The 288,358-nt window shown below is 43.1% G+C and overlaps 1 protein-coding gene across 3 annotated transcripts; it reads left to right on the plus strand.

The window, feature by feature from the left end:
* Positions 1-75,828: 75,828 nt before the first annotated feature.
* On the plus strand, positions 75,829-208,287 carry LOC142138689 (uncharacterized). Of its 3 annotated transcripts, XR_012688092.1 has the most exons (6): positions 75,829-76,496; positions 79,441-79,498; positions 179,002-179,204; positions 179,622-179,784; positions 203,448-203,611; positions 206,006-208,287. XR_012688092.1 is itself a non-coding variant. In XM_075195536.1 (5 exons), the coding sequence occupies exons 1-5, from the start codon at positions 76,388-76,390 to the stop codon at positions 203,455-203,457; spliced, it is 543 nt and encodes a 180-aa protein (XP_075051637.1). In that variant the 5' UTR covers positions 75,829-76,387; the 3' UTR covers positions 203,458-208,287. The 3 variants fall into 3 exon arrangements, 2 of the variants coding, with proteins under 2 accessions (XP_075051637.1, XP_075051636.1); XM_075195536.1 differs by having other exon boundaries at positions 203,448-208,287; XM_075195535.1 differs by lacking the exons at positions 203,448-203,611; positions 206,006-208,287 and having other exon boundaries at positions 179,622-180,485.
* Positions 208,288-288,358: the final 80,071 nt, after the last annotated feature.

The following is a 288,358-nucleotide window of genomic DNA, read 5'->3' on the forward strand; positions in this document are numbered from 1 at the left end:
CTGGAAAGGACCTCTGCCACATGTTGGTGATGAGTGGGCAGATCCTGGGAAAAGATTAATATGTCGTCCAGATAGACGACACAGACATACAACAAGTCCCAGAAGATCTCATTCACGAAACCCTGGAAGACAGCGGGGGCGTTACACAACCCGAAGGCCATCCCTGGTGTTAAAAGCTGTCTTCCATTCATCTCTAGACTTGATCCGGATTAAGTTATAAGCGCCTTGAAGATCAAGCTTGGTGAAGATCCGGGCTCCCTTAATGCGATCAAAGAGCTCGGTAATTAGTGGAATAGGATACCGATTTTTGATGGTAATGGCATTGAGTCCACGATAATCTATACAGGGTCGTAATGATCCATCCTTCTTCCTCACAAAAAAGAACCCCACTCCAGCGGGGGAGGTGGAAGGTCGGATAAATCCTTGCTGGAGGTTTTCCTTGATATACTCATATGTTGCTTGAGTTTCTGGTAGCGAGAGTGGATACACACCACCCCTAGGAGGGTTCTTGCCAGGTTGTAAGTCAATCGGACAATCCCACGCCCGATGGGGAGGAAGGCGTTCAGACTGAACCTTATCGAATACATCTGCAAAGGAAGCATACTGTGGAGGGAGACCCGGCGGCCAAGGTGAAATGGAAGACTGATGTATTTTGAGTGGAACAACTTGAGAGAGACATCTATGACGACAATCGGAACCCCAGGAAGTGACTTGAGGAGTGTTCCAGTCAATCTGAGGGGAATGAAGTTGAAGCCATGGAAGGCCAAGTACGATGGGACTGGTGGTAACTGGAAGGACCAGTAAAGAAATCTTCTCTTGGTGTAAGGCTCCAATTTGAAGAGTCAATGGAGACGTACTTTGAGTAATGAGTCCATTAATTATACGTGATCCATCGATAGCAGTAACAGCTATGGGTGCTTTAAAAGAAATCACTGGTAGGGACCATTGATTCACTAGGGAACTAGAGATAAAATTTCCAGCAGCTCCAGAATCTAGAAGAGCTTGAGACATAAATGATTTGGTGGCAAAGGAAACGGTAACATCAAAAGCACAGACTTTAGCAACCATAGAACATGGAGAGGACTCCAGGGACCCTAACCGTACCTCTCCAGAACTGGTTAGGGCCTGGCATTTCCCGACCTTCTAGGGCATGAGTTCAGCATGTGAGTAGAGTCAGCGCAATAGATACAGAGTCTATTCTTCACTCGTCGGTCTCTCTCTTCTGATGTTAATTTAGAGCGACCTACCTCCATGGGTTCTACTAGTGGTGGAAGATGACGAACTTGGGATACTGAGCGAACAGGCGCTTTGGAGGAAGTTACTCTTTCGGAATCTCTCTCACGAAACCTCACGTCTACACGATGGCATAGAGAAATCAAATCGTCCAAGGAGGAGGGTAACTCTTGTGAGGTCAGTGCGTCTTTGATCTTGTCGGCAAGCCCCTGCCAGAAGGCGGCTATCAGCGCCTCAGTGTTCCACTGAAGCTCAGAGGCAAGAATCTGAAATTGTATGACGTACTGAGCTACAGACTGAGATCCTTGGCATAGTCGGAAAATACTGGAAGCTGCAGAGATAACACGACCAGGTTCGTCAAAAATGCTTCGAAACGTAGAAATAAACATGGCACTATCTTCCAATAGGGGGTCATTTCTTTCCCACTGAGGGGAGGCCCATGCGAGAGCCTGTCCGGAAAACAAAGAGATGAGATAGGCCACTTTGGAACGATGAGTAGAAAAGTTATGAGGTTGGAGTTCGAAATGAATGGAACATTGGTTAAGAAAACCCCTACAGGTTTTGTGGTCTCCATCATACTTAGAAGGAGTAGGCAGGTGTAGCGTGGAAGCGGTAGACACCTGGGATGGCACTGAGGAAGAAGATGGAGGTACTGGAGGATCAACAGTAGCTGCTAGATTTTGCTCAGGGATTCCTCGGACGGCTAAAGACTGACAACATTGAAACAACTGTTGCTGTCAAACATCTTGTTGTTCAATCCGAGTAACCAGGTACTGCAGCATCTCTTTAGCTGTTGGTTCCGATCCTGGGTCTGTCATGGCCTGATCTTACTGTCACGGGCCCAGGATTTCACCAGTTGACTATGCTTAATAGAGAGGCGGAGTTTGCACAGCGGTCCTCTGGCAGCAGGGTGAACAGTGGAACGTATATAACAGCAGATGGAGAGAGGATGCCAATGGAAATGATGATAGTCAGTGACTTGCAGCTATACTGGTAAATGAGTCAGCGACTTGCAGCTATATTGGTAGATGAGTCAGCGACTTGCATCTATAGTGGAAATGCAGGTTTGAACCACGGAGACCAGGTTGGACGTGAGCAGGTGAAGGAAGCTAACAGGAGAGTCAGTGGTCTGCGTACAGCAAGTTGTACCACGGCTATGGTGAGAAGACTTGTCCAGGTGCAGGTAGGTAGCGGGGAAGTCAGTGGTCTGCGTACAGCAAGTTGTACCACTGCTATGGTGAGAAGACTTGTCCAGGTGCAGGTAGGTAGCGGGGAAGTCAGTGGTCTGCGTACAGCAAGTTGTACCACTGCTATGGTGAGAAGACTTGTCCAGGTGCAGGTATGTAGCGGGGAAGTCAGTGGTCTGCGTACAGCAAGTTGTACCACTGGTATGGTGAGAAGTAGTTCAGGTGCGGATGAGTGGAGGCATGCAAAGAGTCAATAATGGTATGAAGACACTAAGAGCACAGAGGAACTTGTTCCAAACAGATATGCAGCGTAACAACAAATAGTCTATAGCGGGTATGGATACCGCTGCTGAGTAGAGAGGCTTGTCCTAAGCAGATATGCAAGGTAACAGTTGATAGTCAATAACAAGTAAGCATACCGCTGATGAGTAGAGAAGCTTGTCCACAAGAATATGCAGGCACAGCTGAATGGCTGTAGTGGGTATGGGAACCGCAGGTGAGCAGGGCAGGTAATCAGAAGCCAGCTGAGGACACGAGCAGGATACAGGAGTCTGTAGCGGGTATGAGAACCGCTGATGAGCAGAGCAGGTAATCCAGAAGCCAGCTGAGGACACGAGTAGAATACAGGAATCAGTAGCGGGTATGGAAACCACTGATGAGTAGCACAAGTAATCAGCAGGAAACTGAAGACACTAGCAGGACACAGAAGATACCTTCAGAGACTCACAGGGAATGAGACTCAAGATCAGGCAACGAGGTAGTGAGCACAGGTGCCTTAAATAGGGAGAGGTGCCTGATCCACCAATGAGATTAAAAGCAAAAGGTCATAAGTTCTTGGATGCTGCGCATGCGCAATGCATCAAGATGGCGGACGGCCGCGGTTCAGGACAGGCACCAGCAGGAAGGCTAGGGAACCACGCACCAGCGCAGAGGCACTCACGGTCCGGTGAGTGACAGTGGATCACAGACGTCATGGCGACTGTGCTAGTATTAGATCTGCGTCCAATATCCACTATTAATACAGCTGGTTTTAGACAGTTACTTGAGGTCTTGTGTCCCCCGTTACCAAATTCCATCACAACACCATTTTACTAGAAAAGCTATTCCTCAACTCTACCAGAAGGTTTGCAAAAATGTAATTATTGGGCTACAAAATGCCATTCCACCCACTGTACACTTAACCAGAGATTTGTGTATCACCGGCTTCACTAAGAGGAGCATACAGCTGACATTCTATTACAAAAACTAAGGGATGTCATTGCAACATGGCTTATCCCCCTTGGATTCTCCTCAGGATATGTTATTTCTGATAACGCCACCAAAATTGTGAGAGCATTACAGGTGGGTGACTTCCACAATAAACTTGGTGGTGCAGAGCTTTTTAAAAAATGACAGGGACGTGCAGGAGATGCTGTCTGTGGCCCGTAAAATATCTGGACATTTCCGGCATTCGGCAACAGCATGTAGGAGATTGCAGCAGCTACAAGAGCAATTAATTTGCCCTGCCACCAACTGAAGCAAGAGGTGGTGTGGATGGAGGAACAGCAAAAAGCTATCCACGCTTACTCCACAAGCCATGATATTGTTAAAGGAGGGGAGATGTATTTTACTCAAGCGCAGTGGAGAATACTTTCCGTGTTGTGCAAGGTGCTGAAACCATTCGAAGTAATCACCTGTGTAGTGAGTTCAAACACTCCTAGCTTGAGTCAAGTAAATCCATTAATTAGACTTTTGGAAAAGCAGCTTGAGAAACTGTAGAAGGAGATTAAACAAAGCAATTATGCTTAGTATCTTCAACTCGTAGATCAAGTACTTTATCATCTTCGCCAGGATCCAAGAGTTATCAAAATCTTAAAATTGGATCACTACATTTTGGTGACTGTGCTTGATCCTCGGTTTAAGAGCTATGTTGTCTCTTTCTTTACAACTGACCCAGATCTCAAAAGATGCAATGAGCTCTAGGTCAGCAAGTTGGCAGCTCAAGTGGTACATGACACGACAACATCTCCTCCTTCAGTTTCTCAGTCAACTGCTGCTAGGAAAAAACTTAGCTTTCCCAAGAGACCCAGTGGTGATGCAAATAAATCAGCACAACATTTTGACATCTGGTGTGGTCTAAAGGAAGTGCCCAAAACTCCTGACATCTCTGCCGTAACTTCACCTGTTCCTACTATAAACATCCAAAGAATGGGGGAGAATTATTTTAATGATAGCATGAAAATAGACACGTCAGACAGTCCCTTTACATACTGGGAAAAAATAAAGACAATTTGGAGACCCATGTATAAACTCGCTTTGCAATACCTAAGCTGCCCACCCTCCAGTGTGTACTCAGAGAGTTTTCCGCACAGTCGGGAACCTTGTCAGCGATCGGTGTAGGAGGCTACTTCCTAAAAATGTGGAAAAGATTATGTTCATCAAAATGAACTACAAATTTCATGAGCAAGGCCTTTATCGGCATTTACATGAAAGTACAGAGACTTCTGTAATGGTGGCTTCCAGCGGGGATTAATTAATATTGCGTGAGGAGGACGTAGACACTGATGAGAGTGAGGATGAGGATGATGACAACAACATTTTGCTACTGACAGCACTGTTAGCTTAGCTGCCTTAAGCCCATTGCTAGCTTGTTTTGAGGGAGCCTAAACAAACCAAGCACTTCATCCTCAAAAGTGGCAGTCCTTGTCGCTGGTTGTGCTTGGTTTGTTAAAGTGTACATATCCTTTTTAATATCCAACATAAGGGTGGGTGGGAGGGCCCAAGGACAATTCCATCTTGCACTACTTTTCTTTTCAGCCACTGCTGTGTTGCAATGTTTCCGAGATGTGCTATAAACTGCTGTTTGTTTGAGCCATTGCTCTTTCGCTTATACCACGTTCACACTGACCTAAAAGCCCGGGATATTGCTGGGGAAAGCCCTGACGACCCGGGTCATGGCTCAGTGTGAATGGGGGTCCCTGCATCTACCCAGGTGTTATTATCCGGGAATTAGACATGGGACTTTTGCAGGGCTATTCCTGGGTAGCCGCCAGTGTGAACGGTGTGACCCGGGTTTTTCAACCTGGGTATCACAGATAGGAGCTGATTGGTGGGATCAGCGATGCTGGCACATGACATCTTTTAAATACTACACAAGAGAGGAGAGAGCATGGTGCATTGGCAGGAGGAAGAGGTTCGTGAGCTGCATGCAATTAGATTATAGGAGGAAATTCAAAAACAAATAAATGACACTGTAAAGAATGCCACAGTGTACTTCATAATTGCTAAAACATTTACTGACCGGGGAATCAAGTGCACCAAGCAGCAGGGAGTCAACAATTTGAAGGCACTAAGAAAACAATTCTCAAAAGTGCATGACCACAATCGCAGAAAGAGTGGTGCTGGCCATATGGAATGGCCGTTTTATGAGCAGTGTAATGCTCAGCAACTCTGCCCTGGAAAATCCTATAGCACTATCCTCCTCAAGCTGCCCTGATGCTTATAGTGCACCACCTGAAAGCAGTCAATCAAGCGTGCCCTCACTGCTGGTTAGTGATGAACCGCAGCAAGAAAATCTTGAACTCTTCTGCTGTGAACAAAGACGTGAATACGACGTATTTGCGGAGTCACAACCTTTCACAGCAACAATTGCCAGTGACACAGACTTTGCCATCGACGGAGACCCAGCCGTTACATTCCAACAGTAAGTTATTAACTTTAGCATTAAAAAACTAAATGAAATAAATAAATGAGAGTTTAACATTAAAAAACTAAATGTAAATATATATTAAAACATCAACACGTATATGTTGCAGCATTAAGGTAATGTGCAGGAGGGAGGAGGCCTCTAGCACATATCAGCTTACAACACTGCTATTTTATTTTGCAGCAACATACATTCTTCCTTGGTGGCCCTAATGTGTTTGGTTTGTCCCATTTCTAGTTTACTATGTTCCTCAAAGGAATAATTATCACACAAAGATGGAACAAGCACCATCCGAGCAGAGCTCAGGGTATGGGTAAAGCAAATTTGTTCTGCAGAAAGTTGATGGTGCTAGGTGAAGCTCTTCATCATCCATCGCCGCAATGGGAAAGCAGCATCCCCAATGATGTGTACTGAGATCACCACCCCATTAACGGTCTTGGATTTGTGTAAAGCAATAAAACAGATTCAATTTATTGTAGCGCTGGTGCAAGTACATTCATATGGTTGTCTGAAATATTATGTTATGCAATTTTATTTTTAACAATTCTTTCTATAGTGCACACATATTCTTCAGTGTTTTACAGAGAATATTGGAACTTTGACAACAATCACTACACCTATGGATCTAGCAATCTATAATGCCTAGCACAAAAAAAACACAAAACATATACACGCTAGTCATATTTTGGTTATAGGACACAATTTACCTGCTGGTATATTTTAGCATTGTATTTTTAAAGATGAACATCTACAGATGGACAGGGACTGTAAACAAATAGCAAAAAATACAAGAAGGTATTAGCTTGCTGAGAAAAACATCATAAAAAATAGATATTTACCTCTCTATGGAACAAACAGCCATCTTGCTTCTCCTCTGCAATCTGGTACAGATCCAAATTGGCCAGAACTCTTGCATCATGGGAACATCCAGGCCAGCCAATAAAGACATCTGTGAAACTCAAAATAAAATATATTTCACTTTGTTTTACAATACACATCATAACACACAGTTACATTAAAATAAAAAATGATGCTTACCAATAGTTGTGGTTAACGACAGCCTGTAGAATAATCGAATGCCAGCCTTTGCAGTTGTAGTAATCTGCAGAGTTGTCTGTGGGGGCAATGATAGGGATGTGTGTCCCGTCTATAGCTCCAGCACACTGTGGATATCCACGTTGCAGGAATCCAGTGATGGTGTCATCTAGTCATTGTCCTTGAGGCAAGGAGATGAAGCGATGGTAAAGGGCTTCCAGCAATGCCTTCGTGACTTCATGCACTAGAGTGCAAACCATGGATTTCCCCACTCCAAACAAGCAGGCGTTTGTGCGGTATTCGCCAGGGCTAGCATACCACCACAACACAGTTGCTTGTCTCCTACTTGATGCAATGGGTTTTTTGCAGTTTGTGGTCTGAACTAGAAAGTGCTGGGGTGCACATACTGAAATGTCCCACGTGACATACAAAAGTGTGCCATCCACTGCTCATCCTCATAGACTTCCACAGTAGACAGTGGAAGCCTACTCCATGACTGCGGTCTCTGGCCCACATTTTTCGGTAAGTTGCCATGCTGAATCTCAATATGGAGGAAATGATGGACCGGCCTGACAAAGCTCTCCTCCTGTGCAAATATTGACGTTGAATATTCTCCCTCTTTGCCACAAATTGCGCCTCTCTCCTCCTGAAATAACACTGTGCAAGGTAGCACAGTGTTAGCAGCTGCATCAAACTCTCATTTGCTGTATGAAACAGCAAAATAACGCAATTAACCAGGAACTCCAGGCTGCACAATAGTAACTCGTCGGCCACGATTAAAGCAATGCAGTTAACAGTCACCACCCACATTGACCCCATATGTGTGTGCAAAAAAAGGCCCTTTAAATGACCTCATCTTTGTCAGCCAATCAAAGCTCCTCTTGTAAAGATTCACACTTATTGCCAGGACAGATGGGTTCAGTATAAACGGGGTTGACCTGGGAATTTCAACAAGTCCAAGGTGCAGTGTGAACGAGGTCTAATGAGCTGGGATGCTCTATGACACAACAATATCCCGGCTTCATTGCTGGGGCGGCAGTGTGAACGTGGTATTAGTAACTAGCCAGCTTGCTGCAGTCTTTGGCCTAAACTGGATGAAAATAATATTGTGACCTTTGAGGTGGTCAAAATTGACTGGAAATGGCTGGAAATTAATGTTATTGAGGTCAATAATAATGTAGGAACAAAAAAAGGGCCAAATTATGTGATTTTTGCATTTTTTAGCAAACACATGAGGGCGGTTTTGGTAATACCAAATCCAAAACCAAAACATGAAGTTAATACAGATCCAAAACCAAAATTAAAACATGGGGGTCAGTGAACATCTCTACTGGTAATAAAGTGTCTGTTATTTTCTTTCCTCCACCTTAATTTACCCTGAATATTGGAGTGAAGCCAGTTTCCTAAAAGAGGGAACGTTACACTTCAGATCTAAACATGTTTTAGTTAAATACACATATTATTTTGCACTAATATATGTTTGCTCTAATATATGTTACAGGGGTGAAACTATGATAATTTATATACACTATACTAATAGCAGAAAGATAAAATGTATATGTTGCAGGGGTGAAACTAAGATCACCCATATTTTACACTTACAAAATAAAGAAGAACAAACATTTGACATATTTGAATAATTATATGAAGCTTGTTTTTTAATCACTTTCATCATCAATTATTAAATCTCAAAAACATAAAGATAATTTGCACTATGATATGTTTCTTTTTATTTTCATATAGTACATGTGTTTGAAACACGGAAGATTTAGTTGGAACAAGGATAAGCATTTTTTAACAATTATTTTTGGGGAAATTTGTTCACCACAGAACCGTGAGAAAAACTTTCCATTTTTTAAATTTACTTTCTATGACTGTGTGAATATTTATTGGACTGTTTTTATACGGCAGTTTTATTTTTCATTACTTATTGGCACCACTTTTTCACTCCAATATTTTTTATATGTTGATATTTGGGATTTTATTGGATGAGATCTTTGGTGAGAAAGGCGGCAAATAAAGGTTTGCAGCGGACATCCTCATACTGTTTTTGATGTAGTCCGGAAAATCAGAATGGAGAAATTTTTTACATGTGCCATTTGCCATTGCAATATAGAGTAGTCAATAAATCAAAGATGACCACTGACTGGATAAATAAAATATGGTATCAGGCTAAACAGATTAAAGGAAGCTGCAAACAACAGAACAAATAGGAGAGTTGGAAGGGATACTGTGTTTGCTTGCCCACACTTCTGCAGAAAAATATGTTCACATTTCTAAAAACTGGTTGACAAAAGAAAAAATTCTGTAACCCATAACAACCAGTATTTAAATGTAATTTTTGTGACACTACTAAGTCCCCCACAATATTAATGGTAGCAGTAAGCTTCTTGTCACTCCACCACCATAACTGTTTTCTCTCCCATGCATGCCAGAATGGATTTCCAGGACATTTTTACAGCAAAGCGCAAACAAATTTTCAAGAAGCTTTGGAAGATAAGGGAGCATCCTTCACAGTGGGTGCGAGATGGAGTTCACTGGGAAAGACTAAAGAAGAAAGTGAAATGAGTTTTGTGGTGGCAGAGACAGTAGGGCTGCATATAGGCAGCGTCGGACTGGCCCACCAGGGTGCCGGGGTTTTTGGTGGGCCCTGATCCTTGAGAGGCCTGCCTCTTGGTTTGTGGGGTGGAGCAGCGAGCAGCTTATTTTTTTTGTTTTTTTGTGGGGGGTTATGGACAGGAGGGTGCTGCTGAGGGCGTGGAGGGGGGCACGGATGCAGGTGCATAGGTGGGGGGTGGAGTAATCAAAAGTATTGCTGGTCAGTGGACAGCAAGTAGCAACCAATCATTATGCTACTGTTGCTCTATGGGGACCCACAGTACTGTACGGCAGACAGGAAGTCTCACTTCACTTCCTGTCTGCCTGATCTGAAGAGCGGCACTGACCAGCTCAATTAAAGGTAAGTGAGCAGGGGGGATGCCCATACTAAACTATAGGACAGGGGGGGGGCTGCCTATGCTAAACTATAGGGAGGGGGGCCTGCCTATACTTAACTATAAGGAAAGGGGAGGCTGCCTATACTAAACTATAGGGAGGGCGGGCCTGCGTGCAACAGTAGTGCACACAGTTTTGCCTGTGAATTTGTCTTAAGCGCACCAGGCCCCCAACACCCCCTTTACATGGTATTAGGTAGCCCCAGTCATTGGTTTCCCCGGTGGACTCTTCATGCCCCAGTCTGACACTGCATATAGGAATGCTTAAATTGACTACTATGATAGTAGCTAGGTTAAAGAATAGGAAATATGGGAGCCATGCTAAAAAGTTATAAAGTAACTGGGAGACAGGAGATGGAGATGATAAATAACAGAAATACGATTATTTCTGCAGTTGTCTAATACGTAAGCAGGATGGTCATGCAGACCATGTGACCTACAAGCAGTACTAGTAGATTTTCAAAATAATTTACCTGATTATGTCTCACTATCACCAAGAATCACTTGTGTATTGGGCTCTACAAGGGTTTCAGTTTCATTAAAACTACACTGACATTTGATTAAGGTATATCCATAGTTGAACAATCGGCACTGATGTTTGCAAGCCACACCCACTACAAATGTACAGCACACCACTGTACAACATGACCCCAGTAATCATACTAAAATAAAATAATAAAACTGCACATCAGCTATGTATCTGGATAGTATATAATAAATCTCACCGAGAGGGATGTCCAAGGTCTAATTACTTCCATGACAGAAGTAGTAAAACAATCTTGATATTTTGCACAATAGACTCCAGAGAATCCAAAGTGTAAACAGGGTGTATTGATGAAATTGGTCCATTACAAATAGTCCAAAGTTCGTTCCATCTTTCCTGAACCACTAAAGAAAGAAGTAGTCAGACAGTTTCTTAAGAAACATTCTTTAGACCCAGATTTCATGGATTTCAAGACTATACAGACAAGTATCAGACCTTCCATTTCTTGTGAAGTTACTGAGAGAGTGGTTGTAATCACAGTGGGAATCAATTTATCTTAACATCGTAAAATGTAACAAAAATTTTAAAAGTAAAGCTACTAAGAGAAAGTCAGCTTGAGAATGTGATTATTTTTTTTTTATATAAACTTTTTATTAGAAACATCTTTTTTTCAATAAAAAGCATTACAAAATCTTGAGAGGTTAATCAATAACAAATAAGACGTATTTACATACAGTAGGACACAAAAACACTATCATAGTTCTATCATATTCGGAAGATAATTGCGTAATTATCCAGAACAGCAAAGATGTTGTTTTAACATTTCAGAACTAACGGTTATGGAGGGGATGGGAGTATTGAATAGAAGGGCAGGAATGTAGGGACCAGAGGAAGGGGTGGGGGGTTGGGGATTCACATATCAAATAAAGGAGAAGTAAACTTGTTTAGAATTACCATTCCATATTCAGATTCCGCTAGAACTGGAGTGGAGCTTGATTATGATATAAGGCCCATAAAGACCAGACTTTGTAGAAGTAGATGGAGGAGCCCCTCAGTATGCTAGTAATATGCTTCATCTGGTAAGTATGCCAGATCTGACTGCAGACCATCTGGAGAGTTGACGGTGTGGAGTTTTTCCAAGAAGCCTCTATCAGACAAGTGGCAGCACTGACAATGTGCCTAAGTAGCTTGTGAGCAGATTTGGTGAGGTCTGGGAGGGGCAGCGGTAGCAGAATATGCTTGGGATCAGATGGAATATGAGTATCTAAAATTGTTGAAGCTAGTGCAAGGACTGCTGTCCACTATGGTCATATCCCAGGACAGTCCCACCACATGTGCATAAATGTTCCTGTTTGTCCACAGTTTCTCCAGCAGTCAGCGTTGGTCTGTGGGTATATTTTTTGGAGCCTCGAGGGGACATAGTACCACCTATGTAATAGCTTGTTAGCATTTTCTTTGATATAGAGCAACGAACTGTACTTTCATAAATATCCGACCACTCTTCCTCCTCTAACTCGGTTCCCTGGTCTGCCTCCCACTGCGTCTGAAAGCGATCCTTAACAGTCGGAGTAGCAGGGAGTAAGGCGTTATATGGAATGGATATAAGGCCTTTGGAGGACGGGCCCAAGAGGCACAGGTTCTCAAATGTGGTGGGTGGTCTGGAAGAGAGTTGGGCTTTAACCGTTTGGTGGTAATGCCTAATCTGAAGATATTGGTGGAACTGTCCCGGCAAAAAACACACCGTTCTACCAGCTCCGAAAATTGTGGAAATATTGTTGTCTTAGTTATATGATTGAGTAACAGCAGCTTGCTCGTACCTGCCCATTTTGTATACATGGAGCGAGACAACCCGGTTGTAAATGCAGGGTTAGACCACGAGGGTATTAGAATCGAGGGGGCAGGAGAGAGGGATACCAAACGGTTACATCTAGACCAGATTGAGAGTGATAGGGCCAGAACTGGATGGGCTTGCACAGAGACTGGGCGCTGTGTGACTGGGAGCCAAAGGACAGAACAAATCGGTGAGCCACCCAGTATATCTGATTCTATGTCCACCCATATCCTAGTTCCAGGGGGGGGAATGCCATTGTACACACTGGGCCAGCCACGCAGCGTAGTAGTAGTTACGTATGTTAGTAATGCCAAGACCACCTGCCGTGGGAGAGCGCTGCAAAATGCGAGCGGAGATCCTAGGTCTCTTATTTGACTATATAAACTTCATTATAAGAGTTTGTAACATTTTCAAGATTGAAGGGGGGACCCTGATGGGGAGAGTGTGAAAAAGGTATAATAACCATGGGAGCAAATTCATTTTCACTGACGTAATCCGTCCAACTCAAGATATCATGAGTTTATCCCAAGCTTGCAGATCTTTTTTTATACAAGCTATAAGGGGGGGTAGTTGGCTTGGTAGATGTTTTCCACCTTTCTGGTGAGAGCTATACCCAAGTATCTTATGTGGTCGGAGTTCCAGTGAAAGGGGAAATTTAATTCTAGGAGTTGCTTTAGCTTAGGGGGGATATGGAAGTCTAGGATATCTGTTTTGGTTGTGTTTATCTTAAAATTTGATATTGTGGAAAAAATGTTGAGTTCTTGAAATAGGTTGGGGAGAGTAGTTAAAGGGTTAGTTAAGGTAAGGAGGATATCGTCCACATAGAGGGCTATTTTGTGAGTCCCAGTTATATTAGGGTTTATACGAATTCTCGTAGCTAGAGGTTCTATCACCAAGGCAAATAGAAGGGGAGAGAGGGGGGCATCCTTGCCGGGTTCCGTTTCGGATAGTGAAGGATGGAGAGGAGCATCCATTCACCTGGACAGAGGTCGATGGGTTATGGTACAGGGCTGACACCCCCTTGAGGAAGCGATCTTGAAAGCCATACGCAGCTAATGCTTGCAACATGAAAGGCCAGCCAACGCGGTCAAATGCCTTCTTCGCATCAAGTGACATGAGAAGAGAGGGTTGCTTGCTATAATCAATATGTTGGATGAGATCTATGGTCCGCTTAGTGTTGTCCGCAGCCTGTCGACCTGGGACAAATCCAACTTTATCTGGGTGTATTAGCTTGGGGAGCACAGAATTGATTCTATTTGCAAGGATTTTAGCATATATCTTGAGGTCGACATTTAGAAGTGATATGGGGCGGTAGCTACTACAAAGAGAGGGGTCCTTACCCTCTTTTGGGATTACTGAAATCTGGGCTCGGGTCGTCGCCGGATCAAAGGTGGTTCCATCAAGGATGGCGTTAAACCACGTAGTGAGTTTAGGGCCAAGGACACCAGCAAATGTTTTGTAATATTTGGCTGGGAAGCCATCTGGACCTGGGGCTGAGGACACCTTCATGCTGCGTAAGGCAGCAGTAGTTTCCTCCTCCGTTATGTCTAAATTGAGAAATTCAATCTCTGCTTCGGAGAGCTGCGGGAGTCGGCAGGAGCGTAGGTAAGTATTTATTCTGCCCTCTAAATCAGGGGGTGGCGGTGAAGAATCATCTAAGTTATATAACGATGAGTAGTACGTATGAAATTCTTTCACTATCTGGCTCGGATTGTATGTCACTACACCCTGTGAATTTTTAATCAACGTAATCGTGTTACACATACGTCTCTGCCGCAACCTCCGGGCCAGGAGGGAATCCGCCTTATCACTTTTTTTGTAAAAGAGCTGCTGGGTCCATTTAAGACTGCATGCTGTTTTTTTAGATAGGACCACGTTGAGCTGGCCCCTCACTGCCGCCAGCTCCCGCAAGTGCAAGGGGTCTAATGAGCCCTGATGCTGAGCAAGGAGGGAGAAAAGTCTAGTCTCTTATGTGGCTATCAGTTCGCTCTCCTCTTTGTGTCGAGCAGAAGCGATACTAATAAGCCGCCTACGAATTGTGGCTTTGTGCGCCTCCCAGACTGTGGATGGCGACAAATCAGGGGTCTCATTAAGGGCAAAGTAATCATTAAGTGCCTCCGCTAGCTCCAAACGTGTCTTAGGGTTTAGTAGGAGGGTGTCATCTAACCTCCATGTTAGGCTGCGCTTATGGAGATTTGCTACTTGTAACTCAAGTGATACCCCCATATGATCTGTCCAGGTAAACGGATGAACCTCAGCTTTAAAGAGTTTGGTAGCTAGTTGTGCGTCTACGAAAAAAATGTCTATACGGGTATATACGTTATGTGGATGAGAGTAAAACGTGTACCCCCTGTCCGTACTATTAATGACCCTCCAAGCATCCAACAGGGAGTGTTCTTTAAGTAAAAGAGCAAACTGTTTGGAAACTCGCGTGGGGTGTATTGACACTTGTGCAGATGCTGTGACTGTTGGGGATTTATCTAAATTAGTATCCAGTATCGCATTGAAATCACCTCCCATCAGCAGGTGGCCCTCCACTCGTTTGCTAATAAGGCTGAATAGTTTTTGGAGGAATGGAATCTGACCTTGGTTTGGTGCATAGCAGCAAACCAGCGTAACCGGAAGCTGGCCCAGTCTGCCTATTAATATGAGAAATCGACCTTCGTGGTCTGCTATTGAGCATCGAACCGTGAGAGGGACTGATGGCCGTACAAGAATTGCTACCCCTCGGTGTTTAGATGCAGCTGAGGCAAAAAAGGTTTGAGATAAAAGTCTTCCCTGGAATGTTGTATGTGTGTCACGGGCACTAGGAGTCTTTACCCAGGGATCACCAGATGATAGGCTTACCAGAGCAGTATAGTTGGTAATATGGTACTCTGGTAGCGGGGTGATAACGGAACAGGAGACAGCAGGTGATAAGAGAATGCTCGAGGAAAGTCTATGACTAGCAGCACTGGTAATAGGTAGATAACTGTACACGAGGAACTGGATGGACAAGGAAATGTGAAGGTAGTCAGTGGTCTGCGTATAGCAAGTTGTATCACTGCTATAGTGAGGAGGAATGTCCAGGAGTAACGAGGAGGTGATGAGAGTCAGCGGTCTGCGTATAGCAAGTTGTACCGCTGTCTGGGTGAAGGAATGGAATCCAGGTGAAGGTATCCGGGGAGTCAGTGGTCTGCGTTAGCAAGTTGTACCACTGCTATGTGAAAGGATACTGGAAACTGGTGACTCAGAAAACAGGGAACAGTGGTCTGCCTCTAGCAAGTTGTACCACTGAAATATATAAGTGAGGAGGAGCACGGGGAGATAAATGCAATGCAGAGTATACACGGGCACACTGAACTTGATCCCACGATGATATGCACACAATAATAATAACTGAGCAGCACAGCACAAATATACAAAGTCACTAAAACTATCCAGGCTAAAAGGTAACACAGTCAAATGATAGCAATAGTCCCAGTGGATAGGAAACTCCGGAGGAGAACAACTCAGTCCAGCTAGATATGCAATACACCAGCACAGTCAATGAGAAGTATGCATACCGTGGTTCAGGAGAGCAGGCTGTCAGAGAGAGGTGCAGGAATACCTGAACGGCTGGAGGCCGGCAGGATGCGAAGTCCCAGGAGGGTGGTAGCAGTAACCAAGTAGGTGCAGCGCACGGTAGGTAGACCAGCAAGGATGTAAACAATACTCAGGAAGCAGTAGTATATAGAACTGGACACCTGGAGAACACGGGAGAGTTGAGGCGGTCTAGCTGAGATGAAAGCAGCGGAGCGTTGATCCGATGCAGACAGGCGAGTTGACACAAGCAGGAACACTGTAGAAGCACGGAGACAGCGGATAGGAATCAGCTGGTGCAGTCACGATGAAACACAGGAGAGTTGAAGTGGTTTGGAAACTGTAGAAGCACGGAGGCAGCGGATAGGAATCAGCTGGTGCAGTCACGATGAAACACATGAGAGTTGAAGTGGTTAGGAAACTGTAGAAGCACGGAGGCAGCGGATAGGAATCAGCTGGTGCAGTCACGATGAAACACAGGAGAGTTGAAGTGGTTTGGAAACTGTAGAAGCACGGAGGCAGCGGATAGGAATCAGCTGGTGCAGTCACGATGAAACACAGGAGAGTTGAAGTGGTATGGAAACCACAAACGAACAACAGGAATCAGCAGGAGCTGAATACACGAGGAAACACAGGAACACCTTCAGAGGCTCATGGGGAATGAGACTCCAAGATCAGGCAACGAGGTATTGACCACAGGTGCTTTAAATAGGGAGTGTTGCCTGATCAGCCAATTAACTAAAAGGAACATGTACTGAAGGGTTGAAAGGGCTGCACATGCGCAGACCCTCAGGATGGTGGACGGCCACGGTTCCTAAACACGAGAAGTAGCACTCACAGTCCGGTGAGTGACAGTACCCCCCCTTTTAAAGGTGGGCACAGAACACCTGGAACCGGGTTTGTCCGGAAACTTGAAATAAAACTTCTTAAGAAGAGCTAGAGCGTTGAGATCTTCAGCCTTGATCCATGAACGCTCCTCAGGACCAAAGCCCTTCCAATGAATGAGGAAACGGAGAACTCCTCGCGAAATTTTTGCGTCCAATATATGAGTAATCTCAAAGTCCTCCTCTTGATGAATTTGAACTGGCCGAGGTGCTGAAGGAGGGACCGAGAAACGGCTGATGATGAGAGGTTTGAGTAAGGACACATGGAAGGCGTTGGAAATACGAAGATTCTTAGGAAGTAGAAGTTTGAAACAAACTGGATTTATCACTTGAATGATCCTATATGGACCAATAAAACGAGGAGCGAATTTCATAGATGGGACCTTCAAACGAATATTTTTGGTAGATAACCAGACACGATCTCCAATTTTCAGTGGTGGAATAGCCCGTCTCTTTTTATCTGCAAAAGACTTATATCTGGCAGATGTCTTCTTTAAACAGGTTTTGACCTGAGACCAAATATTTTTGAAAGTTTGACAAACAGTCTCTACAGCAGGAACTTGGGTGGGAGGGAGGGCAGGAAATTCCGGAAAAGACGGATGGTGACCGTAAACCACAAAGAATGGAGTTTTGGAAGATGACTCATGGTACATGTTGTTATGAGCGAATTCAGCCCAAGGAAGCAATTCTACCCAGTTGTCTTGATTGGCTGAAGAGAACATCCTTATAAACGTCTCAAGATCTTGATTGACCCTTTCAGTTTGTCCGTTTGATTGAGGATGGTAGGAAGATGAGAGTGATAATCGTATGCCCAAGGTCTTACAAAGGGCCCGCCAGAATCTGGAAACGAATTGTACTCCTCTATCTGACACAATCTCAGACGGACATCCATGGATACGAAAGATTTCTTTGATGAAATATTCAGCCAGAGTAGAAGAAGAAGGTAAACCAGCCAAGGGAACGAAATGCGCCATCTTCGAAAATCTGTCCACCACTACCCAAATAGTATTGCAGTTTTTACTAGGCGGAAGATCGGTAACAAAGTCCATACTAATATGGGTCCATGGCTTGGACGGAATGGGTAGTGGTTGAAGCAAACCCGCTGGAGTTCTGCGGGGAGTCTTGAACTGAGAACACAATTCACATGCGGTTACAAACTCTTTGACATCTCTCCTCATAGAAGGCCACCAGTAACTTCGAGAGAGGATCTCAAAGGTCTTGCGTTCACCAGAGTGTCCAGAACAACGAGAAGAGTGAAACCACGAAAGGATTTTCTTCCTAAGAGCAGGAGGCACGATGGTTTTCCCAAATGGTAGCACCTTAGTGGAAGAATCGGCCAGAGAAACACATTTGGGATCTAATATAGAGTGGTTGGGGACCTCTTCAACGTCTGAGGACGTCACAAAGGCTCGAGATAGAGCGTCTGCTTTTTTATTCTTTGCAGCTGGTTTGAAGGTTATGATTAACTCAAAACGAGAAAAGAAAAGGGACCATCTTGCTTGACGAGGATTCAAACATTGAGCAGACTGTAGATATGACAAATTCTTATGATCCGAGAAAATTGTCACAAGATGACAAGCTCCCTCCAACAAGTATCTCCACTCCTCTAATGCTACTATAATAGCCAGCAACTCCTTGTCCCCGATGGTGTAATTCTTCTCCGCAGGCAGAAGACCCCGAGAGTAAAAGGCACAAGGATGGAATTTTTGTTGCTCCGATCTTTGGGAGAGAATGGCTCCTAAACCAACATTAGAGGCATCTAGCTCTAGGAAGAAGGGAAGCGTCACATCAGGCTGTCGAAGAATGGGAGCAGAGGAGAAGGACTCTTTAAGAAACTGAAAGGCTTGAAGAGCCTCAGATGACCATTGCTTAGTATTGGCCCCTTTACGAGTCAGGGCCACAATAGGAGATACTATCGAAGAGAAATCTTGAATGAAGCGTCTATAGTAATTGGCAAAACCTAAAAAACGCTAAATGGCACGAAGAGTAGTTGGCTGAGGCCAATGTAACACAGCATTCACCTTTTCTGGATCCATTTGCAGACCAACTCCGGAGACAATATAACCCAAAAATGGAATCTGGGGCAACTCGAATGAACATTTTTCTAGTTTGCAGAATAATGAATTTCTCCGGAGTCTGGAAAGAACTTCTGCCACATGTTGGTGATGAGAAGGCAGGTCCTGTGAAAAGATCAATATGTCGTCCAGATAAACGACGACACATACATATAACAAGTCCCGGAAGATCTCATTAATGAAGCCCTGGAAAACAGCGGGGGCATTACACAACCCGAAAGGCATTACTAAGTATTCATAATGCCCATCCCTGGTGTTGAAAGCTGTCTTCCATTCGTCACCGGACCTGATTCTAATTAAATTGTAGGCACCACGAAGATCCAACTTGGTAAAGATCCGAGCTCCCTTAATCCGATCAAATAGCTCAGTAATCAGTGGAATGAGATACCGATTTTTGATAGTAATGGCGTTAATACCACGAAAGTCTATGCAGGGGCGTAGTGATCCATCCTTCTTTTTTACAAAGAAGAACCCGGCTCCAGCGGGAGAAGTAGAAGGTCGAATAAATCCTCGCTGGAGATTCTCTTGGATGTATTCAGCTGTAGCTTGAGTTTCAGGTAACGAAAGTGGATACACGACCCCTAGGAGGAGTCTTGCCAGGTAGAAGATCAATCGGACAATCCCATGAACGATGAGGAGGAAGACGTTCAGACTGAGTTTTATCAAATACATCGGCAAATGAAGCATACTGAGGAGGGAGTCCAGGTGAGGAAGGTGAAATGGAGGATTGCTCTATTTTAAGGGGAACGACTTGGGAGAGACAACGATGATGACATTCAGCTCCCCAAGACGTAACTTGAGGAGTGCGCCAGTCAATCTGGGGAGAATGACACTGAAGCCATGGAAGGCCTAAAACAATCGGACTTGTCGTAACAGGAAGAATTAAAAACGAAATTTCTTCTTGGTGTAGCACACCAATCTGAAGAGTTACTGGAGACGTACACTGGGTGATGAGACCATTGATAAGACGTGATCCATCAATAGCAGTCACAGTAATAGGTGTCTTCAGGGTAATCACTGGTAGGGACCATTGATTCACGAGGGATTTAGAAATAAAATTTCCCGCAGCTCCAGAATCAATGAGTGCTTGGGACTCAAAGGATTTGGTAGCGAAGGAAATTGTAAAATCAAAAGCGCAGACTTTTAATTTCATAGAACATGGAGAGGACTCCAGGGACCCTAACTTCACCTCTCCAGAACTAGTTAGGGCCTGGCATTTCCCGATTTTTTTAGGGCATGAATTGAGCATATGTGTGGAATCAGCACAATAGATACAAAGTCTATTTTTTACTCTTCGGTTCCTCTCCTCAGTGGTTAATTTGGAGCGTCCTATCTCCATGGGTATCACAGGAGATGAAGCTGGACGAAATTGAGAAGTTGAGCGAAGAGGTGCTTTAACTGAAGTTGTTTTTTCAGACTCCCTTTCACGAAATCTCATGTCTACACGATGGCAAAGAGAAATCAAATCTTCTAAAGAAGCAGGTAGTTCTTGAGTAGTCAGTGCATCTTTAATTTTATCGGAGAGCCCCTGCCAGAAGGCGGCAATTAACGCTTCAGTGTTCCACTGAAGTTCAGAGGCTAGAATCCTAAATTGAATGACGTACTGGCCTACTGTACGAGAACCCTGACGTAGACGGAGGATGCTGGATGCAGCGGAGATGACACGACCTGGTTCATCGAATACACTTCGGAAAGTGGAAATAAATTTGGTACTATCCTGTAATAATGGATTGTTACTTTCCCACAGAGGGGAAGCCCATGCGAGAGCTTGTCCAGAAAACAATGAAATAAGATAGGCCACTCTGGAACGATGAGTAGAGAAATTTTGAGGTTGGAGCTCAAAATGAACTGAGCATTGATTGAGAAAACCCCTACATGATTTGGGGTCTCCGTCATACTTTGACGGAGTAGGCAGGTGAAGCGTAGAAGCCGTAAACACCTGGGATGGCACTGGGGAAACGGAGGAAAGCACAGGAGCATCAACATTAGCTGCGATATTTGGCCCAGATGTTCCTTGGGAGGCTAACGCCTGGTAACATTGTAGTAACAGCTGTTGGCGGGCATCCTGTTGCTCCACACGGGTAACCAGATGCTGCAGCATCTCTTTAGCTGTAGGTTCTGAATCTGGGTCTGTCATGGCCTGATCTTACTGTCACGGGCACTAGGAGTCTTTACCCAGGGATCACCAGATGATAGGCTTACCAGAGCAGTATAGTTGGTAATATGGTACTCTGGTAGCGGGGTGATCACGGAACAGGAGACAGCAGGTGATAAGAGAATGCTCGAGGAAAGTCTATGACTAGCAGCACTGGTAATAGGTAGATAACTGTACACGAGGAACTGGATGGACAAGGAAACGTGAAGGTAGTCAGTGGTCTGCGTATAGCAAGTTGTACCACTGCTATAGTGAGGAGGAATGTCCAGGAGTAACGAGGAGGTGATGAGAGTCAGCGGTCTGCGTATAGCAAGTTGTACCGCTGTCTGGGTGAAGGAATGGAATCCAGGTGAAGGTATCCGGGGAGTCAGTGGTCTGCGTTAGCAAGTTGTACCACTGCTATGTGAAAGGATACTGGAAACTGGTGACTCAGAAAACAGGGAACAGTGGTCTGCCTCTAGCAAGTTGTACCACTGAAATATATAAGTGAGGAGGAGCACGGGGAGATAAATGCAATGCAGAGTATACACGGGCACACTGAACTTGATCCCACGATGATATGCACACAATAATAATAACTGAGCAGCACAGCACAAATATACAAAGTCACTAAAACTATCCAGGCTAAAAGGTAACACAGTCAAATGATAGCAATAGTCCCAGTGGATAGGAAACTCCGGAGGAGAACAACTCAGTCCAGCTAGATATGCAATACACCAGCACAGTCAATGAGAAGTATGCATACCGTGGTTCAGGAGAGCAGGCTGTCAGAGAGAGGTGCAGGAATACCTGAACGGCTGGAGGCCGGCAGGATGCGAAGTCCCAGGAGGGTGGTAGCGGTAACCAAGTAGTTGCAGCGCACGGTAGGTAGACCAGCAAGGATGTAAACAATACTCAGGAAGCAGTAGTATATAGAACTGGACACCTGGAGAACACGGGAGAGTTGAGGCGGTCTAGCTGAGATGAAAGCAGCGGAGCGTTGATCCGATGCAGACAGGCGAGTTGACACAAGCAGGAACACTGTAGAAGCACAGAGACAGCGGATAGGAATCAGCTGGTGCAGTCACGATGAAACACAGGAGAGTTGAAGTGGTTTGGAAACTGTAGAAGCACGGAGGCAGCGGATAGGAATCAGCTGGTGCAGTCACGATGAAACACAGGAGAGTTGAAGTGGTTAGGAAACTGTAGAAGCACGGAGGCAGCGGATAGGAATCAGCTGGTGCAGTCACGATGAAACACAGGAGAGTTGAAGTGGTTTGGAAACTGTAGAAGCACGGAGGCAGCGGATAGGAATCAGCTGGTGCAGTCACGATGAAACACAGGAGAGTTGAAGTGGTATGGAAACCACAAACGAACAACAGGAATCAGCAGGAGCTGAATACACGAGGAAACACAGGAACACCTTCAGAGGCTCATGGGGAATGAGACTCCAAGATCAGGCAATGAGGTATTGACCACAGGTGCTTTAAATAGGGAGTGTTGCCTGATCAGCCAATTAACTAAAAGGAACATGTACTGAAGGGTTGAAAGGGCTGCACATGCGCAGACCCTCAGGATGGTGGATGGCCACTCACAGTCCGGTGAGTGACAATGTGGCTGAGTTAGGTGGGTTTCCAGAAGAAATACCACTTCTGTTCGCGTCTTTTTAAGTGCGGACATTAGTGTGGAATGCTTTTGGGGGGTATTCAACCCCTTAACATTTATTGTCAATAATTGTAGAGACATATTGCGAAGAGAGTGTATGACTCAACATTGAAGGACTCCTCCGAGTCCATAGTTCCAGTGAAATACCATAAAACCTGGGATGTGTGGAATGGGCTATGCGCACATAGTAACGGGTGAAGGGGGAATGGATCGGTAGGGGGGAAGAAGGTGTAGGGTTGAGCTGTCTGCAACCTGTCAAGAGGGGGGGAAGTACAGGCCGGTCATAGTGTATCCGACCTATGGTTGCTCAACTTCGGGTAAAGTAGTAGGTGCTGCTACAGGGAGCTGCACCAAAAGGGGGGAGGACAGGGGAGTGAAGTGGGGGCATGTACTGGTGTAGGTTGAGTTTGGGTAGTGTGGACAGAAAGGGAGGGAGGGGCACCAACCAATTTAGTTAGAATACAATAAAATAACGTTAACATTAACACATTAGAGATACCTCTAAAAGTACAGAGGTAAACATCATAAGAACAACTGTGTAAAGCAATATAAGTTTAGCAGCTTAGCATAATAATTAAGGCATAAACATCACCAAGATAAAGTTGTTCACAACACATGTGGCACTGGTAGGGGTCTATGCCGAGGCCTCGGAGTGAGCCAAACTCTCGCTGTGGGACTAGAGGGGTGAGTCAGAGATGAACAGGAGAAACTTCTGAAAACAGTAAGACAGGACACGCCTAATCAATCCTTGTATGAATCACGATTATGCTGTGTTCGTACCTGTCAGGAAATTAAAAGGGGAAGGGGGTTGTCACGAACACGCTCCCAGCTGCCGTGACTTTGGGGTGTTTGCTGTATGAGGTCACACATGATTTCAGCCCGCAGTCTCTCTCGCCTATCACACTCGTTCTAGACCTACGGAATTGCCCCCAAACACAGCGCTCTCACACCCCCAGACACTTCAAGGTACAGCCACCACCTATTGGGTACAGGCAATAGGACCCCAATATACTGTCCCACACTGGCACACAGGCTTCTAGTTCCACAAACTAGCAAGACCCACACCAGCACACACAGGGTTAACTCTTCACACCTCCAGACTGTTACACAAATGTAAATACAAGCACACACAGCTTGTTAATCAAATGTATCAACAAATCACACACAGGGTAACTTGGACAAGCAATCTCTCTTCTAAACAGGCTATGGATTCTTTAGAGTGTCACGGGCACTAGGAGTCTTTACCCAGCGATCACCAGATGATAAGCCTACCAGAGCAGTATAGATGGTAATATGGTACTCTGGTAGCGGGGTGATCACGGAACAGGAGACAGCAGATGATAGAGATGCTCGGGAAAGTCTATGACTAGCAGCACTGGTAATATATAGGTAGTAATACACGAGGAACTGAATGGACAAAGGAAACGTGAGGGTAGTCAGTGGTCTGCGGTAGCAAATTGTACCACTGCTATAGTGAGGAGGAATGTCCAACAGCAACGAGGAGGTGATGAGAGTCAGCGGTCTGCGTTTAGCAAGTTGTACCGCTGTCTAGGTGAAGGAATGGAATCCAGGTGGAGGTATCCGGGGAGTCAGTGGTCTGCGTTAGCAAGTTGTACCACTGCTATGTGAGAGGACACTGGAACAGGTGACACAGGAAACAGGGATCAGTGGTCTGCCTCTAGCAAGTTGTACCACTGAATATATATGTGAGGAGGAGCACGGGGAGAGGCTGCAATACAGAGGATACACGGGCACCTTGAACTTGATCCACAATGACATGCACAATATAGTAATGACTGAACAGCACTGCAATAATAATACAAAGTCACAGGAACTATCCGGGCAAAAGATAACACAGTCAATGATGGCAATAGTCTCAGCGGATAGTAAGCTCCAGAGGAGAACAACTCAGTCCAGCAAGATATGCAATACACCAGCACAGTCAATGAGAAGTATGCATACCGTGGTTCAGGAGCAGGCTGTCAGACAGGAGTGCAGAGATACCTGAACGGCTGGAGGCCGGCAGGATGCGAAGTCCCTGGAGGGTGAAGCGGTAATCAAGTAGGTGCAGCGCACAGGTAGGTAGACCAGCAGGGATAGCAACAAATACTCAGGAAGCAGTAGTATGTAGAACTGGACTCCTGGAGAACCCTGAAGAATAGCGATGGTCTAGACGAGATGAAAGCAGCGAGGCGTAGATCCGGTGCAGACTGGCGAGTAGACACCAGCAGGAACACTGAGAAGCACGGAGAGCGGATCAGCTGCTGCAGACACGAGTAGAACTGAGGAGTAGCAGCCAGCAGGACTCTGCAGGTACACGGAGGTAGCGGATAGAAATCAGCAGGTGCAGTCACGATGAAACACGGGAGAGTAGAGCTGAGCTGGAACTGTTGAGCACGGTGAGCAGCGGATAGGAATCAGCTGTTGCAGACTCGAGGAAACACAGGAGAGTTGAGATGAGCTGAAGACTGTAGCGCACGGAGGCAGCGGATAGGAATCAGCTTAACAGTCATGATGAAACACAGGAGGGTTTAAGTGATCTGAAGACTGTAGTGCACGGAGGCAGCGGATAGGAATCAGCTAACAATCACGATGAAACACAGGAGGGTTGAGATGAGCTAAAGACTGTAGTGCACGGAGGCAGCGGATAGGAATCAGCTAAACAGTCACGATGAAACACAGGGTAGTTGAAGTGGTCTGGAAACCACAGGAGAGTTGAAGTGGTCTGGAAACCACAGGAATCAGCAGCGCTGAATACACAAGGAAACACAGGAACACCTTCAGAGGCTCATGGGGAATGAGACTCCAAGATCAGGCAACGAGGTATGGAACTCAGGTGCTTCAAATAGGGAGTGTTGCCTGATCAGCCAATTAACTAAAGGGACAGGTACTGAAGGTTTGAAAGGGCTGCGCATGCGCAGACCCTCAGGATGGTGGACGGCCACGGTTCCTAAATGCACGGGAAGAAGCACTCACAGTCCGGTGAGTGACAGTACCCCCCCTTTTAAAGGTGGGCACAGAACACCTGGAACCGGGTTTGTCCGGATTTTTGGAATAAAACTTCTTAAGAAGAGCTGGGGCGTTGAGATCTTCAGCTTTGATTCATGAACGCTCCTCAGGACCAAAGCCCTTCCAATGAACGAGGAAACGGAGAACTCCTCGCGAAATTTTTGCGTCCAATAAATGAGTAATCTCGAAATCTTCCTCCTGATGAACTTGAACTGGCTGAGGTGCTGAAGGAGGAGCCGAGAAACGGTTGATGATGAGAGGTTTGAGCAAGGACACATGGAAGGCATTGGAAATACGAAGGTTCTTAGGAAGTAGAAGTTTGAAACAAACTGGATTTATCACTTGAATGATCCTATATGGACCAATAAAACGGGGAGCGAATTTCATAGATGGGACCTTCAAACGAATATTTTTGGTAGATAACCAGACACGATCTCCAATTTTCAGTGGTGGAATAGCCCGCCTCTTCTTATCTGCAAAAGACTTATATTTGTCAGATGTCTTCTTTAAACAGGTTTTGACCTGAGACCAAATATTTTTGAAGGTCTGACAAACAGTCTCTACAGCAGGAACTTGGGTGGGAGGGAGGGCAGGAAATTCCGGAAAAGACGGATGGTGACCGTAAACCACAAAGAATGTAGTTTTGGAAGATGACTCATGGTACATGTTGTTATGAGCGAATTCAGCCCAAGGAAGCAATTCTACCCAGTTGTCTTGATTGGCTGATGAGAACATCCTTATAAAGGTCTCGAGATCTTGATTGACCCGTTCAGTTTGTCCGTTTGATTGAGGATGGTAAGAAGATGAGAGTGCTAGTCGTATGCCCAAGGTTTTACAGAGGGCCCGCCAGAATCTGGAAACGAATTATACTCCTCTATCTGACACAATCTCAGATGGACATCCATGAATACGAAAGACTTCTTTGATGAAATGTTCAGCCAGAGTAGACGAGGAAGGCAAACCAGACAAAGGGACAAAATGAGCCATCTTCGAAAATTGTCTACCACTACCCAAATAGTATTACAATTTTTACTAGGCGGAAGATCAGTAACAAAGTCCATACTAATATGGGTCCAGGGCTTGGACGGAATGGGTAGTGGTTGAAGCAACCCCGCTGGAGTTCTGCGGGAGGATTTAAACTGAGAACACAATTCACAGGCAGCTACAAACTCTTTGACGTCTCTCCTCATCGAGGGCCACCAGTAACTTCGAGAGAGAATCTCAAAGGTCTTGCGTTCACCAGCATGTCCAGAAAAACGAGAAGAATGGAACCACGAAAGGATTTTCCTCCTAAGAGTAGGAGGCACGAGGGTCTTCCCAAATGGTAGCACTTTAGTAGAAGAAACAGCCAGCGAGATACATTTGGGGTCTAGTATAGAATGGTTGGGAACCTCTTCAACGTCAGAGGACGTCACAAAAGCTCGGGATAGAGCGTCAGCTTTCTTGTTCTTGGCAGCTGGTTTGAAGGTTATGATTAATTCGAAACGGGAGAAGAAAAGGGACCATCTTGCTTGACGAGGATTCAAGCATTGGGCAGACTGTAGGTATGACAAGTTCTTATGATCCGTGAAAATCGTCACAGGGTGACGAGCTCCTTCCAATAAGTATCTCCACTCCTCTAATGCAACTTTGATAGCCAGCAACTCCTTGTCCCCGATAGTGTAATTTTTCTCCGCAGGCAGGAGACCCCGAGAGTAAAAAGCACAAGGATGGAATTTTTGTTGCTTCGATCGTTGGGAGAGAATGGCTCCTAAGCCAACATTAGAGGCATCTACTTCTAGGAAGAAGGGAAGTGTCACATCAGGCTGGCGAAGAATGGGAGCAGAGGAGAAGGACTCTTTAAGGAATTGAAAGGCTTGGAGAGCCTCGGATGACCATTGCTTAGTATTGGCAGGGCCGGTGCTAGGGTCCATGGCGCCCTAGGCATTTTGAAAAAATCGGCGCCCCACCCCCGCAAAAATTGGCACCCTCCTCCCTCCTCCCCCCGTCTTTCCTTACCTTGTCTCACCACCGTCGCCCCTCTGCTCCGTCTCCTCCCCTCCACTCACTGACACTAGTGAGTGGAGGGGAAGAGACGGAGCAGAGAGGCGGCGGTGGTGAGCAATAGCCTCTTCCCCCCTCCCCCGTGCATCTGAATGCTCTGCGGCGGCCGTGACAGATATGGTCAGCGGTCGCCGCACAGTTTTAAAGTAATTTACATTCTTGTGGCGCCCTCCAGGCGCCCTCCAGAGCCCGGCGCCCTAGGCAAGTGCCTAACCTTGCCTAATGGGAGCGCCGGGCCTGAGTATTGGCCCCTTTACGAGTCAGGGCCACAATAGGAGATGCAATGGACGAGAAGTCTTGAATGAAGCGTCTATAGTAATTGGCAAAACCTAAAAAACGCTGGATAACACGAAGAGTAGTTGGCTGGGGCCAATGTAATACAGCATTCACCTTTTCTGGATCCATTTGTAGGCCAACTCCGGAAACAATATACCCCAAAAATGGAATCTGGGGTAACTCGAATGAACATTTTTCTAGTTTGCAGAATAATGAATTTTTCCGGAGTCTGGAAAGAACTTCTGCCACATGTTGGTGATGAGAAGGCAGGTCCTGTGAAAAGATCAATATGTCGTCCAGGTAGACAACGACACATACATATAACAAGTCCCGAAAGATCTCATTAATGAAGCCCTGTAAAACAGCGGGGGCATTACACAACCCGAAAGGCATTACTAGATATTCATAATGCCCATCTCTGGTGTTGAACGCTGTCTTCCATTCGTCACCGGGCCGGATTCTGATTAAATTATAGGCACCACGAAGATCCAACTTGGTAAAGATCCGGGCTCCCTTGATGCGATCAAATAACTCAGTGATCAACGGAATGGGATACCGATTTTTAATAGTGATGGCATTAAGTCCACGAAAATCTATGCAGGGGCGTAGTGATCCATCCTTCTTTTTTACGAAGAAGAACCCGGCTCCAGCGGGAGAGGTGGAAGGTCGAATAAACCCTCGCTGGAGATTCTCTTGGATGTAATCAGATGTAGCTTGAGTTTCAGGTAACGAAAGTGGATACACCCGACCCCTAGGAGGAGTCTTGCCAGGTAGAAGATCGATCGGACAATCCCAAGAACGATGAGGAGGAAGACGTTCAGACTGAGCTTTATCAAAAACATCGGAAAATGAAGCATACTGAGGAGGAAGTCCCGGTGAGGAAGATGAGATGGAAGATTGCTTTATTTTAAGAGGAATGACTTGAGAAAGACAACGATGATGACATTCAGCTCCCCAAGACGTAACTTGAGGAGTGCGCCAGTCAATCTGTGGAGAATGACATTGAAGCCATGGAAGGCCTAAGACAATCGGACTTGTCGTAACAGGAAGAATTAAAAACGAAATCTCTTCATGGTGTAGCACACCAATTTGAAGCGTTACTGGAGACGTACTCTGGGTGATGAGACCATTGATGAGACATGATCCATCTATAGCAGTCACAGTAATCAGTGTTTTCAAAGTAATCACTGGTAGGGACCATTGATTCACTAGGAATTTAGAAATTAAATTTCCTGCTGCTCCAGAATCAATCAGTGCTTGAGACTCAAAGGATTTGGTAGGAAAGGAAATCGTAACATCAAAAGCGCAGACTTTTAATTTCGTAGAAGATGGAGAGGACTCCAGGGACCCTAACTTCACCTCTCCAGAACTAGTTAGGGCCTGGCATTTCCCGATTTCTTAGGGCAAGAACTGAGCATATGTGTGGAATCAGCACAATAGATACAAAGTCTATTCTTTACTCTTCGGTTCCTCTCCTCTGAAGCTAACTTGGAACGTCCTATCTCCATGGGGATCACCGGAGATGAAGCTGGACGAAATTGAGGGGTTGAGCGAAGAGGTGCTTTAACTGAAGTTGTTTTCTCAGATTCCCTTTCACGAAACCTCATGTCTACACGATGGCAAAGAGAAATCAAATCTTCTAATGACGTAGGAAGCTCTTGGGTAGTCAGTGCATCTTTAATTTTATCGGAGAGCCCCTGCCAGAAGGCGGCAATTAATGCTTCAGTGTTCCACTGAAGTTCAGAGGCTAATATCCTAAATTGAATGACGTACTGGCCTACTGTACGAGAACCCTGACGTAAACGAAGAATGCTGGAAGCAGCGGAGGTCACACGACCTGGTTCATCGAACACACTTCGGAACATAGAAATGAATTTGGCACTATCTTGTAATACAGGATCGTTTCTCTCCCACAGTGGGGAAGCCCAAGCCAGAGCTTGTCCAGAAAACAATGAGATAAGATAGGCCACTCTGGAACGATGGGTAGAAAAATTTTGAGGTTGGAGCTCAAAATGAACTGAGCATTGGTTGAGAAAACCCCTACAAGTTTTGGGGTCCCCATCGTATTTTGACGGAGTAGGCAGGTGAAGCGTGGAAGCCGTAGACACCTGGGATGGCACTGGGGAAGTGGAGGAAAGCACAGGAGCTTCAACATTAGCTGTAACAGTCTGTCCAGATGTTCCTTGAGAGGCTAACGACTGGTAACATTGAAGTAACAGCTGTTGGCGAGCATCCTGTTGCTCCACACGGGTAACCAGATGCTGCAGCATCTCTTTGGCTGTAGGTTCCGTATCTGGGTCTGTCATGGCCTGATCTTACTGTCACGGGCACTAGGAGTCTTTACCCAGGGATCACCAGGTGATAAGCCTACCAGAGCAGTATAGATGGTAATATGGTACTCTGGTAGCGGGGTGATCACGGAACAGGAGACAGCAGATGATAGAGATGCTCGGGAAAGTCTATGAATAGCAGCACTGGTAATATATAGGTAGTAATACACGAGGAACTGAATGGACAAAGGAAACGTGAGGGTAGTCAGTGGTCTGCGGTAGCAAGTTGTACCACTGCTATAGTGAGGAGGAATGTCCAACAGCAACGAGGAGGTGATGAGAGTCAGCGTCTGAGTTTAGCAAGTTGTACCGCTGTCTAGGTGAAGGAATGGAATCCAGGTGGAGGTATCCGGGGAGTCAGTGGTCTGCGTTAGCAAGTTGTACCACTGCTATGTGAGAGGACACTGGAACAGGTGACACAGGAAACAGGGATCAGTGGTCTGCCTCTAGCAAGTTGTACCACTGAATATATATGTGAGGAGGAGCACGGGGAGAGGCTGCAATATAGAGGATACACGGGCACCTTGAACTTGATCCACAATGACATGCACAATATAGTAATGACTGAACAGCACTGCAATAATAGTACAAAGTCACAGGAACTATCCGGGCAAAAGATAACACAGTCAATGATGGCAATAGTCTCAGCGGATAGTAAGCTCCAGGGGAGAACAACTCAGTCCAGCAAGATATGCAATACACCAGCACAGTCAATGAGAAGTATGCATACCGTGGTTCAGGAGCAGGCTGTCAGACAGGAGTGCAGAGATACCTGAACGGCTGGAGGCCGGCAGGATGCGAAGTCCCTGGAGGGTGAAGCGGTAATCAAGTAGGTGCAGCGCACAGGTAGGTAGACCAGCAGGGATAGCAACAAATACTCAGGAAGCAGTAGTATGTAGAACTGGACTCCTGGAGAACCCTGAAGAATAGCGATGGTCTAGACGAGATGAAAGCAGCGAGGCGTAGATCCGGTGCAGACTGGCGAGTAGACACCAGCAGGAACACTGAGAAGCACGGAGAGCGGATCAGCTGCTGCAGACACGAGTAGAACTGAGGAGTAGCAGCCAGCAGGACTCTGCAGGTACACGGAGGTAGCGGATAGAAATCAGCAGGTGCAGTCACGATGAAACACGGGAGAGTAGAGCTGAGCTGGAACTGTTGAGCACGGTGAGCAGCGGATAGGAATCAGCTGTTGCAGACTCGAGGAAACACAGGAGAGTTGAGATGAGCTGAAGACTGTAGCGCACGGAGGCAGCGGATAGGAATCAGCTAAACAGTCATGATGAAACACAGGAGGGTTTAAGTAATCTGAAGACTGTAGTGCACGGAGGCAGCGGATAGGAATCAGCTAAACAGTCATGATGAAACACAGGAGGGTTTAAGTGATCTGAAGACTGTAGTGCACGGAGGCAGCAGATAGGAATCAGCTAACAGTCACGATGAAACACAGGAGGGTTGAGATGAGCTAAAGACTGTAGTGCACGGAGGCAGCGGATAGGAATCAGCTAAACAGTCACGATGAAACACAGGGTAGTTGAAGTGGTCTGGAAACCACAGGAGAGTTGAAGTGGTCTGGAAACCACAGGAATCAGCAGCGCTGAATACACGAGGAAACACAGGAACACCTTCAGAGGCTCATGGGGAATGAGACTCCAAGATCAGGCAACGAGGTATGGAACTCAGGTGCTTCAAATAGGGAGTGTTGCCTGATCAGCCAATTAACTAAAGGGACAGGTACTGAAGGTTTGAAAGGGCTGCGCATGCGCAGACCCTCAGGATGGTGGACGGCCACGGTTCCTAAATGCACGGGAAGAAGCACTCACAGTCCGGTGAGTGACATAGAGTATCAAGGACGCAACTTATTAAATTTTAGATTTTAATATACAAAAGGTACAAGAAGTCAACTACATAGGAATGTGCTGCCTTGCAAAATGGACAACACTGATTTTTCAACAACTATCCAATTGAATGGACATATGCAGCTGAAATATGGATGCAGTGTAAGTGTAATTATTATATTTTGAAATTGTATCGGTGATTTTACACAATTTTAGCAATTTAAGCTTTAGATAAATAACATTTTAAAAAGAAGACCTTTGAAAGATTTACTGAAGAGTCTTGATGGTTCTGAAAAGCTTTACCTCACCGTTTATGGTGAGCAGAATTCTCATATACATTCATGTGGTAAAAAATAATTATCGGTACACTCTTCACTACATATGTTATTGTTTTCTTTCATATGGTAAAAAAAAACTGAGAAAATTTGAAGTATTACCGAAAGGAGAGCATATCCACCTGAACACCAATTTTACAGGCTCTTATACTATTGAAACACGTTGAGTAGCATAACTACTGCTTTGACTAGCATTTGTCAAGACATTACATACTATATTTTATTTCTTTAATTTCATGGTCCATATATTGTCAAGGGACAACAGTTTAATGGTATAACCTGCTAATAAACAAGATAGACATAGTTAAATTTTCAATGGTTACAGTTGGTAACGGCTATATTTTAAATCACTTATTTCTTTCCTTTTCACTTTGTCTAAATTTTAAATAAGTTGCATTTTAGTTGCCAGAATTTTTAATTAATACTAAATAAAGCTTTAACTTTAAGTGTTATACATCCTAGTGTGCACTACACAGAAGCACCTACTGTTTCTTTTTCTTTTGTTTTGGTATATCATAGTTGCCTGGTAGCACATCTCCAAAAAAATAAAGGAGATAGTTCTGTACTTAATGCTTTTCATAGAACACCATGGAATAAGTCTGTGTGGTTGGATTATGCTCTTTAAATGGGAGTAGACCCCAATTGGTCTAATAAATGAATGGTGAGAAATAGTGGGATATAGAAAAGGAGAGTGAAAATGAGATGGTGACTCGTGGTAACAAGGAAAGAATATGGATTAGCAAAAAAAAGATATTATCAGAAATAAAAAAGAGAAGACTATGGTGCCTTGAAGGGGCTGGGAGTACACAGCCCTAAGTTGTCTTAAGTGGATTGCCTTCAGGTGGCTGTATAATGGTGCCCTAAGGAGTGTGGAAGTTGAATAATTGGATGAAGAAGGTAAATTAATAATTCCTGTACAAAACAATCAGTTGTGATGCAAATCGTATGCAGTGTAATGTTTATCATAACATTTAAGTGTGTTTAATGTATTTTACAATCTTTTTCATATAAAATATAATGTGGGGAAAAAGCTAAATAATGTTTCTGACATCTGAATTACATTGAGTTTGGTATCAATCTGCTAGCAATTATTTGAGAAACTTTTCGGTGTTACTTGTGTAGCGCTCGCACTTTGCGAACGCTAGTTAGAAATAATATCACTATTTCTTACACCAAATAACCAGTACACAGGGGTCATAAAGAACAGTTTATACAAGTCTAGAGGCGGGAGACTCAGGAAAGGACACCTGGCAGTTTGAAGAACAATGACCAGAGGAATTCACCAATGCCACGTCGAGTACCTGAGCGTGCAAGAACCTTTGACCTATGAATGAAGATCTTACAACTGTAACTGTATATCTCTGTGATGTAACTACTTTTACAACTGTACAGTGTCTAAATTATTGAGCTCTGTGTTTTGGACCCCAGAGCATTCTCATAGAAGCTTTTGTCAGTGCTAGCAGGTGTGTGCTTATGCATACCAAACTTTTCCTTTGAATATACTGTGCGAATAAAACCTATGTGCTTTGAAACCACAGCATCACAGCAGATAATATTTATTGTTAGCAAAAAGATAAACATAACAGGAGGTTTAAATGAAAGGTGCCCTAAGGATTAAATGGATGGTGTGCTGATGTTATGAATGTGAAAGTGCCATGAGGTCGTGGAATTAGCAGTGATTTATGGTGGCTTTGGTACATGATGCCCGAAGTTGGTTGATATACAAGGTGCCCTAATGTGGCATATATAAAAATAGGGATATATATTTATACAAGTATGTCCCACAAAACGGAATTTCGGTCGTGAAATGAAAGAGTAATGAAGGAGTTAAGTACATAGTGACGCCAAAAATGGACAAGGATAATTATGTTTTTTCTTCTGGAAAGTTTATCAGCTTTATAGGTGTGTTTATTTTGTTTAAAATCCAGTCTAAAAACTGGTTTGGATTGTGAGACATTACTATGCCTTCTCAGTAGCATGTCCAGCCATGGTCAGAAGGGAAACAGTTAGGGTTTGCTAAAAGGTGAGGTGATTAATAGATGGCTGGGCAAACAGAGAGTGAAATTGAATCATGTAGTGCCAGATTGTGGGAGGCATACAAAGGCTGACCAAAAAAATTATCTGACTGTAATATATAATAGAATTCAAAGGAAAGGACTAGACGTTATTTGTACGGTGCCCTAGAATTCCCAAATTTCTTATCATTCTATAATATGGCATCATGGTTGCTAAAATATAACTTTTATTATTGTTTATAAAAAATTCTTAATTAAAATATGCGAAATATAGTGATTAGGTGATAAATGTGAATTAAAACTCCGGATGTGTTTAAACTTCCTGTTAGTGTAAGACACCAAAGGGGGTAAATGGGTTTAACAAGAATATTTGCACTCTCTGCTAACTATTGCTACCCATAACCTCCTAAAATACTCCCCTTGATTTGTCTTTATATATAGAGAAGAAAATTATATGGGAGGCAGTATCTTATATTAATTAATCCTAGTGACTATCAATCCTGTATACACTAGCTTAGAAATCACTTATCTATGGTTCCCAATTTTGTTATTCCTTATTATAAAGTCACTGGGACCTATAGGGATTTCAGAAAACCATTGTTTGGCATATAGTACAATGATGGATTGGATTTCCGTCGAGCTAATTTGTAGCAAATTAATAGAATGGAGGGCTCTAATCAAAAGTGGATTCTTGGCTGACTGCCCATTTGTTCCATTTATAGCAAAAACACCCCTTCCATCCATCCAATCTGCTGCTTCTCTAGAACAATTATCTACTATTTGATTATTCGTACTGCAGAGCTGCCTAAATATCTAATGGGTTTCTATCTTGCTAGTCTATATAGTCATGTCTATCTAAACAGGATCTAGGATAGAGTCATTTCTGTTTAAATAAAGTATAACGAGCATCCGGAGAAACGCAGACGCGCGTTTCGCATAGCTTTTTCAAGACTACCCGATCGTATCATTTGACAGGAGTTATATCCGCCCTCATGGATGGATCTAATTGGACTGTTTTAACACCCACCTTTCCTGGGCGGTTGCACTTCATTCATATCGTCACGGAGTGCAACACCCATCCATAATCGTAGATATCTAAATTATTTAACGGGTTATTGTCATCTTTTAAATCCCTATACTATACACATGATATTGAGAGGGGATGGGTGTAATCTTGTACCAATCCATTTGGATTGTCTTACCGATGGATCGCCCTTCGGTTTTAATGAGATAATCATATAGTGCTGAGCCAGAGTTCACTGATTTGTATGTAGCTCCATTTCGATTTGTATAATGTCCCTTCAATTAACCCCACTGTCGTTCTCCTATTTCATTACACTTGTAGGAAAGAATAGCATATTAATACCCAAGTATCTTTATAGTTTTCGGTATCAATTAAAATGCAGACCATCTGGCCTCTGATTATTAATTCTATGGGACCACACTAGTGTATTCTCCCCATAATGTTTTAATTCTTATTTTTTATTTTTTATATTATTTTTTGTTTTTAATTTAACTATACCAGTAAGTGGGTAAGTATAATGGTTATCAAGTACATTCTCACATATTTTTCTTTACTTTGTGTTATTTGTATATAAAACTATGAGTATTCTAGTCACTCTGACGTTGCCACAATATCTTTAGATCATATAGGAATAAAGTCCTAATCCAGATTACCGTATATAACCATGACTGTTTTCCTAATGAATAGGGTTATTCCAAATATTATTATATATGGATATGTTTTCCTAATGATTAGGGTTATTCCAAATATTATTATCCTAAAGAAAAATATGTGAGAATGTACTTGATAACCATTAGTTAGACCATCATTGATAATCAGAGGCCAAATTTTTTAGATATCTATGATTATGTATGGGTGTTACACTCCGTGACGATATGAATGAAGTGCAACCGCCCAGGAAAGGTGGGTGTTAAAACAGTCCAATTAGATCCGTCCATGAGGGCGGACCTATATCAATGCAAAATACTATTGGTAGTGAAAGAAGTCACTCACCCAAGTCTACACTCCCACAAATCTATCACGTCAGACAGTAGGCGTGTCATAGAGTATATAACTCCTGTGAAATGATACGATCGGGTAGTCTTGAAAAAGCTATGCGAAACGCGTGTCGGCGTTTCTCTGAATGCTCGTTATACTTTATTTAAACAGAAATGACTTTATCCTAGATCCTGTTTAGATAGACATGACTATATAGACTAGCAAGATAGAAACCCATTAGATATTTAGGCAGCTCTGCAGTACAAATAATCAAATAGTAGATAATTATTCTAGAGAAGCAGCAGATTGGATGGATGGGGTGTTTTTGCTATAAATGGAACAAATGGGCAGTCAGCCAAGAATCCACTTTTGATTAGAGCCCTCCATTCTATTAATTTGCTACAAATTAGCTCGACGGAAATCCAATTCATCATAGTACTATATGCCAAACAATGGTTTTCTGAAATCCCTATAGGTCCCAGTGACTTTATAATAAGGAATAATAAAATTGGGAACCATAGATAAGTGATTTCTAAGCTAGTGTATACAGGGCCATCTTTTCCATTGGGCACGATGGGCAGCTGCCCGGGGGCCCCACGGGCAGGGGGCCCCATAGGCACGGCTCTTAATGAGAATAAATAATCCTGCAAAAAAAAAAAAAAACCTGCAAAAAAAACCTTCAGGGGTCACTGAGCAAGTACATCTATCTATCTCTATCTCTATATATCTATATCTATATCTATATCTGTATACATCTATATATCTATATCTATATCTATATCTAGGGGCCCCGGTGCACTGCTTTGCCCGGGGGCCCATAATGTTGTTAAGATGGCCCTGAGTGTATACAGGATTGATAGTCACTAGGAATAATTAATATAAGATACTGCCTCCCATATCATTTTCTTCTCTATATATAAAGACAAATCAAGGGGAGTATTTTAGGAGGTTATGGGTAGCAATAGTTAGCAGAGAGTGCAAATATTCTTGTTAAACCCATTTACCCCCTTTGGTGTCTTACACTAACAGGAAGTTTAAACACATCCGGAGTTTTAATTCACATTTATCACCTAATCACTATATTTCGCATATTTTAATTAGGAATTTTTGAATAAACAATAATAAAAGTTATATTTTAGCAACCATGATGCCATATTATAGAGTGATAAGAAATTTGGGAATTCTAGTGCACCGTACAAATAACGTCTAGTCCTTTCCTTTGAATTATATCGAACTCCAGTTATCGGTAGCACCCCTCTATATGTAACATTAGATTGGAAACGTAAGGAGATAGAGGGATATTCCCCAATCTGTGCGACCCAAAACCTTTTCTTTTCTGTAATTTATAATATGAAAGAATATCTAGTGAAACTATGGGAAAGATTCCTCAATACCACAGTAGTTTCCTCTGAGGTGGTGAAATAAAGATGCTAGAGACATGCCAGATTTTTTAAGAACATTTACCAGGCCAGTATTAAAATTAACCAGCTGGTGGGGAAGTGTGTGGCTTGTAACTAGAGTATAGTGCAATTTGAAGAGGATATGCATGGATGCTTAATGTTGATGAGGTGCAGCTGATAGAGATCAGTTAGATATCTTGTGCTATGGGTTCCAAGATGATGTGGCAAAGGGAATAAGAGCGTGTCTGACTGTAATTATATAAAGTAGTCAAATTCACTTACTATGATGTTCTGGAAAGTCTTGGCGGCCCATACCTTCTTTGTAAGGGAGCATCAACATTTATTTATATAGCACCAGCAGATTCCGCAGTGCTTTACAATTGGGAACAAACAGTTATAAAAAAATACTGGGTAATAAATACATATAGAGGTAAGACGGCCCTGCTCGCAAGCTTACAATCTATAATATACATTCCCCAGAAAGGGACCCAAGGTAAGGTTATTAAGGAAAGAGGTTCATCCAAGGTCAATGGTCCATAGAGAATTATGGATTTAGTATAATTGACCCTCAAGCATAAAACACGTGGCTGAGGAGCAGATTATGGTAGCTAATACAATAGGGCTTAGATGTTTAGCCATGGAGGATGATAGTAAAAGTATGATGCCTCTTTTTCCCATTTCTATAACTAATAAATGATGTGACCAATATACATCTACACAAGTGTCGGTGTTAGGTCTTGGTGAATTGCAGGTATATCATGGATGAATGGTCAAGAGCGGAACTGACATTTCACAGTCAATTATTTGAAAATAGCTTATCAAGTTTTAACAAGGTACTAAACTATAAATGCTATTGAAAGAATCATAGTAGCGATAATTTTCCCTTATATAAGCCCTTATATAATTCTTGAATGAACTTTTATGCAGAAGCAGTTGCAATATAAAGATATGGCATATACTCAAATAAAATACCTATTAACATCTCCTGATTTAAGTAAATATGCTAAGGATTCATCTGATTTGTCCTCTGTTGAATTGCTAAACTTTTATTGAAATGAATGTAATCATTGGTGCCTTCTTAATAAGTTATGTAACTGGATTTTGTTTGAACACCAATTGCCATTAATACATTTGTTCCTAGTAAAAATAGAAGCTTAGTAAACCAATTTCCTATAGACAAAGAACTTCAGCATTTTACCAGAATGAGCATTGTTAGGAATAAGACAAAAATATGCCTTCTACAAAATCTGAAACTAGCAGCATCTTTTTTTGCCTAAACCCTTCCATTTTTAAACATATACAGATTGGGGATGGATGCCAATTTTTTGTCTGGGGTGGAAACACAATAAAATGTCCCAGGCTCTTTTCTCATTACTCTGCAAAGAATACTGTGGGTGTGGTGGGTGTCTAGTATTGAATGCAGAGAATATTCTAGTGACCCTTCTACAATATGCCAAATATTCTAGTGACCCCTATATAATATAGAGTGCATTACAGTAACATATATACAATACAGAAATCATTCGGGTGACAGATAACATTGTAGTGAACTCTATACAATACAGGGAACATTCTATGGTCAGAAATGCAAAAATGACTCTAGTGCCTAATACACAACTTCAGAGCATCCCAGTGACCTATTGTCATGATCGGGTATAGGATGGAGTACACTTGCCGGAGTTAGCATTACTGATCTTGGAGGCGCGGAGTCTAATGAGCCCTCGCCAAGGAAGTTTGGTCTTAGCTGCTATAGTTGTGCAGGTCGCAGTTCTCCAAATCAGTCGCTGGCGAAGCAGTGGTGATATACGAGAGTAGTCAGTCAAACCTGGATCGCTACCAGCCAAAGGATGCAGTACAAAATCAGATCCAGAGGAAAGTCAGGTGAGCCAGAGTCAAACCAAGGAGCAGTATAAAGCCAAATCGGAATCCAAAAGCGAGGTCAGACAATGCGAAATCAAAACCAGGAACGAGTAGGAACAACAACAGAATCCAGGAGAAGTGGTGCAGCAAGCCGGTTCAGAACCAAATAGAGTCAAAAACACAAGGGGAGCCCTGAAGTAGAGGAGATCTGATACCCTAAAGGTGCCAGAGCAGGTTTAAATAATGGCATGCAGAGGCTGATTGGGTCCCCCCCTGACATCACTGACCACCAGCAGCTGATCGTGGAGCTTCCCCACTGCCTAGCAACGGGGGCGCAAGGGGAATGTCGGTACACATGAGCACAAGCAGAGAGAAGCTGGCCGGGGAGCTGTGTCTCGTTGCTAAGCAACGAGATGCTCTTGGCCGGAAGGGGCAGACGGCCATCCCTGGGCAGAGAGAAGACCAGAGAGCATTCTAGGGACCTCTGCAAAATACAGGGTCCTAATTATTAATGTTGGTATTATATAGGCGAAACTGTCTATTTTTTTATCAATGCTAATTTCATTTTATATATCGCCTGCATGTTAGGGCTTCCCCAGAATCCCACATAAGCTTTTAGAACAAGGCTAGAGTAGCAACTGCTTAGCAACACCCAGGATGTAAGGAGCAGTGTGAGCACAGTGGCTCGAGACAGGTATGCCGGAATGTTAATGAGCTTTCGCGATTACCGAGTTGGCTCATGACAAGAAAACAGGTTTGAGGAGGGAACAGTGAAAGGTGTTTGGCATTTTTAATGATCCAGGAAGGTTTAACTGGAAGTTCACAGTGCTTGATGAATTGGAAAGGCCCAATAAACCTGTCCTTAATTTCTTGCAAGTCTGATATTTCGGCTGGATAGCCACACTCTATCACCCTCCTTGAAAGGGCATCCTCTGTAATCTACGGTAGATCAGCAAAAACTTTGGAACGAAAAAAGGCCCAGAACAGGGCAGCATGGACCTTCCTCGATATGAATTTTAAGTGAAAACCTGTGTTATGTACTTCGGGGAGTTCAGGGGCAACAAGTTGGCCCTGGTGTGATGACCAAAATTACAGAGGAATGGAGAGATGTTGGTAGAGGAGTGACAAGCATTATTATAAGCAAATTCTGCCCAGAGTTTCAATTCCACCCCAATTATTATGGAATTTGGAAACATAACAGCTCCAAAAACTGATTTACCCTGTCTGTCTGTCCATTAGATAGGGTTTGGTTTGCAGAAGATAAGCTGAGATTAAGCCCAAACAAGGTAAAGAAAGAAAGATCTCCAGAAGTGGGCTGCCCCTTGACACTGTTTTGGACAGATACTCTGTCCGAAACAATGTCAAAGGGCAGCCCATGAAGTTGAAGCACATGTTAGATAAAGAGAGCAGCCAGCATTTAGCACTAGGAAGTTTGGTAAGGGGAATGAAATGCCCCATATTACTGAATGTGTCAATGACTACCCAGATGGTATTGTGAGTTATGGCCCAGGGAAAATCTACAATAAAGAAATATGTGTCCAGGGTCTACTGGGAATGGGCAGAGGCAAGAGCTGACCAGAAAGAAAACTCTGGGGAGACTTATTCTTGGCACATATCTCACAGGATTGGATGAATTCCTTGACATCACGAGATAAGGAAGGCCACCATACTGAAGAGACAGGGTCTCTAGTGTTTTAGAAGTTCCAGGAAGTCCTGATGTCTTACATGCGTGAAGTTCCAACAGGACTGCTTTCCTAAGTCATTCAGAAACAGAAGGATTTTGGTTTTGTAACTGTAGAAGTTGAGAAGAGAGGTCTCGAGCAAGCCCAGCAAAAATGGACGATGGAGGAATTATGGGCAGTAGTAAAATTGTGTCTAGAAAGGAAACCTCAACACAGGGCACCAGTTTTGGTACCCTTTGAACCAAGTCTGAATGTGATGATAAAGTTGAATCAAGTGAAGAATAAAGTCCAATGTGCCTGTCTGGAGCTAAGTCTCTTAGCTGATGTAAAGAAGATTTTTATGGTCAGTAAAGACATTGATGTTTTGAACCACTCCTTCCAGCCAGTTTCTCCATTTCTTGAAGGCCCACTTAATGGTGAGAAGTTCCCAGTTACCAACAACATAATTAAGCTAGGCAGGTAAAACTTGTGGTAAAGAAATGTACAGGGATGTAACCGTTGGTTCCAAACACCTTTCTGAGACAGGATGGCACTGGCTCCGACATCAGATGCGTCAACTTCAATAACGCATGGCACATTGGGATTGGGATGGCGAAGCACTGGTGCAGAAATGACTGCTTGTTTCAAGGTATTGAAGGCCTCCAGGACTTGGGGTGGCCAATTGGAGGTGTTTGCCCTTTATTTGTTCAGAGTGGTGATGGGGGACACTAAGACCGAAAATGAGCTATTAAACCTCCTGTAATAGTTGGAAAAGCCCCCGAAAACTCTGAATCGCATTTACGTTTGTAGGTAGGATCCAATCAAGAATGGCTTGGAGCTTGCTAGGATCCATGGAGAAACCCCTGGGAGAGTTTATGTAACCCAAGAAGGGAACTTTATATGTTTCAAGTTCGCACTTTCTAATTTAGCGAACAAGTGATGCTCCCAGAGTCTTAGTAGGATCTTCTTTATGTGCAGATGATGTAGCTCTAGGGATTTAGAGTAGATAAGGATATTGTCCAGTTAAACCACAATGAACTTGCCAAAGAAATCACAGAGAACATTGTTAATTAAGTCCCGAAATACCGCTGAGGCATTACATAACTTTAAGGTCATGACCAGATACTCGTTATGGGCTGCCTGGATATTGAATTATATTATATGCCCCACAGAGATCAATTTTAGACAAGATGGTGGCATCCTTGAGCTGGTTGAAATTGAAATAAGAGGCAAGGGGTAGGTGTTCTTGACAGTGATCGTGTTCAATCCCCCATAGTCAATGCATGCTCGTAAACTCAAATCCTTCTTAGAGACGATGAAGAATCTGGCTTGGAACTTGACTGGGAAGGCCTAATGAAGCCTTTACTGAGGTCTTCTTTGAAACATGCCTCCATGGCTTTGGACTCTGGAGCGAGGAGCGAATAAAGTCTGCCTTTAGGCAGTCTGGCCCTAGGAGTCAAATCGATGGCACAATGATAATTACAATATGGGGGTAACGAATGCACTGTTTTTTTTAGAAAAGACATTTAAGAGCTCATAGTAAGAATGAGGGAGTCCTTCTGGAGTGGGCTGGAGCATCCACACTGGTGTCAAAACAGAAGTGTGATAGAGGCTATCTGCTGGTGTTGACGCGACTGAGCAGGGAGGTGCGGAGTCTAACGCACCCTTGGTAATCACCAGGGTCCCCTGCAAGGAGGTATGGACTTGTCTGCAAAGGGTGCGCAGGTTGCGGTTCTCCAAGACAGTCACCAGCGAGATAAGTGAACAGTGGATAGTCAGACAGTTCGAGGTCAAAACCAGGAGGACGATGCTGTACCGAGTCATATGCCAAAGAGTAGTCAGGGAAGCCGAGTAGTACCATGAGTGCTGAGCCAATGCCAAATCAGGATCCAGAGAGAAGTCAGTAACAAGCCGAGTCAGCAGGACACTAGGAACAGGATACTGGAACAACGTTGGAGATTGTGTCTGAACCTAATGCTCTGGCACCCACCTGGTGTCAGAGGCAGTTATAAATAGAGGCAGGGTGCTCCTGATTGGAGCGTGAGAAAGTCTGTTCTGAATAGGCAGATAAAAAGTGAACATCCCGCCGAATCAGACAGGAAGCATCACCGCTGCTAGGTACCGGGACACCTGGCATATGCATGCAGACGGCCAGAAGCACTGTGTTCTGTTGCAAGACAGCAGAATGCTTACGGCCAGAAGTAGTCGGGCGTCCTTCCCTGTCAGCAGCAGTACTGCAGGGACGGCACCTGACAACTGGTAAGGACAAACAGGTGGCTGTACAAGTGGAGTCCCAGTGAATGATTTCATATTTACCCCAATCAATGAGAGGGTTATGGCGATGGAGCCATGGGTGATCAAATATAATCAGGACTTTGGGACTATTAATCAGGAAGAAAGAGAAAGACATCCTCTCTGAGTGCAGAATTCCCATGGATAGAAGATCTGGTCGTGTTTTATTCAGGATTTTGCTACCAACCAAGGGATTACCCTCCAAGCCATTGACCATAGTGACTGGGTGTATTTTTAGAAATGCGATGCTTAGAGTCTCGGGGGACTCAATATCCAGAAAATTGCCAGCTGCATGGTTATCAAATCAGATTCAGGCCAGAAACAGGAGAAAGGTTTTTGAAGACCAACTGCAAGTTTAGATGGACCCATTCCTTTTTCACTAGGCTTTGTCTTTTCCCGACTTGTTAGGAGCGAGCCATATGACCTTTGATTCCGCAGTATAAACAGATACCCAAGATGGGTCTCCTAGACTTTTTTTCTGAAGAGAGTCTATTAGCCCTAAGTTGCATGGGCTAAGATAAATCTGCAGGGACATGAAAAGAGACTGCAACTGGGTTTGAAGAAGTGAATTCCTTTTCCACCTTCCTTTCCTTTATGTGCCTGTCAATTTTAATTGTGAGATGCATAAGCTTATCCAATGATTCTGTGCTAGGGTATTGGACCAGGGAGTTCTTGACTTACCCGGTCAGACAGAATTGGCTGCAAAGCACTGGATCATTTAATTAACTTTCAGTGGACCAGCTTCTGAACACCAATTAATTTTCCTCAGCCATTCTGCGACCTTGCTTAAGGGACTGAAAGTCAGATTCAGAAGAAGCTACTCGGTCAGGATTGTCATACAGCAAGCCCAAAGCATCAAAAAAGGCAAACACAGAGAGTAATGTCAGTGTCACAGGCACTAGGAGTCTTTACCCAGGTATCACCAGATGATGGACTTACCAGAGCAGTATAGGTGGTAATATGGTACTCTGGTAGCGGGGTGATCACGGAACAGGAAACAGCAGATGGTAAGAGAATGCTCGAGGAAATTCTATGACTAGCAGCACTGGTAATAGGTAGATAACTGTACACGAGGAACTGGATGGACAAGGAAACGTGAGGGTAGTCAGTGGTCTGCGAATAGCAAGTTGTACCACTGCTATAGTGAGGAGGAATGTCCAGAAGTAACGAGGAGGTGATGAGAGTCAGCGGTCTGCGTATAGCAAGTTGTACCGCTGTCTGGGTGAAGGAATGGAATCCAGGTGAAGGTATCCGGGGAGTCAGTGGTCTGCGTTAGCAAGTTGTACCACTGCTATGTGAAAGGATACTGGAAACTGGTGACTCTGGAAACAGGGAACAGTGGTCTGCCTCTAGCAAGTTGTACCACTGAAATATATATGTGAGGAGGAGCACGGGGAGATAAATGCAATGCAGAGTATACACGGGCACACTGAACTTGATCCCACGTTGATAGGCACAAAATAATAATAACTGAGCAGCACTGCACAAATATACAAAGTCACAAGAACTATCCAGGCTAAAAGGTAACACAGTCAAATGATAGCAATAGTCTCAGTGGATAGGAAACTCCGGAGGAGAACAACTCAGTCCAGCTAGATATGCAATACACCAGCACAGTCAATGAGAAGTATGCATACCGTGGTTCAGGAGAGCAGGCTGTCAGAGAGAGGTGCAGGGATACCTGAACGGCTGGAGGGCGGCAGGATGCGAAGTCCAAGGAGGGGAAGCGGTAACCAAGTAGGTGCAGCGCACGGTAGGTAGCCCAGCAAGGATGTAAACAATACTCAGGAAGCAGTAGTATATAGAACTGGACACCTGGAGAACACGGGAGAGTTGAGGCGGTCTAGCTGAGATGAAAGCAGCGGAGCGTTGATCCGATGCAGACAGGCGAGTTGACACAAGCAGGAACACTGTAGAAGCACGGAGACAGCGGATCGACTGGCTGCAGACACGTTGAGTACTGGAGAGTTGAGGTGAGCAGGATACTGTAAAAGCACGGAGGCAGCGGATAGGAATCAGCTGGTGTAGTCACGATGAAACACGGGGGAGTTGAAGTGAGCAGGATACTGTAGAAGCACGGAGGCAGCGGATAGGAATCAGCTGGTGTAGTCACGATGAAACACGGGAGAGTTGAGGTGAGCAGGATACTGTAGAAGCACGGAGGCAGCGGATAGGAATCAGCTGGTGCAGTCACGATGAAACACAGGAGAGTTGAATTGGTTTGAAAACTGTAGAAGCACGGAGGCAGCGGATAGGAATCAGCTGGTGTAGTCACGATGAAACACAGGAGAGTTGAAGTGGTCTGGAAACCACAAACGAACAACAGGAATCAGCAGGAGCTGAATACACGAGGAAACACAGGAACACCTTCAGAGGTTCATGGGGAATGAGACTCCAATATCAGGCAATGAGGTATTGACCACAGGTGCTTTAAATAGGGAGTGTTGCCTGATCAAGCAATTAACTAAAAGGAACATGTACTGAAGGTTTGAAAGGGCTGCACATGAGCAGAACCTCAGGATGGCGGACGGCCACGGTTCCTAAACACACGAGAAGTAGCACTCACCGTCTGGTGAGTGACAGCCAGGTGATTAGGTCTTAACCTAAAAGCCCGTGTTTGGTGGCCCCGTTGCAGCAGTGAGATAATAATTCCCTACCCTCTGCTGCTCGGAACTTATAGAGCGGGGTCACAAACAGAAATACAGCTTCCAGCTTTCCTTAAAATTGTGAAACAAATTCTGTTACCCAGAAAAGCAATCAGGAAGGTTCAACTTAGGTTCTGTTCCTGGGCATTGGGTAGCCTGTGTTGATCTGGAGACCTCGTCCTGAGCAGATAAGTCGAGTGACAATTCTTGTATAACTTGTGAAAGAGTCTGGATTGGGTTATTCAGCACTTGTGCTGGGCTTGGTGATCCATGTTCCATGTGGATTCAATCCTCCTATATGGCTTGTTATAATGTTGGGCTTCCCCAGAATCTTGTATAAGCTTTTAGAACAAAGTTAGAGAGGCCTTCACCTATAATAGCCTCTGTTCCCGTAGAGTTTGTTATACTGACAGGTACTTGGATGCCCCCAGATCTTATACTCAGAGTAGTAAAAACTTATAACGAAATAATGGTAGCGTGGGGAGAGAGGAGGCAAGGAGGGAGCAACCCCTATGGTAGGGTACATGGGGAAATAAGGGCCTAAATGGGAGGTCGAGGACTAGAGGCATTAAAGAAGTGTCACAAACCAGGCATGAAGGACCGGGTGGGCAGCAAACGATAGTATTCCAGTAACAATCCAAAAGGTCAAAGGGAGGTGGCAAGCAAGAGTAGTGCGGTAACAAAAGTCAGAGGTTCAAGGACAAGCAGCAGGCAAGGAGCTTTGAGGAGACAGCTAGGTCAGGGAACAGGTGGCAACAAATAGTAGTAATAGAGCAAGTACAGCAAATGCAGGGTAAGGATGCCATAACCGGCAGAGAAGCTAAGCCTTTTAAACAAAGGAGCACCAAACACAGAACAGGAAAGGAGGTAAGCCTCCAGCAGCGCAGTGAGTGTTTGCAGTCATGTGAATGCAATCACAGATGAGAGACCCTAGCTGGGGCTGAAATGACAGAAGCATCCCAGCTGCTACAACAACCAGGACAGGAAGGGAGAATCAGCATCCCGGCTGCCTAGTAACAGCCAGGACGGAAAGAGCAGTGTGAGCGCTGTTGCTCGAGAGACAGATTTGCCGGAAGGGTAGTGAGTTGTCACGATTAGCGCAATGACTCCTGACACTGCATTTGTCAAGTCTAACAGACAGCAGATCCTTACTTAGCTGCCCAGACAATATTTTTCCATAGTGTTATTTGTCGCTTACTGCATTACTGCGCAAGTTTCCATCATTCTGCACGCATGCAGTGGAATGGACAAAAAATTTAGGCTATCAGTTCCATTAGTTAAAATTGAATAAATGAAGTATAAAAAAACCTAACAAATACACAAACACACATGAACAGCATTATGAGTAATGCTTTTTTCACATAAATTCTTAAACATTGTTTAATTTTATTTCAACAAAAATTAATTATACAGGACTGCATTTAAAATGTTTAACTCTAAGAACAAAACATTGTTTAAAACTTTTGTTCTGATAACGCTATTCTGAGATGATATATGACCATGTGGTAGCGGTTGCTGGTAACACTGCCAGCCGGGTTCTCGTCAGTGGTAAACCCTTTAATTAACATTGCAATGTGATAATAAGAAATTTTATAAATAAACCTAACAGAGACCATCATAATAAACAATTTACAATGTAAGTAAGATTTTAGCAATCTTTATACAATACAGATAACATTCTAGTAACCTCTATACAATACAGAAAGTATATTTATAAATGATTTACAATACATAGAGCATCTTAATTAAAAAAATGCAAAATGCGCATGCATATATCCTTATGCAGGTTTTGTCATATCTTAAACTTACAATTCCTTATGATTAGAGAGGCTGCACAGGCTAGAAGGGGTGGTAAGTGTAGGCTGAGTACTGTAGGGCATGTTTATGTAAATGCAATCGACGTATACCTGGCTCCAGACACAGACACATTTGTTTTTATTTATTTTTATTTATTTAAATTTATTTTTATATTTGTGCTTGTATTTAATTATATTTTATTGTGACTACCACATTTATTAATAAGACAGTTCTCTCTTGTGTTTATAATACTTCATTACATTGTTGAATTATGTACAGATAGAGTAATGCAAGTTTCACATTAACTAATGACGCTTTCAAGTCACATCTCTTCACTATCCCTACACATTTTATACACTATATTTTGTAAGTATAAATACTTGTTACTCCTGATGTAGTATATTATGAAGGAAAAGAACAAGTGTTTATGAAGGGCACTCCTGGAGTAGCATTATGTTTTGTAGAGTTTCTTAATGATGCCTTTAATTAAGTAATGTAACTTGTATAGAAATATTTGGTATCAGAATGAAATTAATTAGAATAGCTTACATGCAGAAGTGCACAGTTGCAGTAATTGTGATTAGAATGGCAAGTTCTTTATGCTGAGAGAAGAATTGTAAGTATAAATATAAATACAAGTTGTGCATGCAATAATTTTTGTATAAATACTAGTGCTTAAAGCCTCAAGAAGCAGAGTTGGTTTGACAGACTTCTTTGTGACTGATCAATTCTCCAGCGCTGACCAAACCAGAAGGGATCGTTATAGGTGACAAAGTCTGGTTCCATTAACAGTCTTTGTAGTTAAAACCTAAGATTCTCAAAGCCTTTACGGAGTGTAACGGGGGATAAAATGGGTACAAGACCACACAGGCAATCCACTGTCCTACACCCCAATTACTCACTGGATCCCGAGGGAACACTACGAACCACCTTACCGTCGGCAGACTCTCAATCTGGGACTCACCTGGCTTCCCTTTCTCTCCGGCATGCCTAATGGTACGGCCCCTGTGGAGGAAGCAAATGGTAAGTGCCCGCTATCCTATGAGGGAGAGCGATGTGAGGTGACGAATACAGGGCAGAGACACTCATTCTACCCCGGCCGTCGACACCTCGTTTTACTCTGGGCTCCTTCCTCGGCGCCTAGGAACGATCCCACCCACGCACTCCACCCACTAGAAGGTGGGAGCCTGTAACGACCAAGGGGACTCAGGAATATACTTACCGGGTAGCACCTACCCTTCGTCTAGCTCCGAGCATCCTTCTGTACCTGTAACGGCAACACGACGTCACCCACAAATCTAACCGTGAGCCTATGGTGGAGAAATGTAATTACCCAACTTCAAGGGACTTACCAAGCTGGAAGACTCCTTTCTAGGGGGACCTGCCCAGTGCCAAGGCACCGTGGTTGAACCCACAGAAACCGCACGCCACCTGGTCAGGCGCCTCTGCTTGGAACCGTCAGCGGTGGCTGCCGGAACTCAGGCTAGACCCGCCCAACCCTGTGCAAACACCGCCTGAACTGGAACCGTCAGGCTGGCCTGCCGAAACTCAGAGTCAGACAGCCAAGTGGAACCGTGGATAGGGCCAATGGACCTCACCAGGGGCGTGCAGCACGGGCAATGGGGAACTCAACCACGGCCCACCTAATGCTGCGTGACCCCGGAGACATATGTGGAGGGGAACTACCGCGTAGCCTACACCTGACCATATGTGATGTGTAACTAACTACTTCCCAAAGTGGGACACAGGAGGGGATTGGGAGAGGGGGAACCGGGAGACAAGACCTACCCTAGAGGAGGGCCAGACGATGACTCCAGCGAAGAGAGGTGCAACCAAACAACAACAAGCAATACACACGGTATTACAGTACACAAGAAGATCTCTAACGTCCTAGGCAGTCCTTGTACTAGACTAGCAGTAGCCAGAGACTTCTCCCTTCTGATCTAAATGTGCCCCGATAGCAAGAGCCTTATGCTCACCCTAGGGCCTGTGGTCCTACTATAAACACCGTTTAGGCCTTGTGCCCTATTGCCTCACCTATTGGGCCGAATGCCCAGCTACACTCCTATGGAGTTGTGCGAAGTCTTAACTGTTATTGCCTTGTGCCATTTAACTGTTATCCCTAGGGTCCTGGACCTGCTGATAGGGCCTTGTGCCCTGAAAATATTACCTATTGGGCCCAGTGCCCTAAAACTACTGCTAGGGCCTTGTGCCCTTTTTGTTACCTACGTAACCCTAGCTGCGCCCGGGCCTTGTGCCCCCTATCCGCGCCACAGGCGTAATGCCTGACTGTGCCCACAGCCCTCATGCCACATGAAAGGGAAAATGCTGAAGGCCGACCAAAGAATTATGAACAGAAGTGCGTGCGTGGACCCGGGAGAAGGGTTGCCCAACAGGGCCCTACCTTACTCTGATGTTTTCAGGGGTCTTCTCCTGGGGTCCCCCAGCTGCCGCAGCCCTCCCTTCTCACCACTGGCCTCTTCCGTGTTCCCCGTCGGGTCTTCGGGAGGCAGAGGCGCTCTTAGCCCTGACAAGGACTCTCTACCTCCACTGGTCGCCGCCGGCTGCTGTCTTCTTCTTCTGCTTCCTCGGTCCTGTTGCACGCGCCGTCCTCAATGACCAACTCCAGCGGCCACCGGCGCCTTAAATGACTTCATCAGACATTGCGCGACGTTCACACTGAACCGCCAGCCGGAGGGTGCTCCTGTCGCTGGAGTCAGTAATTCAGCGGGGGGGGGGGAAGCACATCAGTGCAGCAGGAAGCGCTCACTGGTGTGGGGCAGGCAGAAGGAGGGGGGGCGCAAACACCCCCTCCCCAGTGCTTTACTGCTCACGGGGGCAGCATCTATGGGAGCAGGCCACCAGGGGGAGCCAGGGAGGTTTTCCACAGCAGCGCAGGGTCAGTGCTGCCATTAACCCCTCCTGTGCTGCATGCACATAGGAGGGAAAGGGAAGTTTTTCGTCAGGCGCCCCACCAACTTTATTTCCCCCCAGCCCATTCCTGGCCAGCAGCGACAGGGGATCAGCATGGGGGGCCGGGTTCCCTGCTCCCACTGCGTCCGTCCGCAGATCACTTTACCAGCCGGCGGCCGGGGGTGATGACGTGATGGCAGAGAGGAAAGCCTTTTTTGCCCAAAACAGGGCTTACATAGCAGAGGGGTGGAATCCAGACCCGGCACGGGCACGGGGGTACTGGGGAGTCCGGGAATATGCAGGGGTCAATGAGGATGAGGAATTTTGGCGTGGAGGTCAGACAGGGCAAGGGTTAAGCCAAATTCAATGGCACCAATTGCCTCCCCTCTCATATAGTGGGCGCACTGGAGAAAGCCAGGCTCGGAGTTCAGGCAGCAGTGGGTTGGATTGTGTGGGGTACGGCCCGGTAGCTGACCATGCAAGAGAACGGGTTTTTGAATATCACCATGGCACGGATAGAGTAGAGCAAGGGCCTTCAATGCCAGGTTATAGCGATTGGAGTGGTCATTGGGGCAGGGAAGACATCACACGTAGGGGTTCCACCCTGTTAGCTGGAAGGGGGTGGGATTTCATGGCCGGGAGCAGCGAAACAGAGTTTTGTGGGGCTTCCCGGGGTAGACCTGTCGCCTCCTCAACATTTGTTCCAGATATTAGTACCCCGCCAGGCTTTGGGGTTGAGGGGAATACCAATTTGAGTCTGTTGGAAGCTCATACTGTTTTTTCTTCAGCCTCACAGGGCCATGATCCGGCGCCACAGTAGCGGAGTGTGTTACATGAGGAGCCGGGAACGGCAGTGTGAGGTCAGCGCCAGGCACGGCAGATCGTGTGAGGGGAGCAACAGCCACAGGGACGCAGGAGCGGCCTGGGGTCGAGCAGGCATCGGGAGTCGGGATGGAGGTCGAGGTTAAGGGGAAAAAGGTGAGAACTTTTCTTCTAATACACACAAAGCCCCCCGAAGTCTACTACTAGTGAGGAGTCCTCGGGTTCTGGGCACAGGCCCCGCAAACTAATTAAGCTATTACAGACACAATTAGGGGGAAAGCGAACTGCTAGGCCACTTCAGGCTCTTGGCCCCGACATAGTTGCATGAGCTGGGGATTCGGGAAGAGTGGAGAATGAGGCGTTGCTATACGGCATTAGGCTGAGTGTCAGGGATAAAATTAAAAAGGGATACTACGTTGACATGTTTACCCTCACCGACGAAGGCAAGAAAGGGCTCGAGGCGGCGGTGGACAGGAATGGCGAGGGGGAGGAGAGTTACAAAACGTTCCCTAGATGGGTCAAAGGTTTTTGTGTTTTCGCAACCCTGTACACGGATTTTAGACCAGAGGAACAGGTAGAAGTTTGGAAATACCTCCACCTTATTACGGACGTGTATTTGAAGGACAGGCCAGTTATTTGGAGGAATTATGATGAGATGTTTCGTAAAAAAATGACGGGCTAGAGAACTTGCCTTTAGGTTTTAAAGACATAGATACGTGGATGGACCTCATTAGGCCAAGCAGTCAGCGGCAGGGGGTCTCTCAAGGGAGGAGGTTTCCTGGAGCAGGGAGGGCACAACAGACCCTCCCTGGCAAAGGAAAGTGTTTCGCTTTCAATTCAGGGACGTGCCAGAGGGGTGCGGCGTGCAGATTCCGCCACTCCTGTTCCAATTGTGGTGGGTTCCATCCCGCATCAGAGTGCGTTAGAACCAGAGTTGGGGGTGAGAGAGGACGTGGGGCTGCTACAACAGCTCTGGGTCAATGCTAAATCCCCAGTTAAGCTTGAGGAATTAGATAAGTGGCTGTCACTGTATAGTGACGCCGAGGCTGCAGCCATAATTAGGGAAGGTTTTCATTTTGGCTTCCGTATTCCTATCTTTAAAAAATTAGATTTACCATGGCCCCGTAACCTGAAATCAGCTTTTCTATTCCCAGGAATTTTGGATGAGAAGATTGCCAAGGAAGTCCGGTTAGGCCCGATGTTAGGTCCCTTTTTGAACGTGCCAATTCCCAATTTGGTAGTGTCCCCTGTTGGTGTAGTGCCCAAAAAAGCGGAGGGGAAGTTCAGACTCATTCAACACCTGTCTTATGTTTTATGTTGACCGCTGCCTGCCCATGGGCTGCTCGATTTCATGTGCCCTTTTTGAGAAGTTTAGCAGCTTTCTACACTGGTGTATTCAGGCTGGGACTGGTCACAGGGGGATTGCTCACTACCTTGACGATTTTTTGATTATTGGCCCAGACAAGTCCAGCCGTTGCTTAGATGTTCTACAGTCAGAACAGGCCTTTTTTACAGTGATGGGAGTTCCCATTGCCAGCGATAAGACAGATGGTCCTAACCATTGTTTAGCTTTTTTAGGCATTGAGATTGACTCTGAAGTGGGTTGTTGTAGGCTCCCGGAGGATAAGTTGAAGAAACTGGAAGAGGCGATTGGGGTCACGCTTAGCTCACCTTTTATGTCATTAAAAAAAGTACAGTCACTCCTGGGGCTTTTTAACTTTGCGTGCAGAGTGATTCCAATGGGTAGGGTTTTCTGTCGTAAATTGCAAAGAGCCATAGCGGGTAAGAGTAAACCCCATGCAGCGGTCCGACTGTCGCAGGAAATTAAAGAGGATCTTCATGTATGGCAAATGTTTCTAAAGGAGTTTAACGGTAAAAGGATTTGACCCACCCCCCCGGTAAACAACGCTACCCTTGAGCTTTTCACAGATGCTTCGGGATCACAGGGTTTTGGAGCTTATCTGGGTGGTCAGTGGTGTGCAGAGGCTTGGCCAGAGTCATGGCATAGAAGCGAATGGGTCAAGAACTTGGTTGTGTTGGAGCTATTCCCGATTATTGTTGCCATGGAGCTATGGGCTGTCGCCCTACGGGGCAAGCACGTTGTTTTTTGGTGTGATAACCTAGGGGTAGTTCAGTCCGTTAATAGCCAGAGCGCATCTTCCCCGCAGGCGATAGCGTTGTTGCGTCACCTGATACTTCGGTGCGTTGAATACGAAATGACTTTTAATGCACTTCATCTCCCCTGGGGTTAACAACGAAATAGCAGATGCCCTGTCTCGATTTCAATGGAGGAGATTTCGTGAACTGGCCCCTCAGGCAGATAGCAGAGGCATTCCCTGTCCCCCTTGTGTTTGGCAGATCATCACGCCGGCATAAGAGGTCTAGCGGAACGCGGCCTTGCAGAATCCACTTTGCGGGTGTATCGAACAGCGTGGCGGCAGTGGGTCCTGTTCAGCTCCTCCAAGGACCAGTCGGAGGCAGGCCAGCGGGATGCGGTGATGGAGTTCATGTGGTTGAAGTTTTGTGAGGGAGCGTCTAAGGCTAGTATGTCATCTACACTGACGGGCATTTCGTTTATGTCACGGCTGAATGGCACGGTAGACATAACGAAAGGCTTTTTGATATCTAAGGCACTGAAAGGTTGGGCAAAGGAGAGACCGACCACTACTGACACGCGCCACCCGATTGCCATACAGATTTTAGCCCAGCTTATGAGGATTTTAGTGGATGTGGCTTGGGACGAGTATGAGGTCCTGCTTTTTCGTACTGCGTTTAGTCTGGCATTTTTTGGGGCTTTCAGGGTTTCGGAGCTTGTAGGGCAAGCGGCAGGTCAGGTCTCCGCAGGTCTGCTTACTGAAGACGTGGTCATACGTGAGGATCATCTAAGCTGTAAGATAGCCCAATCAAAAACGGATCAGAGGGGGAGAGGTTGCTGGTTACAGTTGCAGGCCCAAAAATATAAAGCGTTGTGTCCAGTCGAATTAACCACCCAATTTAGTCTAATTAAGCCTTCTAACTCAATTTTCCTGATACATAAGGATAAGGCGCAGCTTACAAGATATCAGTTTAATGCAGTGCTGAAACAGGCGATAAAGTTGCTAGGCCTTAACCCTTCTTTTTTCAGCTCACATTCCTTTAGAATTGGTGCGGCCACCTCCGCGGCCTTGTCGGGGGCTTCGGTGGAGGCTATAAAATCACTTGGGAGATGGAAATCTTCGGCTTATCAAAGTTACATTAGGCCTAATGTTTAAAGTTGATTAATGTTACTGGGAATGTTGTGGTTATTGCTTTTGTGTCTATTTTTGCCTATTTCTCTCTGATGCTTTCATTATTATTGTTTGTCACTGTCAGATAGCTCTAGAACCTTATCTTCATTACCGTTTGTTCGATCCTCCTATCCCCTACCCTGATACTCAAGGCTTATCTGCTCGTCACGTTGAGCGAGGGCGCGAAGGGCTTTCTTCCGTTTTTTTTCTCCGGAGGCCTGATTAGTGGTGTGCCTCTGGGGTTTGACCGGGTTTCACCTTCGTGTGAGTAACTTACCCTTACCCAAATCCATTCCTCCCCTTTACTTTTCCTTTGCCAGTTATTCTCCATGCCCGTTTTATGGGCTGCCTTCATCAAAATTCCTATGTGCACCTTCGTGCTGTGTGTGATGGTCCGTTAAGGATTGCAGTTATTAACTCTTGTCTTTTTTTAGATGCTGGGGTTACTGCGAGAGATGTGTGGATCATCGGGCACTCTTATATTTTCTGGGCAGCTAACCAGACGGGGGTGCAGACAAGGTTTACCAGTATAGGAGATTGACAGGTTTTTTGGTTAGGTAAACGGGGTTTAGTATGGGGAGGTCTCTTGCCCTGGTTAAGACAGCTTATTGAACGATGGGGAGCCCCTGACATATTAGTTATCCACCTTGGAGGGAATGACCTGGGTAAGGGTAAGTCCCTGGAGCTTATTATTCAAATGAGGGAGGACCTTCACTATATTAACAAGACATGGCAATCAATTATCCTGGGCTGGTCTGCTATGATTCCGAGGCTGTCGTGGCGATCACAGATCCCTTTAAAAAAGATCCTGATAATGGAGAGAAAACTTAATACTGCGCTTCGGAAGGTCATTAGGTCCCTTGGAGGTTTTGTAGTAGATCACCCTGAGATAACAGCGGATAGGTTGGATCTTTACAGGAGAGATGGTGTGCACCTCTCGGACGAGGGGTTGCCTATTTTTATGGAGAGCATTTGTTTGGAGGTGTGGCGAGTGCTCGGTTTTGGTGGTGGCGGGCTGCTTGGCCTCTAGGGCCAGCAGCGTGGGAGGAAGGCACTGCGATCAGCGACTGATATAGACGGCTTTATCGTGATTGGCGCAGGTATCTGTCCCCTTACAAGGCAATCGGTTACTCTTGTCCCTTCCGTGGGGAGGGGCCTTGCCCGGCTCAGTGAGGGAGGGGGAGTGAGTAGTGAGGTGAGTGCAGTTTACTCTGATGTCAGGTTAGGGCCGGCCAAGCAGTGGGGTTATGATAGAAGTGGGTGGACTTAAGGCTATATTGCCATGTCCATGCTTGGTTGGGTATCGCTGGAGCTGATCTTCAGTGCCCTTTCTCTGCCACCAGGTTTAATTAGGTTATAATAAAAATATTTTTAGTGCTACTTTACTCAAGTCTCCGTGTCTTTATTCTATATAAGTTGTTTATATTATTTAAGGTATTGTGTAGAGCGAAGAGCATACACAGTGAACTATTTAGTACAAGAGAGTCCCCTTTTAGATGAATGAAATTAAATAGTGACAGTGTTGCATTCGTGTTTGCACTTACCTGAAAGAGTTAACGTGGGGTGTGGGTCTGGCCAGGGATGCTGAGGGGAGGTCCTTGTGGCTTTGTAGAGGTGATGCATTTCCTGGGTGAGTCACTCGGCTGGCAAAATCCCGCCCACCCACGCCATTTTTAAGTAAGCTTTAGTGTATTATGGTGGTTTAGCATAAAGCCGGTTGGTAGGTTTACAGTTTTAGTGGGGAGGAAGGCACTGCGATCAGCGGCTGATATAGACGGCTCTATCGTGATTGACGCAGGTATCTGTCCCCTTACAAGGCAATCGGTTACTCCTTTCCCTTCCGTGGGTGGACTTAAGGCTATATTGCCATGTCCACGCTTGGTTGGGTATCGCTGGAGCTGATCTTCAGTACCCTTTCTCCGCCACCAGGTTTAATTAGGTTATAATAAAAATATTTTTAGTGACACTTTACTCAAGTCTCCGTGTCTTTATTCTATATAAGTTGTTTATATTATTTAAGGTATTGTGTAGCGCGAAGAGCATACACAGTGAACTATTTCATTTATTTGTAAGGGAAAGGTAAGCCCCGGAGAGGACACTAGTCCCGGATAGATATGGTGTCCTCGGAAAGTACTTTTTCAGATAAGGGACCTTGGATTGCCATGGGTATCACAAGAATGATACATGGCGAGGTAGCCCTGAAGGGTATGAGGAAATTATTTCAGAGGGGTGGTTTGGACCCTAGGGGGACATTTGGTCCCAGGTAAATTATGGGAATTAAGGAAGACACATAACCAGTATATACATGAAAAAGAATAGAATGTAGGATGGTGATGGCTGAGTTGTTATAATATGAAAAAGAATGTGATGATATGTTTAAAATGATGACTAATTTGCAGCTTGGTGATAACTCGCTAAGGTAGAGAAGCAATAAAAACAAATACTAAGGGAACAAATTGTGAGTGTCCTATTTGTGGATTCTGTAACCTCCCAAATGTTGGAAAATGTGAACAATGTCATATGTTTATGTATGCACTGTTCTATTAAAATTGGTGCAAAAGTATCCAAAGACAAATTGCATTGTATATCTGCTAGGACAAAGCATATTATACAAGAAAGATTTGTGATCTGTATGTTTGAATCCTTGCAATATTAACCTGTATTGATTTGATAATAAGGTGAGGGTTTTCTTTGCTGTTGTAGTTATGTCATTGTATAAACTTCTGAGGTTAATGTGTTCTTTGCGCAGTGACTGGGTCTTGCTAAGTCAGGGGTGATTTGCTGTGTCTGTGGTGCTGTGGTTCATAGGACCCAAGCAGAGGGTTTAAATATTGGGACTAGCATTACGTCTTACTATGTGTGTGAGGATGAGTGCATCAGAGAGAGAATAGAATGTACTCCTCCCTGTTTCTGTATGAAATATCAGCTTGTTGAAAAGAGGAAGGGGAATTATGAGCAGAAGGGGAATGAAGCTGCAGATTCTCTCTCTCTTTATCCATACTTGCCAACATTAAATTATTTTCTTCCGGGAGCTGCAAGGGGGAGGTGGGCGGGTAGGGGGCGGGGCTTCGGAAATTGCGTCATTTCCCGGTGAATCGCGGCGTTTGGCAAAGGGGGGTTCATGAGCACTCCTCTATATGGTGGTGAGAGATAGGGGCTGCTTAGGGGGATGAAATACAAAGGGTAGTTCCGACCCTAGAGAGATATGTTAAAGATGGTTTCCCCGTAGCGCACAAAGATAGACAGAAATGTTAGAAATGATTTATTGAATCACAAAGCTGCAATGATTCCCATACAAGATGGCAATATAAAAGTACATACATATGGTAAAAACCAGCAATATAATATAACTTGCTTCAAATCCTGGATCAAAAATAGTCCTTTTAAAAGGTGGACACAGAGGTCCTGAAACTGATAATGGTTTATTGAGTCCCAATGTAAAGCGTTAGTCCAAACGTAAATGCGATTTGCAGTCTCTGTGTTCATATAATGACAATAATCCGTGCTAGGATGTAGGTATCGTCGGAACTGTGGTATGGTTCCGGCACAGAAATTCTGATATAATAATCAACACAAAGCTGCAACGGTTAACTTACAATGCAAGGTGACAACCTTAGTACATCCATATAGTAAACATCAAAATACACTGGCTCCAAATCTATAAACAGCAATAGTCCTTAGATAAGGGACACGGAGGTCCCAACAGACTGTTAAGATTGAATGAGTCCCAATGTAAAACGTTGAGCCCAACGCGACTGTGCTCGCAGTCTCTGTATCAGTATAAAGATGTACTCCGTACTAGGTAGTAAATAAATAACAATCAGAAGGTGTAATGAGTGGAAATATTAGGCAGACAGATAAATCCAAATTCTGTAGTAAAGCTCCAGTACTTACAATAAATGCCGGTAGAGTCAGTTGGCGTTGAGTGGTCAAAGACTCTAATTCAGTAGTGAAGGCCTCAAGGTATCAATTTCACTCACCCCTGTAGTGGTAGTGGTAGCGGTGCCGCTGTATCCTCTGGATATACAGGATGAAAGCAAGCCTCCAAAAGTTGGACCCAGCGCCGAACAGGAGAAGAGGCGCCGTCGGCTGTAGGGTCTGGAAGACCCGGAGAAAGAAGGCAGAAGACGGCGTGACAAGTTGAGATTCCTGCGCAGAGCAGGTAAGTAGCCTCAACGTTAAGTCGGACACTAGGCCCGTGGCCACGGTCGGGCACAAGGCCCATGTGGACATTAAATTAGGAGCACAAGGCCCAGGGACTTGGGCACTAGGCCCGTATGCAGTAGTGGGCCAGTAGGCCACAAAGTTGTATAAAGGGGACAAGCCCCTAATTGTAGTTAGAGAGGGGGAGGCTCAGAGCCCCCAGGTGCAAGGGCACAAGGCCCTTAGGTAGTTAGTGGCCTAGAGGCCATAGGAAGGCCACAGGGCCTGTGTAGGGGCTGGTAGCCCGTAGGCCATAAAATGCACAAGGCCCTCAGCTAGTTAGGGAGGCCACAGACCTCAGTAGGCAGGGGCTAGTGCCCCAGGTAGCAGGGCACAAGGCCCTAGTTAGTGGGCTCAGAGCCCTGAGTTAGAGAGGGGGCTAAGGCCCATCAAACAGAGCACAAGGCTCTGTGTGTAGCTCCGCAGAGGCCCATGGTGTGCAGGACATAAGGCCCTGGTGGTGTGTGGTATAGGCGTGAGAGCCTCGTGAGTGTAGGCGCGGTCTTGTGTGAGGTGAGCACACGGAGTTAGGAGGTACAGTAGAGCGGAGGCTCCTGTGGTGCTGTAGCAACTGGCTGGTAGACTAGCAGCGGTGTGCACTGGTGAGTAGCGGGCAAAGTACTGTATACTGTATTTATTCTGTCTGTGTGGCGAGTATTGTTTGTATTATGGTATTTTGGGGTGTGCTACTGTGTCCAGGGGCAAGACGTTAGGCCCCCATTAAAGGTAGGCTCTTGTTTCCTGTGTTTTCCTGTACTAACCCGTGCTGTGGAGACAAGTGTAGTTACCAGCGTACACATAGTCAGGGAAGAACACACGTAGTTTTCCCATCCCTTAGGTCCCTGGGGTCGCACTGGTTTCCAGAGGGGGTGACTGAGTGAGTCAGTGGCAGTGCAGCACAGCTCAACGCAGTTCCAGGGGCGTCCCGTGGTTCAGGTTGAGTGTCCCAGTCCTCAGTTCCGTGCAGGTTCCCTGGCGGTTCCGGAGTGGGACACGTGTTCGATACCCGGGTGCAGGCAGTCGGGCGGTTCAGTTCGATCGGCTGTTCCGGGCGGCAGTCTGTACGCGGGTTAGTGGGCTGTTCCGCTGAGCCTTAGTCGGGCCTGGTGCAGCCGGTCCTTAGGATCCATGGATGACCCCATAGCAATAAGGCAGCTTCTTGGTACGGCCTGGGTGAGGGGGTTAGGAACCGCCCTCCAGTATAGTCCATGAACACCGGCTGGTGTTCCCCGTAGTGGTTAGTGAACAGTTCCATTAATGCACCACACATAGTTAGTTGTAGCTGTATAGTTTAGTTGCGTTGCTGACCATTAGAGTGTTGTTAGGGTCGGGTCGCTATTGTAGATAGCTTAGCATTTGTGGGTGCCCATCTTAGTCTCACCGTTAGCGCAGAGGGAGGCTGTGTGTTCCTTGTCAACCGCAGGTGTCGGGGAGGTGCAGGAAAACCAGATCGGAAGTGGGAGTGTCCCGGTGAGTATCACGCTCGATTCCCCCTTTCGGTTAGGCCCTCACCGGCAGGTGTGCGAGGTACTTGAGGCAGGACTAGTCCTGGTCTCAAGTGCCTGTAGTCCCCCGTGCCTTGGCAAGAGCAAAGTGAGGAGGCGGCAAGGGAGCTTGGACTGAGAGTGTTCTTGTTCATTGCCGTATTCTCTGACAGCCCTTACCTGGTAGGCATGGTCGTAATCTCTGTCTCTTTCTTAGAGGGACGCGGTTGGAGGTGACAAGGGTTGCGGCTGCGGATCTGCTGGGATCGGATTGCAGCTGGGAAATCGGAGGTGGACTGGAGGTGACCATCGTTTACAGGGTAAGTTCTTTAGGGTTGCGTCTGTCCTGTTCTCCGCAAGCGCTACAAACCCTTGTGTGTGATTTAATGTAGACATAGAATGAGGTGTCTAACAAGGGTATTTTGGTGTATGAGAGGAGCAGTGTTGCTTTCAAGATGATTGAATGCTTGAGAAGTGTGTAGGAAGTTGTTCATAAATAAATGATTTGGAAATAGGAGATAAAATCGGGAGTCTTGTAAAGGGGCTGCACTAGGTGATGATGTATTAAAGGGGGCAACCTCATGTATTAGAGCAGTAGCCGCTGCTGCATTGCTTATAGAAAAAGTTGCAGTCACTGAAATTCTCATCCAAGCACAAACATGGCACCTGTCTGCTGCCAGGCTAACTGAGTATAAGGTAGTCTTGTTAACACCTTCCAATATCATAATCGAACCCAGCTATGTTTTTATCGCTGAGTTCAAAAGAGGGGAGAATTGTGACAAGGTGGACATGATGGGGAGGGAATTGAGACTGAGTCAGAGGTCACAGGGGGAGATACAAAAAAAACCTCTCTTTTTCTTCTTGTGACAGTTATGATTGCTTTCAATTAATGAATCAAGAAGCAGCCAGTACTACCCCACATACGAGATGTTCCAATACCTGAGGCTGACCTGCACCAATTTGTGGATGGCTCACGGTATTACACAGAAGGCACCGCACACACAGCTTATTCAGTGACAACAGGAACAGACATATTGATATACTCACGTTATGCTTTTGGGGTAACTCACGACTATGGCCCAATATGGAGAAGTAGAGAATTTGTAGGATCTGCAGGTTAACCCATAAAGAATATAGACTACATACGGTCATTCTTCACGGCACTACAGCTGCCCAGACAAGGAGCAGTAGTAAAAGTCAAAGCACACATTAGGAAAGATAACATGCAGACCAGGGGAAATGCCCTGGCAGACCAAGCAGCAAAAGAGGCAGCTCTAAAGCCCTTACCTACCCCAGTTATGACAGTGAGCATTGAATCATTTGACTTTGAAACTTTTAAAACCATGCAGAGCCAATTCTCCCTGAAGGCACTAGGGGAGTGGAAAGCAGAGGAAGCAGTTGAGAACCAAAAGGTATGGTTAGCAGTACATTGATACTGCCTGCCCTGGTCTCTCTATCCCATATGTCTCAACTCATACACAGAAAGGCTCACATATCACGTGATGTCATGAGTAACAAGTTGGAAAAAATTGGATTGCACTTGGATTCTTTCAGGCAGCTTAGCCCTATGTTTCAGGATGCACTATATGTGCCCTTTACAACCCAGGTAAAACTGTACTTGTGCCCAAAAGACACACTGTCAAGACTAATTACCCATTCCAATGATGGCTATGAGTATGTCCTGGTCTGTATAGACCTTTTCTCAGGTTGTCCGGAGGCGTGGCCTTGTAGGGCAGCGAACACAAAAACTGTAGCGACGAAAATTATGGCTGAAATGGCCTACGGATATGGTGTCCCCAAAGTCATTGAAAGTGACAGAGGTACACATTTCACAGGGGAGATTTTAGTCCACATCATAGCTGATGTGGACATCACACAGGCCTATCACATGTCTACCATTAAGGTTTGTTCTCTGTAATGAATACCCCAAATACCAAAACCAAACTAACCCATTATGAGATACTGTTTGTACTCCCACTAGGGTAGGATATTATTTTCCTCTGCAGTTACAGCATAAACATGGTGATTTAACTGACTCTATGATAAATTTGCAGAATAACTAACCAAAATCCACCATCCGGTTTTTGCTTCAATTCCAGATCCTAATCAAATTAGTAGAACTCACAGACTTGAGCCAGGGGACTGGGTATGCATAAAGAAACACATCAGAAAAGTACCATGGTTTGACAGCCCTTTTCTAGAGTTGCTGAAGGTGGAAGGACTAGATTTGTGGATCCAATCTTCACATTGCAAGAAAATTAACAGGACATATTAAAAGATAAGTAATGGGTCCACAATTGTCAGGACAGAAGGATTCCACTGTTGTTAAAGTAGTGATCTGTGCTGGACTATTGTCTTTTGCAATTGCAGTTTTAGTCTGGTACCTTTTTTCTGCATACTCACACATGAGATCCGGATGAGGGATCAATTTACCACAATCGTAGCACAAGAGAGTTACATAAACATTTGAGGATCCATAGGACAATATATTTGTTCAGATGCATTAGATGTATGCAGAAAAAGGTAAATTTTCTGATTGTTGGATATGCACTCACTCTCCCATTTTATCACAAACAATGCCCATAACATAGAGGCCTTGGCTAAACTATGTGATAATGTCATAGACCAGAGCCTGAACATACTAGAAATTCAGACTGACACTTAGCCGGTTCATGTTAAGGTACTTAGACAGCATATGCTGGTACTTGATTACCTCACAGCAGCCCAAGCGGCATGTGCAAGATAGTAGGCCCCACCTGCTGCTCGTACATTCCAGATAATTTCAATGACACCATTGCAGCCCAAATTGCTGAGATCCTCAGGTTGAAAGGCGAATTTAGAAAGCAAGATAATGAACCTGAATATGTTCTAGACAGAAATGGCTTGTTTTCTTGGTTAAACCTGACTAACTGGTTCAAAGGTCTAGGAGGAAGGGTTATGGGAATAATTCAAATGATAGTACAAGGATTGTTGTTAATTTTTGTTGTCTTCCTAGCCATCAAGATTTTGATATTGACCACTAAGAAAATCATGCCCATGAAATGCTCATAGAAGGAAACTGTGAATGTAAATGTGGTAACTACTTCAACTGAGCAATATGGCAATCTGTATTACATGGACTATGAGACAGACACAGATGAATGACAAGATACTACCAAGCTGCCAAGTCATGACAATACGATAATGTTACAAGCTCATTTTTGATTATGTTGTAGAATACTTTTAGAAGCATTGTATTATGTTATACTAGGGATAGTGATTTGCAAGGATCACCTATACATAAGTATAAATGAACCTGTGTGTCCCATCTTATCGCAGCATTAGGTTAGGTAAGATGAAGTAGGGCTTATATGGGTGAGAACTGTAAGGTAGGGACAGATAAGGCTTAATCAAATAATCAAAAGGAGGGATTGTGCAACAATTAATGATGCCTTTAATTAAGTAATCTAACTTGTATAGAAATATTTGGTATCAGAATGAAATTAGTTAGAATAGCTTACATGCAGAAGTGCACAGTTGCAGCAATTATGATTAGAATGGCAAGTTCTTTATGCTGAGAAAAGAATTGGAGAACTGAGATAACAGTGTTCATACTACAGGCTACAAGACAAGATAAGACGGGTGGTCATAAGCAAACGTTTTGCAGAGATGGTTAAAGGACATAGTTAAGCAAAAATAAATGTGCTAACTATTACACAACGTAAGCATAAAGATAAGTTGTGCATGCAATATTCTTTGTATAAATACTAGTGATTAAAGCCTCAATAAACAGAGTTGGTTTGACAGACTCCTGTGTGACTGATCAATTCTCCAGCACTGACTAAACCAGAAGGGATCGTTATAGGTGACAAAGTCTGGTTCCATTAACACTTCCCAAATCCCGACGTACGCCTGGTGAAAATGCTTTTAATTTACAGCTGGACACATTGTGTAAGTGTGTGTTTTTATGCATGTGTCTTTACCTGCTTAGTTTTTGGGTGAAAAAATGTCCAACTCTACATGAGTGCCATAATTACTTTTTGGAACAAAAGACTGACAAACTAAATGAAAACATGTGGCCTGTTTTTTTTTGGGGTTTTTTTTTCAATTTTATTTTTGCAAGGTCAAACAATAGTACAATCCACGCATAAAAAAGACAAAAAGAAGTAAACGGCATTTACAACAAGAGAGAACATGAGATACGTCCAGCGTACCAACATATATAAACAGTGCAATGGTATCAAGTTTAATGTGTTTGAGATTGACCAGAGAAAGTTTTTTTTTTTTTTAAAAGGAGGTGAAAGAGTGTTAGGAATCCCTCCAGCCGGCACAACACAACCCGGAGTCTACTATGCCAGTCAGATGTTCACTGGAGCCCCTGATGGTGGGGACAGGCTGGGCTGCAGACTGACAGAGGGTCGTGAAGTGTGTACCGACTGGGGAGAACCCAGGCAAGTGGAGTGGAGTCCAAGCAGCGGTCAAGGGCAGCAGATAGCAGTTCCAATAAACAAGCCGAGGTCAGGGGTCACGAGCAGACAGGGAGGTCGGTATTCAAGCCAGAGGTCAGGGTCACGAGAAACACGGGCAGAGTCCAAATCCAGGCAAAGGGTCATACTAATCAGTAGAATATTCAACAGACAGGAATAAGGCACAGAGCAGGTCAGCAGACTGGCAACAGAAGCTATAACCGGCAATGAGGCAGCAGACCTCATTGCCTTAAATACAGACACAGACCAATCAGGAGTTGGATACACTCCTGCAGGCTAATTACTAGTACAGAGCAGGGCCAATCAGGGCTTGTCCCTGAAATACACAGTTGCAGGCTAATGCCTGTAATTCAGCCCCCCTCATTAAATCAGCCCACAGGCTGCCTGTAGAAGCGTCCGGCCGTTGCCCTGGTGACGGCCGGGCAGGAAGAGGAAATGAGGTCACCTTGACGACCGGGACGCCAGGGGAGCCAGAAGAGAGCCGCTGTGGCTGTGAGTACTGCCGCGGCTCGTGACAGTACCCCTCCCTTGAGGAGGGGTCAAGGAATCCCGACACCCAGGTTTTCTTGGAAATTTCCTGAAGAACTCCTTCAGCTGTTTAGGGGCATGGAGATGTCTCCGCGGAATCCAAGACCGCTCCTCTAACCCACAATTCCTCCACTGCACTAGGAAGTGCACCTGACCTTGCACTTTTTTAGAATCAAGGATCTTCTGAACAACGTATCTTTGTGGTTTGTTTGAATCTTTCTCAGGCAAACTTGAAGACTGGATTTGACTAGGATATAGTACCGGCTTCAATAGAGAACAATGAAATGCGTTGGGAATTCTCAACGACCCAGGAATTTTTAACCTAAAGACAACAGAATTAACCTGTTTGATGATAAGAATAGGACCGATGAACTTAAGGCCCAACTTCTTGCAAGGCTGTCTGAGCCTAATATTTTTTGTAGAAAGCCACACTTTCTGGCCCACCTTGAGGGAGCAGGTGGTAAGGTGGTGGTCCATAATTTTTTTGCAACAAATGAGGCTTGCATTAATGATGACTGCACTTTTCTTCAGATAACTCTGAGATCCCTGGCAGTGGCGCGAATCTCCGGAATCCCAGTGGATTTGAGTGAGTACAAGGAATTAGATCTGGGGTGAAAACCAAAATTGCAGTAAAACGGAGAGATTTTGGTAGATGAGTGACATGAATTATTATAGGCAAATTCAGCCCAGGGTAACAAGGAGGACCAATTGTCATGGAACTCTGATGTGTAGCATCGTAAAAACTGCTCTAAGGACTGGTTAACCCTTTCAGTTTGCCCATTTGACTGAGGGTGGTATGCGGATGACAAACTGACCTTGATTCCGAGAAGGGTACAGAAGGATTTCCAGAATTGTGCTATGAACTGAGAACCCCGATCGGAGACAATGTCAGTAGGGAGTCCATGGAGACGGAAAATATGTTGGATGAATAAGACGGCCAAATCGCGAGCAGTAGGAAGTCTGGTTAACGGTATGAAGTGGGACATTTTGCTGAATCAGTCTACCACAACCCAAATGGTATTGTGTCCTGCAGAGGGTGGCAGATCAACTATAAAATCCATGGACAAGTGTGTCCATGGTTTTGCAGGAATGGCCAAAGGAACCAACTGACCTACTGGACGGATCCTGGGGATTTTATTTCTGGCACAAACCTCGCATGACAGGACATGACTCTTGACGTCAGCAGACAATGATGGCCACCAGACCGTATGGGAAAGGATTTCTAGCGTCTTCTGAATTCCAGGGTGTCCAGCAGTCCTACTATTATGCGCCTCTGCAAGAACCGCCTTCCTTAAATGGACTGGAACAAATAGACATTGCTCCGGAGTAATATCAGGGGCTAATCTCTGGAATCTCTGAAGTGTGATACTCAGATCTTGGGCTAACCCCGCATGGATTGTGGAAGGAGGAATAATAGGCTCTGGGTTTGTAACCGGAACGTGGTGTGCCAAGAAACTCCTGGACAGAGCATCCGCCCGGACATTTTTGGAACCTGGTCGATAGGTGATCAGGAAATTAAACCGGGTAAAGAATAACGACCAACGGGCTTGTCTGGGATTTAGGCGTTTGGCTGATTGAATGTATTGTAAGTTCTTGTGGTCTGTAATAACAGAGATCTGATGTGAAGCACCCTCCAGCCAGTGCTGCCACTCCTCGAAGGCCCATTTGATTGCCAATAGTTCCCTATTACCGACATCATAGTTGGCTTCTGCTGAAGAGAACTTACGGGAGAAATCAGCACATGGGTGTAGATGATTAGTATGAAGATCCTTCTGTGACAGGATAGCACCGGCACCGATGTCAGAGGCGTCGACCTCAAGAACAAATGCCTTAGCTGGATCCGGGTATCTAAGGACCTGAGCGGACACAAAAGCTTTTTTTAGACTTTCGAATGAGGCTACTGCTTGGGGCGACCAATTAGTTGGATCCATTCCTTTGCGACTCAGGGCGACAATGGGAGCCACAATGTCAGCAAAACCACGAATGAATCTTCTATAGTAGTTGGTGAAGCCCAGGAACCTCTGCACCGCCTTAAGATTATTTGGTTGCACCCAATCTAAGATAGCCTGAACATTAGTTGGATCCATGGAGAATCCCTCAGAAGAGATTACGTAACCTAAAAAGGATACCTTCTGCACCTCGAACTCACACTTTTCCAGCTTGGCGTAAAGGTGGTTTTCTCGCAATCTCCGTAGAACCTGTTTGACGTGATCCTGATGTGCGGATAAAGATTTAGAATAGATGAGGATATCATCTAAATAGACGATCACAAAACAATTAAAGGAACTCCCGAAGAACTTCATTGATCAAGTCCTGGAATACGGCAGGTGTATTGCTAAGACCAAACGGCATGACAAGATACTCGTAGTGGCCAGAGTGCGTATTGAATGCCGTCTTCCACTCATCTCCTTCTTTGATACGGATGAGGTTATACACTCCACGAAGGTCGATTTTGGTGAAGACTGTAGCACCTCCAAATTTATCAAATAATACTGAGATGAGAGGAAGGGGATAGGTGTTCTTGATTGTGATGAGATTCAAACCCCGGTAGTCAATACAAGGTCTTAGTCCTCCATCCTTTTTGGATACAAAGAAGCATCCCGCTCCTACAGGAGATTTAGATGGCCTGATGAAGCCTTTCTCCAGGTTTCCATCAATGTATTCCTGCATGGATTTGGTCTCGGGACCAGAGAGTGAGTACAAGCGTCCCTTAGGTAACTTGGAACCAGGAATAAGCTCGATGGCACAGTCAAAGTCTCGGTGCAGTGGTAAAGTATCAGCAGCCTTCTTGGAGAACACATCCCAGAACTCATGATACTGTGAGGGAAGCTGTTCCGGAATAGACTGAATCACACGCAGAGGGAGTGACAAGCAAGACTGTGTACAATAAGAGGTCCACTGGACAATTTCACCTTTTACCCAATCCATGACAGGGCTATGACGGGAAAGCCATGGGTGGCCCAGGATCAAGGGAACCGACGGACAGTCGATAAGAAAGAAGGTTATGGACTCTGAATGGAGAGCTCCGATGTTCAACTGCAGGGTCTCCCAGGTAATCTTGCCACCAGGCAATGGACTTCCATCTAAGCCACATACAGTAATAGCAGATTTGAGTTTTACCATCGGAATTCCAGCAGAGCGGGCAAACCCGATGTCGAGGAAGTTGCCTGCAGCTCCACTGTCAATGAAGGCCGACAGGTCCACAGAACGAGCACTGAACGTGAGTTGTGCAGGGATCAATACAGCATTTTTTGGGGAAACAATTTGCAGACCTAGGTGAACTTTCCCCTCATTCTCTAGGCATGCTCTTTTCCCGGTTTATTAGGGCAGGAACGGGAGAAGTGACCCTTAGTGCCACAATAGAGACATAGGCCTTGTGATCGCCTCCTGTCTCTTTCCTCAGGGGAGAGACGATACGCTCCTAATTGCATAGGCTCCTCACCATCCGTGGAAACAGGAATCAAGGCAGATGGAGGAGAAGATGCCTCCTTTTCATATTTCCGCTCTTTAATTCTCCTGTCGATTTTAATGGAGAGGTGCATCAGATCCTCCAGTGAGGTAGGAGATGGATATTGCACCAAGGAATCTTTGATCTGTTCTGACAGGCCTAGACGAAACTGACTGCGTAAGGCAGGGTCATTCCATCCAGTGTCAGGTGTACGGAATTCAGCGCAGTACTCCTCTGCCGAATGCCGAGTTTATTTCAAGGCCCGTAGATGAGCCTCAGCGGATGCCATTCAATCCGGGTCATCATATAGTAGACCTAATGCCTCGAAGAAAGCGTCTACTGACTGCATGGCAGGACTGGTCTGCAGGAAGGAAAAGGCCCAGGACTGGGGGTCACCCTGAAGGAGGGAAATGATAATCCCGACTCTTTGCTGCTCTGAACCGGAGGAGCGGGGTTTCAACCGAAAATAGAGCTTGCAGCTCTCCCTGAAATTCCGGAACAGGGATCTATTTCCGGAGAACCGGTCTGGCAGATTCATTTTGGGTTCACAGGTGGAACCTGGAGTGGATTGTGAAGGTTTTGCAGCTTCTTCCTGAACGGACAAATGCTCAGACAACCCCTGGATCATTTGGTATAGGGACTCAACATGGCCCGCTAGGGCTTGCGCCAGAGACGGTGTAGTTCCGCTTCCATCCATTCCAACTTCGTCTCCGGTACGTGTTTTGGGCCGGTTATAATGTTAGGAACCCCTTCAGCCGGCACAACACAACCTGGAGTCTACTCTGTTAGTCAGGTGTTTACTGGAGCCCCTGATGGTTGGGACAGGCTGGGCTGCAGACTGACAGAGGGTCGTGAAGTGTCTACCGACTGGGGAGAACCCAGGCAAGCGTAGTGGAGTCCAAGCAGAGGTCAAAGGCCGGCAGCAGATAGCAGTTCCAATAAACAAGCCGAGGTCAGGGGTCACAAGCAGACAGGGAGGAAGGTATTCAAGCCAGAGGTCAGGGTCACGAGAAACACGGGCAGAGTCCAAATCCAGGCAAAGGGTCATACACGGGTAATCAGTAGAATATTCAACAGACAGGAACAAGGCACAGAGCAGGTCAGCAGACTGGCAACAGAAGCTACAACCGGCAATGAGGCAGCAGACCTCATTGCCTTACATACAGACACAGACCAATCAGGAGTTGGATACACTCCTGCAGGCTAATTACTAGTACAGAGCAGGGCCAATCAGGGCTTGTCCCTGAAATACACAGTTGCAGGCTAATGCCTGTAATTCAGCCCCCTCATTAAATCAGCCTACAGGCTGCCTGTTACGCGCATGCGCCCGGCTACCACCGGGACGCAGCGCTACTGTAGAAGCGTCTGGCCGTTGCCCTGGTGACAGCCGATACCTTGACGACTGGGACGCCAGGGGGAGCCAGAATCGAGCCGCGGCAGCTGTGAGTACCGTCGCGGCTCGTGACAAAGAGAAAGAAGAATGTTGTGAAATAGAGAAAAACAGAGCAGGGAGTAAGGAAAAGAGACTAGCATATAGTAGAGAGGGGGAGTGAAGAAGAAGGGGAGAGGAAAGATTAGTAGAAAGAGGACGGGCTAAAGAAGGTATGACATCAAATAAAAGGGGAATAAGCATGAAAGTACGAGAGCCATGGGTCCCACACCTTAGTAAATGATTATACTCCAACCGTTGAACCTGCCAAACTCTATTAATAGCCTGGAGCGATGGTGGAGTCTGCTGCCGCCAGTCTGCTGCAATTTGGCAGGTAGCTGCCGACAGGATGTGTCTAATCTGCATATTCTGGTGTCGAGTCGCCGTGGGCGTCCCCAAGGGCAGGAGGAAAAATTTAGGTTCTAATGGTACAGCTATATGAAGTACCGATTGGATCATCTGTTTGATCTTTGCCCAAAAGTTTGTCAGTTTGGGACAAGTCCACCATATATGGATAAAGTTACCCTCATGGGAGCACCCCCGCCAACAAGGATCAGAAGAGTCTGGGAGAATTTTATGAATCCGGGAGGAAACATAGTACCATCGGTACAGCACCTTGTAGACATTCTCTTTTATTTTAACGCAGATTGAACTGGAGGCAGCATTCTCATATATCTCTGACCATTCATCGCTCAGAAGAGTTTCACCAATATCACGTTCCCAGGCCAGTTCATGTGAATCTCTAATATCGGAAGTAGGCGGAGCAAGTTCATGGTACAGTGTTGAGATAAGGCCATTTGTAGAAGGCTGGCGGAGACAAAGATTTTCAAACGTGGTAAGGGGACGGGAAGAAAGGCAAATTTTAGCTGTGTGGTGATAGTGACGGAGCTGGAGAAATTGGTAGAAAAATTTAGAGGGAATGTCCAATCGGGATTGTGTATCAGCAAATGAAGGGAACACTGACGTGGAGGTGAGGTCGTTCAAAACACAAACTCCTTGTGAGGTCCAAGAGGAAAACACTTTGGGAGAAAGGCCCGGGGCAAAGTCAGGGGAGTTAAATAGTGGTATTAGCGGAGAGGAATGAGGGGAAAGGCCAAATTTCTGAGAGGATGAGTCCCAGATCACCAGGGAGTGTGATATGACCGGATAAATTGAGGCACGTTTTGGGCGACGGTCCCGTGGGAGTCATAGGAGAGTGGGTAAGGATAGCATGCCCGGACTTTCAGCCTCAATCTCGACCCAGACCCTAGAGGGTGCTGCACTACACCAGAGAACGCATTGAGCAAGTTGGGAGGAGAGGTAATAGCGTTGGAAATCAGGGATTCCCAATCCTCCTCCCCACAGGGACCTCTGTAGTAGCTTAAAACGAACTCGGGGGCGCTTACCAGACCAAATGAATTTAGACACATGAAAATTAAGGAACTTGAAAACCTACAGGGGAACACGGATGGGGAGGGTTTGAAAAAGCTAGAGGAGCCTAGGGAGTATATTCATCTTGACCGCATTAATACAACCTATCCAAGAAATATATAGTTGCGACCAAGAATTCAGATCCGACTTTACTTGATCTAGAATGCGTGGGAAATTAGCCTGAAAGAGCTGGTGGAGATGTTTAGTCAGATATACCCCAAGATACTTAATTTTTTGGAGATGCCAATTGAATGGGAAGGAACCTTCCAATAGCACTTTATCAGCTGGGGAAACGTAAAAGTCCAGGACTTCTGTTTTGTCAGTGTTAACCTTATATCCTGAGAAATGGCCATAGAGGTCCAATTCTTCCAAAAGAGGAGGGACGGAAGACATCGGGTTTGTAATAGTCAACAGGAAGTCATCTGCATATAATGCTATCTTGCGAGAGGATCTACCTACCGAGATGCCTGTTATCTGCTGATTAGCCCGAATTCTGACTGCTAGTGGCTCTATAATAAGGGCAAAAATGGGTGGAGAAAGGGGGCAACCCTGCCGCGTGCCATTGGCAATAGTGAAGGGGGGCGAGGTCAAACCATTTGCGGAGATTGTGGCCGACGGGGAGCGATACAGGGCTGAATTGCCAGTAATGAATTTACCTGAGAAACCCATCACTCCCAACACCCCGTCCATAAACGACCAAGAAATGCGGTCAAACGCTTTCTCAGCATCTAATGACATAAGTAGGGAGGGGAGCCTACCCTTGTGAATTGTATGGATCAAATCAATTGTTCTCCTAGTATTGTCAGGGGCTTGGCGCCCCGGGATAAACCCCACCTGGTCGGGATAGACGAGGGATGGGAGAAGGGGATTCAGCCTGGAGGCCAAGATTTTTGCATACATTTTAAGATCTACATTGATGAGGGATATTGATCTGTAGCAAGAGCAAAGAAATGGGTCCTTCCCTGGCTTCGGTATAACAATGATGTTAGCTCTTGTAGTGGCCGTATCGAATGAAGCTCCTTCCAAAATCTCATTAAAGAAAGATGTCAAGTGGGGGCCCAAGACCAGGGCAAACTTCTTGTAGTATTGTGGAGTAAAACCGCCAGGGCCTGGAGCTGAGGAGGCTTTCAGGGATTTAATGGCTACCAATACCTCAGTCAAAGTGATGTCCGCGTTGAGGGACTCAAGATGAAGCGGAGTAAGCCTGGGGAGGGGGGTGGTGGCTAAATATTTGTCTAAGGTAGACACTATGTTAACACTTTGAGGGGGAGGTGGCGGGGAGAGATTTTAAAGAGAGGAATAAAATTCCTGAAACGTCTGGACAATCGCCATGGTATCATATGTGACTACCCCCGTTTGTGAGCGTGAAATTTTATCAATGTGACTTAGGGCCATCTTCTTACAGAGGCCGCTGTCAAGCTAATCAAATGACCGCGTATAGTAGCTTTGTGTTCCTCTCAAATAATACCCGGGGGAACATCTATAGCAGAGTTGAATTATTGAGATCTAAAAGGGTTGCCTGATTAAGCAGGAAGGAGTCATCTAGGTGCCACTTACCCCGGTGTGATGATGTTTTGAGGAGATCTAGAGTGAGGTACACCCCCGAGTGGTCAGTCCATGAGAATGGGGTAATGCCCGCCTGAGTCACATAAGGAGTGAGAGTGTAGCATGTCTATACGGGAGTACAGTTGGTGAGGGGCAGAGTAATGGGTATAATCCCTAGCATCGGAATTGCAGAGTCACCAGGAATCATACATACGGTGATGAGAGAGTAGTGTGGCTAGGGAGGTCGATTCTAAAGAAATAGGAGAGCCCCGCTGGGAGGAAGAAGGGGAAGATCTGTCCAGGGCGGGATCAAAAGTCATATTAAAGTCGCCACCCACTATCACATAGCTTCGCGCCAACCGCTCAATGCATTTAAAGAGTCTACTAAAAAAGGGCTTCTGTTTCTGGTTAGGGGCATAGACCGAAACCAGCGTTACAGGGCCAGATCGAAGGGTACCACCTACTAATATGAAGCGACCCTCCGGGTCTACATAAGTCTTGAAGTCCGCCGAAGCGAACAAAGTCTGGGAAAACTGCTTACCCTGCAGCTGGGAGTGGACAGTGAAGTGCATCTCCTGAAGAAAAACAATATCTGCTTTCTCTCTCCTACAGGCTCCCAGTAGCATCGTACGCTTACGGAAGGAATTAAGACCGTTGACCGCATCTCTAGCTTTGCGGCAGGAGGAACGGGACCAGTCTGGCTGCGGGGGCACCGCTCGGTGAGTCTTCGGAGAGCCGGTCTGTGAGGAAGTCATCGCGGGGAGAATGTCCAGTTTGGCCAGTAGATCCTGTCCTTGGTCCACCGTTTTGATGAAATGAGATAAGTTGGCTGCAAACACCTGTAGTTGGAACGGGAAGCACCAACGATACCGGAAATTATGCTGCAGTAGGATCCTAGTAACAGGCTGCAGATCTCTCCATTTCTGAATAGTGGAGGGGTCAGGATCTTGAAACTATTGGATATTCATGTTCCGGAAAGAAAGAACAGATAGATCTCTAGTAGCAGAGAGAATACGGTCCCTTGTGCTGAAATAGTGCAAGCGCACAATAATATCTTGAGGAGGCAGGCCACTGGCCGGACGAGCCCGGAGGGCCCTATGGGCACGGTCCATCAAATAGTCAGTGTCAGAAAGCTCCGGGAGAATATGTTGAAAAAGGCCTTTAAGAAAAGCCTGAAGATCCGCCGAGGAAATTTCTTCAGCAACATTACGGATGTGAATGTTATGGCGACGAGACCGGTTCTCAGAATCCTCCTGCTTTTCCTTAAGGGTCTCAACTTCATTATGCAGGCGGGCAAGTTCGTTGTCCATCGTAATATGAGAGCGGCAGAGATCGTCCGTCTTCGTCTCCAGTGCGTCTGATCTATTGCCCAATAAAGTTAGTTCAGTTTTAAAGTCAATAACCACCTTGGAAAGTTCTTGTTGAAATGTTTGTTTAACCCCTTCCAATAAGCAAGTCATCACAGCTTGGATCCGTGGGTCCAGTTCGACTTCAGAGAGAGGCTGAGAGCCGGGTGTTTCTGCACGAGCCGAAGGAGGGGAAGGGGGTTTATTCTTTGATCCAAAAAAGTTAGCGGAGGACCCAGAGGTCACTTTTATTTGTTTTATTGGACATAATGGAGTGATCAAGAGCTGTCAGCCAACTGAGAAAAATGGACAGGACAGGGAAAAGAGCAGGAAAGTGGTAGGAAGTAAATGGGAGGGGCACACTCTTACAACGGCTAGTATGAGAAGGGTCTTTACCGATCCATACTGGGTGAGGGAGATCACATACTCAGTAACCCATTAGTGGTGGGCCAGTGGATGTCAGTGCCAACACAGAAAATCCCAACAGCTAGGCAGGCCAGTGACCAACAAAGCTTGATAGGCGCTATAGAAGATAGTGGATGGTGTATTCCCATGAACTGCGTCCCGGGTTCCTGCTTTTAGGTGTAGTCAGCGTGGCACTTGGGGTGATATAGCAGGAGCTTTTATTTGGTAGAAAGGCAACAGTGTGTAATTCTTGTAGTGTAGTTCAGCAGCCACTAGAGTGCAGTGTAGCACCACAGATGAATGAAGCAAAACACATCAGCAGAGTAAAACTGTGGAGCTTGATAGAGAACGAAGTAGTGAGAACGCGGCAGTCTAAAATATGACACTAGTGACACTAGTGGGGTTCCAGCAAGGCCACAAGTACCTCAGGGTGGGGGAGAGGCAGGAGGCACCACAGCCCAAGCGTCACCACTTGGTTGGACCCTAAAACCACAGTACGTAGCGGTACTCACTGCACTGGCACTCGGTAGGGTTTGTCATGACCAGGCACTCTCCGTGGAGGGGGGGCAATCGGTGTGCAAGGCACCAGGGAAGCCCGCTGGAAACCGCGGATCCAGGAACCGGAAGTGCTCAGCTGCCAGCCGGAAGTAGCTGCCTACCTATTCCACGCTCAGTCAAAGCCTTAATGTGTATGAATTGCTGGCTCACCAGCCTGTTCAGATATACTCAGAGTTCCACAGGAAACAATAGTGTGAGGAGACTTCCAGGGAGAGTCAGAGGGGGCTGCTGAGCGCCATTTGGTAGAAGATGGCAGCGCCACCTACTGGAACCTCCTGGCGATAACACTGCCACATGGAGAGGACCGGAAGAAAAGGTGAAAGATGGCGCCCAATTTCCAGAATCGTTATGACTCCACAGTTCACCCTGGCAGCCTGTGCTCAAGGTCCTGACGTCCACCCAGGTAAGGACTATCAGACGAGTCCCGCGAACCTCCGCGGGAGCCGCGGATCCGCCGCTCTCTCACCTCCCCACCGGGCACATGAGGTACCAAGGACAGGGGTCCTCTCCACTTATCCCGGGGCGTCTCAGGGTGGTTGACAACCGCACAGCCTCATGCACCAACAGCCAGCACACCCCTACCTCCGGAGCTCCGGAGCGCAAGCGATCAGCGGGGAGATTATCCGCCAGCCCCCGTCACTCTCAGCTGTCTGGTTTTCTAGGGTGGGAGACTGCAAAAGCCTCACGTCTTCCCTGCTACCAAGTGGGCGAATTTGACCACAAAAAACCCCAAGGGGATCCCATAGAAGCTCAGGTGTGGGGAGAGTTTTACCCAGACACGTCCGTCCTCCGTGGAAGCTAGACCACGCCCTGTGGCCTGCTTTTTATGATACAATTGGGACCCTGAAACAACTGTTTCTTAACATAATCCAGCTTCTTCCATTTCCATTTTTTAACCTACACTAATCTTTCAAAATGGTAGATGCTTCCCTAATTGTAACTCAACAATGAGTAAGAATCAAGCAGCAAAATGTTAAGCCTGGCCAGACAACTAGTTGGTAGTGAGCCACATTTGCATTAGTGAAACTTTATAAAACATACATGTTTAAGGCAATACTTAGTGCTGGTGCAGTTTGGTGAAGAATATCAGTTGCTTTACTTTAGGAAAACGGATGGGAACACTACAGTGAAATATAATTTACTAATACATAATCATAGATGAAAGGGAACATTCATAATTGAGATGTTAGGTCAGTTAAATGGTTACATTGTTACATTCCAGGGAGTGTCTTTGCAACTTTTTACTGTCCCTCAAGCGATTTAACCCATATAACCTGTCTTACCCAGTAAATAAAACATGTTTAGTCCCTAAGGGCTACTGAAAGACAGACCTATGGTGTCTTATTTACAGTAGGTACTAAACAGGCCGCAAGATGCAACCACTTCTGCAGAGATATATGGACACATTTGAAAACTTCTTGACAGATCCAGTGCAAATCCTCTTTGATGGTGCTGTACAGGTGTGCCTAGATTTCGATCAAAGAGCATGGGTTTGCAGAGCAAGTTGGTCGTGTTTATCAAAAAGCAGAAGTTTGCATAAGCTAATGACAAGCTCTTTCCATTTCCTCTTAAGTGCAAAGCAAGCACTCCATTGGAACAAGCTCCCCCGCTCCATCAGAACTTTCCCTAATCTGTCCTCTTTCAAACGAACATTAAAAACCCACCTTTTCCTTAAAGCCTTCCAGTCTCATGCCTAAACTCCAACCGGTCAGCTACCTCTCTTTCTCATCCCTTCTTCCCTTCTCCCCCTTCCTCGACTCCGTCTCCGTTTCTCCCGTCTCTCTGTCTCATCCATGTGTCTGTCTGTCTTCCCCTCCCTTTAGATTGTTCGCTCCTTTGAGCAGGGCTCTCCTACCTTCTGTTTCCATCACTTTTTACTGCGCTCTCCAGCTACTCAGCTCACCTCTCAGTCCCTCTGCCCTCTGTCTCCTCTCACTTCTCTCCGCTCCCCTCAGTGACTCTCAACCTGTCATCCGTGCCCACCCTCTTGGGCCATAGTTACCTGCCTATACTCACTTTTCCCCTCCCTCCCTCTCTTTCATGCTGTGCCTGAGCCCCCAGAGTTATAGTGCTTACTGTTACTTGTACTGTGCTGTTTCACCTTGTACTGTGCCATTGTTTGTCCTTGTACGGCGCTACGGATACTTTGTGGCGCCCTATAAATAAAAATTAATAATAATAATAATAATAATAAAAGCACTTCATTTAAAAGATCAGTGAAAAAATAAGGTTTCATTTCATAGAGCAAGATAATTGATTGACATAAAGGGGTATATTTTCTAAACTGTGGGTTTGAAAAAGTGGAGAAGCTGCCTGTAGCAACCAATCAGATTCTAGTTATCATGTATTTAGTACATTATACAAAATGACAGCTAGAATCTGGTTGCTATAGGCAATATCTCCACTTTTTCAAACCTGCAGTTTATTAAATATACCCAAAGGGTTGAAAATGGTACATTTTTATGGGTGTTCCTTGATTTGAAGATGGTGTACAGTCATATGCACTATGCAAAAAACCTTTGATTTTACACCAGTTCTGAGCTGGTAATGCCAGGTCTCAGCCCATCCTTTAATTGCATTTCAGCGATATTCAAAACACTAATGCCATATGTAATAGAGATCTTCCTGATGTCCATTCACTCTTGATTAGTTTTAGCCATTAATTAGGATAAAACAAGCAGAATTTTAGTATAATCACTGAAAAGTTTCCTCCAATGATGGGGTGGCTCTAGAGTGGTAAGAGGTTGGATTTTTGATGTGATATTTACATATTTGCCAGTGCATCTTTATATTTTTCTACCTCCCCAAAAATATAAGAGTACTAGTATACAGGGTGGGGGGTCCCCGAAGAGTGGAGAGTAGATTTAAAAGCTGTGTTGAACATCTAGGAACATCCGTGCAAAAATATACCATTGCATGAACTGCAAATTCATACATCTAATGATTAAAAACTGGTACATGTATAAAAGAAGCTGCGTGATCTCACCATAAACTTTGCACACTTTGGGGTTGGTTAGTTACACTCTCCATATCTGCATTGTCCTCTTTGACAGCTCCCGGATCTTTCAATATCAGGTCCATGTCCAATTCACTCAAATGTCCTGTGTCCCTCTCACTAAGCAAGGTACTTAGGTTCTATCAATATGCTCAGGATCCCCAACTACGCACACTTACTCACTAAACGGATTACTTTCACTCACCATGGCATGTCCACATATATAAGAGCTTTGAAGTATAAAAAACTAATCAGTCTTGAGGTGGTAAAAATAGTTTTTTTTATGTAAACTTGTTTGCAAATGTATCTGTTTTTTATGCTAATTTATCATTGAGAAATCTTGCTTTTTCAGAAATTACATACCAACACAAACCAAATGTATCTGTGTCTGGTTTTACAGCTTATGCCAGGTAAGAAAGGATGTGGTGCTGCTGCCATCTTACAAAATAACATTTTCCTGCTCAGCCATAAATCTGTCTACCTGTTTCTGCAGACAGAAAACCTGAAAACAAGATCTATTGTTGGTACTTGAGGAATGGAGTTGAGCACCTTTGTGATATGAACTTAACCCATCCGTTACAATTATGATATCATGAAACGTGGCAATTATTATGCTTCTATCCTATTAATTTTTTATCTTAAAGGAAGTAATTTTTTAATGTATATATACAAATTCCGGACATTAAAGTGTTTCTAACGTACAAGTCTGCTTTCCGCACATTGCAGTAAACGCATAAGCGTATGTACAATAAAAGATCACAACAGAACGTATAAAACTTTTATTCAACCTCAGTCGTACAATAACAGCTGACATCAGTATAATCGTTTATATAAATATTAATTTTAAAATATTAGATTTTTTTGTACATTAGTTACATAAAGATGTTCTCAATGCATACTGTATATACAATGTGTTTTCATAGTCTATCTTAGTTGCATACAGTAGTTCTGAAATAGCTAATGGCACGCATATGTGTAACTTTTAATTTAAAGACTATGCTGTGTCAGTCATAACTATCAATCTGCATTTACGTAAACACAGGACTTGAATCAGCCTCATCTGCGTCTGAATGCCCTTACTGTACATGGCCTATGTTAGTCTGTCCCATTCCGTCTCTCAAGTGGTAGGCAGTTGTAAATGTCATCTTCATGCAGGCATGAAATGCGTTCATTGGCGTAAGGTCCGTTTCTGGGCATGCTTAGAGCTCACAAGATATAGCATGCAAATGGACTGACATCCGAACATGATTCAGGCACTATAAGTTTCTATTTTTATGCATAGGCACAAGACTGTTTTTTATTTAATACATTTTTGTATTTAAATCATTTTGTTCACAATGCATATTGTTTAAGTAGTCTTAAAGTTTCATTGGACTCTTTTTTTTCTGAAATAGCCTGATACCAAATATTTAGACATTATAGGCTATATTTATCACTAAATACTAAAAAACAAAAGTGGAGGTGTTGCCCATAGCAAACAAATCAAATGCTAGCTATAATTTATCTAGTATATTCTAGAAATTGATAGCTAGAATATTATTACATGTGTGACAGCTAAATTGTCTTTATTAGGATACCACTGATCATCATCAAATCTATAATATAATAAATGTATTGAGCTGTTAGTAATGCATATGCAACTCTCCCTTGCCACAGCAAAGAAAATCTATTAGCAACAACATAAAGAAAACTTTTTTCATTGGAATCATGCACTTCTTTGACAATTAAATTTAATATAATTGAGCAGCTATTGTCCTTGCACCAGATTGTGATTCACTGGAATACTGGCAAACATGCTGGGTAAATCAAAAAGTGGAAATTATTTATTGAGTCCTTTGTAGTTCCACAATAGTTGACTACTATCTGCTACATAAAATTAGCCTGATGTAGGTGTATATGTTATATTTTTATATGCATTTATGTTGTGGTTTATGGTTAATGTGATATGAATCATTAATTATTTTGAGCAACTAATTCTTATGCCAATTATGTCTATTATGTCTATGCATATTTTAGCTGTGCAGCACTCCCTTCCTGTCACTTTGATTTACTTTTACAGGCTTCAGACCCTTGTTGTAGGGAGATAGTCACTATTATAATTAAATTGTATTAGCGCCTGATTTTGTATTTATTGTCAGTATACTACTCCACCAGCCAGAGATTAGCAATCACATTAACAATTTATATATATATATATATATATATATATATATATATATATATATAACGTAAATTAACCAGGTTATGCCTGTCCCCTTCTGTTTTTAGTGCAGGGAACTTGCTAGGTGACTACTACAAAATCACTGGGATTCCTTCAAATGTGGTGTGTCCTAAAGAAATGTAGAAAAGATGCAAATCAGGTCTTCTCTGACACGAACCCTGTTAGATATAATGTTATGTACTGTGCACCAAATAGCAGCTTACATGCAAGCTGTTATTAGATCTCTATAACACTAGATGTCGCTGGCCTATCTATCATGGGTGCAGGATAAACAGTGCATATTGTCTGTAACCAGTGTGTCGTGTGAAATTAATTTTCCACGTCTTGGTTCTGGTAGCAGCCATCTCAGGAAAAAGTTACTAAAAGAGGAATAACATTTAATTTCCTTTTTTTGACACAAGTTTTTACCAGCATATGTTATTACTCAACTTTACAACAATAGATTTTGTCACTTTAGTGCATTTCATCAATAGTGCCAGTGATGTGGTACCAGGGATGTAATGAGGGCAGTGGTAACACAGGGTGCAAGCCTGCAGGACTGCCATCTGCTATTAGCTTTACCACTAGTCCCTCTAGCACATATGGATGCAGTGAGTGCCACATGGCAGTGCCCAGGGGCTGGCTGAGCTAGGGGGGCTAGGGGGCAGGGGGGAATCTGCCCCCAGGCTGGTCCCATAATGGGCTACCTTGGGCTTGGTCACTGGGCCACCTGCATTTTTTTCCTTTAAAATGGGCTGCAGAGTTGAATCTTGTCCCCCGGGCTAAAATGTGCCAACCCTCCCCTGGCAGTGTCGCAGATCAGCACCTGCATAGAGAAAAAGGTGCCTGGTGACAGAATAAATGTCACCCAACTCCCTGCAGTAATGCTGTCAGTGGAGAGGAGCCAAGAGGAGTCAGGAGAAAGACAAAGAAGGCATGAAAGAGTAGGGAAGCAGGCAAGACACAAGAAAAAGCAGAGAAACAAGCAAGAAGAAAGAGAGAACAGACAGAAGACAGAAAGGAAGAAGAGAAGCTGATAAGGTGATTAAATTAAGAACATGAGGATGCAGGGGATAGGGGCTGGAGGCAAATCCGGAAAATGGAGGGGGGGGGGGAGGGATTTGCAAATAGTTTGGTTCACTATCTAACCATATTGTTTTGTCAATGAGCATTAGTGTAATGCTTTATATGCAAATCCAATGTTGGTGTCTGTAGTGATGTGATAAAAAGGGGTCACAAAATGTGGTCTAGTTATCAATCATATTTACTCCAGGTACGATGTCTAAACAAACCAATTAACCAATTGTATGAGAGACACAAATCTTCACAATCCAGTGCAAAGACAAAGTCTAAAGATGCAGGCACAGTATGTCCGCGCTGTGAAACCTGTAATGCTCATTCTAAACTCGGCTCAATAAAACATCAAGTGATAAATGTTACTTGGGAATTCTACTCGCCCATTTAAACAGAAAGTTCTGGAATATGTAGGATCTCTACAGAAAGGATATATTAAAAAGATAAAACAACTCAGTAGCTAAGCATTTCTACACCATACATCATGGTAAAATCAGTGCAGCATATACCTCCTAAAATTGGATAAACCTGTTGCAGCTCACTTTTTTAAGGCTGAGCATCAACCACCATCATTTTCATTTGTTAAAGTGAGGGTATTATGTTCCAAAATGGGATGATAGTATTCTCTATCTTTTTACATGATGCTTTACACTTTGTTTATTATACCTATCATACATCAATATTAGAGGTTAATATTTTGTTTTTACCCAGTGGTTAAAGTGGGCTGGTATATGGTGGTATACCATACTGCCACTTATCCTGCTGCCTTAATTGTAAATTAAATTTAATTCACTTACATTTTCCATACCGTCACTTCTAAATTTCCACTTTGACCACTGGTTTTACCATTAGGTAAGCTTATGACTTTTTGGTGTTTTATACAAGTTGTGAAACAAATTGTTCAATTTAGTATGATAGCTGATTATTTAGGGGATTTTATTCACTGGTACACATTTCATTAATTTAAAGAAGTGCACCTTTTCTCTTCCACTATTTTCTAGTTTGTTTTCTGAGAGTTGACCACTCCCTCCAGGTGCTGCAGGCTTTATAAGATGGAAGCTCAGAGTAAGGTTATAAATTAGACACCCTGAATAAAAGTTTGTATCACCAGCTTAGGGACTCACCTACAGGAGATGCCTTGATGCTGGCAGGTGAGCTTAACCCCAATATAGCCATATTGTGCACAAAATTCTGCTTTAATTATATGTTAACAACGTGATTTTTATGTATTGTTTGTTTCTGATCGACGGACAACATTTTTATTCAAGTTGTGAAACAAATTGTCTACTTTAGTATGATAGATGATTAATTAGGGGTTCATGTACAGTTTGTTGAATATCTGTTTTTTTGCATAAGATACACACTTCAAAACTGCGCATGTGCAACAAAAATGCGTATACATTTCTTTGTATTGTTGACTTACATCTCTTTTTGTCTTGAGAGGCTAATTGAGGTTGGGCAGAGGAAGAAAAACATAAGGTAAGTACAGTAAGTGCATATTAATGTAGTAATTGCAATACACATGATTCCCTTGCGGGTGATGGAATGATATGCCATGATGATGAGCACTTTCTAGCCTTCCAGCTTATAGTATTTAATTCATTAGTATTGCAGCTATATTACATGAAGTTGTGGCCATTTGCATTAGTTAATATTTCCATTTGGATTGCTGCAGTCTGGTCTTGGGAATTTATATCTTTACAATTTTTGCAGCTTCTGTGCATAAAGAAGGGGGTAACATTGTATATACAAGGGAAATCACTAAAAGGAAAAGGGAAGACTTAACTTGGTAAGGTGTCTGTGTAATTGTGATGCTTACTATCGTCTAACCTCCCTCCAGATGACAATCTTGACAGCAATGAGACAGGTTTGGGAGCATGTTTTACATTGAATGTAGATGCATTACTGCAGATAGCGATTTTGCCTCCAGCTTGGGAGGGTATTTCACAATTCATGACGATTATATACATAAAAAACAGAAGGGAACATGAGGGACATTTTTACACAAGAATTAAATCATTGAAAGGTCAAGCAAATGCACAAGAATCAGACAATATGGAATGTCTGTGCAATAAAGGCTACATGCCCCATAGAATCTTTATATACAATTTATGAAACAATACCATAAAAACAAGGTACTCAAATCTATATCATATACAGTATATCACAAGAAAATATACTTATGTAATATTTATTCTGTTTTTACAATAATGGCTACATTAGACCTAAAATCTCTTAATGTAATCTCCCAGTATTCCTCTATGATGCAATCAGGATAAGACCTTTACCACCCACATGATATAGGCTGTCATTTGTGACCAACCCATTGCAAATATTAGTGGGACCGTAGAAAGGAAACCATTATCTTTCATTGCTGTGATCCCACAGGCAGCCTACTACTGCCGCCAATGCCTGCAGCCCTACCTACAGAAAAATAATGAAACAGCAATATAAACAGGTTTATATAACATCCCTTTGACAGGTGGAGTGCCTCTAGCCAAAGTAGCGCAGACAGGAAGACATAATGCTGATAACTTCAAGAGCGTCTCTTCTCTAAGTTCCATGTTTGAAAAGCACCAAATTGATACTTATTGGGGTGTGCAAGCATTACTCTTGAACACATTCATTAAACTCCCCTGCTTTAACTAACAACATTAGGGGGTAAATATATCAATGTCCGGATTCTTCAACCCCGGACGAGATCTGCGTCTTCAGCGCTTAAATTTAAAGCGGCGCTGCCTTGTAAAGGGAAGTTTCCCTTTACAAGTCAGCGCTGCTTTAAATTTAAGCGCTGAAGACGGCGATCTCGCCGGAGTTGAAGAATCCGGACATTGATACATTTAACCCTAGATCTCATTGTGAAGGGTCTTCCTTCCCTTGCCTAAAAAAACCATGTCAGTCTTTGTATGTGACACTCATGCATTTTACAAAATGATAACAGCCCCCAGTCATTGTGCTTTAGACCTAACCCTACTCCCACCTTCACCCTATGAATTTGTGCAGATGGACACATTGGTTAGGATGCTGAGTTGGAGGCATACACATTAAAATTTACATTAAAAAGCAACATATTTATCATAGATGCGCAGGCTCGGTTTTTAGAAGACCAAGCCCCCCGAACTTGGTAAATCCAACATCTCCCGCTGCCTAGGATCTGACATTGAGACACAACGTCATTGTCACGTCGTCAGATCTTGCGGGTTTTGGATTCTATAAATTCCTCCCACCTCAGAAGATCCGGCGCCATTGCTCACACAGACACAGGAGGGGTAGCATCATTCTTGTCACTCTCCAGTCTCCAGTGACATTGCTCAGTGCCATTGCTCACACAAACAAAGGAGCGGTAGCATTGTTCTTGTCACTCTCCAGTCTCACAAAGACAGAGGAGGTGTAGCATCGTTCTTAGCACTCTCCAGTGACATTGCTCAATGCCATTGCTCCCACAGGCACAGGAGGAGTAGCATCAGTCTTCTCACTCTCCAGCCAGTGCCATTGCTCACACAGACACAGGAGGGGGTAGCATTGTTCTTGTCACTCTTCAGGTCCAGTGCCAAATTCTACAGTGCCATTGCTCACACAGACACAGGAGGGGTAGCATCGTTCTTGTCACTCTCCAGTCTTCAGTGGCATTGTTCAGTGCCATTACTCACACAGACACAAGAGGGGTAGCATCGTTCTTGTCACTCTCCAGTCTCCAGTTCCACCCTCAAAACTCATTATCCTGCAACACAATACATAAATCACTGACTCATGGTGTGTACTCTACTCAGTTGTGTACTCATTTGTAATTTGCAGAAAAAGTTTCTAATTTTTGGATGATTTTTGTGTGTGTACGTCGATATGGATCATGATCAGTCGACAGAAGAGCAGGAGCACCAAGCAGCTGCACGCATCAGTCCTGATGATACTAGTTCTTTTACGTCATTGGCTAAAGCCTATGCTCAAGGGCATAGTGGGTTTAAGTCAGGGAAACTGAAATTCATAAAATCAAGCTTTTACATTGGTAAAGAAAAAACCCTCTAAAAAAGGGAAAGTTTACTGTAGAAAAACATAAAATTGCCAACATTCCATTCTACACAAAGAAACAGCAAGCAATCCAGCATCAGCTAGCTCCCTTCTCTCAGCTAAATCCCAGCACCTACAATCTACACTGTCATCATCCTCACCCTCAACAGTGTGTACATCATCCTCACACAATATTATTTCATCCCTGCTGGAATCCACCATTACAGAAGTCTTTGAAATTTGATGAACTTTCCAGTAAAGGACTTCCTCCTGGAATTTGCAGTTCATTTTGAACATCATCTTTTCCATATTTTTAGGAAGTAGCCTATTACACCGATCACTGACAAGGTTCCCTGCTGTGCTGAAAACTCTTTCTGAGAACACACTGGAGGGTGGGCAGCTTAGGTACTGCAAAGCGAGTTTGTGCATGTGTCTCCAAATTGCCTTTTTTTCTTCTCAGTATATAAAGGGACTGTCTGATGTGTCTATTTGTACGCTGTCATTAAAATAATCCTCCACCATTCTTTGGATGTTGATAGAAGGATCAGGTGGAGTTATGGCAGAGGTGTCACGAATTTTGTGCAATTCTTTTAGACCACACCAGATTTCAAAATGTTGTGCTGACTCATCTGTATCACTACTGGGTCTCTGGGGAAAGCTAAGTTTTTCCCTACCAGCAGTTGCATGAGTAACTGAAGGAGGCGATGTAGTCGTGCCATGTGCCACTTGAGTTGCCATCTTGCTCACCATGAGCTCATTGCATCTTTTGAGATCTGGGTCAGTTGGAAAGAAATAGAAGACATAGCTCTTAAACTTAGGATCAAGCACAGTCCCCATAATGTAGTGATCTGATTTCAAGATGTTGATAACTCTTGGATCCTGGTGAAACAAATTAAGTACTTGATCTACAAGTCCAACATACTTGGCATAGTTGCTTTGTTTCATCTCCTACTTCAATTTCTTAAGCTGCTATTCCAAAAGTCTAATTAGGGGAATCACTTGACTCAAGCTCGCAGTGTCTGAACTCACTTCACTGGTCACTATTTTGAATGCTTTCAGCACCTTGCACAACATGGAAAGTATTTTCCAATGTTCTGGACTAAAGTTCATTCCCCCTCCTTTCCCAATGTCATTGCTTGTTGAGTAAAAGTGGATGGCTTTTCGCTGTTCCTCCATCCTCTGAAGCATACAAAGGGTGGAAATCCACCTTGTTACCACCTCTAGCTTCAGTTGGTGGCAGGGCAAATTCAATTCTTCTTTCAGCTGTTGCAATCTCCTACATGCTGTTGTTGAATGCCGAAAATGTCCCGACATTTTTTGGGCCACAGACAGCATCTTCTGCACATCCCTGTCATTTTTTAAAAAGCACTGTACCACCAAGTTGATTGTGTGAGCAAATCATGGCATGCAATGGAAATCACCCTGCTGTAATTCTCTCCCAATATTGGTGGCATTATCAGAAATAACATATCCTGAGGAGAGTCCAAGCAGAATAAGCCATGTTGCAATGACATCCCTTAGTTTTTCTAACAGGTTGTCAGCAGTATGCCTCTTAGTGAAGCCGGTGATGCACAGTGTATCCTGCCTCTGAAAGAGCTGGCGTTTTTTGTTAGATGCTGCTGTTTCTGCTGCTGAAGGTGATTCACCAGCCCAGGAGGCTGTCACATTCATATAATATTTAGTTTGCCCAGTTATACTTGTCCACATATTTGTGCTTAAGTGTAGAGTAGGCAGAATTGCATTTTGTAGCCTTATAATAAGTTTTTTCTAACCTCCTGGTACAGGTGAGGAATTGCTTGTCTAGTAAAATGGTGTTGAGATGGAATTTGGTAACGGGGACACAGGACCTCAGTTAAATGTCTAAAACCTGTTGCATTAACTGTAGATTTTAGACGCAGATCTAATACTAGCATAGTCGCCATGACGTATGTGATCTGCTGTGGGACTGGATGACAGCTGCCATACTTGCTTCCTCTTGCAAAGGATTGTTAAACAGTCAATTGCTATTTTAAACTACTAGTAGTCTTCTTCTTGGTCTGCTTCTGGGTTGAAGTTTCACCCCCAGCAGCAGCAGCAGCAGCAGCAGGCCTAACGCTCTAGGATTCTTCTGAGGAATCCTGTATAAGGGAGGAGTCATCTAGCCTTACAAACTTGGATGCAGGACTAAGTCCAGTCACCAGTGAAGATATTGATGATGAAGGTGTTGGCGTTATAGATTGTAGGTGCTGGGATCTAGCTGAGAAAAAGGAAGTTAGCTGATACTGGATTGCTTGCTGTTATTTTTTTAGCATAAGTTTCTGATTTTTCTAAAAGCTTGCTTAAAAATGGCATAACATGGATGAGATTTCTAGATGTTTAAGGTCCCTCCCTCTACTGACTGTGGCTTTAGAAACGCTACAAATGGCTAGACAACTGTTGTCAGGATTTGTGTAAAAATAATTTCACACATAAGAGGTGGATTTTTTGTTCTTATGCTCAGGCATGACAATGGCCTTCTTCTTATCACTAACAAGAGCTGCTTTCACTGGTGCATGAATTGCCATTGTAGAGTTCATTGACAGCACTGTTAGCTTAGCTGCCTTAAGCCCATTAGTAGCTTGTTTTTTAGGGGCCCAAACAAACCAAGCACTTCAGCCACATAAGTGGCAGTCCTTGTTGCTAAAGTGCATGGTTTGCTAAACTGTACATGTCCTTTTTAACATATGGGTGGGTGGGTAGTTGCCAAGGACAATTCCATCTTGCACTGTTTTACGTTGGTAAAATATATGGTTAAGGACAGGTCTAGGGACAAGGATATGGACAGGTCAAGGGATAGGGACAGGTTTAGGGATAGGGACAGGGATCAGGTAGGGACATGGTTACGGACAGGGATAGGGACAGGTCTAGAGATAGGGACAGGGTTAGAGATAGGGATAATACTGTCTACATTTGAATTGTCAACCTAATAAATACTGTTTAAATTTCAATTGTTGTCTTAATAATACTGTTAATGTCAGTATATTGTCAACTTTATAACCTAGTCTAGTCTGCTGCCCATCAATCATATTATGTCAATCCAACTTAATTGCGAAAGACAATTCCATCTTGCACCACTTTTTTTTCTGCCACTGCTGTGTGGCAATGCTTCATAGATATGTTATAAACTGCTGTGTGTTTGTGCCATTGCTCTGTCGCTTAGTACCCAGCCAGATCGCTGCAGTCGAAGAGTTCATGAACAGCACTATTAGTTTAGCTGCCTTAAGCCCATTGGTAGCTTGTTTTGTGGGGGCCCGTACAGGAAGCAGGCAGTTGTCCCAAGGAGGGAAAAGAGGGATGGCATCTGACAGTGTAAGTGTATTTTTATTAATAATTCAGATCCCTTCAATTGAATTCCAGGCACATCATAATTGTCTACTATTATCATTACCCCCTATAGAAATTCAGTATAGAGATATATACATTATTCTCATGTTAGGTGGATTATGTGTAAATTTATGACTACCCCCCACAGAAATTAAGAACAGAGACCATGTATTAATATTTTTTTATCAGGAGGACAAGCGTAATTGTAGCAGTGAATCAGTGTCTGGAGTCATTAATAATACACAAATGAAAGTTTGTAGCAAAAATAAAGACAGACAACAAAATTTTCTAATTCACTTTTGTCGAAGTCAGCAAATTGGATAAAGTAATTTCAATTGATATTGAGCAAACTTAATCGTCTTTGTCTGAAATTATGCGTAGAGCACGCTACGGCGTGGAAGGGCGTATCCAGCCGCAACACGTGGCAATAACAGTTTTTACACTTTAGTATACATTCGCACCAAAACACACATTTGTAAATAGTACACATTAGTCGTAGTTGCAACACATAGTTATTTATGTCGAAATATAGTAGTGTTTATGTGTAATATTATAAGTTATATGCATATTAGTGATACATATGGTTCAGGTTAAAGGAAATGTGTCATGTCTAATATCATATTAATCCCCTTTACATCAGCAGCTGTTCGGTGCATTCGGCGAAGAGATCGCACATTGCATACTCTAGTTATTGATAAACCTTTAATATGATATTAACTGTCAAATGCTAATGGATTGATTGTAATTGGAGTTTGGCGGGAAGAACAGAGCAGTTTGGCGGGAAGAACAGAGCTCATCCCCTGGAGAGACCCCCACCTTTGGATTCCTTAGATTGAATCAGCCTATGATGTGTAACCCCCTGGACCCTCCTGATGCCTGGACCAATAGAAGCAAGCTATACCATCTGCATTGTTTCACTGTATCTCTGTTTGCATATAAGCAGTAGCTCTCATGTAGTGTTCAGTCACCTTGACCACAGACTTCAGGACTAAATGACTGTTCACTGGATCCAGAGCGCCTGCGATAAGTAACGGCTGTACTTATTATTATTTCGCTTGAATATATCCTGCTACTTTTTGAGAATAAATCTTTGTGTGTTGGAAACACAAATCGAGATTCGGCAATCGTTATTGGATAGCGACAAAACGCTCATAACAATTTGGGGGCTCGTGAGTTTGGAGGTTACGTTACCGGACGATACGCAAGACCAACGGATTTCGGACCCGCAACAAAGGGTGGAGACATGTCATATACGGGTAAGAATGCAATGTGTTCAAAACCTGAATTTTACTCTGTGTTGTGAAACCGAATGTCCGTTTTGCATTATCTAAGGTACTCTAACTGAATCTAGGGACAAAAGAGAAAACTGTTTATTTTTACTGTCATTGTGCGCTTTAACTGTATTGCATTGCTACTTTTATGTGTATTTCCTGCTTTGCGTACGCGAACTTCCGGTAGATTTGCCACGTGATTAAACAATAGTTTTGATAGTTATACGTGCATAGTACAAATCACTTGTGAAAGTCTCTGAAACGTTATTACTATTGTTGGGAATATTGTTGATTTTCTGCGCAGAAAACTAAGGTGTATGTGTTTGTTGATTGTATGATTTTGAAGTGAAAGTTGATTTACTGTTGAAAAGACAGGGATATCGATTGCCGCTTGACGAGGCGGGCTGGACAACCGAGGTAGTATACACAGCAGGTATACTGGCAGCAAAAGCTAAAAGAGGCTTTTGGAACTTTCTCCCCAAGAGTAATCGCAAAGTTTAGTGATAGTTAGTATCGCTAAGCGGTGCGATCGGACATCATGGTTTATTGCAACCATGCTTGTGACTTGGGTTAATTGGTCAGAGGAATTACGCTGGTACAAACGGGTAAATCTCCGGAAATACCAGTTAAGTAATACTCAACAAATTTTGTGGAGAGCCAGGATATCGAGGAGCTGATATTTCTGTTGTCCATAGTGATATTTCTGTGTTAGGAGGTGTGTGGGCTTAGCCTGTGAAACCGTCCACGGATAAAAATCTCTAGTAGGTTCTGTTTGAAAAGAGAACAGGTAAAAAGTATTTTTGCGTAGCGTTGATAAATAGGTGGTTTTCACAATGGGTGCGAAGCAAACGCTAGAGTTGGTTGATGTTGAGCTGCCTAAGGAAGGTCCGCTGGGGTCGGCGAGGTACCTTATGTTTAAGAAGTATGATGCATACGCTACGGCGTGTTGCGACACGTGGGTCAAGATGACCAAGGATTGTGTTAGGCCTTTCCCAACAATAGGAAGTTTTAATTCAGCGGTGCTAGATAATGTAAGAGATAAAGTGAGGTTGATTAAGTCAACGAAAATGAGAACTAAACATGATCATAGTTTAAAATTGTGGCAAATGGAAGGCAACACGTGGCAGAGCAGCGAGTGCACAGCGTAAGTAGGCGTGGCAAAAAGCACGTGCACGGCAGAAGTAGCTGTTGAGAAGCGTGGAGAACTTAGCGCAAGCGCGCCCCCGCCACCCTATGTGGCGGGAGGGGTAAGTACAGACGTTATAAAATATGAAAAAAGAGAAATTGCTAAGTTATATCGTGTTTTAAGTCAGTTTAAAGCAAGTGTATCAGAAGAAGAAGACGAACCCACTGTAATTTCAGCCATTGCCCATGCTGTTAATATTCTAGAGGTTCAGTGTAAGTATGGGAAAGGAGCAATGGTTGAGGTAGGTGAGAGTAGTGTGACCACTAGGAGGGATAACATTCTAAATACTGAAACAGCAAATCCAGTAGTGACCTCTGAAGACAGTGAACCAGTGGGTACGTATCCAGTCCGCACAATATCAGTTCCCAATGGGAAGGCGGACAAGGATGGTGTAGTTCCTTTAAAAAATGTTACAATGCATTGTCCCTGGACTAGATCAGAATTACGATCCATTATGACCGAATTCCCAGATCCTAGAAAAGAGTTGGCTAAGTGTCAGAAATTTGTTAAAGACTTAGGAAATGCACACGAACCAACCAATAAGGATTGGCGTGTAGTGTTGAGGGCTTGTCTTCCTCCCAATACTGACATACAAAAATTTATTAAAGATTGTTTGTTGGATGAAGATGATACCTTGACGGATGAGATTAACCAAGAGAATATAGAACAAATTGTCAAACATTTAGACATCTATTTTCCAGTAGTGGTAAATTGGATTAAAATTTTCACCATTAAGCAAAAAGATAGTAAAACGGCAGCGGACTATTTCTCTAGGGCTCTAGCATCGATGACACACTTTACCGGAATAACTGACATAAGAGAGGATCCACATCACAGGGAAGTAGCTGTAGGGGTGTTAATGGATGGTCTTAGGGAAAATTTAAAGACTAGAGTACAAACCTCATTACCTAATTGGAGAGGTATCACAGTAGATTAACTTAGGGAGTCTGCTGTGGAACATGACAAAAATATCTTTAGAAAGAAAGAAGAGAAAGGTGATAGGTTGATGTCGGTGAGTATTCAGGCTTTAGAGGGAATGCGCACACAACCACAAACATACCAAGCATACAACACGAGCAAAAAGGTAATGGTATGTTTTCGCTGTCATAAAGAGGGACACATAAGGAGATTCTGTCCAGAAGCGAGGAAAGAAACACCAAGGGGGGAAACATATAGGTACACTCCAAGGAGAAACACACATAGGCAAGAAAACACACAGCTACCTGAGTATGTTATAGCAGCAAATATCGCACGGGAAAACGATAGTCAGCGCTAGGGGTCAGGTCATACCTGTAATCTACAGCCAGTGAGGTTAACTGAGAGTCAGAGAGAAGAACCAACAATGATAGTTGACATAGCTGGTAGGAAACAAACTTTTCTTGTAGATACAGGGGCGGCCAGATCTGTGATAACCTCTCCTTTTAATCTACAGGTGACCAGTAAAACTATTCCAGCTATGGGGTAACGGGAAGAATGTTACATTATCCTCTAACTAAACCCGCTGAAGTTACTATCGGGCCTCTGCATAATAAGCATTTGTTTCTTTAAGCTGCAGCGGCTCCTACTGACTTGCTAGGGAGAGACTTGTTATGTAAAATGGGATGTGTCTTATACTGTACTTCAGATGGTGTGTTCTTAGATATACCAGAGAAGGTCGCGCATGAGGTACAGGATATGTTGGACACCCCTCAAAGGTTAATGTTACACTCTACTGTTATAGAACAAAGTCCATCTCAAGTAAAGGGGATGTTTCTGGAAATACCAGGTTCACTATGGACCAGAGATGGACAGGACACTGGATTTATGGCAAACGTAGCCCCTGTTATGGTTAATCTAAAAAGTGGTAGGATAGCTCCAAAAATCCCACAGTATCTATTAAAACCGGAGGTGGAATTAGGGGTATATCCTGTTATTGAGAGGCTGTTGCAACAAGGGATTTTAATTCGTACAGAAAATAGTCCCATTTTCCCTGTGAAGAAGAGTGGGGGGAGGGGCTATAGATTAGTCCAGGACTTAAGGGGAATTAATAAAGTTGTTGAGAGCCAATTCCCCGTAGTGCCGAATCCAGCTGTCATCCTCATGCAGATTCCACCGTCTGCTAGTCATTTTACTGTCATTGATCTATGTTCTGCTTTCTTCTCAGTCCCTCTTCACCCTGACTGCCAATACCTATTTGCATTCTCCTACCGGGGAGTGCAATACACATGGACCAGACTTCCCCAGGGGTTCATTGACAGTCCCAGTATTTTCTCCCAAGCCTTACATGACTGTTTGCAATCCTTTGAACCCTGCAACGGGTCTGTTCTAATTCAATATGTGGATGATTTGTTGCTGTGCTCTAATTCTTTTATGTCATGTTTACGTGATACTAAATTGTTGTTGCTCCATCTCTTACAAACAGGGCACAAGGTGGAAAAGGATAAATTACAGCCATGTCAGACTAAGGTCAAATACTTAGGACACTGCCTCACTAAGGGGCTAAGACACCTGACAACCGACAGGATTGAGGCTATACAACACATGACTCTGCCGCAGAGCCAGAAGCAGATTCATACCTTCCTAGGTATGTGTGGATACTGTAGATCCTGGATCCCAGGTTTTTCTATTCTGGCATTACCATTGCAGGAGCTAGTCTCTTCCTCGAAACCAGAACGTGTCGCACACACAGAAGAGTCAGAGCAAGCGTTCTTTAATCTTAAAGATAGTCTGACTAGAGCACCTGCATTGGGAATACGTGATTATGAAAAGCCTTTTGAGCTATACTGTATGGAAGCTGATGGTTGTGCAGCAGGTGTCCTCACACAGAAACATGGTGATGCTAGCAGACCGGTAGCATACTACAGTGCACAATTGGACACTGTAGCAAGATCACTCCCAACATGTCTCAGAAGTGTAGCAGCAACTGCTCTTCTGATGAGTAAGAGCGAGGACGTAGTATTAGGACATAATTCAACTGTCTATACACCTCATGCTGTATCAGCCCTGTTAAATTCAGCTCAAACCAGACATGTTTCTTCAGCTAGATTCACAAAGTGGGAACTAGCTCTGATGGCACCCTCAAACAACACCATCAAACGATGTAGCACCTTAAATCCAGCTACATACCTTCCATATGTGTCTCTAGAGACACAAAGGATGGGAGGTGAGGAGACCCTGGTTGATGATGAGTTAGGCAAGAATACTGACACGCATGATTGTATGGAACACCTGAACCAGACCTTTACTGCAAGGTCCGACATACGTGACACCCCCTTAGAAAATGTAGATTTTACGTTTTATACAGACGGGAGTTGTCATAGACAGACAGAGACGGGAGAGCTATGTACTGGTTACGCTGTTGTAGACAATCAGGATGTGGTAGAAGCTGAACCCCTTGGCCCACCTCACTCAGCCCAAGTGGCGGAACTAGTAGCATTAAGGAGAGCGTGTGAATTGGCAGAGGGTTAATCAGCCAATATATATTCTGACTCTAGGTACGCCTTTGGGGTAGTGCATGATTTTGGGGCCATTTGGCGTCTTAGAAACCTTACGATAGCAGCAAGTACACCATTGGCACACTCACAACACATAAAAGGACTTCTGACAGCGATACAGTTACCCAAGACGGTAGCCGTCATAAAGTGCAAGGCCCATACCTTTAAAGAAGATCCAGTGTCATTGGGAAACAACAGGGCAGACGAAGCTGCTAAATGGGCAGCAGGGCAACCTATGACTATATCGACCGAGACTATGATGGTTTTTCAGACATTAGACATGCAGAAATTAATTGAAATACAAGATTTGTGTTCCCTGCAGGAAAAGGCGGTCTGGAAGGCGAAGGGATGTGGTCAAGAGTCCTCAGGACTCTGGAGGGATGGACAAGGTAAGCCTGTAGCTCCCTGAACGTACTATCGAAGCCTGGCTGAAGCAGCACACGGTCTGACTCACCTGGGTAAAGAAGGTATGTGCAAACTGGTGAGAGCATACTGGTGTGCTCCTGGATTTTCCTCTCAGGCTGGTAAGAAAGCAATGTCATGTCTTACTTGTTTGGGGAAAAATGTCGGGAAAACTATTTCAACTGAGCCATCCCACATCCCTCCTACAGACGGACCTTTTCAGGTAATAAAAATTGACTATATCCAATTACCACCGTGCAGGAATCTAAAGTATGTGTTAGTTTGTATTGATGTGTTTTCCAGTTGGGTAGAAGCATATCCAGCAGCCACTAATACTGCTGTGTTCACTGCAAAGAAAATTGTACAAGAGTTTGTGTAGAGGTTCGGTATCCCTAGAATCATTGAAAGTGAAAGAGGTACCCATTTTACTGATGATATCTTCCAGTATATGTGTAAGCTCATGGGAATCAGTAGCAGACTTCACACTCCTTACCGACCACAAGCCAGTGGTAAGGTGGAAAGAGTAAATGGGACTATAAAGAACAAGCTTGGTAAGATAATGGCTGAAACTGAGTTCGCGTGGCCTGAAGCTTTGCCACTTAATCTGTCCCCCTTTGAGATACTGTTCGGCCGACAACCTCATTTGATCGTAAGTCCACAAGACGACTTGAAGTGTAATAATGAAGTGACAGTACAATATCTTATAAAAATTAGCAGACAGCTAAGGCAACAACAACAAAAACTAAAAATGCTGTCACCTGGTAGGCCAGAAACAAACTGTCATGATGTTGAACCTGGGGACTATGTTATGATCCGCAATTTCTTACGTTCAGGTTGTTTAACAGACCGTTGGGAAAGCCTGCACCAAGTGCTGCTGACCAGTACTACATCACTGAAGGTTGCAGAGAGAGACACTTGGGTCCATTCCACCCACTGCAGGAGAGTCAGTAACCTGGAGGAAGTGTGAGATAAAACCGAGACCGATGACACAGATCTGTCACTCGTAAATCTGTTCCGGGAGACCTAAAGCCTGTAGTCAAGACACCTGAACCAGAGACGTTGCATCAGAACTATCTTTTTAGCGATGGAGTGGCGGTTTTTGTTTTTCTTATGTTCCAGGATTTTCCTTGTTTTTACTTTTTCTAGGACATTCTATTTTTGTGAAGGAGGATGGAGGACAGAGGAAGGTTCTGGCAGTGATACAGATGAGATGGAGATTGAGGAAAAGTTATTAGAATACCCAGAGCAGCCCATTATCACGCTTGGTCCAGGGGTTATGGACCACGGGAACTCGGAGACAGTGTGAGGGTCTATTTTCTGATGAGTATTGTATGTGCAGGTTCTGTGACTCCCTAGTTGAAGAGAGATGCATCCAACGATGCCAGTCCACCAGTAATCTGAATGTGGGCGGGCATCCTCTGGAGGATTATCACTCCTTGGTGGGTAAGGTCCTAAACCAAACCGAGTGCAGGGGCAGCATAACATAGGACTAGTGCCATTCCCATTAAACATCTCCGAAGTACTCGAATTGAGAGGTGGGGTGCCCATAGAGGGGAGGTACAATAACACTAGGTCCCCTAGTCTAATGCTTCGACAATACTCTGTAGACAGATCTTTGCTGTGCTTCAATATCTCTCATGCAAAGCGTCTGGAGAATTGGGAAGCTGACCTATGAAATCAGACAATGGCTCGCCACACTCATTTTGGAGGGAGACTTGCAAGACCACCAATAGGCAGGAATGTTGATGGAAGTCACAAATTAGGTCGTATAACCAAACATAAGAAAGTATCCATTGGAAGAGTCTCTATAGATAATTGTAAGAATGTCATCCATGCTGACACGTGTCTAGAGCAAATGGAGACACTAGGCATGGGTAGTTTTACCAAAACTCTGTGTGATATAATTAATGGACATACTGTTTCTTATGTTCTCCCTGATGATGTGTACTTTGTTTGTGGGAGAAAAGCTTATGCCTGGGTGACTCCGTGTTCCAAGGGTTTGTGTTTCTTAGCTAAACTGGTTCCTGAAATCATGACTATTACTCATGATGAAATGGTTGGTATTCACAAGACTACATCACCACCATACATACACACACAGTACGAACACCGTGGCAAGAGAAATATGAATCCTGGTGAGGAACCCATAGATACAAAATTGATTAGTGAAACCGCGGGTTTCCAAGTTTTGGTTGCTCTAGATCTCACCAGGACCGCTCGGGGAACATTAAACTTTAAATATATCCAAGACCTAGCTAAATTGATAGACAATATCACCGAGATGTATGATGACACTTTCAGGTATACTGGTAGGGAGCTACAAGCGTACAAGAAGGAGTTGGTGCAACATAGACTGGTACTAAATTATCTCACCTCTATTACCGGTGGGTACTGTGTGACACTGGTCACCCAGTTCGGTGTCAAATGTTGCACGTACATCACTAATAATACGGATGACCCTAAGGAGGTTATAGACCGGAAGATGGATGAAATTCTGCAACTGAAATGGGAATTTCGAAGGAACCATAATTCTTCGTTATATGAGGACGGGGAAAAGGTGGCGGGTTGGTTCTCATGGTTGAACCCTGTGAAATGGTTCTCTGGTCTGGGGGATTGGGTACAGGAAATGGTTGCTAGTGTAGGTAAGCTCCTTCTCCTTATACTGGGTGCCATCTTAGCAATTGGTTTATGTGTCAAATGTGTTCCTACTGTGTTGAAGTGTGGAAAACAGTCTTCTGGGAATAACACTGAGAAAGAGACTGAAAGGGTGGTGAAAGATACCGAGATCATGGTCTGTGAAGAAGTGTTGTTTAATCCTGAACTTGAGACGGTTATTAGGTGATAGTTCATAACACTATCAAAGGGTGGAGCTGTCGAAGTCAGCAAATTGGATAAAGTCATTTCAATTGATATCGAGCAAACTTGATCGTCTTTGTCTGAAATTATGCATAGAGCACGCTACGGCGTGGAAGGGCGTATCCAGCCGCAACACGTGGCAATAACAGTTTTTACACTTTAGTATACATTCGCACCAACACACACATTTGTAAATAGTACACATTAATCGTAGTTGCAACACATAGTTATTTATGTCGAAATATAGTAGTGTTTATTTGTAATATTATAAGTTATATGCATATTAGTGATACATATGGTTCAGGTTAAAGGAAATGTGTCATGTCTAATATCATATTAATCCTCTTTACATCAGCAGCTGTTTGGTGCATTCGGCGAAGAGATCGCACATTGCATACTCTAGTTATTGATGTTAGGGAATAAACCTTTAATATGATATTAACTGTTAAATGCTAATGGATTGATTGTAATTGGAGTTTGGCGGGAAGAACAGAGCAGTTTGGCGGGAAGAACAGAGCTCATCCCCTGGAGAGACCACCACCTTTGGATTCCTTAGATTGAATCAGCCTATGATGTGTAACCCCCTGGACCCTCCTGATGCCTGGACCAATAGAAGCTGACATTCCATCGGCTGTTCCGGTATTTCATCTATCCTTCATCGCTGATGACTGTTCCTTATCTCCTAACTTCCCTTAAGGGTCTTCCTCAGTACTCTAAGCAGGGGCCACGACCTGCGAGGCAGACGCAGCTAAGACCATACTGCTTTGAGGCGGTTCCTGGTGAACACCGTCTCCTCGTTAGACTCCGCGCCATGCTGGAGTAGCACTAAAACTGTATGAACCCTAGGGTTTGCATCGTAAAGTCCTGATCCTCGTGTGGAACCATGACAGTGCCCCAATAAAACACATTCTTTTTTTTCTTTCTCTTAAGATCACATCTGCAACTGGTGCAGAACAGGACACATCTTTAGATATGTACATCTCAATAAACATTAGGAATGTACAATGAGCCCCGTGTTTTGGTTTTGATTTTGGTTTTGGATCTATATTAACTTTGTGTTTTTAGTTTTAGTTTTTTTTGTTTTGAAAAAATTGCCCTCACGTGTTGTGGCATTGGTTTTGAATCTGTATATTTTTACAAAAAATGCAATAATATGCTAAAATCACAAAATTTGGCTTTTCTTTGTTACTACGTTATTAGAAACCTCAATAACATTAATTTCCAGTAATTTCCAGTCAATTTTGAACATCTCAAAGGTCACAATGTTATTTTCATCCAGTTTAGGCCAAAGACTGCAGCAAGCTGCTGGTTATTAAGCAACAACGCAATGACACAAACACACAGCAGTTTAATTATTAATTTTTAATAATTATTAATTATTAATTTTCACTCCCAAATCTCTTTCCATCATAGATTCCCCTAAACGTATCCCACTTTATTTATAGATTGTGTGCTTGTTTAATACTTAAATACATAAACTTACATTTATCTATGTTAGACTTTATTAAATGCAAGTTTATTCAAGTCCCTCTGTAGAGAAACTACATCTTGCTCGGATTTTATTAACTTACAAAGTTTAGTGTCATCTGCAGAAATGGAACTTTGCTATCTAAACCATAACCGAGGTCATTAATAAATATGTTAAAAAGGAGTGGCCCCAGCATGTATTCTTGAGGTTCACCACTTAAAACATTTGACCAATGTTCCATTTATCACATCTCTCTGTTCCCTATTCTCCAACCAGTTTTTGACCCAAGTACAAATGTTGTTTCCTATTCCCAGTTCCCTTTTTTTTTAAACAAACCTCTTATTTGGCACTGTATCAAAGGCCTTTGCAAAATCTAAGCAAACCACTACCATGGTCTAAGTTCCCACTATCTTCCTTCTTGAAACTAATTAGATTAGTTTGACATGACCTATCCCTCACAAATCCATGCTAATTCCCACTATTATCTTATAGCGCACCAAGCAATTCTGAATAGAATCCCTTAATATACCTTCTATTAGTTTCCCCACTATTGATGTCAGGCTTACCGGAGTATAATTCCCTGATGGTAATCTCATTCCCTTTTTAAGCAACGGCACCACATCTGCAATTCGCCAATCCCTTGGAACTGAGCCTGATGAAATTGAATCTATGAAAATTAAAAATAGCGATCTAGCTATTTCTAAGTTTAGCTCCCTAAGAACCCTTGGGTGTATGCCATCTGGACCTGGAGTTTAATTTATGTTAATTTTATTCAGTTGCCTTTGGATTTCTTCGTCAGCCATGTATTAATGATACGATTGCATTTCCATTTTTATGTATTATTCCTACCATTTGTTCCTGTCTAGTAAATATTGAAGAAATTAAAGTGTTTAATACCTTTGTTTTTTCCTTATTATCATTAACCAATCGACCCATCTCAGTTCTTAGGGGTCCTATATTTTGTTTTTTAATCCTTTTACCATTTATATACTTAAAAACCTTTTTAGGGTTTGTCTTTCTTGCTTCTGCAACTTGTTTTTCATTTTCTAATTTAGCCAATCAAATTTCTAATTTCCTTTTTGCGTGTTTTATTGCATTCCTCGTAGATACAGAAGGACTTCTCAGTTCCTTGAGATAAAAAAAATGTAAATGCACGTTTCTTCCTTTTCATTTCTTCCTTTACCTTTTAATGTAGTTACATTGGTTCAGACTTGAATCCTTTACATTTGTTTCCCATAGGAATGAACTTATATGAGTATGTTTCTAACAACATTTTAGAGACAGCCCATTTTTCTTCTGTATTTTTACCTTCAAAAACTGTGTCCCGGGTTATGACCTATATAGACTCCTTTAGTCTATTAAAATTTGCCTTTTTAAAGTTTAAAGTCCTAGTTGACCCCTTATACTGTTACTTCTGGAAACTAATTTCAAATGAGACCATATTATGATCACTGTTTCCCAATTGCTCCCTTACTTGAATATTTGATATTACATCCACATTATTTGTTAATAATAGGTCCAGTATAGTCCGGTTTCTAGCTGGTTCCTCTACTATTTGGGACTTGTAATGGGGCCTGATTCATTACCGTTCTTATCTGCCGATTTTGTGCAGATAGTACGAATATCCACTCTGCACATGCCCAGAATAGGGAGATAAGAACAAAAATTCGTCATTTAAGTAAAATCTTTCTTAAGTTAAGTTCAAATCTTTTTAAACTTCATTTAAGAAGCTCTCCAAAAAATGGCTGGGAAAGGGCGGGGAATGGGCAGACATCGGACAGAGATCGTAGTGACTTAAGAAGTGTAGGCAATTACCTCTGGATCCGTTGAATAGGCAAGAAGCATTACTTAGCGTTTTTCTTAAATTCATGCTTAACATTTGAGGAAGCTCGGGGTCATGTTTAAGTAAAAAAAAGCTATAGCAGCAGGGCTGAATAACAACACTAAACTGTTGAAAAAGCATTGTTTGTTTAAAATATCCCTTATTACAACTATATGCGCACAACATACATCTGCATACACTTCAGTCACAGCAAAATTATTCTTTTTTTTAAAAAAATGATATTCATGTCAATAATTAAACAATATATAATTTTTATAAAAAAACAAACATGGTGGATGCACAGATTTTATATATTGCAATGTGAAGTGGTTGATGTGTAATATAAAATAGTTAGCCTATACCTTGTTTGATATTTTTACGTCTAATAATATGCTAGTATAATAAAAGGCATTACAGTTCAATTTGTTTAAACTATGTCAATAAAATGTGAGTACATAAGCGACACATAGGAGTAAACCCACACAAACATGGGGAGGATATTTAAACATCACAGAAATAATGCTGTGACTCAGGCTTCAAACTCATGACTCCACTGTTGGAAGGTGGATTGTCTAACCACTAAGGCAACATGTAGATGGAAACAATACGCGAATTATATAGACTACAATTATTATTATTATTATTATTATTATTATTATTATCTTTGACTTATAAGGCTCCACAAAGAATCTGCAGCGCCGTACATTAAATATACAGAAAACAGAGAACCAAGACACAACATGATACAGAAAGAACAAAATATATACAAACACAGGTGACAGGGTAAAGCAAATCGGATTGTTTCTGGGACAGATAGTGAAAGGGATAGTAGAAATCATCGAGAAGTAGGCCGAAGCTTAAAAATCAGGGAAAACAGAGCTAGCGAAGCAGGCCAAGAGGTACAGAGGGTGATGGAATAGTAGAAGGAGCACACAAGGAAAGAGGGCCCAGCTCATGAGAGCTTACATCCTAAAGGGAAGGGGGAGACACAAATGGGTTGGTACTAACTGGGGGAGAGAGCCAGGACAAGGAAGTTAGGAGGACTGATAGACTAGAATAAAGAAATGAGTCTCAAGGGCACGCTTGAAGCCTTTGAGAGTAGATGCTAACCTGATGGAATGTGGAAGATCGTTCCACAGCAGGGGAGCAGCCTGGGCAAAGTCCTGAAGACGAGAGTGAGAGGAGGTGATCAGTGTAGTAGTGAGGCGGCGGTCACAGACAGAGCGGAGGGGGCGGTTAGAAGTGTAGGTAGAGATGAGATTGGAGATGTACGGAGGGGAAGATTGACTAAGAGCTTTAAAGGTGAGGGTGGAGAGTTTAAATTTAATTCTGTAGGGTATGGGAAGCCAATGTAGTGACTGTTGGAGAGAGACTGCAGAGACAGAGCGGCGAGAGAGAAAAATGAGGCAGGCAGCAGCATTAAGGATAGACTTAAGAGGGTCAAGGCGAGAATCAGTTAGACCAGAGAGAAGGAGGTTACAGTAATCATGGCGAGAGATAACAAGCGAGTGAACAAGGGTTTTCGTAGCTTCCGTGGTGAGAAAGGGATGTATCTTAGTATTAAAGTAATTCTATCGTTTTAAAATAAGCATTGCCCAATCAATTGTATGTGTGTCCAAAGCACAAAGTAATTTATTTTAGCAGATGTAAATAGTCAACAATTTCAATACATTATTATATTATGATAAAGTACAGTACAGCACAGCCAATACCAAAAGATAAGTACATACCAACGCAATCGCTTGTGCACGCTGCGCACCCTTGGGACCCGATGGACAATATTCTGTATAGAATATTGTGTCAGAGTTGACTGAGGCCCCAGTGAGATGCAGCTAATATATATACAGTCAGTGTTTCATTGTGAACAATAGAGATGACGTAGATTGTTTCTATAGGTCCAGACGTTGGGTGGGTCCAGGCCAGACAGGTAATAGGTTGATTCAATCTAAGGAATCCAAAGGTGGGGGTCTTCTCTCCAGGGGGTCTGCTCCTTTTCATAGCCAGTATCATACAAAGGTTTACTCTCTAATATCAATAACTAAAGTATGCAATGTGCGATCTCTTCTCCGACTGCACCGGACAGCTGCTGATGATTAGGGCTTCAATATGATATCAGGCATGACACCTTTCCTATTACCTAAACCTTTAATAACACTACAATGTACATATAATCACTATATATATATATATATATATATATATATATATATATATATATATATATATAGACTAACAATAAACCGAATACTATCTGCTCCTGAATTACAGTGTAACAGAACCAATATGAAATTATATAAATAACTAACTGTTGTAATGCGAGTGTGTGCGTGCGTATTTTACCGTGCGATCGCATCACGCCACGTGTTACGTGGCATACGCTTCGCAATACGCACGGCAAACCAATATTAAACCAATATACTTTCGTTCATCCAATTATACGACTTTGACAGTCCACCCTTTGATAGTACAATAAACTATCACCTTAAAGATGTTATATGCAAATCCCCCTTGGTGTATGTCCACGCTGTTTGTAGATCTAAACAAGTTATCATAAGAGAGAGTCTTAATCCTCTAAACGACTTCTTCTTTTACTATAAACCGTACACTTCTGGAGCTTGGAGATAACCTTTTGTATGCCCTTCAAGGGTGCAATAAAACACTTAATACATTATTTGGAAAGGTACACGGTACAGTAGAACGTGTATTAGCTATACAGAATTCTCTACTACAGTTCTTCAAGTTTAACAGGTTCTCCTGTCCAACGCATGTCTTTAAGCTCAGAATACATTTAAACACTTCATGTTCATCAATAGCATCATCCTACGTCTATCAATAATGTCATATGCAATCTCCTTCAGCTTGCGTTAATATACACACATCTAATAATGTCACCAGTTCTTTTCATCAACACTTGTGGGCGGGCTATTGTCTGTTCGTTCTTCCCAGTCTCTCAATACTCAGATTTAACAGTGATCGGTTTGCAAAGCATTGGGAGACTTCCGACTAAGGGACCTAGGTGTCCTACTTTTTCCCCTAGTGACCTCCCACCCATAGTTCGGGTACCTCAAGAATATTTAGTGGAAAGAGAACTAATCCTACTTGATATAATCACTGAGGCACGTGTGGGCACGCCCAGCACTTTGTTTGGTCTTAAACCTTACCCTCCCAAGAATGATAATCATTCTCAAGGATGCCTGCTCAATTCCGAATATTACTGGACTGGCATCGCTGGGTGTATCTCTTTTCTAACCACGGGGTCGCCGTACTTACGGACGTAATGCTACTCAGACAATAGCCCCTCGCACTTTCTCCAAGCTCCAAGGTTTCCAAATTTTCCTTTACCCCTGAATTGAATAGAGTAATTGACTGGACCGATTATGCTACTAACTTCTTCCTCCCCAATACCTCCTTATCATTACCTGAACCAGTCTCTGTCACCTGTTAATAATCAAAAGAATTAACCGTCCCGAGAAGAGAGTGAAATGAGAGAACACAAAAGAGGAAAAACTACAACTTCATGCTGGACAACAGTCTTAGCCTTTGGCTCAGGTGCTACTAACTGCATTCGAGGCCTTCCAGTACAAACTCATGAGTGCCCTTGGACCCTTCTCTGAGTGTTGGCCCCTCTGCAGTGGGTGGAATGGGCACCAGTGTGTCTCTGCTACCCTTGAAGCAGTGATGCTGGTAGCCTACACCTGGTACCTGTCTGTCAAATAACCTAAGCTTAAGAAATTTCTGCTCCACAACTTACTCTCCTGATCCAACATCCTGACAGTTAGTGTGACCTTTCAGGAAACAGTGTTTTGGACGTTCTTGGTTGCTGTCTCACTATTTACCTTCTCTCAAGGTCTAACCTAGCCTCCCAGTTACAATCTCATCTCACGAGGGGTCAAGAACATTTCAAAAACTGACAGGTTAGGAGTCTGCCCAGGGGTGATCTCTTGGTAGCGGGAAAGGACTAGTGGCACTTCAATCAAGTTCCAACTCTTATTCTATTCAATTCATTCTACTGAGTACCACTACTTTATGTTCACACTGGTTTATGGCTAATTGAAAGTATGTGATTTGTTACCACTACTCATACATTATACATCTATTATCAATAACATGAATACCCCTATCATCTATTATAACTCTAGGACTATCACATTGAATAACAAAAGCTTTGAGTATGATACAGTAATACATTAGACACATTTCAATACACCTCTACCCAGACATTTTTCATTGGTACACCTGTGTATACTTGAGGATCCTGCATGGTGGTAATTGGATGACGTGCAATTGTTTTACCTGGAGGAAAACCCATCAGCAGGAGGGATATGGGATGGCTCTATTGGTCTACCTTGTCCATCTTTCCAGAGTCCGCCAGACTCCTCACCACATCTCTTCACCTTCCAGACAGTTTATCCCTCGGGTAACACAAATCTTCCTATATTAACCAATATGTGTATGCGTGCATGTGTGTGTGTTCACATTTTAAAACTAAAACAATACAACGAAAAACAAAACAACACATAGATTTGTTAACTGTCACATAAAACCCTGCTGTCTATTTGACAGCTTTGTTCTCCCTGGTGTGACAGCCATGTATGGTTGTGCGTGTAAGTGTGGACCTTACTATCAGCTACTTCAGTTGGTAACTGTGTCACTGTATGAAGTCCTCTATGTAGTGTCCTTATCATGGGCTGGTATTGCTATACAACGATTTCTCAGTCACCTCAACATCGCCCCCTAGACTAGAAAAATGCTAAAGACCAATGTATATCAATCGATTTTCCCTCTGCCAACTCATATGTCATTCTCAGTACCTCATATTCAGCTACTTGACTAGGTGGGAAAGGCAAAGGGGTCTATTTCTATAACACTTTCTTCAAATATAACAGTATCCAGTACATGTCTGTCTAACAGTGAAAAATATAAAACATGAAAATTCTACATTTTCTAGGGTTTCACATTATGTCGTGTCTTGTGGTAAAAATCCTACTCCAATGTTCTATACAGAGATGCATATCTGTATGCCTAACCTCTAGCATTCTTCTGTCCTCCTGTCCTGCCCACCCTTTGTGCATCCATATAAAGGAACATTTTTGTACAGGAGGCACGTCCCAAAACAAAAAACCCAAAACAGATATGCAATCTATAACACATGAATCGTATTTCCACAACAGAACCTTTCTGCTTAAAATCAGCAGTTTCTATACACATGAAAACAAAACCCCTGACTGTTTCTGTAACTCATGTCAATCTAGTGTGTGTATCTCTGAATTTGTCTTATGTAAAAAAATAAAATATGTTTTAGCCCCATTGTTGAGACTGTGTCTGATTTTATCTCTACCAGAGCAGAGAGAGAGAGAGAGAGAGAGGGTAGAGAGAGAGAGGGTAGAGAGAGAGAGAGTAGAGAGAGAGAGAGAGGGAGAGAGAGAGAGGGTAGAGAGAGAGAGAGGAGAGAGAGACTAGCATTTGTGTAAAGAATGGGAAATAGGAAAGCAATGAATGATTGGAATACAAAGGTTTGAATACAAACATACATGTAGAAAGGGAGATTTTTACAACAAAATAACAGCTGGATTGGACTCTGACTCTATGGGGAAATGGCTGTATTCATTCCACTGTTCCCCTTAGCTATTTGCTAACTATGACCCCTCCCCATACTTGACTAGGGGGTCTTAACAGTGCAATCCAGTGTCGTCCGTCATTTGTTCATTAAGAACTCGGTATCTCATTGACTACATACCTTTTCAACGGACTTTTCTAACTTATGATAGAGAAATGTAAAAATGTACTCTTAGTGACTCATATTTTCTCTGAAATACATAAAACGATATTTTGGAGCAAAGTATGTACATACTTCATTGTTGGATAATGATTCTCAGCCAAACAAATTATCATGAGACACTGCAGCCTAAAACAAAAGAATGTTCCAATTGTCTATTGTTAATTTGTCTTTCAAGAGTGATTCTTCTATTTCTCTATCTCCCCTTTTGATCACTAAGTCTATACTCCTTTTGTGTCCCCTTTACCTGTGAGAAGAAAACCAATATAGTTATCTTAAAACAGCAAACAAAACAAACATTTCTATTATTTGCCATCGGCTAGCAATTTAGGAAAACAAACATTTCACAACATAAATGGACAAACAAAATCAACAAAGATTACCTTTTAAAATCCGTTCCCTGCACACTAATACTTACCACAGTTTAAACCCCACGTGGTTGTAGGACTACAGGTCTGACCTAATCTCCAGGGTTTACTATGGTTCTCCCCCAAGGCATTGGCTGCTATGAGGTGCACAGGAAACTGTTGAGAAGTCTCCGAGACTTGTGTGCGCCGTCTCTGTGGGTGTCTATGTGATTCCCCCTTAGATGGGCCAAGTCTCTTTGCTTCGTGTCCCATTTTCTTAGCCTTGGCTCTAATATTTTCTTTGCAATCTTTCCTCAAATGTCCCTTTTTAAGACAGTTAAAACACTTCAAAGATTTCTGTTTCTTTCGTCCCTTATAGTGGTTTTTATAATTCTGAGGTTGGGGATGTAGTTTTCTAATGCCTGGATACTCAACATCATTAACCTATCACTCTGTGCTTTTTCCTTTTTACATATATTTTTATCATGTTCTATAGCATGCTCTCTAATATCAGTTACCGTGAGACCTCTCCAATTAGGAAAAGAGGTTTGTATCCAGGTCCTTAGATCCTCCCGGAGGCCGTCCATTAGTACTGCAACAGTTACCTCCCTGTAATGTGGATTTACCATTATATCCTGTTATGTGCGTTTTGTCGCTAACCAATAACGATTGTCGAACCTCGAGTTGTGTTTCCAAAGCACAGAGATTTATTCGCAAATAATAAAATATATATATATTCAAGCGAAGTAATAGTAAATACAGCCGTTACTTATCGCAGGCGCTCTGGATCCAGTGCAGTCATTCAATCCTGAAGTCTGGGGACAAGATGTCTGCACACTGGATCACAAACTGCTGCTTATATACACAATCAAATACAGTAATACAATGAAGATGGTATAGCTTGCATCTATTGGTCCGGGTCTCAGGAATGTCCAAGGGGTCGTCAATCATTGGCTGGTTCATCCTAAAGAATCCAAAGGAGGGGGTCATCTCTGCAGGGGGTATGCTCTGCTCTTCCCGCCAGGATTCCTTAGTCTTAAGTAGTTCATAATTCCCTATCATTCATAACTTGCGTATGCACTCTGCGATTCCCTCGCAGAGTGAACCAAACAGGAGGATATGTAATAAGGTTCATTATGATACCACTCATGATGTTATTCCTTTGACCCATTCCGTGTATTTCACTAATATGCATGTAACTCTAATATAACATATAAATACTACTATATTTTGACATAACTGACTATGTGTTGCAACTACCATTAATGTGTACTATTTTATAAGTATGCGTGTTTATGCGAATGTATGGTAAAAGACAGATTACTGTTGCTGCCACGTGTAGTGGATGCGTACGCCCTTTCACGCCGTAGCGTGCCCTTGTACGTCGTAGCGTACCGTACGCATCTTTTCAGACAAAGACAACCAAGTTTGCTAGACTTTAATTGAAATGACTTTATCCAATTTGCTGACTTCGACAGTATACAATACTTCTTCACAGACCATGATCTCAGTATCTGGTACCACCCTTTCAGTCTCTTTCTCAGTGTTACTCCCATGAGACCGTTTTCCACACTTCAACACAGTAGGAACACATTTGACAACTAAACCAATTGCTAAGATGACACCCAGTATAAGGAGAAGGAGCTTAACTACACTCGCAATCATTTCCTGTACCCACTCCCCCAGACCGGAGAACCATTTTGCTGGGTTCAACCATGAGAACCAACCCGCCACCTTTTCCCCGACCTCATATAACGAAGAATTATGGCTCTTTCGAAATTCCCATTTCAGCTGCAAAATTTCATCCATCTTCCGGTCTATAACCTCTTTAGAGTCATCAGTATTATTAGTAATGTACGTGCAACATTTGACACCGAACTGGGTGGCCAGTGTCACACAGTACCCACCAGTAACAGAGGTGAGATAATTTAGTACCAGTCTATGTTGCACCAACTCCTTTTTGTACGCTTGTAGCTCCCTTCCAGTATACCTAAAAGTGTCATCAAACATCTCGGTGATATTATCTATCAATTTAGCTAGGTCTTGGATATATTTAAAGTTTAATGTTCCCCAAGCGGTCCTGGTGAGATCTAGAGCAACCATAACTTGGAAACAAGCAGTTTCACTAATCAATTTTGTAGCTATGGGTTCCTCACCAGGAATCATATTTCTCTTGCCAGGGTGTTCATACTGTGTGTGTATGTATGGTGGTGATGTAGTCTTGTGAATATCTACCATTTCTTCATGAGTAATAGTCATGATTTCAGGAACCAGTTTAGCTAGGAAACACAAGCCCTTGGAACTCGGAGTCACCCAGGAATAAGCTTTCCTTCCACAAACAAAATACACATCATCAGGGAGAACATAAGGAACAGTATGCCCATGAATTATATCACACAGAGTTTTGATAAAACTACCCATGCCTAGTGTCTCCATCTGCTCTAGACACGTGTCGGCATTAATGATATTTTCACATTTATCTGTAGAGACTTTTCCAATGGATACCTTCTTATGTTTGGTTATACGCCCTAACTTGTGACTTCCATCAACATTCCTGCCTAGTAGTGACCTTGTGAGTCTCTCTCTAAAATGAGTGTGGCGAGCCATTGTCTGATCTGATAGGTCAGCCTCCCAATTCTCCAGGCGCTTTGCATGAGATATGTTTAGGCACAGCAAAGATCTGCCTATGGAGTATTGTCGAAGCGTCAGACTAGGGGACCTAGTGTTATTGTACCTCCCTTATATGGGCCTCCCACCCATTAATTCGAGTACTTCGGATATGTTTAGAGGGAATGGCACTAGTCCTATGTTATGCTGCCCTTGAGGCACGTGAGAGCACACCCAACACTCGGTTTGGTTTAGCACCTTACCCACCAGGGAGTGATAATCCTCCAAAGGATGCCCGCCTATATTCAGAGTACTGGGGGACTGGCATCGTTGGATGCATCTCTCTTCAACTAGGGAGTTGCAGAACTTGCAGATACAATACTAATCAGACAATAGCCCCTCACACTGCCTCCGAGTTCCTGAGCTAGCAGACCTTTTCATAACCCCTGGACCAAGTTTGATAATGGGCTGCTCAGGATATCCTATTAACTTTTCTTCGGCCTCCATTTCATCCGTATCACTCCCAGAACTCTCCTCCGTCCTCCATCCTCCTTCACAAAAATAGAATGTCCTAGAAAAAGTAAAAACAAGGAAAATCCTGGAACAAAAGAAAAACAAAAACCGCCACTCCATCGCTGGAAAGATAGTTCTGAGGCAACGTCTCTGGTTCAGGTGTCTCAACTGCAGGCTTTAGGTCTCCCGGAACAGGCTCACAAGTGACAGCTCTATGTCGTCGGTCTGAGTCTTGTCTTGCACTTTCTCCGGATTATGGACTCTCCTGCAGTGGGTGGAATGGACCCAAGTGTCTCTCTCTGCAACCTTCAGTGATGTAGTACTGGTCAGCAGCACTTGGTACGGGCCTTCCCAACAGTCTGTTAAACAACCTGAACGTAAGAAATTGCGGATCATAACATAGTCTCCAGGTTCAACATCATGACAGTTCGTTTCTGGCCTACCAGGTGACAGCATTTTTAGTTTTTGTTGTTGTTGTTTCAGCTGTCTACTCATTCTTATAAGATATTGTACAGTCACTTCATTATTACACTTTAAGTCGTCTTGTGGACTCACGATCAAATGAGGTTGTCGTCCGAACAGTATCTCAAAGGGGGACAGATTAAGAGGAGGTCTAGGAGTGGTTCGAATGCTGTGGAGGACCAACGGCAAAGCCTCAGGCCATGCCAACCCAGTTTCAGCCATTATCTTACCTAGTTTGTTCTTGATAGTACCGTTTACTCTCTCCACCTTACCACTGGCTTGTGGTCGGTAAGGGGTGTGAAGTCTGCTACTGATTCCCATGAGTTTACACATATTTTGGAAGATATCACCAGTAAAATGGGTACCCCTATCACTTTCAATGATTCTAGGGATACCGAACCTACACACAAAGTCTTGTACAATTTTCTTTGCAGTGAACACAGCAGTATTAGTGGCTGCCGGATATGCTTCTACCCAACCGGAAAACACATCAATACACACTAACACATACTTTAGATTCCTGCACGGTGGTAATTGGATATAGTCAATTTGTATTACCTGAAAAGGTCCGTCTGTAGGAGGGATGTGGGATGGCTCAGTTGGAATAGTTTTCCCAACATTTTTCCTCAAACAAGTAAGACATGACATTGCTTTCTTACCAGCCTGAGAGGAAAATCCGGGAGCACACCAGTATGCTCTCACCAGTTTGCACATACCTTCTTTACCCAGGTGAGTCAGGCCATGTGCTGCTTCAGCCAGGCTTGGATAGTATGTTCGGGGAGCTACAGGCTTACCTTGTCCATCCCTCCAGAGTCCTGAGGACTCTTGACCACATCCCTTCGCCTTCCAGACCGCCTTTTCCTGCAGGGAACACAAATCTTGCATTTCAATTAATTTCTGCGTGTCTAATGTCTGAAAAACCATCATAGTCTCGGTCGATACAGTCATAGGTTGCCCTGCTGCCCATTTAGCAGCTTCGTCTGCCCTGTTGTTGCCCAATGACACTGGGTCTTCTTCAAAGGTATGGGCTTTGCACTTTATGACGGCTACTGTTCTGGGTAACTGTATCGCTGTCAGAAGTCCTTTTATGTGTTGTGAGTGTGCTACTGGTGTACCTGCTGCTGTCGTAAAGTTTCTAAGACGCCAAAGGGCCCCAAAATCGTGCACTACCCCGAAGGCGTACCTAGAGTCAGTATATATATTGGCTGATTTACCCTCTGCCAATTCACACGCTCTCCTTAGTGCTACTAGTTCCGCCACCTGGGCTGAGTGAGGTGGACCAAGGGGTTCAGCTTCTACCACATCCTGATCGTCTACAACAGCGTAACCAGTACATAGCTCTCCTGTCTCTGTCTGTCTATGGCAACTTCCGTCTGTATAAAACGTAAAATCTACTTTTTCTAAGGGGGTGTCACGTATGTCAGGCCTTGCAGTAAAGGTCTGATTCAGGTGTTCCATACAGTCATGCGTGTCAGTATTCTTGCCTAACTCATCATCAACCAGGGTCTCCTCACCTCCCACCCTTTGTGTCTCTTGAGACACATACGGAAGGTATGTAGCTGGATTTAGGGTGTTACATCGTTTGATGGTGATGTTTGAGGGTGCCATCAGGGCTAGTTCCCATTTTGTGAATCTAGCTGAAGAAACATGTCTGGTTTGGGCTGAATTTAACAGAGCTGATACAGCATGGGGTGTATAGATGGTTGAATTATGACCTAATACTACATCTTCGCTCTTACTTACTAAAAGGGCTGTTGCTGCTACACTTCTGAGACAAGTTGGGAGTGACCTTGCCACATTGTCTAATTGTGCACTGTAGTATGCTACCGGTCTGCTAGCATCACCATGTTTCTGTGCGAGGACACCTGCTGCACAGCCATCAGTTTCTGTACAAAATAGCTCAAAAGGCTTTTCATAATCAGGTATTCCCAATGCAGGTGCTCTTGTCAGACTATCTTTAAGGTTAAAGAACGCTTGCTCTGACTCTTCTGTGTGTACAACACGCTCTGGTTTTGAGGAAGAGACTAGCTCCTGCAATGGTAATGCCAGAATAGAAAAACCTGGGATCCAGGACCTACAGTATCCACACATCCCCAAAAAAGTACGAATCTGCTTCTGGCTCTGCGGCAGGGTCATGTGTTGTATGGCCTCAATTCTGTCGGTTGTCAGGTGTCTTAGCCCCTTAGTGAGGCAGTGTCCTAAGTATTTGACCTTAGTCTGACATGGCTGTAATTTATCCTTTGCCACCTTGTGCCCTGTTTGTGAAAGATGAAGCAACAACAATTTAGTATCATGCAAACATGACATAAAAGAATCAGAGCACAACAACAAATCGTCCACATATTGAATTAGAACAGACCCATTGTGGGGTTGAAAGGATTGCAAACAGTCATGTAAGGCTTGGGAGAAAATACTGGGGCTGTCAATGAACCCCTGGGGTAGTCTGGTCCATGTGTATTGCACTCCCCTGTAAGAGAATGCAAAAAGGTATTGGCAGTCAGGGTGAAGAGGGACTGAAAAGAAAGCAGAACATAGATCAATGACAGTAAAATGACTGGCAGACGGTCTAATCTGCATGAGGATGACAGCTGGATTCGGCACTACGGGGAATTGGCTCTCAACAACTTTGTTAATTCCCCTTAAGTCCTGGACTAATCTATAGCCCCTCCCCCCACTCTTCTTCACAGGGAAAATGGGACTATTTGCTGTACTGGCTGTACGAATTAAAATCCCTTGTTGTAACAGCCTCTCAATAACAGGATATACCCCTAGTTCCACCTCCGGTTTTAATGGATACTGTGGGATTTTTGGAGCTATCCTACCACTTTTTAGATTGACCATGACAGGGGCTACGTTTGCCATCAGTCCAGTGTCCTGTCCATCTCTGGTCCATAGGGAACCTGGCATTCCCAGCAACATCCCCTTTACTTGAGATGGACTTTGTTCTATAACAGTAGAGTGTAACATTAACCTTTGAGGGGTGTCCAATATATCCTGTACCTCATGTGCGACCTTCTCCGGCATATCCCATTTTACATAACAAGTCTCTCCCTAGCAAGTTAGTAGGAGCCGCTGCAGCCAAGAGAAACGAATGCTTAGTATGCAGAGGCCCGATAGTAACTTCGGCGGGTTTAGTTAGAGGATAATGTAACACTTTTCCCGTTACCCCCATAGCTGGAATAGTTTTACTGGTCACCCGTAGGTTGAAAGGAGAGGTTATCACAGATCGGGCCGCCCCTGTATCTACAAGAAAAGTTTGTTTCCTACCAGCTATGTCAACTATCATTGTTGGTTCTTCACTCTGACTCTCAGTTAACCTCACTGGCTGTAGACTACAGGTATGACCTGACCCCTACCGCTGACTATTGACTTCCCGTGCAGCATTTGCTGCCGTAATATGCGCGGGTAGATGTGAGTCTTCTAGTCTATGTGAATCCCTCCTTGGAGGATATCTATGTGACCCACCTTTCTGTGTATTGAGTCTTTCCTTTTTACACTCTCTAGCGTAATGTCCTTCCTCGTTACAGTTGAAACACCTGATCACTTTAGGTTTCCTGTTATATGGGTTGTATGCTGGTGGTCGTGTATGCACCCCTTCTAAAACCTGTATACTTACCGTCATTAACCTATCACTTTTCTCTTCCCTTTTTCTAAAAAGGTTCTTGTCATGCTCCACAGCAGACTCCCTAAGAGAGTCTACCGTGACGCCTCTCCATTTAGGTAATGTGGTTTGTACTCTCGTCTTTAAATTTTCTCTAAGGCCATCCATCAGTACCCCTACAGCTACCTCTCTGTGATGTGGATCCTCACTTATGTTGGATATCCCAGTGAATCGTGCGATCGCTGTTATAGCTCTAGCAAAGTAATCTGAGGCAGTTTCACTATCCTTTTGTTTAATGGTGAAAATCTTACTCCAATTTACTACTACTGGAAAACAGATGGCTAAGTGTTTGACAATTTGTTCTATATTCCGTTGGTTAATCTCATCAGTCAAGGTGTCATCTTCCTCCAACAAACAATCTTCAATACATTTTTGTATGTTAGTATTGGGAGGAAGACACGCCCTTAACACTACCCGCCAATCCTTACTGGTTGGTTCGTGAGCATTTCCTAAGTCTTTAACAAATTTCTGACATTTAGCTAACTCTTTTCTAGGATCTGGGAATTCAGTCATAATGGAACGTAATTCTGATCTAGTCCAGGGACAATGCATTGTAACATTTCTTAAAGGAACTACACCATCCTTATCCGGTTTCCCATTGGGAACTGATATTGTGCGGACCGGGAACGTACCCTCTGGTACACTGACTTCAGGAGACACTACAGGATTTACTGGTCCTAGATTTAGAACGCTTTCACTCCTAGTGATCACGCTACTCTCACCTATCTCAGCCATTTTCTCATACTTGCGCTGAGCCTCTAGTACACTAACGGCATGGGCAATGGCCGAAATCACAGTGGGTTCATCTTCACTTTCAGATACACTTGATTTAAACTGGTTTAAAACAGGATACAACTTAGCAATTTTTCTATTTTCAGTTTTAACAACGGCTGTATTTACCCCTCCCGCCACATAAGGTGGCGGGGGCGTGCTTGCGCTGAGTTCGCCACGCTTCGCAACGGTTACATCCGCCTTGCGCGCGCTTTTCGTCACGCCTATTTCCGGTTTGCATTCGCTGCTCTGCCACGTGTTACTTTCCATTTGCCACAATTTTAAACAATCATTATGTTTATTCCTCACTTTCGTTGAGGTAATCAACCATACTTTATCTTTTACGGTATTCAGTACCTCTGCATTAAAACTTCCTATTGTTGGGAAAGGCCTATCACAAGTTTTGGTCATCTTGACCCACGTGTCACAATACACAGTTGCGTATGCACCATATTTCTTACACATGAGAAACTTCGCTGAACCAATAGGGCCTTCCTTAGGCAGTACACTGACCATCTCTAGCGTATGCTTAGCACCCATGTTGAACAATATACCTTCTACCCGGAACACAGACACACCGCAATGCTCTGTTCCTTCCGGCCAAATGTGAAATACAGACACACCGCAATGCTCTGTTCTTTCCACCTAATAATTTCAACTCTGTTGCTATACTCACCGCTAGAGATCTATAATGCTCGGTGAACGTATTTCCTTTAGCCGCGTTCACTCGCTTTTCTCGCCCCTGGCGAGGATCCCTAATACAGAAATATCACTGTGGGCCCCAAGGGCTATCAGCTCCTCGATACCCTGGCTCAACCACAAAAATCTGCTGAGTTTATTATCGCTGGGAGCGCAAGTTAATACAATCAACCTGCCTTTCCAGTATAATTCCTCCTAGCTGCTTCACCAATTCGCACTAACGGTGCGATCGGATCGCACTGCCTACCAATACTAATTATTAGCAAACCTTGCGATCTATTGGTAGCGCTTTGCGAAAACCCGGTTTTCGCATTCGGTATACCTGCCCTGTATACCGTCCTTCAGTTGGGCAATCCGCCTCGTCAGACAGCAACTGAGCACAATCCACAAAAAAACAGTGTATCTACGTTACAACATCACACACTATACACCTTTTCTGCCCAGAAAATCAAAAGTTCCCAACAGTAATAATATCTCAGAGGCTTTCACAAGTAATTATACTATACATGTACAATAACTATCAAAACGATTGTTTAACCACGTGGCAAGTCTACTCGAAGTTCGCGTACGCACAGCAGGAAATACACATACGCTAAGCAATGCAATACAGTTAAAACGCACAATGACAGAAAAAAGAAACAGTTTTTTCTTTTGTCCCTAGGTTCTAGTTAGCGTGCCCTAGATAATGCAAAACGGACATTCGGTTTCGCAACACAGAGTAAAATTCAGGTTTTGAACACCATGCGTTCTTACCCGTTTATGACGCGTCTCCACCCTTTGTTGAGGAACCGAAATCCGTTGGTCTTGCGTATCATCGGCAACGAAACCTCCAAAGCTCACGAGCACCCAAATTGTTATGTGCGTTTTGTCGCTAACCAATAACGATTGTCGAACCTCGAGTTGTATTTCCAAAGCACAGAGATTTATTCGCAAATAATAAAATATATATATATTCAAGCGAAGTAATAGTAAATACAGCCGTTACTTATCGCAGGCGCTCTGGATCCAGTGCAGTCATTCAATCCTGAAGTCTGGGGACAAGATGTCTGCACTCTGGATCACAAGCTGCTGCTTATATACACAATCAAATACAGTAATACAATGAAGATGGTATAGCTTGCATCTATTGGTCCGGGTCTCAGGAATGTCCAAGGGGTCGTCAATCATTGGCTGGTTCATCCTAAGGAATCCAAAGGAGGGGGTCATCTCTGCAGGGGGTATGCTCTGCTCTTCCCGCCAGGATTCCTTAGTCTTAAGTAGTTCATAATTCTCTATCATTCATAACTTGCGTATGCACTCTGCGATTCCCTCGCAGAGTGAACCAAACAGGAGGATATGTAATAAGGTTCATTATGATACCACTCATGATGTTATTCCTTTGACCCATTCCGTGTATTTCACTAATATGCATGTAACTCTAATATAACATATAAATACTACTATATTTCGACATAACTGACTATGTGTTGCAACTACCATTAATGTGTACTATTTTATAAGTATGCGTGTTTATGCGAATGTATGGTAAAAGACAGATTACTGTTGCTGCCACGTGTAGTGGATGCGTACGCCCTTTCACGCCGTAGCGTGCCCTTGTACGTCGTAGCGTACCGTACGCATCTTTTCAGACAAAGACAACCAAGTTTGCTAGACTTTAATTGAAATGACTTTATCCAATTTGCTGACTTCGACAATCCCATATTCCTGTGTACTTAATAATGCCCGCTAGCGCCCTTGAAAAATAATCAGTTGTATTCTCATTACCTTTTTGTTTGATGTTGCATAGTTTGCCCCATTCCACAGTCACTGGAAAATATACGGCCAACTCTCTGATTATACGTCCAATATTATGCTGATTGTTATCCTCAGTTAAGGGTTTATCCTTCTCTAAGCTACAACCCTCAATGAACTTCTGTATATCAGTATCGAGAGGAAGACAAGCTCTAAACAGCACTCGCCAATCTTTATTAGTAGGTTCATGTGCATTACCTAAATGTCTAATAAATTTCTGACACTTGGCCAAATCTTTTCTAGGATCAGGGAAATCAGACATAATTGTAAATAGTTCCGTCTTAGTCCATGGAGAATACACTGCTACCTGTTTCATGGGAACTACACCATCTCTGTCCGCTTTCCCATTGGGAACTGCTGTTCTGCGGATAGGATATAAGCCTACCAAATCACTCTGTTCTGACCTAGTTACTGGAATTGCTGTTGCAGTATAATGAATGTCTCCCCCTGTGTTAACCTTTTCATTATTCTCACCACTTTCAGCAGCTGCCCCTGCTGGTGGGACCGTTCCTCTTCTTTGTTCTGAAACATTACTTCTAACATTACCTAAAACACCATACAAGTTACTAGTTACAGTTTTCACATTTTTGGTATTGGCTGTACTTACCGCTCCGACCGAATTTATCGGGGGCGTGTTTGCGCTCAGTTCGCCACGCTTTGCAACGCACACTTCCGGAATGCTTGTTTCCGGTACGCTTACTTCCGCTGAACACGTGTTTTTCGCTACACTCACTTCCGCTGTGCGTACGCTGCTCTGCCACGTGTTACCTTCCATTTGCCACAATTTTAAACAGTCATCATGTTCAATTCTCGTTTTTGTTGATTTAATCAACCGCACTTTATCTCTAACATTATTTAACACCTCTGAGTCAAGAGTACCTATGTTTGGGAAAGGTTTCACACACTCCCGGGTCATCATGACCCATTTGTCGCAGTATGCCGTTGCATACGCACCGTATTTATTATACATAACATATTTTGCCGAACCAACCGGCCATTCATTAGGCAGCACAACATGAACTATCTCTAGCGTTTGCTTCGTATCCATTGTGAAAACAACCTATTTCTCAACGCTACACAAAAAAGACTTTTACCTGTTCTCCTTTGAAACAGAACTTACTAGAGATTTTTTTATTCATGGACGTTTTCAACAGGCACGTCCCCTTAAGATATCAATGCCCTTCCTAGTTTGAGTACTTTACAACTGTCAGCACCCGATATCAATCAAGAATATCAGTGGTTGCAGCGTATTTCCTCCCACATCTCCCAAGTCGCAATCACGGCTGCACTAAATCAACCATGCGGTCCGATCGCACAGCTTACGGATACTAACTATCGGTAAGCTTTGCGATTAATATTTGGGAATGCCGCGAAAACCTGTTATTTTCGCTTCGAGTATACCTGCCAAGTAGACTCTGTGGTGTCTCTTTATCACCTGCTCTTTGTTAGAACAGAACACCACTCACACAAAGGTTTCTTTATATCCTGCTCTGTTTCCAGAACAGAACCTTTGTTGTCAGGTCACCTTTTTTTAACATGCCCCGTCAGACACACCTGAACAACAGCGCTATTAATTTTAAATGGTTCCACACTGCTCTCCCAATACTCAATCAAGGCCCTGCCATGCGGTCCAACTGCAGATACTCATAGATTTTAGTTACCTGTGAACATCGTGATTAGTATTAGGCACACGTGTAAAAACCTATAGTTGCCTATAGTTACCAGTATACTTTTGCCTTTATGTATACATTCACATACATAACATACATAACCTTTGTTTTCTGTACAGAAAATAACTTTCCCAAACAATGGCACTATCTTTTCAGAGACTTTACCAACTGCTTACAGTATGCATATAACAACTATCAAAACTATTGTTCAACCACGTGGCAAATCTACCGGAAGTTCGCGTACGCACAGCAGGAAGTACACATACGCACAGCAATGCAATACACTTTAAAACATTAAACGACAATAAAAAGAAACATTTTTCTTTCTTGTCCCTAGATTCTAATTAGCGTTCCTTCAGTCTATGCAACAACGGACATTCGGTTTCGCAAACACACAGTGAACCACAGGTATTAGACGCATTAAGTTCTTTCCTGCTTTATACGACGCGTCCGTCAATCCACCCTTTGTTGAGGAACCGAATATCGTAAGCGTTGCATACCTGCCGGTAACGTAACTCCTAACTCACGAGCCCCCAAATTATTAAAGTAATTCTATCGTTTTAAAATAAGCATTGCCCAATCAATTTAATGTGTGTCCAAAGCACAAAGTAATTTATTTTAGCAGATGTAAATAGTCAACAATTTCAATACATTATTATATTATGATAAAGTACAGTACAGCACAGCCAATACCAAAAGATAAGTACATACCAACGCAATCGCTTGCGCACGCTGCGCACCCTCGGGACCCAATGGACAATATTTTGTATAGAATATTGTGTCAGAGTTGACTGAGGCCCCAGTGAGATGCAGCTAATATATATACAGTCAGTGTTTCATTGTGAACAATATAGATGTTTCTATAGGTCCAGACGTTGGGTGGGTCCAGGCCAGACAGGTAATAGGTTGATTCAATCTAAGGAATCCAAAGGTGGGGGTCTTCTCTCCAGGGGGTCTGCTCCTTTTCATAGCCAGTATCATACAAAGGTTTACTCTCTAATATCAATAACTAAAGTATGCAATGTGCGATCTCTTCTCCGACTGCACCGGACAGCTGCTGATGATTAGGGCTTCAATATGATATCAGGCATGACACCTTTCCTATTACCTAAACCTTTAATAACACTACAATGTACATATAATCACTATATATATATATATATATATATATATATATATATATATATATATATAGACTAACAATAAACCGAATACTATCTGCTCCTGAATTACAGTGTAACAGAACCAATATGAAATTATATAAATAACTAACTGTTGTAATGCGAGTGTGTGCGTGCGTATTTTACCGTGCGATCGCATCACGCCACGTGTTACGTGGCGTACGCTTCGCAATACGCATGGCAAACCAATATTAAACCAATATACTTTCGTTCATCCAATTATACGACTTTGACATTAGATATATTCCGAAGGTGGAAATAGCAGAATTTTGAGAGGGACAGAATGTGAGGCTTGAATGAGAGGGAGGAATCAAGGATGACCCCAAGGCATCGGACTTGGGGGACAGAAACAAGGGCAGTGTTATTAACTGAAATAGAGAGGGAGGGAGGTGGGAGAGTCCTGGAAGGGGGGAAGACTATAAGCTCGGTCTTGGAAATATTTAGTTTAAGGAAGCGTTGCGACATCCAAGATGAGATGGCCGAGAGACAGGAGGAGACATGAGACAGAAGGGAAGGGGAGAGGTCAGGGGATGAAAAATAAATTTGGGTATCATCAGCATAGAGGTGGTACTGGAGGCCAAAGGAGCAGATGAGGACACCAAGGGAGGAGGTGTAGAGGGAGAAAAGCAGGAGGCCAAGAACGGAGCCTTGAGGAACGCCAACAGGTAAGGGAAGAAGAGGTGATGTAGAATCATGATTAGAGAATGAGAAGGAGCGGTTGGTGAGGTAAGAGGAAAACCAGGAGAGGACAGTGTTACATAGGCCTATAGATTTGAGAGTTTGCAAAAGGAGTGCGTGGTCAACGGTATCGAAGGCAGCAGAGAGGTCAAGAAGGATAAGAACGGAGTAGTGCCTATTGGATTTAACGATTAAAAGGTCATTAGTGACCTTAGAGAGGGCAGTTTCAGTGGAGTGGAGGGGGCGAAAACCAGATTGGAGGGGGTCAAGGAGTGAGTGAGAGGAGAGAAAGGAGGTGAGACGGTTGTAGACAACCTGTTCAAGGAGTTTGGAGACAAAAGAAAGAAGCAAAATAGGGAGGTAATTAGAGAGAGAGGCAGGATCAAGGGACGGTTTCTTGAGTATGGGGGAGACAAGAGCATGTTTAAAAGAGGAGGGGAAGATTCCAGTGGAGAGGGATAGGTTGAGGAGGTGTGCAAGATGGGACCAGGCTTCAAGAGGGAGGGAGCGGAGGAGGTTGGAGGGAATTGGGTCCTGTGTGCAAGAGAAGGGGGGAGAGGAAGAGAGAAGGGTATGGACTTCATCTGCAGATACCGGAGTGAAGGAAGAGAAGGAGAGTGTGCTAGCAGGAGGGGAGGGGAGAAAAGAGATAGCAGCAGCATAAGAGGGTGAGAAGGGGGACAAAGTGGGCATGGAGGGGGGGGAGAGGGTGGGGTACGAAGGGACTGCTGGGAGATGTCATGACATATAGACTCAATCTTGGCGGTGAAGTGGGTAGCAAAGTCGACAGCAGAGAGCGTGGGGGGTGTGGGAGAGGGGGAGGGGAGAGGAGGGAGTTGAAGGTGGCAAAAAGCCGACGGGGGTTCGAGGATTGGGAAGAAATTAGAGCTTTCAAGAAAGATTGTTTAAAGAGCGATAGGGCCAAATTGTAAGAGGCAATTATGAACTTGAAGTGGAGGAAGTCAGCATGAGTGCGTGACTTTCTCCAGAGACGCTCTGCACTGCGGGAGCATTTTTGAAGATAGCGGGTAAGTTTAGTGTGCCACTGTTGTGGCGGGGACTGACGAAGCTTGGCGGTGACAGTCGGGGTGACAGAGTCAAGTGCAGCGGTAAGAGTGTGATTGTAAAAGGAGACAACCCTATCGTGGCAAGAAAGAGTGGTGATGGGGGAGAGGAGCGAGCCCAGGGAGGAGGAGAAACTGGTAGGATCAACTGTGTCAAGATTGCGCCTGGTGAGAGTAACCTTGGGGAACGGGGACGATGAGAGGGGTTAAGAGATGCTAAAAGAGAGGAGATGGTGGTCCGAGAGAGGAAAAGGTGAATTAATGAGGTCAGAGACAGTACTGAGGTGTGAAAAAAACAGATCTAGGGAGTGGCCACTGCGGTGGGAGGGAGAGGAGGTCCATTGAGAGAGACCAAGGGAGGAGGAGAGGGAGAGAAGTTTGGAGGCAGCAGGGTCTCAGGGATTGTCTATAGGGATATTAAAGTCCCCCAAGATGAGGGAGGGAAGGTCAGAGGAGAGAAAGTGAAGGAGCCAGGTGGCAGAGTGATCAAGAAATTGGGAGACAGGACAAGAGGACGGTATATAACCACAACACGGAGGTGGACTGGGTGGAATAGGTGATAGAGTGTACCTCAAAGGAGGAAAAATAGAGGGAGGGTTCAGGGGGAAGAACCCGAAAAGAACAGCAGGAGGAGTGAAGTATGCCAACGCCACCACCTTGCCGTTCCCCAGGTCTGGGTGTGTGGGAGAAGGACAAGCCCCCGAAAGAGAGAGCTGCTGGAGAGTTAGTGTCCTCAGGGGATAGCCAGTTTTCAGTGATGGCAAGCAGGTTGAAGGATCTAGAGGTAAAGAGATCATGGATAGAGGTCAATTTGTTACAGACTGATCTGGCATTCCAGAGACCACAGGATAGTAGAAGAGAGGGAAGAAGAGAAATGTGGATGAGATTGTTGGGGTTGCTCATCTGCGAGGGTGAGTATTATATGGAGCGAGGGAAATGACAGGAAGAGAGGATTGGAATTGGACGAGAAGTAGAAATAAAAGGGGATTTGTCAGCAGACAGGAGAGGAGGGGCAGGGGAGCAAGAGGTAGGGGAGGAATGGAGTTGGGGCAGATAAGGGGGCTTATGAATGGGAGAGGCAGAAGGTAGGAGTGACGTGAGGGAGTAGATTACCTGGGGGGAAAGAGAAGGAGGTGGTAGGTAGGAGCAAACTGATGCTGAGAGAAGAGCAGCGAAGGGGACAAGAGGAAAAGGGTGTGAGTGGGAAAAAGGAAGAGAGAGGAAAAGATGGAAGAGGGGGCAGCGTGTTAGATCAGGGGCCCAGAGGCACAGAAGAGAAGAGAGGAGTGAAATAGGGAGGGCAATAGAAAGTGAGAGGGGGGAGTTAGGAGGAGGAAGAATATGGAAAGATTGGACATGGAAAGCAAGGGGATAGAGGGAGAGGACAGAAGTAAAAGAGGAGTATTCCACACCTTCTCTAGCTTTATCATGATTTAGACAGTTTAAAGAATTCAGAAATCAAGAATGGTAAGGGCTTACAAGTGGAGTGAGGAAATGGTGAGAGCATGAAAGGTGAGTAAAGTGAAAGAGTGCAAAGGTAGAAGGAGAGAAAAGAGGAAGAAGAGATGTAAAGTATGAGTCAGAGAATAGGAAGCAGTAAGGACAGCAGAGATACCAGATGAATGTGTTTAGAAAAATAGTTAGATGAGACAGTGACATCAGGCATGATTGGAAGGCAATAGTATAACATAAGGCATAATACAATGTGCACTGAGCTGGTTATACAAGTACAATGACAAGCTCATCAATACACCATTGCCTGCAAGTCAAGTGCTAGTGGCAAGCTAAAGTGTTACTGGGTGTCGTGAACATAGAGAGCTTGCAGTTATTTATAAGGGATAATTCATAACTGCAGTGTAACTAGGTTGTATCAAATGAATCCATTGATAAGTTAGTGTGACATGGTTCTCTTAGAAGCTGTTAGATCAAGGGGTTTTGTGTATGTTAAACCACCCAGGGGGGCTGGTAGATAAGGGTAGCACCTTATGTCATTTATGGCAGGACGCAAATGGGAAAGCCTTTGAAGAAATCTCTTGCAAGACAATGAAATCTCACACATGTTTGGGAGGCCCCAGACATGCCGACTGCAGAGACTGGGTTGTATGTAAATGACAGATTCAAGCTGAATAAGGTCACAGGAAGGGGGGGGGGGGCTGTGGGCCCTGTAGCTGGGTTTTAAAACTGTACTGAAAATGTAACTCCTGGTTCTTCTTCTGAGGGAGTTTAATTGAAGAGGTTCCATTTTTTCCTGCTCCTCCCGGCACCACAAACTTGATTCTAAGTGAGGTATCAATTCTGTGTTTTATCCTTTTTATTTTATAAGAAACAATTGCACTATATTTGTATGTCATTTTATTATCTTTTTATCTTAAGCATTGTGGATGTGTCTTCCATAATAAATGACACTTAATAAGTTCTAGTCTCTGTGTTCTTATGAATTCACGCGACAGTTTGGTCCAGACGCTACCTAAGTGAAACTGTGCAGACCTTGTGGTTTAAGTGAACTCTGATTAAAGTAAATTGTGTTGGATTAATGCTAGGGAGAACCGAAGGCTTCCTAAATAAGAGTGTCAGCTCTTATCCGAAAAAACCTTGGTGGTGGTAATTAGTATCGCAAAGCTAGTGGGTGGCATAGATAGGGAAGGATTTAATCATTTTAGACCGACCAGGTGGTTGTCTTTGTGGTTGACAAGTGTGTCACATAAGCGTCACGCAGACTCAGGTGAGTGCTGCTCGTGACAAATTGGTGGCAAGCTTGTGGGATATATTTTTAATTTTTTTTTAAGAACTTAAGTGAATTATGGTTGTGTGATCCCTGAGAGAGGAAATACAGACTAATTCACCAGAGACTGAACTCAATGCTTAAAACATTATAAGACATACAGCAATTGTTTCTTTCCCTCCCCTTCTCTTTTTTTTCTTATCTTTTTTTATTTGGCATTAAACTGAGGAAATGGCTGCTGCATATAAACGTTTGACAAAGGAGGCGCTGATTTCAGATTGTGAGGATGCAGGAATTCCCACCAGTGGCAAAAGTAAGGAGCAATTGATTGAAGCTCTTGTACAGAGGGATGAACATCAACTCACAGTTGTGTCCGAGGAAGAGCATAGCCAGGACTCAGGAGCGGACCTGACTGTGGATATTCCTCAAAACCAGGGACGGTTAATTTCGGATGATTCTAATGGTTCATGTGTGGACACTGCTATGGACGTTTATATGCAAACCGCCCTGAAATATTTGGGCCCAGCGGACATTACAACTAAAATGCAACTTATACAGCAGTTCCAGGAGAAGGAAGCTGCTGACCATCAGAAGAGAGAGAGACACGCTGCTATGGAGGCAGCAGAGAGGCACGCTGCTATGGAGGCAGCAGAGAGGCGTGCTGCTATGGAGGCAGCAGAGAGGCGCGCTGCTATGGAGGCAGCGGAGCGCCAAGCAGAGCGACAGGCAGAAAGAGAATCTGCCGAGCGAGAGGCAGATAGGAGATATGAGCTGGAGCTTGCCAAGCTCAAACCCCAAACAGAAGCCAAAGACACTGATATTAGCAGACCCCGTCCTGAGAATTTCCCTGTATTGGAAAAAGACGGGGATGTAGATGCTTTTTTGCGAGGATTTGAAAAGACTTGCCGACAGTATGATCTGCCCAAAGATCAGTGGGCACAATATTTAACCCCTGGTTTGCGAGGTAAAGCATTAGAAGCCTTTGCAGATCTTCCACCTGAGATGGACGGAAATTATGAGGCAATCAAAAGTGCCCTGTTGCAATGTTTTAACATCACCCCAGAGGTGCATAGGCAGAAATTCAGAGATTTAAAACGCATTGCCTCTGACACATATTCAGGACTTGTGGCCCAGCTGTGTGCTTCCTTCAAACAGTGGGTTGGAGGGCTACAGATCCCCACCTTTGATGCTCTGCAAGATTTGATGATCCAGGAGCAGTTTCTGACTTTGTGTCCGGCTGATGTGAAGGAATGGGTAGTGGATCGTGACCCTACATCATCTGCGGAAGCAGCTAGACTGGCTGACAAGTATACTGTCACCCGGGCACCTGCAGCTAAAAGAGGAACTTTTGTGCCAGGGCAGTCGGTCTGGAAAGGGGGCCAGCCAGGAGGATCAACGCCACCCCCCTCAACACCATCACCCACTGTTTCTTCATCTTTTGGGAGGGTTGGGGCAAATTCTGCTGTGGGAGACACCCGGAGGTGTTTTGTGTGCAACCAGGTGGGGCACATTAGTACCGCTTGTCCAGAGAAGAAGACCAGTTCACCCTCCGCTGGGGGGGTACCTTCCCTGCAATCTTCACCAGCTGTCCTCTGTGTTGCGGGACCAGAAGGGGGCCGGAAGGACAACCTACAAACAGTCACTGTGGGTGACAAGGTAACTGTGGGGTTAAGGGACACTGGTGCGGATGTTACGTTAGTTCATTCAGAACTGGTAGGGTTAGAGGACTTCATTCCAGGAAAATGTATTTCTGTGAAAGGGGTGGGTGGAATTCACCTAACTGTACCTGTAGCCAAAGTTTACCTTGATTGGGGTGCTGGAAGAGGTATAAGGGATGTCGGGGTCTCAGATAATATGCCTATAGATGTGTTACTGGGGACAGATTTAGGAAGAATGTTGTCTCAGTATGTCTGTAATGACGATGTCAATGCCACCCCTGTTACTGTGTCAGAATCAACTGAAAGTACCAAAGTTTGTTCCCAGGTAGCAGGAAGTGACAAGGAAAAGGTCTGTTCAATTGCACCTGAAATGTGTAAACCAGGATGTGACAGGGACAGGGAATGTCTTATTATATCTGATGTAGGTAATGATGCTAATGTCACTGTGTTAGAATCAGCTGAGCATACCAACGTTTGTTCCCAGGCAGCAGGATGTGACAGGGAACGGAAATGCCATATTATACCTGAAGTGTGTAATGATTTTAGTGCCGCCCATGTTACAGTACCAGAACCTGCTGAGAGTAACCACGTTTTTTCCCAGGCACCAGGAGGTGACAAGGAAAGAGAATGTATTATTGTACCTAATGCGAATAATGAGGATAATGCCAATAACAGTACTGTGTTAGAATCTAAACCTGTTTATACACTGACATCTTGTCATGGGATGGGGACAGCGGATACTGTGATTGCAGATATGGGCATTAATACTGGTATAGATAATGTGCTTTCTAGAAATGGGACAGATGACCATGTGATTAATTCTGTTGTGCTAGAGAAAGACAATGTTTCTACCCAGGTAATATGCTCAGAAGATGTTGTACAAGGTAACTGGCAGGGAGGGCAGAGGGAAGATGTATATTCTGTGCCTGAATCAGCTGCACACAGAGCGGGTGAGCATGTGGGGGAGACACATAGTCCTGACCAACGGGAAGTAGCAAGGGACAGCAATCCTTACATTGCTGCTGGGACCTGTAGTTCGAATGTTCACCACTTAGATCTACATCTGAGTTCTGACCATTCCTCTGAGTTGCCTATAGAGACAGGGGAGTCAGTTTCTAGCCCACACTCACTTAGCCAGCCGTCTAACGGCTTAGAGGAGATAGATGAGGGGCCCAAACTCCCTGTTACACTACACCCCCAGATAGATGAGTCTAAGGTGGAGCGGAGTGTCCTGTTCCTTAGACCCTCAGATCAGAATCACATAGTGTATCCCACAGACGGGGAATTGTGTAACTGGGAAGCAGGGCAGAGTGGACGTAGGTATTCCGCTGTGCCAGGATTGAGGGGTTCCCATTTACAGGAGTTCTTGTGGGAGGGAGACGTTCTCTCAAGCAGCACCCACAAAGACACACAGTCAGTGAAAGGTGCAGAGAGCGTAGGTAAGAATACAGAGGTTAGCCCACAGCTATTGCAGGACCAGAAGTTCCAGCTGTCTGAGATAGTTAAGCCCTTCTTAACCCCTCCCCCCAGAGAACCTATTGAGGCCCAGCTATCAGCTATTCCATTTGAACCTGGTGGGATCTGTGGGAGATGGCTTGGGCAATGACCTGTCAGTCAATTCCCATGCCATCTCTTAAAAAGGGAAGGTGTCATGAACATAGAGAGCTTGCAGTTATTTATAAGGGATAATTCATAACTGCAGTGTAACTAGGTTGTATCAAATGAATCCATTGATAAGTTAGTGTGACATGGTTCTCTTAGAAGCTGTTAGATCAAGGGGTTTTGTGTATGTTAAACCACCCAGGGGGGCTGGTAGATAAGGGTAGCATCTTATGTCATTTATGGCAGGACGCAAATGGGAAAGCCTTTGAAGAAATCTCTTGCAAGACAATGAAATCTCACACATGTTTGGGAGGCCCCAGACATGCCGACTGCAGAGACTGGGTTGTATGTAAATGACAGATTCAAGCTGAATAAGGTCACAGGAAGGGGTGGGGGGGCTGTGGGCCCTGTAGCTGGGTTTTAAAACTGTACTGAAAATGTAACTCCTGGTTCTTCTTCTGAGGGAGTTTAATTGAAGAGGTTCCATTTTTTCCTGCTCCTCCCGGCACCACAAACTTGATTCTAAGTGAGGTATCAATTCTGTGTTTTATCATTTTTATTTTATAAGAAACAATTGCACTATATTTGTATGTCATTTTATTATCTTTTTATCTTAAGCATTGTGGATGTGTCTTCCATATTAAATTACACTTAATAAGTTCTAGTCTCTGTGTTCTTATGAATTCACGCGACAGTTTGGTCCAGACGCTACCTAAGTGAAACTGTGCAGACCTTGTGGTTTAAGTGAACTCTGATTAAAGTAAATTGTGTTGGATTAATGCTAGGGAGAACCGAAGGCTTCCTAAATAAGAGTGTCAGCTCTTATCCGAAAAAACCTTGGTGGTGGTAATTAGTATCGCAAAGCTAGTGGGTGGCATAGATAGGGAAGGATTTAATCATTTTAGACCGACCAGGTGGTTGTCTTTGTGGTTGACCCTGTGTCACATAAGCGTCACGCAGACTCAGGTGAGTGCTGCTCGTGACACTGGGAAATATTAACAATTGCACACACCAGCAGCACCGAATAAGCCACAACACTAAACTGTTGTAAAACTAATGTTTGCTTTAAATATCCCTAATCACAAATAACTATGCACAACATGCACCTGCATACACTTCTCTCATAACAAACAATTTTTTTATTTTAGTAATGTCTTTAATTATACAATGAACTATTGTACCCCTAAATCCATGGTAGATACACAGTTTTAATAAACTGCAATGTAAATTCATTGATGTATAATATAATAATAGTAATAATAATAATAGTAATAATAATAGTTAGACTCTAATTTGTTTGTCATTTTTTGGCTTATGCAGATTTTTTATGTGACTTAGGTGTTATTTGCTTTTATCTGGATGTATAAATGGTATGCAATCTGTTGTGAACCATAATAATGTATTTCTATTTTAAAATGTGCTTTTATTTGGCTCTGGCATACTTTTTCATAAGCTTTATTACATGTCGTTTTTACCATGTTGCATTGGAGGGCGATCAAAAAATACAATGTGTGGGCGGAGGCCCAGAAACATTAAGCAAAGGGATTTTACTAATTGATCAAGTAGTCTCCTGGACCAAAACATGTTACAATGCAAGTGGTGCAAATGATTTTTCAATTTTGGCCATAAGTTAAATACTGTTTCAACATTACATTTAATGGTACCAAAAAACTATTATGTATTTGTGTGGTTTATAAAAAAACACACATACTTTAACTATATACAAAATAGAGAACTCATTTGCACCATTTGCATTGTAACATGTTTTGGTTCAGGAGATTACTTGTTGCAATTTTTACATCAATTCCCTTACGGAATTAGGGCCAGAGTTTGAGTTGGGTTCGGGCTTGTCCTAATTGAACTGTATATATTTTTGGGTGGCCTACGTGATAAACTTAGCATCTGTTCATTATGTTGGCAAAAATACAATTTTACCTCCCCCTTGCTTTGTGACATGGTTGTGCAAAGTTTCAAAGTGGCACATTGGTAGTGCTTTCCTTTCCTTCATGACTCAGGCCCTTTAGGTCACAGCATGGCCACGCAGGATTGGCATATTCATCACCTTGTATTACTAGTGCTACTTAGGTACAACATGCCCATGCTTGGACCTGTGATATGCTGTGATATTTCACTGGACTGAATATCTATGTTTCTTTGAAAGTCATTCCATTTCCCTTACTAGCAACAAGATCCTATCTAACATCTAAGCTTATTTACATTCAGGTTGTCCTAATAAACTGGTCATGTGCTCCTGCAAAAACTTTTGTGCTGTATATTCTGGCCAGATCAATACTTTCCCTTCTTAGCAGCAAAATAAACTCAGACATACAAAGTACTCCCTATACAAGCAGTCCAGACAATAATGGCCATTAAGCACCTGGGTCATTAAAGCAAATAATTAACTACTAAATGTAAGAGACCAAGTGCAGTTTGGGACTGTTTTGAGTGTGTCTTAAGTGTAAATATTATTAAAAATGTTAAGTTCACCTGTTTTAAAGGGAATTATTTCCCCATACCAGCTGAACATAAGACTGGTGTGTGCAAGTGGTGACAGATTAAGATGTGTGTACCACCACCATTTAGTATGGTTTGAAGTGTGAATATATGTGTGTCAGGAATGCTACATTTATAAATAGAATTGCTCCCCGGCGCACCAATAAAGTGAATGAAGATAGAAAAAGATAAATTTATATATATTTTGTGTATGAATGTAAACTAGAGATGGTCACTGACCCTCGTGTTTTGGTTTTGGTTTTGGATCTGTATTACCTTCGGGTTTTGGTTATCGTTTTGGTTTTGGCAAAACCACCCTTGCGTGTTTTGGTTTTGGTTTTGTTTGGTTTTGTTTTGCAATTTTGTTTAAAAATCAATTTGCTTGGGCCTAAAATAACCTAATTTAGTGCTCCACCTGTTTCTTGGATAAGTAAGGTAATTGAAAAGGTAATAAATTATGAAAAAAACAGTTTAATTCCTGGTAGGCCTTCATTAATTCTACACACAAACCAGATTGTCTTGCTCTCCATCTATGCCTATTGGCAATGCAGCCATCGTCTTTGGGTGTATATTACACCCTACACTTATAGTTAAATATATAAAGAAATGGACAAAGGCAGTTTGGTTTCTGTCTGTATAGGCCCCCCTCCACTTGTAGAAAATATAAAAAAATTCAGCCGGTATAGACTGTACAATATAAATTGAAATGGACAAAGGCAGTTTGGGGTCAGTCTGTGTATAACACCCTACCCTTATTGAGAAGGCCCAGTTCAGCGGACAACTTGCTGAGCAATAGCTCCTTGCAAAAGTTCACAGCTCGCTCATTTTGAAGCAAAGACACAATGTAGGTCTTAAACCTTGGATCAAGCACAGTGGCCAAAACGTAGTGATCTGAGTTCAAGATTTTAATAACTCGAGGATCATTGTGAAGCGAATTAAGTACTTGATCTACAAGGCCAACATACTTTGCAGAATTGCTTGCTTTAATCTCCTCCTTCAGTTTCTCAAGCTGCTTTTCCCAATAGTCTAATTAAAGGAATGACTTGGCTCAAGCTAGCAGAGTCTGCACTCACTTCACACATCACAACTTGAAATGGTTTCAGCACCTTGCACAGCACTGAAAGGATTCCCCACTGTGCAAGAATGAAATACATCCCCCCTCCTTTCCCAATGTCATGGCCTGTGCAATACGCTTGGATGGCTTTGCGCTGTTCCTCCATCCTCTGAAGCATGTACAGGGTGGAATTCCACCTAGTTACCACCTCTTGCTTAAGTTGGTAGCAGGGCAAGTTAAACTGTTCTTGGAGCTGCTGCAATCTCCTACATGCTGTGGCAGAATGCCTGAAATGGCCTGAAATTTTATGAGCCACTGAAAGCATCTCCTGCACCTCACGATTATTTCTTAGGAAGCTCTGCACCACCAAGTTGATGGTGTGAGCAAATCAGGGAATATGATGGAATTCACACAGCTGTAATGATCACACTATATTGTTGGCGTTATCAGAAATGACATATCCTGGGGAGAGTCCAAGTGGTATAAGCCATGTATCAATCACATCTCTTAGTTTTCGTAACAAATTGTCAGCTGTATGCCTGCTAGTGAAGCCGGTGATACAAAGAGTGGCCTGCCTGTGACAAATGTTATGTAGTGGTGTACATGCTGCTGCTGTTCCTGCTGGTGAAGGTGAATGACCAACCCAGTGGGCTGTCACAGTCATATAGTCTTTGGTTTGCCCACTTCCACTTGTCCACATATCTGTGGTTAAGTGGACATTGAGCAGAATGGCATTTTTCAACGCAATCTCTACATTTTTACACACTTTTTGGTATAGTTGTGGAATAGCTTTACGGGAAAAATGGTGTTGCGATGGAATTCTGTAACGCGGACACAAAACCTCAATTAACTGTGAAAAACCAGCTGCGTTTATTGTGGATATTGGACGCAGATCTAACACTAACATGGTAGCCATGGCGTCTGTGTTTCGCTTGGCGACTGGGTGACTGCTGTCATATTTGCTTCCCCTAGCAAATGATTGTTTCACAGTTAATTGTTGAAATGTAGGACTGCTCTTTTTCTTGGCCTTCCTCTGGGATGAAGATTCACCCCCAGCAGCAGCAACAGCCTTACAAAGTGGGATGCAGGGCTAACTCAGAGCGCTACTGAGGATATTGATGAGAATGGTGTTGTGGGTGTATTTTGTAGCCGTCGGGATGTCGGTGACTGAAGGGTCCTAGCTGATGATGGAATGCTTGTAATTATTTTGAAAGAACTTTCAGCTTTTCCCAACACTTTGCCATGAACTCTCGTCAAATATTGTAACATAGACGAGGTTCCAAGATGGTTAAGGTTCCTCCCTCGACTGACTGTTGCTTGACATACACTACAAATGGCTATACAACTGTTGTCTAAGAAGTGGATTTTTATTGTTTTATGCCCAGGCATGACAATGGCCTTTTTCTTGTAACGTGCCAGAACTGCTGCCACTGGTGCAGGACTTTCACAAACAACCTCATCCTCATTAGCGCCCTCATCACCTACACAAATCACCCCGTCATCCTCTTCTAATTCCAAAGTGGCATCCTCAATTTGTGTATCACCGGCTATACTCGGGCTGTTCAGGCACACATCAGCTGAACTGCTGAAAGGGCCCTTCTTTATGGGTACACAAACAGAATGCTCACGATTAGACATACCAGTGCAGTAACTAGACATTTTAGTGCCCTGGGCGAGACAGGGCACCGGCGCCTCCCATCTTAGTGTAAGTGACCTATGTCGAGTGGGTGTGGCCAACCTACTGTGGAGGTGTGGCTAGCACTTTTCCTTCTATGTGTCTCACTGATATTCTTGAAAGCTGTAAAGAACCCCATCAATGGTGAAAAAACTTGTATCTAGAAGAAAACCTATACACACTACACAATATATATATATATATGTATATATATATATATATATATATATATATATATATATATATATATATACACACACACACACACACACACACACACAAAAACTAATAATTTGAATTACCGTCCCGCTCTCAGTGATGGGATGCAAATGAAAAGACTGGTCCGTCCTCTGTGCCCTGAGACAGGTCAGGTGGCTTGTTTCTCCCTCTCTAGTTGTTGTACCTGGTCCTGGTCTGGGACACAGGTGTAAGCCGCTCTAGATAAGAGTTAAAAAAAATTGGCTTAAAACAATAATAAAAGTAATATAGCAATTCCAGACAGTGTAGCCTTTTTCTGTACATACTACCCTCACAATCCAAAACAAAATGTACACACAACACTCTTGGCAGAGTGAAAGGTGATGGCGTATTGGGAGAGGTACAACTCATTTGATGGTGATATCAGCCAAAACTTACCCGGAAAGACTAAAAGATCTTTATAAGCATAGTTTGGAGCAGAGAAGGGAAAGAGGGGACAAGATAGAAACTTTCAAATATATCAAGGGTTATAACAAGGTGCAGGAGGGAAACATTCTACAAAGGAAGAGAAGTATTAGAACACGAGGACATGCACTGACACTGGGGGGAAGTAGGTTCAGAGGAAATGTGAGGGAAAACTACTTCACGGAAAGGTTAGTGGATAAGTGGAATAGCTTCCCATCAGAGGTGGTAGAGGCTAATACAGTAGAGCAATTGAAACATTCTTGAGATAGATATAAGGATATCCTTACTATTAAAGTAATTCTATAGTTTTCAAATAAGCATTGCACAAGCGATTGTATTGTGTTTCTAACGCACAGAGTGATTTTTTTAGCAGATGTAAATAGTCAACAGTTCAATACATTATTATGATACAGTACAGTACAGCCAATACCAAAAGATACATATATAGTGCTGCGCTAACCACGGGCACCAGTGGACAGTAATTCACCCTTGAATACTGTGATCAGAGTAGACTGAGGCTAGTGGGGGTGCAGCTATGATTATATATAAAGTCAGTGTTACAGAGTGAACAATAGAGATGACGTGGCTTGCTTCTATAGGTCTAGACATCAGATGGGTCCAGGGTAAACAGGTCATAGGCTGGTTCAACCTAAGGAATCCAAAGGTGGGGGTCATCTCTCAAGGGGATGAGCTCTGTTCTTCCCGCCTGACTCTCCAGTTACAATTAGTCTATTAGCATTTTATGGTCAGTATCATATTAAAGGTTTATTCCCTAACATCAATAACTATAGTATGCAAATGTTGTAATGCGAGTGTGTACGTGCGTATTTTACCTTGCGATCGCCGTATGCCACGTGTTAACTGAGTGCAATCGACCAATAAAACAATATTAACCAATATACTTTCGTGCATCCAATTATACGACTGCGACAGTTCCACCCTTTGATAGTATTATAAACTATCACCTTAAAGATGCTATATGCAGGATCTCAGTACCACGTTTCATTGCTATGTAATGCAAGTCCCCCTTGGGGTATGACCACGCTGTTTGTAGATCTAAACAAGTTATCATAAGAGAGAGTCTTAATCCTCAAAACGACTTCTTCTTTTATGATAGACCGTACATTTCTGGAGCTTGGAGATAACCTTTTGTATGCCCTTCAAGGGTGCAATTAAACACGTAATACATTATTTGGAAAGGTACAGAGTACAATAGAACATGTATCAGTTATCCAGAATACTCTTCTACAGTTCTTCATGTCTAACAGGTTCATCTGTCCAACGCATGTCTTTAAGCTCAGAATACATTTAAACACTTCATGTTCATCAATAGCATCATCCTATGTCTATCAATAATGTCATATACAATCTCCTTCAGCTTGCGTTAATATACACTCTTCTAATAATGTCATCAGTTCTTTTCATCAACACTTGTGGGCGGGCTATTGTCTGCTCGTTCTTCCCAGTCTCCCAATACTCACGTTTCTTTGTACGTGGAACAGTGATCGGCTTGCAAAATATTGGGAGACTCCAGACTAAGGGACCTAGGTGTTGTACTTTTCCCCTAGTGACCTCCCACCCATAATTTGGGTACCTCAAGAATATTTAGTGGAAAGAGAACTAGTCCTACTTGATATAATCACTGAGGCACATGAGGGCACGCCCAGCACTATGTTTGGTCTAAAACCTTACCCACCCAAGAATGATAATCATTCTCAAGGATGCCTGCTCAAGTCCGAATATTACTGGACTGGCATCGCTGGGTGTACCTCTTTTTAACTATGGGGTCACCGTACTTACGGACGTAAAGCTACTCAGACAATAGCCCCTCCCACTTTCTCCAAGCTCCAAGGTTTCCAAATTTTCCTTTACCCCTGAATTGAATAGAGTAATTGGCTGGACCGATTATGCTACTAACTTCTCCTTCATCCCCAATTCCTCAATATCATTACCTGAACCAGCCTCTGTCACCTGCCAATAATTAATAGAATTGACCGTCCTGAGAAGAGAATGAAATGAAAGAAACACAGAACAGGAAAACTACAACTTCATGATGGACAACTGTCTTAATCTTTGGCTCAGGTGCTATTAACTGCATTCGAGGCCTTCCAGAACAGACTCATGAGTGCCCTTGGACCCTTCTCTCAGTGTTGGCTCCTCTGCAGTGGGTGGAATGGGCACCAGTGTGTCTCTGCTACCCTTGAAGCCGTGATGCTGGTAGCCTACACCTAGTACCTGTCTGTCAAATAACCTGAGCCTAAGAAATTACTGTTCCACAACTTACTCTCCTGAGCCAACATCCTGACAGTTAGTGTGACTTTTCAGTGTTTTGGACATTCTCGGTTGCTGTCTCACCATTTACCTCCTCTCAAGGTCTAAGCTAGCCTCTCAGTTACAATCTCATCTCAAGGGGGGTCAAGAACATCCCAAAAACTGACAGGTTAAGGGGCTGCCTAGGAGTGATCTTTTGGTAGTGGGGAAGGACTAGTGGCCGAAGCTATCAGTCACTTCAATCAAGTTCCAACTCTTATTCTATTCAATTCGTTCTACCTAGTACCGTTACTTTATGTTCACACTGGTTTGTGGCTAATTGAACGTATGTAATTTGTTACCATTACTCATACATTATACATTTATTCTCAATAACATGAATACCCCTATCACCTATTACAAATCTAGGGCTATCACATTGAATAACAAAAGCTTTGAGTATAACATAGTAATACATTATTAGACACATTTCAATAAAGCTTTACCTAGACATATTTTATCGGTACACCAGTGTATACTTGAGGATCCTGCATGGTGGTAATTGAATGATGTGGATTTGTTTAACCTGGAGAAAAACCCTTCTGCAGGAGGGATATGGGATGGCTCTGTTGGTATCATTTTCCTGATATTCTCTTAATCAAGATAGGAGGTTGCCGTCCTACTAGCTTGAGAAGAAAGGTCTGGTGCACCCCAATATACTCTTACCAGCTTGCCCATACCTTCTGTACCCAGCTGAGCCAGACCATGTGCTGCCTCCGTTGGGTCTGGAAGATACACTCTGGGAGCTACTGGTCTACCTTGTCCATCTCTCCAGAGTCCACCAGACTCCTCACCACATCTCTTCACCTTCCATAGAGTTAATTCTTCGGATACCACAAATCTTCATATATTAACCAATATGTGTATGCGTGACTGTGTGTGTGTGTGTGTTCACATTTTAAAACTAAAACAATACAACGAAAAACAAAACAAAACATAGATTTGTTAGCTGTCACATAAAACCCTGCTGTCTATTTGACAGCTATGTTCGCCCTGGTGTGACAGCCATGTATGGTCGTGTGTGTAAGTGTGGACTTTACTAGCAGCTACTTCAGTTGGTAACTGTGTCCCTGTATAAAGTCCTCTATGTAGTGTCCTACTCATGTGCTGGTATTGCTATAAAAAGATTTTTCAGTCAACTCAACATCGCCCCCTAGACTAGAAAAATGCTGAAGACCAATGTATATCAATCGATTTTCCCTCTGCCAACTCACATGCCATTCTCAGTACTTCACATTCAGCTACTTGACTAAGTGAGAAAGACAAAGGGGTCTATTTCTATAACACTTTCTTCAAATATAACAGTACCCAGTACATGTCTGTCTAACAGTGAAAAAATATAAAACACGAAAATTATACATTTTCTAGGGTTTCACATTATGTCGTATCTTGTGGTAAAAATCCTACTCCAATGTTCTGTACAGAGATGCATATCTGTATGCTTAACCTCTAGCAATCTTCTGTCCTCCTGTCCTCCCCACCCTTTGTGCATCCATATAAAGGCACATTTTTGTACAGGAGGCACGAACCACAAAAACAAAAAAACAAAAAAACAAAACAGATATGCAATCTATAAAACATGAATCGTATTTCCACAACAGAACCTTTCTGCTCAAAATCAGCAGCTTATATACACATGAAAACAAAACCCCTGACTGTTGCTGTAACTCATGTCAATCTAGTAAGTGTTTCCCTGAATTTGTCTTATGTAAAAAAATATGTCTTAGCCCCATTGATGAGACTGTGTCTGCCTTTTTTTTTTTATCTCTACCAGAGCAGAGAGAGAGAGAGAGAGAGAGAGAGAGAGAGAAAGAGAGAGAGAGAGAGAGAGAGAGAGAGAGAGAGATACTAGCATAGCTGTAAAGAATGAGAAATAAGAAAGCAATGAATAATAAGAATACAAAGATTTGAATACAAAGGTTTGAAAACAAACATACATGCAGAAAGGGAGATTTTACAGCAAAAATGAAAACTGGATTGGACTCTATGGGGAAAATGGCTGTATTGATTTCACTAATCCCCTTAGCTATTTGCTAAACTATGACCCCTCCCCATACTTGACTAGGGGGTCTTACGTCAATCCAGTGTCGTTCGTCATTTGTTCTTTAAGAACTCGGTATCACATTAACTAAATACCTTTTCAACGGACTTTCTGACTTATGACAGAGAAATGTAAAAAATTAAATCTTGACTCATCTGAGATACATAAAACGATATTTTGGAGCAAAGTATGTACATACTTCATTTTTGGATAATGATTCTCAGCCAAACAAATTATCATGAGTCACTGCAGTCTAAAACAAAGAGTGTTCCAATGATCCATTGTTATTTAGTCTTTCAAGAGTAATTCTTCTATTTCTCTATCCCACCCCTTTAAACACTAAGTCTATATTACATTTGTGTACCCTTTGTCTGTGAGAAGAAAAACAAGATAGTTATCTTGAAACAGCAGACAAAACAAACATTTCCATTCTTTTCCCTGGCCAGCGATTAGGAAAACAAGCATTTGACAACATAAAACAAACAAGCAAAATGAACAAAGATTACTTTTTAAATCAGTTACCTGCACACTAATATTTACCACAGTTTAACATTTACCATGCCTGGTTGTAGGACTATAGGTGTGACCTGACTCCTAGCATTGACTATTGCTTTCCCGTGCAGCATTTGCTGCTATAACATGCGTGGGCAGCTGTGAGTCTTCTAATCTATGTGAATTCCTCCTTGGAGGATATCTACGTGACCCACCCCTATGTGTATTGTGTCTTTCCTTTTTACAATCTCTCCTAATATGCCCTTCTTCTCTGCAATTGTAGCATCTCAATATTCTAGGTTTCCTGTTATGTGGGTCGTATGCTGGTGGTCGTGTGTGCAGTCCCTCTAGAGTTGGGATACTTACCATCATTACCCTATCGCTTAGTGTCTTTTTCTGTTTATTTATACTTCTATCATGTCCTATAGCTGACTCCCTGAGAGCACTTACAGTGATTCCTTTCCAGTTTGGTAATGAAGTTTGCACCCTTCTTTTCAAGTTTTTCCTGAGGCCATCCATTAGAACTGTAACAGCAACCTCCCTGTAGTGTACATTATCTTTTATGTCTGTTACCCCAGTGTCTTTGGCCATCGCTATCGGAGCCCTGCAAAAATAATCTGTTGCATTTTCACTGTCCTTTGGTTTGATAGTAAAAATTTTACTCCAGTCCACTATCGTAGGAAAGTATATGGCCAACTGAGAAATTATGTGGTTAATATTCTCATGGTTATCGCCCTCTGTTAAGGATATATCCTCCTCCAACATACAATCCTTAATAAACTTTTGTATATCAGTATTGAGAGGAAGACAGGTCTTCAATAATACTCGCCAATCGTTATTAGTTGGTTCATACACATTACCATAATATCTAATAAACTTCTGACATTTGGTCAAATCATTCCTAGGATCAGGGAAATCAGACAAAATTTAAAATATTTCAGACCTAGTCCATGGATCATGCTTTACTACTTGTTTTAAGGGAACGTCACCATCTCTGTCCGCTTTCCCATTGGGAACTGCTGTTGTGCAGACAGGATGTAAGTCTACCAAATCACTATGTTCTGAACTAGTTGCTGAAATTGCTGCTGCAGTACAATGGATGTCTCCCCCTGTGTTAACCTTTACATTATTCTTACCACTTTCAGCCGCTGCCCCTGCTGGTGGGATCGTTCCTTTTCTTTGTCCTGAAACATTACTTTTAACATTACTTAAAACAACATACAAGTTAGTAGTTACAGTTTTTAATTTTTTGGTATTGGCTGTACTTTCCGCCCCGACCGAATTTGTTTGGGGCGTGCTTGTGCTCAGTTCTCCACGCTTTGCAACGCACACTTCCGGAACGCTCATTTCCAGTACGCTCATTTCTGCTGTGCGCGCACTTTTCGCCACACTTACTTCCGCTGTGCATTCGCTGCTCTGCCACATGTTACCTTCCATTTGCCACAACTTTAAACAATCATCATGTTTATTTCTCACTTTCGTTGACTTAATCAACCACACTTTATCTTTTACGTTATTTAGTACCTCTGCATTAAAACTCCCTATTGTTGGGAAAGGCCTAACATAATCTTTGGTCATCTCGACCAACGTGTCGCAATACGCCGTTGCGTATGCCCCATACTTCTTACACATGAGAAACCTTGCTGGGTCAATAAGGCCTTCCTTAGGCAGTACATTGGCCATCTCTAGCGTATGCTTAGCACCCATGTTGAACAGTACCTTCTATGCGGAACACAGATACACCGCAATGCTCTGTTCCTTCCAGCAAACAATACCCTTTTATGCGGAACACAGATATACCGCAATACTCTGTTCCTTCAGCAAACAATTTCAACCCTGTTGCTACAATCACCGCTAGAGATCTCTAATGCCCGGTGAACGTATTTCCACTAGCCGCGTCCACTCGCTTCTTTCTCGCACCAGACGAGGACCCCTAACACAGAAATATCACTGTGGGCCCCAAGGGCTATCAGCTCCTTGATACCCTGGCTCAACCACAAAATCTGCTGAGTTTATTATCGCTGGGAGCGCAAAGTCGATACAATCAACCTGCCTTTCCAGTATAATTCCTTCTAGCTGCTCCTCCAATTCGCACTGATGGTTGTCGTGTGGTTAGATCGCACCGCCTACTGATACTAACTAGCAGTAAACTTTGCGATCTATTGGTGGTGCTTTTGTGAAAACCCCCTTTGTCTTCGCATTCGGTATACCTGCCCGTCTTTCAGTTGGGCAACCTGCCTCGACAGACAGCAACTGAGCACAATCCACAATAAAACAGTGTATCTACGTTACAAAATCACACACTATACACCTTTTCTGCGCAGAAAATCAAAAGTTCCCAACAATAGTAATAATGTCTCAGAGGCTTTCACAAGTAATTATACTATGCACATATAATAACTATCAAAACAATTGTTTAACCACGTGGCAAATCTTACCGGAAGTTCACATACGCTAAGCAGGAAGTACACATACGCTTTGCAATGCAGTACCCTTTAAAACGTAAAACGACAATAAAAAGAAACATTTTTCTTTCTTGTCCCTAGATTCAAATTAGCGTACCTTCAGACTATGCAACAACGGACATTCGGTTTTGCAACACAAAGTGAACCACAGGTCTTGAACACATTGCGTTCTTTTCCGTATGAGACGCGTCCGTCAATCCACCCTTTGTTGAGGAACCGAAAACCGTAAGCGTTGCATACCTGCCGATAACGTAACCTCGAACTCAGAGCCCTTAATTATTAAAGTAATTCTATCGTTTTCAAATAAGCATTGCAAAAGCGTGTATTGTGTTTCTAACGCACAAAGTGATTTATTTTAGCAGATGTAAATAGTCAACAGCTCAATACATTATTATATTATGATACAGTACAGTCAATACCAAAAGATACATACATACCGATGCGCTACGCTGCGCTAACCGCGTACACCAGTGAACGGTAATTCACCTTTGAATACTGTGATCAGAGTAGACTGAGGCTAGTGGGGGTGCAGCTATGATTATATATACAGTCAGTGTTACAGAGTGAACAATAGAGAGGACGTGGCTTGCTTCTATAGGTCCAGACATCAGATGGGTCCAAGGTAAACAGGTCATAGGCTGGTTCAATCTAAGGAATCCAAAGGTGGGGATCATCTCTCCAGGGGATGAGCTCTGTTCTTCCCGCCTGACTCTCCAGTTACAATTAGTCTATTAGCATTTTATGGTCAGTATCATATTAAAGGTTTATTCCCTAACATCAATAACTAGAGTATGCAATGTGCGATCTCTTCGCCGAATGCACCGGACAGCTGCTAATGTAAAGAGGATTAATATGATATCAGACATGACACATTTCCTTTAACCTGAACCTTAAATAACACTGAAGTGTACATATAATCATATTATATAAACTAATAATAAACTAAATACTATATGCTCATAAATTACTGTGTAACGGAACCAATATGAATATGAATTATATAAATAACTAAATGTTGTGATGCGAGTGTGTACGTGCGTATTTTACCTTGCGATCGCCATATGCCACGTGTAGCGTGGCATACTGAGTGCAATCGACCAATAAAACAATATTAACCAATATACTTTCGTTCATCCAATTATACGACTTCGACATTACAAAGAATTAAGGATCAAATAAGGTTTGTGGTTACCATAGGGCAGATTAGATGGGCCAAATGGTTCTTATCTGCCGTAAAATTCTGTGTTTCTATGGAGAGATGCTAGCACGGTGTAGAATATTAAATGATTTGGTATGCTGGGAATATAACGGAGGCATGTGGGGAAAAAGCACAGACTGTGGTATTAAAGTAACTTTGTCTTCCAGATTTTGCATATGTGACTGTGGACAATTTATCGCTTCATGTTTACCTTCTCTTCTATACTTCTGTATTCTTCTTCTATATTCTGCTGTCTGAAGACAGTCCTCTTCTACCTTCCCAGTCCAGCCGCTGCTGTAGCTTCTGGCTCTTCTAGGCTCCTCTGAATCCACTAGGAGCAGCGTGACGTCAGATCCAGCGGGGATAGAGGGCAGAGTTCAGAAGCCAGGAAGAGCCGGGTCACCCCCTCTACAAAAATGCCAGCCATACTGTCACATGCAGGGGGGGTGAGGAGGGGAGACAAAGGCTTTCATTTGCATGGGGGGAGCAGAGACTGTTACATACAAAGGAGAGGGGGGCAGAGGGTAACACACACACACACATAGGGAGGGGGCCAGAGGCTGACACATGAACACACACACACACACACACACAGAGGGAGGGGGCAGAGGCTGACACACACACAGACACACATACACAGATGGAGGGGCAGAGGCTGACACACACACAGGGAGGGGGCCAGAGGCTGGCAGACACACACACACACACACACACACACACACACACACACTGGGAGGGGGGCAGAGGATGACACATGCATACATACATACATACATAATCACACACAAACACACACACAGACACACACACAGAGGAAGGGGGCACAGAGGCTCCCACACGCAGAGAAGGAAAGGGGAGGAGACAGAAGTTGTGACACACAGGGGGATTTGTTACAGAGACAGAAGATGTACAGAGGCAAAGCTCCACCCACTTTTGTATAAGCTCCACCCCCTCTGATTATGGAAAGAGAAGTAGGGGATCTACACTTCCCATATGAGGGTGAAGTAAGGCAGCCTGGGGAACATAAAATTAGGAGTTGGTCTGTACTCCTAGATAGGCCATAACAAACGTAATTCCCAGCGCAATAAAGAATAAAAGTGATATATAACTGAGAGAAACAGAGTATGTAAAATAAAGTCTGTATTAGGGCATCAAAATAGGCATATTATGAACATATATCAAACAGAAAATACAAAAAATAGCAAAAAACAATATATAGATATCCAAACACTTCTCAATTGGAATATGTAGATATACAAATGGGGGCTTTGGTGTAAAACTGGAGTCCATAAGTCTTTGATACCAGAAGAAAGCCACTCACCACTGGATATCAGTGTATTGAAACAACAAAGATAACAGAAATACCAAGGCAAGAGTCCTAGCTGCTAACTGGGAAGGGTGGGTAGTGCACTTACCTTCCTCCCCAGGTGGACTTGTCCCGCTGCCTCCGTTGAAAACAACTTTCCAGGTGTAAAGGTCTCCCACAGGCGCTGACCGTTCCTCCGGACCCGCTGGAGTGGTGCATATAGTTCGCGCATGCGCCTTGAGTAGCGTCGGCGATCCTATCCCTACTGTGGAGATATTTAATTGAAGCAGTTTACTTCAGTGGAGTTCGTGAGGCCCACCTCTCTGTGAACTGCTCGCAGCCTGGATCTGAGTGCCGGAATCTGCTGTGGTGCTGCGATGTTTCCGCGCATGCGCCTAGAGTAATTTTCGGCTAATTGTTCTCAAAGGAATGGTGGCTGGTAAAAAAAAGTGTCCAATAGTGAATAAAGTATCAATAAAGTACCCTACGCATTTCACCCCGCTGGGGGCTTCCTCAGGGATATTGTAAGAGCACTGAAGACAGCAGTGCTTCCGTTATTGCTTAAGTACTTTTTCCATTGGTGTTCAAAAGTCTCTCATTGGTTAGATTCTTAGAGTGGCATGTCTGCAGTCACTCCTTAAGCCTCCTCTTCAAACATACATCGTGAAGGGGAGGGTAAATAGTTACAAAATCTTCTATACTTGAAATAAATAACAGACACAATGGAAATATTCAATGCTTAGAGTAATAAACTCAATATGAATATAAATATGTTATATTTTAACCAGTAATTATGTATAAAGCAACAGTTGCTGTGCAGACCGAACAAGAAGCTTCCTATTGGGGGATGTTTATAAGAAGGGATTAAGATCAAAATCAATATTCAGGCCTTGGGGGTTCAAAGTTTTCAGCGTATATATGAATCTGGTCTCATGTTGTAAAATCAACCTTATGAAATCACCTCCCCTCCAAAGTTTTTTTAACTTTGTAAATCCCCATAAAGCTCAGAGTTGAGGGATCATGTTCATGACAAAGAGTTCTGAGACACTATGTGTCTTTACTTCATTTGGAATATTACGCTGATGTTCTGCTATTCTTACTGATAGTTTTCTTATTGTACGGCCAATGTATTGTTTTCCACATGGGCACGTAAGTAAGTAAATCACACCCGATGTGTCACATGTGATTCTCTCTTTTCTTTGAAAAGTTTCACCTGTGGTGCTGGAAGCAAAGGACAGGATAGCTTTTGTTTCCTTAATCTTGCATCTTCTGCATGCTACACAGCGGTTGCAATAATAAAAGCCAGGAGTCTTTTCATTCAACCAAGTTCCCCTCTTGGTAGTTGGAGCATCTCCACTTTTTACAAGTAAGGACTTCAAATTGTCAGATTTTTTATATACAAAGGCAGGTTGAGATGGTAAAATCTGTTGTAATTCCTGGACCCCTAGCAGTATGTTCCAATGCTTTTTAAAAATCCGTTCAATTTTCTTATAGTCCCTACTATACTTAGTAATAAAGGGTAGGACTGGTCCCTTTGTTGTTTCTTGATCTTTCGGTATCTCTTTGTTCCCAAGTAGGACACTTCTATCTATTGTCCTAAGTAGTTCATATGCAGCTTCAACATTTTTAGGGTCGTACTCCTTTTCTTGAAACCTCTCTTTTAAGATGAGAGCTTGTTCGTCATATTGTTCAAGGTTTGTACAGTTTCGTCTAAGTCTCGTATATTGTCCTTTAGGGATATTTCTGAGCCAGTTAGCATGGTGGCTACTCGATGTGTGTATAAAGGAATTACAATCTACTTTTTTGAAAAAGTTTTTGGTTTGGATTGTGTCATCTTGAACATAAATTTCTAAATCCAGAAATTCTATTTTTTGTTCATTAACGTGATGAGTGAAAGATAAATTGAGTTGGTTTTGATTAATATAAGTGAGGAATAGGTCCAAATGGATACGGTCTCCCTTCCATATACAGAACACATCGTCTATGTATCTTCGCCACATCACAATGTGGTCCAAAAAGGGATTGTTATGCCATATATGCTTCTCCTCCTATTGGGCTACAAACAGGTTCGCGTAACTTGGCGCAAATTTTGCGCCCATAGCAGTTCCGCGAACCTGTTTGTAGTAAGTCCCACCTGAGAAGAAGTAATTGTGACTCAGGACGAATGATATTCCCTCTATCAGAAAATCTATCTGTTCCGGGGGAAGATCCGAAATGTTGCTCAGAATTTGTCTGGTGTGGTCACAGCCTGCTTGATGGTCAATTACTGTATACAGTGAGACTACATCACATGTAAGGAAGACATAGTTAGACTCCCAACTAACTTTCTCCAGTATTTTAAGCAAATGACCTGTGTCCCTCAGGTAGCTCTTCTGTAATTTGACCAGCGGCTGGAGAAAATGGTCTATGTAGCTTGAGAGATTAGTTGTTAGGGAGCTACGTTCACTGTTCCTGCTGTACCAAAAAATAGGTACTGCAATCTCAAACTACGTTCACTGTTCCTGCTGTACCAAAAAATAGGTACTGCAATCTCAAACTACGTTCACTGTTGCTGCTGTACCAAAAAATAGGTACTGCATATAATGGAGTACCAAAATTTGGAGGATAAAGTAGGGAAAGATCAAGAACCACTTCCTCCTAATGCTGAAGCTGCTGCCAATAGTCATGACATAGACGATGAAATGGCATCAACGTCGTCTGCCAAGGCCTATGCCCAATCTCATAGTAGAGGGCATGTAAAATCCAAAAACCCAAAGTTCACAAAAATTATCAAAAAAAAAAATTAAAATCATCTGAGGAGAAACGTAAACTTGCCAATATGCCATTTACGACACGGAGTGGCAAGGAGCGGCTTAGGCCCTGGCCCGTGTTCAGGACTAGTAGTTCAGCTTCACCCAAGGATCTAAGCCCTCCCCCCCCCCTCAAAAAAATTTAAGAGAGTTAAGCTGTCATCAACAACACAGCAAACAACTCTGCCTTCTAAACAGATGGCATAACAAATCCCCAAGGCGAGTCCAAGGGTGTTGGTGGTTGCGAAGCCTGACCTTCCCATCACTGTACGGGAAGAGGTGGCTCCTTCCACCATTTGCAGCACGCCCTCTGCATATGCTGGAAGGATCACCCACAGTGCAGATCCAGATTTGGATAATGAAGGTGTCAATGTTGTACACCAGGAGGAGGATATTGATGTAGCTGGCGCTGAGGAGGAACTTGACGAGGAGGATGCTGATGTGGTTATCTTAAATGAGGCACCAGGGGGGGAAACAGTTGTTGTCCATGGGAGGAAAAAGCCCATCGTCATGCCTGGGCAGAAGACCAAAAAATCCACCTCTTCGGTCTGGAATTATTTTTATCCCAATCCGGACAACAATTGTATTGCCATATGTACCTTATGTAAAGCGGCAATAAGCAGGGGTAAGGATCTTGGCCACCTAGGGACATCCTCCCTTATACGTCACCTGAAGAACCTTCATAATTCAGTGTTTAGTTCAGGGACTATGGCTAGGACCGTCAACAGTCCAGGGACACCTAAATCCCTTTCTGCCATTGTATCCAAACCAGCAACACCCTCCTCGTTAATTTCCTCCTCGATCTCGATTGGAGATAGTCCTGCAGAGTCCTCTTCAACCCGGTATTCTTCCGGAGGATCCTGCAGCGCTACGCCTACTACTGCCACTGCTGCTGTTGCTGCTGGTAGTCGGTCATCTTCCCAGAGGGGAAGTCGAAAGACCGCTACGTCTTTCACTAAACAATTGACCGTACAACAGTCGTTTGCCATGAGCACGAAGTACGACAGTAGTCATCCTATGGCAAAGCGGATAACTGCGTCCTTAACAGCTATGTTGGTGTTAGACGTGCGTCCAGTGTCCGCCATCGGTGGAGTGGGATTTAGTCGGTTGATGGAGGTATTGTGTCCCCGGTACCAAATCCCGTCCAGATTCCACTTCACTAGGCAGGCGATACCTGGGATGTACAGAGAAGTACGAAAAAGTGTCCTCAGTGCTCTTAAAAATGCGGTTGTACCCACTGTCCACTTAACCACGGATATGTGGACAAGTGGTTCAGGGCAAACTAAGGACTATATGACTGTGACAGCCCACTGGGAAGATGCATCGCCTTCCACAGCAACAGCAGCAGCAGCATCAGTAGCAGCATCTCCACAACGCCTGCTCGTTCCAAGGCAGGCAACGTTGTGTATCACCGGTTTTAGTAAGAGGCACAACGCTGACAAACTCTTAGAGAAACTGAGGGATATAATCTCGCAGTGGCTTACCCCACTTACACTCTTCTGGGGATTTGTGGTGTCTGACAACGCCAGTAACATTGTGCGGGCAATGCCAGAAGGGCCGATGGGCAGATGGGCCGGTCCGGTCCGGTCCCTGGCAGTCGGTGCACGGTGTACTGACAGCGTACACCATGCACTGACACAGCGTGCATTGACAGCCTGGTGGCTGGCTCCTCCCCAGGAACCAGCCACCAGATCACATGGGCAGCGCTGCGCGCTGCACTGTCGAGTCGGCCGGGTCTGAGGAGCATGGAACAGAAGAAGAAAGAAGACAGAAATAGGAGGAGAAAAGAAGATGAAAAGGTAAGTACAGTAAAACGGTGGGGGGGGGGAGATAGCGGGTGATGGATGCCACACAGAAAGCAGGAAAAGGGGGAAGATAATGGCACACATAAAGCAGGAAAAGAGGGAAGAGAATGGCACACAGTAAGCTGGAAAAGAGGGAAGAGAATGGCACACAGAAAGCAGGAAAAGGGGGAAGAGAATGGCACACAGAAAGCAGGAAAAGGGGGAAGAGAATGGCACACAGAAAGCAGAAAAAGGGGGAAGATAATGGCACACAAAGCAGGAAAAGAGGAAAGAGAATGGCAGACAGAAGCAGGAAAAGGGGGAAGAGAATGGCACACAGAAAGCATGAAAAGGGGGAAGAGAATGGCACACAGAAAGCAGAAAAAGGGGGAAGATCAGCGTCGGACTGGCCCAGCGGGCTACCGGTTAAATGACCGGTAGGCCCGGCTACCTTACGGCCACACCCCCTTTTCCCAGTGGGCGGAGCTTACCTGGAGGTCCTCACCAGGGTCCTCTCCGGCGTCCCCGCTGCTTGCGATCGCCCCTCCCTAGTCAGCAAAATGCAAGTGAACAGTCCCCTTGTGAGGTAGACAGAGGAAGAGAACACCCGGGAGCTGGTGATTGCATGCATGCGCAATTTCACTACTGGAAGACCGAGTCTTCCGCCTGGCAGCAGGACGCTGAAGCGTCCCCATGGCAACTAGCCTTTACAGACGGGAGCGACCAGGTAAACGGATGATGTCTGCAGCATAGCTGTAGCCCTGTTCTACTAAAGGGTAAGTCCGAATACCAGACTCCACTTCTGGCTGTATCCGATGGTTATATCTGCCTTATTTCTTGATCAAGGACCCGCTACGAGACTTTACCACTGTTTACCAGCATGTTAGTGGACTGATACCTTACAGCCCTGGAAACAGTGACAATTTGAGGAATCGTGATTTATGTTATTCTTTCACATATCTGTTCAACTGTGGACACTTCCACCCTGGGCATTATTTACACCACCTCAGCACTATTACATCAATTGATGAACTGTAGCTTTGTATGTCAGAGGTTTGGGAGTTATCTGCATAATATTGTAACTGAATGTAAAGTTACCCAACTGAGTTGCAACTCTATGTACCTTGTATGTACTTCAATAAATGTTTATTATTTAAGCTGTCCTACATGTGCCCAGGGATTTACCATTATTTTTGTATACTCAACCAAGGGCTGAGCTACCATTTCACCCTACTGCCTTCTCCCTTCCCCATCTCCCCGATCCCAAGAGGCTGCTACTATCTACACTTCACCATAGGGAGCGCTGAACTACCCATCTATCCTGCACCCTGCCTGTCCAGACACGATAATCCCATTTCATTGCAGTGAAACTACTCCTTCTATTTCTTTTTCGCTTTTCCTTTTTATTTTGTAAAATGCAGCTAATGGGTTTCAGTTGACCCATCATTAGAAACCAGTAGTAATTTATTTGAGATCCTAAATTCTGTTAGAGGTATGTTAAGCAACGTGCTTGGGCATTTATTATTCCAAAACAGAAAATCTCTGTTACACTGTTAGAAATTAATGCAAATTCTTCAGTTGTCAGCTAAGAAACATTTTGTCATGCAAGTATGTTTAGCACATTTCGCAAATATATATATTTACAGGAAATATGATTTTGCATATTGCTATAGGACTAACCAGGTCTCTAATTTTAAGACTTCATTTTCCCCATTGAATTAATAAAATAAATCCATACATTATTAGGCTAACATCCACTGATTTGCTTTTGTGACAGTCTGAGTTTTAGTCAATGACTTCCTGTCAGACAGGCACTCCCCCTCTAGTGTCAGGTCCCGCCTCTATGATGGCTGACCACACCCCCTCTGGTGGGCCCCTAGTGTTGCACTTCCCCGGTGGGCCCTTCATTCCCCAGTCCGACACTGGGGAAGATAATGGCACACAGAAAGCAGGAAAAGGGGGAAGAGAATGGCACACAGAAAGCAGGAAAAGAGGGAAGAGAATGGCACACAGAAAGCTGGAAAAGGGGGAAGAGAATGGCACACAGAAAGCAGGAAAAGGGGGAAGAGAATGACACACACAGAAAGCAGGAAAAGAGGGAAGAGAATGGCACACAGAAAGCAGGAAAAGGGGGAAGAGAATGGCACACAGAAAGCAGGAAAAGAGGGAAGAGAATGGCACACAGTAAGCTGGAAAAGAGGGAAGAGAATGGCACACAGAAAACAGGAAAAGGGGGAAGAGAATGGCACACAGAAAGCAGGAAAAGAGGGAAGAGAATGGCACACAGTAAGCTGGAAAAGAGGGAAGAGAATGGCACACAGAAAGCAGGAAAAGGGGGAAGAGAATGGCACACAGAAAGCAGGAAAAGGGGGAAGAGAATGGCACACAGAAAGCAGGAAAAGAGGGAAGAGAATGGCACACAGTAAGCTGGAAAAGAGGGAAGAGAATGGCAGACAGAAGCAGGAAAAGGGGGAAGAGAATGGCACACAGAAAGCAGGAAAAGGGGGAAGAGAATGGCACACAGAAAGCATGAAAAGGGGGAAGAGAATGGCACACAGAAAGCTGGAAAAGGGGGAAGAGAATGGCACACAGAAAGCAGGGGGGGGGGGAGAAAAGTGAGGATGCCACACAGGGGGAAGGGGGGGGGGCTGTATATTCCTACTGGATATTTATATAACCTCACATTTTATGCAAATGTAATTTAGTGTTGCTAATATGTTTACTTTGTGGCATAATATGATTTGGGGCACTACTGTATGGCATAGTATGATTTGGGGCACTACTGTATGGCATAATATGATTTGGGGGCACTACTGTATGGCATAATATGATTTGGGGCACTATTGAGGTATAATATTAACCGGGGGCAGTATTGTGGTATAAAATAATTTGGGGGCACTATTGTACGAACTGGGGCACTATTGTGGCATAATATGATTTGAGGGCTAGTAATTGAAAGTGGGGCCGTTTGGGGAAAAAATAACGTCTATTTATTAAATGTGAATAGGAATTATTTAATGGCATTGATGGTTGGGGAAAATAGGTATATTTCTTAAACGTAAATGCGATTTAATTTATTGCTGGGGTTGTTTGGAGGGAGGTATATAGGTTTATTTATTAAACGTGAATACTACAATTTTAATGCTGAGGCTGGAGGGAGGCCTAATTATAAAACATGGGTTGCATTGATTAAACACCAGGGCTGGTTGGAGGTTTCTAAATTACATGTACCCATTTTTTTTTTCCAAATAGGGCCTCCAGCATTCGAGGATCCAGACAAGCAGCAACTAAAGACACCAGCAGCCACAGGTGGTGTAAGTGACAAGAACACAGGTGGGGAAGTCCCGAATTTTGATGACTGTCTCGTTTAGTGAGATTTGATCAGACTACAAGGACAGTTGGGAGGTAAGTCCCACTTCACACTGTACTGCTTGTGAAGGCAAAGCTGCGGGCACCTAACAGTATTGCACACAGTATTGCTTGTGTATTTGTCTAACATTGTGTCTAATATGATAACCATGTTACATAATAGGGGCCCCCTGTCTTAAATAACCCAGGCCCCCCGAGCGTTAGTCCAGCTCTGGTTAGCAGGAGGAATCTGATAGTTGCTCCCAGTCGCTGGACAGGACACAGCCTGCAGAGCAAGCCGAGGAGCTCTAGGTCTCACAAGATTTGGTAATCTTGTGAGACTAAGAGCTTCCCTGTTCACTCTACAGGAAGTTCCCACCCTGATGGATGTCAGCAGCATAGATAAGTACAGTGGGCTGGGGGTGTCATAATGTGCCTGGGGGGATGGCGTGATGTGGCTAGGAGGGCATGATAAATGTAATGTTTTATTATAATGTATGTATCAATGCCCCATGTTGGCCACGCCCTTTTTGGCGCCGCCGCTGCGCGACGGCTCACGATTTTTTTCCTTCTGGACCTGAGGTGGGCCTGTGTACTTTAAATGCCAGGGCTGATTTTTAGTCCCAGTCCAGCCCTGGCAGGCATTACATATGGGCAATTTCCAGCACGTGCCATGTTTTGCCCACACAATAAATTTGGTGGTGCAGCATTACCTGAAAAGTGACAGGGGGGTGCAGGATATGCTTGAAGTGGCCCGCAAAATTGCTGGACACTTTCGGCATTCTGCCACTGCCTACCGCAGACTCGAGCAACATCAGAAAAGCCTGAACCTGCCCTGCCATCACCTCAAACAAGAGGTTGTGACGCGCTGGAACTCCACTCTCTATATGCTGCAGAGAATGGAGGAGCAGCAAAAGGCCATTCAAGCCTACACAGCCACCTACGACATAGGCAAAGGAGTGGGGATGCGCCTGAGTCAAGCGCAGTGGAGACTGATTTTCATGTTGTGCAAGGTTCTCCAGCTTTTTGAACTTGCCACACGAGAAGTCAGTTCCTCACTGCCAGCTTAAGTCAGGTGATTCCCCTGATCAGGCTGTTGCAGAAGCAGCTGGAGATACTGAGGGAGGAGCTGGTAAACCATTGCGATTCCACAAAGCATGTAGCTCTTGTGGATGAAGCCTTTTGTACGCTTTGCCAGGATCCGAGGATGGTCACTCTTTTAAAGACTGAGGAATACATTCTGGCCACCGTGCTCGACCCTCGGTTTAAAGGGTATTTTGTGTCTGTTTCCGGCGGACACAAGTCTACAGCGGTGCAAAGACCTGCTGGTCAGGAGATTGTCCTCTGAAGAGGACCGTGACATGGCAACAGCTCCTCCTTCATTTTCTTCCACACCTGTGGCTGCGAGGAAACAGCTGAGATTTCCGAAACGACCCGCTGGCGGGGATGCAGACAACATCTGGTCCGGACTGAAGGACCTGCCAACCATTGCTGACATGTCTACTGTCGCTGCATTGGGTGCTGTCACCATTGAAAAAATGGTGGATGATTACATTGCTGACACCATCCAAGTAGACATGTCAGACAGTCCTTACTTTTACTGGCAGGAAAAAAAGGCAGTTTGGAAGCCCCTGTACAAACTGGCTCTATTTTACCTGAGTTGTTCCCCCTCCAGTGTGTACTCCGAAAGAGTTTTTAGTGCAGCGGGGAACCTGGTCAGTGAGGAGGTTGCTTCCGCAAAACGTTGAAAAAATGATGTTCATAAAAAAAATTATCAATTCTTTAACCAAGACCAGCACTGGCCTCCAGAGACTACAGAGGGACCTGTGGTTGTGGAGTCCAGCGGGTACGAATTGATAATGTGTGAGAATGAGGAAGTACACACTGAAGGGGCCGAGGAATCAGAGGATGAGGATGAGGACGACATCTTGCCTCAGTAGAGCCAGTTTACTTTGTACAGGGAGAGATGAATTGCTTCTTTTGTGTGGGGGCCCAAACAAACCAATCATTTCAGCCACAGAAGTTTGGTAGGCCCTGTCGCTGAAATGATTGGTTTGTTAAAGTGTGCATGTCCTTTTTCCGCAACATAATCCCAAGGACAATTCCATCTTGCACCTCTTATTTTTCTTTGCCAGCTCGTCTAGGGTGCTGGTCTCTGTTAATTTAGCATTAGGGTCACAAAAAGTATGTAAAAACTTTATGCTATGAATTACATCACCAGTCTCTCTCTTTCTCTCTCTCTCTGTATATATATATATATATATATATATATATATATATATATATATATATATGTATAAATATACATGTATATACTGTATATACTCGTGTATAAGCCGAGTTTTTCAGCACATTTTTTTGTGCTGAAAAAAGCCCCCCTCGGCTTATACTCGAGTCCCACTTACCTGGTCTCCGTTTTCCAGTCTCCCCCGCTCATCTGCAGGCATCTGCAGCCTCTGTGGATCACTGTCAGCCACCATTTTATTGTAGCCCGTTTTTGTGTGTTCATTGCACATGGAACAATAAAGTTAAATGAAAAGGAGCCTGTCAGTCAAAGCTAAAGACCGGGACATTTCCATCTAGCCCCGCTGGTCAGAGACACATGTGAGTACCCTGACTTGTCCACTGCAATTATTTGCAGCAGTTTTATAAAGTCCAATATTTTCATTTTTTGTCACCTATTAATAAGTGTCTGAAGATTCTTTTGCATAACTGTGAAATCATTGAAAAGTCTAAAAACATCCCAAACTTCAAGTATAATAAGGGTTAAATCACACAAAGCAAATTGTATTGTTCTGTTAAAATGTTTCTTCCAGCAAACAAAATCAAACTTTTCTTTATCTGAGCTATTATATCAAATTCTATTTAGTGTATGTGCAGCATCTTTTGCATTACTAAAGCCTAAATTACTGTACTGTTCTGAACACTTAGGAGTAACTGCTCATCACCTTCTAAAGCATACTTGCCAACTCTCCCTGAATGTCAGGGAGACTCCCTGAAATAGGGGTGATCTCCCTCACTCCCTGAAGAGTCTGGCATTCTCCCTGATGCTGAGCCAGTACAAGACGTGGTTGGCTTCGCCATCTGTGGCATGATGACACAGATCAGAAATTGTGTCCTATGTCCATGTATTGATGCCTATGGAGGTGGCCATTTTCATGGAGACCAAGATTTAATCAAAGACTGACGGGTAAGACAACATGACTTCAGTAATGGAGACAGAAATGTAAAAGACACTTCAGTCTCTAGAGATTCCTTAGCTGATTTTCTTTAACGCATAATTGCCTACTCTCCCTGGAGAGCAGGGCAACCTCCCGGTTCTCGCCCCCGCAATAGATAAGTGGTGAGGGGTGGGACTTAATGACGCAAATATCGCGTCATCTTAGCCCCACCCCCTGCTGTAATTGGCCAAAATTGTGACAATCGTTTAGGGAGCGGGGCCAAAATGATGCGCTTTGTCAGGCCCTGCCCCCGCACGCCCACCTGCCCTGGGATCTCCCTGAAGCCAACGAGGAAAAGTTGGCAAGTATGTTCTAAAGGCGAATAAACTTAACTGGCACATGTATTTAGTATCCACAGACTGTCTCATTGATTTATATATTAATGATCTGAGTTGTCTTTAGTGAATGTTATTTATATCTGTGTTCACCTATTAGGCTTGATACCAAGTGCAGAGGATTTAGTTTAACCATTTGTGTACAATTTATTAGGATATGGGTATATATTATGTACTTATAAAATTTTATTGATGTTTAATAACAATAAATTTTGATATATTCATTTACAACCTCACGTTTGTATTATTGGGAGCCCAGTGTTAACGATATCCAGCACTGTTTTTATTTTTGAAACTTACCAGTAGCTGCTGCATTTCCCACCCTAGGCTTATACTCGAGTCAATAAGTTTTCCCAGTTTTTTGTGGTAAAATTAAGTGCCTCGGCTTATATTCGGGTCGACTTATACTCGAGTATATACGGTATGTAAATATATATATATATATATATATATATATATATATATATATATATATATATATCTATATTAGAGATGGTCACTGACCCCCGTGTTTTGGTTTTGGATTCGGTTTTGGATCTGGATTACCGTCGTGTTTTGGTTTTGGTTTTGGTTTTGCAAAACCGCCATTGCGTGTTTTGGTTTTGGTTTTGTTTGGTTTTGTTTTGCAATTTTTTTGGAAAATCCATGTTTTTGGGCCTAAATTAACCCAATTTAGTGCTCCAACTGCTTTAGAGACAAGTAATCTAATTGTTGAGGTAATAAATCATCCAAAAAAACAGTTTAATTCTTCTTTGGTAGGCCTATTCTACACACAAAACAGATTGTCTTCCTCTCCATCTATGCATATTGGCAATGCAGCCATCGTCTTTGAATGTATATTACACTCTACACTTATAGTTAAATATGTAAAAGCCAGTTTGGTTTCTGTCTCTCAAGGCCCCCCTCCACTTGTATAAAATACCAAAAAATTCAGCCATTATAGACTGTACAATATTAATTGACATGGAGAAAGCCAGTTTGGTTTCTGTCTCTCTAGGCCCCCCTCCACTTGTATAAAATACTAAAAAATTCAGCCATTATACACTGTAAAATATTAATTGACATGGAGAAAGACAGTTTGGGGTCACTCTGTCTCTCTAGGCCCCCCTCCACTTGTATAAAATACCAAAAAATTCAGCCATTATAGACTGTACAATATTAATTGACATGGAAAAAGCCAGTTTGGTTTCTGTCTCTCTAGGCCCCCCTCCACTTGTATAAAATACCCAAAAATTCAGCCATTATAGACTGTACAATATTATGAAAAATGGACAAAGCCAGTTTAGGGTCACTCTGTCTATGACACCCTACCCTTAAGGATAAATTGCCCTAACAGCAGCCTTTCAAGATGGTATGTGATATGAAAATTGCACAAGTCCCTTCCTCTTTGGGGGTAGATTGCACCCTACACTTACATAGAAAGTTTTAAAAAGATGTTATCGGCATCATCTTCAGCTTAATCCTCACCCTCATCAGTGTGTACGTCATCATCACAGACTATCAATTCATCGCCGCTTGAATCCGCCATTAGAGAACAGTCAGTGCTTGGATGTCTTGGATGGTGAAGGCCTTCCTCGTGGAAGATGTAGTTCATTTTTATAAACATCATTTTCTCCACATTTTTTGGAAGTAACCTTCTACGGCGATCACTGACTAAGTTCCCTGCTGTGCTGAACACTCGTTCAGAGTACACACTGGAGGGTGGGCAGCTTAGGTATTGCAAAGCAAGTTTGTACATGGGTTTCCAAATGGCCTGCTTTTCTTCCCAGTAAGGAAAGGGACTGTCTGACATTTCCATATCAACTACCTCTTGAAAGTAATCCTCCACCATCCTTTGCATGTTTATACTCATATTGGATGGAGTTATGGGCAAAGTGACACATTTTTTTGAAAAATCCTTCAAACCAGCCCAGATGTTAAATTGTTCTGGTCTGCCCCCTGTGTCTTCCCTGCTTCTTTTTTGGAAATTAAATTTTTTACGAGCAACAGCTTGAGAAAGTGAAGGAGGACACGTCGTCAAGCCGAGGCCCAGTTCAGCGGCCAACTTGCTGAGCAATAGCTCCTTGCAAAAGTTCACATCTCGCTCATTTACAAGTAAAGACTCAATGTAGGTTTTAAACCTTGGATCAAGCACAGTGGCCAAAACGTACTGATCCGAGTTCAAGATCTTAATAACTCATGAATCATTGTGAAGCGAATTAAGTACTTGATCGACAAGGCCAACATACTTTGCTGAATTGCTTGCTTTCAGCTCCTCCTTCATTTTCTCAAGCTTTTCCAATAGTCTAATTAAAGGAATGACTTGGCTCAAACTAGCAGAGTCTGCACTGACCTCACATGTCACAACTTCAAATGGTTTCAGCACCTTGCACAGCACTGAAAGGATTCCCCACTGTGCAAGAGTGAAATACATCCCCCCTCCTTTCCCAATGTCATGACTTGTGCAATATGCTTGGATGGCTTTGCGCTGTTCCTCCATCCTCTGAAGCATGTACAGGGTGGAATTCCACCGAGTTACCACCTCTTGCTTAAGTTGGTGGCAGGGCAAGTTAAACTGCTCTTGGAGCTGCTGTAATCTCCTACATGCTGTGGCTGAATGCCTGAAATGGCCTGAAATTTTACGGGCCACCGAAAGCATCTCCTGCACCTCACGGTTATTTCGTAGGAAGCTCTGCACCACCAAGTTGATGGTGTGAGCAAAACAGGGAATATGTTGGAAATCACCCAGCTGTAATGCTCGCACTATATTGTTGGCGTTATCTGAAATGACATACCCTGGGGAGAGTCCGAGTGGTATAAGCCATGCATCAATCACATCTCTCAGTTTGCGTAACAAATTGTCAGCCGTATGCCTGTTAGTGAAGCCGGTGATACAAAGAGTGGCCTGCCTGTGACAAATGTTACGTAGTGGTGTACATGCTGCTGCTGTTCCTGCTGGTGAAGGTGAATGGCCAACCCAGTGGCCAACCCAGTGGGCTGTCACAGTCATATAGTCTTTGGTTTGGCCACTTCCACTTGTCCACATATCTGTGGTTAAGTGAACAGTGGGCAGAATGGCATTTTTCAGCGCAATCTCTACATTTTTACACACTTTTTGGTATAGTTGTGGAATAGCTTTACGGGAGAAATGGTGTCGCGATGGAATTCTGTAACGCGGACACAAAACCTCAATTAACTGTGAAAAACCAGCTGCGTTTATTGGGGATATTGGACGCAGATCTAACACTAACATTGCTGCCATGGCGTCTGTGATTCGCTTGGCGACTGGGTGACTGCTGTCATATTTGCTTCCCCTCGCAAATGATTGTTTCACAGTTAATTGCTGAAATGTAGGACTGCTCATTTTATTAACCTGCCTCTGGGATGACGATTCACCCCCAGCAGCAGCAACAGCAGCAGCAGGACTAACGCTTTCTTCAGAGGAATCAATAATAGTGCCGGAGTCATCCAGCCTTAAGTGGGATGCCGGGCTAACTCCGAGCGCTACTGAGGATATTGATGAGGATGGTGTGGTGGGTGTATTTTGTAGCCATCGGTATGTCAGTGAGCGGAGGGTCTTAGCTGATGAGGGAGTGCTTGTATTCTTTTGGGAAGAACTTTCAGCTTTTCCCAACACTTTGCCATGAACTCTCGTTAAATGGCGTAACATAGACGAGGTTCCAAGATGGTTAAGGTCCCTCCCTCGACTGACTGTGGCTTCACATACACTACAAATGGCTATACAATTGTTGTCTGGATTTGGGTAGAAATAATTCCACACATAAGAAGTGGATTTTTTTGTTTTATGCCCAGGCATGACAATGGCCTTTTTCTTGTCACGTGCCAGATCTGCTGCCACTGGTGCAGGACTTACACAAACAACCTCATCCTCATCAACATCCTCATTAGCGCCCTTGTCGCCTACAGAAATCTCCCCCTCATCCTCTTCTAATTCCAAAGTGGCATCCTCAATTTGGGTATCACCGGCTACACTCGGGCTATTAAGGCACACATCAGCAGAATGCTCACGATTAGACATCCCACTGTTGGATGGACTCTCCACAGGGATTGTTGTCATTTGTGAATCAGAGCAAATATTCTCCTGTAATGCCTCACTGTTATCTTGCAGCTCGGCTTTGACGCGTAACAGTAGTTGTGCACCAATTGTAGGCTGGGTAACTTTTTGGGATCTGCCACTAATAGCCAAAGGTGAAGGCCTCATTCTCTCTTTGCCACTGCGTGTGTAGAATGGCATGATTGCAATTTTTTCTTTATCGTCACTTAACTTTTGCTCAGTTACACTTCTTTTTCGCTTCAATACAGTAAATTTTTTTTGGGTTTTTGTTTTTTGCACTAATTTGAAAACACTCTGTTGTTTGACATCGCCTTGGCCAGATGACGTACTGGGAACACTAACATCAGGACTGGTGACAGAACCTGGTTGCTCATTCAGATCATATGTGGACTGCTTTGAATCCATTCTGTGCGCAAACCACTGGGGAGTGCTAAAAATTATTTAGTAGATTCTGCTGACAGTTATGACTTTTGACAGCCAGAAATATTAATGCACAATTAGGGAGGACACACCAAAAGCACTGAGGTGTGCTAAAAATTATTTAGTAGATACTGCTGACAGATATGACTTTTGACAGCCAGAAATATTAATGCACAATTAGGGAGGACACCCCAAAAGCACTGTGGAGTGCTAAAAATTATTTAGTAGATACTGCTGACAGATATGACTTTTGACAGCCAGAAATATTAATGCACAATTAGGGAGGACACCCCAAAAGCACTGAGGAGTGCTAAAAATTATTTGGTAGATACTGCTGACAGATATGACTTTTGACAGCCAGAAATATTAATGCACAATTAGGGAGGACACCCCAAAAGCACTGAGGAGTGCTAAAAATTATTTAGTAGATACTGCTGACAGATATGACTTTTGACAGCCAGAAATATTAATGCACAATTAGGGAGGACACCCCAAAAGCACTGAGGAGTGCTAAAAATTATTTAGTAGATACTGCTGACAGATATGACTTTTGACAGCCAGAAATATTAATGCACAATTAGGGAGGACACCCCAAAAGCACTGAGGAGTGCTAAAAATTATTTAGTAGATACTGCTGACAGAAATGACTTTTGACAGCCAGAAATATTAATGCACAATTAGGGAGGACACCCCAAAAGCACTGAGGAGTGCTAAAAATTATTTGGTAGATACTGCTGACAGATATGACTTTTGACAGCCAGAAATATTAATGCACAATTAGGGAGGACACCCCAAAAGCACTGAGGTGTGCTAAAAATTATTTAGTAGATACTGCTGACAGAAATGACTTTTGACAGCCAGAAATATTAATGCACAATTAGGGAGGACACCCCAAAAGCACTGAGGAGTGCTAAAAATTATTTGGTAGATACTGCTGACAGATATGACTTTTGACAGCCAGAAATATTATTGCACAATTAGGGAGGACACCCCAAAAGCACTGAGGAGTGCTAAAAACTATTTAGTAGATACTGCTGACAGATATGACTTTTGAAAGCCAGAAATATTAATGCACAATTAGGGGGGACACCCCAAAAGCACTGAGGAGTGCTAAAAATTATTTAGTAGATACTGCTGACAGATATGACTTTTGACAGCCAGAAATATTAATGCACAATTAGGGAGGACAACCCAAAAGCACTGAGGAGTGCTAAAAATTATTTAGTAGATACTGCTGACAGATATGACTTTTGACAGCCAGAAATATTAATGCACAATTAGGGAGGACACCCCAAAAGCACTGAGGAGTGCTAAAAATTATTTGGTAGATACTGCTGACAGATATGACTTTTGACAGCCAGAAATATTAATGCACAATTAGGGAGGACACCCCAAAAGCCCTGAGGAGTGCTAAAAATTATTTAGTAGATACTGCTGACAGATATGACTTTTGACAGCCAGAAATATTAATGCACAATTAGGGAGGACACCCCAAAAGCACTGAGGAGTGCTAACAATTATTTAGTAGATACTGCTGACAGATATGACTTTTGACAGCCAGAAATATTAATGCACAATTAGGGAGGACACCCCAAAAGCACTGAGGTGTGCTAAAAATTATTTAGTAGATACTGCTGACAGAAATGACTTTTGACAGCCAGAAATATTAATGCACAATTAGGGAGGACACCCCAAAAGCACTGAGGAGTGCTAAAAATTATTTAGTAGATACTGCTGACAGATATGACTTTTGACAGCCAGAAATATTAATGCACAATTAGGGAGGACACCCCAAAAGCACTGAGGAGTGCTAAAAATTATTTAGTAGATACTGCTGACAGATATGACTTTTGACAGCCAGAAATATTAATGCACAATTAGGGAGGACACCCCAAAAGCACTGAGGAGTGCTAACAATTATTTAGTAGATACTGCTGACAGATATGACTTTTGACAGCCAGAAATATTAATGCACAATTAGGGAGGACACCCCAAAAGCACTGAGGTGTGCTAAAAATTATTTAGTAGATACTGCTGACAGAAATGACTTTTGACAGCCAGAAATATTAATGCACAATTAGGGAGGACACCCCAAAAGCACTGAGGAGTGCTAAAAATTATTTAGTAGATACTGCTGACAGATATGACTTTTGACAGCCAGAAATATTAATGCACAATTAGGGAGGACACCCCAAAAGCACTGAGGAGTGCTAAAAATTATTTAGTAGATACTGCTGACAGATATGACTTTTGACAGCCAGAAATATTTATGCACAATTATGGGGGACACCCCAAAAGTGCTGGGGAGTGCCAAATATGAAGAAAAAATAATAAACCTCTATCCTCCTCTCTGCACTAGCGATTTTGGTTAGAGCAATTGCAAGAGCAGTATTGTATTCTCTGTCCCTGCTCTAATTAGCCTATGACTACACCCTGCTCTCTCCCTCTGTCAAATGGCGATGGATTGCTGTGGAGGCGTGTATTTATAAAGTTGAAGTATCGCGAGAACCGAGCCCCGAGATCCGACGACGTCACAATGATGTTCGGCCTCGATTTGGATTCGGAATGGGCGGGAGAGTACCGAGCTGCTCAGCTCGGTACTCGGATACCCAAAGTTCGGGTGGGTTCGGTTCTCGGAGAACCGGACCCGCCCATCTCTAATATATATAGTGACAAAGACACTGGATGAGGAGTATATTAGTCCCAGGTATCTAACTTACATGTTTTATATTTGGGAAATGCTTTACAGAGAGATGTTCAGATTTAGGGAAAAGCTGGCGAGGGTCCTTGCAGCATACATGGAGAGAGAAGGGTGGGCTCCATTTACAAGGCCCAGTATAGGTCTTTTGCTCTGCTGTCAAATTGATGCTGACACTTATATTTAAAAGGCTGCTAAGCAGTAGGTTCAGTCTCTCACTACCTGGCGAAAAGGACTGCAGATTCTCTGTGAGAGGAAGCCAGATCTTTGCTGTGAAAAAACGGTGCAGGAACTTCTTATGTTTTGTTTTGGTTTGTTAGTCCAGAGTGATTTTTACTTGTTTAGTGCTGGAGAGCCAAGGTGTTTATATTGAAGTTTCTTTTATTTTCTTGCTTAATAAAACTGGCTGAGTCCAGTTGTACCCAAAGCCTAGGACTTGTGTGATCTCTTGGTTGCTACACGCTACCATCTACCCCCGGAGATGATACCTGTTCGCCTACCCCAATCAAAATTTATATATCCAATATTAAATGGTATCCTATTCTTTGAAAAACAACCAGCTCAGTTCCTTCCCTACATCCTCTGGCACCTTTTCTTATTTTAATAATCCCACAAATAAAGATGCAGTATCTTCTCTCTTCTTCTTTTCCTACTCAACTACCTGTCCTCTTGATCCTATACTCTCACAAATCAGTCAATCACTGCCTCCTGTGCTTGTAACAAATGCTGCTAAAATTTCAAGTCTCTCTCTCTCTCTTTACTGGTATCTTTTCACCTTTATTCACGCATGCAGTGATCTCTAGGTTTCCCTTCAAGCTTCTTAAGAGAATTGCCTTTACTCACCTCACACACTTTCTTTCCTCACACAACCTATTGGTCAGGCTTTAATACCCAACAGTATAGACTAAACTGACTAAGGTTGTCTTTTATTTTATCATTGTTAAATCTAAAGGCCATTGCTTACTTCTAATTCTTCTGGATCTTTCTGCTGCATTTGACACAATGCCCACTCTCTTCTCATACCAATGCTCCAATCTTCAGGAATGTTCTATTCTGGTTCTCATCCTATCTATCTAGCTCTTTATGTTTTAGTTTTTCAGTTTTTCAGTACTGTTATTGTGAAGTAGAAAAGTCTAGGAATCAGCTGTAGGCCACACAAGCTCACAGATTAGAGCCACATTTTGCTGAAGCATGTAGCTTCACTACCGATTTCCAATCTGCCTCTGGAAGTATTATTATTATTATTATTCATTTTTATTTATAGGGCGCCACAAGGTGTCCGTAGCGCCGTACAGGGACAAACGAATTACAATACAAGGTGAGACAGCACAGTACAGTAAACAGTAAGCACAGTAACTCAGTAAGCTCAATGCACAGCTAGAGAGGGCGAGGGAAGGGGGAGGGAGGATCCGCAAACGACGGAGCCCAAGAAGGAGGGCGCGGAAGACAGGGAGACCCCCAGAGGGAGGAGGAGGGAGCTAGAGGGGACGGGGGGGTTGGAGGGTCCTCGAGGAGGAGGGCTAAGTAGCTGGAGAGCAGAGTTAGAAGTGTTGGAAACAGAAGGAGAGATGGCCCTGCTCAGAGGAGCGTACAATCTAAGGGGAGGGGTGGACAGACAGAGAGACGCAGGAGAGAGAGGGAGAGTAGGGGGATGAAGGCAGGGAAGGGGAAAGAAGGGGGAGAAGTATCACACATCTCACCTACTATTCTGTCTGGGATTACTGCTATAGTGGTTTCCCTTGACCACCACTACCGTTTGGTGTGCTCGGCACTCCTGGGGAGTTGTGCCGGCGGTTGCAGCGTATGTGCAAGGCCGGAAATTTCAAACCTCTCCTGGATTCACATTGGCTGACCATAGGTCAGTTCACTATTTAAAACACTTCCTCATCCCTTCCAGTGTCAGATCTTCAGGTCTCACCTCCTGTGAGGATGCTGTTCTCTCTGACTACAGTCATCTTTTGGTATCGATCAAGATCTGTGGAAAACCTGCACCACATTGTGCATCATCATCGATCCTGCTTCCTGACTATACTGCCTCTCAGGACCTCAGTGCTCCAAATACCTGCAGCTGTCACTTCTCGGTTGTACTCGTGTTACCTATTATTGATCAAGATTTGTGGCTAATCTGCATAGCATTGTGTAACATCGTCTATCCTGTTTCTAGACTTTACTGTCCAAACGGATCTCAGCGCTTCTGTGCACTACAGTTCATCGCCTCTTCCTCTAGGTTAAGTCATCCATCTGTCAACCCTGATTGCATCCTGCTCCTCAGAACACTGTGCATCAGCTCCAATCCTATGCTCCATTATCTACTAGGATCTCCGCTCTACGTTACCATTCCATCTCGTTCCTCAGATCTATCTATGTCCTTAACTTCCGGTGCTCCAACTCAGCCTTGCGTCTCATCTGTGTCTGGGTTGTCATACCCTGCCTGCTCTGTGCCTCCTGGGGGACCGTGACCTGTGGTTAGAGAGCAGCCAAGCCCATATCCCCTTTCTGGGATCCCTGGTGAATACCATCATCATCATCATCATCATTTATTTATATAGGGCCACTGATTCCGCAGCACTGTACAGAGAACTCATTTACATCAGACCATGCCCCATTGGAGCTTACATTCTAAATTCCCTAATATACACACACACAGACAGAGAGAGAGACTAGGGTTCATTTTGATAGTAGCCAATTAACCTACCAGTATGTTTTTGGAGTATGGGAGGAAATTGGAGCAAACCCATGCAAACACAGGGAGAACATACAATTTCCACACAGATAAGGCCATGGACAGGAATTAAACTCATGACCCCAGTGCTGTGAAGCAGAAGTGCTAACCACTAAGCCAACGTGCTGCCCACTCTTCCGTTAAACTCCGTACCTCTTGGAGGTTAGTCATCCCCTGAGCAGGGTTTGAGGTATATTCTAACATCTGATATCGTGACAGGAAAGTCAGTACAAAAATTGTTTGTTGGGAGCTTCATGGATTGGGTTTCCATGGTCAAACAGCCACACACAATCTTCAGATCAGCATAAGCAATACCAAACATTGACTAGACTGGTGTAAAGCACACTACCATTGGACTCTGGATCGGTTGAAATGCATTCTCTGGAGTGATGAATAAAGTTTCACCATCTAGCAGCCTGATGGAAAAATCTTGGTTTGGCTGATGCCAGGAAAATGCTTCCAACCCAAATGAGTACTACCAACTGTAAAGTTTGGTGGAAGAGGAATAATGGTCTGGAGCTGTTTTTCATGGTTTGGCCAGGGCCACTTAGCTCTGTTCAGTGCCCTGATTTCACCATCAAACTTATTTTTAATGAATTGGAATGCTTGCTATAAGACAGACTCTTATTGCCTGATATCAGTGTCCAACCTCAATAATGCTCTTCTGACTGAACAGATGCAAATCCAAGCAGTCATGTTCTAAGATATAGTTAAAAGCCTTCCCAGAAGAGTAGAGACTGTTATAACAAAAGGGGGAACCAAATCTATATTAATGCCCATGGTTTTAGAACGAGATGCATAAAACTGGCATTTCTGGCCAGTCCTACGCTAAATATAAACATTGATTCAATCTGAATTTAACACGTTCATTGCAATGAATTTTAATTTGGTTGAGACTTACCTGCGCTTATTTTTAACGGTAAGAACTCCAAAAAGTAAAAGCAGCTATTACATGGCTGGAGATTCACATGAAACATGTTGGATATGGAGGGGCTACAATAAGAGTACAGGCACAAAGCCCATTTTTTAAGAAAAAAAATAGAAATTATTGGGCTCTAGTCCAAGCATTTAATGAATGTATAGAAATTGCATGACAACTGGGATACAAGAGGGATGTGACCACATTGAGTAAACAAAAATCATTGATGTCCTCCAGTCACTAAGATATTATTATGCTATTCTAGCTCCTTCAAGTAGTTCTCTATGGCAATAAACAGGGTATGTAAGTGCCACATAGCACGATACTTGTTTAGCTGACCAATTCACAACAAAGTCTCCCCCATATGGCCAGTTATATGCTAAATTAATTAAATCTGAATTTTAACATGATCACTGCTGCTATGCTTTTTATCCGGGTTGAGTAATACACGTACACAGATTTTACAGATGTTTGTATATTTTTTTGCCACTTTTCAGGTGCTTTGACATTTGAATTTGAAGTTATTTCAACTATGCTTAAAAAATTGAGAATCCACAATTCTAACAACATTTGTGCCAGGGGCATGATTTCTTCACTTTTCACCGCTACTAAGCAAAAAGGGTGGTAGGTGTAAATGTAATGACAAAAATTCCTTCTGAGGTAAAATGCAACATCATTGATGAGACAGCTATTCTCTCACAATGCAATTACATATTTCTACTCAGTGACGTTTGTACTGCACGTTTTCTTATTACAGGAATGCAAGCTGCGGGGTATTTGCAGAACAGCATCGTTACAGTGTCAGAAAAGGAATTAATACTTTATTAATTCTGGACAGAAGTTATGAGTACGCTGCTGGCTTGGGTGTGCCTAGTACTAGGTAGTGGAAAAATGTGAGCGTTCTTTTAGTGGAATGCAGTTTCATTTTAAAATAGAGGTTTGTTTATCTGCCTCTACAATCCTACTTGATTCTCCACCATCCACCTTTAGTTTATGAATAATATAATAATTAATGTTGAATACTGTATTTTCTTGTGTTTAGTGTTTTAGTCATACTTGCCCACATTAAGTTTTTTACATTCGGGAGATCCTAGGGGGAGTGGCGGGAACGGTTGCATCATTTTGCCCCTCCACTGGGATGAAATTGTCATCTTTTTGCGAGGGGCGGAGATAAATTGATGAAATTCCCCTCAAATCACGTAGTTGAGGCTTACATCCCGCCCACTTCACTAGGAAGTGGGCAGGATGCGGGAGAATTGTCTGCTTTCCCAGGAGTCCGGGAAAATCAGGGTATGTCAGGGTAGTTATATTCCAGGAGAGTGGGAAAGTATGGTTTTAGTATTTACCTTTATTTATATTTACACTGAGTTTAGTTACCTTTCCCATATGCTCAATATGTAAAAAAAGTATATGTACAGATAATGTTATTTAAAGCTGACAGGCAGATACACATACCGGGCCTGATTCATCAAGGAATGGATCTTATCTTTCCTCATTGTAAGTTGCTCTGAGTACTTTAAATGGGTGAAGATATGAGATTCGCAATTCAATAAGGAACGCAAAGTCGAAAAACACACCCACCTTCAGTCCTTCAGAAGATGCAACGGACCTTAAGCAATTAACTCACTTAAAAAGTTCTGCTATGTTAACTTCCGCTATGTTAAGTTAAGAGATGTAAATGTCACGCCAAATGTGGGAGGTCCGACGAGTTCGTTTACAAATGTTACAATAAAATATAATAATAAAATATAATCCAGTGTGTAAATATGCAGGACAGTTGTAACCTCATTATTTCTTTTCACATTTACATGTTTTGTGAACCTGGAACAAATTACTTTGGAGTGCTTCTAATGACCTAAATCCACACACCTTCTTGCTCTGCTATATGAAAGAAAGATCATATAATGGGTTTGTTTGTGTTTGAATTGAAATGAGCGCATCTCGCTAGCATAAATAAATATGCATTATTAATCTTTAAATTTTATGTTGCTATAAAATTATTTCCCGACCGTAAAAAAAATGCATAGCATACTCTTCCATAATCAAAACATACATACAACCTCCACATTGATAAAGGGTGTGAGTTAGGATTAGACGCATGACTCCATTGTTGGAAGGTGGATTGGCTAACCACTAAGGCAATTGTACAATTGTGTTTTAATAAAAAAGATAAAACAATGCAAACACAATTGTATATTTATACCTTTCCTCTCTGTGTCATTTTCGCCGCCAATGAACGAGGTTGAGATGGAGAGAATATATATTTGATCATCTAAGGAACCTATTTATGCTGTTACCTAGAAAACATCTGGTACGGTTTATTACTATACATCACGTGGGTGTCCAATATACTATATATGGTCTTCCACCTTGGGTATATATGGTTTTTCTCACAATAAGGAAACCTAAATAGGTGGTGTGCATGCTCACAAGAAGTGTGATGTATACTTTGACCGTACTACTCTATGTTACTCTTTTTTCTGCATTGTCCGATGTTTTGGGAGGAACAGCCTAGAAGGAGGGTCTCCCATCTATGACTAAGACGACCTACTAAAACCTTATGGTACGCAGCTTATTACATCCATCTATATATATATACAATTGATAATACACATTGAGGCGCCGTGCCTGTCTTCTGTTGCAATATATATATATATATATATATATATATATATATATATATATATATATATACATACACATTGTGGCCAGGGAAGGGGGGCGTGTAGAGTGTATTTTCCCAAAATACTTTGTAGTCCCATCATGATGGAAACCTGTGACATTTATGTAAACTTTAATTGAACATGTGTGACATCAGGGATTTATTACCAGTACAATGAATATCTAAATGTTATACAATTATGTAAAGGCTTTAATGTAAATACTTAATATCTACCAAGGCCTCCGGCTCTTGGATGGCTGCTGCCACCTCCACTTCCTTCACTGCCTCCATGTGCACCTCCTCGTGCACCTCCTCATCCTCATCCTCATCCCCCTCCTCATCCTCGTCCTCTGCCTCCACCTCTGCCACATCTGCCACCTCTGCCTCCTCCTCCTGAGGCTCCCCATCTGGCTCTACCTCCGCATCCTCCACCTGAGGCTCACCATCTGCCTCCACCTCTTGCTCCTCCTCCTCGGCCTGACGTCGTTGCTGACGTCAACGGTCTGTTGGAATAAAAATAACATATAAGTGTATTGTTCAAAGATTAACCTGCTTAACAATTATATAGATGTAGTCTGAAAATAATGTGATCAGACATTGTGAAACTTTTTTTGCCACCACAGATAAAGATTAACTTCTCCAAAAGGATATAAACATGACAGACACACACCACTTCACATGGCATGTAACAAATGTTTGCTTTTGTCTTAGGGATGTGGACTATCTCAGCTTAAGTCTGTAATTTGGAAATAGTCCTTTCTTGGGGCCCCATCATAATTCAAACAGCCAGATAATGAATGTGTCACTCACCGGACCGTGAGTGCCTCTGCGCTGGTGCGTGGCTCTCTAGCCTTCCTGCCGGCGCCTGTCATGAGCAGCGGCCGTCCGCAATCTTGATGGACTGCGCATGCGCAGCATCCAAGAACTTATGACCTTTGCTTTTAATCTAATTGGTGGATCAGACACCTCTCCCTATTTAAGGCACCTGTGCTCATTATATCGTTGCCTGATCTTGAGTCTCATTCCCTGTGAGTCTCTGAAGGTGTCTCCTGTGTTCTGCTAGTGTCCTCAGCTTCCTTTTGATTACCTGCTCTACTCATCGGGGGTTCCCATACCCGGTACAGATTCCTGTATCCTGCTCGTGTCCTCAGCTGTCTGCTGGATTACCTGCTCTGCTCACCTGGGGTTCCCATACCCGCTACAGACTCCTGTATCCTGCTCGTGTCTTCAGCTGTCTGCTGGATTACCTGCTCTGCTCACCTGCGGTTCCCATACCCGCTACAGCCGTTCAGCGCTCCCGCTGTACCTGCATATCCTCGTGGACAACCTTCTCTACTCATCAGCGGTATGCTTACTTGTTATTGACAATCAACTGTTACTTTGCATATCCGCTAAGGACAAGCTTCTCTACTCAGCAGCGGTATCCATACCGCTATAGACTATTTGTTGTTGTGCTGCATATCAGTTTGGAACAAGCTTCTCTACTCAGCAGAGATATGCATACTTGTGATTGACTATCAGTTATTATCCCGCATATCCGCTTTGTGCAAGCCTCTCTACTCAGCAGCGGTATACATACCGTTATAGACTATTAGCTGTAAACGCTGCATATCTGTTTGGAACAAGTTCCTCTGTGCTCTCATTGTCTTCATACAGTTATTGACTCTTTTCATGCCTCCACTCATCCGCACCTGAACAACTCCTCACTTACTAGCAGTGGTACAACTTGCTATATGCAGACCACTGACTTCCCCGCTACCTACCTGCACCTGGACAAGTCTTCTCATCGCAGCAGTGGTACAACTTGCTATACGCAGACCACTGACTTCCCTGCTACCTACCTGCACCTGGACAAGTCTTCTCACCACAGCAGTCGTACAACTTGCTGTACGCAGACCACTGACTTCCCCGCTACCTACCTGCACCTGGACAAGTATTCCCTTCACAGCAGTGGTACAACTTGCTATCCGCAGACCACTGACTCTCCTGTTACCTTCCCTCACCTGCTCACGTCCACCCTGGTCTCCGTGGCTCAAACCTGCCTTTCCACTATAGATGCAAGTCGCTGACTCATCTACCAATATAGCTGCAAGTCGCTGACTCATTTACCAGTATAGCTGCAAGTCACTGACTATCATCAATTCCATTGGCATCCTCTCTCCATCTGCTGTTATATACGTTCCTCTATTCACCCTGCTGCCAGAGGACCGCTGTGAAAACTCCGCCCCTCTGGTAAGCATAGTCAACTGGTGAAATCCTGGGCAAGACTCCTAGTGCCCGTGACAGTAAGATCAGGCCATGACAGACCCAGGATTGGAACCAACAGCTAAAGAGATGCTGCAGTACCTGGTTACTCGGATTGAACAACAAGATGTTCGACAGCAACAGTTGTTTCAATGTTGTCAGGCTTTAGCCGCCCGAGAAATCCCTGAGCAAAATGTAGCAGCTACTGTTGATCCTCCAGTACTTCCATCTTCTCTCCCAGTGCCATCCCAGGTGTTCACCGCTTCCACGCTACACCTGCCTACTCTTTCTAAGTATGATGGAGACCACAAAACCTGTAGGGGTTTTCTTAACCAATGTTCCATTCATTTCGAACTCCAACCTCATAACTTTTCTACTCATTGTTCCAAAGTGGCCTATCTCATCTCTTTGTTTTCCGGAAAGGCTCTCGCATGGGTCTCCCCTCTGTGGGAAAGAAATGACCCCTTACTGGAAGATAGTGCCATGTTTATTTCTACGTTTCGAAGAATTTTTGACGAACCTGGTCGTGTTATCTCTGCAGCTTCCAGTATTCTCCGACTATGCCAAGGATCTCGGTCTGTAGCTCAGTACGTCATACAATTTCGGATTCTTGCCTCTGAGCTTCAGTGGAACACTGAGGCGCTGATATCCGCCTTCTGGCAGGGGCTTGCCGACAAGATCAAAGACGCACTGACCTCACAAGAGTTACCCTCCTCCTTGGACGATTTGATTTCTCTATGCCATCGTGTAGACATGAGGTTTCGTGAGAGAGATTCCGAAAGAGTAACTTCCTCCAAAGCGCCTGTTCGCTCAGTATCCCAAGTTCGTCATCTTCCACCTCCAGTAGAACCCATGGAGGTAGGTCGCTCTAAATTAACATCTGAAGAGAGAGAGCGACGAGTGAAGAATAGACTCTGTATCTATTGCGCTGACTCTACTCACATGCTGAACTCATGCCCTAGAAGGTCGGGAAATGCCAGGCCCTAACCAGTTCTGGAGAGGTATGGTTAGGGTCCCTGGACTCCTCTCCATGTTCTACGGATGCTAAAGTCTGTGCTTTTGATGTTACCGTTTACTTTGCTACCAAATCATTTATGTCTCAAGCACTTCTGGATTCTGGAGCTGCTGGAAATTTTATCTTTAGTTCCCTAGTAAATCAATGGTCCCTACCAGTGATTCCTTTAAAAGCACCTATAGCTGTTACTGCTATCGATGGGTCACGTATAATTAATGGACTCATTACTCAAAGTACGTCTCCATTGACCCTTCAAATTGGAGCCTTACACCAAGAGAAAATTCTTTGCTGGTCCTTCCTGTTACCACCAGTCCCATCGTACTTGGCCTTCCATGGCTTCAACTTCATTCCCCTCAGATTGACTGGAACACTCCTCAAGTCACTTCCTGGGGTCCCGATTGTCGTCATAGATGTCTGTCTCAAGTTGTTCCACTCAAAATACATCAGTCTTCCATTTCACCTTGTCCGCCGGGTCTTCCTCCACAGTATGCTTCCTTCGCGGATGTATTCGATAAGGTTCAGTCTGAACGCCTTCCTCCCCATCGGGCGTGGGATTGTCCGATTGACTTACAACCTGGCAAGAACCCTCCTAGGGGTCGTGTGTATCCACTCTCGCTACCAGAAACCCAAGCAACATCTGAGTATAGCAAGGAGAAGCTCCAGCGAGGATTTATCCGACCTTCCACCTCTCCCGCTGGAGCGGGGTTCTTTTTTGTGAAGAAGAAGGATGGATCATTACGACCCTGTATAGATTATCGTGGACTCAATGCCATTACCATCAAAAATCGGTATCCTATTCCACTAATTACCGAGCTCTTTGATCGCATTAAGGGAGCCTGGATCTTCACCAAGCTTGATCTTCGAGGCGCTTATAACTTAATCCGGATCAAGTCTGGAGACGAATGGAAGACAGCTTTTAACACCAGATATGGCCACTATGAATATCAAGTTATGCCCTTCGGGTTGTGTAATGCCCCCACTGTCTTCCAGGGTTTTGTGAATGAGATCTTCCGGGACTTGTTGTATGTCTGTGTCGTCGTCTACCTGGACGACATATTAATCTGTTCCCAGGATCTGCCAACTCATTATCAACATGTGGCAGAGGTCCTTTCCAGACTCCGGAGAAACTCTTTATTCTGCAAGTTAGAAAAATGTTCCTTTGAGTTATCCCAGATTCCATTTTTGGGATATATTGTGTCCGGAGTTGGTCTCAAGAAGGATCCTGAAAAGGTGAACGCTGTACTACGTTGGCCCCAGCCAACTACTCTCAGAGCAATCCAACGCTTTTTAGGTTTTGCAAACTACTACAGACGTTTCATTCAAGGTTTTTCATCCATCGCTTCTCCAATAGTGGCTCTGACCCGGAAGGGAGCTAACACTAAAAAATGGTCCTCCGAGGCCCTTCAAGCTTTCCAGTTCCTCAAGAAGTCCTTCTCCTCCGCTCCTGTTCTTCGACAGCCTGACGTGACCCTTTCTTTCTTCCTGGAGGTAGACGCCTCTAATGTTGGTCTAGGGGCCATACTATCCCAAAGATCGGAGCAACAAAAATTCCATCCTTGTGCCTTCTACTCTCGAGGTCTTCTACCTGCGGAGAGAAATTACACTATCGGGGACAAGGAGTTGTTGGCCATAAAAGCAGCATTAGAGGAGTGGAGATATCTGCTGGAGGGAGCTCGTCATCCTCTAACTATTTTTACGGATCACAAAAACCTGTTATATTTGCAGTCAGCCCAATGTTTGAATCCTCGTCAAGCAAGATGGTCACTTTTCTTTTCCCGTTTTGAGCTTATCATAACCTTCAAACCAGCTTCCAAGAAAAGAAAAGCAGACGCCTTGTCTCGGGCGTTTGTGGCATCCTCAGACGTTGAAGATGGTCCTAATCATCCTATATTAGATCCCAAATGTGTGACTCTGGCCACTTCTTCCACCAAAGAATTTGTGGTGCTACCATTTGGGAGAACCCTCGTGCCTCCATCTCTACGGAGGAAAATATTGTCCTGGTATCATTCCTCACGCTTTTCTGGACATTCGGGTGAACGCAAGACCTTAGAAGTCCTTTCTCGAAGCTACTGGTGGCCCTCTATGAGGAGAGATGTCAAAGAATTTGTGGCCGCGTGTGAGGTGTGTTCCCAGTTTAAAACTCCCCGCAGAACACCGGCGGAATTACTTCAACCACTACCCATTCCTTCCAAACCTTGAACCCATATTAGTATGGACTTTGTCACCGATCTTCCTCCGAGTAAAAAGTGCAATACCATCTGGGTAGTGGTGGATAGATTTTCGAAAATGGCACATTTCATTCCTTTGACCGGTTTACCTTCCTCATCTACTCTGGCTGACCATTTTATCAAGGAGATCTTCCGAATTCATGGATGTCCATCTGAGATTGTTTCGGATAGAGGAGTGCAATTCGTCTCCAGATTCTGGCGAGCCCTTTGCAAGACCTTGGGTATCCGATTGTCACTATCATCCTCCTACCATCCTCAATCAAATGGACAGACCGAGAGAGTCAACCAAGATCTTGAGACTTTCATAAGGATGTTCTCTTCAGCCAACCAAGACAACTGGGTAGATTTACTTCCATGGGCTGAATTCGCCCATGACAACATGTATCAAGAGTCATCTTCAAAAAGTCCATTCTTTGTGGTTTACGGTCACCATCCGTCTTTCCCAGAATTTCCTGCCCTCCCTCCCACCCAAGTTCCTGCAGTGGAGAGTGTATGTCAGAGTTTAAAAAATATCTGGTGTCAGGTTAAATCCTGCCTGAAGAAGACGTCTGCTAAGTACAAGTGTTTTGCTGATAAAAAGAGGCGAGCTATTCCACCACTTAAAATTGGAGACCGCGTATGGCTTTCTACCAAAAATATTCGCCTGAAGGTTCCGTCCATGAAGTTCGCTCCCCGTTTCATTGGCCCATATAAAATCACTCAAGTGATCAATCCGGTGTGCTTCAAACTACTATTACCTAAGAACCTTCGTATCTCCAACGCCTTCCATGTGTCATTACTCAAGCCTCTTATCATCAACCATTTCTCTGTTCCTCCTTCAGCACCTCGGCCAGTACAAGTTCATCAAGAGGAGGAGTTTGAAATTACTCATATTTTAGATGCTAAAATTCTGCGAGGAGTTCTTCGCTTCCTTGTGCATTGGAAGGGCTTTGGTCCAGAGGAGCGTTCTTGGATCCACGCAGATGATCTCAATGCTCCAGCTCTTATAAAAAGATTCTACTCCAAGTATCCGGGCAAACCCGACTCCAAGTGTTCTGTGCCCACCTTTAAAAGGGGGGGTACTGTAACTCACCGGACCGTGAGTACCTCTGCGATGGTGCGTGGCTCTCTAGCCTTCCTGCCGGCGCCTGTCATGAGCCGCGGCCGTCCGCCATCTTGATGGACTGCGCATGCGCAGCATCCAAGAACTTTTGACCTTTGCTTTTAATCTAATTGGCGGATCAGGCACCTCTCCCTATTTAAGGCACCTGTGCTCATTATATCGTTGCCTGATCTTGAGTCTCATTCCCTGTGAGTCTCTGAAGGTGTCTCCTGTGTTCTGCTAGTGTCCTCAGCTTCCTGCTGATTACCTTCTCTACTCATCGGGGTTTCCCATACCCGCTACAGACTCCTATATCCTGCTCGTGTCCTCAGCTGTCTGCTGGATTACCTGCTCTGCTCACCTGCGGTTCCCATACCCGCTACAGCCATTCAGCGCTCCCGCTGTACCTGCATATCCTCGTGGACAAGCTTCTCCACTCATCAGCGGTATGCTTACTTGTTATTGACTATCAACTGTTACTTTGCATATCCGCCTAGGACAAGCTTATCTACTCAGCAGCGGTATCCATACCCGCTATAGACTATTTGTTGTTACGCTGCATATCAGTTTTGAACAAGCATCTCTACTCAGAAGAGATATGCATACTTGTGATTGACTATCAGTTATTATCCCGCATAGCCGCTTTGTGCAAACCTCTCTACTCAGCAGCGGTATACATACCATTATAGACTATTAGCTGTAACGCTGCATATCTGTTTGGAACAAGTTCCTCTGTGCTCTCAGTGTCTTCATACAGTTATTGACTCTTTTCATGCCTCCACTCATCCGCACCTGAACAACTCTTCACAAGTCTTCTCATCGCAGCAGTGGTACAACTTGCTATACGCAGACCACTGACTTCCCTGCTACCTACCTGCACCTGGACAAGTCTTCTCACCACAGCAGTGGTACAACTTGCTATATGCAGACCACTGACTTCCCCGCTACCTACCTGCACCTGGACAAGTCTTCCCTTCACAGCAGTGGTACAACTTGCTATCCGCAGACCACTGACTCTCCTGTTACCTTCCCTCACCTGCTCACGTCCACCCTGGTCTCCGTGGTTCAAACCTGCCTTTCCACTATAGATGCAAGTCGCTGACTCATCTACCAATATAGCTGCAAGTCGCTGACTCATTTACCAGTATAGCTGCAAGTCACTGACTATCATCAATTCCATTGGCATCCTCTCTCCATCTGCTGTTATATACATTCCACTATTCACCCTGCTGCCAGAGGACCGTTGTGCAAACTCCGCCCCTCTGGTAAGCATAGTCAACTGGTGGAATCCTGGGCAAGACTCCTAGTGCCCGTGACAGAATGACCGATTAGGTAGATATAATACAGTTGGTATTTTTGTTTGGCCTGCTAATAAGTGAAAATCTAAAAGGGCAACTGTGAGTGTGGACATTGTTTTCAAAGATGGCGTTGAATTCTTTTTGCAATAAAAAAAAAAACATCTTCCACTAATATTAAAAATAGTTTTAAGGTATGATCAACAAGTGGCCTTAGTGGGTAGCACTTCTGCATCACAGCACTGGGGTCAAGAGTTGAAATCCAAAACCTGCCTTAATGGTCTGGAGTTTGTCCCTCAATCATTAAGGAAAGTAAATGTTCAGCCACAAAAATTAGGAGACAGGAGCAAAAGCACGTTGCATCGGAGGGTGAGTTACATTTCTAGTGTGCAGGAAGATTGATATGTAGGGGTAGGCCATGTCATGTGATTTTGGTTAAAGTTTTTCCAAAATTAAACTAAGTATGTAAAAGCACAAATTTCTGCGACCAATAGAGAACTCACAACTCCTAATCTCGTCTCTGAGCTCGCTTAATAGCTCCGGTTGACAGCTCGTCCCCCAGTCCAGTTTAACGAACCAGGCAGCGTCTGAATTTTTCAGACAGAGAATTACAGATTCTAGTGGAGCAAGTGGTGGACAAATTATATGCCATCAACAGATGGCTGACAGCTTTTGAAAAATCTCGGATATGGGAAGGGATATCCACGCAAGCTAACGCCATAGCTCTGTGTCGCTGTCTCACCCATGAAGTCCAGAAACGATACAATGAAATTGCTTGTTCTAAACTAAAATTTCATTTTGAGGCCTCAATACATAGTACAAGTCTGACGACTGTGAGCTTGACACATATTGTGTCTGTGTAAGTCACTTGTCTGTCAAGGGCTTTTTGATACTAGCAAATGGCCTTGGTTGGCTCAAAGTGTACTTATACAACTTTAAAGGTCATGTTTGGTCCATTATCCACCCTTGAAAATCCACACACATTTAACAGTGTAGTTGTAGTTTGATTTTGTGTGTAAATAGTAAATGGACACTATTATGTGCCATGTTTTTGACTATCAAACCATTTAAAGGCTAATTTTTATTTAAAATTTTGACAGCTGGGCTGACTATAAACAATGTTTAAAAAAGAACCTTGCTGATGGAAGGAGGCATGCTCAGCAAATCAGTGGGGGTCCAGCGGAAGACCTAACACCCCTAGAGGAGCGTGCAAGTGGGGTCCTTTCTGAGGAGTCTCTTGTTGGGGTGGGCCGCATTGATGCAGGCTGTGACCCAGCCCTAACACGGCCGCTATCTCCACCAGGTACATGAGGAATATTTAATATTTATGTCTGTTAATGTTTATGTTGTGTTTAGGAACATGTGGCACCTCTATCAGTATGTGCCTTAATGCAACCTTTCCAGTCATATTCTGTTTGTGCACCACATAATAGGGAATGAAATGTCCACACTGATTTGCAAATGTGTTAATGTGTTGTTCAAATCTAATTCAAAGCATAAATATGGCTCTTTCATAATGTCAAAACCACATATACTTAATAGACATGGATGCTAGTTTGGAATACCAAGACATTTTTGTGGCTAAATTCCCTGTAGTCATCATCGCCAAAATGAATGCATCACACTTGCGCAGAATGAATAATTGGGCAATGAGCTTTTTTTTAGGTTGCTTAGTTTAGAAGGTAATTTTTTATGCTATTTTCTTTTTCTTTATATACAGAACGTGAGGCGGAGGCAGAACGTGAGGCAGATGAGGGGGCTGTAGCCAGATCAGAAGTGGGGGTGCCTGCTCATGATGTGGATGCCCCTCAGAATGAGGCTGCACGACTCTTGAGGCAGCAGACACTGTCGCACATCAGTCACCATTTTGAATCCAAAACTCAGTCCGTAGACATGCATGTTTTTGAAATTTCAAACACCCTCACCCGTATGGAGCACAAATTTGACATCCAACTCACCACTTTAAATAATACACTCTCAACTATTGCCACCCTGTTGTACAAGATCCACCAGAACAACTCTCAATGCCTTCCACTAACTGTCACTTCTTCACCTATTTCAACAAATTCCACATGCTACCTTCTCCCCCTCAGACCACCAGCTCTCTCCTCATAATATTTCTCAAATTGCAACTTCTCCGGCTCCTTCCCCTTCTGTGTCTGTTGCCCCTGCCCCTTCTGTGTCTATTGCCCCTGCCCCTTCTGTGTCTGTTGCCCCTGCCCCTTCTGTGTCTGTTGCCCATGGCCCTTTTGTTTCTGTTACCCCTGCCCCTTTTTTGTCTGCTGCCCCCGGCCCTTCTGTATCTGCTGCCCCTGGCCTTTCTGTGTCTGATGCCCCTGCCTATCCCCCTGCCTATCCCCCTGCATATCTCCCTGCCTATCCCCATGGACAATCCCAGTGGCCCTGCGTCCCGCCATCGGTCACACCCTGCTGACCAAGAGAGCTCCGATGCTTGCTCTGAGCCCTCCACATCACAGGTTACTCGAAGCCAGGCACATGTTTTGAGACCACAGCATGGCAAAAAACGCCAAAATTGTTTTTTATTTAATTGTAAATTGTTTATTAATTGTAAATCAGTGAAATACATAGATAGTGTAATTAAAAATAAATGACTTTATAACAGTTTGGTTGTTGGCTATTGTAGACATATTAGGCTTTATGGACAAATTCATAGATATTAACGTTTGTCAGTACTGTCACGGGCACTAGGAGTCTTTGCCCAGGATATCACCAGATGATGTTCTTACCAGAGTAATATAGCTGGTACAATGGTCTTCTGGTAGCAGGGTGACAACGGAACAGGAGAATCAGCAGATGGTGAGAGAATGCTCAAGGAAAGTCTATGACTAGCAGCAGCTGGTAATGACTTAGATGTATGAACACGAGGAACCAGATGGACAAGTAAACGTGAGGAGAGTCAGTGGTCTGCGTACAGCAAGTTGTACCACTGCTATAGTGAGGAGGAATGTCCAGGAGTAGAGAGGAGGTAGTGAAAGTCAGTGGTCTGCATATAGCAAGTTGTACCACTGTCTATAGTGAAGGAATGGGTTCCAGGTGCAAGTAGGTAACGGGAAAGTCAGTGGTCTGCGTACAGCAAGTTGTACCACTGCTTATGTGAGAGGATACTTGAAACTGGTGCCAATGGGAAACAGGAGTCAGTGGTCTGCGTTCAGCAAGTTGTACCACTGCTATATATATGTGAGGAGGGGCACGAGGAGATGAATGGAATAAAGAGGATACACGGGGGGCACACGGAACTTGATCCTCACGCGCTGCTTGAAGTATACAAAGTCACTATAGAGATCCAGGTAATAGGAAACAAAGTCAATAGTAACAATAGCTTCAGTAGATGGAAGACTCCGGAGATGAACACAACACAGTCCCGACGGATATGCAATACAATAGCAAAGTCAATGGAAAGTATGCATACCGCGGTTCAGGAGAGCAGGCTGTCAAGGAGAAGTGTAGGGATACCTGAACGGCTGAACGGCGGCAGGAGGAGAGACCACTGGAGGATGGAAGCGGTAATCAGGTTGGTGCAGCGCATGAAAGGTAACCGGTAATCAAAGGAGCAATACTCAGGAAGCAGTAGTAAGTAAAACTGGAAACATGATGAACACGGGAGAGTTGAGGCAGTCTGGAATCCGGCAGTAGTAGCGGAGGCAGCGGAGGGGAGACACGCTGAACACAGGAGAGTAGAGGCAGTCTGGAATCCGGCAGTAGTAGCGAAGGCAGCGGAGGGGAGACACGCTGAACACAGGAGAGTAGAGACGGTCTGGAATCCGGCAGCAGTAGCAGATAGGAATCAGTGGAGAGCTGACACGATGAACACAGGAGAGTTGAGACGGTCTGGAACCTGACAGTAGTAACGGAGTCAGCGGAGAGCAGACACGCTGAACACAGGAGAGTTGAGGCGGTCTGGAATCCGGCAGCAGTAGCAGATAGGAATCAGCTGAGTGCAGACACGATGAACACAGGAGAGTTGAAGTGGTCTGGAAACCACAATCGTAGTAGACAGGAATCAGCTGGAGCTGAATACACGAGGAAACACAGGAACACCTTCAGAGGCTCATGGGGAATGAGACTCCAAGATCAGGCCACTAGGTAATGATCACAGGTGGTTTAAATAGGGAGGGTTGCCTGATAATCCAATTAATTAAAAGCAACAGGTACTGAAGGTTTCATAAGAGCTGCACATGCGCAGACCCTCAGGATGGCGGACGGCCACGGTTCCCGAACACAGGAGAAATGGCACTCACAGTCCGGTGAGTGACAAGTACATTGTTACATCAGTGCACTGAGTCTTCATCACTAAAAGCAAGTTCCAAGTAACTTACAATACATTTCAGTTCGAAATGGGCTTGCAAAGTATTTGCAAACTCTAATCCTATGTCTTATTTGGGCAAAGTTTGGGTGGAGTGAAATAATACACATACCCAAGCATCCACCCACAACAATACAATACCCCCAAACTCCAAGGTACATAGTAAACGACGAGGCATACTTTAGGACACTCAAATAGTTTGCTCCACAGGTACAAGTGTGTAACGTCAGAGTACACTACAACATTTAAAAGTGAGTTTCATGGATGCTTAATTGACGCATTTCTGAACAATCTCAAAACATTTAGAGTTGTCTGTCCTTATTGCATGGTACAGAGATGTGTGTACTACTTAGATGTAGTGCAAGCAAAGGTTTAATTGCCCTGTGCTCTGTGTAGCATGTACATGTTTATTTTTGGCCCTTAGGTCCCTAATTTAGTACTTTGTCAAAAAATCCATTTGAAAATTTTTCATAAGAAGGTGGCCTTGTAGTGTGCTTTACTTGTAAATTGTGTGGTGTGAAGGCCTGAGACATTTAGTGGATTGTGGTTAAACTGTCATACTGTAACTTAGCTTCTAAATAGGGACATCATTTGCATCATATCATGGTTTGTGTGAGTGTACCAAAGGCTTAACAGCCTACAGTGTTCCCCGGTACGTGTGGACATACTTCCAACAAGGCAGATATCCTAATGTACCAATCATCATCATTACTATTTATTTATATAGCGCCACTAATTCCTCAGCGCTGTACAGAGAACTCACTCACAGAAGTCCCTGCCCCATTGGGGCTTACAGTCTAAATTACCTAACACACACACACACACACACACACACAGACTAGGGTCAATTTTTTAGCAGGCAATTAACTTACCAGTATATTTTTGGAGTGTTGGAGGAAACCAGAGCACCCAAATTAAACTCACGCAAACACGGGGAGAACATACAAACTCCTCACAGATAGGGCCATGGTCGGGAATTGAACTCATGACCCCAGTGCTGTAATGCAGAAGTTCTAACCACTTAGCCACCGTGCTGCCCCAATGGTCTCTTTAATTAATATAACACCAACAACAGGCACAAAACCCACATATGGTTTAGGAATATCAATTACAGGTAGACACAATGGACACGAGAGTCGTACAAACAATACAAGGTTGGTCCTATTATGGGCATCTTTGAAATTGCAAATAAAGGCTTGCGCTTTCCTGGTAGTGCGAAGCCCCAGTGCCTGCCAGCAGGTCACTGGTCCGGCTTCACTGTCACCTTGATTTTGGCAAGCACACAGAATCACCAGACCTGGGGTAACTGTAGCCAAAGGAATAGGAACAAGGGTCATTGCAGTCCTTCTTCCAATCTCCATCCTCCGTCAGCTGGCCAGAACCATTACCTCCTACAGCAGCCAGATATTTCTGAGAAGAGCCTCAGGCTGTAGGGCTGTGTTGACTGTCTTCTGTGTCTCAGGATAATAAGGTATAGGTATACAATACACATTTCATAATTAAGATTACATCAGGCACAGAAAGCCACCCTGTTGTGCCTGGAAATACACAACGAAACATCATCTAATTTGCCTAGTGATGTATCTCAAAGCACAAAATTTCCACAAATCTTGATTAGCCTATAATGTGTTTCTAATTTGAAATGTTAATAGCAAAACTAAATATACATGATCTATATAAATGGTTACAGCACAATGTAATGTTGGTTAGTCAGTCCATTGTGTTTGAAACAGAACACTTGCCTGACTCGTTTTTTACAGAGGACAGGTCACTAGCCCTATCTAGATCTCCTGTTGTTTATGTTAACACATAGAGGTAATTGATTTATTAATGTATGTTTCTACAAATCGAGAATACACATACTTACCCTTTTGCCAAAAGTGAACAATAGGAAGCCTCAGACTAACATGAATACATGACCTACAGTGTAATAGATAATGTTTCACCATCTCATATATGACCAATCTTAAGGCTCATATACAACCACAGTATGGTGCTGAGCACAGACATGCTATGAAAACAGACATTAGGTAATTGTGGATAGATTTTCTAAAATGACCCATTTCATTCCTCTCATTGGTCTTCCTTCCTCTCCAGTCTTTGCTAACCATTTTCTTAAAGAAGTCTTCGATCTTCATGGATGCCCTTCTGAGATTGTGTCGGACAGAGGAGTACAGTTTGTCTCCAGGTTCTGGTGGTCATTATGTAAAATCCTGGGTATTTGATTGAATCTTTCTTCTTCCTACCACCCTCAACCTAACGGACAAACCGAGAGGGTCAATCAAGACTTGGAGACTGAGAATATTTTCTTCTGCGAACCAGTATAAGTGGGTGGATCTTCTGCCATGGGCAGAGTTTGCCCACAACAATGCCTTCCATTAATCCACCTCTGCTACCCCATTCTCAGTTGTATAAAGGCTTCATCCCTCCCTCCCACCCAGGTTCTGGCAGTTAATTCTTTATGAAACAGATTTTCATCTATCTGGAACCAAGTTCGGACCTTCAGTAAAAGAAATCTTCAGCTCGATACAAGTTCTTCACTGACAGGAAAAGGCAGGCCGTTCCCGATTTCAAGATCGGAGATCGAGTTTGGTTATCCACCAAGAATATTCATCTTAAAGTACCTTGCATGAAATTTGCTTCCCGGTTCATTGGACCTTATAAAATTCGACCAATTATTAACCCAGCCTGTGTTATATTACAGTTACCAAGCAATATTGCATCTCCAAATCCTTCCATATCTCCTTGTTAAAACCTCTGATTACGAATCGGTTCTCTGCTTCCTCCTCTGTATCTTCTACCATTCAACTTCAGTAAGAAGAGGAGTTTGAAATGACCCAGGTTCTGTATTCTAAATACGCCAGAGGAGGTATCAGGTACCTAGTCAATTGGAATGGATTTGGGCCTGAGGAGTGCTCTTGGGTCTGCGCTTCCAATATCAACGCATCTGCTTTGCTGAAAAAATTTCACACCAAGTTTCCTAATAAACCAGGTCCAAAGTGTCCAGCGTCCACCACCTTTAATGGGGGTATGGGGGGTACTGTCATATGCTGGGTCTTCGGTCTTTATAAACTGAGACCCGGCTCACTTACCTGACCGCCGGCGCCCTCTCTCCGCTCTGGCCAAGCGCCATCTTTGTTGCGGGTCTGAACATGCGCAGACCCAATTTCTCTTTAAAAAAAACCTTCCCTAACATCCTATTGGTCCTCTTTGCTCTAATACTATTTAAGGCACCTCTTCCCTGCACCCAGGGCCTGTTCTTTGGGTCTAATACCTGTTCTGTGAAAGTTGCATTGCTATCAGCTCCACCATTCCAGTGGGAACACTTTGCAGCCGCAGATCATCGCTCTCATCTCCACCATTCCAGTGGTAATACTCTGCAGCTGCAGACCATAGCTCTCATCTCACCATTCCAGTGGTAATACTCTGACAGAGAGCTCCTAAGCCCATATTCCTTTGTGCTGATCCTTGGTGAAAAAACCTCTGTTTTCGACTCCGCACCTCTCTGGGGGTAGTATCAACCCGAGCAGACTTCGAGGCCCATCCTGACTCCGATTTCTTGACAGTATGCACTCCAAATCAAAACCAACCAGGTGTATTCATCAAACTAGATAACATGACATCTCAATTTAAAAAAAAGGAGACCTTACATTGGCCACTTACTCCTCTGACCTGAACTTCAAGTAAAGCTGATTATCAAAGATCTAGACCATAAGGGGTTCTCTGACAGACTGTAGTCCAGGGGGCAAGCACACAGCACTGGCCCTTGAGTAGTGGCCCATCCTTAAAGGGTGATTTTTGGTACAATATATATTTATCAATATAAAAACTAAAGAGGCTATTTTAGTGTTGCTCGACCCAGTGATACTTTATTATCATAGCTGATAAATTTTAAATAATACAAAAAATAATGCAACAAAAACAAACCTCACTTTATATTGCATTTTATTTTATATGTTCCTTCTCTCTACAGCACCCTTTTTTTTTACAAACCTGGCCAATTATAATGGGGTACGAAATTTAGGAGGTGGTGTCACCGACAGTGACTACCACGAAGGGAAATAAACAAAAATGACTTCCCCGACTTAGAAGAAATGATGACGGACCTTAACAATGACAGAAGAAGTTCCCAGCAGTGTGAGAACAAATCACGATCCCTAGTAAGAAACGCATCTTGCTTCTACATAATTTTCAATTGCGAACTTTGTATCATTATTTTTAAAGCGGCAATGCCGCTTCTCATCCGATCTGTTACACTTAAGCCAAAGTGTAATACTTAGGTCGAATAGGAAGTGGCATTGCCGCTTTAAAAATAGTGATACAAAGGTCGCAATGGTCGTTATAGCAATGGATTATTTAGTAATGTTCTATTACAGTTATGAACACGGGGTCTGATTTATCAGAATGCAATAAGTCTTTTTGCTTTACAAACCTGATGTTTTTGCCAGCAAAAGGGCTTGTTTTTGCTTTGCACTATATACTAGTAGGGTTATTATTTGCTTTATGGTTAAATTAAAACAAATAATATTAGGGGTGGTACTGGGAGGAGGAGCAGAGCGCTTTGTGTCTGAAAACCTGGCCCAGAGCTGTATTAAGGCTCTGGGGGCCTCAGGGGACTTTAGAAAGGGGGGACCCTATGATGTAATATGGTTATTATTTTAGACAAATTTAAAAAAACACACAGGCAATAATGTGTGCACTACTATCAGATGCACGCAGTTCTGCCTTGATGAACAGTACACTGTGAAGTGGGACATACCTCCCAACTTCCTTGCAGTTAGACCAAATCCTAACTAAGCGAGACAGTCACCCAAATTCGGGACTACCCCACTACATTCAGGACAGTTGGCAGACTGTCCTGCTCTTTCCTACCTGTTCTTGTCTCTTTCACCACCTGTGGCTGCTGATGTCTTAACTTGCTGCTTGTCTGATTCCTGAAATGCTGGCGGCCCTATTTGGAAAAAAGTATGGATACATGAAATGTAGATAACTCCAACCAGCCCCGATGTTAAATCAATAGCACCCACATTTTATAATTTGGCCTCCCTCTATCCCCGACATTAAAATAATAATATTCACATTTGATAAATAGATTTATTTCCCTCCAACCAGCCCTGACATTATATTTATAAAATACCCAATGAATAAATAAACCTATTTCCCTCCTTCCAAAGAGCTCCAGCAATAATTTAAATTACATTTACATTTAATAAATATAACCATTTCCCACAACCATATCCGGCATTAAATAATTCTTATTCACATTTAATAAATAGCCCTCCTCCCCAAACTCAGCCCCATATTCAATTAATAGACCCAAACCACCCCAGCATTAAATTTAGGGTCTCGTCACCTCACGTTAAATTAAAAGGGCTCACTATTAAATTAAAGAGCCCCACCAACACCCCACAAATAAATTAATAGCACCCACCGTTCAATAATAAGCTCTGACCCACAGTCCACCATTAAATTAAAAGCCTACCTTCCCCCATATTACAATAGAGACACTCTCACTCAGGCACTAAATTATTAGGTATATTTATTAAACATAAATGCTATTTCCCACAACCATCTCTGACATTAAATAATTCATATTTATTTAATAAATAGACCTCATTTTCCCCAAACTCAGCCCCCACTTTCAATTAATAGCTCCCAAACCACTCCAGCATTAAAATAAAGATCCAATAACCTCATCTTAAATTGATGTGTCTCACTATTAAATGAAATAGCTTCACAAATAAACTATATTTCCCTACCATCACTCCACAAATAAAATGATTAGCCCCCACCATGGCCGGATTAAGGGGGGGCACATGCCCCGGGCCCCCAGCTCCTGAGGCCCCCCCGCCGTCCGCTGATCGGATCACCTCACCTGTCATTTGGTGATCCGATTGTTCTCTTGCTTGTGCGGCTGTGGGGGCCCCCTGACGCATGCGCACTCTCCTCCACCCGTCAGACTAAATCTCTAATAGATGTACAGCAGCACCATGGTTGCTGTACTGTGGCCGAAATGGAGCTGCCGAGCATGCGCAGCCATAGCACCTCCTCCCAGGCATGGGACAATCAAGAAAGTGACTGGGTGAGTCGACACACTTTTTACATATTTACACTTATTAAAAACAAAAAATGAAAATGTATATACAAGAAAACCCTTAATAGCATGATTATTGCTAGATTAAATATGTAGTAAACAGTGTAAATTAGTGTAAAATAATTTTCATTTTTTGTTTAAAATAAATATGGTAAGTGTAGTATTATATAAGGAAAGTGTCAAATAAATGTATCCATATATAAAGTAAAGACTTTATATATTGTTATACTGTATGTGTTGATAAAATATTTCAAATATAAAAATATCACAACTTTTTTTTTACAAACATTTTATATATGTACAGTAAAAACTTGAAGAAAATGTGTGTGAGTTAATAGCAATACCTGGAGCATATCTGTATCATACTTTTTTTCTGTAGAATGAGAATATAAACTGTGTTTCTTAAACTTTCCATGGGTGCTAAGATTTGGTGAGTCATGTATACGCAGTCAATGATACATGTGTCACTTCTCCACAGATCTAGTAAATCCATAGTCATGCCAGCTAGTTTACATGTGGTATGCTTGACACACACACATGGAGATTAGATCAACAAATTTACTTCAATTAATTAACATTGTGAAAATGATTGTTAAACTTAAAAATGTCACTCTGGGTACAATAAATGTGTAAAACAATCCCCAAATGATCATAATCCTTATAATAAAACATAATGATAAAACAAGCACTGAAAGATGATTGTTAAATTCCATCTTATGCCACAAACTTGACTGCCTGCTATTCATACTTTACATCTTGTATCGATACATAGCTACAGAATGTAATATACATTATTCCCTTCAATATATATATATATGTACATATATGTCAAACACTGCTGTACATCGGCCCTGTCAATTAATCATTACCGTACCATGGAATTTCAGCATAAAGTATTGCTTAATGTTATGCAGATACATTTATCAGAACATAATAACATACATGCCAACTCTCCCAGAAAGTCCGGGAGCCTCCCGAAATTCGGATCAGTCTCCCGGGCTCCCGCGAGAGCTGGCATTTCTCCTGCATCCCGGAATCACGCCATTTTGGATGGCGGGAGGAGGCGGGGCGAGGCCAATCGCATCATTTTGGCCCCGTGATGTGAATGACGTTTTCGCGGGGGCGGGGCCAAAATGACACGCCCCGCCCTCCATTCACGCCCCCTCTCCCGTAAACAAGTTTCCAGGAGTAGGCAAGTATGCATAATAATGATTAATGATATAGGGGATCCTATAACATAGTTGTTGCAATGTATATTTATATATATATATATATATATATATATACACACACACATATATATATATATATATATATATATATATATATATACACACATATATATATATATATATATATATATATATATATATATATATATATACACATATATACACACAAACATATACACACAGACATACTGTATATATAGTCAAAGTTGGTGTTATGTTATCAATGTTTAGGGTTTTTAATGTGAAGTATTAATGATATTTTTAATGTGCAGTATTAATGTTAGTTTAAATGTGTGGTTTCAATGCTAGTTTTAATGTGTGGTGTCAAAAATCATTTAAATGTGGGGTTTCGATTATTGTTTTAATGTACAGTGTTTTAGTGTGTGGAAGCAATAATTTTTCTTGTGCAGACAACCTAGGTGAGCCCCCTGGGAGCACTGTGTCATACTGCGGGCTGTAGGTGTTGTAATACAGGATGGGACAAGGCTTACAGCCTTATACCCAATGATGACACTATGCTCATAATTTGAGATTTTAGGGCTCCCCCTGTCTTAGGTGCCCCGGCCCCCCAAAGCCTTAATCCAGCTCTGGCTCCCCCCCGATTCCACCATTAAATTAATAGCCTACCTCACACATTATATTAAGACCCTCACTTCCCTCACACATTATATTAACATACTCCCCCTCACACACATTGTAGTAACATACTCCCCCTCCCCTTCACACACACATTATATTAATATACTCTCTCCCCTCCCTCACACACATTATATTAGCATACTCTCCCCTCTCACACACATAATATTAACATATTTTCCTTCCCTCACACACATATTATATTTTAACCTCCCCCTCCTCACACACACATTATATTAACATACTGTACTCCGCCCCCCCCTTGCTCACACTTACCTTGGTCTATCTGCACAGTTTGGTCTTGCTTCTCTGCAGACATGAGACGGCACATGTCAAGTGGTGCGCGTCCCATGTGACACCGGGGCTTTCGCAGATTGGAGGCTGCACATAGAGGGTGGGGAGACAGATTGTAAGGATCTGAGGCCAATTATGGTAGGTGGCTGGCCCCTCCTCCGGGACCAGCCACTAAATAATACAGACTTGGGCAAGTCCCTGCACCGGTACAGAATAGTATTTTTTCTGTCCAGCCCAGCCCGCAATTGCAAACTATTAGAAAATATCCTTAAATCACTTCTCTGTTATTCATTTAGAATAAGAAAACCTTTGACCCAGAAGTACACATTCTATTCTTGGGTACATATTTCAAATATCTATATCTGTAGATATTTCCAACTTAGCATTGCATCCCCATCCAATGACATGGAGCTAAACCGACTCTCTTCTGCATAATAATGAAATAACCTGCAAGCTAAAAGACCATCTTACTTAATACAGTACATTGCTGAACAACCCAAAATATGGCCAGCTATTTTATGGACAAACCATAAGACAGGGGGAACATAAACAGGGCTTCAAAACAAAAAATGAAGAAAGTATCTAAAATAACCACCCTTAATATTTGACTTCAAGCAGTAGAGCTTAAACTCTAACAAAATCCTTAACCAAATACACTGTCAGAACTCAGTAGAATAAAAAACCTGCTTCTATCCAGACAAACCCCCCTAATACTTAAATGTTTACAGCAAACCTTTTATGAAAATGAAGACAAATCAGATAAAATGTTAACCTTGAGACTGTGAAAGAGTCTATACAAACATCATGACCATTAAAGACCAACTAGTATATATCCCTAAAGACATTCGATCAGACTTCCAAATCCACTGACAACCTAAATAATCTTTCCTCCCATTCTCCACCCTTTAAGCGCTCTCTCTCAGAAATATTAATAAATACATTTGTGTTAAATTACCAATAGTCTAAATTAACCAAACAATGTGTAATACAATTAAACAGGGATATTACTTTTGAAGAAAATGACATTATTATAAAAGAACAGGAACTGGGTAAAACACTAAGCCCTTTTATGTACTACAAGTAAACCCGTGCATGACACTCATGCATTCTAGTCAAATCAAGCTACTTAAGGTGTTAAAAAGGTTCTTGTCATGCACTTGGGCCATAGCCCAGGCCTCAACCACCAACCACTCCCCACTGTCACCCCCGGCAACCACCAACCACTCCCAACTGTCACTTCTCCTTCAAGAAATATATATATATATTTTTGAAATCTTTATAAACACTTTTAACAATTAACAAATTAAATTAACAAATTAAAAACATCTTAGTATACCAAATTTCAGCCCTTTCTGATTTTTTTTTTCCACACACACTAAGAATTTAGTAGGTCAGTGTATAACTCTGCCCAGCAGGTGGCGCTGCAGCTTGGTTTTATTTTTTCCACACACACACACACACACACACACACACAGACACAGACAGACTAACACACGCCACTAGACATTTATATATTAGATAAGAAGTTTTCCAAGTTGCAGTCTCCTCATCTGCACATCTATTCAATAAAGTACTCAAGTGTACCACTTTCTCTAGTGATATGCTAGAATCTAGAATTCTTGTAATCCACAAGCATAGTAAGCATTTTGCATATACAGGGTAACACACCAGAAGATGTATGGATGCGATACAAAGAGAGGTTGTCCCACTGGAAACACTGAAGTGTTACACACTGTAGGCAAAATGCTGAGGATACAGCTGAGTTACACAAAGGGCCTGATTCATCAAGGCATGTATCTACTAATTTTGAGCGTATCATAGTCTGCGCATACCCAGAACTGGACCACACAACTGTCCGCTCTGTCTTCATACACAAAGGACACCTACTACAGTCTGCGATTTTGCAGAGTGAACAGGACAGGGAAGGGGGCGTTTGGCCATAGTCAATTTACAGTAAGGGTGTGCCAAACTCAAGGGCACACAGCCACGTTCAAATCAAACTCTGGGCATCTCAAAGTTGCCTTTTTTTCGGCTGTATCACTTACTCCAGCTACAGGGCTAGTCTAAGTCCTGATCACTAGTGGTGGCAGTCTCCTATGCATGCTCTAACATGTATTTGCAATCAGGAGCAATTGAAAAAATGTATTTTATGTTCAACAGACATTAAGAATATCTTAATAAATGTTTTTTTTATGTTAAAATATATAAAAAAAACACTTTTTTTTTAACTGTTTTTCCAGCAATGCCTATATCAACAGGTGACATTAATTTTTTTATTTTTTTTTGCAAATTTATAACCCACATAGGTGTTGGATGTATCCTGCAGTGTCTTGTGTAGTAGAGCACAGCAGACCTACAACCGAATTCATCAGCGCATGTATCATCAGAAGGGGTTGTGCTTAGTATGCATTGCATGCCTTTAAGAATTGTCACAAAGTGTGGGGGTCTGATTTTGCCAGCAGTGTATTGACATTTACCCAAATGTCCTGGAATTGTTTGTGTCGGATGGAGTTTGCCAATGGGCTCAAAACTCAGAAAAACTAGGCATTTTGGAGATTGTTAAATGCCCCCACACAGTTGTCACCAGTGAAATTTATGGGGACTGCAGTTTAATCTATAATTTCTCCTGCATCAGGCATTTGTTAGATGGTGCCCACCAAGATTGCACCCACCATGGATTCAGATGCGGTGCCTCAGTACCGGAGGAAGTGATTATGGCAGAGAGGTAAGCGTGCCAGACCCTGGCAGGCAAGCCTGAGGGTCCGGCACGTGATACCTTGTCTATTATGATGAGCTTGGCTAATTAATACTTTTTGATGTAATTTAAATAAATGTTGTGAGTAGATATGTTGTATAAGTAATAAATAATAATAAGTAATACAAATAAATATAGCTTTTTTTTATGGTATACCTGCCTAGGTATGAACTTACTCCTAAATAGTGTAACAGCATGGTAGTAATATAGGTGCATGAAGCCGTCAACTAAGAAGCTGTAACATGGAGGCCTTGCACTGAGGTGACCTGGTGTACACTCTAGGGCCTTCTAGCCTATGTTCATAAGGCAAGATGGAACTCCACACCTAACACTTGACCACTTCATCACACTGCACTCACAGGGGTTCTGGTATCTGCAGTAAATAATGGATGGCCCTTATAAAATACCTACCAAGTCCTCCCTGTAGCCTTTATGTCTTTCAAGAGGGATGGAAATCCAGCCAGAGGAAAACAGAATATTGGACTGCTGTAACTTTTTATGGCTATTGGAAAAGTGCTCTGTCTACCACATGAGATGACGTCTGTACCTTGATCGCCTGACATATGGTAAAGAATGCGAGCAGAGCACTAACATTTGGGCCATAACCATTGCATGAAAAAATAAAGGACCCCTATAAGGGTAAACAAGCTGCCTGAGTCTAACGAAGCCTCTACACATTTCCCCTTCACTAGAAATTGGACACATTTGTTTGTCTGGCCTGTGGCACTGCAGTACAGGAAGACGCTCTGATTTATATAAGCAGCATCACTGCAGTGTTTCTCAAAATGATGCACCTCCTCCTGAGGAAGACATAATGGTGATCAGATTGAGGGTATGTCTGATCTTGAAGTGAAGAAAGAGCTTTTTTGCCTCAAACCAATGAAAAGACAATACTTCAGTAAATGCTAGAGAATTTGCCAAAGAAATTAATGGGAGGGCAGTAGAAACAGACAGTAGGTTTTCTTACCCTCACATGGCAATGTGTACCAGGTGACAAAAAGAGAAATACATTTTGAAACTAGCCAAGCTGGATAACAGTGCTAGACATGGCTTATGGACACATAACCTTGGACATTTAGGGGCTGAGAAAAGCATGGAGATAATATTACTGCATTCTTTCTGTTTAAGGGACTTTAAAGATGTATTTCAGCATTGCGTTTCCTGTTCCGAGTGCCAGTATCATGCTCCCAGACCACATTTTAGCAGTCTGTTAGTCCCATTACCTAATATATTAATCCCATTTGACAGACTAAATATGGTTCTAGTTGGCCACTAAAAAAGTCTATGCAGGGTCACCAATATATATTGGTTATCATGGATTATGTTACCAGGTACCAAGAAGCAATCCCATTATTCAATACTTCAACCAAGACAATAGCTAAAGAACTAGTCCATGTCTTTTGCAAAGTGGGAATACCTAAACAAATCCTAACTGACCAAGATGCCGCTTTATGTCAACAATCATAAAGGAATGTTGCAGATAATTTAAGGTTACTTACTTAAGGACCACAGTTTACCACCCTCAGACTAATAGTTTGGTAGAGAGGTTTACCAAAACCTTAAAGAGCAAGGTCAAAAATGTTGTAGACAAAGATAGGAAAAACTGGGATTATCGTTGCCATTATTAAAGTAATTCTATCGTTTTCAAATAAGCATTGCCCAAGCGATTGTATTGTGTTTCCAATGCACAAAGTAATTTATTTTAGCAGATGTAATAATTTAACAGTTCAATACATGATTATTATACAGTACAGCCAATACCAAAAAAAGATAAATATATACCGCGCTCGCATGCGCTCGCTGCGCTCCCACGGGTACCAGTGAACAGTATTTCACTCCAGAATACTGTGGTCAGAGAATGGCTGAAGTCAGTGGGAGCACAGCTATATTATATACACTCAGTGTTACAGAGACAACAATGCAGATGACGTGGCTTGCTTCTATAGGTCCATACTTCAGATGGGTCCAGTGTAAACAGGTCATAGGCTAGTTCACACAACCCCCTCCAAGGCTGAGGGTCAACATTCCAGATAATTCTCCCGCCCAGAGACCAGTTACAACTAGTCTATTAGCATTTTACAGTTGGTATCACTCTAAAGGTTTATTCCCTAACATCAATAACTAGAGTATGAAATGTGCGTTCTCTTCACCGAAAGAACCGAGCAGCTGCTGATGAATAGAGGATTAAAATGATACCAGACATTACACATTTCCCATCACCTGAACCTTAAATAACACTAAAGTGTATATAATCATAATATATAAACTAATAATAAACTAAATACTATCTGCTCATAAATCACTGTGGATTGGAATCAATATAAATATGAAATATATAAATAACTAAATGTTAGAGTGCGTGTGCGTGCGTGCGCATTTTATCGTGCAATCGCACCATGCGACGTGTTACGTGGCATACTGATCGCTATCGCACGGCAAAACAATATTAACCAATATACTTTCCTTCATCCAATTATACGACTTCGACACCATATTTGCTGCTGGCTATTAGGAAAGCTCCACAATCTTCTACAGATTTCTCTCAATTTGATTTTATGTAAGAGAGATATACAAAGATGCGCTTTATTCGGGATATATGTGAGATGGCTGCCAAATAAGGGATATGTAAAGGAGAGGGATAAATAATGCTAGTCTCTAGGCGCCTGATAATGTATTCTTGGTAATAATGCACTGCTAGCAATATCCAATAGGCGGGTATTCTTGTATTAATATAATAAATAGTAAACGTGCATGGTTATCTATCACACTAATACAAGAATACCCACCTATTAGATATTGCTAGTAGTGCATTATTACCAAGAACACATTATCAGGCACCTAGGGACTAGCATTATTTATGAGATATACTGGAGGTTTACTGGATATCACAAAAGAGACATAGGAGGGACTGTCCAGTCAAAACGGAAGAGTTATTGAGTATGTTCCTTAGATGCAAGAAAAAAAATGCAGACATAATGCCAATAGCGAGGGACTACATGGACCAACAGCTTCTACAGAGGGTATACAATCATAAATCCAAGTACACAGTTTTGTCCCTGGGGACAGAGTGCTTGTTCTAATTCCCTCCTTGGAAGGTAAATTTTTGGCAAAATGTCAGGGACCATTGCAAATCATGGAGAAGGTGAGTGGGGTTAATTATGAAGTGTGCATCCAAGGCAAAGAAAACCTGAACAAATCTTTCATGTAAATCTAATAAAACCCTGCAAAGATAGAGTATCTTTGTCAGCTATGCCCTTTTCTTCAGTAGCCTCACCACTTTTAGTCCTTGAATTAAAATTTGGGGAAAACCTATCATCTATGCAAGAGCTCAAGTTTCTTATAGGACATAGAGTGGTATTTTCAGAAGTACCCGGCAGAGCGACAGTAATTCAGCAAAACACAGTCACTGAACCTGTGGATAAAGTTAAAATAAAACTTATGCTTCTGTAATGACATCCGGAAACTGAACATAGTCTACAAATGTCATGCCTAGGTGACTACAGACACTCCAGGCTTGTCTGGATGACATGTGTGGAAGGATAAGATAAGTTGAGCTGCATTGGCTTCTGCAGCAGGTCCCAGGATCTGTAACAAACACATACTGTTCTGCTGCATGGGCGCAGCCATCTTGGATGCAGTCAGGTGATCATTCCAGACAAACTAGATTCAGCAGCAGTGATCACATGAACTGTGCAGCCAATAGTTGTTTGGAACACCCTATTTTAGCCTGCTGCTGAGGTCTGTTCATTGCCACAACAACACACTTCTCTCCTGAGGATAGTTCTTGGCTCCAGGTTCCAGTTGTCCCTGCACTGTTCCTGACTCCCCTGCGTTTTGCAAGTATCCTACATTTAAAAGTGCACATCTCTTTTCAATTAGCTACAATTCCAAGTGCATATCTTCCTTCAAGTATTCTGCATTACCCGGAGATCATCTTTCTGCAACTACTTTGCACTTCCAAGCTGCTCATCTTCCTGCAATATTCTGAATTCAGCAAGAGTGCTTATCTCAGTAACAACTATCCAGTGTATATTCTGCAGAATCAGTGGCTTTACCAGTATCATCAGTGTTGATGCTATAGTTGGTCCAGTTCTGTGTATCTGTCTGTGGGTTCCAGGTTTGTGGCTGCTGTGCATTCCTGAGCTCGCCATTCTGTGTCATGGTTCTGAGTTTCTAGTCCCTGTCTCCAGTTCCAGTCATTCTGTTCTGAGTTTCAGTGTGTTTTTTGTCTGTGTTCTTATTAGTGGATTCCAGTCCCGTGTGCCTGGTCACAGGTGCCAGGATTGAGATCCTATGATTAGTTCCAGTCCGTTATTACAACGGATTCTGGCTCAGACACAGACTCCGGTCCCAAGACTCCTATACTGTTTGTGCTACTCTGAGCACTCTAGATGAACAGAGAGGTCATCAAGGTCAACAAAGATATATGGAATGCAGTGTGCATCTGTTGCATGAAATATGGTAGCTCTAGTTGGCAGATTAATACAGAGAGTTCATTAATAATTGTAAATGGTCCAAATTTATTGTTCCACTAATTTGTGTGAAGGCCATGCCATATGAAGGGTTTTTTGATGAATAGTCACACTTGCTAATCCAGATTGTATGGTTATGGAGCCAATCAAGTTTTCTCTGTCTGAGATTTATATGAATATTGGGCTTTTTGTAGTTGTCAGAGAATTGATTTATGGGTTTTATGAATTTTGTAGATGTCTGAAATAGCTAGTAGTGTGTATCCAGTCCTGGAAGAAGAACAGGCTCAAGGATGGAGAAAAATTGTGTTCAGTTAGTGGATTGATTTAAAGTATTTTTATCAACAGAATTGGCCATTGGAAGCAACTAATGCCAGTAGTTTTATTGAAAATTGATATATGTCTGTAAATATTGTTCTAAGGTTTGATTAACTCTCACTATTTGCCCATTAGACTGTGGGTGATAAGCAGTAGAGGTAAATCTCTTTATGTGAAGCATGTCCCTATCATCAACAATATCCTCTGGGCACCCATGGAGGCATTAGACTTTCTTAAAGAAGACTTGAGTGGTAAGCGGAGATGAGGGAAGTCCCTTCAGAGGGCAAAATGGGCTTGTTTTGTGAACCTGTCAACATCCACAAAGATAGTATTTTATTCTGAGGAGGAAGGTAATTATGAGATGAAGTCCATAGAAATGGTCCTGGTGAAAAAGGTAATAGTTGTAGGAATCCAGCTGAATGAATATGTGAAACCTTTGTGTTGGCACAGGTAGGGCAAGCTGTTACATATAGTCATAATGTTTATTGAATTGTTGTCCACCAATAATGTCAACATATGAACTCTTTTGTTGACCCCTAAGTGCCCAGCTTTTAAAGCATTGTGAAATACTAGAAGGATTACCTGTTGGGGTTGTTGCAAGCGTGGGTCTGACTGGATCGAAAACATAACACACACATGTTCAGTGTAGCACTTGACCCAGTCCATGGGTCGTCCCATGTGTATCCTTTTCATGACCAGCCAAGTTGAAACTGGAATTGCTTGACCCATCAGGGGGCACCTCTATTGGTTGACCCCAGAGGCACAGGCCATGATGAGGACGTTAGTGGAAGAGATGCTGGTTCTCAGAGTTTGTTAAAGAGACACATTTGTTCAACTAATCACCTGTTATCTTTCATTGGTTCCTCTGGCTTTATAAACCACTTCCTGTTTTACACCAGTGTTGGTGATAGTTCCTGCTTGACCTGATTCTGTGTACTATTGTATCTTGACCTGATTCTGTCTCATTGTTTTTCACCCGGATAGTTATTGGAATTTTCTATATTTTCCTGTTCCTCACCTTGGCTTGTTAAACGGTTCTGCCCTTATCTCTGACCCTGACCTTATCCTGATTAAACGGAATTACGTTAACCTCTGCCTGTCCTGTTCTCAGTTGTTTTGGACTTTTCTGATGCCATCACGGTTGCTCATTTCCTCCTTCATTGTTCTGTCCACATGTGATGAAACAAGGTATTAATATCACCTCAACCAGTCTGCACCTCGTTTCTTGCAAACTGTGGACTATAAAACCATATACTTTTTCTAGCCCTCTGGTTCCCCATATTTTTCAGTTATATTTAAAGTTATATATATTGTATTTTTAAGTGGTAATATGTCTGGCAGCATGATTTTTCTATCTTGTGTATAGCTGCAGACCAGTTCATTGTTTCAGTCTTAGCAAAAGGATTATTGTCCACTCTTCCTGTATGAATGTTAATCACACCAAGGAGCCACATGTGTTAAGATAGGAAAAAGGTCCACAGATAGAGCTCTCTGCTTAATTACAGAGGTCTGTATTGTGTTTTTAAATGTAATTTGTCTGGATTGTGATCTCTCCTGTTTAAAGAAACTCTGCTGTATAGACAAAGAACAATACCTATCCCTAATTATATCAATAGTGACTCATCTGCAACCTTTAGTCTGTATGTTTACCTGTGAAAAGGTAAACACTGAAAGGACCAATCAGGCAGGTCCTGAAACTCCTGAGAAGGTTATTTATGGCTGTAAAAGAGAGCTCCAGAGAACAGCAAGGAGGCATTCACTACTCAGTGATAGTTGAAATCAGGCTGTCATCGGTCCCTGAAGTACTGCCTTTGCCCTGATCTATCTCTTCAGGTCTTGCTTAGCTGTGTCCACCAAAAGTGGGGTGAAAGTGACCCAGGACAGCTGCCTTGCTGGTAGCCTCAAAGGAGAGAGGGGGAGAGGCTTGTATAGAGAGGCAGCAGCCCCTGAAAGTGACTAGGATACTGGGGATGTGTTTTCCATTGTGCCCTGTATGTTGTCTGTGCCAGACTGTAGTGTTATTTTTGCAGGTTATTATTTAAATATTATTATAACTGTTTGGTGCTTCCATTTTGTTAAATAAACCTATTTATTTTGTTTTGGATATTTGCCTGGGTGAATTTGAACCTTGGATAGGTACCAGGTAGGCCAGCTGTGCGGCACAGAAGGTTACATTAAACCCGGTATCATCACACCACACCATTGACAATATGATCAACAGCTATTACTACGATGAGCATAAGAACTGGGGGCAACCGAGTACTGTGGAACACATCAAGCTCCTTGGAAATGGGGCTGCTGTAAGTGAACACCTCGTGAATTGCTTCTGGTAGTTGAGGATCGCATGCAATATTACAATTAACAGAGTTATTGTACTCTCCAACAGTTCCTGGGCCACCAACAACCTACAGGCCCCCAAAAAGGGCATAACCACCTGATTCTGCATAGATTACCAATGACCATGATTGAGTGACAGATGATTACCCCATTTTTAGGATCAATAACTTTCAGGATCAGCTGAGAATGTGTCCATCTTGGATTTAAGCAAGGAGTACTGGAAATACAAGTGATGTGGCAAGCAAATTTATCTTTCATCATCCCGCTTTTTTTATATACTGTGATGCTTTTCAGGATGAAAAATGCCCTGGCCACCTATCAGACCTAGATCTCACAAGTGTGTACAAGCTAGGAAGGCCCTGGGGTGTACACCAGGCCAAATAAGAACAAGGTATCCATGTCAATGGCTCTAAGTTGACATTTACATGCACCCCTATTAATACCATGCTGTTACACTATTTGGAATACGGTTCACACTTAAGCAGTTATACCATAACATAAAGACTATTTTTTATTGATGACATATACCACATATCTACTCATAAAAAACATTTATTTACATCACATTGTGGAAGTCAAATAATTGGATGAAGTTAGCTAAATGAATTAATATCGTTATACCGTGCGATTGTGAATAGTATGCCACGTGTAATGACGCAATCACACAAATTATTGACACACACATTTGCATTCACACTTACAATTGTAAATAGTACACATTTATTAAGGTTTCCATCCACATTTAATTATTAGTAAAATGTATAAGAGATTATTAATATATAGATAATACTACAGTAAGGATAATTATGGTTCAGGTCCACAGAAATGTGTGAAGTTTGGTGTCATATTGATCTATTTTTTACTAGCTGAAATCCAGTGTCAATAAGGAAGTGATCGCATATTGCGATTGCAAGTTATGAATGGTATGAGATTAATACTCAAAAGCACTTTGTTTATGGGTCAGTTTAAACTGGTTATTCTGCAGGAAGACACGTAGGCAACAGTTGGAGTGAGCAGCCCCCTCCTTTGGGAAGAGATCAAATGAACTAACCTATGAGCAGCAGTCTGCTGAAACATCGTTAACCCTGGACCAATGAATACCTCTCTTAGTGTTATTTGTGTATATTCGTCACATCATCACTGTTTATGTTAATTAAAACTGCATATAAGCAAGTTCCAGGGCCAGTGTAAATCTCTCTATTCCTGACTGCAGACTACAAGGCTGAATATGGACCTGGGCCCAGGACGCGCTTGCGTAATGTAATGTATTCGGTTTATATTTTCCTGTTTATTGTTATACCTTTTATGCGCCATCATGGCTTGCTGTAAATCCCGCTATTCTTTGCTATTAAATCTCTTTGTGCGTTGGAACCACAATAGTCTCATTGGACGATGTTTATTGGTAGCGACAAAACAAACTTTACAACATTAAAAGGCAACATTTAGCAAAGCTCATAACAATAGACCAGATTAGCGCACAATCGGTTTGGCAACTACATCTCAGAATCTCTTGTTACAAGCATGAATAAAAATCATACAACAACCCAGATTGTTTGGGCTATCCCAATATCATAAAAGTAGTGAGCCTTACCACAGCTAGAAGCCTTGTGTGCCAATTTCAATTGCAGGTATAGTTTCTAGGGATGGATGTCATCTTTCCTCTAATGCTGTCCTTTGAATATCATATCTCTGAACGGTGGTGACTGTATCAGCACCTCCCCGATTCAGTGGGCGCATGAAGTATCACATACTTTTTTCCTACTGTCTTCTTTTTTTCCCCCTTCATCCTTGCCTCTCCCCCTGGCTGTGCCTGGCTCTCCCTCTCCCTCATTTGACCTCTTCTCCGCTCCTACCCTCTCCTTTTCCTCGTCCCCCCTACCGTTGTTTGCCTCCCCTATCCCTCCCCTCCTCAGCCTCCCGCCGTCATGCCCCGTCCCAGGCGCATTACCGCCCATCCTGCTCGCCTCAGATCTCCCTCCCCTGCTCGTTCCGCCCGCCATCTTGCCTCCGTGCAGCCTTCCCCAGTTCCCCTGAATCTTAGTGTCCGTCCCGCGGCTCTCCCAGCTCCGGCACCCACCTTCCCTGCCTGCCCATCGGCGGAACACCATCCCAGGTCCTCGGTAGGTCGCAGGGGTCGGTTAGCGGCCCCTCGTTCAGCCGTCGGGTCGCGTATGCGCAGAACCAGGGCACCATCGCGCCCGGCCGCGGCAGCCTTAGTTAGTGCAGCAGGAGGGGGGTGGGGGGAAGTGGTTGCCAGCATCAATTCCCACGAGACTGTGTGTCTCAATGTTAATCAAGGTGATAGCAGAGTCCTGCATTGGCGCAGCACAGCGGGCTTTGGGGGTAGTATACTTACCAGCCATGAAACAGGCACACATAGAGATCCATCCTTCATCCAGTGTCCCATTACTCCCCCTGTGTCATCCAGGGTTGGGGGATCACTTATTCACAACCCTCCGGCCCTTCACCAGTTGCACTTTCCACCAAGCCCCTTTTTGCCCCACTGCGGGCGGGGCTCTGCATGGGGGTCACAGAACATTTCAGATCCCTGGGCAACTAGGGGTGGGTATAGTCAACCCATGACTCCTGGCCGGCCCGCTACACGAGTCAGTCGGGAGTGGGGTTTCACTGGGGTGGACGCCTCTGACAGGGTTACCGCAAACACTTTCACTAGCAGGGAATTGCCCGTACGGCACCCCGTAACCCGTTTCAGCCTATCTCCACCGGGGAGGGGTTTATGGCCGGTTCAAAGGGAATTTGTACGGGATTGTTCCCCTAGTGGTCCCGTTGGGGTATGTAGCCCTGGCGGGGACGGGTTTATTTTTGATTATCAACATGTCGGCTCAGCTCAATTGCCCCTCAGGTCACCCCCTCACCATGACACTACCCGCTCTAGTGGCCACTGGGTGGGTTTCCCGTGGTACTGCAGCCCTTCCACGTCACGGCGGGAGGAGGTAAGGGGGTTCACCAGTTCGGCCCTCTATTCTGCCCCAACACATGAATATGGCGGTGAGAGACTTGGCGCAGCGCGGCGGCGCTTAGACTATTTACCCAGACCGCAGCTCACTGCTCCTATTTCTATTTCAGAACCAGCTAATAGTGGATCAAGGGTCGACTTTGGTGGACGTTCCGGGTCTGAGTCACGTGATCGGAGGGCGTCCAGAGGTGGCGAGGAGTTTGCATCGGGGACTTCAGGGGGCCTGCAAGGGAGGCTGTATCGTCTACCGGAGCCGGGAATCCTGTTATCAGCGGTGAGTCCAGTTCCGCTACTACACATAAAACACAGCTGCTGGGGTCCCCGGTTCTATCCACCAGCAGCGGGTCATCTGACTCTGAGGATAGACCTAGAAAATTGATTAAATTGTTAGAGACTCGGTTGCTAGGAGATCGCAGTAAACAGACTAATCGGGTAGGAGACACCGAACAACCAGTAGCCCGCAGTGAGCTAGGGCAGGTCAAAACTTTGGAAATTACGCATGGGATCAGGCCTACCGTGAGGGATAGGATTAGACGAGGGAAGTATGTGGACATGTACGCACTGACGGGGGAGGATAAGAAGGCATTGGCGGCGGCTTGTGATAAGTCAGGTATGGGGAGGAGAAGTACCGATCTTTCTCCAGATGGGTGAATGCCTTCGGCATTTTTGCGACAATATATCTTGAAAGTAGGCCCAGCAAACAAGTGGAAGTATGGCGTTAAATGCACCTGATTAGCGGGATGTATGTGAAAGACGGTCCACGAATTTGGAGGGCATACGACGAGCTTTTCAGAAAGCGTATGAGTGGACGCGAGAGATTACCTTTAGGGTCGAAGGACATAGACACCTGGCTAGAATTGATGAGGCCGGGTAACCAGACGGTGGAGGCCGGCTTAGGTAGGCGGTTTCAAGGGCCGGGGAGGGCACAAGCGTCCCTCCCCACCAAGGGACGGTGCTATGATTTTAATGCAGGCGCCTGCCAGCGAGGGTCATCCTGCAGATTAAAACACATCTGCTCATCATGTGGCGGACAACATCCAGCCTCCGAATGTGCAAAGGCCCGAGGAAGCGGGGGTAGGGGAAGAAGCGCAAATTCAGCTCTGCAGAGTCAAGGGTCCATCGCCAATTAATTTGGCTGAGCTGGACAAATGGCTCGCGTGGTATGAGGATAGAGATACCGCTTCCCTCCTGCACGACGGTTTTCACCTCGGCTTTAGACTCCCAGTGCAGGGCAACATTTCCACGGCAGCGCCGGTTAATTTGAAGTCAGCGCTCGCTCTACCAGAGGTGCTTGATGAAAAAATAGGGAAGGAGGTTGTTTTGGGTCGCATGATTGGCCCATTTCGACTTCCTCCCATCCCCAACCTGATTTTGTCCCCTGTAGGGGTTGTCCCCAAGAAGGCGGCGGGGAAATTCAGACTAATACAGCACTTGTCGTACCCCGCTGGCCAATCCATTAATGACGCGATAGACGCCACGCTGAGCTCGGTTAGTTACCAGTCGTTTGAGGCCGCGCTAGCTTTGGTGCAGGAATGCGGTAGGGGTGCCCTGTTAGCTAAAATTGATATCGAGTCGGCTTTCAGGTTACTGCCCCTTCATCCGGAGTCGTTTCAATACATGGGTTTTCGGCATCGTGGTGGATACTATATCGATCACTGTCTTCCCATGGGTTGTTCGATATCCTGTGCGCTATTTGAGAAGTTTAGCGGCTTCTTGCACTGGTGCATTCAGACGGGAACGGGGTGTCGGTGAATAGCACATTATCTTGATGACTTCTTGGTTATCGGGCCAGCTGATTCCACATGTTGTCGGGATGTGCTGTTTTCCACTGAGGCCTTGTTCAAGGTGCTAGGCGTTCCCATTGCGGCTGACAAAACGGAAGGCCCAGCCACGTGTCTCTCATTCCTCGGAATCGAGATCGACACTCCCAGCTGATAAGGTTTCAAAGATGTGCGAGGCTATTGGGGAGGTTTTAGGATCCAGCTCCAGTTCACTTAGGCAGGTCCAGTCCCTGTTAGGGAGGTTTAATTTTGCCTGTCGTGTGATCCCCATGGGAAGGGTATTCTGCAGAAAGCTACAGAGAGCCACAGCGGGTAGATGTAGGCCGCATGCGGCCGTGCGTCTATCTCAGGTGATTAGGGAGGATTTGCAGATTTGGCTCACCTTTCTGAAGGAGTTCAACGGCAGTCGAATTTGGCCGTCATCACCCGTAACAAATTTTAATATCAATCTGTTTATGGATGCCTCCGGAGCATGCGGCTTTGGGGCTTACCTGGATGGGCACTGGTGTGCTGACAGCTGGCCGGATGAGTGGCATAGGCTGGGGATTACCAAGAATTTGTTGGTCTTGGAGCTGTTCCCTATTGTGGTAGCAATTGAACTGTGGGCGCCTGCTTTGCAGGGGAAACACATTGTTTTTTGGTGCGACAATTTGGGGGTGGTCCAGTCGATCAACAAACAGAGTGCATCTGCGCATCATGCCATATCCCTCCTGCGTCACCTAGTTTTGCGCTGTCTTCAGCATGACATCTCATTTAGGGCTAGACATGTTCCGGAGGTTCAGAATAGGTTGGCCGATGCGTTGTTTCGCTTCCAATGGAGCAGGTTCCTCAGTCTGGCTCCCCAAACGGACAGTGTTGGTATTCCGTGTCCCTCTTGTGTTTGGCAGATCATCAAGCCGACATAAGAGGGCTCTTGGAGCAAGCAGTAGCTCCCTCCACCCTGAGGACATACCAGTCAGCATGGAGACGGTGGTCACTGTACAGCAAGCAAAAAGATCAGTCTGAGGCAGGTCAGCGTGATGCTATTTTAGCCTTTATGTGGGATAGGTACTCCAATGGTGAATCTAGAGCCGCTATGGCATCTACCTTGGCGGGGATATCGTTCATGGCTAGGCTGCAAGGTCTTCCGGATGTCACCAAGGGATTTATGATCAGTAAGGCCCTAAAGGGGTGGGGTAGGACAAGACCTTCACACGTCGATGCACGCTTGCCAATCACAACTAACATTCTGGACAAGTTGATTGGGAACCTGGTTTTAGTTGCAGTGGACGATTACGAGAGGCTTTTATTTAGCACCGCTTTCTCTATGGCCTTTTTTGGAGCCTTTCGTGTTTCTTAACTGGTGGCTAGGTCCAGGGGGCATCAAGAGTCCGGTTTGAGGGCAGAGTACGTTATCCTGTGCGAGGGTGCTGTGTCCTGTAAAATATTTAGATCTAAGACTGATCAGTGTGGCAGGGGATCGTGGGTGCAGTTAAATAAGCAGACAAATAGTAATATATGTCCGGTCCCTTTAGTGTCACAGTTGATGAATAGGCCTGCTTGTTTTTATGTCATTACAACGGTATGCCACTGACGAAATACCAATTTGCGGCCATTTTGAGGCGGACCCTGCAATCCCTAAATCTGGACAGCGCAATGTACGGGACGCATTCGTTTAGGATTGGTGCGGCTACATCTGCTGCCATGGCCGGATCCTCTACTGAGGCCATAAAAGCCATAGGCCGTTGGAAATCCACAGCATATAAATCCTATGTCAGGATTGACAGTGTTGATGTTTGATGTTGTTTTCGCTAATCATAATGTTGCCTTCACAGTTTTTCTTTTTCTCCTTTTCATCCTTTCCTGTGTTCTCCCACTCACCCCACTCTCCTACCCCATCCCATCTTCTCCCTCCATTTGGTGGGCTACCCTGGGCTTTTCCGCTCGTCGCTTTGGAGCGGGGGCGCGAAGGGATTTTCATCCGGGTTTCCCTGGGCGTAAGTCCTGATTAGTGGTGTGCTGCCGGGGTTTTTCCGGGTGTTGTTTACCTTTGCCTGGGTGGCCTGCTCCCCGTATGTGTCTTTTTTTACCCTCATCCTCCCCTGTGGACGGTTATTTCATCATTCTATCCTTCTGGTGCTTTATGCTAAGCCTGACCTGTCTTCCTAATAAGGTGGTATGTTTTTTAACACTGTTTTTCTGCTTCCAGGTGAGAGTGCTCCAACTAAGATGGTGTGGATCATCGGCCATTCCTTTGTTTTCTGGGCCGCTGGCCATCCCAGGTCTAACGTTATCCCGAATCACAAGGGCATCGTGATAAGATGGTGGGGCAAAAGAGGTCTAGGATGGTCCGAGCTTATACCATGGTTAGAGAAGCTTATTGAACAACAGGGCCCGCCAAATGTTCTGATAGTACATGCGGGTGGCAATGACTTGGGAAAAGGAAAGTTACTTGATCTTATCATTGAGATTCGGGAAGACCTTAGGCGTATTCATGAGGCGTGGCCAGATATCATTATTGGTTGGTCAGCATTAATTCCCCGGCTGGCATGGAGAACGAATATCTCCTTACAAAAGATGACAGTTATGGTCAGAAAACTTAATAGCGCGATTCGGAAGGTTATACGGTCCTTGGGGGGTTTGATTATAGATCATCCGGGTTTGGGGGTAGTCACCTCAATTTTTTAGGCGGGACGGCGTGCACCTAACGGAGGAAGGTATGGGTTTTTTTGTAGAGAGGATTTGCGGAGGAGTTGCGTCGTGTTTTGTTTAGTTGGTGGTGGGCTGCGGCGTCTGTGGGGCGCAGCGGGGTAGGAAGGCACTGCGTTCAGCGGCTGATTTGTGGGCGCACAGGTAGTTGGTCATAGGTCACTGTTCCCTAGGAGGCACCAGTAACTCCTTTTTGGTCCTTCGGTGAGGAGGGTCCCTGTCTGGCTCGGTGAGGGAGGGCAGAGTGAGTTTTTAAAGGGGCAGTCACTCTGACGCCAACTCAGCACCAATTTTGATGGGATTTGTTCCCCTGTGGTTGTGGACGTACGGCGGTTTGCGCCAGTCCACTTGTGATATAGTGTTACCAGCTTGAGAGCTGTTTCGCAGTGCCCTTTCTCCGCCACCATAGGTTTAGTTAATTTAAAATAATAATAAAAGTTCTGGCAATTTTTAATAACTTATCCAAGTCTCCGTGTCTTTATTTGCATGCAAATGTTTAGAATATTAAGGGTTATGTGGGGTTTATGGGTACATACACAGTGAGCCCTTTAAGACCACCTTTGCTATTTATTCAGGAAACAGCCAGCCCTTTGCCTCTGGAAAGACTACGTCCCCTAACAACGCAGAGGATGTTATCTCTTGCCAACCTGATCTTGTGGAGGTGGCTGGTGATGCTCCTGTCCCTAGCAGTAACCTAGCTCCAGCGGTGAGTATAGCTGACCACAATGACCCCACCTTTGACTGATTCCACTTTGACTAACCCTAGTCACTCCAACATAGACCCCCTGCAGCTTATCCTGACTTAGACGATCGTGAGGGCCACAGGGAAGAGTTCAGGACAGCGCAGCTCTCTGATCCCTCAATGGAAGGCATGAGGTGACAGGCTAGTGACAGCCTTCCAGCAATAGTGTTGGGGAGTGTGACATGGCGCAATGGGTTGTTGTACTGCGTAGCTAGGAAGGTAGATGGGGATATACCTGTCCGGGGACAAGTTTAACTGCTGGTAACACAAGGTTTTCGTGTGCAACTAATGTCAGGTGCCCGCAAATTCCCTATGGCAGGACACCAGGGAAGAGACTGAGCACTGAAGCACCTGACACAGACCTTTTTCTGGCCTGGAATGCCGGATGACGTCCAGGCCTACTGTAAGTTCTGTGATGTGTGTCAGCGCATCGGGCACCCCAGTGCTCGTGATCCCCTCAGGTCCTTGCCAATAATTGGGGAACATTTTCATAGAGTGGCTGTGGACATAGTAGGACCCCGCCTGTGCGCAGTAGATCGGGGAAAAGGTACATCATCACCGTGGTGGACTACGCTACCCAGTATCCAGAGGCTGTAGCTCTGTCCTCCATAACTGTGGAAAAGGTAGCGGATGCGCTGCAGGAGTATTTAGTAGAGTAGGGTTCCCTAGTGAAATCCTAACCGATCAAAGGACACAGTTCATGAGTGAACTGGGCATCAGAACCACGTAAAAACGTTGAAGGCATACTACGAACGTGTGGAGTCAGTATCAGCGGTTTGCTGATTACCAACTGAGGAACCAGGAAGTGACCCACTACCTGACCTCCTCGCGGAAGCCAGAGGTGAAGGTGGTGTAGAGGAAGGGGGCTGGGATGAGCAGTTGAGTGCCCGCAAGAGGTAGCAGCTTAAAGCAGTGCTGTGGGCCTTTGCGACTCAGGTCAGTAGAAAGCCCGGTCGGATTTCCTTGGTGATTCACTACGTAGACACTGGTGAGCATAGGCCAGTTAGGCAAGCCTCGTAAAGGGTCTCACCAGCGGCCATGGCGAGTCTATACAGGGAGATGTGGGGACTGCTTGAGCTAGGTGTGATCCAGCCATTGTGCAGTCCATCTGCTTCCTCCGGTGTATTGGTTCCCATGAATGATAAAGCAACGTGGTTTTGCATACACTACCGCCAGTTGAATAATGTTCTCATGTCTGACACCTACCCGTTGCCCTGTATTAATGCTTTTGTAGATGAGTTGGACAGAGTTCAGGGTTACCTGGAAGTTATTTCCATTTTCAGTAAGATTTATGAAGATAATCTGGAGTAAATAGGGCTGGTGTTAGGGAAGATTGGGTGGGCATGTCTGACTGTTAGGGCAGAGAAGTGCCAGATAGGGATGTCAGAGATACAGTACCTGGGTCATCGTGTGGGGGGAGGTAGGGTTAGGTCAGAACCAGCTAAGGTAGAGACAATCTGAGACTGGCCCCAGCCCACGACCCAGTTACATGTACTGGCATTCTTAACGACTGCAGGGGACTACAGACGTTCTGTCCCAAACTTTAGCACTGTAGCGAAGCCCCTGATAGATCTCACTAAGAAGAAACTTCCCAAAGTATTTGCCTGGACACCCGCTTGTGAGCTGGCATTTCAGTCGTTAAATTCTGTTGGCGCCCAATTATGACAAGGACTTTATTGTGCAAAGTGACATATCACAGTATGGACTGGGAGAGGTACTTAGTCAGATGGGGCCAGATGGACAGGAGCACCTTGTGGCCTATTTGAGCAGAAAACTGCTAAGCCGGGAGACAGGGTATGCCACAATTGAGAAGGAATGTTTGGCCATTGTTTGGGCAGTGAAAAAACTTCAACCTTATTTGTATGGATGACATTTTACTGTGGTGACTGATCACAACCCCTTAAAGTGACTACAACACACCTCAGGTGAATATGGCAGATTGTTGCGCTGGAGCCTTGCCTTTCAAACTTATAACTTTCAAATAATTCACAAGCAAGGAAAGGCCCAGAGCAATGCAGATGGACTGTCTCGGCAAGAAGAACTGGATCCTCCGTGTCACCCCCGGTAACCCTAAGAACTGTGGGACCGGGAGCCAAGTCGTTGGGACATGGCACGGTGGTTGCCCGCATGGACAAGGGGGTGAGAAGTGTGATTGGATCACTTATATGTAACTTATGGTATACATTTATTTAAAGGAAATAGCGCAGGGCGTTCAATTATATAATTGCAAATGCTCTAATTATTGATATTGTATTATATTTTGCTAAGGGAAATCTGTATTTCTGAGACCAGGGAAGAAAGGAAATGCACTCATGTCTGAGGTATATGTTTGATTTCTGATAAGCATTTATTTGAGGAAATCTTTGTGTAGTTTCTAGAGCATGTCCTCATTAAGGCTAAATAAGTCTATTTAATGTGAATGACCAATGCTTGAACACACCACATGAGGTCGTTACTGTGAGTTCCTGAGTTTCTTTGTTAAGGGTGTTAGAACTTTTCTGTATATTGTAAACATCACGTGATGTAGGATATCACAGAAATGTAAGTTTGGTTAAGTATAAATTGCATTTAAAATCTAAGAACATTCTGAGATCTGATGGAAATCTGAGGAAATCAGTTTTTTAAATTGTGCTAGATGCAGGATTAGAGTACATCCTGATATTAATGTTTGAATGAAATATTGCAGTCTGTGCGGAGCCGTCTCTGATCAGGGGGCTGGCTTAACCCCTGCCAAGACTAGTCTCTAAAACTGTATAAAAAAGACAGCCCTTGTACGCTGAAATGTATCATTTTGATGTTCCAGCTGACCTGACCACTGATACCTTTAATCAGTGGAACTGTCCTTGTCAGGACACTTGAACTAAATAAACATCACTGTGCTTCAAGACCCTGCTTGACAACGTTTTCAATATTGCTGTATTCCTGTGACCTACAGGTTAGACCCTAAATCTAATCCATCCTCTGGCTGTTCTGAAGTTTGGACCCAGCTCCTAGTACCACCAATCTGCCCGCTACCCAGCAGCTCTGGCCAGTGTGATAGGCCAGGGGAGATCCATCCACAGCACCCTGATCCATTGTAAGCGGTCAGGGGTACCAGCCCAGGTGTACCAGCACCGGAGTACACTAGCAGCGACAGTTACCCAGAAGAAACATGGTTCTGGATGCCATAAATGAGTCCACTAGTGGCAGCAGGCTCCTCCTACTGTGACAGAATGGGCATATTCGGAATAACGAAAGGGGACAGTGCAAAGTAAGCCCAGACGGTTCCCAGCAACAACAGACAGGGTGGCATAGGCGGTCCATCCTGTCACAATATTGAACAAAGATACTCCATTGCCAGAGAAATATAGCATGAAGATCTCCCCAGTGCCAGTCATATATACCACATCAATCCTCCAATGCCAGTCATATGTAAAAAACACTGTGCCCAATTCTGGTGAAATATAGCATAAAGATCCCTCCATTGCCAGTTGTATTTCATTACCAGTCATATTTTGCATACAGAAACCCCCCTTCCCTTCATATAATGCACTGATACCTCATTGCCAGTCATATTTTTCAGAGATAAAGCCACTGACAATCATATTGTACCCCCATTGACAACCATAAATTGCACAGTGATAACACCATTGAAAAATGTAATGTGCAATGTGATATCCCTATTATCAAATGTAAACTGCAGTGCATAGTGATACCCCTCATCAACAACCATAAATTGTACAGTTATAATCCCATTGCCATACATATAGAATACTGATTTCCCCATTGTCAGCCAAAACTGACACAGTATATGCAAGCACTTGCAGTTGATGGTGAATTGTTTAGGGCTCAAACTGCTATAGTCATTCTGCTGGATGGACAGTTGCACCCAGCTGAAGCTGCTCCTTGCTCACCTCACTTACTCAACCTACAGTTGAATGTTGCTATCTCACCAGGGTGAAGACTCAAATGGGAATGGAAGTACTTAATGTGACATCACCAACAGCCACAAAGAGAAAGAGAACAAATAGTTCCATAGACCCAAATCTGTGTTACAGGCCAACATTCTTTAACCTCCACTTGGGCTTCTAGTAAAATATAAACAATCTCCCTGGCTTCCCCACCATCTGGAAAATTATGTGAAAAACAATTATATATAGCAAAACAAAAAAATATTTTCATTGCTCCCATCATGGGCCTTTTTCTGAAGGCTGCAGCTTCATCAGCCACTATGTTAATCCGACCCGTTTAAAAAAAAAGACTGGACATCTTTGTATTGTGATCTAGAACTGGCTATGTTAACCTGTATTCTCTTTCTTATTCATGAAAAGAGAATAATTAATATAGCAACTTTTCACATTTTATATCTATAAATGTTTAAGTGTTCTATTGCAATCTATTGCTGACACCTGCTTTTTTAGATATAGTAAATGGATATTTCTATTTTGATCAATTGTATCTCTCTATAGAATAATTTGTTTGAATGACCTAATAACTAAATTCATAATAATAATAGTTTGCTTTTAGGTAATGGCCCTAGCTTATGGACAATTTTTTTATTTGCTTTCATATAGTTTCACAGTTAATAATACCATAGGAGCCACTGGCTGGTATTTGCGCAACTGAACAGGGAGCTGTGGAGTCTAACTCACCCGCGGGCTTCACCAGGGCCTCCCGCAAGGAGGTATGGATTTCGCTGCGTGGGATGCGCAGGGTGCGGTTCTCCAAGTAAGTCACCAGCGCAGTCGAGTAGGACAGGAATGGTCGAACAAACCAGGTCAAGCCAAACAGTAGCGCAGTACGCAGGGATAACCAGAAGACGTGTCAGGAACAAGCAGAAGGTCAATACCAAACAAACTGTACAGAACCAAATCAGAATCCAGAAATAACAGTAAGTGCTGGAGTGAACCAATACTCTGGCACCCTAATGGTGCCAAAGTGTTCCTTATAAAGGGAGGAGAAGAATCTGCACTCAGTCAGTCAGAACACATCTGACTGCCATCAGGAAGCCCTAACAACGGGACACGATCGTTTCTGCGCAGCATGGTATCCCAGGGCCGGAAGCATATCCCATTGCTAGGGAACGAGTCGCGGAGAGTGGCGCAGGACATGCGACCGTCCCATGCACTTATTAGGAGTGTAGGGACGGCACCTGATAGTACCCCCCCCCCCCTGAAAAAATGGCTTGATTCCTCAAAAATTATTTCATGAGACGGGGAGCACAAAGATCTTTCTTTGGGACCATAACCCTAGAGTGTACCAAGAATTGGGCCTTGCCTCTGAGGAGGCGTCATTTTAAAAAACATTCTACCTCGAACTCTTCGCCCTGGATGGTCTTGATTGGAGGAGGTGAAGAGGATCTTTGGGTAAATTCATTAAGGACAAGCGGCTCCAATAAGCAAATATGGAATGCATTATGTATCTGGAGAGAAGGAGGTAACCGGAGTTTATAAGTAACAGGATTGATTATATGAGAGATAGGAAAAGGACTAATAAAGTGAGGTGAAAGTTTGATGGACGGGACCTTGAGCTTGAGATTGCGAGTAGCAAGCCATACTTTGTCACCCACATGGAGAACCATAAGATTTCTACGGTGGCGATCCGCAAAGTTTTCATAGTGATTAGAAGACTGCTGCAACTTAGACTGCATTTTGAACCAACCTCAGAAAAATTACGAAACATACTCTGAGCTGCTGGCACCAAGAATTCGGGTAGCTCCGCGAGACTTGGTAATATGGGATGTCTTCCGTAAAGAATAAAGAAGGGGGAAAGACCAGTAGACTCGTGTTGATGGTTGTTGTGAGTGAACTCTGCCCGTGGTAAGAACTCACTCCATGAGGATTGCTGTTCAAATCAATAGCCCTGAAGATAAGATTCCAGATCTTGATTGACTCGTTCGGTCTGGCCATTCGTCTGCGGGTGATATCCAGAGGAAAATTTCAAGTTGATCCCCAAATGCTTGCAGATTGATCTCCAGAACTTAGAGACAAACTGCACCCCATGGTCTGAGATGATTTCAAGAGGACAACCGTGAAGACGGAAGATGATTTTTTATAAATAGTAATGCCAATGCAGAAGCAGATGGTAGTCCCTTCAAGGGAATAAAATTGGCAAACTTGAAATATCGGTCAACTATGACCCAGATTGAATTTTAACTATGGCTGTTGGGATGATCAGTGATAAAATCTATAGTAAGCTAGTCCATGGAGACTCTGGCACAAGGAGAGGAAAGAAAAGACCAGGAGGCGAAAGTCTGGAGGTCTTGTGTCTGGCACAAACTTCGCAGACAAGGATGTACTTCTTTACATCAGCGACCAGGGAGGGCCACCAGTAGAGACAGGAGAGGAGAGCCACTGTCTTCTTGATACCAGCATGTCCGGCAAACCTAGACTTGTGAGCAGTGTCGGACTGGTGCATGAAGGGCCCACAGGGGGAATACAATGGTAGAGACCCACCAGAGGGTCTGTGGCCAGCCTCTAAAGAGATGTAGCCACACCACTAGAGGGGGTGTGACAAGCCCACGAAAGACAGCTAGCACCATATGTTGTATATAAAGCATGCAGTGTGTATATAAACAGTACACAGACTTGCCCCTTAGATTGGGCAGAGCAGTCACCAGAAATCGGGATTGTTCCACTAGAATCAGAACACTTGACAGACTGTCCTGCTCTCTCCTACTTGTTCTTGTTACTTTCACCACCTGTGGCTGTTGATTTCTTTAGTTGCGGCTTGTCTGGATCCTGGAATGTTGGAGGCCATATTTGGAAAAAAATGGGCACATTTAGACAAACCTGGCAATAAATCAAGAGCACCCACGATAAATAATTAGGCCTTCCTTCAGCCCCAACAATAAAATAACAGTATTCCCATTTAATAAATAGATCTATATCTCTCCAACTAAACCGAACATTAAAGTACTAGTATTCCCATTTAATAACTAAACCTATTTTCCTCCCTCTAAACAGCCCCTGTAATAAATTAATAGTATTTACATGTAATAAATATACCTATTTACCGCAACCATTGCTGCAATTACATAATTCATATTCACTTTTAATAAATAGACCTCATTCTTCCCAAAATAACCAAACCAAACCACCCCATCTTAAATTAATAGTCCCCACTATTAAATTAAATTGCCCCATCATCACCCTACAAACATAAGAGCACCCATTAATTAGTCACCACCTACCACACACAGTACATTGCCACAAGCCCCCTGCCCTCACACACAGTACATTGCCACAAGCCCACTGCGCCATCACACACAGTACATTGCCACAAGCCCACTGTGCCATCACACACACACACACACACACACTAAATTTCCACAAGCCCCCTCTGCCATCACACACACACACACCCACACCACACATTACGTTGCCACAGGCACACTGTGCCATCACACACACACACACACACTACATTGCCACAAAGCCCCTGTGCCATCACACACTACATTGCCACAAGCCCCCTCTGCCTTCACACACACACACACAAATGCGACACATTATATTGCCACAAGCCCCCTGTGCCATCACACACACCAGAGCCGTATTTAGACTTCAAGGGACCCTAGGCAAAATAATCCTCCGTGAAACAATCCATAGCTCTACTTATGTTGGGTTTTTTTCAAGCATAGATTATATAGTCCTTTTTTATAACTTAACACTTGACATAAAAACACACTGAAACAATCTTTGATTCCAATTATTTTTAAGGATAGAATATATTAACTTTAAACGTCTAATATCAGAGAATATGTCAAAAATAAAATACCAAAAAAATCTCTCATCCATATATACAGTTTCATTCAATTACTTTAAATAAATATAGCATTCCTTTGCATTTCTACAGTTACTCTGCGTGTTTTTTTTTTTTTTGCAAAATCATCCACTAGGTCATTGAAGTTCAGTTGTTTAACAAGACCTGATTTCACAGATATCAAAGATAGTGCTGATAGACGATCTTGGCCCATGTTTCTTTCATTTTTAATTCGTTTAAGACAGGAACATGACCTCTCTCCACTGGCACTAGCAATAGGCATACATACTAAAATATGTTGCATGGTTTCTGTATTAGGGAATATCCATAAGATCATGGTCAATTAGAAACTGGCTCATTGCCAATGGGTTACTCTCCTCAGGCAACATTGAAGAAAATTGGACAAATTCTTCAGTGAAACAATCTTCAATGTCGTCTGGATAATTGTTCTGCAGATTATCTGCCAAACTTCGCAGCTCATTTATCGGTATTCCAGATGAATTAAGAATTTAAAATCGCCTATTGATGTTTTCATAGGACTTGTTTTGGTTCTTCAGCTCCACAGTAAGATGATCAATTATTACATTGGTGGTATTGAAAATGAATTTTTCTCTTGCTGTAAAATGTGGTTAATTGCTGTTCTCTTCCTCATCATGGAATTGTTTGCATTTTTTTGAGCACTTTCCTTCACCTCGATAAAATGTCATTTGTTTAGCTTCTGTTTCAAAAGTGTCAAACAAATCTCTAATTTTTTGCACATAATCCTCTAGTGAACTGTAGAGTTTCACTACTTCATCAATACAAACATTTGTTTTTTTGCACAGTCTTACTTGCTGCATCCAACCTTTCAAGAAACTTTGCCCATACAACAAGCAAGATAGCAGTTTCAAATGTGTTAAGTTGTTCTTCCAGAGCTTTTGCTTCTCCACGAGCATTCGCAGGTTGTTGTTCTGAAGGGAGGGGTACGTTAAACGGCACTGTCAACCCCTACAAGGTTGTAAACGACATGGACATAACTATGCCTATAAGTCCTACAGTACTAAAATAACTACTTATCATATGTGAGACATGCAGTTTTTCTGGACCTTCAAATCACCATCCAGTGTCCAATCCAAATGGCCTAAACACCTACAGTATGAAATTACGTCATTTCGTATGGAGAGACTGAAAATGTCGGTTGTACAGCGGCATTACCCGGACCCCACGTCTGTATTACATTATTTGCCAGACATATTGCTGCCATTGTCATAGCTTTGTCCTCGCACGTTGCAAATGTCAATATTTTTATCAGAAAGCACTAATAGTAAAGTGCTTTCAAGGTGCTCTCCAGTGTGGGAATGTATTGGCACAAATCCTAAAAATCGCTCCACTGGTTCATCCTTATTCCCATATCTCACAATTATTGTTAGTTGATCAACATGACTAAGATTCGGAGTGGAGTCCACAATAACAGAAAAACATTTGGCCTTTTTGAGTTCATGGACTATTGTATCTAAAACTTTAGCTCCCATAAGCTCAATAAATTCTTCAACTGTGGTGGAGGACATGTAATTGCTTACTCGACTTCCTGCTCCTCCATATTGCTAGATATGATTTTCAAGAAATGGATCAAATTGGGTGATGAGTTCTAGACATCCAAAGAAACATCCATTCTGTGGAGAACCAAATTAGTTATTAGTCCCACGACAGGGTAAACCACGTCCTCCTAGGAACTTGATAACAACAACAACTCTCTTTAAAATTTCTCTCCAGTAATTTTGTTCTTTACCCATTTGCAAAGCAAGGGCGTTGTCTATCCGGCAACCAAATTTGTCTCGTTGTGTGAATTTCATTACACAGCTGGGATGATCACTTGACTTTTCATGGTCCCTAAACCTTGCTCCAGCATTTTTCCAATCATTAAATCCCGATGTTACAAGGGCATGTGATATACTGCTGTATAGTTTACAAGGGATGCAAAATACAGTGCTTTTTGATTCAGTGTATATAAGCCAATCGCAGTGAACACTTTCGCCATTAATTTTTTTTCTCCAAAAGAGATCTGGGGGTAAATGTAACAAGCTGAGAGTTTTCTGGCGGGTTTGAAAAGTGGAGGTGTTTCCTATAACAATCATTTTGTAGACTGTACCAAATAAATGATAGCTAGAATCTGATTGGTTTTTCAAACCTGCCGTAAAACTCTCAGCTTTATACATTTACCCCCTGGAGTCAGAAGTCTTGTGTAGTCAGAATAGATTCTCCTGGATGCTGAAAAATCTGACAAAGTATTTTTTAATGGATTGCGTGAAAAATACTCTCTAATGGCTTTGGTTGAATTATTACCCAGTACCCAGTCAGCGGGATCATTAGAATAACTTACAATGATATTATCCTCCATAGATTTTAGAGATGTATCTTGTGATCTTGACAAGGCAGTAGACAATTACTGAATGCTCTCAGTTTGAAGATTGCAGTTTCTTCACAGAAAGCAGACGAGGTCTGTTGCATGTTTTCTTCTTCTATGTCATGGGATGGTCCAGACTTCAGGCTTGTGGTATTTGAGGTTTCGTCAGAGCTGGCAGTAAAAGCATCCTGCTGTTTACCTGTATCCATATGTGCAGTCATACTGCACTGAGAAGATCCTGGTCCATTAAAATCTGGTTTAGGATCCTCAGAAGACACTGTAGGAATCTTCATGGTTATGGATAACTGCATACATTTTTGTTGTTTCAGTGCTTCCTTTTCCATCTCTCTCTCCTTTCGTTTAGCAGACCCAGATGCGTAATTATACATATTATCTTTTAGTTTTTCTACAGAATAAGAAAAGTTAATAGCAATTGTATTACCTATACTACACCATACAAAAAAAAAGCTAGATCCCAACAAAACAGCAAAGTCAACAATCCTACACAATATATATTATTGTTAGGAACCCCTCCAGCCGGCACAACACAACCCGGGGTCTACTCTGGCAGTCAGGTGTTCACTGGAGCCCCTGATTGTGGGGACAGGCTGGGCTGCAGACTGACAGAGGGTCGTGAAGTGTGTACTGGCTGGGGAGAACCCAGGCAAGCAGAGTGGAGTCCAAACAGAGGTCAAGGGCCGGCAGCAGACAGCAGATCCGATAAACAAGCCGAGGTCAGGGGTCACGAGCAGACAGGGAGGTCGGTATTCAAGCCAGAGGTCAAGGTCACGAGAAACACAGGCAGGGTCCAAATCCAGGCAAGGGGTCATACACGGGTAATCAGTAGAATTTCCAACAGACAGGAACAAGGCACAGAGCAGGTCAGCAGACTGGCAAACAGAAGCTATAACTGGCAATGAGGCAGCAGACCTCATTGCCTTAAATACTGTCAGCAGCCAATCAGAGCCTGGCTCTGACAATACACAGCCCCTTGTAATAATTACTTTAATGCATTAATTATCCCACAGGCTAGAAAGCGTCCGACCGTTGTCATGGCCGGAAGTGATGTCCCGGTCGTCATAACGACGGGCGGGACGCAGGTGAGTGAGTCGCGGCGGCTGGGCACCGCTGTGGCTCGTAACAGTAACCCCCCTCTTGAGGAGGGGTCGAGGAACCCCGACACCCAGGCTTCCGAGAGAATTTCTTGAAGAACTCCTTGTCACTCACCAGACTGTGAGTGCTTCTTCCCGTGTGTTTAGGAACCGTGGCCGTCCACCATCCTGAGGGTCTGCGCATGGGCAGTCCTTTCAAACCTTCAGTACCTGTTCCTTTTAGTTAATTGGCTGATCAGGCAACACTCCCTATTTAAAGCACCTGAGTTCCATACCTCGTTGCCTGATCTTGGAGTCTCATTCCCCATGAGCCTCTGAAGGTATTCCTGTGTTTCCTCGTGTATTCAGCCCAGCTGATTCCTGTGGTTTCCAGACCACTTCAACTCTCCTGTGGTTTCCAGACCACTTCAACTCTCCTGTGTTTCATCGTGACTGTATTAGCTGATTCCTATCCGCTGCCTCCGTGCACTACAGTTATCAACTCACTTCAACTCTCCTGTGTTTCATCGTGACTGTATTAGCTGATTCCTATCCGCTGCCTCCGTGCACTACAGTTATTACTCACTTCAACTCTCCTGTGTTTCATCGTGACTGTATTAGCTGATTCCTATCCGCTGCCTCCGTGCACTACAGTTATCAACTCACTTCAACTCTCCTGTGTTTCATCGTGGCTGTATTAGCTGATTCCTATCCGCTGCCTCCGTGCACTACAGTTATTACTCACTTCAACTCTCCTGTGTTTCATCGTGACTGTATTAGCTGATTCCTATCCGCTGCCTCCATGCTCTACAGTTATCAGCTCACTTCAACTCTCCTGTGTTTCATCGAGACTGCACCAGCTGATTCCTATCCGCTGCCTCCGTGCTCAACAGTTTCCAGCTCATCTCAACTCTCCCGTGTTTCATCGTGACTGCACCAGCTGATTCCTATCCGCTACCTCCGTGTACCTGCAGTGTCCTGCTTGCCGCTACCCTTCAGTTCTACTCGTGTTTGCAGCCAGCTGATCCGCTCTCCGTGCTTCTACAGTGTTCCTGCCTGTGTCGACTCGTCAGTCTGCATCGGATCAACGCCTCGCTGCTTTCGTCTCGTCTAGACTATCTCTACTCTTCAGTGTTCTCCAGGTGTCCAGTTCTATATACTACTGCTTCCTGAGTATTTGTTTCCATCTCTGCTGGTCTACCTACCTGTGCGTTGCACCTACTTGATTACCGCTTCTACCCTCCTGGGACTTCGCATCCTGCCGGCCTCCAGCCGTTCAGGTATCTCTGCACTCCTGTCTGACAGCCTGCTCCTGAATCACGGTATGCATACTTCTCATTGACTGTGCTGGTGTATTGCATATCTTGCTGGACTGAGTTGTTCTCCTCTGGAGTTTACTATCCGCTGAGACTATTGCCATCATTTGACTGTGTTACCTTTTGCCCGGATAGTTCCTGTGACTTTGTATTATTGTGCAGTGCTGTTCAGTCATTATTATATTGTGCATATCATCGTGGGATCAAGTTCAGTGTGCCCGTGTATACTCTGCACTACATTTCTCACCCCGTGTTCCTCCTCACATATATATTCAGTGGTACAACTTGCTAGAGGCAGACCACTGTTCCCTGTTCCCTGAGTCACCTGTTCCAGTATCCTTTCACTATAGCAGTGGTACAACTTGCTAACGCAGACCACTGACTTTCCCGGATACCTCCACCTGGATTCCATTCCTTCACCTAGACAGCGGTACAACTTGCTAAACGCAGACCGCTGACTCTCATCACCTCCTCGTTGCTTCTGGACATTCCTCCTCACTATAGCAGTGGTACAACTTGCTACCGCAGACCACTGACTACCCTCACATTTCCTTTGTCCATTCAGTTCCTCGTGTACTATTACATATATATTACCAGTGCTGCTAGTCATAGACTTTCCACGAGCATTCTCTACCATCTGCTGTCTCCTGTTCCGTGATCACCCCGCTACCAGAGTACCATATTACCATCTAGACTGCTCTGGTAAGTCCATCACCTGGTGATCCCTGGGTAAAGACTCCTAGTGCCCGTGACACTCCTTCAACTGTTTAGGGGCATGAAGTTGTCTTCGCGGAATCCAAGACTGCTCCTCTAAACCTCGATTTTTCCACTGCACTAGAAAGTGCACCTGACCTTGTACTTTTTTAGAATCAAGGATTTTCTGGACAATGTATCTTTGTGATTTGTTTGTATCTCTCACAGGCAAACTTGCAGGCTGAGTTTGATTAGGATATAGTACAGGCTTCAACAGCGAACAATGAAATGTGTTGGGGATTTTCAACGAACCCGGAATTTTTAAGGCAGCAGACCTCATTGCCTTAAATACTGTCAGCAGCCAATCAGAGCCTGCCTCTGACAATACACAGCCCCTTGTAATAATTACTTTAATGCATTAATTAGCCCACAGGCTAGTGGCGCTAATGTGCGCACGCGCCCGGCTTAGTTTCATTGCCGGGACGCGGCGCTAGATAGAAAGGCCGGAAGTGACATCCTGGTCGTCATAACGATGGCCGGGACGCAGGTGAGTGAGTCGCGGCGGCTGGGCACCGCCGCGGCTCATAACAATTATACACATTGCCCCCAAATAAAATCGGCATTGCAACAGTCATTCATAAATGTAGAAGCAATTACATATTGATGGTTTTGGGACAACACTAATCAACTTTGTTAAACATATTATAATTTCCAAAAACAGTTCAAAACTTTCCCTGTAGCTGTAGTCTAACTACAAGCCCTTAAAAAAGACCAATCCCCACGTATAAACATGAATACATTTTTTACTCTTTAACATACAGAAATACATATAACTGTATAAAAGGACTATGGACCATATCCAGACTGAAGAAAGCTCCGCCACATAGGTCTATTTATAACCTAGGGCCTTTCCCATGCTGTTGGTGCAGAAAAAGCAATAAGCATATGGACATGTTTGAACCTTCCATTTGTGTTTGAATATTCTTGTATTATCCATGTCACATGTTAATACTTTAATGATAGTAGAATTTGATCCATTTATTTGCATGTGATATTTATACAAGATTTAACCCAGTAGATGTAAAGTCAATGATCATATAACATGCAGAGGTCAGCACCCTTATACACACTTAACCAATTCATTTTCATATGAATGTAAATATAATTTACTACTGTGTGTAACACATACTCCCACAGAACAAATGCTCCCCCCATATTTTTTCCCTGTTCCAAGACTGGAGAGTGGACATGATTACAATAGAGATAATTACATTTTAATATTAGTTTTTTTTCAATAATCATCATCATCTATTTATATAGCGCCACTAATTCCGCAGCGCTGGACAGAGAACTCACTCACATCAGTCCCTGCCCCATTGGGGCTTACAGTCTAAATTCCCTAAAACACTCAGACTAGGGTCAATTTGTTAGCAGTCAATTAATCTACAGGTATGTTTTTGGAGTGTGGGAGGAAACCGGAGCACCCGGAGGAAACCCACGCAAACACAGGGAGAACATACAAACTCCTCACAGATAAGGCCATGGTCAGGAATTGAACTCATGACCCCAGTGCTGTAAGGCAGAAGTACTAACCACTAAGCCACTGTGCTTTTATAATGAGTACTTTTTATTTGCTGATGAAAAAAAAGGTTATTTCACTCCCTGCTGGTTGCTATTCTTGGTCCAACTCTGTTCAGTCTACCTCGTTCGTATGATGTCACTTCATTCCCTGCACGCCCAGTCCATGCATACTGAACCTGGACAAGCTCTCACAGCTCCCCCCCTACAAAAAATGTATTTTGGCAAATTAGTTGGAGAAGTATACAGGAGAAAAAAATACCCCCACCTTCATCATGCTGTGCTTCATCATCACTTTTATCAGTTTTGCTCATCCTTCACACTGTTACCTCTTTAGTATACTGTGGCCTCCATATTTTTGCTCCTCCTTCTCTTATTTCCCTCCCCCTATGTGCTCTCCATGATTTTTCCACATTTCTCTCATTTCTCCATGCTTTTTCCACATTTCTCATTCCTCCATACCCTCCATGCTTTTTCCACATTTCTCATTCCTCCATGCCCTCCATGCTTTTTCCACATTTCTCATTCCTCCATGCCCTCCATGCTTTATTCACATTTCTCATTCCTCCATGCACTCCATGCTTTTTCCACATATCTCATTCCTCCATGCTTGTTCCACATTTATCATTCCTCCATGCCCTACATGCTTTTTCCACATTTATCATTCCTCCATGCCCTACATGCTTTTTGCACATTTCCCTCACCCTAGTATGTGCATTTTGCCTTCCTTGCTTTTTCAACATTTCTCTCATTTCCCTCCGTTATTTTACTTACCTTTCTAGTGCCTTTTTCTCTTCTGTTCTTTTCTTCTTGTCTTGCTTTCTTCTTTCTTCTGTGTCACACTGCCACTGCTCCTCTGCTCCTCGGCGAATCCTCTCTGAAAGTGACATCAGGTGTGGTGACGTCACGCAGAGAGGAGACTGCCGGGAGCTGCTGTCAGGTGCCCTTTTCTTTTGTTTGCTTTTTATCGCTTCCGCAATTTTCTTCACCATGCCGGTGGACAGAAGGGGATGGTAGGCACAGGGGAGTGCCCCTCCGCCTTGCCTACCCCATTCGCCATTGGCTCTGGGGGGGCCCTCTGGGGACCGCTAGGCCCTAGGCAGTTGCCTAGGTTACCTAGCAGTAAATCTGGGCCTGACACACACACACACACACCACACATTACATTGTCACAAGCCCCTTGTGCCATCACACACTACATTGCCACAAGCCCCCTGTGCCATCACACATATGCTCACTACATTGACATATACTCACTACATTGACACAAGCCACCTGTACCATCACACACAATACATTATATTGCCACAAGCCCCCTGTGCCATCACACACATTACTGTGCCCCTTCTGTGCTTTTCTGCTTCCCCCACTTCTTCATCACTCTGTGCCTTTCTGTTTCCCCCCTCCTACATCACTCTGTGCCTTTCTGCATCACTCTGTGTCTGTCTGTCCCCCCCTTCTTCATCACTCTTTGCCTTTCTGCTTTCCCACCCTTGCCTCCGTTCCTTTTCTTACTTTTCTATTGGCTACTTTCACCTCTTTTCTTCTCTTCTTCTCTTCTGACTTCTTTCTTGCTTGCGGGCTCCACTCTTCGCTGGTCCTCACTGAATGTCGGGGGTGATGTGATGATGTCACGCCCGCCAATCAGTGTGAATGGAGCAGGGAAGAGGAGCGCCAGCATTGCGATCATGTAAGTATTTTTTTATTTTTATTTTAAGTACCCTGCTCCCCCCATCAACGAAGAGGGTGGGGCCATCAAGCGTCAGGGCCCACCGGGGAATACCCCGGAAGCCCAGTCTGACCATGACTGTGAGCCCATGCCAAGACAATGGTGCGCAGGTGAGTAGTCAGAAACAATCTGCCAAGTTTCAACAGAGGACTTTGTCAAGGCTAAAATTTTAAAAGGGGTAATAATGGGCTTGAATACCGATGAAGAACCAGAGTCAGAAGGGTTGAAAGACCTAGAAAGAACATCAGCCCTGAAATGCTTGGTGCCCGGACGGAAAGTCAAAATCAATTGGAATTTGCTGAAAAACGGTGACCAGCGAGCCTGTTTTGGGCATAAGCATTGTGCAGACTGTAGATAAGTCAATTTTTATGGTCAGTGAATACTGTTACGGGGAAGAGAGACCACTCCAGAAGGTAACGCAATTCTACAAGGGAAACTTTGATAGCCAGCAGTTCATTGACACCGATACTGTAATTGGTTTCACTAGTGTTAGTGGTTGCGGCGGCTTCGGGCACAGCTGCGACTCTTCTGGTTCTCCTAGTGACGTTCCGGCCGTTGCTACGCCACCGGGGCATCACTTCCGGTTTCTGTGTCCCGGTTGCCTGGGCAACAACCGGGACGCCTTGGTCTCGCTGACGCCGCGCCTGGCCAGCTGTCAAACAGCCAGGCGCGTGCGCACAAGTGTAGGTAGGGCCAGCCCTGCATATCTCTCAGGTTCAGCCAATCAAGGCTGATTTTAGCTTTATTACTGCTGGTACTCTGTAGACATGATTGGCTGCAGGCTCTGCATATCCATTATACTGCAGCTGAGGACACATTCTGAACTGTGTCCTGATTGGCCAGCTGTACTATTTAAGGCAGTGAGGACTGAGACTCACTGCCGGTTATAGCGTCCTGTTCACAGTTCTGCTGCCTGCTTGTGCTCTCTCTGCTTGGTGTTAAACCTGTGACTGTCTTCCCGTGTATGACCATCGATGGTCATACACGGGAGGACAGTGACACAGAAACCGGAAGTGATGCCCCGCTTGCCATAGCAACGGCCGGAACGTCACTAGGAGAACCAGAAGAGTCGCGGCGGTGCCCGGAGCGAGCCTGCCTGGGATTCAGAGTTTTTGCCGGCTGGATATATTGGAGGTTTTTATGGTCAGTGAAGATGGTAATGGTATGTGCAGCTCCCTCTAACCAATGTCACCATTCCTCCAATGCCAATTTAATGGCCAATAATTCACGATTTCCGACATCGTAATTACTTTCAGCAGGCAGAAACTTTCCAGAGAAAAAAGCACACGGATGTAATTGTTTACTCTGTGGGTCTTTTTGCGAGAGAATGGCACCAGCACCAACATCTGAGGCGTCTACCTCCACAATGAACGGAAGTTCTGTGTCAGGGTGTCTAAGAACTGGAGCGGAAATGAATGCAGCTTTGAGCGCTGAAAAACTTGCCAACGCTTCTGGGGGCCAGTCCGCTGGGTTAGCTCCTTTTCGGGTGAGAGCGGTGATAGGAGCTACCAACGAGGAAAAAGAGCCAATAAACCGTCGATAATAATTGGCGAATCTAAGGAAATTTTGCATCGCCTTCAGGTTAGTAGGGAGGACCCAATCTTGAATTGCCTGAACTTTAGCGGGATCCATTGCGAATCCTGATGAGGAGATGATGTACCCCAGGAAGGCCACTGTGGACACCTCGAATTCACATTTCTCCCATTTTGCGTACAGGTGATGTTTCCCCAATTTCAATAGAACCTGGCGGACATGCTGACGATGCTGAGATAAGGATTCTGAATAGATTAAAATGTCATCCAGATAAACAACGACTGTTTTCCCAAGGAACTCTCGCAATACATCATTGATTAGGTCCTGAAAGACTGCCGGAGCGTTGCATAAACCGAATGGCATTACGAGATACTCATAATGTCCCGACTGAGTGTTGAAGGCAGTCTTCCACTCATCCCCTTTCTTGATTCAGATAAGGTTGTAGGCCCCTCGGAGGTCAACCTTCGAGAATATAGTGGCTGTTTTAAGCTGGTTGAACAGAACAGAAATCAACGGTAAAGGATACGTGTTCTTAATAGTGATGTTATTCAGTCCACGGAAATCGATGCAAGGCCTAAGGCTGCCATCTTTTTTGGAAACAAAAAAGCGACCTGCGCCTATGGGAAATTTAGAGGGGCGAATGAATTCTTTCTTCAGGTTTTCCTCCACATATTGCTCCATGGCCTGAGTCTCAGGGATGGATAAGGAATACAAACACCCTTTGGGCAACTTGGAACCTGGTACTAGATCAATCGCACAGTCATATTCTCGATGTGGTGGAAGTGAATCAGCTTTCCTTTTGCAGAATACATCATAAAAGTCTTGATAGGGTGCAGGCAGTAAATCCGGACTATGCTGGAGAGCTCTAAGTGGTAGAGTCAGGCAAGAAGTGGAACATTCTGGGCTCCAACGGATGATTTCCCCTCTTTTCCAATCAATAAGAGGATTATGGCTGCGAAGCCAAGGATACCCCAGAATCAATGGAGCAGAGGGACAGGTAATCGGGAAGAGAGAGAGCTCCTCCACATGGAGGGCTCCTATACACAACCGAACCATTGGAGTCTTAGCGAATATTCTTCCCCCAGGCAAAGGGGTTACCATCCAAACCACACGTGGTAATGCTTGATCCCAACTTGATATCCGGAATCTTGAGCGTCTGAGCCAAATGGATATCCAGACAGTTCCCTGCTGCACCGCTATCGAGGAAAGCTGTCACATCCACAGATTTGTCACGGAAGACTAGACGTCCAGGGACCAACAAAGAGTTTTCCGAAGAGACAATCTGAAGGCCTAAGCGCACCTCTTCTCCAGCGCTTAGGCTTTGGCGTTTCCTGCCTTGCTAGGACAGAAACGAACTAGGTGTCGTGGTTGACCACAATATAAGCAAAGACCTAGAGAGCGTCTTCTGGAGCGTTCCTCTGGAGGCAAGCGATAAGCACCCAACTGCATGGGTTCCTGGAAATCCGGCAAGGTAACGCTAGAACTGGGTGGTGCGCCAGGAGGTATTGATGACTCCCGTTCAGTTTACCGTTCTCTAATACGACTGTCAATTTTAATGACCAGCTGCATCAAATCTTCAAGCGAGGCCGGTTATAATGTTAGGAACTCCCTAGCCAGCACAGTAAAACTCAGAGTCTACTCCGAAAGCCTGGTGTTCGCTGGAGCCCCTAGTGGTGGGGACAGACTTGGCCGCAGGCTGACAGAGGGTCGAGAATCGTATACCGGCTAAGGAGAACCCAGGAGTGGGGTGATTGGCGGACAGCAGCGTGGGGTTCCTAACAACTAGGAGAATTTTTTTAGATAAGAATCCACAAGGCCTGAGCATACAGAGGAATTCTCTTGAGAGAGCACCGCCCCTACCCCACAGAGGAGGCACCAACTTCCAAAAAGTAGGGTTATTCTGATCCGTCTGACTCAGAAAAGGGACAGAAGAAAAGGCCTGTTTTAAGGCTTCAAATGCGAGGATAGCTTCCTGAGGCCAGGATTTGACCCATCCTCCCTTATGGGTGAGAGACGTGATAGTAGAAATGAGGTGGGAGAAATTATTGATAAACTGTCGGTAATAATTGTTAAATCCAATAAAACTTTGGGTAGCTTTCAAGCTGACGGGTTGTGCCCAGTTAAAAATTGCCTCCACCATGCTCTGGTCCATCTGCAAGCCTGTGCGAGAAATCAGATATCCAAGAATGGGTACCTAAGACTGTTCGAAAAGGCATTTCTCTAGCATGCAGCATAAATGGTTCTTCCATAGGTGGCAGAGTACCTCCTTGATGTGAGTACCATGAGATCGGAGATCTCGTGAAATAAATCAAATTATTGTCCGGGCAGACAGGGGCAAACGCAGTATTTTTAAGAGGGGGGGGGTTCCAAATAGTTGAATTCGGAACAAAGCAAAAATAAAACCTTAAAAATAAAGTGCCACTATATATATATAATTCAAGCTTATAGGCAGGCTCCAGTAATTACTTTAGCGAGGATTAATAAAGTAGAGGATCCTATAATACAATATTTATATATATATATCACACAGCTCTGTATCTCAACCCTGCAGATTCACCAGAAATGGAGTCTTGGGTCTATGAATCAAAGGTAAAACACTAGACAAGAATGCTTGTGGGCTTCATCCTGTAACCAAATAACTAATGAATGCACTTATATGCTTCTTAGAGACAAGTACCAGACCTATATATATATATATATATATATATATATATATATATATATATATATATATATGTGTGTGTAGATGCCAGAATGTTTTTTGTCCACTCTGAAATAGTTTACTAATATACTATTGTGTAGGAATACCTTGAAATGGCTGTGTAGATATATGGTAGTTAGCATAGGAAGTAAGTTTTTAATTAGGGCTGTATAAATTGGGTAAGTTAGATTATAGTTTTAGTAAGGGTTAGTAGTATAAGATTTCCTGGCAATCAGTTGGTTAATGTTCCACTATGCCATTGTTCCAAACCATCTTATTAACGAACTCTTGGAAGACTGCAGGTGCATTGCAAAGCATGAAGGGCATTACAAAATATTCATAGGGACCGTCCCTGGTGTTAAACACGGTCTTCCATTCATCCCCTTGGCGACGAATACATCAGCCCTCCATCCAGTGCCCTATCCATCTTTTAGTCCATAATGGACCCGATATCTTTGATGACAAGATTTCTACTACCTGTGATGAACTTGTTGTTGGATCTATAACAGTGGAGTGCAAAATTTAACCCTTGTGAAGCATATTCTGTACCTCCCATGCGTGCATTCCTGGAATATCTAAAAACACCATCAGAAGTACAGTATAATAAATCCTATTTGAAATAATAAATCTCGGCCAAGTAAGTTGGTATGAGCCACCACAACCACAGAAGAAAGAACATTAAAATGACCCAATATTAACTTTTGCCGGTGACTTAAAGGGAAAATTGTGCACTGTTCCTGTAACCCCCACAACTAATATAAAATTGCGTTCACTTTGCATATCTTGATAAATCAGGCCCTAGGAGTTCTGTCAATGCTCAGGAGTGTGTGATCTACACATAGATTGTAGGATTATTATATCTTATGTATCTTTATTATTTCTTCCCATTATTTTTAATTACAATTGTTGCTCAGTTAAATCATAACCTGTGCAGCTCATGAGCTGTAAAGTGCATATCAAAAATTTACATAAAGTCATGTTTACTATTTCTCTGCGTAAAGACTAGAATTCAGTTGGACACTTGTCAGGTTACTCTTCAATGAATTAATGTATGTATTGCTCTTTATTATTCTGCATTGTCTCATATTTCTATAAGAGTTACATTATGGAATACAATTGTAGGTATCTAGGAATTTAAACACTGGGAAAGATAAAACAAATTTGAAGCTCAATAACAATAAAACTGTACAGATCTTTCTTAATTGATTCCAATGTGGTAATATTGATAATGGACCAGATTAATTGGCAATTTTCTCCCCAGTCATTATTTCCATGGCTGACAGTTATCTACCCCATTTTCCAGTTGAAAATTGAGGTCCCCACCAGTTGAAATAGCAATTTCATTATGTTTGTGCTGCTTCACAAGCAACATAAAGCATTCACAAAAACAACTACAGTATGTCATGAAGCATCTCAGTTTGTAAGGATGAATAGGACCAACTAACATCCTAGACAATGACAATTTATGGACAATTTAGGTGTGCTGCTCGTGTCCTTCGAGTAGATATTAATATAGGTCTTGTGTTTATGAATGAAGAATGTGATTTAGTCATCAAGACAATGAATGTATAACAAAATTAATTTAAGAGCTAATATTATCCAAATTGAACCTCAGTCAGCTGCACAGACATAAGCTAGTCAGGTGCAGGTGGATTGATGGTGTTCTTAGCGACATATGGAGTAGGCACATAGGTTAACATTTGGAGCAAGATTATTGAGATAAGGTGGTGTTGGGTGTGCATTTTCAGTAGAGATGAGCGCACTCGGATTTATGAAATCCGAGCCCACCCGAACGTTGCCGATCCGAGTCGGATCCGAGACAGATCCGGGTATTGGCGCCAAATTCAAATCTGAAACTGAGGCTCTGACTCATAATTCCGTTGTCGGATCTCGCGATACTTGGATCCTATAAATTCCCCGCTAGTCGCCGCCATCTTCACTCGGGCATTGATCAGGGTAGAGGGAGGGTGTGTTAGGTGGTCCTCTGTCCTGCTATATCTCGTGCTGTTCAGTTCAGTGCTGTGCTGTGCTGTGCTGTGCTCAGTCCAGTGGTGCTGTGTCCTGTGCTCTGTCCTTCTGAGGTCAGTGGTGCTGCTGGGTCCTGTGCTGTGTCCTGTTCAGTCCAGTGGTGCTGTGTCCTGTGCTCTGTGCTTCTAAGGGCATAGTTATTTCCCCAATATTCCCCTGTGTTTAAAAAAAATAAAAAAAAGTTATTTAAAAAAATACCAAAAACTAATTTAATTTTTTTTTAATTACCACAAAATTTGCACAACCAATCCTGCAGTATAAGCCCATTGGTACTGCAATATTACCAAGTTCACACATTCAGCAGTAAAAGTCCAGTGGTACTGCAATATTACAAAGTTCACACATTCTGCAGTATCAGTCCAGTGGTGCTGTGTCCTGTGCTCTGTCCTGCTGAGTTCAGTAGTGCTGCTGGGTCCTGTGCTGTGTCCTGTTCAGTCCAGTGGTGCTGTGTCCTGTGCTCTGTGCTTCTAAGGGCATAGTTATTTCCCCATTATTCCAAAGTTTTTAAAAAATAAAAAAAAAGTAAAAAAAAATTAAAAATTAAAAATTAAAAAAAAAATATATAATTATAACCAAATTTGCAAAACCAATCCAGCAGTATAAGTCCATTGGTACTGCAATATTACCAAGTTCACACATTCTGCAGTATCTTGTGCTACATATAATGGAGACCAAAAATTTGGAGGATAAAGTAGGGAAAGATCAAGACCCACTTCCTCCTAATGCTGAAGCTGCTGCCACTAGTCATGACATAGACGATGAAATGCCATCAACGTCGTCTTCCAAGCCCGATGCCCAATCTCGTAGTACCGGGCATGTAAAATCCAAAAAGCCCAAGTTAAGAAAAAGTAGCAAAAAGAGAAACTTAAAATCACCTGAGGAGAAACGTAAAGTTGCCAATATGCCATTTACGACACGGAGTGGCAAGGAATGGCTTAGGCCCTGGCCCGTGTTCATGACTAGTGGTTCAGCTTCACCCACGGATCTTATCCCTCCTCCTCCTCCCCCCCCCTACAAAAAATTGAAGAGAGTTATGCTGTCAGCAACAAAACAGCAAACAACTCTGCCTTCTAAAGAGAAATTATCACAAATCCTCAAGGCGAGTCCAAGGGTGTTGGTGGTTGTCAAGCCTGACCTTCCCATCACTGTACGGGAAGTGGTGGCTCGGGAGGAGCCTATTGATGATGTAGCTGGCGTTGTGGAGGAACTTGATGATGAGGATAGTGATGTGGTTATTGTAAATGAGGCACCAGGGGGGGAAACAGCTGATGTCCATGGGATGAAAAAGCCCATCGTCATGCCTGGTCAGAAGACCAAAAAATGCACCTCTTCGGTCTGGAGTTATTTTTATCCAAATCCAGACAACCAATGTATGGCCATATGTAGCTTATGTAAAGCTCAAATAAGCAGGGGTAAGGATCTTGCCCACCTAGGAACATCCTCCCTTATACGTCACCTGAATAACCTTCATAGTTCAGTGGTTAGTTCAGGAACTGGGGCTAGGACCCTCATCGGTACAGGGACACCTAAATCCCGTGGTCCAGTTGGATACACACCAGCAACACCCTCCTCGTCAACTTCCTCCACAATCTCCATCAGATTCAGTTCTGCAGCCCAAGTCAGCAGCCAGACTGAGTCCTCCTCAATACGGGATTCATCCGAGGAATCCTGCAGCGGTACGCCTACTACTGCCACTGCTGCTGTTGCTGCTGTTAGTCGGTCATCTTCCCAGAGGGGAAGTCGTAAGACCGCTAAGTCTTTCACAAAACAATTGACCGTCCAACAGTCGTTTGCCATAACCACAAAATACGATAGTAGTCACCCTATTGCAAAGCGTATAACTGCGGCTGTAACTGCAATGTTGGTGTTAGACGTGCGCCCGGTGTCCGCCATCAGTGGAGTAGGAGTTAGAGGGTTGATGGAGGTATTGTGTCCCCGGTACCAAATCCCATCGAGATTCCACTTCACTAGGCAGGCGATACCAAAAATGTACAGAGAAGTACGATCAAGTGTCCTCAGTGCTCTAAAAAATGTGGTTGTACCCACTGTCCACTTAACCACGGACATGTGGACAAGTGGTTCTGGGCAAACGAAGGACTATATGACTGTGACAGCCCACTGGGTAGATGCATCCCCTTCCGCAGCAACAGCAACAGCTGCATCAGTAGCAGCATCTACAAAATGGCTGCTCGTGCAAAGGCAGGCAACATTGTGTATTACAGGCTTTAATAAGAGGCACAACGCTGACAACATATTAGAGAAACTGAGGGAAATTATCTCCCAGTGGCTTACCCCACTTAGACTCTCATGGGGATTTGTGGTGTCAGACAATGCCAGTAACATTGTGCGGGCATTAAATATGGGCAATTTCCAGCACGTCCCATGTTTTGCCCACACCATTAATTTGGTGGTGCAGCATTACCTCAAGAGTGACAGGGTTGTGCAGGAGATGCTTGCGGTGGCGCACAAAATTGCTGGACACTTTCGGCATTCAGCCAGTGCCTACCGCAGACTAGAGGCACATCAAAAAAGCATGAACCTGCCCTGCCATCACCTCAAACAAGAGGTTGTGACGCGCTGGAACTCCACCCTCTATATGCTGCAGAGGATGGAGGAGCAGCAAAAGGCCATTCAGGCCTACACAGCCACCTACGACATAGGCAAAGGAGTGGGGATGCGCCTCAGTCAAGCGCAGTGGAGACTGATTTCCGTGTTGTACAAGGTTCTGCAGCCATTTGAACTTGCCACACGAGAAGTCAGTTCCGACACTGCCAGCTTGAGTCAGGTCATTCCCCTGATCAGGCTGTTGCAGAAGCAGCTGGAGAAACTGAGGGAGGAGCTGGTAAGCCAGTGCGCTTACACCAAGCATGTAGCTCTTGTGGATGTAGCCCTTCGTACGCTTTGTCAGGATCCGAGGGTGGTCACTCTTTTAAAGTCAGAGGAATACATTCTGGCCACCATGCTCGATCCTCGGTTTAAAGCGTATGTTGTGTCTCTGTTTCCGGCGGACACAAGTCTACAGCGGTGCAAAGACCTGCTGGTCAGGAGATTGTCCTCTGAAGAGGACCGTGACATGCCAACAGCTCCACCCTCATTTTCTTCCACATCTATGGCTGCGAGGAAAAAGCTCCGTTTTCCCAAAAGAGGCACTGGCGGGGATGCTGATAACATCTGGTCCAGACTGAAGGACCTGCCAACCATTGCAGACATGTCTACTCTCGCTGCATTGGATGCTGTCACAATTGAAAAAATTGTGAATGATTACTTTGCTGACACCATCCAAGTAGACATGTCAGACAGTCCATATTGTTACTGGCAGGAAAAAAAGGCAGTTTGGAAGCCCCTGTACAAACTGGCTCTATTTTACCTGAGTTGTCCCCACTCCAGTGTGTACTCGGAAAGAGTTTTTAGTGCAGCGGGGAACCTGGTCAGTGAGCGGCGAAGGAGGTTGCTTCCTCATAACGTTGAAAAAAATGATGTTTATAAAAATGAATAATCAATTCCTCAATGAAGTACAGCACTGCCCTCCAGATAGTACAGAGGGACCTGTGGTTGTGGAGTCCAGCGGGGACGAATTGATAATGTGTGATGAGGAGGAAGTACACACTGTAGGGGGAGAGGAATCAGAGGTTGAGGATGAGGATGACATCTTGCCTCAGTAGAGCCTGTTTAGTCTGTACAGGGAGAGATGAATAGCTTTTTTGGTGTGGGGGCCCAAACAAACCAATCATTTCAGCCAAAGTTGTTTGGTAGGCCCAGTCGCTGAAATGATTGGTTTGTTAAAGTGTGCATGTCCTATTTCAACAACATAAGGGTGGGTGTGAGGGCCCAAGGACAATTCCATCTTGGAACTTTTTTTTTTGCATTATATGACCAATCAACAGTCGTTTGCCATGTTCAAAAAGTAAAACCAAATTTAAACAAATTCAAGAAATTTAACCAAAAGTAAAATGCCCTGTCATAATTTAAAACAAGAGGTATTGACGTGCTCTAAAACTACTGTATTGTTGTTTATATTTTATAAACACTACACTTGAAAGCTTGAGTCTTTCAATGAAAAAGTAACTGTCCATTGCACGAATATTTGCAACAGGGACAATTTTAGGGTTAAGAAAGTCAACTAATAACACTTTGACGCTGTCTGTCTTTATAAACACTACACTTGGAAGTTGGAGGAGGTATTGTGGCCCCGGCACCAAATTTACTACCGGGGCCACTCCACTGTGCAGTCCATATTTAGGTGTATCAGATATTAAACAACGGTGACAGTTGATGCCCAATTTTTTAATTATATTGTTGGCGCTGTAAAAAATTGTGTTCCGGGCACACCACACTACGCAGTCCATACCCTTTTTTGGTGGAATTCTGACCCGTGGAGGGTTTTTTAATTATATTGTGGCCTCGGTACCAAATTGTGTACCGGGGCCACCACACTACGCAGTCAAGATAGATAGATGCGTATCATAGATAAAGTACATTCAGTGGTGTGGGGCAAATTAAAAAATATTCAAAATGCACTGACATTATCAAAAACAAGAGGTTTTCACACGCTGAAACTCCAACATGTATATGATGGAGAGGATGGAGGAGCAGCCGTATGTGCAGTGTAATGCAGACCTGTTGAAGGTTTTTTTATATATTTTATTGTGGTGCCCAGTGCCCACTACTCTACGCAGTCCAGATACTACTTTTGGGTGTAATTCAGACCTGTTGAAGGTTTTCTATATATTTTTTATTGTGGTGCCCAGTGCCCACTACTCTACGCAGTCCAGATACTATTTTTGGGTGTAATTCAGACCTGTTGAAGGTTTTCTATATATTATATTGTGGTGGCCAGTGGCCAGTCCTCTACGCAGTCCAGATACTATTTTTGGGTGTAATTCAGACCAGTTGATGGGTTTTTAATTGTATTGTGGGGAACACTCCTCTACGCAGTCCAGAAAGATACCTCGTTGCAACGTTTTGTACTAAAAAAAAAAAATTATTGTGAGGTGATAGGTGTTCAGAATAGCCTTTAAATTAGTGGAAATTATTGTTATTGAATGTTATTGAGGTTAATAATAGCGTAGGAGTGAAAATAAGCCCAAAAACTTGATTTTTACACTTTTTAGTTTTTTTTCAAAAAAAATCCGAATCCAAAACCTTAAATCCGAACCAAAACGTTTCGGCAGGTGTTTTGCAAAACAAATCCGAACCCAAAACATCGAGAAAATCCGGATCCAAAACAAAAAACACGAGACCTCAAAAGTCGCCGGTGCACATCCCTAATTTTCAGGAGTGTTCATTGCTATTCACAGCTACTGCCACTCCTCTCAAAGAAGGCATAGTTCCCAAAACCTTTAATCACAATTATTATTAAATATTAAGATAATATATTTTCTTCTTTATTTTTCCATTGTAATTTAAAAAGAAAAAACCCCTGCAAAATTCCCATAAAAAGGGCCCCTGGGTTGCCAATCACAAGCAGCCATTGCTTGAAAACACATGTGATTGACCAATGAGTACTAGATATAATTGCATCAGTAGTGTGCAGGTGCTTAGGTTTTCTATGGGTATTTTTCCTTTTGTTTTGTTTTGTTTTTTCATTTGGATGAAGATGAAGACAAAAAGAAGAATATAGAATTATATTTTTATATAATAAAGTGGTGAACAAGGGGTTTTAAGAGTATTTCATTAAATTATAGTTTCTTTTAAAAAATTTTTTTTTTTTTTTACTCTTGCTGCATTGCCTACAGGTGAAAAAAGCCCAGCGATGCTGGTTCATCTTATGTGGCCCATCTCTGCTCTTCTGTATATGTCCAAGGGCTGATACATGCTCAGTGAAGCCCCATTTTCAGAAGACAATACCCAAGGTACAGTGTCTGTCCCAGATTACATCTTTGGGTATAAATATCCTACCCACTCAACTGAATCAGAGAATATGGAAGCAGGATCCTGAGTATTGTTTTATGGGTTGTAATTCACATCAGGTAGATCTCCAATTTAAAATTACACACACTCCACTCCATTGGCTTTCGTGACACAGTCTTTTCATGGTTCACTTACTACCTATCGAACTGCTCCTTTAGTGTTTCTGTCTCTGGTACATCCTCCCCTCCACTCCCCTCCACTCCCAGGGGAGGGGGTCCCACAAGGCTCTGTTCTTGGTCATTTACTTTTTTTCATTGTACACCTCTTCTCTTGGGGCACTAATTTGCTCATTTGGCCTCCAATACCACCTCTACACTGATGACACCCAAATCTATATCTCTTCTCCTGACCTCTCTCCTTCTATACTCTCATGTACCCAACTGCCTTTCTGTTATCTACACATGGATGTCCCACCACTACCTAAAGCTCAACATGTCCAAAATAGAGCTTATTATCTTCCCTCCTGCCAGAGTCACCACCTGCCCTCAAACCACAATTTCCTCAGTCTCCCAAGCCCACCGTCTTCACTATTGCAACCTCCTGCTCTCTGACATTCCTGACACCCATATATCCACACTTCAGTCCATCCTAAATGCTGCCGCAAGACTGATATTTCTCTCTCACTGCTCCACATCTGCTGCACCACTTTGCAAATCCATACATTGACTCCCTGTGTCCTCCAGAATCAAATTCAAATTACTCACCCTTACCTACAAAGCCCTCAACAACAACACCCCTGAATACATCTCAAATCTCATATCAAAATACTCTCCTTCCTGCCCTCCTAGATCTTCCTCTGACCTGCGCCTTGTCTTGTCTTGTCTCTGATAACCACCTCTTACTCTCGCCTACAAGATTTCTCCCATGCTACTCCCAAATTATGGAATTCCCTACCACGCTTAATCAGACTTTCCCACAGCCTTCAAATCTTTAGATGTTTTTTGAAACATCCTCATCCTCGATAACACTATTCACACTAATGCACCCTCACAACTATCCCAAACTCCACTCTGAGCCACAATCACTCCACTTGTATCAGCTGTGCCCTCTTCCCTTTAGAATGTAAGCTCTCTAATGAGCAGGGTCCTCCATACCCTTTGCATTCATTTCTCAATTAATTTTGTCTGCCTTGTCTGTTCTTGATTTATGTATGTCCTTGTCTTCCCTACTGTACGGTGCCTTATAAATCTACAATAATAATATTTAATAATAAAATAATAAAATATAAATGATATCTTATTTAGGAAAAGTTGCTCCTCAGAGCTGACCTCCCCAAGATTTCGCACATGGAGAAGTTGAGGAAATGGTGATTATCCATCTTATTACCATGTGTGTGTACAATAGCCATACTTGACGATCATCCAGGCACAATCACTAGTGGATAGACATGCAAAGCGACTGAGAAGAGAGAAATATGGAGCAAAGAGTGAAAATGGGCCACTCTTTCCTCCAAATTGTTTGTTAGTACAGAGGTCAGTAGAATGTTCTGCCTCTAGGTACATTGATGCACACTTTAACTTTGAGTACACAGAGGAGGCCTGCACCTTGTTGTGTGTTAGCTGAGGTCACCTGTGCATATACAATATATTTTGCAGAGCACAACGGGTACATTTTGTCAATAAGCTCCTATGCATTGTTTTATCTATGAATAACTCAGTTGCTTGTATGATATATTATTTTGAATTTTGTTATATTTATCATCAAAGATCTAAAAGTTATTTGGTGTTGAGAGAGTGTAAAACATTTTATTTATTACAATTCCTTTATTATTTTAGCTGCAGTTTCATAGCTAACATTATTAGATTTTTCTTCTACTGTTATTGGCACATTCTTTCAATGCATGTAAAATACTTATTGTCACGGTTACGTACAGGAATACAGCTAGGAGCCACGAATATGGTGAAAACACTCTGTTTATTTGTAGAAATGTACAAATAGCAGGTAATCAAGTTTGTAGCAAATACCATGTGCAAAGCTGATGCAGGAGGTAATATGAACAAATCCCAAGCAGCAAGTAACCAGAAGCATACCAGAAGGCAGGAACAAGTAATAACAGGATGTGACATCAGGATAATGACAACAATAACCAGCCCTGAATGCTGGGAGAGACAGGTATATATGGGTGCATGAGATAATGAGGGCTGGTTAACCCCTGATACAACCAAGTAAGGCACAATAGCAGCACCTCTGGTGATCAGAGGTACTGCTGCAACATATAAAATGAACACAAATACTGCACAGTTCAAAACAAACAGGGGCTGCGGGATGCAAGCAGCATTCAAAAGGGAGATGTTGCAAAGCAGACGGAGGCAGACTGTGACAGTACCCCCCCTTAAAGGGCGGATTCCAGACGCCCAATTACCAAAAATGTCTGAGTTCATCTGAATCATAGTCCAGAATTAGGGCCCCGGCAGAAAAGCCCTCGTCCATGGACGGAGAGGAATAGGAGGCCATGTCAGAAGAGAGCTGAGATCCAGAAGACCCTTTTTTCTTCTTCTTTTTTGCTTTCTTTTTATGCTTTCTATTTTCAAGGTTACAGGGTTGTTCAAATCGAATAGAACATGAAGGCAACTTCAAGGCTTGGGCAACTGGAGACAAAGAAGATGGCACAGAAGACATGCAGGGAGTACGGCTGACAAGTGTTGGAGCAAATTCTTTGAACACTGCTTAAAAAAAAAGCTGTAAATCAGAAAGGATAGGATCTCTGATCTCAATAAAGGGGCTGGCCCATTCCAAAGCTTTTCCTGTAAAGATGGATAACAGGTAATATACTTGCTTCCATTGGTTATCTAAAAGGTCAGGTACTGATGGTAAATAGGATATCAAAAATGTAATCAGAGCATTACATTGCTGTATATCCCCATTGAAGGTAGGTGGTGGCTCAGACTTGGCACCCTCGGCAATGGATGGTTCAGACTTGGCAGCAGACCCGGACTGGGCGGCAGGCTTGGCAGCATGCCCGGACTGGGCGGCAGGCTTGGCAGCAGGCCCGGACTGGGCGGCAGGCTTGGCAGCAGGCCCGGACTGGGCGGCAGACTTGGAGGGGACAGTGCTGTGAGTAGCCTCAGAGCAGACAGCTCTGTGAGTAGCCTCAGAGCAGACAGCGCTGTGAGTAGCCTCAGAGCAGACAGCGCTGTGAGTAGCCTCAGAGCAGACAGTGCTGTGAGTAGCCTCAGAGCAGACAGCGCTGTGAGTAGCCTCAGAGCAGACAGCGCTGTGAGAAGCTTCAGAACAGACAGCGCTGTGAGAAGCCTCAGAGCAGACAGCGCTGTGAGAAGCCTGGGGCAGACAGCACCAAGTGGTAACTTGGGCTGAACCGCATAGAGTGGCAACTCGGGCTGAACAGCAGGGACAGGCAACTCGGGCTGAACTGCATGGACAGGCAACTCGGGCCCAACCGCATGGACAGGCAACTCGGGCTGAACCGCATGGACATGCAACTCGGGCTGAACCGCATGGACAGGCAACTCGGGCTGAACCGCATGGACAGGCAACTCGGGCTGAACCGCATGGACAGGCAACTCGGGCTGAACCGTATGGACAGGCAACTCGGGCTGAACCGCATGGACAGGCAACTCGGGCTGAACCGCATGGACAGGCAACTCTTCTAGAGCAGACTGTAAGGGCAGCGCCCCCTCTGGAGAAGACTGTAAGGGCAGCGCCCCCTCTGGAGAAGACTGTAAGGGCAGCGCCCCCTCTGGAGAAGACTGTAAGGGCAGCGCCCCCTCTGGAGAAGACTGTAAGGGCAGCGCCCCCTCTGGAGAAGACTGTAAGGGCAGCGCCCCCTCTGGAGAAGACTGTAAGGGCAGCACCCCCTCTGGAGAAGACTGTAAGGGCAGCGCCCCCTCTGGAGCAGCCTGTAGCTCAGGAACAGAGACAGCGGCTGAAGACTCGGAACTGGAGACAGTGGCAGCAGACTCAGGACCGGACACAGTGGCAGCAGACTAAGGACCAGACACAGTGGCAGCAGACTCCAAGCTGGAGACAGAGGCTGGCACCTCGGAACAGGAGACAGAGGCTGGCACCTCGGAACAGGAGACAGAGGCTGGCACCTCGGAACAGGAGACAGAGGCTGGCACCTCGGAACAGGAGACAGAGGCTGGCACCTCAGGACAGGCGGCTGGAGCTGGCACCTCAGGAAAGGCGGCTGGAGCTGGCAGATTGGGTCTCTTCCCAGAGAACAGAAATGGTGGAGCACAAACAAATTTGGAATGCCAAGTGGAAACAACAGGGGATGGTTCAGTAAGCTGACGTGGTCTACGGATAGAACAGTCCTGCAAGAAATGTGCATTGCTGGCACAGTAGAGACACAACTTGTTTGTTATTCTGCGTTGTCGCTCCTCTTTGGTCAGATGAGGGCATGGACAACCTGTGAACCGGGAATTAGCCACCCCATAGTTCTTACTAAACAGCAAATTTGTAGAAGCACACTGCAGAGGTGCTGTTTGCACAGGTTCAGCAGCAGTAAAGGTGGATTGAGACAGACCAGCAGCTTCTGTATTAGAAGAGACATAATCAGACAGTCTCCTCAGAGGGTCCACAAGTAAAGAGGAAAATCTAGCAAGCTGAGAACATAGCAAGATAATGTCCATCTGTAAAGTTTGTAGCAGTGGCAATTCCAAGATTGGTGAAACAGACATGTTGCAAAAAACAAATGAAAAATTGATTGCAGAAAAAAGGTCCCAGAAATAAAACAAAACTTTCACCTGACTCCTAAGCTGTTTTGTGGGCTGGTTATACTGTCACGGTTACATACAGGAATACAGCTAGGAGCTGTATTGCAGAAATGTACAAATAGCAGGTAATCAAGTTTGTAGTAAATACCATGTGCAAAGCTGATGCAGGAAGCAGGAGGTAATATGAACAAATCCCAAGCAGAAAGTAACCAGAAGCATATCAGAAGGCAGGAACAAGTAATAACAGGATGTGACATCAGGATAATGACAACAATAACCAGCCCTGAATGCTGGGAGAGACAGGTATATATGGAACACACCCAGGTGCATGAGATAATGAGGGCAGGTTAACCCCTGATACAACCAAGTAAGGCACAATAGCAGCACCTCTGGTGATCAGAGGTACTGCTGCAACATATAAAATGAACACAAATACTGCACAGTTCAAAACAAACAGGGGCTGCGGGATGCAAGCAGCATTCAAAAGGGAGATGTTGCAAAGCAGACGGAGGCAGACTGTGACACTTATTTTTGTTGCCACCACCCTTACCACCAGATGACAAGCAGCAGAATCGCTGTGTAGATCAGATATAACTATTTCCAGCTATCTGTTTTTTTTATACCTAAGCACATCATCATCGAATTTGCCTGGAACAGTTGATCACTTTACATACTCTTTCACTGTAAACTAAAATTAAAATTAAAATGCTTAATGTTTGCTGTTGTCACATAATAATAACCCCACCCCCCTTTAATATCCTTCTTACAAACCTGCTAATAAATAAGCTACACGAAACAAAAGATTGGCAAATAAAGAAGTTTATTAAAATACAAACATTTTATGGTGGAGGAGAAAACGATAGCAGCCCTTATATCACAGTGAGGGTCATTTAACTTAAAGGACACTCAATGCACAAACCACCGATAGAGTGAACAAGCCTGACCACCACAGAATTTACTTTCCTATATATCTTTTGAACTACACTCCCATCAGAAAAATTCCTCCACACCTTACGGGGAACTATATCCAATCAGCATATGGCCAAGTAAGACCATAAGGCATGTAACCAAGCCAGGTCAGTTTGTATATGCAAAATTAACCCCAAGTACTTAACATGGCTAAAATAATTCCCCCAAAGGTGGATTACCAAAATATTCAGCGCCCCGAGTCGATCAATGTCCCTCAAAAACCTAGCTCTAAAATCTGCTCCGTGCAGACCTCGCTGACCCACCCAATAAACCACGGGCCTGGGAAAGTAGGAAGTGTCCGCTGCTGTCTGGCGTAAAGCGTCCCAGTGGACATAGGAGTGTCCAACAACCCAGATCCACAGGGGCTTCCAATGATCTGTAAGTCATGAGAAAAATCTCCAATGTCAATCACAATGAAACGCACAGTTACAGAACATGAAACGGTCCAGCAAATGAGACTGCCAAAAAGAACAAACAATGAGAACAAAACTAGCATGGCTAAAGTAGAATACAGTATGCAACATAAAGTGGCAATGTAAGAAGAACCTAGAAACAAAAGACAAATAACAGGAGGAGGTATAAAAACAGGAGAAGAAAAACAGCAAGAGAAAAAGGACAAGAGACAGAAGTGAAGGTAAAAACCATAAAAATTCTTGTGGTGCCAACACCTAATCAGGCTCCACTTTAGAGGAAAAAGCAGGTAATATCCCTTTTCGCCTTTGCTTCCAAAACCAGCAAGCGACTAAAGCCCTGCATTTCCCTCAGACAGAAAGACGAAAAAACAGTACAGAAATATTAGGACAGAAGAGAAGGTTACACATACCTCTTAAAAGCTTTTGACTTCTACGTTCCCAAATACTGGATGCATTGTATTGTCGCACCATCAACAGCTGCAGATGTGGCCGTCCCTATCTGAAATAATGCATGCCAAACAAACTGGTATCCAACCCCATTATGTCTAACGTCTGCTTAAAAACAACCATAAACTGGTGTTTAGTCAGGGGCATCCGATCACTATGTACCAACAACGCATCTGCATCCTTGAGCCTAAAACAGACACATTTTGTCACATTTGTCACTGGGCAAAGTGGATCAGTCTAGGACTTGCACACTTATGTTCGTCAAGCCGATAATAGTGCGCTTGGCTAACATACTAGCCAACTTGGAAGAAGCTCACTCGGAAGGCACCAAAAAAACAACATAACAGACACTGTGCTAAACAACAAACATTCAAAGTGTCATGAGCAACTCCCTAGACTTCCAACAGCATGTCCCTTAACATCGCAGGGTTGATGGATCTACTTTGATCAGCCTGGACTGTCCACTCCCATGATCAACCCCTCAATGCTTTGCTGATGAGAAAGTTCCAAGACACATCAACATGCCCGTGGAGCTTAGCAAAGAAGGAAATTCCCACAAGGCGGTAGATATCACAACCAGGAAATCATCCAAGTAATAGGCGATATCGGAATGACCCATCCCGCTTCAACACACAAATGCAGGAAGGAACTAAGGACCTGATTCATTAAGGATCTTAAATGAAGAGGATTCTTATTTCAGTCTGCTGGACAAAACCAGGTTACATTGGAAGGGGTGCAAATGAGTGTTCTGTTTTGCACATAAGTTAAATACTGCTTGTTTTTTCATGTAGCACACACATATCAACTTTAAATTTCAGTGTACAAATAAGCTATCAATTATTTGTGTGCTACATGAAAAAACAGGCAGTATTTAACTTATGTGCAAAACAGAACACTCATTAGCACCCCTTGCAATGTAGCATGGTTTAAGATCCTTAATGAATCAGGCCCTAAAGCATTAAAAAAAGAGCAAAAAAGCACAAATCCCATGGGGAGGCACTTACCAACATAGAAACCACCAGCAAACTTAAATCAAACTTGCCAACTTTTGTCATATGGCTTCCGGGAGCTGCGGGAGGGAGGTGGGCGTGCTGGGGGCGGGGCTCCAGAAAGCACATCATTTTAGCCCCGCCCCCGTGACGTAATGACGCATATCGCGTCATTTTACAGCGGGGGGGGGGGGCAAACGCCGCGATTCTCAGTGAATCGCGGTGTTTGAACAAAATTCTGCCCATTTCACTAGGAAGTGGGCAGATCAGGGAGATTGCCACACTCCCGGGAGTCCGGGAGACTCTCGCGAAATGCGGCAGTCTCCCGGATATTCCGGGAGAGTTGGCAAGTATGACTTAAATCCCATGAATGAGAACGACTCAGGGTGCAGCAGATGAAGACAGAAAGCGGATTCGATATTCACCTTCGCCAGCAAGACCCCCCCAACCAAAACCCTTAAACATCTCCCAAGCAGATTTGAACGATTAATAAGTCACACTACAGAAACAATCTGGGATAGCATCATCTACCTCATGTGAACTGGGAGGGGTCTTTTTCAAGTAGGGACATTCTGAATTCCAAGCAGGGAGCATCCCTCAAGCAAATGGTGAGGGAGCCAACTTGCAAAGATGCAATATTACACTTAATTCTTACAAACGGTGAGATAATATCTGATGTAAATGTGGGAGAGACCCTAGGATCCAGTGACCATTGAGCAGTATGATTTAGAACAAAGACAGAGACTGACTCATACCACACAAAAACAAAGGTGTTATATTTTAGGATTTTTTAGAGATAGGAAAATGTGCAAGTGACTCTTTGGCAGAGTGATTTAAAAGGAGTGCAGAAGAGGTGGGAAAATTAAAAATGTGCAATTTTAACAACAACAGACCTTTGTATCAAAAGTGTTAGGAAAAGCACAAGGAAAAGAAAGCCAGTGTGGTTTGCAAAATAAGTAGCAAGTATTGTGAAGGCAGAACAGAAGCCATGAAGAAAAAGTAAGCAGACTCAGAATAATGAAGATAAAGAGGTGTATATTGTTAGACAGAAGGAGACTAAGAAGGTAATCAAATGTGCAAAGGCAGAAGCTGAAGAGAAAATGGCGCATTCAGTAGGTAAAGGGGGCAAAACTTTTTTTTAGGTACATAAGTAAAAGGAGAAAAACAAAAGGATGAACATTAAGACTAAGGACAGATAGTCGTGTTGAGCGAGAAAGGTAATAGCAGATCATCTTAATAATTATCTTTTCTCAGTGTTCACTATAGAAATAGGGGAAGGGGCCATTGTTAAGTTGCAAAAATATTCATAAAAATGAGGTAGATACAAGTACTTATACAGAATAGAAGGTCCTAACAGAGCCCTCAAAGCTGAAAGTGGATAAATCAATGGCGCCAGATAGGATACATCCAAGGATGAAACTAAAAGAGCTTAAATGGGTGAAGGTAACACCATTAACAGAATTATTCAACCAATCACTAGCTACAGGAGTAATTCCAGAGGACTGGAAAAGAGCGAATGTAGTCCCACTGAACAAAAGTGGAAGCAAGGTAAAGGCAAGCAACTACCGACCAGTGAGCCTTACATCAGTAGTAGGGAAATTAAGAGGAAACACTCTTAAAAGAAAGAGTTGTAGAATATTTCCAATCCAGTAACTTACAGGATCCCAAATAGTATGGATTTATTTGGGGGCGATCATGTCAAATAAATCTTATTGACTTTTTTAACTGTATGACTATAGTAATAGATCAAGGGGGTGGTGGCATAAATTTAGCTTATCTAGATTTTAGTAAGGCTTTTGACACTGTTCAACATCGCAGACTGTAAAATAAATTCGAAAGCTTGGGATTGGATTTTAAGATAGTTAAAAGGATAAGATCTTAGTTGCAGGATAGATAAGAAAGAGTTATAGCAAATGGAATGCATTCACAGGAGGGAAAGGTTACCAGTGGAGTACCTCAAGGATTTGTGTACTTGGATCAGTGCTTTTTAATATCTTTATTGGTGACATTGCAAATGGTAATGAAGGGAAAGTATGCATTTTTGCAGATGACACAAAGATATGCAACACGGTAGACATACAAGGAGGTGTAAAACAAATGATCGATTAGATAGCCAGAGAAATTGTCAAGAGAGTGGCAACTACAGTTTAATGCCAAAAAATTTAAAATCATGAACATTCTTTAAAGGAAGAGAAATATTGCACGTGGACATGCACTGAAAATAGAGCAAAGTAGGTTCAGAGGAAATTTGAGAAAAAACTACTTCACAGAAAGAGTAGTGTATAAGTGGAATAGCATCTCATCAGAGGTGGTTGCAGCTAATACAGTAGAGCAATTTAAACATGCTTGGGATAGACATAAATATAACCTTACAAAGAATAAAGGATCAAATAGGGTTTGAGGTTACCATAGGTAAAAATTGGGCACACAAGATGGGCCAAGTGTTTTTAATTGGCATCAAATTCTATGTTTCAATGTTTTTCCCAGCGGAAATGAAAATTGCAGTATCAACTGGAGGAGGATTGGGCGCCAAATGGATTATGAGGTTTAACACAGATAAATGCAAGGTTATGCATTCAGGGATCAAAAACAAGAACGCAATCTATAAATTAAATGGAATTAATTTAGGAGAATCTATAATGGAAAAGGATTTGGTAGTGCTCGTAGACAGTAGACTTAGCAATAGTGCTCAATGTCAAGCAGCAGCTGCAAGGGCAAATAAAGTATTGGCATGCATAAAAAGAGGCATAGATGCAAGGGAAGACAGTGTAATTTTGCCACTGTATAAATCATTGGTAAGACCTCATCTTGAATATGCAGTACAGTTCTGGGCACCACCCTATAAAAAAGATAATTTGTAATTTGGAACTAGAAAGGGTTCAGAGAAGGGCGACAAAATTGATAAAGGGTATGGAGTCATTAAGTTATGAGGAAAGGTTAGCCAGTTTAGGCATGTTTACTTTAGAAAAGAGGCGTCTAAGGGGAGATATGATTACTATGTACAAATACATTAAGGGTCAATACAGAGAACTTTCATGGGAACTTTTTACTCCAAGGACTATACAAAGGACACGCGGTCACCACCTAAGGTTAGAGGAGAGGAAATTTCACAACCAGCAAAGGAAGGGGTTCTTTACAGTAAGGGCAGTCAAGATATGGAATTCATTGCCAGGGAAAGTTGTGATGGCAGATTCAATAGATATGTTTAAGAAAGGGTTAGACAAATTTTTAGCAGAAAGGTGTATCCAGGGATACGACCGTTAATTAAAATGTAGGATAGTAGTGGATATAGGGTAAAAATAGGACTGCAATATTGAGTCTGGGTGGATTTTCACAATTGAAACAGATTAGCGGTTGCTTACTCTGGATCAATTTCAAATATAAGTGCAGGATCGCAGGAGATCCAAAATAGGTTGAACTTGATGGACTGGTGTCTTTTTTCAACCTCATCAACTATGTTTCTATGTTACTAACTGGAACTTCCCCGCTATCTTCTTAAGAACCTTATGGTCGAAATGACAAGATCCCAAAAAAACTCAGACCAACCAAACCTCAACATTCTTGAAACCAAGAAGAAGACTCAGTTGCCCTTCATACTTCGCCCACAATTCCTCACTGAAATCCAGCCACGTCCCAGACTCAGACATCATGTACATTTCATGGAGCATGTGAATATATTTAAACTCATTCATGTACTCATGAGGACTTGTTTCCAGGTAGCAGGCTGCAAAAAGATAAACTCAACTCAACCAATTATGATAAGTCTTGTAACTGGCTTCTCCACTGCCTCCTCTAGCTTGAGCCATGGTCAACATTTTCTTAGCCTTCTCCATAATGGTGAACATGTCCACGTAATGACCCTTGTAGACAAAGCCGTCCTCGGAGCCGGAAGTGGCAGCAAGCCCCCAGTCCACATACAACAATCCAGCACTGTCCCCTCGGTTAATGGACCCCTCATTTCCCTTATACCATACTGTGAAAACACCTGTGGAAGATGGAAGAGGAGAGTTAGCACAACTCTCTGGGGACACTGTAACACCACTCACCAAGGGGAAGGGGCTTCTAAGCAGGAACATACTGTGGGACCCAAGGGCAGCAACTGCTGGTAGGGATGAGGCAGGCCAGTGTATGGTGTTAAAAATGGCAGAACGGAGCCAGAGTGCCATCCCACCGGTGGTGAGCATTCACTCATCTGGAGGCTGATAGGCAGTTGCCAGGAGGAGAGAACCAGAGAGGTAAATAATGAGCTGGAGGGGCAGGCTACCTTGAAGGCCACGTCTGGGGATTCGCTACTAGGGCTCTCCACTATCAGACCAAGGAATAAGTGAGTTAAAAAATAAAAGCAGGGGACAAATAACTGTAAAACAAAAAAAAAGAAAGACACTATCAGTTGGCTAGGAAAATTGCAAAGCACTTGTCTTGGAACTTGTCCTGCAAACTAAGATGCAGAGCACAACACAACAGAACACAAGGGAAATTTATAATGCGGCCTAAGTGACATCACACAGTGACACACCATGGGCATACCGAAGGCTCACTTTAATTTCCCACTTTAAACCTTTTAGAGAGAGGACAAATAAAGTTATGAACACGCAACTCAGCTTTTAATTTCCCTAGGGCTTAATCATCTCTTAGTCATAATAGCAAAAGACAAAAACAAAAGTGTGTTAAGTCAAAGAACTTTATTTATGAATTTGTCTAAATAGCGCAATGAGCATATAAATGCACACCATCATTCACAGCAGATTGATATTAGCTAAAAAATCTAAATCAAGTGTCCCTTATTGAAAACATTGCATGCAATATAAGATAATAATCTTCAAAACACAAAAGCTGGTCCAAACATTAACACTACTGTTAGGAAAGCTTGTTTCATTATCTGAAAGACTTCAAACGTGAGAGATGTTTCAGTATGCTTAACCTACAGCTCTTTACATTATCTTGAACTTTCAAAATGTCCATTTGAGCATGCTCTGTGGAGTTCTCCAAAACCTCAGTAAGTCGGCAGCACGTAACATGGCTAAAGTGTTCAAAATTGTAATCATGTTTTTGTTGTTCATAATGCACCTGACTTTGAACTCTAGACAAAGAGGGATGTTTCATTCTCCATTTGCTAATAATTCTTTTGCCGCAAATTTTCCTTTGAATTTGATACTTGTCATTTGCAATCCAGAATAGAACACCATGTATTTGCACAAGCAGTATTTTAATAATATTACATAGAAATCAACAACAGTTATAAGTAATACAGATAAAACATAGAAATGAATAAATACAATAATTTTAGCATGATTGCATTGTACAGTTTATTCAATATGATAAAATATTAACTGCATACTGAATGAAAATATAGAAAGTGCTAAATATGCCTTTAATAGAGCCATGACATGCTTTTGGACTTTTAATCATATGTCAATCTGAAATCTTTAACATTGGAATTCCTAAACCCATCATCATGTCACATGCCCATGGAGAGACAAGCAGGTAGCTGAGAAACACAAAGAGATGACTGTTAAGTATGCAGTGGTACATTTTGCCAAAACAAAACACAGATTTCTAAAACACGCAGATAATCTTTATATGTATTCACATCAATATTGCAATTTACAGCCTTAACTGTCACAATTATATCTCTGTCAATAAGTAATGATGTAATACACATTTACAGGTGGCGACAGTCAAGTGGTAGGGGCAATTGATGCCACACATGTCCACCATCTATGTACGATACAAATTCCTCACTGCATTAGAACAATTATAATCCAGTTTAAGACATTCTAAGCAAATTTACATGGTAATGTTTATATTAAAATAAACCATTATTACACTATTATAGATCTTAATAACAGCCAAAAATGCATGATATAATACCTCTCAAAGCTATATATCACAGATCCGTTTACTTCCATGCTGACACTGAAAAAGACAACAAAGAACATTTTTAATACAATTTTTATTTTAAAATGGAATTGATTAATTAAATCTAGTAAACTACATTAAACATGTACTGGACATTAGGTCCTTTTACTCTTAGAGAGGGTTTGTCAAATGTATTAGTTAGAGCCGGACAGGCAAGGATTTACTTTGTTGTTTTATTTTATATTCATCTTTAATAACACTAGCCGAGTGTAGTTGTACCATATCATTGGACTGCTTTGACATTTTATGGTTGCTGTGTGGAAAAGTGTTCCAGAAGCCCCAGGAGACAGCGAGCCTGAGTCATTAAGGAAAGTAAGGCAAAAAAACAAGCAAATGTTCACCGGGACATATCATGTTACAATGTAAGGGGTGCAAATTTTGTTTATTCTACACATAAGTTAAAAGCTGGCTGTTTTTCATCTTGCACACAAATACTTGATAGCTTTAATTTTTACACTGAAATTTAAAGATGATCTAGGACATGCCGTACCCCAACTATAAATCTGTCACTATATTTTAAATTTACCTCCCCTTCAACACAACATGGTTTTATCCATGTGCAAAGTTACTCCTTTTTAAGGCTTTGCTTTCCTTAATTACTCAGGCCCAGTGTCTGTACCAGATCTTGTGACAATATCTATCTATCTATCTATCTATCTATCTATCTATCTATAAAATTTGTGAAAAATAAATAAACTAAAACATTTGAGCCAAATTTGAGCCAAACTGGGACTTCAAGCAGTAATGGTCATTGTTCAAATAATCGTAACCATTGGTCCAGCGTTCACCATATAGGAAGTTCCACCATGATGTCTGTCCACAACCCTATTTTGTCTAAAATCAGCCCAAGCCATAAATCCTAGCGGGCCTGTACTAATGTCTAACTGTACCCCTACTGGTAGCCAATTAAAAGTAGGTAGCGTGCAACCATACATCACTGCCATGACATATCAAGATCATTACAACTGACATATTACTGAGTAACTGAAAGTATATGATTAGCACTGCAGGCATATTGTTAAGCATAATGGAAAGTCTAGTGCAGACTCTTTAGCCAATGTTGGGCTGCTTAGCTAGTGTTTTCCTCTGTGTGTCTTCTAAGTGTGTGTTTATTACAAGTGTGCATTCTTTTAGTTTTTTCTACACCAAGGGGCCTATTTATGAAGCCATAAAGCATGTGGAAACTACTGTTTTATACAACTGTCACTCACCGGACTGTGAGTGCTTCTTCCCGGACATTTAGGAACCGTGGCCGTCCTCCATCCTGAGGGTCTGCGCATGCGCAGCCCTTTCAAACCCTTCAGTACCTGTCCCTTTAACTTAATTGGCAGATCAGGCAACACTCCCTATATTAAGCACCTGTGGTCAATACCACGTTGCCTGATCTTGGAGTCTCATTCCCCATGAGCCTCTGAAGGTGTTCCTGTGTTTCCTCGTGTATTCAGCGCTGCTGATTCCTGTGGTTTCCAAACCACTTCTACCCCTGTGGTTTCCAAACCACTTCTACTCCTGTGGTTTCCACACCACTTCAATCCTCCTGTGGATCATCGTGACTGTTGGCTGATTCCTATCCGCTGCCTCCGTGCACTACAGTCTTCAAGCCACTTCAACTCTGCTATATATCATCGTGACTGTTAGCTGATTCCTATCCGCTGCCTCCGTGCACTACAGTCTTCAACCTACTTCAACTCGCCTGTGTTTCATCGTGACTGTTTGGCTGATTCCTATCCGCTGCCTCCGTGCGCTTCAGTCTTCAGCTCATCTCATCTCTCCCGTGTTTCCTCGAGACTGCTACAACTGATTCCTATCCGCTACTCTCCGTGCTCAACAGTTCCAGCTCAGCTCTGCTCTCCCGTGTTTAATCGTTACTACACCTGCTGGTTGCTATCGGCTACCTCCGTGTATCTGCAGAGTCCTGCTGCTGCTACTCCTCAGCTCTACTCGTCCAACTGCTGATCCGCTCTCCGTGCTTTCCGGTGTTCCCGCTGGTCTCTACTCGCCTGTCAGCATCGGATCTGCGCCTCACTACTTTCTTCTCATCTAGACCATCGCTACTCTTCAGGGTCCTCCAGGAGTCCAGTTCTACATACTACTGCTTCCTGAGTATTTGTTCCCCTGCTGGTCTACCTACCTGTGCGCTGCACCTACTTGACTACCGCTTCAACCATCCAGGGACTTCGCATCCTGCCGGCCTCCAGCCGTTCAGGTATCTCTGCACTCCTGTCTGACAGCCTGCTTCTGAACCACGGTATGCATACTTCTCATTGATTGTGCTGGTGTATTGCATATCTTGCTGGACTGTGTTGGTTCTCCTCTGGAGTTTGCTATCCGCTGAGTCTATTGCCATCATTGACTGTGTTATCTTGTGCCGGATTACCTCAAGTGACTTTCTATTATTGCAGTGCTGTTCAGTCATTTATATATTGTGCATATTATTGTGGATCAAGTTTAAGGTGCCCGTGTATCTCCTGTATTGCAGTCTCTCCCCGTGCTCCTCCTCACATATATATTCAGTGGTACAACTTGCTAGAGGCAGACCACTGATCCCTGTTTCCTGTGTCACCTGTTCCAGTATCCTCTCACATAGCAGTGGTACAACTTGCTAACGCAGACCACTGACTCCCCGGATACCTCCACTTGGATTCCATTCCTTCACTCAGACAGCGGTACAACTTGCTATCCGCAGACCGCTGACTCTCATCATCTCCTCGTTTCTGTTGGACATTCCTCCTCACTATAGCAGTGGTACAACTTGCTACCGCAGACCACTGACTACCTTCACTTGTCCTTTGTCCATACAGTTCCTCGTGTATTACTACATCCATATTACCAGTGCTGCTAGTCATAGACTTTCCTGAGCATCTCCATCATCTGCTATTTCCTGTTCCGTGATCACCCTGCTACCAGAGTACCATATACCATCTATACTGCTCTGGTAAGCCTATCACCTGGTGATCCCTGGGTAAAGACTCCTAGTGCCCGTGACAACAACATAGTAATAGTTGCATAGGAATAGGTGAATAGGAGGTGAACACTCCTATTCACTGAAAATACTGCTACAGGAGGTCAACATCCAAATCTCTTCTGTGAGTTCCTGTTAACCTCCACCTTATGCACCTGCTATGTAAATTCCCTGGACACTTCCTATTGAACTGTTTGCAGCTCCCCTATAGCAGCCCCTAATTTCCATACACCACTATACGCTCACTGGTACTCCCATGCCCCCAGGTCTTATGTGCAAAAGTACAAGTTTATATATAGACAGATGCAAACAGTGAATATAAAACTAACCCGTACAGCTGAAGGCTATGGCTTCTGCGGACTTAAAAGCCTTAAAACGCTGAAAAGAAGCACAGTTAAACTACACATTGTGAACTAAAGGTCTGCATCCTTTCGTGTACCCGCCAAAAGCAGGCTGACCTTAGGACAGACTACTGCCAAGCTTGAAAAACTTGTAAGGCAAAAAATTTCACTGTCTGCTGGAGGAGAGCGTATCGTACATTGCTATTCCTGAGTGTAATGTATTGATGCCTTTCATTTGCACTTTGTTACATGGCATGTACTGCTAACATTGTTGCTAAATTGTAACTTCTGAATGATATTTATTGTTATATTAAATAAATCCGCTACTTGTTTTCTTGGAAGATAACGTCTAAGTGGTGAAGTTGATCCTCAAGGATCTGGTTTTCGCTCCCTTTAATTGGTCAGTATCCTAGTGATACATAACAAGGGTGGTAAAGGTCCATAGGTCCGGCGAGTCATTGCAAATCCACTATAGCATTTGTAAATTCTCTAGTCCTTGAAAATGTGTAAATTTTTGACATTTATAAATTCTCTAGACCTTTTCAAACAAAACAATATATAATGTAAAATATTTTGGTCTGTATCCTAGTGATACATAATAAGGGTGGGAAGGTTTATAGGTCCGGCGTGTCATTGCATATCCACTATAGCATTTATAAATTCTCTAGTCCTTGAAAAAAAAAAACAATATGTAATGTAAAATATTTTGGGCCTGATTCAGAGTTGAATGTACACACTTGTGAAGCATAAATTGTATGATTTCGATGTGCGAATGTCCACAAAAAATCCTGCAGGTACCTAAGCATAGTCATAGTTGCATGCATACACACTTATGCTTGCTGGCTACTGAAGAGGCTTGACAGGGGAGGGATGGGGCATTCTAAATTAGAATTTAGGTCAAGAACACTAAGGGTGTGTTCACAGAATAAAAAGCTGATATAGACCTGAAAGCAGATGCAGATACGCCTTTTACAGCCGTATTATTTGCGCCAGCATTGGGGCTGGTAAAAATACATGATGAGAATGATAACAATCGACATCACTAGCTAGCCACTTTTGATTGGCTAAGTGCAATTTCACTTCTGAATCTGCTAGTAGCTTTCTTCATTGATCATGCATATATTATAGGATTTTGTGTGTGTATTTACATAGAATTTTTTTTTTTTTCTTTCATGCATACACAAGAAGAAAGTTATATCTGCTCTATGAAGCCTAATAGTAAAAGCATTTTTCCCTATGAAAACAAAAGCTATATTGTGCTCACAAGTTGATTGTGTGTATGTGGGTGTAAGTAGAGATGCAGAGCTGGATGCATTTTGTGATACATGCATGTCAGCATATTAGATGAGATACGCATTTTTGGCCTGCAAATTACACCAAAGCTGCATTCAGCTCTTCATCAGACCCATTATGAATTGCTAAACTACTTTGGTATTCTATTCTCTTGAACAATGTGGTTTGAAATATGTGGGGAAAAAAACAAGAGGATGTTGAAAGTACGTATTCAAAAGCATATAGAAATATATAAATTAAAAAAAAGGTCAAGAAGAATTAAGTGTTGAGGAATTTAAAACCAAACACAAATGCAGATCCAAAGCTTTTAGCTTTCAAGTCTTTTCAAGGCATTTGGACTTGTAGCTTTCAAACCGAATTAGCACACAGAGAAAAGTACTGGATATTAAACTGGGCACAAATTGCTCAATTTATTCAGTAACTATTTCATTATCATTTTAATACGTACTTTGAACAATTTTTTTCATACTAACTACTTTTATTTATTCTGTCATTTTTATGAGGTGTTTTTAAAAGGATTTTTACTGATGTATGTATTTTACATGATTGTACAATTAATTACAGTAGTAATTGTTGTAGTAGTGGTTGCTCCAGTAATGGGAGAAAAAAGGGTTGTGGTTGTATCTATATCATGTACAAAGCTCTACATCTTATGTCTTTTCACAGAGGAACCATAATAAAGCTTATTTTTTCTCTTCATGGTCAAAAAAGGTGCCATTCAGTGCTCAATAAATGTCATTAGACAGGTACACATAGATGCAATTATGTCATTCTTAAGCAATCACTGCATTTCCACAAGGCTGTGCATAGTCTATGCTTGTATGTGTTTAGTAAAATGAACAACAATTAATTTATCTTACCTTGGTCTGACATGTGCTTTGGGAGGTAGCGTTTCCTAAAACCTTGTATCCTTTGACAAAGGGCGATATATCAACAATTTCCGACTCATTACTGCTTGAAAGACATCTGCAGAAAAATGTTTTTTTTACAAATTTAAGGTGTATTTATTTGGATTGCAATGTTGAAACACTATAGCAACTGGTACCTACCCATCATTTCTCAACCGCTCAATAAAATCTGTGTCCTCGGTTGAGTTGTCTAAACTGGCAAACATAGAATTAACCAGCAAAACATATTTTTGTCCATCGTTGTGTAGTGCCTCAAGGACTATATGAAAAGGTATTTCATTGGAAGAACTAAAGCTGCTGTACAGAAGATTGGTAAGCACTGAGTTGCTAAAGACAGATATTTTTAAATTGATTACTTTTTGATAGTCACAGGGTGCTTCAGTAATGGTGGTTTCAGGTGGTGTGGATGTTTTTAAATCAGAGGAAGTGGTTGCTTCAGTAGTGGGAGTTTCAGGGGGTGTGGGTGTGTCTAAATCAGGGGTAGTGGGAGTGTCAGGCAGTGTGGATGTGTCTAAATCAGTGGTATCGGGTGCTTCAGTAGTGGGAGTTTCAGGGGGTGTGGATGTGTCTAAATCAGGGGTAGTGGGAGTGTCAGGCAGTGTGGATGTGTCTAAATCAGTGGTATCGGGTGCTTCAGTAGTGGGAGTTTCAGGGGGTGTGGATGTGTCTAAATCAGGGGTAGTGGGAGTGTCAGGCAGTGTGGATGTGTCTAAATCAGTGGTATCGGGTGCTTCAGTAGTGGGAGTTTCAGGGGGTGTGGATGTGTCTAAATCAGGGGTAGTGGTTGCTTCAGTAGTGGGAGTGTCAGGCGGTGTGGATGTGTCTAAATCAGTGGTATCGGGTGCTTCAGTAGTGGGAGTTTCAGGGGGTGTGGATGTGTCTAAGTCAGGGGTAGTGATTGCTTCAGTAGTGGGAGTGTCAGACAGTGTGGATGTGTCTAGATAAGGGGTAGAGATTGCTTTATTAGTGGGAGTTTCAGGGGGTGTGGATAGGTCTAAGTCAGGGGTAGTGGTTGTTGCAATAATAGTGGTTTCAGGCGGTGTGGATGTGTCTAAATCAGTGGTATAGGGTGCTTCAGTAGTGGGAGTTTCAGGGGGTGTGGATGTGTCTAAGTCAGGGGTAGTGGTTGCTTCAGTAATGGGAGTTTCAGGGGGTGTGGATGTGTCTATATCAGGGGTAGTGGTTGGTTCAGTAATGGGGGTTTCAGGGGGTGTGGATGTGTCTAAGTCAGGGGTAGTGGTTGGTTCAGTAATGGGGGTTTCAGGGGGTGTGGATGTGTCTAAATCAGGGGTAGTGGTTGCTTCAGTAGTGGGAGTATCAGACAGTGTGGATGTGTCAGAGTCAGGGGTAGGGGTTGCTTCAGTAGTCGGAGTTTCAGGGGGTGTGGATGTGTCTAAATCAGGGGTAGTGGTTGGTTCAGTAATGAGGGGTTCAAGGGGTGTGGATGTGTCTATATCAGGGGTAGGGGTTGCTTCAGTAGTGGGAGTTTCAGGGGGTGTGGATGTGTCTAAGTCAGGGGTAGTGGTTGTTACAATAATAGTGGTTTCAGGGGGTGTGGATGTGTCTAAATCAGGGGTAGTGGTTGCTTCAGTAGTGGGAGTTTCAGGCGGTGTGGATGTGTCTAGATAAGGGGTAGTGGTTGCTTTAGTAGTGGGAGTTTCAGGTGTGGTGGGTGTGTTAAAATTAGGGGTAGTGGTTGTTCCAATAGTGGTGGTTTCAGGCGGTGTGGATGTGTCTAATTCACGGGTAGTGGTTATTCCAATAATAGTGGTTTCAGGCGGTGTGGATGTGTCTAAACCAGTGGTAGTGATTGTGTTTGTAATGGTAGTAACTGGAAATGTGGTTGTGTCTATACCAGGGGTAGTGGTTGTGTCAGTAATTTGAAAAGTATCCAGAGAAGTAGCAGTTGTGTCAGTAGATGTTGTTTCTTTTGTATCAGGTGTGGTTATTGTGACAGTAGTAGTAATGGCACTTGTAGTGGTTGCTTCATTAGTGGAAGTTACCAGGGGTGTGGATGTGGATGTGTCTGAATCAGGGGTAGAGGTTGAATCAGTAATGGGAGTAACATGATATGTGGTTGTGTCTTTACCAGGGGTAGTGGTTGTTTCAGTAATTTGAATAGTATCCAGAGAAGTAGCAGTTGTGTCAGTAGATGTTGTTTCTTTTGTATCAGGTGTGGTTATTGTGACAGTGGTAGTAATGGCACTTGTAGTGGTTGCTTCAATAGTGGAAGTTACCAGGGGTGTGGATGTGGATGTGTCTGAATCAGGGGTAGAGGTTGAATTAGTAATGGGAGTAACATGATATGTGGTTGTGTCTTTACCAGGGGTAGTGGTTGTTTCAGCAATTGGAGTAGTAGTATCCAGGGAAGTAGTGGTTGCATTTGTACTAGTAATAGTTGTGTAAGTGAACGTTGTTTTTTCTGTATCAGTTGTTGTGATTGAGTCAGCAGTAGAAATGGGACTTGCAGTAGATGTTATAGTAGGTGTTGTAGTTGTTGTTACAGGTGTAGTAGGAATTGAAGTTGTTGTGGTGGTGGTGGTTGTTGTTGTTGTTGTTGTTGTTGCTGTAGTAGTTTCTGGAAGAGGCATTGGTTCTGAAACAAAGAAAACAAAGTGGTTTTGTTTAAAGACTTCATTTGAAATTCTTGAATACTACTGTAAAGTATTCCAATAAGATATTTCCAAGTATAATCATCACTTTGTTTTTGTTATATATTCAGATTGACATGTTAGTAAATACTAATGACAGAACAGTCTAGACAGATAAGGTACTATGTGGAAAGTATGACTTATCTGACAATAGCCCTAATATTCACATATACAGTATAGAAAAGTTAAATAATAATAACCATTTTGTGATATCACTTACCTGTACAATAGACCTCAAATTTCAGATTCCCAGAGAACTTGTAAACATAATATTCTCCATTACAGCTTTTTGCCTGAATGTTTGGTCCAATGCTGTATTTATCTGTGTTATACAGAAGGGGAACTGTTGTCACATTTTGTGTGATATTCGTATGTGCCACACCAAGTGTGAAAGGGTTTAGGGACCCACAATGTAATGGATCAACCGGTCCCTCTCTCATTCTTAAGCCTTTTGTGTATTTGAACCAGCCAAAGTTGTATCGATCTGTGGGGAATCTCCCACTGGAGCTAATATTGAACAGTCTTTTTGTTCCATCCAGCTCTATATTTTCATTGCAGGGATCAACACATGATATATTTTGATTTATTCTTACACAGTCCTGATTACTAGGGCAAGCTTCTGCAGAGCAGATAACTGTTGAGCTATAAATGCACAGATAGGTGCCAATCCTATTAACACAGGCAGACTGCGAGACACATGTGTGGTTATTAATTTTGCATTCATCAATATCCTGACAGGATTTGCTCACAGTGTTCCAGGTGTATCCTTGTGGGCAGCAAGAGTTAGCAGTACAGAACACCATTCTTATACAGTTGAAACCATTTCCGACAAATCCATTATCACAGCTACATATAACATAGCCAGTCTGTTGTTTGCAAATAGCATTTGCACTGCAATCACTGCAACTTTTGGCATCTGCATACAAAAGATATATCATTATAGTTTATATAACATTTCAGTTTCTGCTTTGCAAATGATCTCTAACCCTATCTCTAAACTTATCCCTATTCCTAACCCTAACACTAACCATATGATACTGCCTTCATTTCAATTGTCAACATAATAATACATATTAATTGTTGACATAATAATACTGTCGACATTTGAATTGTTGACCTAATGTTGTATACTTTCTCAATGTTGACCAAATGAATGTCTAGCCATCGACCGCATACCCCTCTCTCCTATTTCTATCCTGGCCTAATACTGAAGTCATATTTTACAGCATGACACTCCCCACAGTTTTAGATAAAGCATTTCCACCTACCACACACCATTACTGGTGATCGAACCTGATCTTCAAACAGACCTGATACCTGCAAAAGTGCTCCATCATCAACTTTTTCCACAACAAATTTTTCCTGTATGCTTACTATACCACCCTCTCTCTCGTCAAGCAAACTTAATATCCACTCAGTTTACCAACCCCTGTAATAACTTCTTTACCACCATCACCTGGCTTCTCTGGCCCTACCATCCTCTTCTTCTTCCATCACTACCCATGTGTTGCCACATACCTTAAAGGCACAATTTACACTATTAACTCCCCAGTGCTTGCCTACATGTAATTTTCCTCTAAAAAATGTTCCTTTCCACTGACACTTCCCTTTTATCTTCAAACATACACTCATGCAATCATTTCTCAATCCTCAGAAATAATCTCTCAACCCAGTCCCACTCAATAAATACCTACCTACCCATTTACCTCCTCATGTTTGCTTCCAAACTATTTGAGCAGCTTGTGTACAAACTTCTCTCTAGTTACTCTCTTCTGGATCCTCTGCAATTGGTCTTCCACCTTTTAACCTTCACTGAGACTGCCCTCACTAAAGTGACCAATGACCTACTCATAAAATTTGACTGTCAATTCTCTTTACTTATCCTCCATGACCTCCAAAATCTACATCTCCTCTGTTGAACTCTCTCCTTCTCTTTTATCCCGAATGTGCAATTTCATTTATGCCATTTCCACCTGAATATCCAAATGCTACCTAAATCTCAACATTGTCAAAACAGAGCTCAGCATCTTCCCTTCTCCTAGCAACACTAAGGGCTAGATTTACTAAGCTGCGGGTTTGAAAAAGTGGAGATGTTGCCTATTGCAACCAATCAGATTATAGCTTTAATTTTTTTAGTACTTTCTACAAAATGACAGCTAGAATTTGATTGGTTGCTATAGGCAACATTACTTTGTTTAGAAAAATTCAATTTACTAATGACAAAGCTAAAGTAATGGAAAATGTTCAAAAAGCTAACTATGTTTCTGATGACCTTCACTAAATTAAGTTATTTTACCAAAACAAGAGTGAACATGCTAGTGTATAAACCACAATCAGTGAACATTTATTTATAACCTATCCCAAAGTGACAGATGAATATCAGTATATTTTTTACAATCTTGCACATAAACAGATAAGTTTATTCTGTCTAGGTCAGGCCTGATCAGGGTAGAGCATTAAATTCTTTTATACTGATTGATATAAGTACAATATGTATGTATGAATTTACTGTACATACATATTTATTTAGTTGCTCTTGCGGAATTCACAAACCTCAGATCAGTTAAAGTAATGGAGGTTGGAGATTAGCACGGAGTGATATGAGCATGTAAGGTGAGATCCACTAATTTAGGGTGTAATCACTTACTGTGCCTTGGAAAGCTCAACTATAAATATGGCTCTTTTCTTAAAAGTATGAAATGAAAAAGCATTAATTAATATATGACTGCAGTCCTCAAAAATATGCAAAATTCACCTGAGCATGGGTACACAATCATTCGACATGAATCCAACTGTAGTGTATATATCAAAACATCTATAGATTCTACCCTTATTACCTTCCCCAATTACTGCAACCTCATCTTATCTGGCATTCATCTCACCCATATGTCCCCACAGCAATCCATCCTATATGCCTTGGCAAGACTGATCTTCCTATCTTGCTGTACCATTCTACAAATCCCTACACTGGCGCCTTGTATCTTCCAACATCCAATTCAAATTACTAAACCTATCTACCTAATACTATCTGTTCATACATGTTAAACCTTCTTCATGCTCTGATAGATCTACCTCTCATCTGTGCATTATTCTCTCTAAGACAGCCACCTATTACTACTGCCTACAATACTTTTTGCGGTGCTACCTACCTATGGAATTCCATACAATGCTTAATCACCCTCTCCCCCTGTTGTTAAGTCTTTAATCTCTCTCTGAAACCCCAGCTCTGTACTAGAGCCTATCCTAGTACCTACGCCCACCTATATTACTCACACACGTACCCACATTGCTGTCCCAATCTCCAATCTGAAATACACTAGCTCCTCTTGTCGCAGCTCTGACCCTAAATCGTATGTTCTCATAAACAAGGGCTTTCATATCCTTTGTTGTCACGCATAACAATTTGGCTTGCCTTGTATGACCCTGTTTTATGTATGCTGCATTTTTCACACTATTCGGTTCTGTAGAGAACTGTTGTCCCTTACTAATGAAGAAAGAAAAAGAAAGAAGAAGAAAGATAAAAGAAGAAAGAAGAAGAAGAAGAAGAAGAAAAAGAAGAAGAAGAAGAAAAAGAAAGAAAAAGAAAGAAGAAGACAAAGAAGACATACTGTTTTGCCATTGATCGGACTCATCAGTTTAAAATTGGATTTTCTGATCACCAGGTGAAATGCTATAGAAGCAACTTCACTAAAGCAATGCGTGAAATTAGGGATATCAATTCTTACAGGGATTAATATTTCTGAGTTGCTATAATTGCTTTCAAAATAGTAAATCAATTAATCCCTATGCAATTGTTAGGGGGGAATTCAATTGGCCACGTTACTGTAAAAAGTAATGCGGCCTGCGCACTATTACCGTTATTACTGTAATAGTGCGCTTAAATACCATTATTACAGTAGTTTCAACGCCGGCTTTTTGCTCGCAGCTCCCTGAGCTACAAGCAGAAAGCCGGGTTAAGTTTACCATAATAACAGTAATAGGTTTAACGCTGGGCTACATCGGGGGGAATTGAATTCTCCCTTAGAGTAATATCCCAAAAATTGCGTATTTCTAAATTAATTTTTAGGAGTAGAGTTTCATGGGGGGAGACTTATAGTAAGGAGTGAACTATATTAATTTAATGGGAAAATGAGTTTTTGCCTAAATTCATGGTTATCCCCAGGAAATATTTGGCTGCTAAAAGATGATGATGCATTAACAAGCAGAATGGGGCACTGAGAATTTCCAGATGGTTTGAACAATTAATCATAGATCAAGCAGTTGACTTCAAATTGTTTGTTTCTGTCTTTAATTTATATATCTGATGTTAATTTTATATAATGTTAATGTAACTTTTTCACATGTTTCATCATGATTTTATGTGCTAACATGTAAAAGTAGCTTGTTATAAAGATCTTCTATGTCCATTTTTGTACAAACATATGTGTCAATTCTTTTCTTATCTTCGATAAAACATGTGCATGTTCACTTGTTGTTATATTTTGGCAGAAAATAACAGAAAAGCTAGTTGATGACATCATATACTTACTTGAGGGGAACGCTGGAAAATAAAACAGAAAATAAGAATTTAAATTAGTTGTACAAAGCTCAAAAATAGCAACCACTAGTTAAAACACTTATTTATATTTATTTCATTAACATTCTAGCAGGACACATATTAGGAAACATGTGTAATACATTAATTTTGTACAGCATGATGGCAAAAAGTCAAAAGTCAATATAGGCACAAGATCTATTATCCCAAATGCTTAGAACTTACACTTTTACTAGATAAGGGTTTAATAACTGTCTGGTGAGATGTTAAAATTGTCTGCTATTGTCATTTGACAAATCTGAAAATGGGTTTGTACTAGAAAAAAATTAATTGATAACAATGAATATTAAGACTATATACAGATTCTTTTAAAAGTATTAATTCTTGACTATATTCAGTTTTGTTTCTTAACTTAAAACAATTACACATTAAAAAATAGTTTGAGTTGTTTTAGTGTTTTAAAATAAAAACAATACAAAGAAAAAAATGTAAGCTTTGTTATTCAGTTAAATGAGAGAATTGGCCCAAAGGATATGTTTTCAATGCACTGTAGTTATAACTAATGCTAATGTTCTAATACATTTTGCTAACAGCTGTAAAAAATAAAAACACCACATTTATAGGTTTACGTACATGTTTGTGAGAGGCACTGCTTCATGCAGAAGACAATTACCATTAATCTGAGCACTGTATCCAGACCTCCCATTATGAACTCCACTGTTCAAAGACTACAAAAAAGAGAAAAAAACATTTTTAGAAAATTCTCTGTCTTATTTCTTACTCTTGTGCTTTAATTAGTTTGGCAGTTATGAGTCGAATTCCAATGAAAAATTGTAGCTAATATTTGTAAATTGCATTGTCAAACATGTATTTGGACCCCACTATAGACAACATGCATTATAAGCTGGTTTTAGGGCACAGCAAAGACATCATCTGTACTGGCTGGCTCCTTGGGTTCAGATAGACGCAGGCACTCCTGCAGGATTGATTATAGGATTTTATTTTAAGATAACAAAGTAATAAAGATGAATGATTTTACTAGAGATGGGCGGGTCCGGTTCTCCGAGAACCGAACCCACCCGAACTTTGGGTATCCGAGTACCGAGCTGAGCAGCTCGGTACTCTCCCGCCTGTTCCGAATCCAAATCGAGGCCGAACGTCATCGTGACTTCGTCGGATCTCGGGGCTCGGTTCTCGCGATACTTCAACATTATAAATACACGCCTCTACAGCAATCCATCGCCATTTGACAGAGGGAGAGAGCAGAGTGTAGTCATAGGCTGATTAGAGCAGGGACAGAGAATACAATATTGTTCTTGCAATTGCTCTAACCAAAATCGCTAGTGCAGAGAGGAGGATAGAGGTTTATTATCTTTTGTTAATATTTGGCACTCCCCAGCGCTTTTGGGGTGTCCTCCATAATTGTGCATAAATATTTCTGGCTGTCAAAAGTCATATCTGTCAACAGTATATACCAACTAATTTTTAGCACTCCTCAGTGCTTTTGGGGTGTCCTCCCTAATTGTGCATTAATATTTCTGGCTGTCAAAAGTCATATCTGTCAGCAGTATCTACCAACTAATTTTTAGCACTCCTCAGTGCTTTTGGGGTGATCTCCCTAATTGTTTATAAATATTTCTGGCTGTCAAAAGTCATATCTGTCAGCAGTATCTACCAACTAATTTTTAGCACTCCTCAGTGCTTTTGGGGTGTCCTCCCTAATTGTGCATTAATATTTCTGGCTGTCAAAAGTCATATCTGTCAGCAGTATCTACCAACTAATTTTTAGCACTCCTCAGTGCTTTTGGGGTGATCTCCCTAATTGTGCATTAATATTTCTGGCTGTCAAAAGTCATATCTGTCAGCAGTATCTACCAACTAATTTTTAGCACTCCTTAGTGCTTTTGGGGTGTCCTCCCTAATTGTGCATTAATATTTCTGGCTGTCAAAAGTCATATCTGTCAGCAGTATCTACCAACTAATTTTTAGCACTCCTCAGTGCTTTTGGGGTGATCTCCCTAATTGTGCATTAATATTTCTGGCTGTCAAAAGTCATATCTGTCAGCAGTATCTACCAACTAATTTTTAGCACTCCTCAGTGCTTTTGGGGTGTCCTCCCTAATTGTGCATTAATATTTCTGGCTGTCAAAAGTCATATCTGTCAGCAGTATCTACCAACTAATTTTTAGCACTCCTCAGTGCTTTTGGGGTGTCCTCCCTAATTGTGCATTAATATTTCTGGTTGTCAAAAGTCATATCTGTCAGCAGTATCTACCAACTAATTTTTAGCACTCCTCAGTGCTTTTGGGGTGTCCTCCCTAATTGTGCATTAATATTTCTGGCTGTCAAAAGTCATATTTGTCAGCAGTATCTACCAAATAATTTTTAGCACTCCTCAGTGCTTTTGGGGTGTCCTCCCTAATTGTGCATTAATATTTCTGGCTGTCAAAAGTCATATCTGTCAGCAGTATCTACCAAATAATTTTTAGCACTCCTCAGTGCTTTTGGGGTGTCCTCCCTAATTGTGCATTAATATTTCTGGCTGTCAAAAGTCATATCTGTCATGCAAAGGATGGTGGAGGGCCTATCAGGGATTAAACTGTATTTTTCATAATTTTCACTAATAATGTTTGGGTGTAATATACACCCAAAGACGAGTGCTCAATTGCTAAGAGTCATTGATGGAGAGGAAGACAACAGGCTTGTCTGTAGAATTTGCAGGCAAATTGTGCTGCGTTATATAGGTAACACCCAAAGAGAAGAGCTCCATTGCTCCATTGCTAATTTTAATTGCTGAAATAGAAATAATAGGGCTGACAGTCTTGGTCTAAATCTGCAGTTACATTTTATTGCACCATAGCTCACTGAGAAACTGGAGAGGTGGCAGGGTTTAGTGATAATCTTCCTCCAACAATACTAATTCATCCCAATATCATAGAAGTCTGTGTAGTATGATGTAATTGCTGATAATGGCCTTCCAAAGGGAATGACTAGTTGATTTTAGGGCAGAGCTGTCACGATTTTTGGGCAATTCTTTTACAGCACAGTAAATATCAAAATGTTGAGCGGACTCATCTGCATCACCACTGGGTGTCTTGGGAAAGTAATTTCTTTTAACAAGCAGTTGCCAGAGAAACTGAAGGAGAAGACGTCCCAACAAGATGTTGATAAGTCTGGGATTCTTGCGAAGAAAATTAAGTATTTAATCTACAATTAAAATAAAGTTAGCACATTTACTTTGTTTTATTGCACACTATAATTTTATGTAGCACCTTTTCAAAATCTATTATTAAGTCAATCACTTGACTCAAGCTAACCGTGTCTGCACTTTCTTCACAGGTAACTACTTCGCTGGACTAAAGTATATTCCCCTCAAATGCTAGTCTTGTTGCAGCTGCTGCATTCTCCTACATGCTGTTGCAGAAACCAGAAATTGACCCTAAATGTTTATGGACACAAACAGCATCTCCTGCATGTCATTTTTCAAAAGTTCTGTAACACCAAGTTGATAGTGTGTGCAAAACAGGAAATGTGATGGAATTCAACCCCGCTGTAATGCTGGACCAATATTGGGGTCGTAATCAGAAATGACATATCCTCAGGAGACTCCAAGCAGGATTAGCCATCTTTCAATGACATCCCTTAGTTTTTGGAACAGTTTGTCAGCTGTATGCCTCTTAGTGAAGCTGCTGATACACAGAGTAGCCTACTTCTCAAAAATGTGATATACCTGGGTACATGCTGCTGCTGTCCATGCTGGGGAAGGCGAATGACCAACCCAGTGGGCTTTCACAGTCATATAATCTTTTGTTTGCCCAGTTACGCTTGTACATATATCTGTGGTTAAGTGTGCAGTGGGTAGAATACCATTTTGTCACCCAATAATGACATTTCTAGGAACTTTCCGGTACAGGAGAGAATTAGCTTTTCTAGTAAAATGGTATAGTGATGACATTTGCTAACAGGGACATAACACCTCAAATAAATGTCTTAAACCAACTGTATTATTAATGGACATTGGACGCAGATCTAACACTAGCATAGTACCCATGGCGTCTGTGATCCGCTTTGCGACTGGGTGACAGGATTCATTCTTGCTTCCTCTTGCAGAGGATTGTTTAACTGCCAATTGTTGGTTCAGGAGATATTGATTATGAAGGTGTTGGGGGGAAGATTGCAGGTGCTGGGATGTAGATGAGAGAAGGGAGGTAGATTATGCTGGAATGCTTGTTGTTATTTTTTTTAACCTAAGCCTCTGATTTTCCCAACAGTTTTCCAAGAACTCGCTGAAAAATTACGAAACATGGATGAGGATCCCAGATGGTTAAGGTCCCTACCTCTACTGAGTGTGGCTTTAAAAAAGCTACAAATGGATAGACAACGCTTGCCAAGATTTGTGTAAAAATAATTCCACACTTAAGAGGTGGATTTTTGGTCTTATGCCCAGGCATGACAATGGCCTTTTTGTTATCACTGGCAAGAACTGCAGCAATTTTTCTTTTCAAGTGTATGAAAATCATATTGTGACATAGGAGGTGGTCAAAATTGAATAAAAAATGACTGGAAATTAGTGTTACTGAGGTTAATAATAATGCAGCTACAAAATAATACCTAAATTATGTTATTTTAGCACCAATAAATGTAATTTTTTTAACAAATTGCAAAACCAAACAAAACCAAAACCAAAACCAAAACACACAAGGGCGGTTTTGAAAAACCAAAACCAAAACCAAAACACGACGGTAATCCAGATCCAAAACCGAATCCAAAACCAAAACACGGGGGTCAGTGACCATCTCTAGATTTTACTTAAGTTTGTATCCTGGTCAAGCACTTTTTTTTACTCAGACTAACATATAGGGCCTGATTCATCAAGGCATATATCTGCCGATTTTAAGCTTATTGTATGCAAAATCCCTCTGTGCATGCCCAGAACACACACCAGTGGATGCAGTACTGTCAACTCCATCTTCATACGCAATGGACACTTACTACAGCCTATGATTTCAGGGAGGGAATGGAGCGAGTAAGGGGAGTTCGGACATAGTTAATTTACAGTAAGGACGTGCCAAACTGAAGTATGTGCAGCCACACCTAATTTAAGCTCTGGTCATCGCAAAGTTATTTGTTTTTCTTCTCTTGCTCCAGCTACAGGGCTAAGTCCTGATCAGTAGTGATGACATTCTCCTGTGCATGTTTGCAATCAGGAACAACTGTAATAATATATTTTATTCTCAGTAGACATTAAGAACATCCTAATAAATCTATTACATTGAAAACAATTATAAAACAAACCCACTTTTTTACTGTTTTATCATTAATTCCTATTTTATTATCAGGTGACAATATTGTTTCTTTTCTATGTGTTCTTTTCTGAATTTTTAATCTTCATATGTATTGGACATATCCTGCAGTGCCTTGTGTAGTAGAGCAGAGCAGACCTGAATTCATCAGTGCGCATATCTTCAGATCTGTTCCTTGTAGAATTCAGGAATATGCAGAGCCAATTTATGTGCATTTTAAAACAAACACACATACCGTGCCTTGATGAATCAGGCCCATAGAAGTTAATTTTCACAGTAAATATGGATTTGTTATTTTGTTGTGTGATGTCATGGGATGCTTTTTTGCCATTGTACTGGAACAATGACAGCATTTGCTGAGGTGTAAACAACTGCCCTAGATGATGGGTATATTCCTACACAATTATCCTATCATATTTTTTCTATGGACGTCACATATGTAAAGGAGCTATATAAAGTGTAGTAAGGAAAACCCTAAGGTAATCCCTACTTTGCATGATAGCCAGGCCTGACTTAGCAATTTGTCAGAAGGGCCAATGTGCCTGATATTAGCAGTGGCTTGTTTTGCCTCTTTGGTATATGAGTCAAAAAGCCACAGAAAGTCTGCCATCCCTGCTTTTATACTGTAAACATTTGTTGTAGCTACTGCACACTATGCACATGGCTTCCATTACTATACTAGATTAATGATGGTGCTACAAGATAGACAAAATAGTAAACTACACTGTGACATCTTCAACATCATTGAGCTGAGCAAAAAACTTTTTGGGGCTTTGGGTATGTACACAACTCTGACCTGTTTGTCATTGTGTGCTTTGTAGTTAAGTTCTAGTCTTGCAAAGACGATAGCACAAAATGTTTGCATCATGTTAGAGGCCATGTGCTATTAGCACAAGTTTGGAGATCGCATTGACCTCTATACACAGTACATACAGTGCTGATTGAACATCTGGCCATATACCTGGCAGAGTACTAATAAATTCATATATTTATTATTACAAACTCTACAAATGCGATACTTGAAATATCCAAATTTCTTTACTTTCCTAAGATAATTAATACATTGATTATGTCGAAATCCTAGTATATAAAAAAAAAAAAATCTGTGGTTCAATTTAATGAAGGGCAAAATCCAAATGTACACTTCAGGCACTTCTTGAACCTGATGTTACACCTTTCACCTTTGCACTCTTGTGTGCAGGGAAATTTCAGCACAAAATGTAAAAGATGACTTGCAAAACCTTCTGGACATAAACCTTAGTAAACATAAACATAAAAGTTTATGGCGCAAAAATGCAAAATCAAACACAATTGACTGAACATGAGCAATTTGCACTGAATTATTCCGTAGTAAATGACCCTTTAGTTACTTATTATTTATACCAGCAAATATTATAACATGAGATAATTAGTAAATTGTATTCAAAAACACAATTTAAATGTTTCAAATAGAAAATAAATTTCAACACTAAGAAAATCAGAAGAAATTTCACAAATATTTGTTAGAACACACTAAATATCCGATTGCTTAAAGCTGACTTACACTATTAACATTTGCAATTTATTCTTAGTTCTGAATTTTTTTGACATTTTCTGGTTCTAAGAATTATAGATTGAATACTTTTACCAATAAAGCCAATAAATATAAATATTTATATAAACAAATACAAATATTATATAAATATAATGTTATTTCACCTTCATGCTCATTAGATCTTACCTACTCCAGGTATGACTCCTGCTTGATCTAACTCTCCTCCAAAGTCTTCGTTTTTATAATGGATCTGGTCTACCTCAACAAGGTGTGGTGTTTCCTATATCCATTGCCCTGATATAGCCTGTGGTGTTTTAAAACAAAACACATCATATTGTAATTTTCTAACATTAACATTGCAACATTCTTCTGAAAATAACTTCAGAGAGACACACTTCACACTTTTTTTTAAAGTTAATACTTCCTTGTAACCCATGTAAATACGTCTGCAGTGCTACTTCCTTGTATACAAATGTGATTTTATGGAGAGACATATTAGTTTGTAAAATTATAAATGTATGTAAAAATAAATTCAGGAGATTGAAAAAACAGGCCATCAAGATAACCTTTTATACATTCTAGACATGTTGATTCAAAGGAAGGCAAAATGAACCCCCCAGTAACATCTGCAAACATGGGAGGGGGTGGGGGGAACTCCTCCTATGGCAATCAGATTAATCACCCCAAACGGTTTAATTTGCTCATTATACTTTTTAGTATTAGTACATTTTTTAAACCTACCCTCTGATTCTGTAATTTTTACCTCCTGTGATGATACCGTGTTTAACGTAGCCCTCTGCACTGCACAACTGGCCTACCCGGTACCTATCCAAGGTTCAAAATCACCCATGCAAATATCCAAAATAAAATAAATACGTTTATTTAACAATATTGCAGCACCAAACAACAATAAATATATTTAAATAATAACCTGCAGCAAATAACACTACAGTCTGGCACAGACAACATATAGGGTATAATGAAAACACTTCACCAGTATCCTAGCCACTGTCAGGGACTGTTGTCTATCCATTCAAGCTTCTCCCCCTCTCTCCTTTAAAGCTACCAGTAAGGCAGTGGTTCTGAGTCACTGTCACTCCGCTTTTGGCAGACACACAACTCCCAAAGACCTGGAGAGGTAGATCAGGGCAAAGTCAGTACTCCAGGGACTGATTGTCCCTTTCCTGTCAGGATCAGAGATCTAGATCTCAACGTCAGCCTGATTTCAGCTATCACTCGGTAGTGAATGCCAATTTGCCGTCCTCTGAAGCTCTCTTTTTAGCCCAAAAATGACATCCTCAGCAATTCCAGGTCCTGCCTAATTGGTCCTTTTCTGTGTTTATCTTTTCACAGGTAAACATACAGACAAAGCAGATGAGCCACTCCTGATATAATTAAGGATAGGTATTGTTCTGTGGCTATACAGAAGAGTTTGTTTAAACAGGAGAGATCACAATCCAGACACATTACATTTAAATACACAATGCAGTCCTCTGTAAGTAAACATAGAGCTCTGTCTATGGACCTTTTCCCTATCTTAATACATGAGACCTCCTGGTGTGATGTGGACAATAATCTTTTTGCCTAGTCTGAAACAATGGACTAGTCTGCAAGATAAGCAAAACAAGCTGGCATACATTCAAATAGAATATATACAAGTTTAAATATGACTGACAAATAAGGGGAACCAGAGGGCTAGAAATGTTTTTATATTCCACAATTTTTGAGAAACGAGGTGTGGTTGAGGTGATATTAATGCTAGAGATGTTCACTGACCCCCGTGTTTTAGTTTTGGCTTTGGTTTTGGATCTACATTAACTTCATGTTTTTGTTTTGGTTTTGGCAAAAGCTCCCTTTTGTGTTTTGGTTTTGGTTTTGGATCACTATTTTTTTCCAAAAGTCCTATTCATTTTTTGCTAAAATCACATAATTTTGCTTTTTTCCCCCCTACATTATTATTTACCTCAATAACGCTAATTTCAAATCATTTGCAGTCAATTTTGACCACCTTCAAACAAAGACTGCAGCAGTTCTTGCCAGTTATAAGAAGAAGGCCATTGTCATGCCTGGGCATAAGACCAAAAAATCCACCTCATATGTGTGGAATTATTTTACACAAATCCTGACAAAGTTGTCTAGCTATTTGTAGCATTGTAAAGCCACAGTCAGTAGAACCTCATCCATTTTACGCCATTTGAGGCGAGTTCATAGAAAGCTTTTGTGAAAATCAGAAACTTATTCTAAAAAAATAACAACAAGCAATCCAGCATCAGCTACCTCCCTTCTCTCAGCTAGATCCCAGCACCTGCAATCTACACCCCAACATCTACATCATCAATATCCTCACAAGTGATCGGAGTTAGTCCTGCATCCAAGTTGCTAATGCGAGATGACTCCTCCCCTATTCAGGGCTCCTCAGAAGAATCCTTGAGCATTAGGCCCACTGCTGCTGCTCCTGCTGCTGGGGGTGGATCTTCAACCCAGAAGTATACCAAGAAGAAGACTACTAGTAGTTTGCAACAATTGACTGTTAAACAATCCTTTGCAAGAGGAAGCAAGTATGACAGCTGTCCCCCAATCGCATGGCGACTATGCTAGTATTAGATCTGCGTCCAATATTCACTATTAATGCAGCTGGTTTTAGACAGTTACTTGAGGTCTTCTGTCCTTGTTACCAAATTCAATCACAACACCATTTTACTAGAAAAGCTAGTCCTCACCTCTGCCAGAAGGTTTGCAAAAATGTAATTATTGGGCTACAAAATGCCATTCTACCCACTGTACACTTAACCACAGATATGTGGACAAGTGGAACTGGGCAAACTAAAGATTATATGACTGTGACAGCCCACTGGATTGGTGATTCACCTTCACCAACAGGGACAGCAGCAGCATGTACCCAAGAACGTCCAATTTTTCAGAGGTAGGCTACTCTGTTTATCATCTGCTTCACTAAGAGGCATATTATTATTATCGTAGATTTGTATGACACCACAGTGCTCCACAGCGCCGTACAGTAGGGAAGAAAAGGACATACATAAAACAAGGCATACGTAAAACAAGAACAGATAAGGCAGAAAAAATGAATGGAGACATGAAAACAAAGGGTATGGGGGACACTGCTCATTAGACAGCTTACATTCTAAATGGAAGAGGGCACAGCTGAAATAAGAAGAGCAAGTATGGCTTAGAGTGGAGATTGGGATAGTTGTTAGGGTGCATTAGTGTGAATAGTGTTATCAAGGATAAGGTCACTTCTAAAATAAGATGGGTTTTCAAACAGCATCTAAAGATTTGAATCCTGTGGGAAAGCATGATTGAGCATGGTAGGGAATTCCATAAGTGGGGAGCCGCATGGGAGAAGTCTTGAAGGTGGGAGTGAAAAGTGTTTATCAGAGATGAGACAAGGCGCAGGTCAGAGGTAATACCTCTGGTAATACCTCTGACCTGCTTGGACTCTCCTGAGGATATGTGATTTCTGTTAACGCCACCAATATTGTTATTGTTACATTCCCTGTTTTGTTCCCACAATCAACTTGGTGGTACAGAACTTTTTAAAAAATGAGAATGAAATGCAGGAGATGCTGTCTGTGTCCCGAAATATTTAGGGTCATTTTCGGGATTCTGCAACAGTATGTAGGAGAAAGGAGAATGCAGCAGCTGCAAGAAGAATAGAATTTAGGGGGAATGTACTTTAGTCCAGCGCAAGGTCCACTCAAAGTAGTCACCTGAGTGCAGACACTGTTAGCTTGAGCCAAGTGATTCCCCTAATTAGACTTTTTTGAAAAGCAGCAAGAGAAATTAAAGGAGTAAATGAAACAAAGCAATTCTGCTAATTATGTTGGACTTGTAGATTAAGTACTTTATTCGCTACTCCGGGATCCAAGAGTTATCAACATGTTAAAATCGGATCATTACATTTTGGAAACTGTGCTTGATCCTAGGTTTTAGGACTATGTCTTCTCTTTCTTTCCAACTGCTCCAGATCTCAAGACATGCAATGAGCTCCTGGTCAGCAAGCTGACAGCTGAAGAGGTACATGACACAATGACGTCTCCTCCTTCAGTTTCTCTGAAAATTACTGCTAGGAAAAAGCTTAGCTTTCCCAAGACACCCACATTTTGTCATTAGGTCTGGTCTTAAAGAATTGCTCAAAAATCGTGACAGCTCTTCCGTAAAAAGGACAACAAATTCCATGAGGAAGGCCATTACCGGCAATTACATCAAAGTACACAGACTTCTGTGATAGTGGATTCCAGCGGGGATGGATTAGTATTGTTTGAGGATGATGTACACACTGATGAGGGTGAATATGATGACAGTGTAGATTGCAGCTACTGAGATATAGCTGAGAAAAGGGAGCTAGCTGATGCTTGTATGATTGGTAATATTTTTGGTAGAATGGCATATTGGCAATTTTAGGTTTTTCTAGAGTAAACTTTCACCTTTATTAGATAGGTGTTTTTTTCTTTAAAAAGGTACAAGATTTTTATTTACATGTTTGTTTCCCTGACTTAAACTACTATGCACTTGAACATAGCACATGAGGTAGAGGGATTAGTATCATCATGACTGAGACTGACGAGTGACAAGAACAATGTGACTGAAGACTGGAGAGTGACATGGACACTGCCACCCCTCCTGTTTCTGTATGAGCTATGGCACAGTAAAATGTGATTGGTGACTTTTAATACCACTGCCAGCTCTATTATTTCTGTTTCAGCAATGAACACTGCCACCTCTACTATTTCTGGGTGAGCTATGGCACAGTACAATGTAACTGCAGTGACAAGTAGCAATGGACCTGTCTTGTTGGTGTGTGAGCTATATAACACAGTACAATGTGACTGCAGATTGAGACCAAGACTGCCAGCCCTATTATTTCTATTTCAGCAATGACAATTAGCAATGGAGCTCTCCTGTTTTTGTGTTAGCTATATAACAATGTACAATTTGACTGCAGATTTAGACCAAGACTGTCGGTCCTATTATTTCTATTTCAGCAATGACAATTAGCAATGTTGCAATGGAACTCTCCTGTTTGTGTGTTACCTATGTAACACAGTTAAACTAGGCCCCTGGCAGGTGCATACTTTATGCCATGAAACACAGAACTACCTACATTTGCCCAATCCCAATCTTGGACGTTACTGCTCGGGAACACACGCATTGAGGATTGACTACGGCACCACAACCCTTTACCTCCCTGTGGACGCTCCACAATCGTAGACCGCAGTAAGTGCTCATTGCGTGTACATACACAGCATAATTGCGTTTGCTGACGACTGGGTGTCTCAGTTGTGAGCATGCGTAGATGGGATTTGCATCCGATACGCACAAAAAACAGAGATGCGTGCCTTAATAACTCAGGTCCTTTCCCATTAAGCATGTCTTCTCTACATTCTGGTGCTTAACTTGCAGACTGCAGACGCATTTTCTGGGAGCTGCTGTTTGGCGGCATTGTTTGATCTGACCTCTATGTGTAACAGCTTGTGGGCGGGGTGAAAGCCTTTTTATATTACAGGTGTTGGCATCATCACCTGCACTGGGTGCACCTCAGATACTTTATTAACCTGGAGTGCTGACCACCGTCTTTCCAGTTTATTATGTGCCAGTCATTAATATGGATAATCAAAGCACACAAATGGAAGTTGAATAAAACTGGTTATAATACAATAGTAGGATGCAGAAGAGTTAACAGAGCTACAGTACATATATTAACAAATTAATTTGTTTTTCAATTAATCCAGTGTTACTCAGGGTTTATGAGGAATCATGTCTATAATATTTTATGTATTGCAACTTGTCTAAAAAGAAATGTGCCCTCCATTGTCCATTATGGCACACTGGTAAGTTGTGGTGAGTTAGTCTAAACCAGATAAGATGTGGCAAGGTCTATTTGGATTTATGCCTGTATCTGCGGGGATGTTGGGGTGTTTTGAGTGGTCCTGTCATATGGAGCAATATTATTGGTTTAAAGTCTTATATGATGCTTATATCTACATTTTATGTTGTGGCTTTAAGGTATAAAAGGCATGCAATGTTTATATGTAATCATCCTTGTTCTACTTAAATTGAATGATCTGTATTGCGCATACAAGAATAAACTGAGCATATTCTGAAGAGACATTGGGCTAGATTTACTAAGCTGCGGGTTTAAAAATGTGGGGATGTTGCCTATAGCAACCAATCAGATTCTAGCTTTCATTTATTTAGTACTTTCTACAAAATGACAGCTAGAATCTGATTGGTTGCTATAGGCAACACCCCCACTTTTTCAAACCCGCAGCTTAGTAAATCTAGCCCATTGTCTTTGTATCTTTGAATTATTCCTGAAAACTTCCATAACAGTCACCATGTCTAGCTTTACTAACTTGTTCCTGATGTTGTGCTGGATCATTCCTGACTATGAATATCAGTTTTCCATTGTACAAAATGGGCCTGATTCATTAAGGAAACTAAGGCAAAAAAATAAGTACATTTTCTCCTGGACAATGCATGTTACAATGCAAAGGAGGCATATTAGTTTATTATTTTGCACATAAGTTAAATACTTGCTCTTTGTTTTATGTAGCACACAAATATTTGATAGCTTTATTTTTACACTGAAATATAAAGTTGATCTAGGACAGACCCTACCTCAACTATAAATCTGCCATCACATTTTGAATTTACATCCTCTTCCGATACAACATGGTTTTGCCAAGGTGCAAAGATACTTATTTTTTTGCTTGACTTTCCTTAATGAATCAAACCCACTATCTCTGTACCTATACCATTAACTCTATGTTTGCTGAACCATTGTTCATGATAATTGCTAGTACTGAAACCAGTAAAATCCACAGACTTCTAGCCAGGGCCGGTGCTAGGGTCCATGGCGCCCTAGGCATTTTTAAAAAAGTGGCGCCCCCCCCCCCCCCCCCGCAAAAATCACCCCCCCCCGCAAACATCGCCGCCCCCCTCCTTCCTCTCCTTACCTTGTCTCACCACCGCCGCCTCTCTGCTCCGTCTCCTCCCCTCCACTCACTGACACTAGTAAGTGGAGGGGAGGAGACGGAGCAGAGAGGCGGCGGTGGTGACAAAATCAGGGCCGTAACTAGGGCTGTGCGACAGGGGCGAACGCCCAGGGCGCAACGCTGAAGGGGGGCGCAATTTAGGTATATTTTAGGTTAATTTGGTTAAAATTGAGGGCTAGGGGGGCGGCATTTGTCTTTCTCGCCCAGGGCACTAGAATTCTAAGTTACAGCTCTGGACAAAATAGCCTCTTCCCCCCCTCCCCGTCCATCTGAATGCTGTGCGGCGGCCGTGACAGGTATGGTCAGCGGTCACCGCACAGTTTTAAAGTATTTTAGAATTCTGTGGCGCCCTCCAGGCGCCCTCCAGAGCCCGGCGCCCTAGGCAAGTGCCTAACCTTGCCTAATGGGAGCGCCGGGCCTGCTTCTAGCTCCTTTTCTGACTACCTGGCTTACCAGGACCTTGGCTTAGGACTTAATCATGATTACAGTATGCTTGCAGACATTAACCTTTGAAAATGCTTTGAGCATCATACCACAGTTTGTTGGAGCATGCTATGCAATTTTTAAAGCTAAGGACCTAGCTAACTTTATTATAGACTGTATTATTTATTATTATGCATTATTTTAATGCTTGCCGCCATCACACCTTGGTAACTCTGTGTTGGTGCACTAACATTGTCCCGACTTCTGGAACCTGCGTTGGCACCAGCCACTGGGGTCCATCATCCATTGTATTAACTGCACAGTTCAGTACTGATCCCATGAAAAACTTTTGTCCAATCCAAATGTCTCATATATAACAACTAGAGATGAGCGAACCACTTCATATTTTGATTTTGGTATGTTTTTCCCCCCACTACAATTGTTTTGGGAAAAACTAGAGTTTTCGTTTTTATTTAGCAAAACCTGGTTATTTGTTTTTTGATTTTTGATTTCAAGTGTAAATTTGATGAAAAATTTTAGAGAATCCATACATCAAGCAATTTGCAGCTGTTTTACATAATTTATACTCTTCTACAGGCTATTTTATAATGACCAAACCAATATTAAATGAATTTCTGTATGGTTGCTAAAAATGAGAACCGAACCCACCCGAACTTTGGGTATCCAAGAACCGAGCTGAGTAGCTCGGTACTCTCCCGCCCGCTCTGAATCCAAATCGAGTCCGAACGTCATCGTGATGTCGTCGGATCTCAGGGCTCGGTTCTCGCGATACTTCAAGATTATAAATACACGCCTCCACAGCAATCCATCGCCATTTGACAGAGGGAGAGAGCAGGGTGTAGTCACAGGCTGATTAGAGCAGGGACAGAGAATCCAATATTCTTTTTCCAATTGTTGTAACAAAAATCGCTAGAGAAGAGAGGAGGATAGAGGTTTTTTTTCTTTTCAACCATCTAATTTTTAGCACTCCCCAGTGCTTTTGGGGTGTCCCCCCTAATTGTGCATAAATATTTCTTGCTGTCAAAATTACTATCTGTCAGCAGTATCTACCAACTAATTTTTAGCACTCCCCAGTGCTTTTGGGGTGTCCCCCCTAATTGTGCAGAAGTATTTCTGGCTGTCAAAATTACTATCTGTCAGCAGTATCTACCAACTAATTTTTAGCACTCGTCAGTGCTTTTGGGGTGTCCCCCCTAATTGTGCATAAATATTTCTTGCTGTCAAAATTACTATCTGTCAGCAGTATCTACCAACTAATTTTTAGCACTCCCCAGTGCTTTTGGGCTATCCCCCCTAATTGTGCATTAATATTTCTGGCTGTCAAAATTACTATCTGTCAGCAGTATCTACCATCTAATTTTTAGCACTCCCCAGTGCTTTTGGGGTGTCCCCCCTAATTGTGCATAAATATTTCTTGCTGTCAAAATTACTATCTGTCAGCAGTATCTACCAACTAATTTTTAGCACTCCCCAGTGCTTTTGGGGTGTCCCCCCTAATTGTGCAGAAGTATTTCTGGCTGTCAAAATTACTATCTGTCAGCAGTATCTACCAACTAATTTTTAGCACTCGTCAGTGCTTTTGGGGTGTCCCCCCTAATTGTGCATAAATATTTCTTGCTGTCAAAATTACTATCTGTCAGCAGTATCTACCAACTAATTTTTAGCACTCCCCAGTGCTTTTGGGGTTTCCCCCATAATTGTGCATAAATATTTCTGGCTATTCAAAATTTCTATCTGTCAGCAGTATCTTACCAAATATTTTTTAGCACTGCAAGTGATTCGGGCTGAGAATGGATTCAAAGCAGTCCACATATGAGCAGAATGAGCAACCAGGTTCTGTCACCAGTCCTGATGTTAGTGTTCCCAGTACGTCATCTGGGCAAGGCGATGTCAAACTACAGAGTGTTTCAAAATCAGTCCAAAAAACAAAATCAAATTTTTTTTTTACTGTGTTGAAGCGAAAAAGAAGTGTTACTGAGCAAAAGTTAAGTGCCGATAAAAAAAAAAATGCCAACATGCCATTCTACACACACAGTGGCAAAGAGAGAATGAGACCTTCACCTTTGGCTATTAGTGACAGATCCCAAAAAGTTACCGAGCCTACAATTGGTGCACAACTACTGTTACGCGTCAAAGCCGAGCTGCAAGATAACAGTAAGGCATTAGAGGATAATGTTTGCTCTGATTCACAAATGACACCAATCCCTGTGGAGAGTCCATCCAACAGTGGGATGTCTAATCGTGAGCATTCTGCTGATGTGTGCCTTAATAGCCTTTAGTGTAGCCGGTGATACACAAATTGAGGATGCCACTTTGGAATTAGAAGAGGATGAGGGGGAGATTTGTGTAGGCGACGAGGGCGCTAATGATGATGTTGATGAGGATGAGGTTGTTTGTGTAAGTCCTGCACCAGTGGCAGCAGTTCTGGCACGTGACAAGAAAAAGGCCATTGTCATGCCTGGGCATAAAACAAAAAAATCCACTTCTTATGTGTGGAATTATTTCTACCCAAATCCAGACAACAATTGTATAGCCATTTGTAGTGTATATCAAGCCACAGTCAGTCGAGGGAGGGACCTTAACCATCTTGGAACCTCATCTATGTTACGCCATTTAACGAAAGTTCATGGCAAAGTGTTGGGAAAAGCTGAAAGTTCTTACCCAAAAATTACAAGCACTCCATCATCAGCTAAGACCCTCCGCTCACCGACATCCCGATGGCTACAAAATACACCCACCACACCATCCTCATCAATATCCTCAGTAGCGCTTGGAGTTAGCCCAGCATCCCACTTAAGGCTGGATAACTCCGGCACTATTATTGATTCCTCTGAAGAAAGTGTTAGTCCCACTGCTGCTGCTGTTGCTGCTGCTGGGGGTGAATCGTCATCCCAGAGGCAGGTCAAGAAAATGAGCAGTCCTACATTTCAGCAATTAACTGTGAAACAATCATTTGCAAGGGGAAGCAAATATGACAGCAGTTACCCAGTCACCAAGCGATTCACAGACGCCATGGCTTCAATGTTAGTGTTAGATCTGCGTCCAATCTCCACAATAAACGCAGCTGGTTTTACACAGTTAATTGAGGCTTTGTGTTAACGTTACAGAATTCCATCGCAACACCATTTCTCCCGTAAAGCAATTCCACAACTATACCAAAAAGTGTGTAAAAATGTAGAGATTGCGCTGAAAAATGCCATTCTGCCCACTGTCCACTTAACCACAGATATGTGGACAAGTGGAAGTGGCCAAACCAAAGACTATATGACTGTGACAGCCCACTGGGTTGGTCATTCGCCTTCACCAGCAGGAACAGCAGCAGCATGTACACCACTACGTAACATTTGTCACAGGCAGGCCACTCTTTGTATCACCGGCTTCACTAACAGGCATACAGCTGACAATTTGTTATGCAAACTGAGAGATGTGATTGATGCACGGCTTATACCACTTGGACTCTCCCCAGGGTATGTCATTTCCGATAACGCCAACAATATAGTGCGAGCATTAAAGCTGGGTGATTTCCAACACATTCCCTGTTTTGCTCACACAATCAACTTTGTGGTGCAGAGCTTCCTACGAAATAACCGTGAGGTGCAGGAGATGCTTTCGGTGGCCCGTAAAATTTCAGGCCATTTCAGGCATTCAGCCACAGCATGTAGGAGATTACAGCAGCTCCAAGAGCAGTTTAACTTGCCCTGCCACCAACTTAAGCAAGAGGTGGTAACTAGGTGGAATTCCATCCTGTACATGCTTCAGAGGATGGAGGAAGAGCGCAAAGCCATCCAAGCATATTGCACAAGCCATGACATTGGAAAAGGAGGGAAGATGTATTTCACTCTTGCACAGTGGTAAATCCTTTCAGTGCTGTGCAAGGTTCTGAAACCATTTGAAGTTGTGACTTGTGAAGTGAGTGCAGATTCTGCTAGTTTGAGCCAAGTCATTCCTTTAATTAGACTATTGGAAAAGCAGCTTGAGAAACTGAAGGAGGAGATGAAATCAAGCAATTCCGCAAAGTATGTTAGCCTTGTCGATCAAGTACTTAATTCGCTTCACAATGATCCTCGAGTTATTAAGATCTGGAGAAAATGATGTTTATAAAAATGAACTACATCTTCCACGAGGAAGGCCTTCACCATCCAAGACATCCAAGCACTGACTGTTCTCTAATGGCGGATTCAAGCTGCGATGAATTGATAGTCTGTGATGATGACGTACACACTGATGAGGGTGAGGATGAAGCTGAAGATGATGACGATAACATCTTTTTAAAACTTTCTATGTAAGTGTAGGGTGCAATCTACCCCCAAAGAGGAAAGGGACTTGTGGCATTTCCATATCACGTACCGTCTTGAAAGGCTGCTGTTTGGGCAATTTATCCTTAAGGGTAGGGTGTCCTAGACAGAGTGACCCCAAACTGGCTTTGTCCATTTCTCTTATGATTGTACAGTCTATAACGGCTGAATTTTTTTGTATTTTCGACAAGTGCAGGGGGGCCTAGAGAGCCAGAAAACAAACTGGCTTTGTCCATTTCAATTAATATTGTACAGTCTATAACGGCTGAATTTTTCTGTATTTTCGACAAGTGGAGGGGGGCCTAGAGAGCCAGAAACCAAACTGGCTTTGTCCATTTCAATTAATATTGTACAGTCTATAACGGCTGAATTTTTTTGTATTTTCGACAAGTGGAGGGGGGCTAGAGAGCCAGAAACCAAACTGGCTTTGTCCATTTCAATTAATATTGTACAGTCTATAACGGCTGAATTTTTTGGTTTTTTAAATAAGTGGAGGGGGGCCTATAGAGACAGAAAGCAAACTGCCTTTTTCCATTTCTATACATATTTAACTATAAGTGTAGGGTATAATATACATCCAAAGACGATGGCTGCATTGCCAATGTGCCTTAGGTGGAGAGGAAGACAATCTGTTTTGTGTGTAGAATAAATGAAGGCCTACCTACCAGGAATTAAACTGTTTTTTGGATGATTTATTACCTCTACAATTAGATTACTTATCTATGAAACAGTTGGAGCACTAAATCGGGTTATTTTAGGCCCAAAAACATTGATTTTACAAAAAAATAGCAAAACAAAACCAAACAAAACCAAAACCAAAACACGCAATGGCGGTTTTGCAAAACCAAAACCAAAACACGACGGTAATCCAGATCCAAAACCGAATACAAAACCAAAACACGGGGGTCAGTGACCATCTCTAACAAAAATCAAGTTTTTTTTCTCTTGTCAAATCATTAGCCCTAAGGCAGTGTTATGTCTTTCCCCTACAAAGATGCAGCATTAGATGCAAATGAGTAATAGAGCAGCCCCAGATAGGATGGCAGACCAATAAAAGATCCATTCAAACTAGTGAAATGTAGAGATGCTCACTGACCCCCGTTAAGTGGTTTTGGTTTTTGGATCTGGATTAGCGTCATGTTTTGGTTTTGGCAAAACCACCCTCGTATATTTTGATTTTGGTTTTGGATCTGTATTTTTTTAGACAAATTGCTAAAATATGCTAAAATCACATAATTTTGCTCTTTTTTTATCCTACATTATTATTAACCTCACCAGCACTAGTTTAAAGTAATTTGCAGTCAATTTTGACCACCTCACAGGTCACAATATTATTTTCATACACTTTCAAACAAAGATTGTAGTAGTTCTTGCCAGTGATAAAAAAAAAAGGCCATTGTCATGACTGGGCTTAAAACCAAAAATCCACCTCTTAAGTGTGCAATTATTTTTACACAAATCCTGACAACAGTTGTCTAGCCATTTTTAGCATTTGTAAAGCCACTCTCAGTAGAGGTAGGGACCTTAATCATCTAGGATCCTCATCCATGTTACAGCATTTGAAGCGAGTTCATGGAAAGCTGTTGGGAAAATCAGAAACTTATGTTAAAAAAATAACAACAAGCAGTCCAGCATCATCTACCTCCCTTCTCTCATCTAGATCCCAGCACCTGCAATCTAAACCCCCAACACCTTCATCATCAATATCCTCACAAGTGATGGGAGTTAGTCGTGCATCCAAGTTGCTAAGGCTAGATGACTCCTCCACTAACCATAATTCCAAGAATTATTGAGCGTTAGCCCCGCTGCTGCTGCTACTGCTGCTGGTTGTGGATCTTCAACCCAGAAGAATACTACTAGTAGTTTACAACAATTGACTGTTAAACAATCCTTTGCAAGAGGAAGCAAGTATGAAAGCTGTCACCCAGTCGCAAAGCGGATCACAGACGCCATGGGGACTATGCTAGCATTAGATCTGCGTCCAATATCCATTATTAATACAGCTTGTGTTACTGAGGTCTTACTTGAGTTACTTAAGGTCTTCTGTCCCTATTACCAAATTCCATCACAGCACTATTTTACTAGAAAAGCTATTCCTCACCTCTACCAGAAGGTTCATAAAAATGCAATTATTGGGCTTCAAAATGCCATTCTACCCACTGTACACTTAACCACAGATATGTGGACAAGGAGAACTGGGCAAACTAAAGATTCTATGACTGTGACAGCCCACTGGGTTGGTGATTCACCTTCACCAACGGGAACAGTAGCAGCATGTACCCAAGTACGTTACATTTTTCAGAGCCAGGCTACTCTGTGTATCATCTGCTCCACTAATTGCTATTATTATTATTATCGTAGATTTGTAAGACACCACAGCGCCGTACAGTAGGGAAGACAAGGACATACATAAAACAAGACATACGTAAAACAAGAACAGACAAGACAGACAAAATGAATGGAGACATAAAAACAAAGTGTATGGAGGACCCTGCTCATTAGAGAGCTTACATTCTAAAGGGAAAACCGCAGAGCTGAAACAAGAGGAGCAAGTGTGGCTCAGAGTGGAGATTGGGATAGTTGTGAGTGCATTAGTGTGAATAGTGTTATCGAGGATAAGGTCACCTCTAAAAAAGAGCTGGGTTTTCAAAGAGTATCTAAAGATTTGAAGGCTGTGAGAAAGTCTGATTGAGCGTGGTAGGGAGTTCCATAAGTGGGGAGCAGCACAGGAGTAGTCTTGAAGGCGGGAGTAAGAGGTGGTTATCAGAGACAAGACAAGGTGCAGGTCAGAGGTAATACCGCTGACAACCTGTTTGAAAAACTAAGGGATGTCATTGCAACATGGCTTATCCTGCTTGGACTCTCCTGAAGATAGGTGATTTCTTCTAACGCCACCAATATTGTTAGAGCATTACAGTGGGGGAAATTCCATCACATTCCCTGTTTTGCTCACACAATCAACTTGGTGGTACAGAACTTTTTAAAAAATGACAATGACATGCAGGAGATGCTGTCTGTGTATTTAGGGTCATTTTCGGGTTTCTGCAACAGCATGTAAAAGAATGCAGTAGCTGCAAGAAGAATAGAATTTGAGGGGGAATGTAATTTAGTCTAGCAAAGTAGTCACCTATGAAGAGAATGCAGACACTGTTATCTTGAGTCAAATTCAGAAGACAAGCCTGACAGACCTAGTATTTGTACTTCAGCAATGGCAATTAGCAATGGAGCTTTCCTTTTTTTGTGTCTTTTTGTGTAACGTATATAACACCGTACAATTTGACTGCAGATTTACACCAAGCCTGCCAGCCCTAGTATTTGTATTTCAGCAATGACAATTAACAATGGAGCAATGGAGCTCTCTTCTTTGTGTATAACTTATATAACACAGTACAATGTGACTGTAGATTTACACCAAGCGTGCCAGCCCTACTATTTGTGTTTCAGCAATGACAATTAGCAATGGAACAATGGAGCTCTCCTCTTTGTGTGTTATCTATATAACACTGTACATTATGGGACTGCAGATTTAGAAGACCAAGCCTGCCAGACCTAATAATTCTATTTCAGCAGTGACAATTAGCAATGGAGCAATGGAGCTCTCCTGAATGTCACTGTAGACTTTTAAGAACACTGCTATCCCCTGCTTTTAATATTCTACCTATGACACTGCCCAACTGCTCTACAGACTGTATTACCCCTTCTGTGTCCCTCTGTGAAATGGCGCTGGATCGTCGTGGAAGGCGATACTTATAGAATCCAAAACTCGTGAGATCCGATGATGTAACAATGAAGTTTTGCCTCGTTTTCAATTACGAAAAGCACGAAAGTACAGAGTCGGCTCTGCTAAGTTCGGGTGTGTTCAGTTCTCGGGGAACTGAGCCTGAGCATTTTTATTTATTATTATTATTGGTAGTAATAGTAGTAGTAGTATTAACATTTATTTACATAGCATTTGTATGTTTATTAACATTTTATAATTCAGAACAAACACAGTAAAAATACAAGACTGGATGTTAGCAAATAGGTATAGAGGCAACAGGGCCCTAATCACCAGCTTACAATCTATAATGGAATAGGGACAAGGTTAAGTCCCCCAGATTGCATATTGATCCAGGCTCCTTGTGAAGAGCCAGCACATAGTTGTATAATGCATGATGACAGCTTCACCCAATAGGGAAAGTGATGTCACCTGCTGCTCCCTGTTTGCTGCACTATGAATACATCTAAGAAACTGACCTGCACACTTTGTACAAATCTCTCTTGACAAAACTTACATCTCAGTCATCACGATTTAAGCAATTTAAACACAAAAGTCTTTAGTGATTTAGTGAGAATATTGGAAAGTTGGGTACTAAACTTTATTTCTGTTTTTAAAATTATTTTTGTTTTAAAGGTATCAATACAGTTTTTTTGTGGCCACGATAGGCATTTTACAATAAATGTTGTTCATGGAAAAGAGAGACTATGGAGGAGTATTAAACAAAGCATCCCATTTACCAAATAGGGATTTGCCAAACCAGATCGCAAGCAGCCGTTGCTAGTCAAAAAAATGTTGGGGTTGTGAAAGGTGGGATAACTCAAACTACATACCCAGGATATTCATTAACAGATTTAGGTCCTCTATTGGAAGGGAGTGACCGGATCCACTCACCTGCAAACTACTAACCCTATGCTGACTAGCACTAGACTCCTCCGGGTAGCCCTAACAGTTGTTTATCATGGTAAAAATGTGTAAATATAGTGCATCTTATTGTAATATGAGTGTTATGGAATACTGGTGTTTGTAGGAATATTAGCATCAGCATGCACATGGAACAAATGTATGTTATGGGCCTGATGCTGAGCCGGACGTATTTGTGTATAAAAACGCAGACACAAAATCATGCAATTATGTGTATGAATGCTTAAATCAAGCTTATACGCTAGTTGATTCAGCAGTTATCATCATCATCATCTTATTGATGAAAATATATGTTAAATGTACTTGAAAAAAAAATTTGAATTCAAATGTTGTGTTTCAACCAAAATTGATCTCAGCATCAGCACTCACAGCCTAGACTGGTACTGGCACAATAGGAGGGCACTAGACGATGACAGGTTGGGCTGGTGACATAGAGAAAAAAATGTGTGTCCTCCCTACAGAAGAAAATAGCCCTTTGCTGAATGCACTAAGGCTCCTCCCAACAACTCGGTGCAGTGTATGTTGGGGGTACTGTGTATTTAAAAAATAGATACAAGCATCATCATCATCCTCCTCTTCATAAATCATTTTGTTAGGGTAATTTTACCTCTCCTTTATCAAGTCCCTTCAGATATCAGTGAGATAAGATGCTGGTTAACCAGGAGATCAGTAATCAAGACACAGACATGCCAATGTCAAGATGTATACTGAACTGTGCTCGTTTAATTCTGCCATACATTTATACATGGAAAAAACGTTTGATCTGGTTATAGGATAGAAACACAAGATTGATATTTTCCTGAGTAAATATAAATCTTCTGACAAAGCTAGTTAGGTCTCTTCATGTCACTTTTATGGGTTCTTCTTATCATGGGTTCTTCTTATCATCTTTGCTGGCGCCAATACTCCCAATGCCATCATTCGTGTTCCCATGTCCTAGTACTCCCAAAGCCATCATTCATTATCCCATGTCCTAGGCCTCCATCCGGGGTCTTTGAGATAGGTCAAGGCTGGAGCTGGTGATTATGCTGAATGTATTTTTAAGGCAAATACCAAGATTTTTTAACTCCTTCACATATCATTATTACCATCATAATTGAGGCCCTAAAACTGCTCTTACAATCTCCCTCCTTTTAATAATATATAAAAAGGTTAAAAATGTTGAGGCCTAAAATGGTGACACCTAATGCAGCACAGACTACTTTTGTGCAGTCTCTTGTGAGAAAGCAAGGATCTTTCACCATTCACCCAGGACCAAGTATAGATATCAGCACTTCTGCCCCTGTTTATTCAAAAAGTATCTTTTCTTCATGCCTCTGCTGTAATCTTTGTATATCTTTTCTGAACGTACATGACATATACCAGTTCCATCCTATCAACATGATCAATACCACAGTGATAATGAGTAGTGGGTGTACTAGTAAGTTAAATATACCAGTCATAGATGGAGATGATCCGGTAAATACATCCCACCAATGTTTCTCTAAATCATCCTTCAGTTTGGTGGCTAAAGCTTTTAATTCATTACCTTCTATAACCGTGACCATTTTTGCGTGATTGTTAGTATAGTTTACCTGCTTTAAATGTTCACTCAGCATTATTGTTTCATTTATAATTTTTACTATTTCCTCTATATTTAAGGTTAACTGAGGCAGACTTAGGTTATTATACTTGAACATTTTGTCTGCCTGTGACATTTGGTCCTTATAAAATATCAACACTTTCCCTTG

Source organism: Mixophyes fleayi, chromosome 2 (genome assembly GCF_038048845.1).
Source record: "Mixophyes fleayi isolate aMixFle1 chromosome 2, aMixFle1.hap1, whole genome shotgun sequence".
NCBI lineage: Eukaryota > Metazoa > Chordata > Amphibia > Anura > Limnodynastidae > Mixophyes > Mixophyes fleayi.

Bases quoted from the DNA above. Each gene is read 5' to 3' on its own strand.
- LOC142138689 (XM_075195535.1), top strand. From the start codon at position 76,388: ATGGAGAGGACCGGAAGAAAAGGTGAAAGATGGCGCCCAATTTCCAGA. The intron at 76,497-79,440 runs GTAAGGACTATC...TTGCTTTTTCAG, and splicing joins AGGTCCTGACGTCCACCCAG to AAATTACATACCAACACAAA. The intron at 179,205-179,621 runs GTACATGAGGAA...CTTTATATACAG, and splicing joins ACGGCCGCTATCTCCACCAG to AACGTGAGGCGGAGGCAGAA.